Here is a 244,169-nt window from a genome sequence, read left to right as displayed (position 1 = left end):
AAACCATCCCCAGAGCTTCTGTCCTGGGTTTTATTTTTTTTTTACTATTATTATTATTATTATTATTAAATGATCCCATGTATCCAGCATTGGACTCCAGATTTGTCCCTTCAGAATGTGAAAAGTAGTTTCAGCAGTCACCTGTAGGTCAGACCAGGATGTTAACACGACAAAACAACGATCTGCTGAAGGTGAATTACAGTAGATTGTAGGTTGGAGGCCTGACATCATGCAGTTTTTTTTTGTTTTTGTTTTGTTTTCTCTGTGAGGCAATGCGTACCATCGTGGGCATAGTTTTCTCCAGATGTTAGTGAGATGTTGACATGGACCAGGCGCCCTCCATCCTCCACACGGAGAAGGCGTAGCTCAGCCTCTCGTGCGCCACATAGCTGCAGCTCGACATCTTGGAGTCCAGCTCGTCGCTCTGCAGCACCTGGCAGAGGAAGTCGATGTATCTGGCCGCGAGTTTCAGCGTCTGGATCTTGCTGAGCTTGTCCGAGGGCAGCGTGGGGATGATCTTGCGCAGGGAGGCGAACGCCTCGTTCAGCGACTGCGTCCTCTGGCGCTCGCGCACGTTGGCCATGACGCGCTGCGACTGGAGGTCCTCGAACGACTGCGGGCTGCTGCTGCTGGACTTCTTCCCTCTTTTCCCAGGGGTCGGGCTATCGGAGTCCTCCCCGCTCTTCCTGCTCGGTCTCCTCTTCCTCCCACATCTCTTGGGCTGCCGGTCCAGCTCCCCCTCGCTGTTGCTCAGGCTGTCCACAGGAGAGACGGGGGAGCTGCCCGACTCTTCCCCGCAAGTTTCCTCAGACATTCCCACCTGGAAGACAGCGGCGGCGGCGCGCGAGCTCCCGAAAAAGTTATCTCCCTGTCATGAAGTCAACGAGTTGGTCCACCTGTAGAGCTGTCTGGCTGTGAAGGCGCCAGAGAATCCATAGATAGGATCCTGGAAGGACAAGACTTTTGCGTTCCTGGAGAAACTTTGGCTCTTCTTATAGGCTGCATGGCGTAAACTTTTGGGAGAGGCTCCTGATTGGCCGACGCGGCGAATTGCGTAAATTAACGGGGCGGGGTCACGTGAGATGCTATCAGAAACTGTACAAAGTTTGAAACGCGCATCAGAGGGTCTTACTTGAGGATCTTCACTAGCTATTAAGAATGAAAGTTATGTATTTCTTAATAGTGTCAGCAATAGAAGGATCCAGTATTGTTGACATTACATGTGGAAATTTGATTTTGGCAAATTTTGTTAAAATAAATGAAAGAAATCCTTGCCTGATGGCAAACAAATAATTCATTTCAACACCATGAATTTTCCATTATCATCCAATTGCTGTATTTTATTAAAATTTTTTTGCCACATATCTGTATGACAACATTGCATCTTATATATCCCTTCATTCAATTAAATATTATTCATATGGCTCCAAATACAACTCGGTAATCTAGAGAAAATCCCAACTATTCTACATAAGCAAGCATAGGTGATGGTGGAAAGGAAACACTTTTAAAAAGGAAAGAAACTTACAAACCCAGACTCGGGTGGAGATTCTCTTGCTGTTCCAGAGACAGGAGAGAAAAAGATGGGACAGAGAGACAGATTGTCCCTGGTTTGTGTTGGGGGGTGGGGTGGGGGTGGGGGCAAAGTGACTCACCCCTTCATAACACTGCTATGTTTGCTCTAAACTCATTTCATAGTTGCAACAAAATGTGCTTGACAAACCTGAGGCCACATGCAGAGGTAGTGTTTAGCTCTTTTGCCTTGCAGCACCAAGGACGTGGCTTCAAATGTAGACTGAGCTTTTCTGTGCAGAGTTTGCACGTTCTCCCTGTGTAAAGGCTTTCTCTGCTTACCGCAGTCTGAAAATAAGCATTTAAGGTTTACTGATGACTGTAGATTTACCTGTAGGTGTGTGTAGTTGTCAAATGTTCCCTGTTCATCTGAAACCAAATCAGGCCAAAGGATTTCTCATATTGAAGCAACTTTGATCTCAAGCTTACTTTGTTGACATGAAGTCAGATTTGTGTTTTTTTTTTTTTTTAGAGGCCTGGTAACTGACTTAATCACACCGCCCCCCCACACAAGAGGGCATGTTTTATTCTATTGAATATACCACAAAATACTCTCAAAACTGAGGTAAAACAAAGTCTGGAACTGTTTGTTCTTCCATGAAACAATAAAGGAAGTGGAGAATGAGCAGAGGGCAGCTCTCTGTGTTTGGCCCTGTGGTATTTACTAGGTGGGTGATACAATATCCATCTTGTTTAGTGGAGGATTACTTTGTTTAGGTTGAGAAGACCGTGGTCCACAGGAGCCGCATCTGGTTCAGGAAACGGGGGCAGCCGGGGTCGGAGGTCACAGCACCCAACGAACATCCATTTACATCTTTATGGAGGAAAAAGACAGTGAAGTATTGTTCCAGGGGAAACGCAGGTTGTTATTTTTTCTAAATTTAAATTGGTCTTTTACTTCTTGAGTCAAACATTTATTGTTTTAGCCAAAGACGGTGTCACTTTCGTGAGGTTTTGTTTTCCCTAATGAATGAACATTCATGAAGGTTTGCACATAAAGAGAGGCGATGAACATGGTGAGTGAAAGCAGGTGAGCGTACCTGCCTGACGGCTCTGTCCAGGGTGCTGATCTGTGATCTGCTTTCTACCTGCTGCACCTTGTAGGTTCAAATCCGCTCGCCTCTTCTGAACGATTTTTGGCTTTATCCGTCCACAGATTTAAATATTTGTATACTTTTTTTGAGTATTAACATTCATAACTTGGCAATTTTTTTTTATTGAATTCAAGGCTGTTGTCACACGCACGTCAGAAACGAGTTTCCCCGACAATGAAATTCCAAGTCCAAGATAAGTTGAAAAATATGTACTTGTACGCAAGAAATATTTATATACAAATGGTAAAATGAGTAATAAGACGCAGGAATAGTGTGCAATCAGTTGTGTACCAATTGTGTTTATATTAGTGAGGTAGTGTGTATCTCCTGTCTGCTGGTCTGATGTTTCAACAGCAGCAGGATTCAGAAAGGATTTACCATGAGTCCTTCCTTTCTTTTTACCTTTCTCTATTCCTCCTTTACTTCCCCATCCTTCTTTACTTTTTTCAATCTGTCCTTCTTTCCTTCCATCCTTCCCTTTTTCCATCCTTCATTTCCCCTCATCCTTCTTCCCCTTTTCCATCCTTCATGGGAAACCATAATTCTTTCTTTCCTTCCTTTTTCCCTTCCATCCATAGGTTTTTCATCTTTCCTTCTTTCTTAACTTCCTTCCTCCCTTTTTTACTACCTTCCTTCATTTGTCCATTCTTCATTTCCCCTATCCTCACTTTCTTCTTCTTTCCTTTTTCCAATCCACCCATTCTTCTTTTTTCCATCTTTCCTTCTTTCTTTGCTTCATTCCTTTCTTCTTTTCTTCCTTCCTTTTTTCCATCTTTCCTTCTTTCTTTACTTCATTCCTTTCTTCTTTTCTTCCTTCCTTTTTTCCATCTTTCCATCTTTCTTTACTTCATTCCTTTATTTTCTTCCATCCTTCCTTTTTTCCATCTTTCCTTCTTTCTTTACTTCATTCCTTTCTTCTTTTCTTCATTCCTTTCTTCTTTTCTTCCTTCTTTCCATCTTTCCTTCTTTCTTTACTTCCTCCGCCCTTCCTCCATCCATTCCCTCTGCAGCCACACTTGTACCAGGGTTGTTGTGATTACTGTTGTGTTCAGCTCTGTTACACCCTCAGGTCAGCGGAGCACCATCCACCTTTCACTATAAAAGCCTATAATGCAGTAAAGTCGTGTGGACACCCACTCTACATTTACATTTCTTGGCAGGTTTCTCTGTGGAGTTCAGCTCTTTGCTGCTGAAGTAACTCTGAGAAAACACAGCTGCGTCTCAACAATATGATGTCATCAGAGGACGGCTCCTCCACTGTTGATCTTTAATAAAGAGAAAAACCTTCATCAGTCACTTACAGACTTTCAGTGTATGACACATGTGAAAGTGGGATCAACGGCGCAGAGTGTTTTCCAGGGTGATTCGACGCAGGTTCTTGTCACCCCTTAAGTGGTGGTGAATAATATAGGAGGAAAGTGTTTGTGCTTATCAATGAGCAGTGAGTGGGTGTTATGATAAAGTCCAATGTAGATTACTGATTCATGCAACTTGACACACCAGTCATGAGTGACCCCGGAGCGTCATTAACCAAACCCTCCCCGAGGTCACATCAAGGCAGACACAACTCAGGCTCTCACTCACTGAGCACTGACTCAGAGCCAGACCCTCGGAGACCTGTCTATTTTCTCTGCTCGGGCCGAGCAAGGCAGTGTTTCTCTATCGGCCCTCTCATATCTATTGAAATAACAAACCACAGTCCTGCACATGTACACTTCTCCCACAATTGACGGCGATATTCATGTTCACTCCATTAAAGTCGAACCGCAGTGAGTCCGGTGCCAGCCTGCCGAGATGGATCGACTGCAGGGGATGAGAAAAGACAGAGGTGCGTTCATCAAAGAGCAGCTCCAGATAGCCTCTAATCAAGCCTCGGCACTAACAAGGTCAAGCAGCAGGGTAGGATGACAGCATTTTCCCTCGGCAATAGTCTCAATGTGTCCCATTCTGCAGAGAAATCCAGACATTGTATCGGGGCTTTCGTCTGATAGCAGGGGTCCCTGTGGTGGTGGTGAGAGACGATTTAGGGTGTTGAATTGGGAGGTGATGATGAAAACAGCCCTTTATAAGCTGTCTGGACACATAGGAGCCAGGGCACCCAAAGTTAGCTGTAAAAGAGAGCCTTTGAAAGCCTCGCACTTTGAAGTTGCAGGTTCTAATCGTGGCTCAAGTTGGTATTTCTGCAGGAAAACCTTTACATTTATCTTTGTAAGAGAAGTTTCAGGTTTAATGCAGTTTTATCTAATGAAGCGGGATCCTAAAAAGGATGATTTGTTAAACAAAGAGGTGTTTTTGTGCATGCGTGTGACTGTAATGGATGTTCATGTGATCCTATTGACTCTGTGGGACATCAGGCTGCTGGACTGCACAATGACACCTTATTAGCCACTAAGAACCAACAAACGTTGAGTATGTTTTCACAGCTTGGAAGCTCAGGGTGATGTGGGGTCTGAGGGGAGAACTGGCATCCCAGCAGTATAATGTGTGCTTAAAACACACACACACACACACACACACACACACACACACACACACACACACACACACACACACACACACACACACACACACACACACACACACACACTTCTCCAAGAGTTTCCACTGGCCAAACTCCACACACAAAACAACAACTCAATATATCAACTCAAAGAAAATGAGAGTTTAGGATTTCAGTGATTCCTGATTTCAATCCATACACTTTTTTTTTTTTTTTTAAACCAGAAAGTGAAAATAATATATTTTTGTGCCCTTGCCACACCTCAAACTTGCACCTCGGTACCAGTGAGCCATGCCTCCTGCTGCCTGTAAAAGGATTTTGCCACCCGGTGGACCACACACAGCTCTTCTCCCGCTGCAGCAGCAGCAATGCACTGACCCATGCAATGAAAATATCTGTTCACACAGTTACAGTAGCTTTGCCATATTTCTCACTGGACAGTTGGAGGTCAACAGGTGCTGCCATGGCTTATAAAGTCTGAGTATATATTATGAATTTCTCACGGCCATCGAGATTAAACTGCTTGAATTCAATGATATCAGTGACAATCAGTAATTCAAAACTATGGCAACAATTTCTCCTATTAGGCTTGTATAATATTTAAATAGAAATGATTGTAAGGACTTTTTCATAGTTTTGTTGCTCCACATGGTGGAGACACTCGGAGTTAAAATCACTCCCTGTACAGACATGCATTCATTAAGAACTGTGAATTGTTCTCTTTAACAAGGAAAATGTCAAAATTGGGTGTTTGCCGTCCAAGAAACGTTCCATTTCCTAAATCATGGACCCGCATTCATTTATTGTACGTTTGTAGATTTGGCAGCATTTCACCTACAGTCAATAGGTCAGCATTTTATTGTAAGTAAGTGAGCCCATTACACTAATGGGAGTGTTGGAATATTTCAGAGCACAATGTAAACCTCAGCAAATTGAGCAACAATGACTGGAAATCAAGCTGAAGTCATACTTATGATTTTGTTGTTATGCTGGGACATTTACTTTCACTGTTTTTTTATTATTATTGGGTTTTTCTTTTATTGCAATTCAATTAACAGCAATCCCCAACAATATTTTACATTTTTCTTCCATCAGCAAGTTAATCGAGTTTATTGTAGCACCGTTCATCTATCAGGATTGAAAATAGTATTCCTATTATACTGACTAATGTTGCTTTCACGAGTTACATGGAGATGGGAAAATTCCCACTTTCTAATGGGAAAATACATGTTGGAATGCTTTCTTGAAGAAAACTAAGTATGGAGTTTCTTAAAGCTTCTTAAAGATGTTTCTTAAAAGATGTTTCATCTGCATTGCAAACATAATTTTCTAATGATACACTTTGTAGTAAATAAACTAAGGAAAAGTAGCCAAAGTACCTCTCTTTTTATCAAAATGGATAATCACATATAAGTGATGTTTGAACAGGCATTATGTCATCTGTGTGATATCAGTTATTTCTAATTTCTCTGCAGATTATAAATGGGACAACCTATTGCCAGTTTTTTTTGTCATGCGAAGGCTCCCTACTGGGAACTTTTCACATGTTTCCAACTCCATGAAGGCACCAAACTTTAGTGAATACCGTGAAAACTATTGGTGCAAATGATAAATATCACACCAGTGGGAGTACTGTTGGAATAAATATAAGCACAGCAGAGACCTGGTCTAAGATAATAACAGCCATGCTAATAATTACTGCACTGCCATGAGTGTGATACTGCTTTTTTACAACAATTACATTAACACATTTTAACAGTTGACGGCAAAGGATTAGCCTCAAAAGCATGTTTTGGACTGTCTAGAGAAAAACACATGCACAGGGAGTGCATGCAAATGGCTCTCTGAAACCTCCTTTTCCCAGTGGGAGCCTCCCAGAATGAGAACGTTCAGGTGGATTTGGGTTTAAAACCTTTTATTCCTGAACTAACCAATACTTTTCACCAGATTATTTTACACAAAATACATCGACATGGTGAATTATAGCCACCATGTAGATAGATGGTTTTGATGAGGTTTTATATTTTTTTTTGGGGGGGGGGGGTGAGTTACTGCTTGAAGTATTTGTTACTTATGTCACCACGTTGATACAATGGAATTCTGCCGGTGCGGTCATGACATTGAAAAACAACATGCATGAAACGTGACAGCAGCAAATCTTTCCAGAAACGATGGTCCAGTTACTCCTGATGATACACAGACCATGCTGTCGACAAGTTTTACTGGATGCAATTTATCGTGGCAAAGAGTCCCAAAGAAATGTGAAATTAGAAGAAAAAAAAAAAGTTTAAAAAAAACAGGCTCTTATGCAGTGCACCGGATGTTGATGTAAACAACAAAATATAAGTGCACCTTATGATGGTGTCGATGTTATAAAAGTAAAAAAAGTGGATGCTCATGAGCATATAAACATTCAAAAGTGCATTGAAAGGTGCGTGCTGTGTAACAACCAGGACGACAAGAAAAATAAATGAGCCTGAAATGTTGCTGTAATCTCCCCAGGAGCCAGTCCTTCTCTTATTGATATTAACCATGGCCGGCTTGGCAGAGACCTCCCCTGGCTGGAACGTCACCAGTCATGCTTTCAGTATGAAATAAAAACATTGGGGTTTTTTCTTTTTTTGGGGGGGGAAATGTCGTGGCAGCATCTTTGCTTCATCTGTGGCACGAGGTCAGGTGACAAAAAAAGCAACCTGGAAGAACAACGGGCTGGAAGGTGATGCGACACGTCATGTCACACGGACTTATGTAAGTGACGAGCATCGCGCCGGTCATCCGGTGAGGTTTTTCCTCGTTCAAACCACACGCGCTCTGACGACTCCCACCGTAACCCCTCTTCGATAAGGGCCCTGTGAGGAGAGAGAGAGAGAGAGAAAGAGAAAGAGAGAGAGGGGGTCAAACAGAGTGCTCCAGCTGCACAGGACGATGAATAGAGAACGGAGGGATGATGGGCAGAGGCGTGGGGGCGGGGTGGGGGCGGGGTGGGGTACCTGGGGGAGCGATCAGGACCGGGGAGACAGGAGGAGGGTCTTCCATCCACTGCCAAGAACAACAGAGGAGGAGTGTGAAGGATCATGCTGGCTCCTTGTAAAGATGATGGATAGATAAATAGATAGATAGATAGATAGATAGATAGACACATTCAAAGATTATCTGACAAACATTTCCATTTAGCAAACCTTAAATTATGTGAACTCATGTCGACAATTCTCTTCTGAACCACAGCTGTGCTCCCATCTCCCCCAGATCTCAACTCACCTCTGCACCTCCCAGTGTGTCAGTTAGAGGCGACCTCCTCCTCCTCCTCCTCCCTCCTCCACCTCCTCCAGTCAGACCAATCTGTCAGGACACAATAGGCTACCTCTCCCGCTCTGTTGTCTTTGGAACAAGAACCTCTTCGGCCCCGCTTGTTGTCTCCCCCCAGGTTGACCGAAATTAGCCAAGAAGACACTCTCCGGATTCATTGAGCCCTTCGTCATGACGACACGACTGTAGGTTCCGGTTATTTGTTTGTTTGTTTGTTTTTTTTGATCCAAGGATGCCGTTTGCTTTAGCTCACCAGTGTGGAAACTGTGTCGTCACAGGCCACCCAGCTCTTTTCAAGATGTGGAGCTATCAGCTGGAGTTCAAATATTTCCTCTTGGAAGAGAAGAAGTGAAAAAAATAGACATCAACAAAGGTGTCATTGCAGAGTGGAGGTGAAATGTCCAAGCTCCCATTCGGATATGGAGGGAGTCTGGCAAAGACATTACTTGTGATGTGTAGACACCTGCAGCTTATGGCCGTTCCCACCAGCTGCTGGAAATTCTGAAAGTAATAGCGGGTAAAAGGAATGTGTTTATAATGCAAGAGTGAGCAGCAGTTTTTATGGTGAGATGGAATTCGGTACAGGACAGTTTTGGAAGCGATTTCTTATAAGACAATGTTTAGGTGTGGGCTTGCTCCAAGTCCACCAAATGTCTTTCATACCAGCGACATCACAGTAAGTTGTCAGCGATCATATTCCAGAGTAGATTATCTTAAACCACGAAAACCTATAAATACAGAAGACTGAGAAGCCTCCACACATATATATGACCCGCTTCTGATAATCTCAAATGTAAATGTCAGAAAGAAGAGAGAGAGAGATTTAAGAATTTCTGTTTTTTTCCCGTCTTTCTTACACCATTAATTATCCAATGACTGCTGAGGTTTATGATCAGATTAGATTTACCTTCCAAGAGGCTCAACTCTCCCCATTGGTAACGACACCACTGAACTCCATTGGAAAACGTTTGAATCATACGAGATCTCCACCAGAGACTAAACTATAGACGGAAAGTAGAGACATTTTTGATAGATTCTTTGTTGTAATAATGCTTCCTGTCTTTGAATCTGATACCAGTCTGATGAAACTCCAGTATGAAAGAAAGCACTGATGTGATCCTGCTAAGATCAGCCGAACCTTATTTTACAAGCCAATCAGCTTTTCTCTACTGTTGAATCTCTTACCTCATTTTGTGCAGTTTGCTGCTGCAGTTTGTTGCTGTTCAATTCTTATTTATTGGTAAGTTTGACCACTTTGAGGTCCTGAATGTGAAGTAGAGCACTGCAAAACAAAATGTATCAGCGTTAGTATTAGTATCAACATCTGCTTTATAAGTCTGGAAGTAATCTGGATATTTACAAAATTATCCCGATGTTAAACTAAATTAGTTGCCAGCATTAGTTCGTCTGTCTGTCCGTCCCAGTGTGCGTTCAATATAACAACAAACAACAGCCCCCACGAGTGGACCAACATGGTAACTACATAATTTTCACGGATTCTGCTGTTGCTGTAAAAAAACAAAAAAAACAATCATCCATTGTTTTCAATATGTTGTTTGTATAAACGCAAAACATTTCTGAAATTAAAATGATGCATTGAAGTGTCTTGGGAAGGAGACACGACTTGACTAAAATATACTTCATACTTATTGATACTTGGCCCAGCTTGCATTGTTCCACTAAGGTTTAAGTATATATACATATATACATAGATAGATAGATAGATAGATAGATTTCATAATCTTGATAAAAACAGTTTTCAATTAAACATATTGTTTTAAGTCAAAGTATTTGAAATTGTTGCTACATAAACCAAAAAAACTATTATTGCTGCATTCATCCATCATTTAACCACTTCATCAGGCAGTACCTTACAATCTTTTTCTATTGCACTGCAAGCTGATGCATGTTTTGTTAATACGCACACACACACACGCACACACTCTTCCCACATAACTTTAAATGCATTATTCATTTACATTCAGATATTTTGAAATACAGAATTCTTTATTGCAAAGACCTAAAAACTAAAATAATATCTGCATTCTATTCTATTCTATTCTAACACTATGATGTAATATGTGTGGCTTTTTACTTTAGTATAGCAATTTTTCACATCACTGTAGTATTGTCTTGAAAGCGTGCCATGCTATTAGATAACTAGTGTAATACAAACATGGCAGGTAATTATAATATGAGTCAGATAAAAAGACATAAAAAAAAACCTCTTGAACTTTCAGTACTGAATGAAATCTTCTCAGAACATATTTAGAGAAGGGTGCCCAGTTAAAGAAAATGGGGGGAAAGAAAAGAGTGACATGCTCATTATCACAGCGTTGTGCTGAAATCCTACACATTCCCACGTCTCACTCCCAGCCGTCCTCCATCTGTTTTTTAGCTTATTGACGAGCCGGGAGTGTCACGGTTGGTACATCAGACCTGTCGGCAGACAGTCTTTGCACCTCCTCCACACCACCGAGGTACACCTGACAAAACTCCGTACCGCAAGATAGGATGTGATCACATCAACAAAAATAAACAGGCCTGCTCACAGCAGGGGGGGGGTAGCTGCAGAGACACTCTGCTGTCATTCCACTGAAGTGGAGGTAATCTCAGTGAAACAAGGCCTTTGTTGTGGTCCGAGATGCAGATGCGGATGTTTGGGGGGAAAAACAGGGCTTATTTGTGTCTTCTCATTTCCCCTTAATCTTTATCGCAATGTTCTGCCATGACGAGAGTCAAATTCTGTAAAGCTGCTTGATGGAAAAAGTGAGAGTGAGAGTAAAGTGAGGTGTCCAAGGCTGTGGATGGTGATTACTCACAAAGCTGCTCTGAGCTCTGCCAAACACTTCAGGTTGTTTTTTTTTTTTCTTCTTCTCTCTCTCTCTCTCTCTCTCTCGCTCTCCCTCTGAGTCATTTGGTAACGGAGCTTCCTCCTTCCCAACGGTGGTCATGGGAAGCGGCTCCAAGCAGGCGCTGTTAGTCAGAAGAAAGGCATTGATCTCGGGGCAAACAATCAACACCTTGTGACACACACACACACACACACACACACACACACACACACACACACACACACACACACACACACACACACACACACACACACACACACACACACACACACACACACACACACACACACACACACACACACACACACACACACTTTCCGCTCAAAGCTGGAAACTACAAACTATTTTGGCTTTTTATGAAACTGTGCTCTGTGCTCTTGTGATGGGTTTCGTTGACAAGATGACAAATAACCAGAGATCCAGACTTTACCGTCAGACGTGCAACACCCTCCTATTTCTTTTCTTTTTTCTTTTTTTTTTTACAGACTTTCCAGTTTATTATGCGTCGGTACGTGTCTCACTCGTGAAGTGATCCAAGACTTTTAAAGGAAGGGGAAATTAGTGTGTGTAACTAAATCAAGTGAATATAATTTAGTGTCAAGCCAGGGTTTTGTTATTAGTAGGCTGTTGTGGTAAGAGTTACTTTCCCCAGACTATGGAGTGTAAGTACGGTGCAGGTTGCTGCGGCCTCGGGATTTAATCCGTCTCTGAGTGGCTAAACCGCCGGTGATAGATGAAGTAGCAGCCAAAGAAACTGTAAACCCTATTTTTTCAGACCTTTTTTTTTTTCTAATTGCTGAACTTTCTCCTCTTTCACATCATCCATTACCAAGTTATTAAGAGTCCAACGCGAGTGGCCGAGGAGGTGGAGGCCTGCGAGGGGGAGGGCGAGGAGACACCACCACCGCTACCTCTGCAAAGCGTGCATAAATCAGCAGGCTAATAAATTGAAAGCTAAATGACTTCTTGCCCTCAACATACATCACGGAGGCAAACCAAATGAAGCCTTATATACCCTGGAGGACAGAGGAATGCTTCTGTTCATAACAGTGATTTGTGGACGGCTCTCTCAGCTGCTGGCTGCAGAAATCACAGACAAACTGTTTGGACTTGGAACACGCACACCCATAAAAGAGGGGTTACATAAATATGGACACGTATATCAAGGTGACGCAGTTTGTTTGGGGAATTTTTCAAGAAAGCTACAAATGTTCTTCAGTTCGCGCTGCTATGGCGCTGATATAGTTGTATGTCTTTCAAGGGCTTCTGATGGCAAGACAAGAAATCTTTGTCATTGAAATATAACGTGACCTTGTTCAAACCCGATTTGCTTGTTCATGACATTTTGATGTTTTTTGAAGTTTAAGAAAGTTTTAAGTTGTTGTAACATGATATGATTTAATCTATTTTAGGATTAGATTCTGTTTAATGTCAATTTTCAAAAAGTTGTGTTTTGCAAAATAAAAACACATTAGGGGAATGAAATAAAAACATAAGTCTGAGATTTACAACTATCCCAGTGCCAATGCAATGGCGCCACCCACTGGACTTACAGCGTCGATGGCTTCGCCAATTTTTTATTTTTTTTTGTCTTCCTGAAAGGCCACAGGAGATGATGACTTTCTCTTTTGATCCCCTCGAGACACGGACGATAATTCACTTAATTAAGATTTGCAAAGTAATTTAATAAGGACGTAAACGTCACACATAAAGGGAGGAAGCCATAGCACATAGAGGGAACATGCAAACTCCTGTGTTGTAAAGACTTCTTGTGTAGACGACAGGGTGAGACTCTTGCCTCACGGTGAAAATATCCCTCGTCCACTGTGGGCTCGGCGTCGCTGAAGTTTGGATCCGGTGATGGATCGTAGCCTGTCCATGCCGTTCCCTTCCTTTCACACACTGTCAGCTGAGGTCAGCTTCAGGCCCTCGTCAGCCTAAATTAGATGCAAAGTAAACAGGTTATTAAAAGCAAATCAATGTCATGGTAATAATTCCCAGCGTGTTGTTGCAACACTCTATACTATTAGCTGTACTAGTTATTTTTTTAATAATAGGGGGATCAAACTAAATTTAGTCCAAAGCCTGAATGCACAATTTTGAACAGACGTTAAATATCTTTTGACAAAACCTGAACAAGTTTAAATGTCTTTAAGAAAAATAAGTCCATCATTGCAAATTCACTGTTGCGGTGTGGCTTTGATGTTCAATTCAATTCAGCTTTATTTATATAGCACCACATACAACACAGTCATTTCTTGGTGCTTTTAGCACAGAGAATGTTGATGCCAATTCGTCAATAAGGTAGTTATAATTTTATTAATCATACATTGCGGTTGGACCGTCCAGTGGATCAGTTTGGTTCACAGGCTGCATGTTATTCATCCATGTTTTGGAGCGCTGTAGTTTTCACTGAAAATCCCATTTAAGTTGTGTCACGTTGACAAAAAGACCATAAACCATCACAGCGAGAAAAGAAAACACAGTGAGATATCACTCCGAGGTGTCAATCAACCACACAGACAGCATCATCTCAGTCACTTCATCTGTTTAATCAGAATAAAAGCAACAGGTTGAAGTTGTTCTTGGCATGCAGCTGGAACGAAATCAGCAAATTCAGCATCTTTTCCTCTTATAGAAATGATACGATGCCAACTTTTACCTAAACCCGCCCAGATCACCAGAGCAGCTTGAACAACTTTGTTTTGGGGTTTCACTTTGACTGTCATTCTGCTGAAAGTCTTTAGCAATGTACAGGAAGTATGCGTCATGATCTGATCCAACTTGAAGCGTCCCTGAAAGTCCAACAGCATTTGCATTCAAATGTGTTTGAACGATGTCGGTGTAACATTTTATTCTACAAAGAACAAAGTCACAGGGGCCTCTGCAATGATGACTATTTCTTGTATTTCTGCGTTTTATTCTCTTGAATTTTAGCGAAGCACCTGTACATTATTCTGGTAAATGATTTATTTAATTGTAATAATAATGTACACAACTCCCCTATTTGACCATTTTGCAGCCTGCTCTAAGTCCATGTGAGACGTGCTACGATTACGCCACAGTCCTGTAAAGACGGCATTCATTAACAACAACTGACAGTGAGATGCGCTCTCATGTGGCCACTTGCAAAAGAGTCCCCAAAACAAAAGCAGTCGGATTTCATTAGTCACACAAGGTGTATCGCCTCGTTACGTCTGAAAAGTGGGACTTTAAAAGGGCAGAGTCCTTCTTTTTTTTTTTTTTGTACTCCCCCAAACTATCCCAATATCCCAACTGAGATATTGTTTCATGCAACTTCAATAATATCAGATCTGTGTGCAAAAGCTAGAAACACACAGTTTCAGTACAATTTTCAACTCGTACTAAGAACTCATCACTCATTCACAAATATTGAGCCATTTACAGTCTTAATATTCTAAATATAAATAATATTTAAATCAACAACAAGATTCTAAAACATGCAGAACATCTATGTAACTGATGAGTGTCTGACTAACTAATCACAGAGATCATTTAGGAGGGGATCTTTTCCCCTTTGGCCACTCTCATCTAAACAAAGACCTTTTGTCCTGTTGTCCTAGTAAATATAGGACGATGTGAGCAGAGTGGAGCTCTCAGCGAGACTGCAAGACTCAGCGCTCTGTTTCTTTTTTTCTATCATGGCCAATAATACATTTGCAGGGCTGAGGTGTATTTCAGAGGTATGAATAGACATTTTATTGATTAAAATCAAATTTTCAGATTAACATTAAAAAACAGCTTGTCGAAGAAAGCTGTTGTCATTAATACTTTCTTTCACTTGTCTTCATATGTGATGCAAAATCAGTATTTTATACTTGCTTTATTATTGAATATTCACACTCATTCACACACAGAAACAGTTGTTCTTTAAAGTAATGCATAAATGCTTATCTCTATCTGTACTCATCTATCCACTACTCTATCTCTGAATCTTAATCAGACTTGACCACATATTAAAAAAAGTGACGGCACAAGTAAATCTGGTGCAATGAATTTCACTCTCAACCTGTTGATACTGTTTTCCATGTCGGGTACATTTTTTGTTTCAGCAAGCCAAACTAAAGTCCGTTTTGCAGCCTCTGATCTCAGTTTGATCGAGAAACGACACGAAATTCTCAGCAGAAACTGGCTTAAACAAACAGCGACGGACAAAACAAACAGTAGGAGAAATTAAAGGGAAACACTCACAGCCGCTTGCTCCTACAGTGTAATCTAACTTTACTGAATTGAAATAAAATGCTGAAACGGTGACATGCTTTGTGAAGTATTGACCAGACTTTGAATAATAAAATCAGTATCACTGAAGAGTTGCAGTTATTGCACTTTCCCTTCGCACTGCCATCTATGCTTGTTAAAAGATAAAACTGAACAATCAAATAAAGGCATAGTTTATATTTATTCATATTTCATGCAACACATTGACATTACAGTATCAAATCTAAAATGTCAGACACTGTTTATAACACCACTTAAAGCACTGAGGTCGTTTAATAATAATGATAAAAAAAAATAATTACAGTATATGATTAGTATGCTTGTTGTATTTTTATAAATCACAGTATTAAAACATTTAATAAACTGTTTATGACACTTGATTGTGGCTATTTTTTTTACTATATTTCCTGACATCAGGAAACTTTCACTTTGGTTCAACACATTCGTAACAACGACTGGACTGTCAGGACTGCGACTCTTGAATCTCTTAGCAGCATTGTTCACATTTTTCCCCCCCCCTATCCATTACAGTTATTATTAAAAAAAATCGGAAACAATCCCACTGATATAAAATTCACATATAAAGATGCATCTGATTCTTATTATAAAACAAACTGCAGTTTAGTAATATAAAAAAGGTGTGGAAACCACGTTGTGTTGAACCGCAAAAGCAGCACATGTACTGTGAATATAGTGAAGATAAAGAGATATCTCAATAGTTGTGCAATGTTAGCTTCATGCTAAATGGCAACACGAAAAAAAAAAAAAAAAAAAAAGGTTTTATATTAATTGATTAATTAAAACATCCATTGCTGGAGCAACATATGGTTAAAAACAATACAACACATGAATACAAACTGTTTCCTTTCAGGCTGCGACTTCTAAGTGCATTTAACTTCCAAAAAAATAAACACACAGTCAAAACTATGTAACATCATCATCATACCCTGATTACTGTCGACTAAATTCAGACTTGTTGGGTGGAGGACGGCCGTATTTTACCTGGCGGCTGCCAAAGGCTTATGATTTTGGGTAAGCGGAGGCTTGAAAGATGTTGAGACAGTTGACGGTGATGAGCGCGCCGGTCAGGTGCCTCCACTGCCTGGTGGTGGGGTTTTTCATTTTGTCCAGGATCAGGTGCAGATCCTGGATCATGTCCTTGTAGTTCGTGCCGTAGCGCAGACTCCAGGAGTAGAGAAAGTCGAAGGCAGGCTTCCACATCGCCTGAACCAAAAACGGCATTGGTTAGTTATAATAAACTCCACATTAACGCACAATACTTGTGTGTTACTGCTGCTAAACTGACCTGTGGGTTTATTTCTCCGTTCTTGGCTCGATGCGGGGCTTCGTATGCGGCTATCTGAGAACTGGAGAGTTTTCCCATCTTCTCGGCGAGCTCCCGCCACCGATTCCCCAGCTCCACCGCCGTGGACAGAATGACGGTGTTCTGAATGAGCTGAGCCACGAGACTCACAGAGTCCATCTTCAGCAGGCCCTTGACAACAACAACAACAACAATCACACACATCAGAGGGCGACTGGAATAAACAACATTTACAATGTCACGTCTATGTGAACGGACAGAAATCTAGATTGAAGCTTTGTATTTGCAAAATCTGTTTCAATTCCAACTTTATTCCAAGATCAGAATTTTTATATTAAAATAATAATACAACATATAAAATGTGATTGCAAACAAATATAAAGTAGAAACAAAACAAACAAAAAAAACCACAGCGAATTTTAGTGAAATAATATGCACATAATAGATGGGAAGAAACTGAGGTTAAACTGTGTTTCAGATCAGTGTGTTACTGAAGTGTATCCATACGTATACGTATTGTTTTTTTTTTACATTTGCGACTATTGTGGTCAAATCAGACAAATTTAAGAATTAATAATGAAAGTCAATGAAATAGGTTTCTTCCTGGATTATATGTAATGGGCTTTACATTTGACAGCTTGTCCACTCTTGAGGACTAGAAAACTACAATATGATGTGTTATTTGCAAAGAAAGTTCTCATATTTATGACAGATACACTGAGTATGTCTGAAATGGATCGTCTCTTGCACTAGTTTTATGTGTACAGCAGATATATACCTCTATCTGCACAATGTTTATTTTGAATGTTATGTTTACAGCCTGTCGAAAGACCCAACATTTATGTTATGATGACAAATGTGATTGTTCCAATTCGTCATTGTTGGTTTGGACCTTAAGTGAAGAAACGCCACCGTCGTCGCTTGCTTGATAAGAAGTTTACAATACACACTCTTCTTACCGCCATGAGTTCGTGTAGGAACTTCCTCTTGATCTTCTCGGTGTGGCAGTCCTCCTTCAGCTTCTCCAGGATACAAGCCACCTTATCGGCCTCCGTCTCGGCCTGCCGCCGCATGACTGTGTCCAGACACAGATTTCTGTAACCTAAAGCGTCTGCGAAGCGCCTCCAGCTGGCGATGTGCTCGGTGATCAGCGTTTGGATGGCGGAGTACATGTAGGTGAGCCTCTTGAAGGGCAGCGTCATGTTGTCCAGCAGGACCTCGGTGGTGACCTGGATACCGGTGAAGTCGATGACCTGATCCCTGCTGATGAGCTTGATGTTTTTGCAGTGGATCAACCCGGTCCTCCCTCGGAGGAATCCGATGTACCACTCCTTCACTTTGGAGTTGCCCACTGATCTCACGGTCTCTCGGGACAGGAGAGCCACCGTGTCGCCCTTGAAGTACTCCAGGAGGTACTCCACCCGCGGCTGACGGAGGACCGACTTCACGGCGACTCCGTACCACTGCAGGTTCACGGGTCTGTCTCTGAATTTGGGCAGATCTGAAACGCTCTCCTCGGGAATTGACACGGTTTTCACGAGTTCGGTCTTCTCCGTGTGCCTCGGTGCCCGCTTCTCTGATCTGATGGGCGCCGCGGGAGGCGAAGGCACCTGGAACTGCCTCACAGCGGAGGAGTTTGATTCCTTCACCTGTACATCCAAGCTGAAAGGAGTCATCTGCGCGCTGCCGGAGCAGGATAACGCAACTGGCAGGTGCAGAACCGTTCCGATTTTCAACTGACTCTGCCTCACCTCCTTCAGTTTGTCCTCGGGCTTGATTCTGAACACGGAGCCTGTGATGTCGACTGAAACCTGCAGGTCGCTGAGCTTGTCAGGCTTCAAACCGTGTTTCCCCCACAGCTGCAGCACAAGCGGAGGCAGGTGTTTGTTGCCCCTGCCGATATCTGAAAACGGAAGCTTGGTAGGAACGTCCTCGTGACAGCAAACGACGACTACAACCTTAAACGACGGGTGGATGTACCGGGGACCGTAAACGGCGACCGTGATCTGGCGGTTCAGGTAGTCCCACACGGATGTCGCCGGCGCCTCGAGCACGGACGCCTCTGCTACTGCGATCACAAAGAAATGTGTCTTCAGGTCCTGTAGCTTCATCTGCATCCTATTCCTGTTAATTTGACAGTCGTTGGTTTTGAGGTAAGGTCCCTCTCTCTTGTTGGACACCAGCCCGTACAGCGTGGTCATCACCTGACTGGAAGGCTCGTCCTTCACCTCCCCGGAGAGTTTGATTTGGAGAGACGGATGCTCCTTCGTCCTGATGTTGCTGAGAAGCACCTCGAGCAGCGGACTCATGGTCGTCACGTAGTTGTTGTTGAGTCCAGGAGGAGGATCCAGCATGGCTTTCAGGGTCACTTCCTGGACCTCTCCAGGCAGAACGTGTCCTTCCGGGATATGCATGCTGATCTCTGATCCTGGGATCTGCACCAGGCCTCCACCGCGGCCGATTCTGGAGACCACCTGAAAATTAGTGGCCTGCGTCTGAGCCCAACCGGGACTCTGGCTCATCAGGTTTAAGTCCAGACACGAGCGTGTCAGCTGTCTGTGGCTCAGCCAGGCCATCTTGTAGGCCTCTCTGTCGTTCTTCAGCCACTCGAAGTCTGGGTTCAACACTGGCTCGGGGGGTCTGAAGACGCTCTCTTGTTTCGGCTCCTTCCTCTCCAGGTCGTCCAGGATGTCGGAGGCGCTCCTCCATCTCCCCGACCGGTTGGTGATTCTGTTCTTGCTTTCCAGAAAGTCTCCCACATTGCCTTCGTCGGAAGACGAGCTCAGCTCCTCGTCATTTCTTGGTTCCGAGTCTTGTTTATTCCCTTGTTTTCCATCTATCGTGTCGGAGATTCGTTTGTCCTTGTCGCTGAGTACAATCTCGTCTAAGAAAGGGTTGGACGCAGAGAGTTTGTTCCAGAAGGGATTTCTAGTTGGAGGTAATTGCGAGGCTTCCGTCCGTGGATGCGGCCAGTTGGAGTTGTGTGTCGCTCTTTGCACGTATCCCCCTGTGAATAACAAAAGCTTTGGATCACCATCACGCTTTTCACACATGAAACCGGCTGCTTGGGCTTGAAATGGAGAATTTTACCATTCAGGTTGTTGAAGGTTGAGACGGTGTCACTAAGATCAATCAGTGTCCCCTCAGATTTACTCCGCATGAGGCTCCCAGCGCGGCGGAAGGACCTGGCTCGTTCAGCTGCCATGTTGTCATCTGCACATATAAATAATATATACTTACTTCACCTCTTACTACTCAGCCTAACCTGCGGTTTGAAGGTTGTCGGGATTAGATGTGCATGTGAAAACAAACGTAACAAAGAATCTTTTTAGAATTTGGTTGATGAGTAGATGAGAAATTGTGAATCAGATAGGACAGTTGGTTGTATATCTTTCCTCATTTTAGTTTTATTAAAAAAAAATTCTGCTCTGCATCATTCATCATTTACACATATGCATGATAACTTGCAGATCACAGTAGATCTATGAAGGCATGACACATTTCAAGAAATTATTTTACATTTACCAACTTTTCCACCTGAACTAAGTCGTCACTGTACGAAGTAAAGTAGAAGCTATTCCTCTGCTTTGCTCATGTATAAAATGTCTACATAAAACTTTCGGCACCAGCGTTCCTGCTGACTGATACTTTATTACACAACGTTCATTTTCACGGAAAGATAAACGTTTTCTTCATTTGCCACAGGGAACTCTTTAGGCGCAAACCTGTAGCAGCTATATTATTTCACAATTTCACAAATCACATAAAAAAATAAAGCCCAAACTGATTCAACAGGAATATGAAGATCAGTGATGACATCTTTGTGAAACCCGGTGACACCCAACACGCCTACACAATGAAAGTAAAGTCGTGGCTGCGCCACTAACATGTTTCTTCGAGCACAATGGATTTCCGCAGGTGACATGAAACTGTTCAAAGCTTTGGAATGAAGCCGGAAACTCTTCAGCCAGTCACTTTTGTTTGCGTAAAACGAGACTACCCATTCAGGACCTGTCACAGTGAGTCACTCATTAATAATGTGGACTTCTTACACCAGTGCACACAAACAGGTTGGTCTTGTCAAGCCTATGACACAGTAGCGTGGGGCTTCCAGGCTCTTTGCTGTGATTACAGAGAATCAGAGAAAGTTAAAAGGTTTAATTTGTGGTAATGCTTTATTTACTTTGTTTACACTTTTTTTTAATAGTTTTTTTTTTTTAGATGTAAGGCAAGCTATTAAAAAAATTCAAACTGAGAGACGATCAGCACAGATTGAAACATGCAGCTCAAACTTCACTACACAGTTATAACATTCTAAAAAAAAAAAAAAGTGTGCGTGAGCAGGTGTACACTGTGCTATGAGATATTACTGAAGAATCGCCCCAATGACAAAAGAAGCATTCTATTCTATTTTAAACCCTGCGTTATAAAATAAGAACTTAGAGGAGTGAGCCAGCAGATATAAAGGGAAGTTTGATCTCACCGTTGTTGGGAGATTTTCAGGAAAAAGAGTCCAGGGTTCTTTTAACAGGGCGTCGTCTGTGCTGGGCTCCCCTCTGTGCCCCTGTCCGTGGCTGCTCTCCGGCTCGGGGCACTTTGGGACTGGAAGTTTTAAAAACATGCAGCCACACCGGCGGAGGAGGGGCCTGTTCCCGGGAAGAGACGACAACTCCCAGCGTGCACCGCGGTGTTTACGCACGAAGCCTCTGACAACACCTGAAACTGCACCTGCGGTTTCGACAGGACGGTGGCGATAAGAGGGAAAGGTCTCGAAAACAAGCTGCTGCTCAGACTGGGGACGAGAAACAAAACAAAACAAATCCATACTGCTGACATTTAAAACAAAGAATGAGATAATGGCTTCATTATTTATTGATTTTTGACATATCCGTGCAGTGTTTGGTCACTGGCAACAAAGGCAGGTGCTCTTATTTAATTAGCAAGAAAGAAGAAACAGGGAGAGTTGTCACAGTTCTAAACAATCTTTCTTCTTCTTCTTCTTTTTTTAACATGTCAGACATTTTTAAAGATAGTTGGATTAGTTACACATACGTCTTGGCTACAACTGTTGCATTACATTCCATGAACTCTAAACTTGGTACAAAGCACTTTTCAAAAACTTCTGACAGCTATTAGTCACTTTTTTGTTTTTTTTTGTTTTTTTAACTTGTACAATAGGGTGCTATATAAATAACGTTTGATTTGATGTTAACTCCATTTAATATCATGGTCAGTGTTATTTGCTTCCCAAAAGAAATCCTGTTTTTGGCTAAAAAGTTACACATCAGGACTTTTGAATATTTCACGCTGTGTTAACCTGCAGCTTTAACTGTGGTGAACCAGTTTGCATGCATTTAGGTGTTGGTGAAATTACATACTTGGAACAAATACTCATTGAAGTAACAAAAACAGACTTGATTACAGTAATCTGAATATTTTTAAGTTGTTGTTCCCGCTCTTAATTTCTATTACATAATAAAAGTGACCAGAATGTGCTTGTGCTTCTTCAGCTACATGAATATAAACGTATATATTGTATTTGTCTCGTCCATTGGTTGACCTAGAGTTCGATAAATCGGTGTAGAGTATAGATGAACGTGTTACGCATGTCCCTCAGCACCAATGTACAAGTCAAAATATCTGAGAACACAAATCGACTTACTTAATAAATTAGTTTTTATTATGGTTATTATGGTTTTTATTGACTCTAGGGTCATTCTGCTGGGTGTTGAACCTCTGATCAGGGCAAAAGACAGCTAAAGGTTAACAAAACCTAATCTTTGGGACACAAGCCAGACTATCTCTCCGAACAAGCAACTTTAATGTTTCTAAATAGAAAATCAAGACTTTAAATATCTGTAACTCAACTCTGGACCACATCAACAGCTTTAAAAAGTGTCTACATATTAAAAAAAAAAAAAAAAAAAAGTTTATAAAGCTTTTTCTGTTTCTGTGTGTTCCAGCTGTTATCTCTGCTGATAAATATACTGAAACATGCTGAAGTTGAAATGTCCCTCCAGAGCTGAGGGTGTGTTGTCTGGCTGTAAGCTCTTTCACCCACAAGCTGTTCTAAAGGAATGCAACTAAGCACTCTTGAGTAGATTATGAATTTTTAAGCAAATTATGGTTGCTGGCTGCTGTAATTCAGTGTTACAAAGCATCTAATTATCTTTCCCTGCTGCAGCGGTGCAGGCATTTTGTCATTTTTGTCAATCTAATTGTAACTCCTTTTAGAATTTTTCAATTTATTCTTTAACTTTATCCTGCATGTGCTTCTATTTGCCTCTTACTAATCACACCAACATTTTCTAAATCTGTTTTGTAGCATTATATGGCAAACAGAGGATGAATCTGGAGTCCAGTTCTGCTCTCTTGGAGTTGTTTTGGTAATACTAATAGTCGGATAGGTACTCTCCTTTCTATATCATTAAGAAATCCCACAAAAAAAGCCAAAAACTGACAATTTTACATTTTACACAAAGTATTTTCTAAATGTTGCATTCAACAGCTCACCACTCCAACATACCCTCACATTTACAACAACAGTACCAATCAACCTGAGAAGAAGTAGAAAACGCCTACACAGGGAGAACAAGCCAACATCACACAAGAAGGACTCTGGATCGGCTTCAGGATTTCTTGCTGCGAAACAATAAATATCTGTATTTGTCATTATACGTGTCACAATGATATTACAGGTGCTGCTCTCTGGCACGGCAATAAAAGAAAAACTGCAAAATACACATCATATTGAAGTACTTGGAACTGGAAAATATAAACCACTTTATGATAGTGTGAGTCGTGTTTGGTTTGCTTTAAAACCAAAATTATTGATGCGAGAACGACTTGCATACTTGAAAAGTAGAAAAAGTAGAGCTGCACCACAGGTGTAAAGTCATTGTTTTCAACAGGACCTCAATGATGAAGATTTATTAATATCACAACTCTTGAATCGTTCTTAATTATGTTATAGACAGTATTAAACTGCACCATGAAGACCAAGAACAACGCCAGAAAGATGAAGTTCCAGAAATCTACCACTTGAGGGAGCCATTTCTCTATTATTCCTATAGCCAGTCATTTCACGGTCTCCTGTTTGTTCTACTGCAGGGTGTGTTGACATTAAATTGTAATTCTGGTAGATTTCTCTCGAACAAAGTGGTTTGTAACTAATTGTGTGCTGATCACAAAGAGAAATGTGTGATTTTTGGTGTAAAATGGGTATTTTACTTTCAAATATTCACGTTTCGTTTATTATATAAGTGTAAATTAATTTTCTATTCTTTTTTATGCATAATGTGATTAATATGCATTGAAAATCTTGAATATTGAGATTGCCATGAATGAACAAAAACAAGCTTCATGCTCAAATGATAAATATTCAATAATCTCAAGTTTTTAATAGATTTTAATTTCTTGCTGTACTGCTTGAAAGAAATCGCACAAAAAACGATTCTATTTTGAAAGTAATTAACTTTTTTTTTTTTTACATTCCCAGTCAGCCTCTGCCATCAACAGAGGGAAAGGCATATCTTTTGTAGGTGGGAAAGTGGTTCCACTCTGAGCTGACATTTATTTTCATTGTCTCACGCCGCGTTGTCATTAAACGGAAGGTTAAAAACGGTGAAATGCTGCCGAGCTCCTGGCGGCCAGGTTGAATGCGCGGATAATCCCTCCACTGATCAGACAGGTGAAACACCACCTGTGACATAAATGAATCTAAATTGCTGAAAGCATTGTATAAGAGCACCCCTGTCAGTGTTACAGCAATTACTGTTAATTATTTTGACTAACCTCTGAACCTCCTCAAATTGCCTTTTCCCAGGAGATTGGCTGGTTTGATGACAATTGCCGCGCGGTTAGTTTCTTTTAACCACGAAATTGGCCGCAGATGCGTCATCGGTGAAAGGTGTTGCAGCAACACTATGATTTGCTGCTAAAGCTGCATATTTATCTTCGAAGACATCATTTCGAAAGCTTTTGGCGTGCCCTCATATACTCGCCGCTTTCCATCCGGCCTGAAAGTTCATTAAGCAGAACACATCTTCACAATCACACACTCCATGCAATTTTTTTTTTTCCCCCCCTCCAGCTTGGCATAATATTATTTCTTTCTTGCTTTCCAGGCGACTGGATCAAAGCTGAATTTGGCTGCCAGCACGCTGTGTGCGCCGACCATAGAGGTTATTGTGGGTCTCCATCCACAGTTGGCAGACCGGCCTCCCCATCCTGGCACGGCTGCACTTCCTGAGGCCAGCTTCATTCAGGGGAGGCCAGCAGTGGGACATTCCTCCGAGGGCCCAGTGACGCTACGACAGTCTGCGGAGGTGCTAATAACATGACAACACTGCGCGCTGCGCTCCGAAAACGAGCGTCTTCATTGTTAAGCGAGCACATCTTTGAGGCGTGCTTTTCATATTGAAGCCATCTGCTACCGCGAGATAGACATATATCATCCGTCTGTTGTGATGAGGTCATAACTGGGAAAGTTCGTTCTTAAGATTCTTCACTGGATTATAGTGCAATAGTTCTATTCGGTTCTTGATCGACTCATTCATGTGATGAGCTAATCAAACATTTCGATAATTCCAAGTTATCTTAAAGTTTAATGTCAAAAAGGACGCTCACTTTCTCACTTGTTAAATATTCATGTTTCAACCTTCAATCTATTGACTTCACTGGAGCAGTGCTGCAACGAGAAAAATATTACATTTATTACATTGCGTAATAATGAAAAGTACAGAAGATGTAATAACAAACCACGTGGTTATTGAGCTCAATTTCTGAAATGTTTTGTGTGTTTGAGTGTAACTTTGCGGCGGGCTGAGAGATGAATCTCTACAATCACACCCGACAAGCCAAAACGCTTCAGAACTCAACAGAGGAAAAATATCTCTGCACATGAAATCGGTAGCAAACTTCTCCGCGCGCACTCTTTTGAAGGATTGATTCCTCATCTTTGTCTTTTTTGGTCCCTTCATATTTATGCTTCTTGTGTTGTTACACAATTTGTGAAGCACTTGGAACTTGATTGATTGTCGGATAGAACCACCGAAAACTTGATTCCTGAGTATGACGACGACGAGCAGAAGTCTAACAGAAGTAGAAGCTGAAGTGATTATAAGGCAGCAAAAGTTGAAACTGTTGTTTTGAGTCTTTTTTCCCCCAGCATGACATTTTGAGACTGTGTAGGTGGTGGATGCAGAGAAAAAAAAAATCCCGTCAATCTCAAGTCGTTCCATCCTCCAGACAGAAGCATCATTGGTTGATGGAATAAATGAATTAAAGTTTATTGAAACCGTGAATTTTAAGGCTCAAACTTACAGTTACAGTGGAATCATGCGGTTTTAATGAAGAAGTTGTCAGTAGGTTTCTTTCTGTTTCACTGTTTACCTGTTTTATTGATTATTTGAGTTTCAAGTACCTGTTTTATTATAGAGGTTTTGCTTCAGTGCTTTATAAAAAAAAAAGAAAAGGTTGAGTAAAGGTAAATAAGTGAAAGTAAATTGGTGACAACTTAATTTGCCTTATTCGTGAGTGGCTGGTAGATAACAGGAGACGATCATTTGGTGTCTCATAATCTGAGTTTTCGAGACATCATGAAGGTTTCCGAGTGTCGATTTCGTGTCGCGTGTCCTGAAATCAAAACTTTACATTGAAGCTCAAAACATACTGAATCACCTCTCCAATCTTGAATGCATGTCTTCCTGCACCACTGACAAAAACATCACTCAATTAATAACCCAGATTAAAATACTTTGTCCACAAGTAGTTCAGGATGACTTAAAGTTAAAATCTTCCATTCAGAAGCGCAAGGCGGCGCTATAAAGCTGGATATGGAAGGTCCGCTTAACAGAACTTTGACATATAGACGATTTGCCCCCCTACTCAGACGAGAACGAAAAGAAGATAAAAGGTGTTTTCAACACTCGGCCGTGTTTATGTTTCTACCGTGTGTGATTTTTCTGAAATGGTTTCAGTGCGGATGAGGAGAAGAGCTCATGCTGTCTTGTAAATTCAAACTTCGTGTGAATTTAACGTGCGATACAGGTAAAACTGAGCTTTTTAAATCCGAAACGGGATCATATGAGTCTATACTCTGTTATCAAAATTGAGGAAATTAAAAATAAATAATAATACTGACCTGTCTGCAATGTGAAGAAACAGGCGACGTGTATACCGAGTATTTCAACATAAACACGTTTAAAGAGGATAGAGGAAAATACATGGATAAAGCTTTCTTTTGTTGAATTGAGTTTGTGTAAAATTTATCACATGATCTTTAAGTAATCGACATTTACTAAGTTCAGTCTGAGGAAAACTCTATTGGCGTCTACATTTTCTTCAGTTCCTCCAATAATAGTTTCCTTAATTTCAGGACGAGTGAAAAAAACAACCCCTAAACATTTATTTGTAAACATACAATCTGCCTCGTATTTTATACAGAGTCAATTTATAATGTAACTCTATATATAATCAGAGTGTTTATGAACACATCGGCTGAGCGCAAGAAAGTTGTGATTGCAGTAAAAAAGGTCTTTTTTTTGGGGGGGGGGGGTAATTCCATTGGGAAAATATAGAAATAAAGTTAAATTTAAAGAGTTGGACCAAATAAATTACATTCACAAACAGGGATTTCTGTATAACCGTGTTGGAATATGGACACAAGAAAGAGATAAACCCATGAAATTAGAAGCTTGAAATTAGATGGCAGTTTTACGCAAATAGAGAGATTTTGAATATTGCTTTAAAAAAGTAAATCCGTCCATCCTTATATACCGCTTGAGCCTGTTTCCAGCTGAGGTTGAGGGCAGAAAACACACCGAACAAGTTTCCAGTCCACCACAGGACAAACACACACTCACATTAACACGTATGAACAATTGAGGATCACCAATTCACCTCACATGAAAAAAATAAGACATGGAAAATAAACTTTATCCTGAATGTATATGAAATGTTGATCATTATGGCTTTTTTTTTTTTTTAATCAAGTGTCGTTATTAATTTGTTGTTAAATCAGGATCTAAGTTGTGGGTGCAGGCCCCGCTGAGGCTCAGGCCTCGTGCGCTCTGAGCTGAAAACCATCAAAACCACCGATTGAATATCAAGAAACACCGTTTTTACCGCATTTATCAATAATATTATAAATTCATGAAATATATTTAGAAATTAAACTTTAGGCCACCTGTAGTAAAAAAAAAAAAAAAAAGGAATTGCATCGACTCAAAAAAATGAAGAAACTGAGTCGATCAGCTGCTTCTGAATTCATACTGACTTTATTGAGTGGCTTAAATAAAAAGCCAGTCTCGGAGAAGAGGAGAAAAAAAATATCATTGGAAAATTAAAATCACTTTACAACATGCTTACTTAAATTAAACGAGTGGGTAAAACAGTAAATGATTCCAAAAAAAACCAAACAAACAAACAAAAAAACCGTACAAATAAATTCAAAGTGCGCCTAATGATAGACCCCTAAATACAAGAAAACTCGTGGTTAAATATAACTCCCCACAATACATTTCATATCATGTCAAAGGAAAAAAAATCCAAGTACATATTCCGTATATTTCCAAATATTTACTAGAGTCCATATACAACTAGAAATACCTATACAAAAATCGTCTCCTGGACAAATACATTGCTCACCTTTACATTGGGCTGTAATTATTCTAACCTACATTTTTCTTATTATATACAACACATTTTGCAGCGAAGGCGAGAGTAAGTAACCTCGATTGGCCTTTTTTACTTACAAACTTGGCGCGCGTACTGTAGGCTGTGTGGCGTGAATATCAATATGCGATAATAATCTCCAACTTGCTCTCTCATCATCAGACGGATACAAAGAAAATGAAAAAAAAAAAAAAAACCACCACGTCCCTTATCTGGTCTCACTTAAACCGTCCAGGTATTTGTTCATATCATAGCAGTTCGTCCACACTCAGTGGCAGAACGAGAGAGAGAAAAACAAAACAAAACAAAACAAAACAATTCCTCCTGCTCGACAATAAAGTGCCAGTGTTTGGTTTTTTTTTTTTTTTTTTAATATAAAACAAAATGTACGATATGACAGGAGTTTGCACAACTTTAGCAGGCCCTCGTGTTTTCTTTTTGTAATTGGGAATAAAAGGTCAGGTGGGGGGGTGTGGGGGGTGGGTGTTCAGGATCGGGCTGTGGAAAACTTTCCCTTGTGCCCTGCTCCAGTGTGTCACACAAGAAATTGATTACACTTACACACCTCAGATGTATTAATGAGAAGTTCCAGATGATATAGCTATGAAATAATGCAATTAGTAGGTCTTAAACACTTAGAGGAGGGGGAAATAAAATGTCAAAGAAACGTTTAGGCCTATTTTCTCATTAGGTGACGACACTCAGTGCGAAGTTACATCGCGTAAACCAAAGTGTGTCCCACTGTCGTGTCCTCGCGGACGATTCCGTCATAACACTTTGCTGTTTAACAGTTTGAACTTCACTGAGGAGTTTTTTTTAGTTTTTTTTTTAGAGGCCGTTCATGCCTACTCCCTGGGCTGACTCGGGTGGGTGCAACAGGTCAGGGGAATGGCACGGAGGGCTCCCCGGCGCGCTGTGCTCGCTGTCGGTGTCACTCCCCCGTTTCCCCCCGCTGCCCCCGGAGCCAGAGCCGGCGGACCCCCCGGCGCTGTGAGTCTTTACGTGTTTGCTCAGGTGGTCACTGCGCATAAATCTCTTGTTGCACACCGGACACGCGAACCGTTTCTCCCCGGTGTGCGTGCGTAAATGTCGCTGCAGCTCGTCGGAGCGCGTGAATCTCTTGCCACAAAAGAGCCAGTTGCACACGAACGGCCTCTCGCCCGTGTGCCACCTCAAGTGCGCCTTTAGGTGCGACGTTTTCCCGTAAACCTTCCCACAGCCGGGGATGTGACAGCTGTGGAGACCCTTCCTCCGGAGGCTGGCGCCCGCCGGTCCCAGTCTCTCCGCCTCCTGGCAGTTCGGGCAGTCGCATGTGGCTCTGCCCGAGTACCGGCGGGCGGATGACCTCGGAGACCCCGCTAAAGAGGCAGGCGGACCCCCGGAGAGCATCGTGCCCCCCGCCCCTGCTAATGGAGAAGGGCTTGTGTCCGGATAGGAGGATAACACCGGCTTGAAACCGTCCATCAGGTGCTGGCCGCTCGTCAACAGGTGCGGAGAGGGACTTGTACTGAACGCAGAGTGACTTAAAGTCGAGTAATCAGAATTATATCCGCCCAGAGGAGAGTGCAAGGAGGTCTGGAGTCCACCGGAATGCAAGGATGTTTGTAGTGCTGCTCCATTAGAGTTCTGAACGTCTATCCATCCCGCTCCCACGTCCCACCACGCAGAGGCTCCCGTGGTACCGACGTCTCCCGTGGGGATGCCCGGGTGGGACGACTTGAACCAGGAGTCGTAGGGATGCGCCACGCTCATCCTGGGGTAGATGCCCTGCAGACTGTCCACGGAGGTGTGCACCTTGGAGATGAACACCGGCTGGTGGCTGGACTCCTGGGAGCTGCTCGAAACGGAGGCAGGGAAAACGGAATAATCGTTTCCAAAGTGGGAACTAGACGAGGTACCAGACGTGAGGGAAAAGGCGCTGGATCCGGGGGAGCTGTTGGTGCCGAAAGAGTCCGAGATGCCAGATCCGTTTCGCGACACCCCGAATCCGGACAGGCCAGATCCGAGGCTGCAGCTGCTGGCGGCGGCTCTCTTCCACGGGTGGAAACCTTTTCCAAACGATGAATTATCCGAAATTGTTGAGGGTGAAGGGCTCGGACTCCCTATTTTATTACATGTTGCAGCTAACATGGCTAAAGGAGTCGATCCTAACCTCGGCTCCTCCTGAAAGCACAAGAAAAACTGTAAGTCAACATTCAAGCCATTTTCATTTCACAGCGGAATAAAAAGAATTTTGAAAGATGCAACATTTATCTCAACTTTTGATATTTCCCAAGTTTTTCCCCCTCTTTCTCCCCCCAATCATCGCAATAGATCAGAATATCTTCCTACCTGGACGAACAGAAAAGCAGACACCTGAAATGCGACACACGGAGCTTTACAAATGCATGCCAAACAAGGAAAACATGCGTCTTTTGAGCACCACAACAAACTTCTGTCCCATCTACGGGGCTGCAACTTTTCTCACACCAACCGCTTCCTGTAAATATGCGCGAGGCACTGGCGCAGCGGAGACTCTGCGAGCGCCCTAAGTTTAATCCCCCTCCGCGGGACAATGACAAGAACTAATTAAACCCGTAAGAAAGTCCTTTCGACTCACCCCTAGAAGTGAAGTTGCCATCACACAAAAAAACACTGCCCTCCTCAGAGGATCTTTTTATATTTATGAATCAGAGCACTGTTTTTTTAGAGGTGTGCAATACAATGATGTGTTCCGCCCATTCTTCCACAATTGTAGGCTCCTCTCCGGCTTTGAAGTGCCGCTGTGACACGGGCGACCAATCAGGGGCCGCGTCCCGCCGCAGCGCCGCAAAGCACCGTGAGGTCATCCATAGCGCGCCTCAGACAGCCCCCCCCCTCTCTCACCCGACTCCCCCCACCTCGTCCCATCCCGTCCCACCGCCCCCTCCGTCATAAAAGACAGCGGAAGGAAGGTAAATGAGAGTGAATTAGGAAGGAGGAATTAGGAGGCTACTTATTGAAATTTTACAGAACATCACATTCCATAAATTTAAAGAAAGGCGAAGAGGAGACCTGGCGATGTGGTGATGTGGTAATATATAGATATTTATATATATCGGTAAATTATAGGCTTCACACCGCCACCACTATCAAAAAGCACGAGCTGCTGTGATACTGTAAATAAAACCTAGACTCATCTGAAAGCTCAATTTGTTGTTTTCTCTGATCTCAAAGTTTTTACGCACGGGTCTTTAAAGCAAAGTTTTGACGAGTTCACTTTGTTTGTGTTTCACTGCTAAGTCGTAAATATGTCCGCCTGTCCAAAACCTTCTCTCAGATTTATATTCTTTTCTTTGCATCTCCCTCATATCAGAAAATGAACAATCTACTCCGAGATCATTCTTCTTCTTCTTCTTCTTCTTCTTCTTCTTTTTTTTTTTTTTTACATGTTTTAACTTCTTAAGAGTTAATATACACAAACTATTACACAAGATATAAAGGCTGCTTTGTTCTGGCCGAGGACCTTCTATTACATCGTCTCAAACTTTCACATTACTGTAATTGTTTTCAATTATCTTGACAGTTTTGATTAAAACGGCTACATGCTGCATTCCGCGGGGAGATTAATCATTTTATTACAGGCTGTATCAGACTTAAACCAGCAGATGAAGATGATGAGGGGTCGATGTAGTTGACTTTAGAAAATTTACTGCCTCGAAATTACAAAATTCAAAAATGTAGATTTTTTTCTCCCCTCTCCAGGGGCGATTGCCAATTTATTTAATGTTGGAGCCGTATGTTAATTTGAATTATTTAACAAAGTGATTGATTGCTCTCAGGGTCTGAAAATAAAATGATAAGCTTGTTTTATTGAATTGGTTCATCACTTTGTCCTCTGACATTTAGTAAAATCCACAGTGAAAGAAGCTCTTGTTACATAATAAGAAGTTGTAGGCAAACCGCGTGTTGAACCCTGAAGACTCATGCTGGATCCATTAGCATGCAGTCTGCACTGGAAGCATAAATTTCATTTGAATTTCAAATTTAATAACGCAGGAGGTTTTTAATCATCCGCAGTTTTATTTGTTTGATATTAACATGCTTATTGACCGGGTCTGTTGACCAGCTTGGTCATTACAGGACAGGGAAAAGTTAATTAAAACGACCAGGGATTATTCATCACATCATCTGCCTAACCCATGTCGCTTCCTTTATTACACAGCGTGATAGATGGACTAACTGATTAATTCTTGTGTTTCTACGATTGGACAACAGCTTTTTGGATTTACGCCGCTTTACCTTCACATGTAAATAATGGAGTGTGGGGGGTGGGTGTAAAAAAAATAACAGAAATTATAACAGAATATCACAGCATGTTAAACACCGCAAAGGAGATGCAGCAACATTATCCTTTGCACTCCTGTGTTGCAGGTTAATCATAATTCCTACAGCGCATTGTATCGCGTCAAATTTGTACAAATAATTAGGAACAATTACAACAAATTTCTAACATTTACTACGCGTGTAATTAGTATTCTCTCATGCTTGAATTGTGTGTTAACGCTTGTTCTCAAACTTCAACTTTAATGCACCAGTTAAATGATTTCAGTGAAAAATAACGCGTCACCATAAATAGTCTTTAGAGTATTCATGCAAAATAACGGATTTAGGGGACAAATACAAACAATTGCATCCCCCCCGAGGTAAATCATCTCCGTCAATTTGCTGCAAAATAACCAATCACAGGAGCGTCACAAAGTCACGCCAAGCTACTAATATCGCTCGTATGAAGCGAATAAAATGTGACGAAGTGATAAAAACCTACCGTGCGTCTCAGCTGCGCGGTGCATTGATTGACCCTCGACGTTTGCTCTCAGCGGAGGAAAACACAGCATCTCCTGCTGCCGGTGAGACCAAGCAGGATAAATGTTACACTGGCAATTCAATTAGGAATAACTTAGGAAAAAGCCCAGTTTCCGCCTTGTGCACCCTCACCCCTCAACATATACTGGTGTGAACACCAGGATTGAACTCAATTTACCTTTATATTTTAGTACACGAACAGAATTAAACGTAGATATTGATATTGCTTTTCCCCTTGTTATCCTCTGAAAATGTTGCCATTCTGTCGTGCGCAACAGGGAATTTTACGCACATGGAGTGTGCGTGCTCGGGACACAGCTTCAGGGGACATGTTGGCCTCTGGTGACAAATTACCAAGTGATCATACCAGCAAAGACTGATGTCAGAGGTCAGTGTGATAACCCGCCGTCAGGAAACACCTTGTTCCTGAAGCAAAAGTGCCACAGGAGAGGTTTAATCACGTCTGAATTAATCGTCGAATTTATTATTGGCTCAGTATTTTTGAAAGAGAGAAAAAAAAAAGGAAAAGGGTCTTTTTTTTTTTGCCTGTTGCGTTCAGCAAGAGTTAAAGGTTCGGTAATGGTTCACATTGTGCGCACAGGTTGTCCCCATCGGCGCGGCTGTAACTGTAAGCCGCATTGAACAGATGTCCCCATTGAAGGCTTTCTTCTCCTGCGCACATGGGCTATATTACCATCATGAAATCAAACTCAAAACCTGTCCCTTTCGCCACCATAATGACCGAGTTATTCTGGGCCGCTGAGCACGAACAAAGTGTGTTCGATATTGCGTGCTTCAGAATCACTCTGCGTAGAGAACAGGGGAGAAAAGAGTCAGGCCAGAGATGTAGAAGTATATGCTCAGGTTTTATGAAGCACTTCAATAATCCGAAGACCTTCTAATCAAAGATTTCTTTTTACCCGCATGGAAAGAGACGGTAATCACTTGAAGCTCACCCAGTATTTCTATGGCTTACATCGCAGGGACATTTTACTACTTAACATTATTATGTTCTTCAATGTTTTAAAATGTGGTTTTAGGACACCACTTTTCTTTTATTAGGAACAATTTTCAAAATTAGTATTTTTTTTATTTTGAAGGATAGATGGATAGCACAGTGTAACAGCAGTGCACAATAAAGCACAAAGTATAGTGTAGGGGAGCAGGGTCTGTTGGTTGTTGTTTTCTCTATTCACCGGGAGGTTGGAAAGAGCAGATGTCTGTCTGCACTGTGGCTGCCAAGTGGGTCCGGAGGAGCAGGGCAGTCACAGACACAAGGGCCCAAATGGTGTGACAAAAGATGTGCAGGAAGCCCCTCTCCGCCTGGGTGAGCCACAGAGAGGGTCTCCCCTCTCTGCCAGCCTGCAGGGGCACTCGCAACACGAGCCAGAGGGGTGGCGGCAGAGCCATGTGTTGTCGGCTGCTTGTGCAGGCTACACTAACACTCACGTTCACGCAAACATAAATACAGATCGCAGGAATGCACACTTGTAGTCCAAGTACGGCCAGTATGCTGATAATACACTATCTTATCCATTTTACTTATGTTATTTAACTGACCTATATTATCTATCTATATGCATCTATCTCATGAGGTCATGGTGAATGGCCCAAGAGGCCCTGAAAGTGTTCCAAGCACAGGTGTGCAGCATGGCCCGTACTGAACGGGTGCGCTGAACCATAAACAATGATATAAATGTCTGGCAAATAAAATGGCTAGTTAACAATCTTTTGACTGCTCTAACCTCCGAGCCTTTGTCGGGTATCGATCAGCCAGCTGTTCCTGTCTTTGTCTGGCAGGACGGGAGCCTCTGGTTCCTCCGTTGGATGAATGGGCACGGCCAGAGGAGGAAAAAAAAAAAAAAAAAAGAACTTTTTTTCTCTCCCGTTCAAGTTCTGTGGGGCTGAAACCGAAATCAAAACAAAAAGCGGCCCGTCGCCCTCCTCGTGAGTCAAAATGTGTGCACTGACTACGGTCACACAGAAAATGAAACCATGAATTGGCCCCGTCTCCTCATTCAATTCAAACTGGTGTCTTATAGATGACAACTGCCGGCGGTGGCTCCTTTGTTCAGCACGTTGACGGTTTGCATGGAGACCATGCAAATGGTAACTTGGGTGGGCATAATTTGTCCCCCCACTCTATATTAAGATAATTGTATGTTAAATAACGAATATCCTCAGAATTACAATGGGTGTCATGTGATGGGTCTGTCATACAAATATGTCAGGAGCGGGTGCTAATGATCCGTCTCAGCACGTGTCAGTCAAAGCATGCCTGACAGCAGCAGCGGGGAATTTCTGTGGCCAGGACTTTATAGATCAGGTTATATAGTGGCTGTCAGTGCTGCCCTCCTTCTACTGTTAGCTCTCCGCCATCTATCTATACTCTTCGTGCTCTCTCCTCTCTCTAAAAGACTGCCTATCTATCAAAATGAACCGAGTCCAGCAATTTATTTGGGGATTTGTTGCATAGACTTATTGGACGCTATGATCTGTATGTCCCAGATCACTTGTTTTCTTGCCCCGGGGTGATAGATTACAGTGTTTCAAACAGCGGCTGTTTATGATAAACAGTGATAACAGTGTATTTTGCCACCATTTGGCTTGACTGCTACTTCTGTGGGCCATGAGGTCTTCTTATTGACTTTCACTGAGCCCAACATTGCACTTTGTCAGTGTGAGCGGCAGTCCAAGAGACAGGCGGGCGAGGCAGTCATACAAAGTGAAGTACTTAGGATTAGCCCTGGCTCTTCAAGTTTCAGTAATTATCCTCCTGGAGGCATTCTTGCTGTGTTGGATAATAATGGAAGTCCGGGTGTACGCCTGTCACCTCTCAAGTGTGGGTGGAGGAAGCCAACGAGAGGCACAGGACAGAGAAATGTTTGCTTTTCTGTTATGTCATCCGAGGAGCACAAGAGTAAGGCAAACTTGCATTGTTTGCCGAGTGCAGACGAAGCCGAATAACAATAGTGATTTTCTCCTGCGGCACATGAGGCACAAAACCCGGAGTCCCTTCAGTTCTGCATGTGATAATGAAACATGTTTTCCAAGGGTGCTAATGTGTCTTGAGATCAGGTGCAATTAGAAAGTGTCAGGTATTTGTTTTGATAATCAAATCTGTGAAAAACAGTTGCATTATTTGTTTAGAATATTTCCTGATTGGCACTGATTCCATTCGCAAGCAATACTAATAGAGATTTCTATTTCTTCCACCCCCCTTGTCAGGTATAACACAGGAAGAATAACTGTGCAAATTCTTAGTTGTTATTTTTTTTTGGGGGGGGGAATATAAATCCTGGCTTGTTGTCTCTGTTTACCCATCACTTTCTTCCTAAAGTTTTCCGATCAAGTGCATGTCAGTATAATAGAAAGGCTTTTCTGTCCAGCAGAGAAAACACAATGCTTTAATTAAGAGTCAGTCCGATTTCCCAGAGGGGAGATTGTCTTCTTCCATTAACTTAGTTTATCATATAATAAAGAGGTTGCCTTGTCCTTCCCTACCCAGACAATTGGTTTTAATCAGCCAGCAGGCCTTTCATGGCTGATAATTTATGCTAAATTGACAAGGGTGGAGGATATCACTGAAAATCATTATGACAGGGCTCAGGTCACAGCCTGTCACCATCTTGTTTTAGTCTGTCCACTGAGCTTGAGGATAACAAGAAAATTCAGAATTGGCAAAATTGGCATGACCACACACCTCACACATTGCAAAAAATAATCATTGCACATGTTTTACAGAACATTTACAAAAAAATTTCCCGGGGGGGGGGGGGGGGGGGGAGTTGCTGTAATATTTTGCAAATATTAGCTAGTTTTAAGCTAAATTAAATATTTATTTATGTAGTAAAAACGCAGCAGCTGGCTGTAAACCGTCTATCGAGTTCACACAATCTGCTGTTTCGATGTGGAGAACCACAACAATCAGTGTAACTGTGATTACAGTTTTGACTTTGAATTTGAAGAGCAGTCTACAAGTGTGAAAGTACAAATTGTGATTTGAAGTAAAGGGAGAGGGGGGAGGGGGTGGGGGTGGGGGGGTGGGGGTGGGGGGGTGAAGCGAGGGAGAAGCAGGATGAGCACGAGGAGGAAGCCGGGACACACTTCTCGCCTGGCAATTTAATCACTGTATACCCAGGGAAGTATTGACAGTTGTCCTGTGGAAGCTATTAAAGTTGCTGTCCAAGGTTAAATGAAATTGCAGTTTATCAAGGCAGCATTGAGAAAATAAGGGAATCTGTTCATGGCTGTTGATTAATGTGGAGCGTGATCAACACAAGGGGTTCATTAAGCCATACATCACCGGGGTAATTTAACATGTCATCGCGCCTGCTGTCGCTCTCCTTCACACGTTTGTGCATTGTGTATATTTGGTGTATGTATAAGTGTTTGTGTGTTGAAAGCTGAGCTGTGACCTCACATTTTTAGACGTGTTTGTGCTGGCATGCCTTTGTTTTTGTTTTTTGTTTTTTTTTGTTTGCTTGATTAAACTTCAAAATGAGACAAGTTATTACTCTAAAGTACACAGACTACAATCAAATGAGTCACTTATGTGTAAGTGCATGATGTACTGTATGAAACATGATGCATTTTAATTCATGTTCCAATATTGAATCAAACCGCAGCTTTGAAAAGGGATGATTTGTGGAAATCCATTTGCGAAATCATCATAAAACCATGTAAAAATGTGATGATTTAAACTCGTATTGGACCTCAACAAAGCCCAGTTTTTTTTTTCTCTCCCCCCTGATCAATCGGGTCTTCACATCATTTTTCACCTTGCTGTTCATCACATCACATCCCTGGTTTGATCACCTCTTGCTTCCTGCTGTAGCTGAGGAGCATACATAGAGGTATGCTAATCAGGCCTGGGACCTGGAGCTGTTCTCTTTTTCTTTTTTCTTTTTTTTTGCCTGGTGTTTTGTTTACTGGTGGATAATTGATGGTGCTTGAGGGACAGGCGCGAGTCGGACATGAATCACAGGCGACATGGCTTCTGATAAGGAGCTGAAAGTCGCCTGTAATTAAGCCGGGCACTAGAGACCAATTGTTTGTAGAATGATTTGGTCGGGGCTAATTGACACTAATTGTTTAATCAGATTTTCTTCCCCTTCCCAGTGCAAGCAAGTGTGTTCTACCACCACTTCAACCCACGAGGCAGTGAAGGGAGGCCACACACTTGACATGAGATTTCTGAGGGGTCCGGGAGGGCGGGAGAGCTCAAGGATGGCGAGAAATATCCTCTCACACATCGCAGAACTATTCACATTAGTCATGCACCCCCAGTGCTTAACGAAACCCACATGCATTTAATGCATTATTTGTTCCTTTAAAGAAGGTGTTCACCTTTTAAGACAAGGCGAGCGTCATCAGGTCATCACGTGATTGACAGGTCTGCAGCAGTGACATCACACTAAAAGTATTTTGGATGAGGACAAATTGATTTATCCTGCGTGCATACCTGGCAGGAAGTGTTCTGTAACTGCAGCAGTTCTGATGAGAACAGAAGAGATTTATGGCATTCAGGGGAAACTCATAAATTAGTGCAGTGATACCTGAGATCATCTTGTACCAACAACAGGCAGTGTTCCTGCTTGTGTGTGAAGTTTCACAATCAGATGCTAAAATAGGACACAAAACACCAAGATTATGTTTTGAATGAAGACACGAAGTCTTTCTTTCCTCCTAAATAATTTCACCAACACCAAGGTCTTCCATTTATTAACTAAAACTGTTTTGTGAAAAGTGAAACAAATGAGAGATTTAGTCCTCCCATCCCCTTAATATTGGATACACCCACAAGTTTTAGTTTTAAAATATGCACTTGAGTCGACAACAGGAAAAATGCTGATCTGTACTGACTAATTTTCAGATATGTCAAAAGTACTTGAATCCTTTATTTAAGTAGAACACTAATATCAAAATGTACTCTGATAAAAGTACATAAAGAAGTATTTGAGTCCATAGGCCATCTTGAACTTTGTTTCTAGTGTTAGTAATGTTATAGCTGTTATTGTCTCGTCCGTTTAGATATACCAGCTTCATCAACAACAACACGGATCACAATGTGTCATCATTTCATTCAGGGGTGTCAAAACTTATTTTAGTTCAGAGGCCACGAACAGTCCACCTTGAGTAGGCTTGACTGATAAAAATATGGCATAGAACAGAGATGTATGTATGTAAGAGGTCGTCAGAAAAACTGTCAAGTTAAAGCACAGATTCCTGAAAGTCTTCTAAGTCAATGAGTACAGATACTTTGTTACTTACAACCTCTACCGATTTACTTTGTAGTCTCTGTGCCACACAAGTGGTAGAGTTTTTTTTTTCTTGATGGCTTGATTAAACAAAGCACGCGGTTCCCTCTGTGTGCCGCCGTACATGCAAAGTGTTGCTCTCATAAGATTAAATGATGAAGCGGAGCAGATAATTGGAGACAAGTCTTCCTTCTCTATCTGATTAAAACCAACAAGTCTGAGTAACGAGCTGCTGATGGGTGGAGCCGAACACATGAACGTGAGATCTAACATCATTACATTTAACGGCAATTAAACCTGTAGCTTTTTTTTTTTAATTAACACAAACTATGATGGGAAATTAATGGATATTACTCTGAGGCCAGCAGAGGGGAACATTGGACGCCCTTAAAAGTAATGGAAACTACATTGATGACTGGAGGAAGCCTGCACTGTCCTCAGGCTTAGGAAGAAAAAAAAAAGAAGCTCTTCACAATGTCGATTCTTGATTACAACACTGATTAGAAGTGCGTTTGTAGTTTCGTGGGCTATATGGACATTCTATCATGATACTGATGATGGAAAATATCATATATTGTTTGCCACACACGACTTTATAGTTTATAACTTGTTTGTTTTCAGCTCTCTAAAATGAGACTTCTGCAATAGAAATGCATCGAATTTCAATTTAGTTCATTCGTCTATTTTCTCACATAAAAAAAACATAAAAGCACAATAAATAAAGGCATAATGTCATTATGATTGTCCTTTTTTTGACAGGATCACACTGGAAACAGCATCAACTGAAAGAATTTAATGGTCAGAAAGTTCATATGCAAACATCAGCAGAATTGTTTTATTTTTGCTGATTGTTTCCACTCTATTTGTGGACGATTGATGCAAAATGTATTTTCCTGACTTTCACTTTTCAATGCTGGTTGCACCACTGATGACAATCCGCTTCTTAGAAAATCTCAGTTATCGTTGATAATTTAGGGAGGGTATTTGTGCAAAGTAATTCTTCAATAAACCATTTGAAACATCCCTCACCAAGGTGTGATGCAATGAGTTATGGTCCGAAGTGGAAGATAACAAAGTGATTGTGTCAAATCTTTAGGTAAGAAACCCTTCATAGGAAATTATTTGAAAAATCATGATGATTTCAATTCTGTGGTTATGTTGAAAATGATTTAAGGCATCTTTTTTTTTAATATAGTGACACTTTTAAAAGTCCAAATAGTACATAAGCAACATTATATTTCATAACTATTGTGTTAAACAGACCGTTTCAGAAATGAACATAATGTGATCAACAGTTTGAAAGAAAGGTGAAGGATGAAGCAGCCAAATATGTTCACTTTCCCGATAAACAACTAAGAGTTCTGTTTTTTCCATGTGTTTACCTCTGGAGCAATGGAACTTCAGATATTTCTATATTTCATGTTACACTTTGTTACTTTGACAGCTGCTGTCAAGACTTACTTTTCAGATTAAGATTTTATATCAAGGGTCAAGAATTAATTTCTAATCCTATAGGCAAAGAAGTACATATAGTATTGCCAGAATAAATACAAAAAAACAAAAACAACACTCCTCTGTCATTACTTTTGAGAAACTACACTGTTTATGTGATTTCATCTTAATATGTTTTTAATCCACTGTTTGGTGCAAAATATTGCCCTCGTGCAGGCGATCAAATGATCATTTCAATCTAAAGAAATAAAACGCAACTCGGAAACATAGCTGGACATTTCAATAGCATTGTTTTAGTATTGCACATTAGTCACATTCCAATTAGCATTTATCTTGTCTGTGTCGCTTTTCAATAAAGTTTTCTGATTTATCGCGGAAGGCTGCCTTTACTTTGTGCTAATAATTGGATGCTATTGAAAGGATGGGTTTCATTGATTTTGTGGATGACTGGGAGCATTACTGGCTCAGACCATAGATTGTCAGCAAGGTCTGTGTTGAGCTGGGATCGATGCCGGTGAATCTTCCCCTCTGGTTTTTATTTACTTCTGTCTCCATTGATTGAAACATGCAATAGTTCAGGGGCTATTATCACACTGACGCTAAGTTTCTCTGTCTCCCCCGTTGAAATAGCTCCCTCTGTTCCTGGGCAATATCTCACTCCAGCAAGTGCTCCCATCTTTCCCTTTCTAACTAATGAGTTAAGAGTATTGCTATGACCTGTAAACATCAATCATGGAGAAAGAGGGAGACAGTGACTAACTGCACTGGCAAGAGGGGCTAAAATGAAATGAAAGTATATAATAAAAGAAACATCCATGTTGATACTTGCAGAGGAAACTAACTAAATAATACTTGGAAGGGATTTAGGCAATCACTAAATGATTGCTTCAGTGAAAATCAAAAAAAGTGATTTGTATGATCAGTTTAATGGGGATAGATGGTGATGCTCTCAGAGATTTGCTGTATCTAAACAGGTGACAAAGAAACTGAAACTTTTTTTGTTTTGTTCACCCATTGTGAATTCAGTGGTGTGCTCTTCAATCCAATTTAACTGCTCTCTGAGTCTGGGGGTGGACAAAAAAAAAGCCATGGATTTCTATTCAACTGTTAAAATTAAACTTCTTTTCAAACGGATAACTTGCACTATTTGCTTTGTAGTGGCTGCCGTGCCTGATTGTTTCCACCATACAACACAGACACGGTCCTGTGCAAGTGGCCCATCCTGCGTTTACATATCTTATTTCCTGACGAGACGGCAGAAAGGTCAGCGTCCTATCCAACTGGGACTCTCATGATTGAATGTAATCAGTATGTACTTGTTATTCTGAGTGCCGGGCCTTTCTTTTATTTGCTGGCCCAGAAGTTAATTTCCCTGGTGACCTTTGTGTAATAAAACAGTATTATCTGTTTCTGGAGCCACAACAAGGAAGCAAATTAGCTTCCTCAGCAGTGTTTTGTCACCGAGGAGATCAGTTATAAGTTTATTTACTTTAATTAGATTAAGGGTGCAGTAAAGGCATGTGTCTGTGTGGGCATCGTCCCTCGTCTCGTTGCATTATCTGATTGTCCCAGTCACTGAATTGGACAATGGTTACGCATTCTAATGATTGTTCGCTCCACACATCAATAGAAACACTTGCATATATTGGATGGAATGTTTTTGTTTTTTCTTCTCTTTTAGTAAAATAAATTCACAACAGCTCAACATAATGTTTTCAAGTTAGCCTTGTCAAAAGTACTCGGCTCCTTTGAACTATGCACAATCGTAAAAGAAAGTGATCGAGCTGTAGACTTCTCACACGTTTGCACGAACATTTGTCACCTGATACGGTGGAATTCTTCTAATCCTTGCCACTACTTTTTGTGGGAGTGACGCTGGATGTAGATCTTTTTTTTTTTTTTCCCTCTTAAGTGCACTCAAACACGCTCAGTTGAACACCTTGATTCTTTCCTCTTAAGTGTATTATGTTCAATCCACACCCGTGCATGTACGGAGGCTGTTAATTGGTTTAGAAATATCACAAAGTAACCTAATAAATCCACAAGTTGTGAAATTCTATTTATTTAAAAATCTGATAAAAAATAAGTGACTGCTCTAAACTTCTTTAATGCTGATGTTTTTTCCTTTTTTTCTTTTCTTTCTGAATTCGGTTTATTTGGAGACAATAAAACAAGTCCTGCACTTCACAGGTTTGTTTGCTATTTTCAATTTATCCAATAGCTGTTGCAGTTTTAGACTTAAGGTGAATGAGCGAGAAGAAACTGTGAGCTGTGGAGGCCAGAGTGAATGCAATGCTTTACTGACCCGAGGAATCTCTTTTATTACGGGCTCTTTGTGCCTCTCCCTCTGCTGCTCTGTCAGGCCATTCAGACCCAGTGGCAGCCACCTACATTATATCCTGGATAGGCAGGACATTCATGCCTTTTTAACCCATTGTCCTTCCCCCTGGGGTGAGGGCCCAGAGCGGGATGTGAGAACCCCAGGCTGGGTATTGTGTCCCTCTGCGCTCTTCACACACCCGGCGGGGGACTTCCTTTCTGGTGTCACCGAAACCTGTGTGGTGTAATCCGCAGCTCCCTGCTGAGCAGGATGGGAAGGTTATTAAAAGTGCCTCTAATGTCTCGTTAATAAATCGCTTCCATTTTCCGCTTCATTTCTAAGTAATCGTGTTGGGAGTGTGGAATAGGAAGGAATGTGTACTAGTTCCCGTGTTTTCAGTATCAAAGCAGCATAAAAAAAATTAGCATTTCTTTTTATTGTCAGCTACACATATCGGAGACACATGAGTACAGATCCATTAGAGATGTGACCTTCGCATTAAAGGTCCAGTATCTGCGCCGCCGTGTGACAAGGTCAACCTACAAGGTGTTGATGCTGCTGTGATTGCCGGAGGAGAGATTTTTAAACATATTGAGTCCAGTCTAAAGGTTTGGGGTTAATGGTGTCTTATACTGTGACCCGATGGATGCAGCATTTAGGTCTGTTCTCGGGGTAGCTCCATAAAGCAGCAGAGGTCACTTCAGTTAGAGTGCTGCTGTGTTAAAAGGTTAGAGAGCAGAGGTCCCCGCAGCGTGGCAACACAAGCACTCTCCATGATGCGTTAAGGATGCTGATGCCTCTGATTGCCACAGTGGGACCTGGAGGTGAGGTTAGGGATGGCTCAGGACTGCTGGGGTAATCCCATTAACTGTGACTCCTATAGCCCTCTCTCTTAGTCAGTGTGTGTGTGTGTGTGTGTGTGTGTGTGTGTGTGTGTGTGTGTGTGTGTGTGTGTGTGTGTGTGTGTGTGTGTGTGTGTGTGTGTGTGTGTGTGTGTTTCAGAGAGGATGAAGGAGAGCGTGTCTGTGTGTGCTCGGCCAGGGGGGGTGACCCAAAAGACATGAGCTTGCCCTGAAGGTCAAAGGACACACGAAATTAAAATACATGTGAATCATTCATCAAATATGAGCGTCTCTCCTGTTCTCAGAAATCGCTTAGCGTGAGTAATTGCCTGTCACAAGTTGCAAACCATCAAGCGCCAAGTTTGTTAGCGGTGACCATGTTCTCTCTACTTTTATCTTCTCGCTCACTTGTTCGTCTTACTTTTAATGTGTCTTTAATTATTATTTTTTTTTAACTTTGCAATCTTTCATACTTTACTTCATCGCAAACAAGAACTTAATTGTGCATATGAAAATGCCTCAAGTGTTTTGTATTGAACAGAATATTTAGCTGATGCTGGTATGTGACGTTTGACAGTTGGAAGTAGGAGTGACTCAGTCATTGTACGGGAGAAGTGGCAGACTCTTTGCACTGAACAGTGTTTGTCAGTTTCATGTGGTGGTACACATCTCAGTCATTAGTTGAGGCACAAATAATCACGAGAAATAAAAAGCAACGTGTTCAACATGCCTTGTGAGGACAATACTTGTCATTGGTTAATCAGTATCAATTATCACGTGGGTCTTGACAACAATTAGCTGAGGTTCCACTGAGGTTGACATGCACAAAATATATATTGACATTCTTGACAGCTGCTGAGATGTCACCATTGAGCTGATTTTAACAGCATGTTAAAAGCTAAAAGATCATGGCTATTATGGGCTACACACGCCACTGGGCCGTATACATAGCTTCCAGGCAGCCGGTCAATGCAGGGCTACCTCTGTGGAAGTATAAGTGGGGCAGTTATGGCAAACAAAAAGCTATCAGTGATTCTGAATAGAGCAAAAAAAAAATACGGAGGGGGTCAAACGTCAATGGCAGGGAGTAGGAGAGTGTTTGGTATTGTCAATAATGGATTCTCTGTTCCAGGGTGGGATATTCACAGTGAAAAGCTTTTGGTGGGCGGGATGTTGGTGGGCCAAAGTCATTCATGCAGGGACACTATATCATGTACATACTGATAAAGCAGTGCAAACACATGATTAAGATGAACTGTGGAGTATCTTCCTTCCTCCTCTAGGGAAAGATGAGACGCTCGAGAAATTTGAGCCCGGCTCAACAAAACCAACAGTTTCATTCTGGTGTCGAATATTTATCAGATAAACTAAAGAATCTAATTCGTCATCTCTAATAATGTTTTCACTTGTCCATGTGTCATGACACAATATATATAAAATGTATCTTCTTTTCAATGACATTGGCACATAGGATTGTCCATACCTGAACGGATACTTTTAATTATTTGCCTTTAACTAATGCAGCTAAGACAGATATTCCCAGTTATCGGTATTTGGAACAATATGGTGAATGTGTGTATTGATTAGAGCTGAATCTTGTCACGTCTGTCAATAACAGTAGATGAATCTAATTATGGTTCCTCTCTGTCTACTCTGTTAACTGTCAGCTTGGGAGCCCTTATGTCTGAGGCCTGTACACACACACACACACACACACACACACACACACACACACACACACACACACACACACACACACACACACACACACACACACACACACACACACACACACACACACACACACACACACACACACACACACACACACACACACACACACACACAGGGCTTAGAGTCCCACCTCTTTAACATCATGTCATAAAGCTTTAGATCAGGTGTAAAAGTGTGTAACAGTATGAGTGCTGTAATGTCTGCATGTGTAGTTGATTACAAGGCTTTATCTTGTTATTTTATTATTTTACATTTTGTCTTTTTCTTTGTCTATATTTTTTTTTTTTACTTTTTTGAAAAAATATTTTTTATAGTTCTTTTTTAATCGAACAATAGATTTCTGTCTCTTAAAAACTTTGCCTCTATTTATTCTTTAGACCTTGATCAAAACATGTGTGGTTTTGGTGCTCCCCCCCCCCCCCCCCTTTTTCTCCAACGTAGCAATACAATTACAGGGTGAGCTGCTTGTAACATCTAACATGCTATGTAAACATCAAGCGCCCCATCTTCACAGATTATTCACTTTCATGAGATTCAAACCTTCTCACATTAAAAAAAAAGGTCACACACACACACACACACACACACACACACACACACACACACACACACACACACACACACACACACACACACACACACACACACATACACACACACACACACACACACACAGAGCGGCCCGTGTCTTTGTTTGCTCAGTTTGTCACTTGGCTCGCCCGCGTGTGGCCGTCCAGGGACTCCCCCTATCTCCACAGGTTTTTGAGGGAAAGTCATTCGAGTTCGAAATCTTCTCTGGCAAGTGCAACACTTCATCAAGGGTGAAGACTCCCTGGCTATCAGAGATGTATCGGTTGGTCTGATAAAGTCCTTGCCCTGGTCCCCACACAGCAACATCCCATCATAAATAAAAGCAGAAGAAAAGAGGCCTTTGTCACTGTTTATCTGCACTGCTTTTCATCCTCGCCCTTGATTTCCTCTTCAGAAAATTGATGCACCCTTAAATTGAAGCAGAGGGCTTGACAGGTAATGGTTAGTGTGATAACTGCTCAGATTTCATCAGCTGGGGCCTTTTTTTTCCCCCCCTCCGTGTGCAATTGTTGGAACTTTCAGCTGGATTACTAGATTACCTGTCACCACAGTGCATCAGATAAAAATGCAGAGTTGAGGAGATGCGGACAACAGTGGAGCAGATAGGAAGAAAAAGATTTGGCTGGAGACTGTGAAACATGTGAAAGGAACAGTGAGGACATAAATTTACATTTATCTGATAGTGAGGCAAATAGAACATATTACCATCACAATCACAGGCGCTTTCCTCCTGGCAAAGAGATTTGTGATTTATATGATGTGATTTAAATGGTGAACATGTCACATATGCATATAATTATTACTTTTCAGGAACAAACACAATGGTGTCTTGCCTGAATTAGCCTGGAACTAAAGTATTAAACAATATACATACAATACATTTCAAAAACGTTTTGTTGTGTCTTGTATTTTAAAATGACATATGCGTGCACATCTAAAAATACTTAAAAAAGAAAAAAAAGCTTTAAAGCATATTATAAATGGAATCTTTTCTGACGAGTGACAGTTTATTGAGTATTTGTCAACGAATCTGAGAATGAAAAAAAAAAAAAAAAACCCTCTCAAATCTGCATTTGGTCTTTTGCACTATCGATGTTGTGGTAACCAGTAGAGCTGAAATCTTTGGCAGATGTGTGGCAGCAATTTTTCTCAGCTATTATAGCATTATAAACACTCGGTTAGAGTTACATAAAACATGCATATTTTTGACTGGGAAATTTTCAGACGAGAGAAACAGCTGTGCTGGCCTTACAATGCATTAAGTATTTCATCCCTTTTAGATGGTTAAATTGTGCATGAAATGTTGCTGGCGCAGGGTTCCTCCGAGCTGGACTGATTAGGCAACATCTGTTACATTGGGAGAAATCCGTGTCGTTTCTAATTAGCTGTCAGGCTGCGGATACGTTGTGCCTGATGGTGCCGAGGATCTGCCACAGGTTCCTCTCCTCGTCCTGTCACCTGCTCGTGTGCTACCCCCCCCACTCCCCCCGTTCTTCCTCTCCACCTCCCCCACTCCAGTTTCCCTTCCCCTCTTGCCCCCCTCCAACCCCACCCACCCACCCACCTCCCTCACTCTCGCTCACACACACACACACACACACACACACACACACACACACACACACACACACACACACACACACACACACACACACACACACACACACACACACACACACACACACACTCATCAGCTGTAATTAGAGAGCAGGGTCCATACAAAGGAGTGAGCTGGGAGCCAGGCTCCAGCCCATCTGTGCAGCCCCATCATCAGCAAGCCCACAAACTCCTCCAACGCTGGGGGCCGCTCCCGAGCCGGGCCCCTGCATGCTGATCGCCTCAAACTTTCCTCCTCCTCCTGCCTGCCTGCCTGCCTGTCTCTATCTTTCCTCTCCACTTCGCTCTCTTTCATTCTGTGCTGAAAGGAAATCTATCGGCGGTGAGCTAATTCATCTTGCTTTAATAAGGCTCAGATGCTGGCAAATATTAAATACACTACAGTGAGGAACAGACAACACTCCGACCAGCTATTGACAAAACACAGCATTAGAGGGATGGAAGGGGTAGAAATCCATATGGACAAATTAACAAACACAGGAAAGTGTCAAAGAGACGGCCACAACTGATGTTGTTTTCATTCACACATGTGCACAGTTGTTTTAACAACACATATTTCTAAAACATCACATTAACCATCTTTAAGCCTGTTGTTTGCGTTTGCTGAAAGAAGATAGAATTTAACTCCTCGACTATTTATATTATATTTTGTTCATTAGACCATACACACTGTATGCCATTGCTATAGGTCAACTCCAGCACCATGGAACACAATATCTGTCAGGCAATTTGTTTCAACAACTAATCAATAATTCTTGTTTATGTGTTCCCAAGAAGAAGAAGAAAATGTCTATGCCAGTACCTTTGTTATGTATAAAAGCTTTCCCTGATTTTTGAAGGTTCATGTTTATTTGTCCATGAAAATGTGTTCATGGACATTTTATGACTGATTTTGCCAAATTTAAAAAAATACATGAAAGCAAAACTTTTTTAACATGTATATTAAGAACCCAAGCATAGATAAAGATGACCTTTCTTTTACTTATTTTTAATCACAAATTCTTCTCAAACATTGAACAAAAAAACCAAAAGTTGGTAAAAGGTACCCCTCTGTCCCCGAGATTTCCAGGAAGACCGACGCCACACTGTGCAAAGCACCGATTTGCACCGACAAAAACAAACAAATTCACCAAGACTGATGTTTTTTTGTGCCTTTTAGAATAATGAAATCAACTGCACTTTATATTTTGGCTTGAGTTCGCTGTTTATCTCACATAAAGCTGCATATACAATTAGAGGACTCCTTGCCATTCATCCTGACACAGTATATAAAGCCTTTTTTATGAATCATTAAAGCACGCTCCTGCTTCCTTTTCCCCTTCTCGAACCTCGCCGTCTGCCTGTTGCTCAGTCATGATGGAGTCAGACAGCATACACATCTGTCCCCTTTGGCTGTTCCTGACAAGTTCAACAGGAGAGGCTGTGAGACGAGGGGAGGAGCTGCCGGGCAGAGCCAAAACTTCTGCTGGAGTTCTGCCTCCGGGCAGCAGACGAGACACAAAGGCGACGTGTAGCGGTTCTCGCCGGCCACAGCGGTTGTTCCTGACCGTGCCTCTTTGAAATCGGCAGGTTAAGTTGACAGTTGACGAGCAGGATTTGTCCAGAGCGACGGAGTGTTTAGTATCTGGAGTAACTTCCACGTGTCAGAAAGCTCAGATCTGCACTTTAAACAGACACTCAAGCACTCAGCCGCAGCTTCACTGATGAGACAGTTTGCTGATTGACTATATCCAATCATGTTTTCTTACATTATACGCTGAGTGAGTGTAAAACACGTCGTGGAGTTTTGATTGAGGTTTAGAATACTAGCACGTTTCACGTGTCATGTATTCAGGGGGAAGTTTGTAGTTCCTGGAATACAACAAAGACATTATTCAGGTGTCATATTCACTCCTCACCACGAGAAGGTCCCCGGGTTGAGTTCAGGATTAGGGGCCTATGTAAGTTGAGTTTGCATGTTCTTCCTGTGATGAATTAATATTGTCTTATGTTTCACTGCTAAAGATAGGAGGAACATTCATATTTTATGATTTTGTACTGCTTTCATACGACTTCATCAACAACTTCAGTGAAGCTTCCCGATGGTCCAGATTTCCTTTGATAATGATCACATATATTAAGGTTATACATGAAACATGTGATCTACGATTCATACTTTTTTTTTTTTTTAAAGCAGGTACATGTAACAGTGCTGAAGTCATAAAAAAAATGTTTTATCTTATCCAAACAAAACATCATACACTCGTCACAGTTTTGACCAAGTCTTGTCATCATTTTCTAATACAAATTTGTCAGCCATTGAAATGAAAAAAAAGAGAGAAAAGAAAGAAAAACAGCCCTACGCCCAGACTCTGAGATACGCAATAGTCACATCCAGAGTGGAGAATGATGATGAAGAAAAATTTAAAAGGAAAAAAAAAAAAAAAGACTTTGGAGGAGAACCAAAGCGGTCGCAATTCTGCTGCAAGCAAATCAAGACCGAGAGAGAGGAAAAAAAAAAAAAAACCAGTCTGTGACCGAGAATGACAGGCCTGAGAGAATGTCACAGCAATTGTGGGGCCATCACTGGCAAGAGATGATGGGTGATTGCTTCGCGTTCCACGGCAAGTCCATCCTGGAGGACATTGCGCACCCTTGCTCATCTGTGGCCCAACCTTTGGCGCTGACATTTAAAGTGTTGATTTTGGAGCACTTATGCTAATTGTTGTAATTTTCCTGATGAAGCGCCATTCTGATACCTTGATGTGGCCAAGATAGTTTTACATTTTCTATGTGGTCCTCTTTGCCATTTGCACCGTGTAGTGTCAGCGGAGAGTGCTACTGAAAGCAGACAAAATTGCAAGCAAATTGCATCAGATTGCCAACATTGTGAAAAGGTAAATTGCTTGCAAATCTATTTAAACCACTGGCCTATTTTCATCAGCTATGGTACTTGGTATTCATGATTGCTTAATTGGCGACCTTTTCTATTGTGTAGTGCTTTATGGTGCGATGGAAAACGATCTTTACCAAACCAATTACCCTTTTTTTTCCCCTCCGCACTACTACATTAGAGCTGTGATTGCTACAGCGAGTCCTTTGTAAATGAACTTTCTGGTTTCAGAGGAAAAAGTGTCATTTGTTTGATATGATGTTGTTGAGCGCGTCATTATTTATTTATTTATTTTGTTATTCTGTTTTTGTAGAAAGTGCTGCTAAAAGATAGTTACACCCTGTACACTTTTGACAGTAATAAGCCTATAATAACCTTGTCCATGTGAGAGATTTGTTAAATACAGAAATATTTTGTCATACCGTCAATCATAGGCATTTACCTCTCGCTTAGGCTTTTTGAAGCTTTGGATGACGCCGTTACAACAATTTTGTCAGCCAGACTTCTGTTTTCAGGAGCCTGCTGAGTTGTTAGAGAATTGAGATGAAATACATTTTTATTTCTTTTTTGCTATTATTTTAAAATCTTCTATCACTGAAGTATCTGCACTCTGATACTCACTGAAATTCACTGAAATCTTTCTTATGCTGTTAGTTAAAATCCAAAACTCAAAACTTTCAGTTTCATTCTTTTTACCCCCCCCAAAAAAGTCTCCTGAAATCACTTTTTCTGAGATGTTCCCTGGGCGGACTTAGTATTCCAGTATTGACTGTAGTGAAGTACGGTCAGTCTGCTCACTTCTCCTCTGCCAGACAGGCCAATAGAATTAACCCTGGATTAACCCACCCGGCCCGAGTGCAAGGTAATGGCCTTGGCTAATGGCTGCGGTCGTCCGGTGCCAGGTACCATTGACTCTCGCTGGCACACTTTGCACCATCTGAGGGGCAGTATGACAGCATGGCCATCTCAGTACAGCTGGCGTGCGCGGCCCCTGCCAGGCGGGTGTAATATTCGACCATGCGATTCAGCTGCGATCATAAGAAGCTGTGCTCTTTGGCCTCGTCGCCGTCTTGACAAGCATGGGAGAAGATCCTTTAGGAGAACATGAGTCTTTTTTTTTTCCCTGTTTGCATCTGTTCCAAGACACACAGTCTCACTCTTCAAAAGGTTATGTAGTGTAAACCCAAATACTCAGAGCCATTGATTTACCAGATTGATTCTCCACTCCAAGGATTTTGAGGTTTTATAGTCGTCTAAAACATAAACTGGACACTTTCGAGGTTTTATTTCTGTCCAGTCATATTCTGCTCTGGGGGCTTTGTGAGTGCAGTCACTCTTGTATATAAACAGCTCTCATCCTCAGTTCTTTTGTGCTCATGTCTTTGCCCGGGGCGAGGGAGTGTGATGTCGGCAGGGGGAATGAGAAAGAGGACTCAAATCAGTCTGAACAAGGAAGCAGTCTCGTCCTTTCCTGTAGATTAGCTTGTTTTAACTGCGGCCAGGCTTTAACACTGACACGGGATGGGTTTAATGTGTGTATATGTGGGTGTAGGTGAGAAGAAAGGGGGAGGGGGGGGTCATATAACCCCCTCCCCACCCACTGCCATTTCAACAGAGCCGAGCTCTGAAAGGGAACGGGGAGGTTGGGGAGGGGGCTGTAAATTTTCTCTGAGTCAGGGCAAAGCTGATTGATCTCTGAGTGTAAAATCGATAAGAAGACACTGTCATTTTTGTAAAGGATGAGTTGGAAACGGGAAATAAATTAAGACTCCCCAGATCGGACTGGATGTGCACACACTGACGCGCTGGCCTCATTAATTCAGTGCCGTCGGTATTTTGGTAATGCTGTGTCCATAGCTTCAATCTCACAGGTGCCTCGCCGTGGCAGGCTGTGCTGCCAGCAGCAGACCCTTTATTAAACTATGTATATTTCATTGCAGTCATGCAGGGAAATCAGACACTTGCCCTTGCACCCCCACCATGTCTTGATTCCTGATTAATCTGTGTTGTTATTTTCAGAAGTACATCATGCCAGGGGTTGATTAAATCAGGAATTGAAAGCCATTGTCTTTCTTGCATGTCCCTTATCAGAACTAATGTACCGGCGGTGGTCATTTGTCTTGAGTTGTTATAAGGAATAAAGACCGGTGCACTTTTCTCTTCCGCAAGATATTGCACGAAGATTAATTTACTACTTCTCATCTCTTTGCTCCTCAGTTTACTGTCTGCAGTGTCTCCCGTGATATTTTTCATGCTTAGATATGCTGTTTTCACTTATTCATTCCTGTTTCACCTTGATCTTCTCATCTATTATATTACACTTCTTCCCAGCACTGAGAGAATATAGTCCTTGTGCCTTATTGGATTGATGGCTACAGAAACCATTGCATAATATCAACTTTCAGTGGGCCATTTTTCACTATGTTCTCACCTATGTTTTATTTGATCAGCGTTCATGATTTGCTCTGTGCTCACATCCCCAGCAAGTGTCTTTGTTTATACCCTTGTGTTTTGTGTCATGTAGGACATCCGTGTGTGTGTGTGTGTGTGTGTGTGTGTGTGCACGCTCTCCCCAGTAGCTTTTTTTCAGTTGGTCTCTAGCGTGTCAGATGTTGCTGAGGAGCCACTCATCATGCTGCTGTCTCCACTGTTCAGTGGGACCATTAAGGACACATTGGGCTATTAGGAGGCAACTCTCAGGGTATGGCAAGCATAAAACACCCCTTTGGCCTTAGTCTGAATAATCTACAGGTCAGGAGGGTTGTGCATATAGCTGCAGGGATTTGAAACAAGCGCTTTGGGACAGAAAGCTGACAATTGGAGACTAAAACTGCTCCATGTCATTTGTCTGGATCGATTTTCCTATAGTTTGCCATTCTATCGGATTTTGTTGGGGGGGAAAAAAACAGATGACCTTGTCGACAGACACTGTACACACAGACAGTAGTGCTTTTTTCTTCTTCATATCTTCTTTGAAAAGACTCCAGAAAGCCGCGACTAACTAGGCCAGATTTATCTGGATGTTTAAAACAAAGCAGATCGGGGGAAAAAAACCAAGAGGTTGAGAGACACGTGTTTTGCAAACCAAAAGAGTAATTCTTTGAACCATGGTGGTGAAAGAAGATAATTTGTATGTGAAATACTCATTTAATTCACATTCACTAAGCAGGTTATCAAATTAAATCAGAGCTGTGTTAGGCCTGCCACTTCGGCTTTTGGGCTTGGCTTCATGTGTAAAATTGGCCAACAAGAGATTTGGGGGAGCGCTTTGCACACTCCTGTCACGTCATCTCTTGGCTCCCCTCAGGAGGCTGATCCCAGGGTCAGCGCTTGTGGAGAGATGCCTCTATGGACTGCCACAGGGCGACAGGGCCACAACACCATCTCCAGCTGGGCAACTTATTACAGCCCCGGTCTTTCTCAACCCCTCCTCACCTGCCCCAGCCATTCACAACATCATCAAGCCATCACATATTCATGAAGCTGGGGGCTGGTGGAGTGTGTGTGTGTGTGTGTGTGTGTGTGTGTGTGTGTGTGTGTGTGTGTTTGTGAGCAATGGTGGGGGTGTTGGGGGGTGGGGGGGTACCAGTGCGATGACACTGTGCAGTGGTTGTGGCAATGGTGCGGTGGTTGGGAGAGTGCAGTTGAAGCCAATAGGGGGGTGAATCTGCAGGTGGCTGTCACATCCGTAATTGCCTCATACTTCCCTCTGCAGCGTAAAATTGTTTTCATTATGTGTCATGCACACAGTGCCAGGCAAGGGCCCCTTGAGAGCATTCCCAAGAGCCAGAGGGAGGAGGCACTCCACTTAAACAGCCGCTTAGCTTCAAATAAGAAAGGAGAAAAGGAGCGGAGAGAGGAGGTGGAGGAGGAGGAGGACAGGAGAGAGGGAAGGGGTGTGGAAAAAACAGAGGAAGCTCATCATTAACTGTGTTCGAACAACAGCAGACAAGTGTGAGCTCATGCACAAAACCCAGGCAGAGCTTATCCTAAACATCTCAGTTACCAGGGGGGAGTTGTGTGGCTTCAACCATACTGTGAGCTCCTGGAGGGCTTCCGTGGTCGGAGGGGGGAGAAAAACAAGGAGCGGGAAAAGAAAAGGAGAAAAAGTTTCCACCTGACTGGAGTTCCCATGGTTTGCCATGCAGGAGGGTAAGCAGGTTTCAGCAATAAACTCAGGCATTGTCAGGCAATAATGCTCAGTCAGGTCCCTCCATTGGGATTCAAGGGTGTCTTTTTCTCTGCTCCCTGCGCTGCACTAATCACAGGCCTACTTTGTTTAATTGCAGCAAAAGGGAGAAAATGTGTTCAAGAAGTCATCCTAATCCCTCCCCTTTACCCCCTGCTCCCTCACAACAGCCCCTAGCCAAATTTGCCTCTCCATACTCTGCCCGTCTCTTTTGCTCCCCACCCCCTTTTTCCTGTTTTAATGAATTGTGGGACTTTAAAGAGACAACAAACAGCAGAACTGTGATAAATAAAGAATGGACCCAAGGGGCAGTGCGATAGGTAAAAGCCCGAGGTGTTGGCTGGTTATCTATGAAAAAAAAAAAAAAATCACTTCCGCTGGGTCTAAGTGCTTGCAACAAGTGCCATTACAGTAGTTTTTGGATGAGCCCGACGCACAGGAGGTGGCGGGGTAGAAGGATTCAGATGGAAAATAAATCCCGCATGCAGCTGGCTGCTGGTAGCCCAGTGGGCACGCAGACTCAGAATTGCTGTAAAAGCACGTCAATGCTCCCTCATTTGACACAAATTCGCTTTTTCTATTTTTCCATTGCAGATTTAGAAACTTAAGGTGCTGTGCATTGTATTTGATGACTCCGGGGTCACAGGCACCAGGGGGGCAAGGGAGGGGATTTATCAATCAGGACTCCTCGTCTTTCTAAAGCTGAATAAAAAGCGACTCATGAAGAGACAAACCAGTCCCCTTTTAACTAAAGGCTTTTCTTATTCATTAGATCCGGATTCTGGCTTCTCCCTTTACCTCCTTTTCTAGAAGCGGGGTATCTCATGCAAAGAAAACCACTCAATGGAAGGACACAAAATTATTCAAAAACATTTCTGATCTAAGGTTCAGGAAAACATCACGGACTGCCTATTGGTATGGCAAACTTTCATTCATTGATTTAAAATGTATTGAAAAACATGGTGCTTGATTTAAAATTCAGAAAATCGGAGAATATCCCAAAGGAAAAGAAATAGTGCCACCCTTCATAAGAAATAAGGACTTGATTACAAAGAAATTACCTCCATAAGCTAATCAGTGACTTTATTTTGTTATCTATTTTGTAAACAAAGACAAAAATCTAAATTTTTACCATTATCGCACCCAAATAACGATAAACCTCATTTGGCTAAAATGAAGCACACTTTTTATTTTAATCTGCTATAAAAAAGCTCAAGTAAAGTTAAATACTTTGTGATTATTCCATCATTCCCACACTCTTAGTTGCTCATAATTTAGGCAAATCATGTTGAAGTTTTCCCAAATTGCTGTAAATGAAAACAAAAAACAACTCCATAATTATACAAAAAAGCTTAAAATTTGATTTTAAAAAAAAGAAAGAAAAGAAAACGTGCTTCATTGATGTTCTTTTTAACTACCGGGAATATATACACTATAACATCACATGATAATTAGATCATGTTGTGTGAATTCAATGAAACTATGCAAAGAGAAACGTCGTAGAAAACCCTTCTCTTCTAAGTGGATGAGGGTTCAGATGAGAAAATCCACCCTAAGTAAACGACTTCCCATGTGACCCGGGGCAAGTCACTTAACCTCTGCCTTCATGCCCGCCGCCCAAGTTTAAACAAGAGGATTGCTCAGTTCCATCCCCATACACTCCTCGAGTCCCCTCCGACCGAATCATTTTGCTCAGGGTGAAAAGCCCTCAGCACACAGCTCACACAGCAAACACTTTTATGACAACACCCCCAAACATAAAGAAACCCTTTGGCATTGCTGGAGTTACTGATTCGTTTGTTTTTATTCCAGTTAAGGCAACTCTCAAATTACACTAATTCCAATCGCAAGCTGGGTAATGTGTTTCTACGGATGTCTTGTGATCAGTTTGTGAAAGTTTACTCTCATAATAAAAAGTGAGAATCTAATGCAGCTGTGATGATATTATTACTATTACTATTATTATTATTATTATTATTATTATTATTATTATTATTATTATTATGAGAACATCACATGATCATCTTATAATATTGACATTGTATTTTTTTATTTGTTCCTTGGTTTGTCCTATAAACTAAATCTACTAGAGACTGTTGCAAGCCAACCAGGGCCACTGCTGCCTGAATGTAGCACTATGGCCCAATCTCTTTCTCACTCCCTGAAAGACTGTTTAAATGGTTTGGTTTATTATTGCCCAAGGAAGGCTAAAGGCTTCTGTCAGCATTTGGGAGAGGGAATCACTGCCTCTTTACTGGACAGCTGTTCCGGCCTTACCCCACTTTTCATATGGATATGTATGTTAATGACAGGCAATGGACTGGAGATGAAGAGGCCTGAGCGCTAGGCCCTCTCTTCAGCGCACTTCTAAAGCCTCCACAAAAGGAGCAGTAAAAGAGGCTGCAATGGTGAAGCTCCCACTTTTGTGCCCTGAATTAGTTCTGCAAGCAATGAAAGTGATCTTTTCTGGACGACAGGGGAAGTCTGCCGATGGCTGGACCAACTCATTAGCACAAAAGTCTGTTGGGACGTATAATTGACTGACAGAGATCCCCCGCCTGTCACAACACGACACAGACTGTGGGACGGAGCACATGCAGAAAAATACCTATCCTCTTCAAAAACTCACCTCACAGTTTACATTAGAGCGGCCCTCCCCCGCCATTAGGTGCTGTTGTGTTTACTTCCTTCATGCAAATGTTGCGTCCTGTGGCCTGCCGACAGCTACGAAGCACAGCTTCCTGTTGCTGTCAACGGTGTTGATATCACAGCTTTCGACTTTACTCAATGGGATATCACAGTGTTTGGGTGTGGGTAGCGCTATATTTTTAAGCGTTATACTTTTATGAATCTGATGAGATTGGCTGCAAAATGTAGTTGTAAAATACGATCATTCGCTTCGACACAAATGATAATGAGTCACTGTTTAATTCATCTCATCAAACCCAGTTTCAGCAATAAATTGCTTGAAGTAAATTTTGTTACCATGTTATTTTTTTGGTTGGTTTTTTTTATTTTATTTCAATGTGCCTGTTAACTTTGCACCATTTAGAGTGAAATAAATAAACTAATATGTGCACTCACCGGAATATCCGAATAATTTTCAGGATACACAGCAGAAATCTTCCTTTTTCTTTTTCACGGACTGGAGTAACAAACATGTTCATTACAGCAGAAACCCCTAATGGCTGCATCATGGTTAAATTGACTGGAAAATGCTGTTTTAATTTCCATGTTAATTGAAATGGACTAATTGTTAATATATTCCGAGTGCAAAGTACCAAAATGGAATAATTTTCCCAAAATTTACTCCCTTTAGAAATGGCTTTGGAATTGATTGCCATTTTGGAGTGTTTGTCTGGCCACACATTAGGACTGATTTGCGAATAACTAAATCATTTGAGTCTACTCTGGAGTCATTTTAACTTTTTTGTGCTCCACACAAGAATATAGTTTTTTATTCAGTTTAGATTCAGAGACTTGGACAGTGCAAAAGAGTCCACTTGAAAACAATTGCCATTGTTTTTCCATTTTTAGGCAGGAGAATTTTGTCAAGCAGCTAAATAGGGTATTCTTCATGGTCTCCCTTCTTCACAGGCAACTATAGAAATTAGCCCTACGTTTCTCGGCTCTCACACATGGATACACACGCTTGCATGGACACAAGAAAAATTTCTTTTCTTCTGTCAGCATTCCTGGCCAACAATGGCTAGATTAGTGGACGTGAGGGCCCCCTCGGGGGCACGTATTGTGGCACAGAATACCCTCGGCAGGAACAGCTGGTAGGGGTTAATGGCTACTGAACCTCTCAGCCGGAGCCCTTTCTCTATTGTGTGTTCCGCTCATGGGAAGGAAGGAGGCCACTGACAGCTTCTGGGGTGTGAGGAACCCTCAGAACAGCACCCGGGTCACCCCAAATGGGGAGCAGGGCAGAGGGTGGGGGAAGGAGTAAGGGGGAGGAGGGGGAGGCGTTGATGCTGAAGGTTGGTCGCATGATGGCAAAAGGGGAGTCTCGGTGGGCCCGGGGCCAAAAGCTGCACATCCACACAGGAAAGCGCTGGAATTAGCATCAGTGTATATTCAGCAGAAGACAATCAGCGCTGGACAATGGGAGTGGCGAACTGTACGCCAGCGGGGAAGGGGGCTGAAGATGACGGGGGGGGGGGAGGAGCTCTGCGGGGTGACATCACTTCCTCGTGTGACCTAATGTTTACATTCAATAAAACAGTTTCATTAATATCAATTTAGCTCTGCAGTCACTCGGCTGGCGCTTCTCAAAGTTGAGGAAGCTCTAGACTAGAGCAAGTTGCCATACTGTGAATCTGTTCCCTCCAATCCCCGTGTGTGTGTGTGTGTGTGTGTGTGTGTGTGTGTGTGTGTGTGTGTGTGTGTGTGTGTGTGTGTGTGTGTGTGTGTGTGTGTGTGTGTGGCCTTCGCAGCCTGTGTCGCCTTGTCTTGTCAGCATCAGGCAGCTTTAGACTCACCACCCGGCGGAGCCCCTCTGTCAGGGCCGGAGGAGCCACATCGATTTAATCCCTCTCTGACTCACCCCCCGCTGGGCAGCGTGGAGAAGCCCTTCTCCCTGATCCATCCAAGCCTCTCACACCAGCGGCCACACTCATTAGACGGCTGATTATGATAGTGCGCCGGTGTAATGTTTAATCGAGTCTGACACCTGATTTGCCATGTTACAAATCCTGTCATGCAAATTGAGCCATTTGTGTTGTTTGATATGGAGAGATGGGCTATGAAATGAAAGATTAGCCCTGAAATGAGGCACAGGGGACATGTGCCCTCTGCTCCTGACGCTGTGATTACATAGATGAGAACAAGCATCTTTTTTTCCCCTCCTTTTTTTATACGTGTGTGTGCGCTCGTGTGTGTGTGTGCTGATGTATCACGCCGCACCAGGACGCATTAAATTAACATGGTGTTTTTCACCCTACAGGAATCAGTAAAGCAGCCTATCACTGAGAAAATGTCTCATCTCCCCTGGCAAACAAGGGTAGGATAATGGGCCTCTGGGAGCATGTTTTGAAATCACACCAGCCGATGACAACTGGTATAAATAATTCAAATGTCTCCAGCCTCTCAGGTTTGGAGTCTCTGCATAAGAGAAGCAACGTGGCGTCTCGTGTGGCTGCAGCTAAATCAGTATAGAGATGAAATCTTTCTATAGCAAAGCAAATGTAATTCCAGTCTTTTAGGTGGTGGGGAAAGAGTCATTGGCATGCTGTCAGGAAGTATTTCAATTTCACTGTAAAGACAAAACAAATTGCCAGTATGGGTGCAGCGCTGAACTGAAATTGTTGGGGGTTGGTTGTCATACAGACGGGGTAAATTAAATGGGGGAGCTCACAACTTGCCATTTTTCACTGCCCCCCTAATGACACCTGTTTTAAGAATGACCGCTCCCCATGTGTAGCAAAAAGTGACGGTCCAAACAAGTGCTCTCGGATGTCTTATGTGGCCTCACTTATCAGTCCCCTGACTGTAAACATTTCATTTCCTCGTCCTGTCAGAAACGTCTTTGTTGCCGGTCGTTGCTCGGGCTTTAATCTGAAAGACAAAGTCAGCCCGATGGCTCCCCCGCTTGCTATTTGTCTCTTGCTTCCTCCTCTCTCATCTCTTGTGACAACCTTGTCTTTAGAGGCCTTTAAGTTCATGTACCAGTATTCCTTGGCCTTTATTGCGAGTGCAAAGGTCCTTTAAAATATGCTCTTTTAAGTGCTTGACTGCTTGTCTCTCCGTCAGTCTGAGGTTAGAGCGCTGATGTTTATCTCCAGATCAACAACGGATGACATTACCACAAACACTGTTAGATGCTTTTAGCTGTACGGGGACTCCCCCCCCCTCTCATAAGCACTCCCATGAAGATATTTGTGCAAATTAAACACTGCTCTGATTTCACTGTCTCTGGGCAGACAGCCAGGGCTCGGTTGTGAGTTATTGCAGCAGCAGAGGCCTTTTATGTGAGTCAGCTCACGTCTCATTGGAAATCTACCTGTTTTTACAAGTCATCTCCTCTGAGAAACACCTGTACTGAGAAACAGACTCATTGTTTTGCTCTCTGCTACATCGTAAAAGATTGAAAGACCAGAGAGACAACACCAGGCAGGTTTGCTGAATCACTCATCCTTCCTGGCGCCACTCGGCTGACTGAAGAGTTCCTGTCAGAAACACTCCATCATGACTGATGCTGGATTACAGATCCTGTAACTTGTTACTGCCATTATATTGAACCGTCGTATTTCCTGTGGAACAGGCTCATTTTTTTTGGGAAACCGTAACAATATACAGATATTTGATTTATGGCTGTCTTTTCTTTATTACCTCATAATATCTTTGGCAAAATATACATGATTTATTGGTGTATTGAAAGCTTTAATAAATTGGATTTTAACAGATTGACACACCAATTTATTATAAACATAAACAAAAAAATACTAAATGTAAATTAGTCGATCAACTGCTTTGGACCGTGTTTGTTTTCTTTGAAGTCATTGTGGAGGACAACAATTTCTCTGCCAGTGCAAACACAGTCTGACTTATTGTTCAGCTCAAGTTACAGTCAAGCTCTTCTTATCCGTAGTTTGTTCAACATAAGAGAGTGACTTGCTCTTTTCCATTAAATATAAATGTTAGTGTTTTCCCAAACTGCCCAGAATATTGTAAAGTTATTGATTAGTTGTCATGTTTGGCGGCTCTTATTGATGGCACAAGAATGTGAAAGTAGCTAGCAACCTGGATGTAAAGATCAGGATTTATTGCCGAGAATCTCTTGAACAATTTTATCAAAAGCCCATTCCACTGTGACATTTTTTTTCTCCCATAAATCAGTGAGAGGAAATCTATCAGTGGACAGTAGTGAGAGATAGATGAGCGGAGGGATGAGAGGGTCAGCAGAGATTTTTCACTGGTCCTCCCCATCACAGACGCAGCTCCACTTTTTCACCTTTATGAATTGGTCTTTTACTGACTGGCTCGGCTTTTAATTTGTTCCACACACTTAAGGGAAGAAAAAAGGGAAATCTGAGCATTCGGACTTTGCACATAGGATAATGTATTGATTGTTAAAGCAGTGGTGCACTGGGTCCCTGTCTCGTATTTTAGATAGCACAAACTTTAGATAAATGGTTCTTGGATGATGGATCAACCCTGATATTAATAACATCCCAGCTACATTCAATTTTGGCGAGAAAGATATGAAGAATCAGGGTTCTTAATGCAATTAATTTGTGAAGTGGGCTTGGTCCACATTCAAAAAGGTTACAGAAAATAGCAGCAAATATTTTGTCTAAGAGTTGGCATTTTGCAGTAATCCCTAACCTGTAACCCATGGTATTGTTTGTGAGTAAACATTGCTGAGAGGTCATGATTCCGTTTTATTTTTGTCCATAAGAGACTATACAAAAACAGATTCTATGAATTAGATGAATACGAGGAAAGAAAAAGCATGCCACACGCCCACTTGTTTTATTAAAATAATATATTTTGTTGTTTATTTAGAAACGGTATTGATTCTTTTTTTTTTATTTGAAGGATTTATTCCTTCGTCATTACTCTCACAGCGTGAGAGAGTGTTGGTGCACCTACAGTCCATCCACCCAATCGGACTTGATTGAAGGCCTTCATTTGCTATGCGGTCATGTAAAGTAGAAGCCTTGAAATATCACACTGACCTTGGTGTTGCTTTCTGATTCATTTTTCCTTGACGTCTTCTCCTCGGATGTGATTCCTCAAGAGTTTGACACCCAGCTGATATACTTGCACTCTATTTCTTTAATTTTGTAATTCACTAATGAAATACAGCTAAAGTTGTTGTGCAGATTCACAGTCTAGTTTTGACCTTGACAGATGATGAATTCAGGATTTTGGATTTGCCAATTAGGTCTATGTGCAAATGTGCAACAACTATGCTGATAAATTCACCTTGATAGCAGAATTATAATAAACTTATATTTTCTCATATCTATTACAAATCCTTGACACTGGACAATTCTGACTTATTTCTTTCTGTTTGTTGTATCATATATTAGTCATCATGCATGATGTTTTGCAACTAGAAAGCCTCGAGACTTGATTGACGTTTGCAGACGTGCTTGTATACAGTATGATGGAAATATAAACTAAAGAGATGAATTAAAGTTGTAAAATGAGCTTGATTGAAAAAATGTAATATAAACACATTTATTTGTACTTTTTTCCACTTGATCCTTAATTGCTCTTAACAAGCTTTGATTTGTCTTCAAGCTTTTAATTTCTAACACTTGTCAACTTTATTTTTTATCATTTTTAATTTACACATATTTTTCTTCGACAATATATGAACTGTTTTCTTGTCCTCACCTATTTTCGCTTATCATCACCTTGTTGGAAATCTGTAAAGCTTTTTAAATTCCATAAGCCTGCATGAAACATGCTCCTGTATATAGATAGTTTGATGAATTCAAGCAAACCCACAAGTAATAGTTACGACTGTTCCTAACTATATAGTTTCAACTTTACAAACTAAAAGTGTCTAACTTAGCATGGGATATATTCTGCTCTCTATTGCCTATGAATCCCACTTTGAAAAGCTGCGATTTATCATAGAAACAGTAAAATATTGGTTGTGTCCACCTCCAATGTTGATAAATCAAATATATCTGATGTTAAACACTTTGTGATGCAAAACTTTTCCCACGTTGACGGCCCTCATCCTCAGCAGCCCTGTAAGATAGTTCTGCAGCAAAATGGCCCCATGATGTTGTCAGGTGACATTGTTGGCATACCAGCTTCCTGTGCCTCGGGGGTCCCGCGCGGCCAACGCTAGAGATTGGAGAGCCGCCTGGTGTCGTCTACCTGTCTGATTTACTGTCCCGCTGCGTTTGAAGTAGGACAGGCGGAATTCACTTCACTCAGCTTCTTTGTGATCAGTCGTCACAGATTACAGCCCAGGTGAGGCCCCTCGCCATCAACCACAGGATATAGGAAGTGCCTGTCTACCATAGCCCCTGGACATTGTCCCCGGACTAGCGTCCCGACAAAACACACTAAAACGCCAACGTTTAGCTACACCACACCTTCTACTAATAAACGATGACATGCAAATGATTTAACCGACTTTAAAAACAAGTATTACAAATCAATAACGTGGTTTGAATTTGCATGTAGCGTGAGAATAGCCTGGAGCTGGTGCGGACTCAGACGGCACAACATCAGCTTGGCGTCAACCATGTTCTTTTTTTTCTCCCCGTTTTTTGTTAGACCTGTTCAGCTTGTAGAAATACAAGCCAATACATGCGACGCGTTTGACTTCCCTGACAACACGTATCTCAACGACTACACACACACACACACACACACACACACACACACACACACACACACACACACACACACACACACACACACACACACACACACACACACACACACACACACACACACACACACACAAGGCGATGTGTTCAGCCTGCTGTTTACTGTAAAATGTTGACTGTTGGCAGCAGAATCTAAACCTCTAATGACCAATTCATCATTTTTAAACACTTTATCGACATTCACTCCCTATGGGCCGCCACACGTTACATGTATGTTTTTATAAAGCATCACGACGTGATAAATATTTATGTATTTTTCTGCTCTTCAGTCTTCCCACCTAATCAGTTGCTGGGGCATTCGGCTTTCAGGACGGAGCGATGCTGGCTTGGTGTGGCTGATTAGAGTCAATCAGAGTGGGGCGAAACCAACGTTTCTTTCAAAGGAACCACAGAGGCAGAGGTCTGGAATTTCTCCTCTCGGCACATCAGCTAATGGCGCGGCCAAATTTTCATAGACTAAATGACAGCTTGATTGTGGGCCGCCTGTTTTTGTGCTATTGGGACACTGATTTGGCGCTGTTAGAGGGGGTGCAGGGAGGCAAAACACAGAATATAATCAGCACCTCTAAAAGTTAAACGGACCACCGGTATCAAAGAACTTGATTGGGGAAGATGTTGTAAGGGAGCTGATCTTTCCCAGGAACAAAAGCTGCCTTGAGTCTGACATTTCAAAGTGCAGCAGGACAATCAAACTGTGGAATCAACAGCATCTTGCAACTGTCATTATAGAAATTTGAAGCATTGGCAAAAGTTGATATTCTGATTGGGTTGAACCAGGTGCAGGGGATTCAGTAACACTGCAAGCTTGGAAATCCAGGGAAAGTACTTGAGAAGTCAAGAGAGGGACTTCTTAAAAATCTTATTTATGTAGCTTTTTGTACATTTTAGTAAAGATAAAATTTGATTATATTTAAAATTAAACACTAAATAAGGAAGGATCTTAACTGATGTTAATATTTAAGCAGAGGTGGAAGAGTACTGAAAATGTGCCCTAAAGCACAACGCCTATAAATCAAATATTCCAAATGTATTGTTCTTGTACTTAAAGTCAAACTAATGTTGTTATAAAATTCTCTCATTTTTAGCCACATAAAATTGAGCTAAATATTGAGGATAAATGTTATAAACTCATTTCTCTGACTAAAATAAAGTATAGAAACTACTGCAGTTATTCTTTATAAATAAATGTAAATATAACACATTAATGTCCATAGTTACAGGATTAAAGGTTACTGGAGGGAAAAATGCTGATCAAAGCATTAAAAAAAATATTTTAATGTTGTGGGCGTGCTGAGGAGTGACTTAAAAGTAGTGAAGTTGATTACATGGTGTGCATGAGTGAAATTATAGACTAAATACCCCAAAGTGCACCAAACATTGCTTAATGACAGTAATGTGAGTACTTGTAATTCATAACTTTCACTCCAGCAGGTATTTTGGTGATAAACACACCAACACAGTAAGACACAATAACTTTTATGCACTGAAATTTTCCTTTGATATACTTTAAGACAGTAATTCCTCCTGGCAGTTAGCTAAACTGCAGTAATGAGCCATAACAGTTTTTGAATGGGATAATAAGCTCTTGTAAAATAAACTGTAACAAAAACATTTTCTCTTATTGGGAGCGATGAGGTCAAAGGTTAAAGTCACATTTGAAAACAATGCTTCAGAAGCTTAAAAACAAAGCAACAGCTTTTCATTTGACAGGCAAGTGGAGGACTGCTGTGAAATAAACATCATTACAGTGACTTGCATTAGCATGTGTCAGATAAGAGACTTTCAAGAGTCTTTAAAGAACTAAATAACAGCCACCGGTATCTTAGCACTTCAATGGCAACCTCCGCTCTCCAAGCTGTCATTGTTTTTATTTAAGGGTTTTGTGATGGTATCAGTTAAGTTTGTCATTGAAGAGGAAATGTGAAGAAACCAACATTTAAATGACTGATAAAAAGGCCTCTGTGCTTCAAGAGGCTGCCATTCTCTCCCGGTGTTGACAACAAAGTAGCAGTGGTTGCCTTCACACACTGCTGCCAATGAATATCATAACCTCACAATAAAAGACGAGACCATATGAGAAGATCTGCCTCTTGATGTTTTGATGGATTTCTTCTTCAAAAGACAAAAACATTTGCCCTGATAATCAGTTTAAACTGAGTTAAAATTAACTACTTAAATTGCACTTTACATTTCTCGAGATGTTCTTATTGTGTTCTATTTAAAATCAATTAGTTTCAGATCAACTATGAAAGGTGAAATGCTCAAGGTGAGTCATATTTTTTTTTACACTGAAAATTAAGAAAATATAACAAAAAAACACTCATATCTATGGTTAAAACAAATAAATACAGACGATTCTGTGCATGTTGAAACAGTCTGCGTCGTCGGTACCATCTGCCCTGATGTGCATGGGAACTTCCGGTGGCTTAACGGGTCTTCGTGTGGGGTTCTGGAGGCAGCGGTAGATCCCAAATTGAATTACATGCACATTTCTCAGCCACAAAGGGGAGCCATCACTAATTAAAACCATGTGATTGATGACACTGACGCTTGACGTCAAAGGCGGATAAATCACACTCACAGTCACTTTGCTGCATTGGCTTCTGCCTCCACACTGTAAGCTACTGTAAGTCCAACACTTCCTCAGCAGCGGGGGGAATAAACAACCCATCCAACACGGCTGTGTTTTTCCCTACTGTGATGTTTTGTTGAGCAATAAGCGTTTAATGCCGCAGCTTCTTTGCTACATATGTGAAATAATCTGAGGAAACAAAGTCACCTGTGAAGGCCAACATCCTCATTTGAATCCGTTTCTAATGTATATCCTTCTATGAGCATACAGTACATGCTCCTAATTATGTAAAGCCGAGTGCTGCTTTGACCCGACTAAAAGGGAAGCTGTCAACCTATCCATCCAGGGACAGCACTTTGTGAGTAATCATTGTCTAATGGGTTTTCACGTAGTCGGTGTAATACACACACATAAACCTATATGCTTCTTCTAATGCACACACACTTAAAAAGCATCTGCTTCTTTCTGCCTGTGGCTGGATTTTCACATCAGATCTTGCTTTTGCTCCCCCCCCCCCCCCCCCCAACACAAGTAACGCAATGCTACCCAACTCTAGTCAGCTATACACATTTAAACAAAATAAGTATTAAATGATTGTTTATTTGTTTTGAATAAAGGCCTAAAGGCAAGTGATGGATGCTTGTCAGAGATATTAAATGTGTTTCAAATATACAGTAGTTACATGCTGATTACATTTTTAATTGAATTCAGTCAAGTTGAAATGTTTCAATTCTTGGAAGTTCAACATCTATTTTCAAAAAAAGTCTCGGTACACAACTACAATATGGAACATGATGTCTATAGCAGCCTAAGATTTTTGACCTATATTTTCCCCGGCAGCTTCATCTGCCAACACTCATATTCTAGTTGTTTTCACATTCAGTAAAAATGTTCCTCCTCTTATAGACTTGAAAGATCTTCACTTTCACGCTGGTAATATGTTTGTAATCCTACAAGACAAAAGTAAAGCGCATTACATCGATCATATTTTCAAGCTGAGCAGAAAACTGAATTCGCTTCAAGCCGGCACATGTAATATTAACATCATTCTTCCTTGTTGTGTAATAAAAGAGTAAAAAAAAGAATTCCTGCTGAAACACCCCCTGAACATTGTCAGCAGCTTGTTCCTACTCTCTCTCTCTCTCTCTCTCTGTCTCTCTCGCTCTCTCTCTCTCTCTGTGTGTGTGTGTGGACTATTACAGTGGTTTAAAACGGCTGTCTTTGGCTTGGGAACAATTTTGCACTCTTAAGCTGCATACAAGTCAGATCCTGTCAGTGGGTTAGTTTTGTTCAAAGGACCAATTAGTGGGTCCTACCTTAGCCTGCAGCTAAAAGGCCTAATGGTGGGGGCATCCACCTGAGAGGTGCAGAGCTCTCCCCACTGGGCTTAAATTTGAGCGAGGGGTGGGTGGCAGCTTCTGAGGCTTTTACCATTACACAGGACTTCATTGTGGCTGCTGACCGTTTGATCTTAAAATAATTTACTTAATGATCTCACCACGGGAGCAATTGGTGCTGCTCGATTAGTCTGCAAGGTCTAATGGACATGGGAAAGAAAAAGGGGGAGGAAGAGGGATGCGGGAAAGGGAGAGGGAGAGGGAGAGGGAGAGGGAGGCACAATAAGAATTAAATGAATCTGCTGTGCAACCTTGGGGAGGTACATTTTTTAGCATAATTCCAGAGGTGAAATTCTTACAGTGTCGAAGGAATTATGGAATTGTAACAGTTTGCAAAAGTTTAACAAGCACCTGCTAATTGAGAAAGGTTGACAAAAGCTTCCACATTTATGAAATGATTTCTGTCCAAATTGTCATAATGTTAAGCAATTTATGTTTGTAATTTTGCTTCAATCTATACATTAAATAAAGTAACCAATTTAATATAATGTGGAGCTACTGTACATCCATATCAAAGTTCCATTGTTAAAATGTATGATGTTAACTTAAATCATAATTACTACATGAAATAAGTATTTCTTAGACTATGCGTTTCAGAAATGTCTCGTGAAGGCATCCATCATTCTGAAGAGACATTTTTCTTAAATGATTAACTGTTAGCTTTTAACTGTTTATTGAGGAAATTATTATTCAATATTTATAAATCCTTTCAAAACTAACAACTAGCTGCAATAAAACAATCATTTCATGTCCATCTTTAATATCAGCAATATGTTGAATGACACAATTCACAATAAAGACTCATGTGTCCGCGAAAAAACCAATTCACAACAGCTTCATGGATTCTCTGTAAAGAGTTGAAAAGGTCACTCCACCTCTAGCACACTCAGCCACATAACTGAAAGGCCTTTCTGACCTCTGCACTGAGATAACAAGTTAAAGTAAGAGGATGGGGGATGGTGATGGGGTCTAATGCAGCCATTAGAAGATAAGGCAGTTGCAGTCAGGTAAGTTGCTGCAGTTTGTGGCGGCAGTCCCTCTGGCGAAGTAAAGAAACCGGAAAAGGGAGGGTGGATTATTAACACAGATCACTATTATTAAATCATGCGGGAAGATTGTTAATGCACATGAAGTTGTCTGCGACTTGTCATGACAAAGTCTGGATCCCTGGCAGGAAGAACTCGAATAAATCTCTAAATGAAATTTCTTTCTGATGGGAAGACACAGCGTAATTAGTGTCATCACATTTAATGATGATCTACACTTGTTTCTCTTGTCAACGGCATAACCTTTATTCAGAGCGCTGCAAGATTCTAGCCATAGTCCATCGGTGGTTCCCTGAGGAGATTGGCATCAATACCACACGTTAAATCTCCCTAAGACCGATATAAAAGATATATAGCATAACTGGACTGACTGCAGCGCAAATTGTCACACAAGCGATCATTAGTTTGACAGCCCCACCAGTGGGGTGTAATCTACACCCCCCCTTATTTTCCTCTTTAGTCCCCAACCAATACCATTGTAACTTTAAAATAAACCTTTAATGCCAAAACACTCTGCATGACAAAAGGATGACCTCCCAAAACTTCAATTAAAATCAAATAAAATAGAATGATGTGATTGCCACAGAGACGACAAACACTTGAGCGTTCACTCAAGGCAATTCAGTTTTGCAGTCTTGATTTTATGCCGGGACTTTTACTGTGGCATGAGCAAAGGTCGACCTCTTCACTTTTAAAGTACACATTAACTACACAATGCAGTAATTAACAACCACTACAGCGAGTGCCAATTACTCATGTCGGAAGTTGTTTTTTTCTTTTGATTTAATCTTGAGCTTTTTTTTTTTCCTCTCTCAAAATTTTTGCCTAAACGAAAAACATTTAATCAAAAATGTGTTTTCTCAGTTTCAATCAATCCACTCTAAAATAAACCAGACTGATAATGATCTACTGTGATACTGTACCTCTGCTTGAAGAAAACTTACATGATGTTTGTATAATGGGCATCAGACTGTAAGGCCTCGGGTGAATTTTAAACATTTATTGACCCATCCCCCCCTCGCAGTAATCCCTGTGCGGGTCCCTGCCAGCGACCACGAGGTGTGCATATTAAAAGTTTTTACTGAGGCTCCACAACACCTGTGATCCTCTCACCATTGCGCCTTGCACCACCACCAACATAAATCACGGCCTGTGAGTGGAATATCTCATGGAGAGCCAGCTTTCCACAGCTCGTGCTGGGATTAGGAAATCAAAAGGGCACGCGCTCTGCAAATGCTCCACAAGGCCCCGAGGAAGCCGGAGTGTTGAGAAACAGCCAAGGAGGCTCACTCGGCTCTGTCATTTATAATGGTGCCGGGCTGACAGAAGCCCCTGGGACGTTACCGCGACAAACCCCAAACCACTGACTGTATGTGCCATCCAAACAAGTACAAATTATGGTCTAAACGAAGCAGAAGAGCTACTGCGAATTGCAGAAAGCATTCTCCTGCGTCTTCATTATCTTGATCTTTTTTTTTTTTCTTTTTTTTTTTTTTAGATGAATGTGTTTTCAACAGCATTGCATGGCTGGTGATCAGCACAACAAGTAGAAATCACTTTAACATGATATATGCAAAATAACCTTCGAGCGTATGAATGTTTGCTTGTCTTGTAGGAGAAGCTATCGTCTCACAACTGCAACAGGTGTATGTGTGATTGACGCTGCACAGAGGACTTCTGCTGTGATTTGCCCTTCTGGTAGTCCCATTATGCAGCCTCAAGGAAAGGGAAACTGTACAGCGAGAAATTCAAGTATTTGATATGCAAAAACTCTGTCTGTGTATCCTTGCCCTGTGTTAGTCAAAACATTGATGAGATTAATTTGCATTTATGGAGTGAATGATTACACAAGTACACTATATGAGGAATAAAAGGCCCAGCTCAGGTTAAGGCTGATTGACGGCGGCATTGTCTGGCGGGGCTTCACTTCATTTTGAGAAGCCCAGAGTGACCCCGTGCATTATGGCCATGGGGGCAGTGCCAGTCTCTCAGGATGCTGATTAAGTGGGATAAACCAGCCTCTCAGACACAAGTGGCCCGGCCATCCTCAGGGGAGCCCTACCCAACCGCCTGGACCCAGATTCACCCCGCTCTGCAGACATGCACAGATGCCACAGACATGAGCCGTGCATTAAAAATGTCCCTATTTGTATAACCTCTGCATAACAGTCTTTTATTTATTTAATTTTTGACCATTAGATCCACAGCTTGTAGGTGAGTTTCATCCATGCAGCCACTCAAAGCAGTAGGAAAGCCTAATACATGACATATGTTCTAATACCTATGTGTGTGAACTATCTGAACAATGGGAGATTGTACAACAATTGTAAGGTAATGGGGGCCCTTTAAGCTTTTGTTTCTCAGCCGGGGAACACTTAAAACAAGCCTTTCAAGATAAACGGCCGGCTGTCGTGCTGCGGCTTCCCTGGTCCCCCAGGACCACATATCCATCACCAGATACCCTCGGGTGTGGGCTAACAAATTTGTTCATTCCGGGGCTTACATAACACCCGAAGAGCTTTAAGTACTATATGGTCGGATTTGGAGAGATCTGCCAGCGGAGATCCAGTCAGTCAGTCAGGGCGAGAGGCGCGCAGCAGTCTCACTTTTTAACATTCATTACATGGGCGTTAATTCACTACGGGGCAAAAAAAACCAGAACACGTGTTGCAGGCTGTTATTTGCCACCGCACATCTCAACGAGAGTTGATCCTCCCGGAGGCAGGTGGAGAAATAACTTGCGACGGGATGATTGACAAGATATCATTATTTATTCAATGGGATCAATTATTATATGGACGGGAGATCAGCAAACAACAGACGCACGCTGCGCGCCCCCGTCCTGACACGTCTGTGTTTTTAAATATGGCTCGCAGATTAATTTCTGGACATTTCAAAACCTAAAACATGCCACTTTCAGCCAATTAATTCAAACAACTTCTATTTTTCCACTTTAAAATTGAGTGCATGAAATCTATCTATCTATCTATCTATCTATCTATCTATCTATCTATCTATCTATCTATCTATCTATCTATCTATCTATCTATCTATCTATCTATCTATCTAATAATTTAAATACATTTGTAAGCTGAGTAACATGTTAGAATATTCAGCTCTGTTGCTTCTGCATGAAGCTCAGTGAAAAGAGAAAAGCCAGTGCCCTCTACAGGATGTCATGGGGAGTGTCACAAAAAAAACCCCAACAACTTCTCAACCTTTGATAAGTATGACTTCTGGGTTTATTCTAAACCGCTAAAAAATAAACCAAAAAAACAACAACATTTATTTAGCAGTTGATTTCTTGTGTGTTCATTCAGCAGGAAATATAGTACACAACTTTTTTGTATCTTATTTGAAATCCAGGATGCAATCTATTAAATTATAGCATCAAACATTAATTAAACAATACATGGAGATGTTGAAACAGCCAGGTTGTCAAACGCTAGATTCCCACAGCAGGTATCTTTGATTCATATTAAACCTCCTTTGTCTGGAAGATTCAAGCACGTTCCTGTCTCCACTGAACGTACACTTGCAATGGCATTTACTGAAGACAAAATTTCTTTGAGAAGCTTCAAATTGCTGAAAAATATCCAGCAATTTGATAGAATGACTATATCCATCATTATATCACATGCAACATGTGTCTTATGAGAAAACCTGCAATTTAAAAACTTAAACATAACGTGTGTAATGATTCGTGTGTGATTAATTTAAAAACGACATTATATACCATGAGATGCCATGTATGCATGTATTTGCTTAAAAGGTGAAAAGACTGAACAGCTGAAGCAGACATCTGATTGCCCATTTTATTGATACCTTATTGTTGTCATACTGCACACTGCTCACTTCAGGGCCACCACAGTGGGTCACGTTATCCACATGTTAAATTTGGGGGCGGGGGGTTCACAGTGGGACTCAAGTCAGCAAACTTTCACTTTCAACCTCGCTTCTCTAACCAGTCACAATTAAATTTGTTAATTTCAGAAGTACTCACATCTTTGTAAGATACTATAGAGCATCTTACAGGTGTTAATTGTGAAGCTATTTAAGGCCCATAGTGTGATATGTCATACAAAAAGAGACCTCTATACAGATAAATATAAATATACAAAGTTATAAGTGTTAATAAAATGAGGTATTATTAACAGTTTATGCACAGGAGCAAAACACCAGTTTTGGAAGCAGGTCCAAGTGAATGATGACAGGACTGACAGCAAAGTTGCAGCACATACTTTGTGGTGGCAGACTGCACAACAAGCACTGGATAGAGATATTTGGGAGGCTAACTCAGCAGTGTAACAAGCCTTGGCAGGAAAATTGTTGAGGTGGCAGGTACAGTGCCAGGTCTGAACAGCTTTGTTTCCTAAGGAATCGTTTTTTGTTTGCTTGAGAGAATACAGTTGGCCCCAGTTTGTACTGCAGCTCAGGGATAAGAGGCATGTTTTCTCCATAGACGGTTAGGTTCTGCCACCACGAAGGAATGAGTAACTGCACATGGACTTGATTGCAACATGTTGACTGTTGCATTCCTCTCTTTTGGTGATAAAGGTATGATCACATCCTATTTGAGGCAATTTGTTTTTTGGTCTTTAGCAAAACTGAGTGACTCATTTCCCCAACCATGTTAACATCTGTGCTGATTTTCACAGTGAAATGCGTGTGTCGATTACATCAGAAGCCATCTCCGTCTTAACTGCTTGAATGCATTGCTCCCAACTTGTTATTAGCACCATGGCAACAGGCAGGCAATCTCGTTCCCGTAGGTGGTCTCATCATTGTTAGTGATGAGGTCCAAAACGGTAGAGCCACCTGCGAATCTGAAGAGTTTGTCTCACTTTGCTTTCCCTCAATCATCCGGAATAGGTCTGTTTGCAGGATCAGCATCAAGTGTTATCAATGCTGTTCTCAAGTTGTCCTTAATGTTTAATACACTTTAAAAATACTAAACTTTAACTATCCACTATTCAATCTAATTGAATCACCAAACTACCCCCAAAAGTGCAATTTGCTCTTTATTTAAAGCCATTTCACAACCACGGGACCCACAGGCTGCTCTGAAGTGGGGTGTTGTAAAATTCCTTGTAAATGGCAGTTGCTGGGTACAGTGCAGTGGTGCCAGGACAACACAGTCGCCACACACACATCTCACATATTTTACTACAGCCTTTACTCTAACACGCATTCCTGCTGTCCATTCCTGCCATAAAAGTGGGCCACAGAGTTTCACATATTTAAATCAAGAATTTTTGCAGTTGCCCAAGTGACTGTATTATCAACATGGAATATTTTCACTTCTTCGTTCACATACAAGCACCAAAACATAACATATCATTGGACCACTAAATAGAGACTGGCTGTAAGACCACCATACATAAGCAAGGGTCTCATGCTGATCTATGCTGTTTTTCTTCTTCCAGCAGTGCTGCACACTGTATTCATTGCAAGGGTATTGATAAGTCGCAAGTAATCACATTGGTGAATAATGAAAGGCATAATTTATACAATGTCCGGTGAACACAATCCAAACTCCACAAATCAATGTTTTCTTTGAAATCTGTGGTGTTCTACTGCATAGTATGATAACTTCTGTCTCATCTGAGTTGAGTAGCAGAAACCTACTGCTCATTTGGGTCAAAATGTCTTTAAGCCAGGGGTGTCAAACACATTTTAGTTCAGGGGCCACATATAGCACAATTTCACCTTGAGTGGGCCAGACTGGTAAAATAGTGCAATAATAATCTTTCAATTTAGACTTAAAATGTTTCGTTGTTCTGGCGAAAAGTATACATGGTAAAAATATCTACATTTCTGCATAACCGAACAATTAATACTGAAAATGATTACAGTCTCAACATGAATCCTATTTTATTGATACCTTCTGGTGCAAAATATAGTGAAATGCTCAATAAACATTTCCCATAGCTGTTTTTGCATTGAGCATTTTTTTATAAATTCACTGTGACAGCATGACTTTGAGGCTCCTGTGTTTTCAAGAAGCTTTCTTGTCAGCATCACTGATATCTCAGCTCTGGTCTCAGTTTTATATTGTGTCCACTGTAATCGGGAAATCTGTAAAGAAATACATTTTTAAAAAAAAGATTCAGCTGTGCAGTGTTCACTGCTCTTACCTCACAGTGAGAAGGTTCAGATACCACCCAGGGCCTTTCTGTGTGGAGTTTGCATGTTCTTCTCACATTTCCTCCCACAACATGCATGTGAAGTTAATTGATGACCCTAAAATTACATCTAATGGGAGGGCGAGTGTGTGTCGTTGTCTGTCTCTGTGTGTTTGTCCTGTGATAGACTGGTTGCCTGTCCAGGGTGTAACCTATCTTCACTTATAGTAAGCTCCAGCGCCCTGCAGCCCTGCACGCAGAATTAAGTGGTATAGAAGATGGATGGATGTTTTCTTTCAAATTCTAACAATTTCCCTTGGTGGTGAGGCGGGATGGAATGGAGCGTCTTGTGGGCCGGTTTTGTCCCATGAGCTTTATGTTTGTCAACCTTGCTTTCTTGTCTTCATTCTATTTGGATTACATACTGTACAAAAGCTTGGAGATAGAAAAAGTATAAACAATAAAATATATGACTCTCTTATGTGTTGAAAACAGAAATTCAACAGCCCCCCACCCCCCTTCAGCAGGGAACTTCACAAAACGGGACACTGCACGTGACGCAGTAACAAAACTACCATAAAGTCAATAATACTCGATAAATTCGCGAACCAAATAAATGCGTTGCAATAATAAAACTTCAAATACAAGGGATTCAGTGATATTTCGGTGTTTAAGGCCCACCCGGTAGTGATTGATTAGTCTGTCTGTTGCTTAGCAACACAACGCGGAAACGCCTCCGGGACCGAGCAGCTCCGGAAAATCTTTTACAAAAACCTTTCCAAACCCCCCCCCCCCCCCCCCAAAATACTGTATTAATCCACAGACAGATACCTGTCGCTGCGTGTTTCTTTTCTTTCCCAGAGTTTCCTCGGCGGCTGCGGGCTCGTCATGGTCGCAGCGCCGTCATGTCCGACGAAGAAGAAGAAGAGAGTGTTCCCTGCTTTCTGGACGACGTCCGAGTGAAGTTCGTGGAGGAGAAAGTTTGTGTGCTCCTGAGACTGCAGCGTCCGACGTGGGAGAAGAGTGCCGCCAGCGAACAGTTCCAAACAACTCTGAGGGACTTCTTGGAGAAAGGGGCAGTGGTGTTTTTCTGCACGTCTAAAAAAGAGAGTCTGCTGGTATCTACTGAGGTATGATTGATTCAGACACCCTATGTGCTGCTTTCAACACATACACTCTTGCAGTATGTTTAAATTGGTTGTTTTAACAAATCTCTAATAATAATAATAATAATAATAATAATAATAATAAAATCCTTTTATTTCACATGCAGGTGCAATCTGTGGCTTCACAAAAGCAAATTTATATCCTTAAGAAGAGGGTTGTTCCCATCAACCATGAAAACTACAGGGAGCTTCTCCTTTTTGGCCTGTTGTCTCCACCACCATTCCTGCAGCTGTCGTGCACGGTGGAGCAGGTGATGGGTGCATCCTCACTCAGACGCATACATCAGAAATATATGTGTTGTTTTACATGAACCTTGCAATTATGTGTTTTGAAGGTATGGGGTCCTCTGTTATCGAACTATCAGAACCACCAGATGTGGCCAAATCTGATGTCTGCAGACATCATCCGTCATGTTGAGAGCATGTGCAGCAAGATGTTGATGGTTCGAGGACAGGTTTTGGGGGAAACCGTCCTCCCCCTCCCAGCGACAACAGACTGGTTGGAAAAATCATACCATGCATTAGAAATGTGAGATAACCCACAATCTTCTCGTGCCTTTTGAAAACGGTGCTGTTTGTTGTAATGTCAGCTTGCTTATTTAGTTATTTGTTTGTTTGTTTGTTTATTCATTTCACCCACTTAGGTATGAAAACTACGACAGGACGTTGGCCCATACCATAGAAACCCAGGTCATCAACTGGACAAATCTCATCCAGAAAATCTTAAAGGAGGATCCATCAGATCTGCTTATGACAGGCAGTAATCCAGGCCCCGACGCAGAGCTCAAATTCTGGGCTTCCAGGAAGAGCAACATAGGGAGCATTTACCACCAGGTAGACCAATCCATCCCGTTTGCGATTTCTTTTATTTCTATTCGCTTTTGTTGTCATCTTTGTAAAGTGTCTGAACCTTTCATTTGTAGCTTCAGAGTCCTGCTGTTCAAATGATGGCAAAGATGTTGGAAGTAATGAATAGCAGCTATAGTCCAACGATCGGGACCCTCACTGAAAATGTGTTTAATGGTGAGTACGAGTGCTGTCTACTTTTAAAAAAGACTTTCTTTACTATGTATCTTACGTGATCTATATGCAAAGCATATTGACTTTGTTAAAACACCTCATCTTCATCGCCATTATATTTTCTGCACCATTCTGCAAAAACAAAAAGCACTTCAGGAAGCCCGGGATATTGACGTTCATCTGCAGCCTTTGCATGCACATCTGTCTCAGCTGGAGAAGCAAGGGTTTCCCTCAATGGAAACCAAAACACCTGCACTCTTCCATTTGCTTTTCCTCATCTGGACCAACTGCCAGGCTTATCAAAGGCCGGCACGCATCGTGGTGCTACTGCAGGAACTTGGCAACATGCTTATTGAACAGGTAATACACAATCATCACCTAAAACACTTAGAGATTGTTCAATATTGTTTTTTTGTATTAATTAGATTACATAAATATTTCAACACAGTGCACACTTGATGTTTGTCCCCAGCAAATGCTGATTTATGTTTTCGACTGTCTGCTCGAGCAAATTCAAAGATATAAAACTTTTCTACGCCGTAGGCCTCTGCATACCTGTCTGATGATCTGCTACTCCGAGACGATTCAAAGGAAAGTTTACAAATGGTGGAGAGGGCGATAAAAGTCTTCAGATGTTTTCAAGAGAGTTACCGGACCCAGAGGGAGAAGCTGGCAAACCAAGTGAAACACGCACCCTGGGATTTCCCTTCTGCCATGATCTTTTCACGTTTCAACCAATTCCTGAATCGTTTGCTGCAGCTGGAGGTCAGAACACTTTGTATTTCTTTTTTCACAAGCAGTTTCATCGTAATGTATTATATTTTATGTAGGTTTTTCTTTTTAAAACAGTGTTTACATTGCAGGACTTGTTTAAAACTGTGCTGTACTTTGAGCGCCTGGAAAAGCTTGAATTTGGTGGTATCAAAGGGAAACTCCACAGTGAGCAAGCTGCTCAGATGAACAAGGAGTTCAGTGACTGCTGCCAAGCACTGAAGCAAAGTAAACACAATGCACTTGACCTCAACTCTCAGGTGTGTCAGATTGTTTTGGCAGTCACATTGCTTCCCACTGAAAGTCCATCGGTGATATTAATGTTTCACTACTATGGCTTTTCATTAAATAATGTTTAACTGCTGTTTTTCTCGTCAGGGTTTTGAAAATGAGTTTCTGGATTTCCAGCAAAGGGTTGTGGACCTCGATTTCCGCCTCGCCAACCTTCTGTGCCTGGTTTTTAAGGATTGCTCAGGACTGGAATCAGCTTTGAAAGTAAGTTGGAGCATGTCCTAGTTTGGCATTTATTGCATTATTGATGAACTGAATCACGAGTGAGACGACAACTCGTTTCGGGTGGTGGGGTTTGTTTCAGATGCTTATTGTCTTTGGACCATTTCTGGAGAAGAGACAAGTGAGAGAGATATTCAGCCCCAACTTCGTTCTGCTTCAGCATCATTTCAAAGAAGAGTTGGAGCACTGCAAATCTCTGTATACATCCCAACTTGATCAGGTATCGGTATGACCAAATCTTAACATTAAATGAGCAAATATTTGTAAATGTTGTCACTGTAAATAATGTTTTTCCCCCTCGTTTAATCTACAGAGGGAAAGTGGTCTGATTAAGAATATGACACACACATCTGGAGCTTTGAAATGGGCAAAAATGCTTAGAGATCGCCTCCAGTCATCGTGGGAAAAGCTCAGATTGCTGCTTGACATGTCCGTAAAACTGTGGAATCAATGAAGAAGTACTTATTACAAAGACAAGATATTGATTCTCAAGAAATGTGTCCATTCTTTCCAGGCCTGCTGAAGGCGTTGAGATGGTGAATGAGAGCCAGGTGCACACAGAGATGTTACGTCTCCTGGACCAGTATGAGGAGGACATTTACTCTGATTGGTGTAATGGTTTGGAACAATGCTGTCTGATCAACCTGAACCAACCCCTGATCTCCAGAACTTCATCATCTGGACTGATCTCAGTCAACTTCAATCCAAAGGTAACTAATGCATTGCAACAGGATTGCAGGTTTTTACTGTGCAGGTATTTTTCAGATTCCACCGATTTTTGATTTCACTATTTACTAAACACCCCTATGCTGCCATTTACTCTCATAAAAAAAGGGGTGGAGGGGTGGGGGGTGTGGCAGTTATTTAACAAGTACATTAATTTAATACCTTATGCTAAAGCAACAGTTGCTGCTGCAATTACGGTTGTATTTTTCATTATTTCCTTCGATTGTTTTTGTCAGTACAAATTGTTTTCCCAGCACCTCAGTATAACCTTAAGGGTAAACCTCTTCCCTGCTCAGCTCACTGAGGTCTTGAAAGACGTCAAGTGTATTCAGATGCTCAGGCAGATTAACATCCCTGCGGCTGCTCTGACTGTTTTTGACCAGCGTGGCATGCTCACGAAGGTAAGAAACAAACATTTCATCATGCGAGACTCAAACCCACCAGTCAGAGTCAAACATGTCTTCTTCAGGGTTTTTTTTTTCTTCTCCACACTTGTGATTTCCAGTATGTGAGCAATTTGCAGATGGTGGTGGAATGGTACAACCAGCTCAAACAGAGAGTGTTAGAGGTCGAGCTTCCACTCATCCGAGCTGAGCTGGAGTCCGTTGACGTGCAGCTCACCAGAGCAGAGGCCGACCTCACGTGGCATCACCGGGACTGCTGGAGCTTCATCAGCACCGTCAAGCCGCTTGTCCAGGATCTTGCATGTCGAGTTAGTCGAGCCAAGGAAAACTGTGAGGCCATCCAGTCTGTGATAAAGCAGTGGAGCAAACAGGTGATGTTCTCCAGAAAGGAAAACAAGAAAGGCTCGCTCATCCACCTGGAGGAAAAGGAAGACTCTGTAAGCAGAAAGTACAGCTCCATGCAGAAAGATGGAGACTCGATAAACAAACTGGTTCAGGTGTGTATGGCTGTATTTATGATAATGGACGTTCTTATGATCATAGAGTTTCTTTTCTAATCCACTCTTTTGTTTTTGAACATCTATTCAGGACAATCTGGCATTTTTCCGTGCGGTTCCAGGTTCAGAAGAATGTCTGTCTTACCTCGAATACGTGGATGAGATGGTGGTGGAGGGGCTCTTCAGCTACATCAGCCACTCTCTTCAGTTCTTTGCAGACAACATGGAGTCACGGCCAAACCAGGCACCTCTGTTTGAGGCTCAGCTGATGCTGAATGGCTCGGAGTTAACCTTCTATCCTTCAATGGAGCGAGATGCAGTAGATGGCCTCTATGAGCTGGTGGAAGGACTGGTCGGAGATGTGTTCAAGACCTCGTTGAACGTCAGGAGAGTGGCGTCGCATCTTGGCTTTGAGAGCTATCAGGTACTATTCACTGCACATGTTTTTTTTAAACAAAGGTGAAGTATGTTGTTTACTCCTCTGACAAAAGTACTAACAAAGAGGTCTGTAAACTTTATGATTAGAAGAGCCATTTATGCGATTTTTCTCTAAATCAAATTTATCCAGAGCCGCAAAACACATTAAACCTTTAAAATGATGCTAAACCAGCTTCTAAAGTTTCATATATACTGTCGCTTTGATAAAAGTACAAAAACTGTATCTTATGTTGCATTTGAGACATTTCAATTGCAATTAGCATTGTGAACATTTCTATATATTTTCAGCAGTTTTTAACGTAATTTTAGCAGTTTCATCATTCTTTTTCAGCATTTTTCAGACAATTTTGACATTTTGAAATAGAATAGATTTTTTATAGCTGAAGGAATTTTCTTTGAAACATCGCTCCACACAGAATAAATATAAAGACACTTTAGTCCTAAATAAGACGGTATAAAAATGAAATATTAATATGCACAAGGATTAACAGTGACTAATATCAGCACAGAAAGGATAAAATTAACTAAAACACAGCAAACACTATTTAGTCAGTTCACCTCTTAGTTATAATTCCTGATGGTCTGTTTGTTTCATATAATAATTATTAGTGCATGATGTTATGAACAGAGACCATAGAATTGTCATTGCAAGAGGGATTCTCTATCGTCTCTGTCTTAAAGTGCCTAAGCGGATCCCCTGCATAGTCTTACAATGACCAGCCTGAGTTGAGGGTTTTTTAATTCACTGACTTCCTGGGCACTGCAAACGACAAGCCAGCATCATCTTTAATTAGTCATCACAGCACTTCTGGCCTTTGTTGGAGCTTTCAAGAAATAATCTTGGGGTTTAGATTATTTTATTTCTGTATTTGATCTGAAATAATCCCAAAAGAAGCGTTTGATTTTGACACCCCAACAATGAAAGCTTGTCCCCCACTTCACCAAACTTGGTCATTATTCTTCATTCTTCTGCAAACAGTAGTACACTCCTCATATTTATGTCATGTGATATAATATTACAGGATGTGATGGATGACATGGTGGATTTGTTGGACCTCAGACAAGAGATAATGGACCGAGTGGAGAATGTTCTGATGAAAGCAATAAATTACCAGAGGAAGTTTGACTGCTACACCCATCTTTGGCAAGATGACAGGGCCGAGTTTCTCAGCCAGTTTCTCCTGTATGGACGTAAACTCACAGAAGAGGAGATGGAGTCTTATAATACACTCCCCGAGAGCCCGCCCACAATCAATAACTTCAAAGAAAAGGTAAAGTTTTTTAAACTTGTGAATCATATTTTTCCAGTACATGGCTTTTTTTTTTTCTTTCTTCCAACTGTAATATCTACCGTTGTCTCACAGATTGATTGTTATGAAGATCTGTATGCTGAAATTTGTCAGCTTGAAGACTACAGAGTGTTTGATGGGTGGTTTCGGGTTGACATCAAGTTATACAAAGTGGGCCTTCTGAACACCATCAAAAAGTGGAGCTGGCTTTTCAAAGAGCACCTCTTGACTTATGTCACCAACAGGTACACTACGTTTCGTTTCTATGTTTTTCAATTTCAGCCCAAGTCGGAGCAACAATGTTCTGACTGTCACTTTTTTTACATTCAGCCTCGATGAACTTCAGAAGTTTATCCAAGCCACTGTTGAGGGGCTGAGTCACCGGGTGAATAAACTGGACCACCACCACTTTGTGGAAGTCATGAGTCATCTCTTGGCTGTTAAGGACAGACAAAAAGCCACTGACAAGATGTTTGAACCTCTTCGAGAAATAATAACACTCCTGGAACGATATGACGTGAACATACCAGACCAGTTCTACGCTCAAATGGAGGTAAAGAAGAGAACAAGAGAATGATTTTATATTTTGACAAATGCATTTCTCCACATTCAAGCTAAAAGTACTGAGTCGGTTATCTCTCCAGGAGCTTCCCGAGAAATGGAATGAGGCTAAAAAGTTGGCCTTGAAAGTAAGACATGAGGTGGCACCAATGCAGAGCGCGGAAGTCATGGTATTACGCAGGAAATGTGTTGAGTTTGAGGTGACTAATCACTTTTTCTGGTTTACTTGTGTTGTATTATATTCCCTAGATTGAAGAAGAATAAACAGATTTGTTTTTCAGGGAAAACAAACTGAATTCAGGGAGATGTTCCGATCAGTGGCACCTTTCAGTTACAATGCAGAGCATCCCTATGTTAGTTTGGAGAAAGTAAGATTTTAACTTTTTTTTGTATTTGTTTTTTTCCAAGTATTGTTGTGCTCTACTGTGGGGGAATAACTGTTGCCATGTCGTTTCCAGTCTGAAAAAGCAATCCAGGATATGGAGAAAGAAGTGGCAGAGCTGCAAGAATCCACAAACCTGTTTGATGTCATTATTCCTGAGTACAAAGACATCAAGCTGTGCAGACGGGAAATCACAGTTCTCAAAGAATTATGGGACATCGTGGTTTATGTGCAAGTAAGAAACTTAACATATTGTGCACTTAAATGTCATTCTTCAATAAAGTAGATGTACAGGTGAGGTATTGTCACACTCCCACAAAACTGCAATAGCTAAATGACTCGAGCCCCTTCAGGCTGCCGATGACTCTTTGAATGCCCCGTAGCCCTTAAATGCCCCCGTTAGACCCCTTCAGCCCATTGACCCCTCTGTATGTGTCTTTATCTATACAGAGCAGTGTGGAAAACTGGACAATGACCAAATGGAGGCAGATAAAGGTTGACCAGATGGATGCAGAATTGAGGAGGTTTGCCAAGGTGAGGTCACCAACAGTGCTACATCACACCAGCTCATCTCTCCTGCTGTCTTGCTCTCATGCACCATTGCTTTTTGTAACAGATGCCCCTAATAACTAATTATGTTTACCTACCTTCTGTTTGTGTAGGACATACAGAAGCTTGACAAAGAGGCTCGTGTGTGGGATGTGTATTCTGGATTAGACCTTTATGTAAAGAACTTGTTGACGTCACTGCGGGCTGTGAGTCAACTGCAGAACCTGGCAATAAGAGAGCGTCACTGGGTGCAGTTAATTAGGACAACGCAGGTGGATAACTCGACACAGCAGTGGTCTTTTTTTTTTTTTTTTTTGCTTGTATGATAGAAATCTAAGATTTTGTGTCCTAACTAGAGTTTTCTTTTAATAGATGAACTTCACGGTGACAGACAACACCACGATGGAAGACCTCTTGGCTTTGCAGCTCCATCTGTTTGAAGACGAAGTTTGCAACATCGTGGATAAGGCAGTCAAAGAAATGGCCATTGAGAAGGTTTTATTTTCAGTAGAAACACACCTACATTGTGAGCGTCTTTTTAAGCTCGAATTTCTTTATTAAACAGATAAAAAGGACCAATGCACACATTCAGTATAAACAGCAAAAATGCCAAAAGTATTTTTTTTCATAAAAAGAAAATGAACAAAAGTATTTGCAAAGTAAAAAATGCATCCTTTTAAAGATTACAAAAAAAGCTAATGTTTTTAAATGACAATGTAGTTCTTTCATAATTCCTCTAAAATGAAGAGGTTCTCTGCTTCTGTGGATCATTAAAGTATCATCAGAAATCTACAACCAGAGCCTGAAGGAGCTCCTTCAATCATAGAAGGTAGGATAACAAAAGTAGGATCATACCGCTCTGTAACTGCATCTATAAGCTAACTTGAACAAGGTTTAGTAGTAAATGTCTTTCTCTTCACATGCTATGCTGTTTATTTTGTCCAATCCCATTCATTAAGATATGCTGTTCTTTTTTTTTTCCATTTTAGGTTGTAACAGAGATAAATAAAACATGGGCATCAATGGAGCTTTCATATGAAGAACATTACCAGACATCGTTACCCCTGCTTAAATGCGACGAAGAACTTATTGAAACTCTTGAGGATCATCAGGTAGATAAATACTTTCCTGAACAAGATTTCATTGTAAATCGCATGAAACTCTTTACAAGCATTGTTGTCTGAAAGAGGCACCGCGAACGAGTTGGTGATAAAAATGGAGGAAGGCCTTCCCCTGTCTGGGTGTCTAACAGCACAGCTGAGACTGGAGAGGTTCCTATTGAGTCCTCAGATTTATAGCCGTCGGAGGGACATGGGGTATTGTCATGCCATGGCAGTCTAAACATTTACACCAGATGTATAGGGGGTGCAGCATTACAGCCAGCAATTAGAAGTCGTGCTACTTCTGGTGTCTATCCCCCACACTTTCATCACTTGGCATGCTGATTTGATGGAATATTTTTAAATATATCACAATGTCTGAACGTCAAACTGCAACAGTCTGGCGTCATGGATTTGGTGGTAATCTGCTTGCACCTGAACAAATTCTTCCAAAGGATTCTACTCATTTCTGTCCATCGTCTTCCTCAAGGTTCAGCTCCAGAGCGTCTTTCAGAGCAAGCATGTCGATCACTTCCTGTCGCAGGTAGTGGATCTACAGAAGCAGCTGATGGTAGCCGACTCTGTGCTAATCGTCTGGATCGAGGTCCAGAGGACATGGGCCTACCTTGAAAGCATTTTCAAAGGCTGTGATGACATTTGTCAACAGTTGCCCACAGACTCACTGAGATTCCAAGCTATAGATGGAGATTTTCAGGTCAGGATTCAAATGTATGTCATGGGTCTATTAATAATCCTTTGCTGCCATCACTTTGTCATATTTTGAGATTTTATTTTCAGGGGTTAATGCTGGAAAGTGCCAAAACTAAGAATGTGATCGAGGCCACCAACAAAGCAAATCTTTTTGAGACGTTAGAGGATCTGCAAACAAGGTTCATCGGTTTTTTTTTCTCTACTACCGGTAACTTTTGTTTGCTTTTATGTTTTAAGTTTCCTGCTCAACAATCCAATGTTTTATTCATTAGGTTGGCCTTATGTGAGAAAGCCCTTGCTGAGTATTTGGAGACGAAGAGACTTGCCTTTCCACGATTTTACTTTATCTCATCAGCAGATCTGTTGGATATCCTCTCGAAGGGGAATCGTCCCAGAGAGGTTCACAAGTTTTCTTCACTTTTGTTTTTTTTTTACCACATTTTGCTACACTTGGTATATTTTTCATGACAACAGGCTTCTTGTGTTTGGCAGGTGACTGTCCATCTGTCAAAACTTTTTGACAACATGTCTGATCTGGAGTTTGACAGAAAGGAGCAGTTGGACAATCCTAAACGTGCTGTCGGCATTTACAGCAGAGAGAGGGAATTTGTCCCCCTCCAAACAGAGTGTTGTTGTTCTGGCCCGGTAAGATCTTGTGCAAATGAATGCAACCAATATGCATAGTCAGAAATTTACAAACAACATTTACTTGACATCAGGTGGAGGTATGGCTTTCTTGTCTGGAGGAGACCATGAAGGAATGTATCAGAGGTCACCTGTTTGAATCTGTGAGTGTGTACGAGGACAGACCCAGAGAGCAGTGGATTCTTGAATTCCCTGCCCAGGTTGCACTCACAGGATCACAGATCTGGTGGGGAAATGATATGGAGCTTGTGTTTAAAAGACTGGAAGAAGGATTTGAGTCTGCACTTAAGGACTACAACAAGAAACAGGTACGTTTTTTTTATTGTTTACTTTTTAATGTTCCATGTTTATGTGGCTGTAGCTTCAAAGATGATTATTGTAATGATAGTTCACAAACTAAACTCTGAAAAAAATGTACAAGTAAATTGTTTATCTGCTTCATAGTAGGGAAAATCCATCTCACCATCCCATCACTCTTTTCACATTTCACATCTGGGCTGAGTGTCATTGTGTGATATACTCACAGTTATATTATTACTCTCGTCAGATTCATCAGCACTATTAAAGGTTAACATGTCCTTGGCTGCTGTTTGTATAATCTCTCTTTGCCTTCAACCAACTGCACTGATTGGATCTGCTGTCATACAGGATGAGGGACAAATGGCACTCGGTGACGTTTCAGTCAAAACAAGAACTCTGGACCCATTTTGATTGTCTTTAAAGCAGTTAAAGCTCATGTTCGCATTCTGCCTGTTTATGATGTTTGGCATGGATTAACTTTTCAATGACAGAAAAGTTGAATGTAGTCAGTTCGAAGTTTGATTTGACTTTTTTTGGGTGTATTTTCCACAGTAATGCATGCAATTTTGCATGTATTGTATGTATGTATTTTTGTTCCTGACAGATTTCTCAACTCAACCTGTTGATCGGGATGCTGCTGGGCGAGCTCAGCCCGGGCGACAGACAGAAGATCATGACTATATGCACCATTGACGTCCATGCAAGAGACATTGTTGCCAGCCTGATTGCTCAAAAGGTTGACACAATGAACATTTTTCTTGATTGATATTAAGTCTGATTTAGCTACACTTAGGAACAGTTTGTATAGTTTAATATCACTTTGAGACTTTTTAATGAAAATTTTGTTAGAAATGAAATTTCTTCTTCTTCTTCTTCTTCTTCTTCTTCTTCTTCTTCTTCTTCTTCTTCTTCTTCTTCTTCTTCTTCTTCTTCTTCTTCTTCTTCTTCTTCTTCTTCTTCTGAAAAATGCAACATAATATATTATCATTATCTGTCTACTTCTTGTAACATAGAATGTGTAGAATCTGGCCATATCGTCTTATGATCGCTGTTTGTGCACACAGGTTACAAACTCCCAGGCCTTTCAGTGGCTTTCTCAGCTTCGACATTGTTGGGATGAGCAGCTTCACCACTGCATGGTCAAGATCTGTGACGCTCACTTCCGTTACTCTTACGAGTATCTTGGAAACACTCCACGTCTGGTCATCACCCCACTGACTGACCGGTAAAGCAATGGCTCAACAGTTATCATTTGAGTGGAATAAGTTCATGTCACACAATATTGCTAAGAATAAATGTGTGTTATATTTGTGTTTTCACCAAGTACAGGTGCTACATCACCTTAACTCAATCACTCCACCTGATCATGGGCGGAGCCCCCGCAGGGCCTGCAGGAACGGGGAAGACGGAGACCACTAAGGACTTGGGCAAGGCCATGGGTGTCATGGTGTACATCTTCAACTGTTCTGAGCAGATGGACTACAAGGTGACCTTCAACAGATCAGAGTTGATCATTGCCTGACATCAATCAGTGCCCATGTTATAAATATGTGCTGTAATGCAAAATGATATATTTTTCCATTTACTTGAAGTCTATCGGAAACATCTATAAGGGGCTGGCTCAGACCGGAGCGTGGGGTTGCTTTGATGAATTCAACCGTATCCCTGTGGATGTTTTGTCAGTTGTCGCAGTGCAGGTCAAAACCATACAGGACGCCATTCGCTCTAAAAAGAAAAGGTGAGCAGCCATAAACTTTCACCGTTCATCGTATAACTGTGAAACCTCCAATAATAATTGCCGGGCACCCCGAAGGTTCTTTTTCCTCGATAAGGACATTATCTTAAAAGACTCGATGGGGATTTTCATCACCATGAACCCCGGCTACGCAGGAAGAACAGAACTGCCGGAGAACCTCAAGGCTCTTTTCAGGTTTGAATAACACAGTGCTCTTCTTCATAACATGTTATAGCATTTATTTACCACACACAGCATTTATTCACCACAGATATGTTTTCCTGTTGTCTTTGTCCTTCTGAAGACCCTGTGCCATGGTGGTGCCTGACACTGAGCTTATTTGTGAGATCATGTTGGTGGCGGAGGGCTTCAGGAGTGCCAAGCTTTTAGCCAGGAAGTTTATCACTCTATACACTCTCTGCAAAAAACTGCTCTCAAAGCAGGTAGGAGGAGCTTTGTTATTTCAGAACCAAGGGTACCAGTAATACATATTCTGAAAAATACCATGGCATGAAATTATCTAACAAGTCTCATTGCTTTGAGTCATCAATTTCAGGCTAAAAGCAAAATCAAGACTGTTAATCTTCATTGTCTTCTCTTGTTTTTCTGCAAGGACCACTACGATTGGGGTTTGCGTGCTGTCAAATCTGTTCTGGTTCTGGCAGGATCCCTGAGAAGAAGAGACAAGATGAGGCCGGAGGAGCAGGTGAGATCTGCATGTCATCTCACATGCAAAGAAGAGAGAATTTTCTTCTTAAAAAATGATTCCTAGGTGCTGATGCGTGCACTCCGAGACTTCAACTTGCCTAAGATTGTGACCGAGGATGTCGCCATCTTCTTGGGTCTGCTGGGAGACCTGCTACCTGGCCTTGAGGTGGACAGAGAGAGAGACTGCGAATTCGAAATGGCAATCCGGAATACAACGCTGGAGCTCCAACTGCAGCCTGAGGAGGCCTTTATCCTCAAGGTTTCAAATGAACCGGTGTAAATTGACCTGAGAAGACTGACGGGTTAATGAGAACATAAAACCACATCTTGTGATTCTGTTTACTTTCATCAGGTGGTTCAGCTGGAGGAGCTCATGGCGGTACGTCACTCTGTCTTTGTTGTTGGAAATGCAGGGACTGGGAAGAGTCAGGTGAGACAGTTCATGCCTCAAAAATGCAAAGATTCTTAATTTGTAATGTAAATGACAGACACATGACGAACTGGCCTGTTTCACAGATACTGAGAGTTCTCCATAAAACCTATGTGAACCTGAAGAGGAAGCCCGTTTGGAACGACCTCAATCCAAAAGCAATAGACAGAGATGAACTGTTTGGCTTCATTCATCCTGCAACTCGAGAGTGGAAAGATGGTAAACAGCTAAAATTAAACGAGAAACACTCAATTATTGCTGCCACTTCTATTTGTACTGTCTGACACCATGCTTAGCTAAAACTTACACCTTTTCTGTTTTTCCCCTTTCTTTCCTCAATCTCGCCGTGAGGTTTACTTTCATCACTGATGCGAGAGCAGGCAAACATCTCCCACCTTGGGCCTAAGTGGATTGTGTTGGATGGAGACATTGATCCGATGTGGATTGAATCACTCAACACAGTGATGGATGATAACAAGGTACCTCCCTCCGGTTCACCCATACACTATTGTACAACACATACCAACCAAGGTGGTATACACAGAAAAAGATGTTTACTTCTCCCTCCTTTAGCAATCACTTCCTCGAGTCTGAGCACTTGGCGGCCTTTTTCCCTGAGTGATGAAACATGTCACAGCGATCTTGTCCCCTTTGAAATATTCTAAAGTAAATATGTCAAACCCGATGAGATGTGGACAGAGTTTTCCTTATCGTTTGGGTAGAGTGTAGTCCGTCTTACTGACTCTACCGATGTCTTGATAGTTTGGAAACTTAATGCCTTATAATTTCAGGTTCTGACTCTTGCCAGTAATGAACGTGTGTCGCTTACTTCATCCATGAGGCTGGTGTTTGAAATCAGTCATCTGAGGATGGCAACTCCTGCCACTGTGTCCAGAGCAGGAATCCTTTATGTGAACCAGCAGGACCTGGGCTGGAACCCGTGAGTTTCACAGAGATCTACTTAATTGGACTTTACACTCCTGCTAAGTAAATAGAGAAGGGACTAAAGAAGGGAAATATCACCTGTTAAAGCTTTTTTAACTTAGGATAATTAAGAATTCATTTTAAAATCCTTCTATTTTTCTTTAAATTCATCAATGGATGAAAACCTTTATGTATTTCTGAATGCCTGATTAAAGTTTTGTTTCAAATATTGACTGGGTTTCTGTTTTTGTGCACTGGAGATTTTTCCTTATTTGCCAGTCAATATTCAGTATCTTTTAGTGATTTTAAAAAACATTTTGATTGTGGCCACTATTTTTTTTTTTGCTTATCTCCATTTTTAATTTTTCTGTTTTATTGTGTCATTTTGTTTTTGTGTTTATTTCAATTTCTTATACTTTGAATTGCATTTTATATTTAATCTGAATTGCTAGACAATGATATTGTAGTTAATATTAAAGATTATTATTAGTAGTAGTAACAGTAGGTGTGGGAGTAATTATACTAGTATGTATAAAAGGAGCTATTAAATGACATTATAATTATGTTATTATAGAAGTACCGACAGTAGGATTAGATGGTTCAGGTACTGGTAATTCATGTATTTAATACTTTTTGTTGCTTAGATTTGTTGCCAGCTGGATCGACCAACGACGGTGCCAGACAGAACGGGCCCACCTCACCATTCTGTTTGAGAAATATGTTCCACGTTGTCTGGAACGGATGAAGCACAACTTCAAGACCGTCACTCCCATCACAGAAAACTGCATGGTGCAGGTAGACAACACACACTCTTGAACGGTGTTTTTTCTCCATTTATATCATTTAACTCGAACATAATTGTGATCTAATAATACATCTTATCCTTTTTAGACACTCTGCACTTTTCTTGATTGCCTTCTGACGCCAGAAAATATTTCTTCTGATTCCCCTCGTGAGATCTACGAGACATATTTTGTCTTTGCCTGCATTTGGGCTTTTGGTGGGGCCTTGTCTCAAGACCAGGTAATTGTTTGGTTTGAGATTAATTGTATTTATTTTACAATTGTACATATTAGGGTAAGTATAGCTGATTTAAGTGCCTCTGGGTTTGATGTGATTATGGATCTATTGGTATGGTGGAATACTTTCAATCAAAAATACAATCAAAATTTTATGCATTTTCTTTTTTTTTTGTCATTATTGATGCAAGCATTTATTTAAAAAACTGGTTTGCTGTTGTGTTGAAATCATTATAGAAGTTCAAGCACAGAAAGACAGGAAAGACAGTCAAGTAAGTCTTATCAAGTAATAGATTATATGTGTTGCATGGAACTCGGGGCACTTTCCTATATAAAATTGGTATGCTGTAGGTGTGCTACAATTATCTTCTTTAAAAGTTCACTTATTATCTCTTAGTTCAATTTTACATTGTATTCTCCTGTTTTCAACAACAAAACAGGACAATGTAAGACATTGTTGAGTGAATCATGAAGAGTGACCTGGGACCAAGTAGAATATACGCTCAACCGTCTTTCGTTTGTGGTGATGGTGGGGTTGTCCATTTGAAATGATAGGAATTAATGCATATTATGTGTCTGATGATCCATCCAGCTCTATGATTATCGGGTGGAGTTCAGTCGGTGGTGGTCTAAGGAAATGAAGACAGTGAAGCTTCCGGCACAAGGGACGGTGTTCGACTACTACCTTGACCATCAGACACGACGATTCCTACCCTGGAGTGAAGCTGTGCCTCCATTGGAAATGGAACCTTATACACCATTACAGGTGAGGACTTATAAATGATTATGATATAAATGAATAGGACCAGTGAGGAAAAAAATAAAATAAATCCCCCACAAACTTTTCAAAGTGATTTTTGTAAATAATCACATTCACAAACACAACAATCTTTCTTCAGGAAAAATAACCAAAATGAACAATACAGTCATATTAAAAATATTTGCATGCTTCAGTGCACATAATAAGAGAGGGTAAAGTCACATCGTGAGGTTATGGCAGGAGTGCTAGAATGGATGATAGGCTTGCCACTGTGTCTGATTACCATCTACTACTCTGTATACCAGACTGTGTGGGGGTGAAGGCACGAGCAACAAGGCTTGAGCTATCACCCACGCTCTTTTGTCTTTCTTTATGCTCTTGCGTACAGCTGTGAATGCTCCAAAGGCTCTTGCTGAGCCATAATTAGTGGGGTTTTGTTCTCAGCAAATGATGCTATTATGACAGAATAGTTGTGGTGTTCTGGGGAAATACAAGAAATTATAAATCACATACAATTCACTGAGCACATGTCTGTCAATAAATCACCCTCAAAGAAAGCCATAATAACCATGTATGTTTCTGTTCTGTGTTGTCCTGCTGTTTTTATGATTGCAGGCTGTTCTGGTGCACACAGCAGAGACTGTGCGTCTTCGCTACTTCATGGACTTGTTGCTCAAGAGGAGACAGCCCGTGATGCTTGTGGGGAATGCAGGAGTGGGAAAGACTGCACTCGTCAGGGAGAAGTTAGACTGTCTGCCAGAGGGTTTTTCCACCGCAAAAGTACCCTTAAACTATTACACCACCTCTCTAATGCTGCAGGGTGAGAGCGCTCTTTGACTTGTACTGTGGTGGAGTGAAACACATCAAGTACACTGTAGCACCATCTACTGGCTGTGTTAAAAGTCAGAACAGGCGAAGAAGGTCCCCCCCCCCAAAAAAAAAAATCCCAAACTTGCTCTTCTTTATACATTTTGAATCGTTTTCTAGATATATTCCCAGTCTAAAGCAAATTTGACATTTCTATCATTATGTTTCCTTTATCAAAGTTAAATGTAGTTTGGTAACTTCTTTACCTTGCAATTTCTTGTAGTGAACCTTGAGCAGCCGTTAGAGAAGAGAGCTGGCAGGAGCTACTCCCCTGCTGGCAACAGACGGCTGGTCTACTTCATTGATGACATGAACATGCCAGCTGTCGACTGTTATGGAACATCGCAGCCCCACACACTCATACGACAACACCTGGATTATGGGCACTGGTGAGCAGATTTCACTTGTATCCAGACAATCTGAGCAAGTTAAATCTGCACAAGGAAGGCAGTAACTGTCATCATAACATTTCATGGTACAGCACATTTATTTAAACAGCTAGTTTTTTGTTTATTAATTAACATTTTATTCTTTACGCTGTCTGTAGGTATGACAGGCAGAAACTGACCCTAAAAGAAATTCACAATACGCAGTATGTTGCGTGTATGAATCCAACAGCTGGGAGCTTCATTATCAACCCTCGATTACAGGTATGGTACTGAAATCACTGAAAATAATAAAATTTTGATCTGTGTACTCATAGTCATGCCACGGACCAATCGCGAAATCATATTTCACATTTGAAGTTTTATGCTTAAAATACACTGTGATCATGTTACAATCACTGCTTTTACAAGTATGACTTCTGCCCAAAATAAGTCCGTGGGATGGAGTTATGAATCATTTTATGCCTGGTATTTCTGGATTTTAAATTTTTGGGAATCAAAAGAAAGTTTCTGGTAAGGTAACTGAAGGGGTGCTTTAACTTTTGTGATCTCTGATTGTGTCTTCACAGCGGCATTTCTCAGTGTTGGCGGTGAATTTCCCATCATTTGAGGCTCAGACATTTATCTTCGGTCAGATCATGTGTGGCCATTTCAGAGAGCAGCACTTCAGCCCAACAGTTCAGAGGAGCGCTGCGTCTGTGGTCCAAGCTGCCGTAACTCTTCATCACAAGATCCTTCACAACTTCCTTCCCACAGCCGTCAAGTTCCACTATACGTTTAACCTTCGAGATATAGCGAATGTCTTCCAGGTACTGCTCATGGTAATCAGATTTAATATAGGTTGATTTGGAATTTGCTAATTAATGTATTTATTTATTTTCTGTTCAGGGGATTCTCTTCTGTGGGCCTGAGAATGTAACAAACAGCACTGAACTGGCGCTGCTTTGGGCACATGAATCCTGCAGAGTTTATGCAGACAGACTGGTAGACGTCAGTGACCTGAAGCTTTTCCAGAAGATACAGATGGACACCGTGCATGAGTGTTTTGAGGTGAGAAGAAAGTGCTGATGAGCAGAATGAAATGTTCAGATAAACTGCAGTGACCAAGTGATTGTTGTGCTTGTCCTCTGTCAGGGAATAGAGAAGAAGCAGATACAAACGCTGCCTCTCTATTGTCACTTTTCCTCCATGGGTGAGGAACCTTCTTATGTGCCGGTCAGAGACTGGTCTGCACTCAGGACCATCCTCACAGACACACTGGAAAACTACAATGAGCTTCATCCAGCCATGAACCTAGTCCTGTTCGAAGATGCCATCCAACATGTGTGAGTGTAGCCATGTTTGGTTCAAAAGTCCACTTAATTAACTGGTAATAATAATTTTGTCAAAGTCAGTGATGATGCTTGATTGTCTTGTTATTAGCTGTCGTATCAGTCGTATCCTGGAAGCTCCAAGATGCCATGCTTTACTAGTCGGGGTCGGAGGCAGTGGGAAGCAGAGTCTGACTCGCCTGGCTGCCTACATATCCTCTGTGGAAGTCTTCCAGATTACTCTGAAGAAAGCTTACAGCATCCAAGACCTCAAGGTAAAGGTTGTGTTTTAAAAGAATAAACTATGACTTTCTGAAAATACACTATTTTATAATTATAATTGTTTTTTTTTTTTGTTGTGGGGGGGAGGGGGGGGGGGGGGTTTCTCATACAAAATGTGAATAAATTCCTAAGCGGGATCTTTGTGGAAAAATGGATCAGTCATTATTCTGTGTGCATGCAGATTATTTATGTAATTTAAATTTGGTCAGCTTCTCCAGTGATGCAGAGCACAATTGTCAGATACTATTAAAAAGCACTGGGAAATAATTCAATGTCCCATTGATTTGGCAAGTTTAGCAATTCAATCATTTAACCATGCCTCAAAAATGATGGGGATACCATTGGACTTTGGATTTCAATTGATTGTCACATTATTGCTGAGAGCACAACGGCATCTATTCACTACAGGAATCATTTTATTTTTGTTTGTTTGTTTATTTGTTTGTGTGTTATTTTTAGATGGATCTGGCCAGTTTGTTCATAAAAGCTGGAGTGAAGAACCAACGTGTGGCTTTACTGCTGACTGATGCACAGATTCCCGATGAGCGGTTCCTCGTCATTATCAATGACTTACTGGCATCAGGTCAGAAATGGTGGAGTGAGCAGGCAGGCTGTGTTGCACTTGTGTCTGTTCCTTATAAACATACATTATTATACAAAAGTCATCCTCATTTTCAGTCTTCACGTATCACCTGTTGAGATTTGCAGTGTTTCTCTCCAGGGGAAATTCCTGAGCTTTTCAGTGAAGAGGAGATTGAAGGCATTGTGTCTGGTGTGAGAGCTGAGGTCCGAGGCCTCGGACTTTTGGACAACAGAGAAAACTGCTGGAGATTCTTTACGGACCGGGTTCGACTACAGCTCACGGTGGAGTATTTTAAATTCTTCTATTAATGTTTTGTCCACCATTTCTTTTTTTTGTGCCTTAACAATGAACTTTCCTTTGTCACACTTGCCTTGTTGCACTTCAAATCAGTTATTGTATTCTCCAAACATATAATCTCAATGTTCTGAATTGGTTTCGCTAATTCAAGAGCAAAACAGAAAATTTGGAATGTCTTCTCAGCACTAAGTTACACACACACGAACAGTTTTCAGCAAACTTTTGAAGCGAAGCTACTCAGTAATAGTATAAATAAACATGTTGGATGAGCTGAACCAAAGCAGCCGGATGAACTCTGGGGTCATAAGGAAGGAAACTCTTCTCAGGACACATGTATCCCATCCAGCTCAGTCTCAGTCTTTGTGCCAGGGCCTCTGGTTGTGTCACCGTCTGCTCTAGCCAACTGGGAATGTAGCGGCTGTCCACATGCCAGGGTGATGAAAGCAGGGGAGCAGAAAGCTGGCAGTTGTGTGTTTTCTTTTGGAAAAACATCACTTTGGTGCCTGTGACCTGTGTCTATTTTTCCAACATGAATTCCACTTTGTATTGAGTGGAACATCATGCTAAAGTTAACTGTTTCACATGATTTTGTGTTTTGTAGGTAGTACTGTGTTTTTCTCCTGTGGGCAGCACCCTGCGTGTCCGAGCCCGTCAGTTCCCAGCCCTCGTCAACTGTACCACGATTGACTGGTTTCATCCGTGGACATTTGAAGCTCTGCAGTCAGTCAGCTACAGGTTCATCCAAGATATTGAAGGCATTCAGGTCAGCTCTTGGAAACTGCTCACCTTATTCCACCATAACTCACAATAACCAAGCTTTTCTCTGTCTCTGAAAATATTTAATATTACTGTAAATAACAGTGTGAGCTGTCGACAGTGTGTTTGAAGTCAGCAGTGTCTCGCAGAGGTTTGTCATAAACCCAAGTTTTCCAGATTGGGTTCGACTTTAATGAGTACCTTGTAATTATCGCAGTGCAGCTGGATTAACTTTTCCACAGATCCTTCATCATTAGTTCTCTGCTGAGGTTCTGACAAATTGCCGAACACATGCCTGGAGACTCACAGTGAGTGCAGGCATATCATTGTTTTCCATCATAGCAGTGGAATGATCACAACCCAGCATCATTTATGTTAATGAGAGAAGAGTGATTAAGGACATAACGACCCTCTAAGGTGGCACAGCTGTCACAACCAGGAAGTGTCACCACATATGTGAACATGAGCCAGCCTGTGCCTTTCTACTGTTAGTGTGTGTACATCTGTCCACGTTGATAATGTTCATGTGCAGTGCTCACAGTGTAAAAGCTTAGAGGTTGTGTTATGATATAGGGCAACTTTAACCTTTAACATGAGGTGCAAAATTCAGTGATGGTTACAGTTACAGTGATGGAGTATATTGAAAAGGAAAATATTATAACATAAAGAAGATAATAGAATATGGTGGGTGGGCAGGGCTTATCATGGATTATAAAAGATGATGTAAGACAATATCAGACATTACAAATAAATACGTTAATGATTGTTTATCTTTTTGTAGAGGCCGAAGTGCAAGAAGTGAAATGATCATTTATTTAAAGTTAACAAATCTGCTGATAGTTTCTGCACAAGGCCAATCAATGAGCTTCTTTCGCATTGCAACAGAACATGGCACGCTTTGTCAAAATACGTTATGTCAGGTCTTAATTAATAATGATTTTTTTTCTGCCCTACCAGCTCTATGATCATTAACAATGGCTTTTTGTGAGTTATGGTCAGGTTTGATCCTTACATTCTCTGCTCATTTGTTTTTGCTTTAATTGATCGCTAACTGTGTGATTAATCGTGGCAGCGAGTCATTGTATGCCACATGATGAATACCTAGTTTTAATGTAGTGTCACAGCAGCTGTAGACAGTGTTCAGAAAGTTGGAGGATGCCAGATGTAATGTAAAGAGTATGCATGTATTACACGCTTCACGTGAGTGGTGTAAATGCATTATTTTCGCAGAGGTTTCAAAGCATAATCATTTCTGCTTGCTGCACCTAAATTTCAGATTGAGTAAGTCAGGGCCAGCCAAGTAAGATGGCAAAACTTGTAGATGAATTCAAAATTTATGAAGATAATATTTCAGTTCCCATCAGGTTGGGGATGTTAAACTCCACTCAATCCAGCTCGCCCTGTTCTCCTCTCTCCCCCCCTTGTCTGCTTATTTTTACAGCCTGCCGTCCAGGAATCCATCAGTCTTTTCATGGCCTACGCTCACACCAGTGTCAACCAGGCAAGTGAAAAATACCAGCGCAATGAGAAGCGGTACAATTACACCACCCCCAAGAGCTTTCTCCAGCAAATCACCCTGTACAGAAACCTGCTGGAGAAGAGCCGTTCTCAGCTTCAGCACAAAATGAACCGGCTTGACAGCGGCCTTCAGAAGCTCCAAACCACTGCTGCTCAGGTGAAAAAAAAAGTATTTATTCTGTGTTGTTATGGCCTAATATACAGTAAAAACTGAAAGGAGACAATTAAAGGACAACAAATCAGTAACAGCTCGCCATGTTTATTTGGGGATATCAAGTCATTACAGATTACATTATTCCGTATTTAATTCTCCCTTTTTTCCCCCCATTTCAGGTTGAAGATCTTCAAGCTAAACTTGCATCCCAAGAAGCGGAGCTGACCTTTAAAAACAAGAACATTGAAGCTATCATTACCAAGATTGGACTGCAGACTGAGAGGGTTAGCAACAAGAAAGAGGCGGCAGATATCGAGGCACAAAAGGTGAACTCCCCCTCTATTTCAGATGTTTTTTTTTCTAGTGTTCTACACTGCATGTATTTAATGTGTTTCTCATTATGGATACTTTTGCACAGGTTGCTGTCATCCAGGCAGAAATTGCTGTCAAGCAGAAGGACTGTGAAAATGATCTCGCCAAGGCAGAGCCATCACTGGCAGCGGCCACAGCAGCTCTGGACACCCTTAACAAAGTGCCTCATTTCGTCAACCTAAACAAAATTCTGCCGAATCTCCTCTGTATAATTATGTAACACTATACAATTGTTTCTAGGTGAATCTCACTGAGCTGAAGGCCTTTCCGAACCCTCCGGCGGCGGTAATAAATGTAGCAGCAGCTGTGATGGTCCTCCTCGCGCCCCGGGGTCGAGTGCCTAAGGATCGGAGCTGGAAGGCGGCGCGGGCCTTCATGGGCAAGGTTAAGCTGTCATCGTGTCAATCACATCTGCCTGATTAATGTCAATCTAATTTGTGACTGGGCCTTGACCCTGGCCCTGCCCAACATCTCTCTGGTGCTCACATTACAGCTGGATGGCTCCATGAATATGCTTGCTCTGGAGAATTGAGCGTGTATCTCCCTCTTGCTGCGATCAGACCACAAATTACATTAAACCCATGAGACATGTTTGAAAGGGTGTCGAATTTGAATAGAGGCACGTTACATTTTTTTCAAACGTGAGAGAAAGTAGAATATAATATCGCACAACATTTCAAAAGCATGAATCCATAATTAAGAAGCCATTTGAGCCTAAGAGGTTCAACTTCCCAGATGTGTTCAGATGGGTAAATTGTAGTAAGAAGGAGAGAAAAGGACGGAAAATATCACTGATTTATTATATATACAGGTTACATTGTTGTTATTACATATTTTTAGCTATTTCTTTACGAGTGTTTTTATGTTTTTATGGAGAGCCTGTGAAGCTGTCCGGAATATAATTTAAATCAATCTGCTTTTCAATAAATGAAATAAAAGATCCTGCATAATTTTCTCAAGTTAATTGAGAACAAAAATATGTTTTGTGTTCTAAAATATTGCTTCTTTTTTTTCCAATGGAGTTGTGTCCAGTGGCTTTGATTCATAGTAAATTCAATATGTTCTTGTTTTCAGACTGTCCTGTGATGTACAATGATTTTAACTAACACCTCCTTTTCTTTCTTGTATATGTTTATGCCTCATCAGGTGGATGTTTTCCTGCAGGCCCTGGTGTCATATGACAAGGAGCACATCCCTGAGTCCTGCCTGGCTGTGGTGAAACAACAATATCTGAGAAACCCGGACTTCCACCCAGATCTAGTTTGGACCAAGTCTACAGCTGCAGCTGGACTTTGTGCCTGGATTATTAATATCGTCAGATACTATGAGGTTAGACTTAAGAAAAGTTAGAATTGTCATTCATGAGAAACTTTTTTTTTTTTTTTTTTTAACTGAAGTATACCCTTATTTTGGACAGATTTATTGTGAAATCATTCCAAAACGACATGCTTTGTCACAAGCTAATGCTGAACTAGAAACGGCAACAGTCAAACTCCAGGCAGTTCAGAAGAAACTGTTGGTGAGTGCAGTGTTTTCATTGTGCTTATTTAACTCACCTTATTTTTTTTTTAAAGGCTGTCTTATTTGCATAGCTTCCTTTGTTTTGTTTCACCAGGATCTGGATGCCAGTCTGCAGAGTCTAACAGCTCAGTTTGAGAAGGCTACAGTCGAGAAAATCAGCTGTCAAGAGGAGGTGGCACGCACCACCCAGACGATAGAGCTCGCCAACCGACTCGTCAAGGGCTTGATGGTAAACAAGGAGAAATAGAGGAGTTTGGTAGTGTCACTGAGGCTGGCCTGGATCAAAATCAACTGTCGGTGTGTTGGAGGCAGGCATGCTGGAGCGATGCTGGTAATCGAACTGCATGAGCAATCTGGACTAGAAGTTGTTATGTCTTGGCAGGACAGGCTGACAGTTGTATGAGCAGACCAAGCAAAGAGAGATTTTACAGCCTAGCCCAGCAGCATACCGGGGACTTGTGAGACAGGTAGAGAGGGCTGGACCACAGAAAACGCTTCGCTGAACTGGGCAACTGGCAACTGGCAACTGGCAACAGGCGTGGTGAACAGTTTCCAATATGACAAAAGGAAGAGGGATGGCAAGAAGGCGACAGTAACACTGGTCCTATTGCTCTGCTATAGAAAGGGCGTGGTTTTGTTTTTACTGTACGTTTGATAAAAGCATTAAGATACCAATGAGGAAGTTATGATGTAGAAACAAAAGATAGGTACATTTAATGCCAAGTGTTGCATGTATGCATTATAGATTACATTCGTTAGTTTGGTATTCTTACACATATTATTTTGTCTACAAACAATTCATATCTTTGTGGGCGCTAATAGATTATAAAAGATGATCATTTCAGTGGCCATTTTGCTCGTTCGACTTTCCGATTCCAGAAAATAAATGTGGTTTGCATGGAACAGCTTGGCTTTTAAGCATATCAAGATAAATGTTTTGTCTTTATGGCATTGACCTGGAAGCAATAGTGTACAGACTAATAAATCAGGCCGTCTATATTTAATCATTAACTTACCTCAAAGCCTCAACAGCTGTTGGAAATTAACAATGTCTCACCCCAGACTGAGTGATATTACAGGCAATCCATAATACATTAGAGTAAAATTATAGTGATTTTTAACTGTCTGAGAATTTATTATGTGACATATTCTAGATCCACAGCCCCTTGTAAGAAAATGCCGTGCATGATTTATTGTTGTGGGCTGTCACAGTCATAGTATTGAATGTTCAAATGAATGCTAAATTGATGCAGAGCAAACATACAGCCAAACTTCCAGAGCTATTAGAATGGAATTGTACTTGCATGCTTTACTGTTTACATATTCTTAGTTTTTGCTGAGATGGAGTAGGAAAGTTTCCAGGAGCACTAATTCCATCATTTCTGGTTTAACAGGTTGTTTACTTGTTTGTGGTTTGCTTAATGTTTTACAGTCAGAGAAAGATCGCTGGTCCCATGCGCTGGTTCAGTATGAGAAGCAACAGAACACCCTTTGCGGTGACATCCTCCTCACTTCAGCATTTGTCTCTTACATGGGTTACTTCACCAGCCAGTATCGTGTGGAGCTTTATACTAACACATGGATTCCCTTCCTACAGTCTCAGAAGGTGAGCTCAAACCTGCAGAACGAATTAGACTTTGGATATTTCTGTAAATAAATAAATAGAAACAGTAAACCGCGTGAAGAGGAGGGCTTTTACCGAAGCTTCAGCATGAATGACATCACTCTTCTGTTTTTCTTGCAGGTCTCTGTACCCCTGACAGACGGCCTGGATCCAATACTCATGCTTACAGATGATGCCACTGTGGCTGCCTGGCAAAACCAGGGCTTGCCAAATGATAGGATGTCTACTGAGAATGCTGCCATCCTGACCACCAGTGAGCGTTGGCCTCTCATCATCGACCCGCAACAGCAGGGTATCAAGTGGATGAGAAACCGACTGGGGTCAGAACTGAGGCTTGTTCGGCTGGAACAAAAAGGGTGAGCAGAGGCTGATTGTGCTCAGTTTCTAATATGTCATGAAGTGCTAACATACTTTAAAATGTGCAGAAACCAGTCTCAATTTTGTTTTTCTCCTGGTTTCTTTATTCTGATTTCTTGATTCTGATTTTTGTCCCAGGTATCTGGACGTGATTGAACAAGCTCTTGCATGCGGTGGAACAGTATTGATAGAGAATCTACCAGAGAGGGTAGACCCAGTCCTAGAGCCACTTCTAAGCAAAAAAACAATTAAGAGAGGAAGGTTAGTACAAAAACACCAAGGTATTTTCGCCTTTATGTCAATAAGCCAACATATCATTAAACATACCACCAGGAAACATTTTGTTGTATAGAAACTTATCAGCATGGAGTGTTTACCGAACAAAAACATTTGAAATCAATCAACGGTTTTATATCCTTCTTCATATTTCTGTCGATATGACCACAACCTGTGTCTGTGGTGTGAGACAAAGAGGACAGATTTGCCAGATGGCTGAATCTCACAGAGCACTGAAACACCAGTAAGACATGACTGAATGCATTGTTATTGCTCACTCTTTAGATTATAAATGTATTTGCAGGACGTGTTCTGAATCCCTGACGCCGCCATATTGATTGACCCCTCACAAAGGGTGATAGATGTATATTTGTGTGTTCATATTCTTTGGGTGTGATGAATATTGAACAGCTGAGCTTCCGTAGAAAAGCTGAATTGAGGATAGTCATGGTTATGTATAAGGACTCCTGTCTTCTGTAGAAAGCTGGCAAGAATTAAGTGGTCCTCCATCATTATCAATGACTCCATTTAGCTTGAATAATTTCATAACTGATAGGTGATTTTTTTTAAAAATTTTTTATGTGGTCCTGCATACCTTCAGCCTAACATCACCGAATCGAGTTGAGATGAAACAAAAATGGCTTTTTACATCCAGATCGTCTTAGGTGCCGTGTTATTATGTGCCGTTCACTGGAAGGTTTTACTTTACCATAATCTTTTTTATTTCAATATATACCAATAAGTCACATCTGCCTTCAAAAATGACATTTGTTCGACACAAACCCCACTGAATTTAAACACGTCTGCTTCACTCCACACATTGTAATCCACTTCACAAATATAACAGTACCACCAAAATATCCATTCTGTATAAACCACTTCCACTTATCCTCAAAAAGAAAGAAATCATGTAAATTTCATAAACTGCACAACTAATGGCGGAATAAACAGAAAATACCAGATATTGACATTCTGTTTGATTTCCCCCTCAAACATGTTTACATCTTCCTCGCTCTGATCCATGTATGACCATGAATATTGAGTGTCTTGTTGTATGTTCATTGAGCTTTTTTTGAAGTCCTGTCCGTCCAGACGTAACTATTTATCATACTAAATCTGATTATAAGTTTATCCTTTGTAGATGACCCACACACTTGTTTCTGTCGATGATTAATACAACCTGCTGGTGCAGCCTTGATGGATCTGGTAGGGCTCCTCAGCTGAAGTTCATTAATAATTGGAATGTTCTAGAGTGTGAAGTAATGAATACTAATTATTCCTTTCATGGCTGACGGAAGACTACAAGCCTATCCATCAGGAAGGACTTTAATTTGGTGGAGTAATGGTTCTATCAATAGTACATTAATTCTGGCTTGTGAAGATATAGAGTTGAACCAGACCCAGGCCACAAGGAACCTGTGCCATAAAAATTGGGGCCTTGCCTGACACCCAAGGGGTAATTAGAGATAAATGAAAAGCCACCAGGTTCGTCAAGCCACTGCTAATTTAATTGAAATGCAGGAAGAGATAAATATTGGCTGGTGTGGTGATAATCTTTCATATTCACTCAAGAATATTTGTCTACAGTACAAGTGGTATTTGGAGCCCGTCTGAAGTTGGCGTGCAGGAAAGGTGTGGTGTTGAGCTCAAATAGGATAGAGAAGTTTTTTGTTCAGGAACAAAATGTTTAGCAGCTCGAGGCGGCAGTTCAAGAACAAGATAAAGAATGAGTGTGTGGCGGTTTGTTTATGATGTGTGCTGCCATCCATTTAGAGATATTTGTAATCACATAATCATACATTTGCCACTTCCTCACCTTGTAACTTGACGTGATTACTTACAAAAGAGAAGACATCACCACCTCGGAAATATTTACTTTCTATTTTCTGTTGACATTGAGATGTTTTCTGTTCTCGTCAAGATGACAAAAAAATAATCATGTTTTCAACAAAGTGAGAGATTGCAAACAATCCCTCAAACCATTCAGTTTGAGTCCGGGTTGTCTCTCGAAGAGAAGTTATGGCTTTTCCACCTGAATTACTCTTCCAGTACTGTCAGGAGTCAAGTTGGACATTTTGTTGCTTGTCAAATACTTTATTTTATTAAATTAAAGTAGAATGACCCCCCCCCCCCCCCCCCCCCCCCTTTCCTTTTATCCAGGTACATTCTAATTGGGGGAAAGGAGTGTGAATACAACAGTAACTTTCAACTCATTCTCCACACCAAGCTGGCCAACCCACATTTCCCCCCTGAGCTCCAGGCCCAGACCACTCTTATTAACTTGACGGTGACTCCTGTGGGGCTGGAGGAGCAGCTGCTGGGACAGGTGGTGTCCCGAGAGAGGCCCGACCTGGAGGCCCTGAAGGTGATTCAAGCATATTATTGTTTAACTTATGTAGACTCTGCCAAGCATTGTCATGATATTGTATGTTTGTTTTATTTGTTTTATTTGTATTTTTTTTATACCAGATTTAAAAAAGAAATCTTAACTTTGATGTGTACTTTTTTGTTGAAAGATGCAATTAACCACCCAGCAGAACCACTTCAGAATTGAGCTCAAGAGGTTTGAAGACGACCTGCTGAGTCGGCTCTCTGCAGCCCATGGTAATTTTCTGGGTGATATTTCTCTGGTGGAGCAGCTTGAGAACACCAAAACTACAGCTGCTCACATCCAGCACAAGGTAAGGTTATTACACCAAAAGAGAGCTATGTTGTTACTTTTTTGTGTCTCAGGTGTTTTTTGGTGTTTTTTGTGACACAACAGTAAGTGCCTAATTTTATTGCATCTTGCTATAAATGGCATGCAGTTAGGGATATGTGTAATGAGAGGGTTTTGGAGCATGACTGAGAGCCTAATAGCTCATTTTGTGCAATTGGAACACACAGGTGGTGGAGGCCAGAGAGAACGAGACAAAGATCAACGAGGCTCGAGAACTATACCGCCCCGTAGCTGAGAGAGCGTCACTCCTCTTCTTCATCATCAATGACCTCAGCAAGATTAATCCCATGTACCAGTTTTCGCTCAAGGTGAAACCTTTAGCCCCAAGCGATACATGTTGTTTTGTGCTGCTTTCCACTATGTGATCAAATGTAATTTTTTTGGTGCTTTCTGCAAACTCTTGTCTATTAAAATAAAATAATAAAATAACCAACGTTGTTGCCTGTTTGTTCTGTATGTTTGCAGTCATTATCAATTTGTCCTCCTTTTATTTACTTTTCAGACCTTCAACTCGGTGTTCCACAAAGCAATGGAGCATGCAGAGTGGGACGAGGATGTGAAAACCCGAGTGCACACCCTCACCGAGGCCATCACCTATTCTGTATTCCTCTACGTGAGCCAGGGCTTGTTTGAGAGAGACAAGTTAACCTTCTTGTCACACACTGCCTTCCAGGTGAGGGACTCAGGACCGCCTCAGAGGTGGGGCCTGCTGTCATCCTCATCAATCAAACTACTTTTCTGCCCCCACATTAACTTCAATTAAAAGCAGTCAGCAATACCATACGCTGCTATTGATTACCTCTCACACCTTGCTTCATGGCTGCTGTTCACACAGTTGGTTCTGACAAGGGGGTTGGTTCTGATGGCATAATGCAATTATCTGTCATTGTGCCAACTGTTTTCATCTTAGAAATTGTGCCACTCTCAAGGCTGCCCTTCACGTGACTATTTTACACGCGGAGACACTTATTCAGCCCGTGCAAGTTCACCTGATTGTTTTGGCAGTTTTCTTGTACTTGTTTTGGAAGTGACTGAACAGAGATCGATACTTCATAGATCTCTACAAACTGCTTTTGATCCTTCGCCCTCAGATTCTGCTCAAACAAGGTTTGATTGATGTCCAGGAGTTTGGCTTCCTTCTGCAGTTCCCCGTGGAGGCCAACAAAGTTAGCCCAGTGTCCTTCCTCTCTCCACACGCCTGGGCGGCCATTAAGGTACCGTGTAGAGCATAAACTCAGCATGTAACAGGTGAAAGGGTAATGTGACGGATCAGTACTTGTTGTTTTGTGACAGATGATTTCCACCCTGGATGACTTCGGTGGACTTGATCGAGAGATCGAGAGCTCACCGAAGCGCTGGAAGAAGATCGTGGAGTCCAGTTGTCCCGAAAACGAAAGGCTTCCCCAGGACTGGAAAAACAAGAGTTCCCTCCAGAAGCTCATCATCCTGAGAGCTCTGCGTCCTGATCGAGTGACCTACACACTCCGGTCAGTGAGCGACTGAGTTGTATTGGTATGTCCACTTACGTTACGTCACTGAGCTTCTTCACAACATCTCCCTCCAGGAAATTTGTGGAGGAAAACATGGGAACCAAATATGTGGAAGCTGCACGATTAGAGTTTGAAAAGTTGTACGAGCACAGTGGCGCTTCTACTCCTGTGTTCTTCATCCTCTCTCCTGGAGTGGATCCACTCAGAGATGTAGAGAAAATTGGTACAACTCACACTGTTTCTTCATAATAAAGTCTTCATTATGTGGCTTTTGCTTAAATCTACTAACTACTGCTTCTGTGCAGGCCTGAAGCTGGGATTCTCTATTGAGCAGGGCACTTTACACAACGTGTCCCTGGGACAGGGGCAGGAGGAGGTCGCCGAACGGGTCCTCAGGACTGCATCTAAACAGGGACACTGGGTCATCTTGCAGGTAGACGATATTATCCACCAAGAAGGCAACTGTCCAGCTACATTTCCAGCCTTCCTGTAATGATATTATCTGACTTCCACGGCAGGGGAATAAACTCAATTTGGTTCAATAAAAGCTGTAATTGGCTACATTAGCTCCATAAATGGCTCCTTTATAGAGAAGTGTACAGCCAAGTGAATCTGGAAGGATTTTTTTTTGTCTCACTAATGCAGAACATAATTACTTCTTTTTTTTCCAAATGGAGGTTCCACATTTGAATACAAGCCTCGTAATAAACTACTATGATTAATATATTCTTGATCCTGTTTCAGAGTAAATTTTGTGCATGTCTCTTATTTCTTAGAATGTCCACCTGATGGCTCGCTGGCTGCCCTCTCTGGACGCCCTCCTGGAGACGACAGCCATCGACAGTCATGCCACCTTCAGGGTTTTCATGACGGGAGAGCCGGCGCCGAGCCCCGAGCAGCATGTAATCCCCAGAGGCATCCTGGAAAACTCCATCAAAATCACCAATGAGCCACCCACTGGCATGAATGCCAGTTTGCACTCAGCTCTTAATAACTTCAGTCAGGTTTGCATCTTTCTAAATGTTATGTGGAAATTAAAAAAAAAAAAAAAAAAAAAAAAATGCATTACATTTAACATTTGGCATGTTTTGTCTTGTGCTTTCACTGCAACCTCTGTTTCTTGTTTTGTCTCCTTGCAGGACACACTGGATATGTGCTCCAGAGAACAAGAGTTCAACTCCATGTTCTTCTCCCTTTGCTTCTTTCATGCTTGTGTTACCGAGCGCCGCAGATTTGGTCCTCAAGGGTGGAACCACAACTATCCCTTCAGCACCGGCGACCTCACCATCTCAGTCAATGTGTTGTACAACTACTTGGAGGCCAACACTAAAGTACAGCATTTCAAATGCAAAAATACATTTATTTCTTTTAATCTTCCTCTACTTTTTTCTATATAAATAGAGAATCAAACTTTTAATCTGTTTTCAGCACTTCCTTCTCAGTTGTGAATATTTATAATGATAATGGTATTCATAGTGGCATTATTGTCAGACAGGGATGTTGAATTACTATGCAGTGTTTCCAGTTACTTATTGAAATCTTTTGTTCCACTGTTATTTGTGAAAAATGTTCATTCCCTTCTTTTTTTTTTTTTACCACAATTCTTCTCTTGTAACTATGAACAAGCAACATATAATTTAGCTTTATTTCATGAAGACAAAAAATCCATTCTTGGATTTGCTGCACCCCTCTTAACTCCTAATGCTTTTCTCCTGGAACTCCTATTACTCTGGTCACAACCAATTATGTCTCCTAGGTATTCTGCCCTCCAAAAACGAATGTCCTTCATTATGTTAACCAAACAGTAACCTGTATGTGCGTATACAGAGAATTCATTAGGAGGGCAATGAAGCGTTATCCTAAATGTAATTACATGCAGCCAATGTGACAGTTCACAACGCTACATAAGTGATCACTGCAATTAGAGCTGATGAAGGAAGCAATTTGCAAAACAATACAGGTACAAATGATTGTGAACCTACAGCTTTTGTAATTTGTTATGAATCACAGGTTCTTTTCTTCCTCCCTCACCCTCACGGATCATAATCTCCTGCTGAGGGAAAAAAGGCTCTTCTGTCATACATGAGTTCAGTGTGTGTAAAGAAACATAATTCTGTTATATTTCCTTTCGTGTGTGATCATCAGAGGCGCTACAATGGAAAGTGATCCAAATGTTATTTCTTGAAGTTTGAAAGGAAGGAAAAATGTCATCAATTGCTTAAAATGTATGTGAGATGACTTGAAAAATTTTTTTTTTCTTTCTCTATGATTTGTCTAAACAAAGTGTCTCTCAGTCCATGCAGGTGCCTTGGGAGGACTTGTGCTATCTTTTTGGAGAGATCATGTATGGAGGACACATTACCGATACCTGGGATAGAAAACTATGTCAAACTTACCTGCAGGAGTTCATGGATTCAAAAATGGTAAGTCGGTTGCCATGTTAGAGGGATCTCTTCACTCAAGTATATTTTGTTTGGTTTCAACATAGCTTTTAATTTTTTTAGTTATAATTTGATATAGTTAAACAGTTTTAGTATTTAATAATTAAAAAGTTGCATATATATACATATATATTTTATTCAATTTTATGATCCCACAAAGTAAAAAAATAAATGTAGAGTTGCTCAGGTTCTTTGTATTGTTGTCAAGGTAAAGGGTGCCCTCTTGGGATAAAAACCTAAACTGCAATTTCACTGTTAAATAGAGACGACGTTATTGCCTGTTGTAATGCTACATATTTGACTGCTTGTTGCATCATGACACTCGACTGCATGAATAGTTTGGGAATTGTTTTTCATCCTGAGCGGGTGTTGAAATGGTTTATCTGTTTCACTGTCAGTAGAGATTGATAGGCCTTCTGCCACTTCCCCCACATTAGAGCAGATTGGATGATGAGATGGGAATCAATGTTTCACTGTCAGTGCAGCGCAAAGTATATGCATGAAGTGTTCTACTGAAATCATTTTGTTTTTTTTTAGTTTTCAGCAAAAGTCACATCAAAAGAGGCAAACAGTGACTACACTGTGATTCAGTGATGCGTGATGATAATAGAGAGGGGGAACAAAAACTGAACAGTGTATTTGCCAAATTTTATATTTCTGGTTATTGTCATGATATAAGAAGATATATTATTGGGAGAGGTATGCGACCCCATGTGGACTCTGCAGGAAGATAGATGGATGAATGGATGAAGATGAGTAAAAAGCTTACAGGGTTTTAAAAGATACCCGTTAGTCATTAATGAGTGTGAATAATAATGCAATAATTAAATAGCAAGCAGGAGCAATACAATGAATAGACCCAACAATTAAACAAGAAATTAGCATAAAGTGATCCGAGGAGCTGATGGGGGGGTCAAGGATCTTGCTCAGTGGTCACATGTCCACTGTGGGAATTGAACCTGTGTAGCTCCGATCCCACCACTGCCCAAATCTGTGCACCACCCGGGAATTGAACCCGGCTCACAAGGATGGAAGTCATGTGTGATTGCACTGATACAAAGTCTTGTTTTTCTTGCTCCCTTTCTTCCTTTCTTACTTTAATGTTGGTAATTGTCAATCGAATTCCAAAACTAACGGACTAAGTTCGCCTGCGTCTGATTTTCATCCACAGTTTGAATCGGAGCTCCTCCTGTGCCCGGGCTTTCTGGCTCCTCCGTTCTTGGACTACATCGGTTACCACAGTTACATAGACAGACATCTCCCACCTGAGAACCCAACTCTGTACGGACTGCATCCAAACGCCGAGCAGGAGTGCCTCACCGCCACCTCAGACAGCCTCTTGAAGACTCTGCTGGAGCTGCAGCCGCAGGACTCGTCCAGAGGAGAGGGGGCCGCCCAGACCACAGATGAAAAGGTAATGGAGGTGGGGACCGGCAGAGATTACCTCCACATTACTGCGACACGCCCCCAACATGCCTGTTGTGTTTGTCAGGTGACGTCTATAATTGAAGACATCCTTGACAGGCTTCCCGAGGAGTATAACATGATGGAGATGATGACAAAGACAGCAGAGCGAAGCCCCTACACCTTAGTGTGCTTTCAGGAGTGCGAACGCATGAATCTCCTGCTGGCAGAAATCAGGAGGTCGCTCACCGAGCTGGATCTGGGCCTGAAGGTAGTTTATTGTGGGCGTGTATCGTAAGTTCTCCTCTGTCCTGTGTTTTTTTTCTTTTCTTTTTTCCTGAAGCTTTGTCTGTTTACAGGGTGAACTCACCATCTCCTCCAGCATGGAAGCTCTTCAGTCTGCTCTTTTCAGGGATTTGGTTCCAGACTCCTGGGCCAGATTGGGTTATCCTTCAACTAAAACACTGGCACAATGGTAAATTCTATATTGGCCTTGTTTTAGTATTTAAATTCTGTTTTATGTTTTTTGTAAGACTTTCAAGTTGAAGGAATTTAAACAAATTTATAAATATCTTCAGTCATGATGGGTTTCTGCTAATAAAAAAAAAGAAAAATCTTTATTTTACAGGGTGAATGATCTAATGAGTGGCTGTCATGAGCTGGACAGCTGGACTCAAGATTTTGTTCTTCCAGCCGTTGTTTGGCTCTCGGGGCTTTTTAATCCTCAGACTTTCCTCACTGGTGAGCTTCAGGTTTGCTTTAAGTCTTTAAACTCAGACATTTCTACTTACTTACTCGCACACCTGCCTGTTTGCAGCCGTGCTGCAGAGCATCGCTCGTAAGAATCAGTGGGCCCTGGACAGGATGACTCTGACTGTGGATGTGACGAAGAAGATGAAGGACGATTTTGGACACCCCCCACGGGAGGGAGCCTACATCCATGGACTCTTTATGGAAGGTCAGAATTCACTCATCTATGTTTTCATTGTGACGCGTAGGTGAAATGATCACCTCTGTGAGCGTCACCAGTCAAGCCCGGGTTGCAACGTGTCCTTCATCCTCTCAGGGGCGCGCTGGGATACTCAGTCAGGGGTCATCACCGAGGCGGTTCTGAGAGATCTGACCCCCGCCATGCCGGTGCTGTACGTTCGAGCCGTGCCGGCGGAGGAGCAGGAGCTCAAGGGCACGTTCGAGTGTCCGGCGTACCGCACCAAACAGCGTGGGCCGACATACGTGTGGAGCCTCCACCTGCGCACCAAACAGCCCCCCGCCAAGTGGATGTTAGCAGGAGTGGCACTTCTACTGTCCGTGTAAGACGACGCGTCGCCAGTGGTTTAGAATGCCAGTATTATGTAATATCAGTATTGCAAACATTTTGTATTTAATCATAACACTAGTATGTTAGATGAGACACAGTAACAATGTTGTATTTCTATGATTGTTCTTGACTTGGGGGGTTTGTTCAGGAGCGTTCCATGGTGACCTATAGCGGTGGGTGACGCCGTTGTAGATCTGAAGTGGTGATACACGTTCAGCCGCTGTTGAACCTGTTGTGTCTGTGTCCGACACTGTTGAACCTCTCCCCCGAGTCTGGCCGTGATTTGTTGGGAGCTTATGTCTCCATTTTAGACCATGTAATTCTGGATAGGGAGCATATTTTATTGGAAGGTCAGGATTAAAAAAGCTCTCTGGCTGCCCTCTACTAACTGAATGATACACAATGCTGTCTGGAGGGTTCCCGGACAGAATTCCCAGGAGATGATGTGCATGGCCGCTATTGACTTTTAAATGAGGTGCATTTGACATTGACCTTTTTGTGCGGCAGAGGCAGAATACTAACAGACTAGTGTAATTCATTCAGCCGAGCCTGTTGGAAAAACCTATTCAAAGGCACTGATAGCTTTGTATGAGAAAGCAACACATTAGATTACCCATCCTTTATCTGTCTGCACTCTCTGTTAGCGTCTGATTAACTTAATACGAACCAAATAAAACCTATAACTTTGAATAAGTGAAAAAATGCTGATATCCTGCCAAAAGTGTTATCTTTCAGGGCAGACTTCATTGAGATTGATTGAAAACTGACCAGAGTTGTGAATATAATAGATTTGTCTTGAAGTCTTGTGCATTAAGAGGAGTTGCAATGTCAAGGTTAGGATTATGTAAATCACAGTATTACACTCAGTAAGATACATTTAAGCAGCTAAAAATGTTTAGAGAGGTTTTTTTGCAGATGTTGTACAGGAACCGTTTGAATCGAAATCAGTATACTCGCAGAAAAACAACACAGATGCCGTAAAATCTGCTAACTTAAACAAATGACATTATCATGTAGAAATTAGAGCCACGAAGTTGCATTTTTTTGTTTTTTTTTATTAGAGAGGAGTTTAAATCATCCCTCTTATCCGCTCAAATAAGATTTTCTCCAACGCTAATAACTGTTGTGTTGCTCTTAATTTCTCCCTGCAGACAGACAAATGGAGGATAGAGAATTGATTCGATGCATTGTGTCGCGCAGGGGAAATGAAGAAGCAGTCTTCCTGTACTTTCTCTTCATCTGCCTTCTCTTCCTCTCATTAGTGTGACACAGCAGCTAGCCAGTCATTTGGTGACAGGGAAATGATACAGTGCCGGCGAGCGTTTGGGAGGAAATTTCAGGGTACGGGGCCTGGCTCAGCGGGGGTCGTGACACAGATAGTCATGTGAAAAGGCCAAGCAGGACACCTGGTTAAAGTCAGAGAGGGCATCGGGGTCACACCTCCGCTACTTTCCACTGAGAGAGGACATCGTGTCTTTGCATAAAAAGCTCTGAAAACATGCACAGAGAAGTATAACCGAGGAAAAAGGGAGGAATATCATTTCTGCACAGTGTTATGTTCATATTCCAAAAAACAAAGAGCTTTGATTAAAGACAAACCCACCAGGGGGCGCCATTGTAGGCCGTAGTAGAGCAACCCTTCCATTTGACATTTATTTCGTGAAGTAAAGGCCATGTAAACAATATATGCTGAAAAATAATTCTGTACCGTGTTTAGTGTCATAGCATCACTCCAGCATTATAGTTGTAGTTTATATAATAAAGACTAAAATACTTTTTCCACAAAGCAATGTGTCATAACTGAATGTTTTTCAGAATGTTGTAAACGTCTCCCCAGCCAGTCCCAACAAGGAACAGGACATTGAGCTTCAAACGTGTTGCTTGTGTTTGACATAATATTCTATGAGTTTGTGGACAGTTCGCATCTCTTTTGGGTCATTTTCTTACACATTAAGCCCGGGGTGTCAAACATAAGGCCCGTGGGCCAAAACTTGCCTGCCAGAGACTTCAAACTGGCCAAACCACTAAATGGTAAACATTTCAAAGAAAGCTTTTTTTTTTTTTTGGTAGTAATTTTTAGCTTTTTGCAAAAATATAGACATTTTCATGCCGTAGCCTCAGTCCCACAACAAAGGAAAAACTTAACATTTCAAATATAAAGATTATTTTTACACTATTTTACCAGCGTGACCCCTTCAAGATGAAATTGCACCGTATGTGGCATCTGAACTAAGATGTGTTTGACACCCCTTTATTAAGTTTTCCATCTCTGCTCATTCAGGTCACATTTTGCTTTGAAGATTTATTTATCGTCTGCTTTGGGATTTTATTTTTTTTGTGTTGATTTTACCCAAAACTGCACATTTCATGAGAAACTTTGTGGCAAATTGTGACTGCAGTGACTGTAGCACATTGAAAACTTTTAAATATATTATGAAGAAAGGATGCATCTGTACATCTTTATCAACACACACACACACACACACACACACACACACACACACACACACACACACACACACACACACACACACACACACACACACACACACACACACAATAACATCAATGTGTCAGTAACTTGTGAACGCTGATGAAAAATATTTTTATTGCATGCACAGTTGACACTGTGGTCAGTCCATGGTTTAACACGTCATGCAGACCAGTGGTAACGGTGCGTACAAAAAAACATTCAACACAACTTTTGAGAGGGTGAAAGGCAAATAAATAATTCTAAAATAAATAAATATCCATTTCCAGAATCTCAACATATATACACAGTATAAATAGGAGCAACTCTACACAGTTGATGGAACGAGCCATTCGAAATAAGATACTGCATTTGTGGTGACTGTAAGCTCTAAAATCAGAACTATACACATGAAAAGTAAAGAAAATAATGTACATTTCCATTTACAAGACCTCGTGATGCCTTCTTCCTCTGTTGGCCTGATACACAGAGTGAGTTTTGACCTAAAGGAGAATAAATACTGCATCCTCTAAGACCACACACTACAAAACTGAACACAGCAGTGTAACTACTCACTGCACATGAGCAGATGGCTTTTATTCTTCTTCTCTCACTTTTTGTACGTCATCCAGAAGGTGCTGGAATATTGAAGTTATCTATTGCTCTAATTATAGGGAAAGTTGAAGCCAATACAGTATATTTATTATCACATTTCCTAGACTTGTGGCTCTCAATCTTTTTCTTTTGTTTGTTTTTTTCCAATGGAGCTTATACTGCCTCTGACAAAGGCAACCAATGTGTTATTTGAAATGTTAATGTCTGTTACTGTAACTCTTCATTCAACTGATTGTCCACTGCTTTCCTCCATGGAGACGCTTTAGCCTTGCTTCATAAAAAGATGAGCTGTTCACACTGTTTTCACGGTATTCAGCTCCAACATATGTATTTATATCTCACATGTCTGTAAACTACAGCACACCAGATGTTTTTTTCTCTAGCTCTGCACTAATACAACATGGAGTAAAGCATCATTTAGTACACTGCGATCAATGGGGAAAAGAACAAAAAGATGTACGATGTTTTTCTATCGTGGAAAAATAATTTATGGAAATATTCTACAATCACTTTGATGAATTATTTCACTTGGTAAGACATCGGTTTGTTGTGCATCGACTGGACCGATTCACTTGAGACACTTTTTCGGCAAAAGACAACAGTTTGGTGGTGTTGAGATATTCTTTGGTCAGATCTGATGACACAACCTCTGCAGATAGATATCTTAATATCTTAAGATAAAAAAGATAAATCAGACCTGGTGCATGGGCAGGTTTTGAGAAGGTTCACCACAACGCAAAAGCCATGACACAAAAACACAAGTATACCAAGGAATTTGTGTCGACATGGGGGTTATCACAAATATGTTGTTAAAGGTGCAGTTGACGCATTTTTTTTTTTTTAATTCAGCAGCAGAAACAATCCTTCTCCTCCCTGGTTTATTATCAAAACTGCCTTTCCCCCCCCTCCAGGTTCAGTTGTGGCTTTTATAGTTGCTTTGTCTGCTTTTAGCATTTGTGTTGCATTTTTATTGTGGCTTTTTAAATAGGTGACCCTCCTGTGCCACTGTAAAAACGATTATGACTGAGACGGATACGTTTGCTTCTCCTAAATGAAAGCACTCTTATCTGCTCACCATATTGTGGCCTGCTGGACTGACTGCAGGGTGTAGCTGCTGCCCTCAGATCAGTTCCTATACGTTCTAACTTCTACCATCTGCTGGACAGGAAAAGAACAACAACAGCAGATGGCAGAAGTTAGAACGTATAGCAGCACGTTTGGTTCTGCTTTCACTCACGCTGTTTTGGGCCTTTTCTAACATTCATGCATTCAAACCACAGAGGCGCCTCTTTTTGCTGCTTTTGTTGACAAGTCTCCTGATTAGATGGCTCCCCCTGGTGGTGGGACAGGGCCGTGCAGCTTTCCTGTGGGTCCTGAGAGATAGATGACACAGCAGCAGGGTGTTTTTTCCTTGGCGGTCCAACAGAGAGGGAAGAACAGGGCGAGCCGCTCTCTAAGCCCGAGGCTCCAGCCGGTGTGACAGGTCAAACCACGTCTGCTGATTGTCAATAATATGCAGATAGTCGATGTAGGCTCGCACTTCTGAGCTGCTCTTCTGGCTGATTGTGTTTCCTGGAAGAGAAAATCAATTTGATACTAAACTAGGACAAACGTGTCACAAAAACTTGTCTGTTTGATTAATGACGGGGTAAAGAATCATATTGAAAGCCCAATTAGGTAAATAATAAAGGGTGAATTGAAAACACTGAGTCAAATGCAAGTAATATTGTCGTTACTTATCTTGTTCATTTACCCACTGTGACATGTGGAAGTTCCCACAGGACATTTTTTAGCAACTAAGCAGTTATTACCTTGTTGAATTTCTCTTTGATTATTTCTGTGTTTATATATTATATAACAGTTAAATATTGATGTTAAAGGTAATCCACCATCAACAGCAGATATATTATTTTAACAATGGTTGACATCCACATCTGCCTGGATTAACTCGATATATGTATTGGTATGTGTGTTTGTGTATGTGTGATATAATGTGCTTTTTTCTTTTTTCTTTTACATAATTAGTTAATTTCAATATGGACAACACAAAGCTTCATCAGTTCCTAAAATACTTTTATACATCAGATTATGGCCAAATTATAAAAACCATTGGCTATCATGTGGTTTAAAAAGGGAAATCGGGGAAATAAACACTGACCCATGTAATCGTTCTGACACTGTCGGATGAGCCGAGCCATATCCGCTATCATGTGCTGGAGAAACAAGAATAACACAACATTTCAGTCAGCTCGCGCCTGTGCAGTAACATAGTTGTGCTGCAACAACACAAACTTACCAGCTTTTGAAAATTGACCAGGTTGTCGTGAAACGTCTTGTTCCCTTCATGGATGAATGTAATATCTAAAAGAGGACGACATGTTAGCCTTCATCGGCGGGTGCCAGAGGTAAAAGGTCGCGTCGTTTTCTGCGAGTGAAATCCACCCGATAGAGACATCTCGCAACAGTCTTCGCTCCGAGCTGTGCGGCCTACAAGTGACAGAATAATGAGCGCACCTTTCAGCAGCAGAGGAAGAAAGGGAATCTTTGGAGCCTTCATCTTCCTGAAGGAGTCCCTGTAGGCCTTGTGGTTCAGCGACGGATCCTGTGAAGACATTCTCAGAATGAATGAGTGTAATCCTCTTGGGGGTGAACGAGTGTGCCTGTGCATGCTTGCTTTGTTTGAGCTGAATTATGACACCATTAGAGAGTAATGATCGTCTCAAACCCCCAATGTGTTTTTGTTTCCCTGGTTTCCAGATGAATAACATCTATTTGGTTCAGCCATTCATGCCGTTGTTCATATTTCCTGTTATCTTTGTGGATTAATGTCAGTCTTTACTGTTTTTATTCTTACTTCGTGTGAACGGGTTACACAACGTTGTTTATTAAGTGCACTTACTGTTAGTGTCTCCAGCTCCGAAAACAGCTTTTTGAATTTCCCTGGAATTTTCTGCAGGGACAGTGAAAGGATTTTATTTTATATAATTTTTTCCCCCTGAAACTCTATAGAGATGTAAAAGTGGCACAGACGAAAAGCAATTTCTCTAAAATACAAACAAAGAAGAAAATCCTCCTACCTCCCACGTCTGGCTGAGGCGGCTCACAGCTGCAGTGTTCAGGCCCATTATTATTGCAAAGAAGCAGTTGAGGTTCCTCTGTGCTTTACAACTATAAAAGATCAATGGAGCGCACATTGCGGTTACTTGCACAGACGCAGCACTTCATTGATTTGCCACTGGAGGGGGCAGCCCTCCCATGCAAGCCTGGCCTGAGAGGTTGACCCGTCAGTGTGAGGAGTCAGAGTGTGCACGTGTGATGACAAACATCTGTTATGACTGTGGAGTGGGGGGGGGGGGGGGGGGGGGGGGGGGGGGGGGGTGAGTACTGACTGGGCTGCAATCTTGATGAACTTCTTGATGAGCTGGACTCGTTTGCAGAGCGTTGGGCAGAGCAGCACCTCGGTCGTCACCCAGAGCTGGACGTCATTGCAGCGCTGCAGCAGCATCTCCAGCGCCATGGTGTTGCTGCTGCTGCTGCTGCTGCTGCTGCTGCTGCTGCTGCTGTTGTGGCGGTTGAAGGTGAAGTAGACCAGCTCTTGCTGTCAAAGCACAACATGCGTGATTGAAATTGACCGATTCTCGCCGACACGCCGTCTTATGCATGAGCTTCCTCGGTGTGAGACGAACCTCGTGCATCGAGTCAAAAAGTGTCTGGTCAAAGTCGGTGAGAGCAACAGCCACGTCCCACGTGTTCAAGCTCAGCATGCGGACCGTTGTCTGTTGCAGCTCTGAGTTGTCAGTGAATGGATTCTGCAGAGGGAAAAATACACAAGCAAAAAAAAAAAAAAAGGATGGTTAAAGATTGACAATTCCTGTATTTAAAGGGCCTTATGTGAAATTGAGGGTCACGCCTTAGTTGTACATTGGGAGGCAGTGTTGAGACACTTCAGCACCAGTCTGTCCTTTGCATGGCTTATAGAGTTTTTGTTCTTTAGCTTTTCTTTTTGGTTGGTTGTTGCAGTCTATTACAGACTAAATAGGAAAGCACATCAGCCATTATTGTTAAAAAAAAAAAAAAAAAACTTTCTCCTGCTACTTCTTGGAGTGACTAAATACATGATCTTGTCGTGCAACTGTGAGATTCAACTGGTTGGCTAAGCTTGGAAAACCTGTTTTGAGATTATATTGTCACTGTTGCATTTTCTTATCCAGCTGATTATTTAATTTCCAATCCTGTAATATCACATCGTATCTCAGGATCTTGTGGTAAATAATTCTATCAATCCTCTTGCCTTCACACATGAAGCAGGAGATGATACTGCAGATGTTGAAGCAGAAAATAACAGTAAATTGCTAAAACACTGAAGAATATTGTCTCACTGCCGCCACCCAGTGTACAAGAATTGTATTACTTCGAAATATATTGTCTTTTTCTCCACAAGAGCAAACGTGTGTTTATGTCAAACAGCAAATTCCAATTATCTTCCCACCAGGACTTCTCCGAGGTCCTTCTTGCATACGTGCAGCCTCCCCACAGGCCGTAAAGAATTGGAGAAAACTCTGTCCTGAGGCTGCAGGAGGAGTCTACCTACAGAGATGAAAACATATCACAAAACAGCAGAATGCCATTAAAAACCTGTCGGGGCGGCGTGCGAGCAGCTATCAGTGGTCACAGATAAGAGCTCCACTCTGAGGGAGCCAGTCACTACAGACACTGATAACAGATACTGACTTCGTACACCACAGCCTTTGAACAGGGGAGACATTTCAACCCGTTATGTTGATTGTAATCTCATATCTTATTATCAATCCAAGCATCGGACTGGGACTGTCATTGTCACGGTTATACTGTATATACTGTGTTTCTCGGTGCACGCAGTGCCTCATTTATTGTTAAACGCCATCAGAAGACAAATAGCCTGTGTTAGTTGTGGTAGCAGAAACTGGACCACATCTGTTGTGTTTGCAGCTCGAGTTGGTTTGTGTGAAATGCTCCTTACCTCCAGGATAAGTGATGGCCACAAGTACCAGTTCCCCGTGGGGGACATCCATCCTCTCGGCTATCGCTTGCACCAGTTCCTGGGCCACGACCCCTGAATGGGCCCTCATACTCAGGTAGGAGTCCATGGTGATGTACACGTGACACAGCACTGGCAACGAGAAAAATGAATGTTCAGTAAAGGATGACTCAAAGCTGTAGCCTACTTCAGCATAAGTTGACCTACACAAGGGGCCTCTGCTGCTATTATTCTACAGATACACAGCGATTCAGGACTAAAACCCAGAACTTTTATTATTCACAAAACTCAGAAGTAAGCTCTAAAACCATGTATTCAGGAGAAAGGAAAACAACAGGGGAACTTGCAGTACTTCCAACGTGTATATTTCATGAAAGGGAGGAAATGTGACCAATATGTGGAAACATTTGCACACACAGGAGCGATAACTTTGAATGAATGTTGCGTTTTCGATCCGCTCCGGACTGAATATCACCCCGACAGCAGCCTAACGTTAGCAGGTTTCATTTCCAAATGAGAACCAGCAAGACAATTAATAAAGAACCGGCAGAATCGAAAATGGAATCAGAATCATACAAATCTTCCATGGCTGAAGGGTGAAGAGTTTATGCAGGTTTTATTCCACACACTCAATCTCTGACATTTTAAGTAATAATAACCTTTAGTATTTTAAAAGCGCCACCTGATTCATATGAGACAAATCAAACTCATGAGTCATCTGCCAGGAACATGCATTTCCACACATCCCCTGTCTTTCCCTGGAAAGATTCCCATTGTTCTCCAGTTCAGACCAAACGTCTCCTTTCGGTGACTTTAGAACACGACGTGTGATGAGCGGAATGTAATACAGCTCACCTTCCTTGGTCTCCCTCTGCGTGCCTCTGGACTGGAGCCCGCTCTCCTTCAAGCTCAATTGGTGGAAAAGTGCTTTGCTCTATGAGAAAAGGGGAAATTGCGTGGGTTTTTGACACGCATTTGTGCTGCCTGAGAACATCGGCCGTTTGGGTACGACTGAACAATGTCTGTCGGGAGGAAATGGGACGACAATAGACTGAATGCCTGACATGCTGCCGAGGAGAAGCTGCTATGTTTGGTATTAATAAGATATTTTGTTTACTGACCTTTCGCTGAGGGGAATATTCATCCACAGTACTGTGAAGAAAAAGAAGAATTAAACATTCAGTGATTATCATGTGCCTAAACTGGCATGAAGACTGTGTAAAATGTTCTGCATGCTGTGGTAAAACTATTTCCCGGCAGCCTCAAGTCTATAATCAAGGTAAAGTGACCGTTTTTTTATATATTCATCAGTTGTGCTGAGTCCATTATTTAGGCTCGGTGTCAAGGAGAGATTAGAGTGGCTGTAGATTTTAGACCTTCCAATGTGATCCCTTCATTTAATCACCCTTTTCTCATCGGTTAGTTCTGGCTAGCATGATGGATAGCCGCGTGTCCATTATCATCCCTCAGCTTTTACTGGGCTCTGCATCACAATAGGCATGTTGGCACAGAGCCTGTCCTGGGGGATCCCCCCCACTCTCAGTGGCCGCCAGCAATCCAGCACTAATGAAAAACCTGATTCCTGCTGTCATGTCAGAACAGAGCTTGTGATCTAAAGTCGCTCCTCTGTGCCTCGGAAGGCAGAATGAAGTCGGTGAGTTAAAATGCTGCACAAACGGAGCTGTGCGCTCAAGCTCCCGGGATCATACGGGTGGAGCTTCCTTTTCTGCATGAAGGCCAGATGGAAGTTGATGGGAGGCTTCTTTCCATAATAAAAAAAATTTAATAAATAAAAAAATGACACCTTTTCACTCTGCAGCAGATTGCTCCAAAGCAGTCAACCTTGTCCTCCCCTGGGGTGGGACTGATTGTGAAAAGCTCATAAATAGTGGAGCATGTCAGTCAGTAACACCCACTCCCAGGTCCACTCCTCGGAAGGAGTGGCTGTTTGTGAGTTTCCCTCCCCGAAAATAAACATGAATAAAGCAGAGTCAGATAATAGTGGCAGAGTTAGGTTGAATTATTTGCTCTCATTTCCACTGGTTGAAACATCCTCAGGGGGAAAGACTCTGATGGGAGGTTGGGGGTGGGGGGGGTGGGGGGGGGGGGGGGGGGGGGTGTGGCATTGTGTCTGGTGGCTCAGCACTGCTGAGGCTTTAACAACTAAAAGAAGAAATTCAGTTAAATCAACTGATGCCAGAAGATGACGGGATCATTTCCGGCTGGCTGGCTTGCTAAATAAATATATTATTTATAGATGTATTTTCATTTTAAACAGAGATATTGAATTAGATCAGATATGTACAAAAACAGATGAAAGTGTGAGTATATGAGTGTGAATAAGTGCATTGGCAGAGGATGCTGCAGCTTATGCTCAGAAGCTCAATAATTCTGATTTGATTTGAACAAAAAAAAAAATGTGTATATGCATTAGAGTCTTTTTAGTATTTTGAATCAAATACGTGCATGAAAAAAGACATGTGCAATTAAAATGAGTTTTGACTCAGATTCAAAAACTTATTTCCTATCATCATTTACATCACAAGACGTGTCCCAGAAATTTTATTTTATCGTTGAGTAACAGTCACTGACTGGATTACATACAAAAAGTATATTTTAATAGATTGTTGTAATAGTGCTGCTTTCATACAAGTTTATTTTTGAATTATGCAACGTTGGAAACAAACATGCATTTCAATGAGCAGCAGAGCTGTTTAAAGAGTGGAGTTCAAGGAAATGTGATCTCATGTGGAAGAACCATACACAGCTATGAAAAACTGGAATGACCTCCCAATGGTCATCTGCCTGCTCACACACTGCTGCCAAGTTAACCTACGTTGGTTGCGGAAAGTCTGCTGCTGATCAAAATACAACCGTAGTAAAGGGAAAAAGAACTTATTCTAAAGCATCGTAATCTACAAAACACACATTTCCTTACATATTGTGTTCAGTTGAAATAAAAATCAGTTTGATTGTTGACGTGTGTACCGTACATACACGAATATGTATTCTCTTTGTATTTCTACATTGTCTTTTATTATTTGCTTACAGGCGTGCAAAGCATGCGTGCAGCCGTCAGCACTGTATGTCCCCTGCGTGTCTTATCATGCAGAACTGGAGACACCAACACCATATTTTGTATTCACATTAGGAAGTGTGTTGCGTAATGACTTAACGATGCCTCGTCTGTGGCAATACTGATGTGTTTTATGTGTTTGGCACCTCTCATAGTCAGCTGGCCTGAAATAGAGTCTTGTAAACAAGTGGTGACGCAGCAAATGGCATGTGCTTGTTCTTGTTTAATATTTGAAATCCTGTGTTGACCACAGAGGGTCAACCACTTCTGACACTTGCCATTCGCTCTCCGAACCATTGTGTTTGCCCAGTTTGGGTGAATACAGATAAAGAGCTCAGTGAGCTTCATATTTTTGGGACGGAACTCTCCAGAACACTGCGATGTCCTTTAATTTTCTGAATGGTTTCATTGAGGGAGAGCTAAAGAAAGACAGCGAGCAGAGAAGAAGGTCTTCCTTTGTGTTCTGACACCATTCAGTAGAGCCTCTGCTTCCATTCGGACCTCCAGTCGTTCTCCCTGCTCAGATTTGAAGTACTCACTGTCTGCGATGCAGCTGGTACACCCTCTGCAGTTCCACCACGTCCTTCTCCAGGGCCGGGTGCTCGTAAACATCGTCCAACACGTAGCGGTACAGCGTCTGGAAGGAAATGTCAGTATTTCAAGCTCACCCTCACGCCCAGGTCCGCCACCCTTTTCCCGTGTGCGCCTCGTTTCCTACCTTCAGGAAGACTTTGACGTGCTCGTCTTCCCTCAGGAAGTCTCTGCACAGAGACATCCACTGCGACACCAGGTGCAGCAGCTTCTGCTTCCTCTCCACAGTCTCCTTCTGCTCCTCTTTCCCCCTCTGTCTCTTGGTGCAATAGGTGGGATTCAGTTAAGGCTTCAGCGCAGACCAGCATGTTTGCTGATATCAAATAAAGCTCACAATCCAACATGAGAACTGGGAAACAAAAAAAAAAAGGCTGCTGGAGGAGCACAGTAAAGTGGAGCCACACAGAGTGAAGATGTGTTTTCATATATAAGGCATCTATTTATATCAGTAGAATTATGAGCGAAAGGAAGGATATTGTCCCAGCAGAGCTTGACATAAATCACTGGTCGACATGAATACTGGGTAGGTGAGCAGAAAGTCATCCAGGAGTGTATCTGCAAAAGACAAAACAGTCAATTCTTCAAGTGATTTCACCACTATATCAAACTTGAGGAGAGAAATTAAGAAAGAAGCTGCACTTAGAGCACGCAGAACTCATTAGATCCATGCTGGAGGGCAGGTGGACGAGTGACCTTGACAAATGGTATGATGGATGTCTACTGAGCCCCACATATTGTATGGTGCTCCAGTTTTGTTTTTTTTCCCCCACTTTAATAATAGGAGCTAATTTGTTACTGTCAAAATGTCTGTTAACAAGCATTAAGCAGAGCCAAACACAACAGTAGGTAACGATTTGTGCTGGACAAAAACAAAAAGTGGAATTTTCACTTCCATTTTTTTTTCCCTTTCACCCAGTAGGTTGAGACGAGCCTTTGCTGGCATTATCTTCATACTCACACGTTGGCCAACGCGGGCTGTATCAGTGGAGATAAGCCAATAATGTTAATGTGTCAGTTGCTTCACGGTGACCTCTGATGAAGTCTGTGTTTTCATTGGTATTATCTCGCTCACACAAAAGCAATCTGATATTGCTTCGCCATCTTCCTAATGTGTTTACAGGCCCACACTTTTTCCTCTTCCAAGGTTACACACAGAAAAAAATTTTTTCTGTAAAATGGAGCTTAAAATCGAGTGCAAACATGGTCTATCATCACTTCATATTTGTTTTTGTACCTCATGGATTCTTAAAGAATGAGCTATAGGAATTAGCCCAACACATTTTCCTTTCTTCGTCCTTTCACAGAATATCATATTTAAAATAAAATTTCATACTGACATTTAAGGAATATTCAGAGAAGTCACCAACGGAAATCTTCGAATGGTGTAACGACACAAGGACGGACAGTGACTCTCAGACATAATGCCCAGACACAAGCGGAAAGCTTTATAAATCCTATTACGTCCAGCCTCCACTCAAGCCTTCTGTATGTGTGCTTCACACCCCGCAATTGTAAATTCTTCCTTTTTAATTTCACACTGGCTTCCCAAGGCCTTTGTGTGCGTTCTGGTCCACGGGACTCCCCGACATCATTATGTTAATCCCTGCACAGCAGCTGGGGATACATCACTCACTCCTTATGAGACGTCACACATTGTACAGTCGCGTCTCCGGTGCTGAATGAGTTTGACTTCCCCCAAACAAAAACACAACAGGAGAGGTCACGTCACACTGTATCTACCTGCACACTGCTCGCTCACAATGCTGTGTATCTGCAATCCTTTCTCTGAGCTATCGGAAGCATTTTCTCACAAGTAACAGCTTGCATACGGGCTCTACAGTTTTTTTGAAGTTGAAAAACAGAATAAATATTTAATTTTTAGGACCTAAAGTTTTTTTTACTTGCAAGGCAGCAAAAAAAAAGTTGTCCTGCAGGATAAAGAAGGAAAAAAAACTGGTTTCCTTCATAACCACACACACATTTGTGCACAGTGTCAAGAGATAAAAGAAAGATCAAACAGATTGAATCATTCTCACGTTTTAAATGGAAATATTTAATTGTTTTTTCTGCACTTTATGTTCATAAAATTATCAATATAATTGAGTTGTGAACTGCTTTGTTTGGACTAACAAAAATTATTTTAAGTAGCGGAATCACGATTCGAATGAGGCAAAAATGCAGAATACAGTTAAAAAAGCTTTCCTGTCAACATTTGTCAATAACATCATTTTAGCTATGGCGCCGACACAGCATCTCAGAAATGTATTGTTATAAAACGGAACATGTGACACACAATGTATCTAATATATCTGACGATTAACCCAAAAATGTCAAAGAAGCCTAAAAATTACAAAATAAAAGTGCTTTGTTTAAAGAGATAAAAGAAGTTACTGTCTATAAAAAAAATGAAGGACCTCACATTTAGAATCCCACTGCCTCAATAAGCGTCTATACATTGTGCAGCAAACTTTTACAAGTGACTTGGTGAGTCACGTTGTTTCCGTGCGTCATTCCCACAGCCTGATCATTTTCACTCTTTTATTTGTTGAGAATGTGGAGCTGTTTTAGATTTTGTCCAGATCTCAGGCTTGTCCTTCAGTGTTATTTTGGGCTGTTTGCTATTCGAGGTGCAAATGCCAGATGTTTATGTTGAGCTAGATGTGTGATAAGTCTGTGAAAGAGCCAGAGTGGTTTGGAAAGTCAGATTATTCAGAAGGCCTTGTTCATATTGAGTGTGTGTGTGTGTGTGTGTGTGTGTGTGTGTGTGTGTGTGTGTGTGTGTGTGTGTGTGTGTGTGTGTGTGTGTGTGTGTGAGTGTGTGAGTGTGTGTGTGTGTGTGTGTGTGTGTGTGTGTGTGTGTGTGTGTGTGTGTGTGTGTGTGTGTGTGTGTGTGTGTGTGTGTGTGTGTGTGTGTCAGCTGCAGGTGTGTAATGCACGTTGCCTGCTTCCTCAGTGAATTCAGCTACCAGCTGCGAATGATGTAAGGCAGTATCAAAGAAGTCTATGTCTTCTTTTTAATACTTAAAAACACGTAAGTCTCCTTCCAGGCATGGCGAGCGAAACAATATTTTCATTTAGAGAGGAATTATAGAATTTTTTCATCACTCCAACCTGCCAATCAAGCCGCCACCGAAGCAGCCTTTGAAACAGATGTGATAAAGTGTCTCTTACTTGCTCAATAACCACAAGAAGTCATCATCCTGGCTTCTCGAAGAGCTGGAATATGTTGATATTCACCACAAATGAGCATCAACATCCCTCCACATGGTGCAGCGCTAAAAGCGCTGGAAAATCCTCACATTAGGAACACAAATGTTCCATTACTTGTTTTTTTTTTGTTTTTTTCCCCAGTGCTGTCAGTGTGCACTGCGATCTGTGCAGAGCATGAATCAATAGCTTTAGTCAGAGACTGGGAACAGGAACGAGTTGCAATACTGAACACTTGTGAGCGCCACTGGCATGCCAGACATATACATACTCTGCACAGCCGACTGCAGTGGTTCATGATTGCTTTAAGTCAAACACGCCCGTGGTGTTTTCAGAAAAGTGCCATCTCTTGCAGAAAGACCGAAAGCCCCTCTGCATTCTTAATGTTGTATTCTGGCAAATATGGAAGTCAATGCAGCCTTAATGAGACAAATTTAGGTTTTTATGTTGCAGCATCTAAGTTGTTAATGCATTAAGGCATGCAAGAGGCATTCTTGAAATACAGACCAAACTTCCACTTCCTGGATTTTTGGACATTTTTTTGTATGAAATCGAGGATCATATAATATCATGCTTCTGCAGAACTGAACCTCCAAGGACGTGTTCGGTAGCAGAACCACAGTGTGCAGCTCTGCATTCACACAGGGACTCAAGGCCAACAGGAGTGAGACAATTAAACATCACTGAGTGCAGATCAATTGCTGCTCAGGACTCTCCCACTTCTGGTCTCCAACTCTTTGACCCTGGGATGTCGTTCAACATCATGCCCTGGTCGTCAGCCCCATATGAACAATCAACTGCAGTGCACTTATTGTAGAATGCAGTTACAACTAACTAAGAAAATTAGCTAACTGCTTTAATGTGAATGCAGGAATAATGCAATATTTAAACTGCCTTACCCAGTATTCGACTCCCCTTTACTAAAATATATGACTCAACATAAAATATAACATTCTTGTGTATGTTAATCCACCATCTCACAACCCTGAGAGGACTTTTAGATCATTCCATTGACTTCTTCCTCGTTATGAATAATCGTCTGCCTCCATTCTAATGAAAAATCGCCTGCATCCTCCTGCCATGAAAGATAATCTACATCTCCTTTCATTCTTCGCTTGTTTCCGCTTTCGTGCCTCCTTGTTTCTTGCATCATTCCCATCCTCGCCTGACTGTGCTGCTGCTCTAAATCATCAATTCTCATAGTGGAATCTTCCTTCGCAGCTTCAGCAACGGAGGGTCTCCTCTGCCTTGGCAACAGTGTCACATTATCATGTACCTGCTGGCAAGAGAGGAACTCTGTTGATTTGTTGTTGCTGTGCGGCTGGACTTGCATGTCACGCAGTCCTTCACAGCCTCATTTTAAATTATTCGAGTGGCTTGTTTGTCTGTCGGATTCGTTTAAATGAAGGAGGTCAAACTTAGAAGCACTGTTGCCATCAGAGCGCATGACTAGCAGTGTAATACTGCCCAGAGGGGGCTGCTGTCCCAGCTCATCTGGAGAAGCGAGAGCAATGGGGAGGGGATGAAGAGAAAAGGAAAGTGAAGGCAGTTCTTTCACTTTTTCTTCCTCTCTTCTAACACAGTAAGATGTGAGTGAACAAAGTTATGTAATGTCAAAAACCCCACAAACTTATTGATATGTTGACAAACAAGATGAGGACGGAAGGCTATTACAGTGAATGACTGACCTGAATCGTTGCCCCGCGTCGTCCCCTGATCGTCATCCAGAGTCAAGTCATTCAGCAAGTGTTCCAGGATCTTCTCTGGAGTCCCTGACACGACCACGTACCTGTCGGACATAACAGAGTCAGTGGACGAGTCCTCCTCGATAGAGGACAGGGAGCGACTGCTGCTCCATTCCTCCTCGCCCTCCGTCCCCTCGTCATCTATGTAGCGGAAGTAGGGGACGTCAAAGGTGGGCATGGTCACCGGCTCTGCCCGGCTGGTGCTGTCGCCGCAGCTCTCCTCAGAGCCCTCCTCGTCCTCCTCGTCCTCCTCCTGCTCCACCAAGGCGGCGTGCAGCAGCCTGCCCTCCTTCCGCCGCAGGTTCGGGGGCTGCGCCTGAGATCCCATCCTTGCAGAGTCCCCGAGCCCACCAGACCGGCGGCGTTGCTCCGGTTATTGCTGCATGACCCCCTTTACCCACGCACCCATCAATCCATCCATCCACCTGCAGCCACCAAAGCCGGTAGTCCGCCGGTGACTGTCCCTTGGGCAGGCTGAAGTATGTTCACCTCCTGAATGACTTGAATGGAAAGGCTGCTGGCAGAGCTTGGCTTCACAGTCCCATACTCCTCCACTTACTGTGTGTACTCAATGTAGTCATATATGTGTAGGGAGTTGTGATGCATGCATGCCCGAGCGAAAGAGTGTGTGATCCGCAGAGACAGAGAAGGAGAATGATGAGAGGGAGAGTGCTGAGGGAGAGAAACAGATAGTGTAGAGAGGGCGGCAGGGAGGGAAACAGTGAAGGGAGGGGGCGAGTGGAGAGGCTTACCTCCCGTCCCTCGCCTCCTCCCTCCCTCCTCCCCTCGCAGAGGCAGCGAGGACTGGCAGCTGTGACGACGCTCTCTGGAGAACCAGCACATCGCGGCCCCTCTCTCGCAGACACAAGCGGACTGCCTCGTCACTCTGGGGCTGGAGGGAGAAAAGTGGGAGGGAGAAAATGAGGGAGGGAGAGTGTTATCACCAAGGAGATTCCCCTGTATTTTCTCCTGCTCGCGCAAATCGCCACTGATTTACATCATAATACTCCGTCAAAGCCGGCACTGTAAATGAAAGAGAATTTCCATATATCATTATTCAGTCCTTATCTGCCCAAACCCATTCAGGGATTAACATAAAAAGTCTCACACGTTTTAATTACTGATTTATGTGTGGAGCCTATTAAATTATGGGTGGTGTCCAGAGGCGGTCTATTTTCAAGCTGTCAAATGCTTAAAACCTCAAACTTCAATTTACATGGGAAGACGCTGTCTCATACTACAATGAGAGAACAGTGAATAATGTGTCTACTAATATCTGTGTCACTTTATGTTTCTTTGTTACACAGTCATAACATCATCAAATCATTATGTTATGAACTAACACATTGTCTTCTAAATCCACATTAAAACAAAAGATTTAACATCACAGGACTGTTTTGCATACGAGAGTATGATGGATTCCTTTTGCATATGGTTGCTTAGTATCATCCATTTTTGTTTTAAGCACAAGCTGAATTTCTTCCCAAGTCTGCATTTAAACAAAGAGCGTTCTTGCATTATTTTCATAGCATGAAAGCAGCTGCTACTCTTTGACAGTGGAGGGTCTGGATCAGAGATATTGGTCTTAATGAGGAGTTGACTGTATCCTGCACGCTCATGCATCCTGCACCAGTTACCCCCCCGGTCACCCCTCCTCCTCTGCTCAGCCATCAGTCAATGCAACACAAGCCTCTGTTCATGCAATTAGCCGGACAGACAGGCTGGAAGTGGTTGCAGTTTGCCGCCCTAATTGCCTTTTGCAGGGAAGCATCCAGGACCCTTCAGTTCGGCATGACTTCCTGGCACATTAACAGTTAACAATGATCCGTTGGACACATGAAGATAAACAGACAAACTATGATGAATTTACACAGCATGCAAACACTCATGAACCGCTCCACTTTCGCATCAATAATCCGGCAGTGAAGCAGTTAATTTTACAAAGACAGCAGAGACATTTCCAACCTTTTAGAAAAGACAATCAGTGATAAAGTTTACTGGCAGTCCCTTCAGCGATGTGATTATTGGTCCATTAAAATCTGTGTCTCAATAACGAGCCAAACACATAAACAAATAACAAAGGTCTATAAGGAGTGTGTAACATCCTGTCGCCTGACGTGGAGCATCACGCTTTCGGGCATGACGAAAAGAAAAGAATAGGAAAATTCCCTCGAAGGGAAGGCTGCACTGATTAGGTTCCTGGTTTTTGAGAAAAAACAACAGAGGTCATTCTAGCTTTATCAACACATGACAGGCACTGTGTACTTCCAGCTTCTTCATAATCATAAAACACAGTTTGTTGTCCCAGAAAAGCAAGATGAACTCCTGCCTATAATTAAAACAACGTCTCAGTGTATCACTTGTGGGTCAAACAGCAAACAAACCTTTCTTCACAATGAATTATTGATCATGGCTCAGCTGCAATGGGCTGCTGCTCCATGTGCACTGGGCTTTGTGGTTACCAGTGTCCCGATTAAAAAAAAACCCAAAAAAACAATCAGGCCCCTGGAGTGAATGATTTTAATGAGATAGAGCTCTGGGCCATTTCCACTCTGTCCTGGAGGTGACCTCAGCTCACGGTTACTGAAGGTGGAGTAAACATGACTTATCGGACCTCTGCTCAAAGTCATGTCCCGCCACGAACGCCACCATCTCTTCCTGGGCTGCAGATACATTCCGTGCGACTGCAGCCGGTCTGGTACGCACGGTATGGCGCACTTAAAGAGACCTGGAAGTCTTCAAACCCGACAGGTTGCAGAATTGTCCTAATTTCTCTCCTGCAACAGTGTCGTTTTCACAGAATGAGGAGGCGAGGCAGAAGAAGCTCTCTTGCTTAACACGATTATGTAAAGTTACACAAGAGGTTTCCTTCTTTACCATAATATTTAATGGGATGTGTGATATGGGAGTTGTAGTTAGATACACGGTCTAAAAAAAACCATACTTATTCCATCCCGCCACTACATTATTATTGTGTGGGCCATTGCTTTGCTGCCTCACTGCCCTGAACTGTCAAAGCATGGACTCCCCGAGACCACGACCATGTCAGCCAATAACGGCTTTTCTTTTCCTTCCTTGGGAACACTTTTGACAGATACTGACAGCTGGCGAATGGGAAAACTCTGCAAGGGCTTTTGGAAATGCTCTCCCTCAGTCATTTAGTCATTTTGAATCCCTCCCAACAAACCCTACACATTTAATCCATCCCAAATATCCTGAACCAGGGTTTGAATCCCTCCCCACAATCTGTCTGATCCTTTTCTCTCCTTCTATCCCCAAAAAACCGCAACCGGAAAGCTGAGTCTATATCTGCAGATAAAGATCCACCTCTGAATCCGATTCCGCAGGTTTCTTCCTACTAAACTGGAGGTTTGCTTTTTCCTTTCTACCATAACTTATGCTTCCTCATGTGGAATTATTGGGTTTTCCTCCATAAAAAAATGTCTTGAATTTAATTGAATTACAGTTTGTCAAACTTGTTCAAAATATTTATGTGTTTCCTGCTTCTAATCAACTCTGAGGATATATCAAGCCCATTGAGAGGTGCCTTGATAAAGACATGATCGGTGTTATCTATGCTCATAATAATGTGGTTAATGTTGCTCACGATATGAGCAAACGTCTCTCAATATCTAATTCTTGTCTTAACTGCCCCGAATGACTGAAAATGGTTAAATAAAAGGACAAGATATGCAGCCAGCACCACATAAGTCTGTCATGAATAACCTTTTAAGTATCACACAATCTCCTTTTCAGATTAAAGGAGATTGTATAACGTTCATGATGATCTCCCAGCATCCGGACAGCTCACACACTTCTGCAGACATGCAGCCTTCTGTATATTAAGCACGCCTGTTTCCACCAGGGATTTAACTGATTTCTGAGCTCTTTGATGTCTCAGCTTAGATATGTGTATGAGTCACATGTACCGCTGTATGTGCGCTGTGGCATCATTGGATTATTTTAAAAACCATTCTAAATGGTAAAACACTACCACATAATCTCACATAATATGTCTACATAAAGTATTAAATACAGGCTCAGCATATCTGGTCGTTATCACTGTGATTTTAAGTGATGTATACATGTGACCCCCCCCCCCCTTTTTTTTTCTTTTTTTTTTAAAACATGACAAACTTGGCACTATTCATGAAGGCACATTTGAATCACGTTGCATTAATATTTTATCACATGCAGGTCGGGGACATTGTGCAGGTGACAGATTGATACTGAATACTGATGCAGATAAGGAGGCCCGGCCCTGCGATGGAGGAAAGGTCAGCAGCTTGACGTACGGGAATCCACCCTGAAACATCACAATGTCTTGGCATGGTGGTCCGCCAGCTTGCGTCAACTCTTCCTACAATTGTTCGACTGTTCAGATTACAGCTGGCAGGAAAGGGAAGGGCGGAGCTGAGCCCAACACAAGGCGAGCCAATCCAAAGGCTGATGTGCAGCTAAATTGCAGGTGAGGTCATTTTTTTTTTTTTTTTAGGGCAGACTGAAGTAAATGTACAGTATCACTGGTTTTAGTTTAATCCTTGCAGATGCTGGTGGCACCTAAACAAGAAGCTGCCATATTGGTAATCTGTCGTTAAATACTACAAGCGTGGTACTTTTTGTAACGATGCACAAAGATATTTCGGCTAATATAATATATTTTGCATAGTTACTGTCACATCTTCAGTATATTTCTCTGCTCGCGTGTCTTTTCAAAAAAGTTATAACTATTTGCAGGTGTGGAAGTAAAATATTACAAATATAATTGTAATTAAGTAGAATTTGGGGTGTTTTGAATATCTTTGCAGCATTTGAGTATTTATTCCTAGTATTAGCTACATGCATTGTGCTTCACTACTTCTAAAAACCCAAGTCGTGCCCAAGTAGACCCATTTAAAACTTTTATAGAACGCTAAAACCATTTTTTGTAGCCAATAGGTTTATTCCTTTTGTGCTATTTGTGACTTGTTTGTCTCAGGAATGTGCTCTAAGACTCAATATTTGTTGCAAGTAAATTAAAATGCAATACTGACAGTTATACTGTGTTGAAAAAGTACTTTCAGATTAATTTGCACTCCTATTAAGTACAAATTCCTATGTTTTGTCACATTCAATTAGGGCAACTTTTTTCTGTCTGCACAGAATATAAACAAGGTTACTGCTCTTTCGAGATAACAGCAACATTCAAGACCTTAATAAAAACAGACTAAGAATGAACACCACTTTGATTAATGGAGCACTGCAGGGAGTGCACACAATGATGTGGCACAATAATTAAATAACAAAAGCCACATTGACTACCTGAATATTTAAGAGGAGTGCATGCTAATTAAGTCAGGATTCGTAATTGAATTAATCTGACTATCTGATCAGCACCCTGCTAATATTTGCACTTGTGACTGTTCAGTGAGACGTGAAAGGAACTGTAATATTTCACACTGCATCACTACAACAGTATACAAGTGAAGGCTTCACAGTAAAAACAAACAAACAGCAGCATCTAAAATCATCAGTCAGCATGCATGTATCTCACCCCACTTGTCCTCTCCGGGCCCTTGCTGTGGTTCTGCAGGAAGCGGCAGCCGTCCTTGGCCAGCCTCTGGACCATCTCCAGCCTGGACAGGTCCTCCTTGTCATGCAGGATGCACTTGGTACCCGGCTGCAGCGCCGGAGGCACAGAGAACATGTACCTGAGGCCACAGTCCCACGACATTGCCAGATAACTAATTACTGCCTTCAAACCGAGAAAAAAAAATAAACGCAAAAGGCGAGCTCAGGCAACTCTTTCTGTTCAAAAATAAATGTGGGGACAATGTTGTGTTTTCTGTCCCTCCTGAGTAAAATCCCAGTGGTTGAATGTTCTGCAGCAAAGAGCCACACAGAGAATCAACTTTATCAGTTTGGACTTCAGTTATCTGTGTGTGACTGGCTCCAGTGAAAGCGAATGACAGAGTTTCTCTCTGCCCTGTCTTTCTTTCTGCCCTTCTTGTCCCTTATAGCACAGCGGAGGGGAGGAGTGGGTTAGTTGGAAACACGGTGGGTTCAGGAAACATCTGGAGATCCAGACAGCCCCAAAAAGGAAGTTTCAAAATCTCCCGAAAGCGGGAGAGAGTCAGGGCTGGGCAGGGAACTTCACACTAGAAGGTCAAGCACTTAACAAGGGTGGAGATATGTGCAGGTTCAAGGGGGAAACAATACTTTACTATTACGTCTTCAGTCTGAAAGGGCCAGCAGAGTAAATGAATATTGCATAAAAACAATAAAGCTTGATGTAATCATAGAAAGTGCACTACCGTACGTGTAATCATTATTGCCAGCAGAAGATGAAAACACTCTGGAAGAAGGACAATAACTACTAACAGCCTTATTTTGTGATAAATGGCAATGGAGAAAGTAGCAAATCTTAGTTTGACATGTGTTTAATACCATATATGAAGAAGCTTCTGAAATCAGATGATGCCCTATGAGATTTGTTTTTGTGAGAATTATTAATTTTTTTGAGTAAATAATTGTCAAAAATTAACTTGCTTGTAATTTTGTTCTAATTGATATTATATGATGTTAGTCTCCAGTAAATCTAATTAATAAATAATAAATGAAGGAGCTACTGATTTGAGCTGCGGGGTTCAGCCCATCTATTCTTCATGACTGTGTAAGTTGCAGTGAAGCCTACTTTAAAGTACCCTGTGGAGTAAATTGGCTCTGTGGAGCTCATCAGTTGCTTATGGAAAAAACAGCGTGATCCTCCATGTATTGATCAAGGTAAAAACAAGGACATTAATTCCTCATATGAGCACTATATCCGTCATTTTGCCCCCTGTCAGCACTGTCATGCCTCACTGGCTTCTTGCAAAGCCACTGAATTGTGCTGCAGCTCCAAACTGCTGATGAAGCAAACTGCAGAATGAGAAAGGGTCCCCCGTCTCTTGGTGCTGTTTCTCTTTCATATGAGGTTAAATCCCACTATTTTCCATTTCTTCCTTTGGTTGTTCCTGATTAGGAAAATTACATACACACAGGATTTAGAATATGCTGGACTAAGCATCCTTCTGAAACCTTCCGATTGGTTTTCCAAGGTGATAAAATTGGTTTTTACAAAACTGACTGTCATAAGTGAAATAGGGGGAACTTGTTATCTTTCCTCTTAACCAAACCCAACCAGAGCGTTTCACTGTTGTTAAGAATGTTTTTGGTTTTTTTAGATATACTGTATCTTTTCACAGAGGGAAGTAAAATTCCCACTCCTTGGTGAGACAAAGCCACAAGGACGGCTCGAGCTTTAACGTGCCACCACTGACCCAGTTTCTTGAGTAAACGAATTACAAAGTGAGAATGCCTAAAGCCAGACTTGTTAGCAAGTCTTTTTCTCACACTTGAACCGGGGATGCCATGACAACCACGGGGAGGTTTGCTGCTGTTCTGTAGAACTGCAGCACAGCAGAACAATAGCAAAAGTGATGAAACTGTTGAGTTTTTATTTTAAACGTTTTTTCTCCCATTTCCCAGTTACTCTTGAACGCAGAACAAGGTGCAGCTGTTATAGCACAGATTGCAGCACTGCTCTGAATTACTCTTCAAATGGGACTCAAACATTTGTAAAGGAAACCCCACATTGCAGGATTCATGCATGAGTGTTGCAAGCAATGGTAGGTCTGATAAGATTCACTTTGACTTCATTTAATTGCGTTTAGGTACATTAAGCATCAATATTAAAGGCAGGGGGCCAATGCACTGCTCTGTTTAACGTCCTATAGATTTATTGGTGTTCTTGAAGGAGGCACAGCAGAGGGCTTAGTTTTCCTGCAAAGACATGCAGAGTACATAAATGAAAGAACTGCTCAATTTGTGCTGACTGTTTCTGCAGCTCCGGTTTTTATCTGGTGTGCATGGATATTTACTGCTTCCAGTAAAACAGCCTCCCACTCTTGAGTCCAGCAGCTCCTCTTCCTGGCGACTTGCCTCCATCAGCTTATTCATAGTGTGTGTTTGCATTGCCAAGGAAGCTTACTACACACTACAACAGTGATTGTGTGTGGCTGCAACTTTAACCTTGGAGGTATATAGTGATGAAGCTCGTGGTCATTTTGCACCATTCCTGCGATGGAAATTTTGTATATCATAAAACTGATTGACTCCAAAAAGCCAAAACAGAATGGGCTCAGATGTACTGAAATTATATACTAATAATGAAAATATATTGTGCATGGAACTCTTTTCACTCGCATGCATGCAATTTCAGGAATATCAATTATGTCTCGGTGTTTTGTGCATATTTATGTGTTTTTCACATGGATACTTCCTCTGGTTATCCTTAGATGGTAGTCACATCATCAACAGCCAAAGCCAAATTTGAAGATTTAGATTATGCCTGAAGTTTGTGTGACTGCATCAAATTGGTGTCTTTTTTAAAAATTATTTTTGGGATACTTTGACATGTGTGTTTAATGTGATGTTGACCTCTTCTGGCCACACGAAGCCATTACATTTTCAAACGTCTGCCGTGTGCAATCTTGTTGTGAGGTGAGTCACTTAAAAGAGTGTTTAGTTTAAAAGTATTATAATACAATTAAACTAAACACAATGAAATAATCTGGAATTGACATCACATGACTTACTAAACTCCAACTTGTCTGGAAGCCTTTGGCTGTTCCACTGTTTATTCAGGAGTTATTGAAGGCATTTCTTGGCAATAAAATCCCTACAACATGAAATCATTATATATAAACGTGCGTCATATACACAGTAGCAGCCTCTTAAGGGTTACACAACAAATCGTGTGACTGCCTGATTTGTTGAAATGATTCCAGCACCAATTTGAGATATTTAAAGCTTGAAATTATGATTTTTTTTTAAATTTGTATTATCTAACCATAGCTGGATAAGCTTGAATTCATTTGAAATCTCATGAATTGCGCTCTGCAGTGTGTTTACAACATGTTTAATGTCTATTTATGCTACATATTTATGCAAGAGATGAAGCCAACGTCCCTCTTCAGTCACCTTTATTGTCATAAATATCAGTCTTAAAAATGAGGACAACACACAATACAGACATTTCACAGGAAAATAAACAAATATATTGAGATGTGATGGTGGTGGTATGACAAAAGTTTCAACTTTAATGGTATTTCCACTGCACATGAATGAGATATGAAAACATGCAATAGATGACAATAATCTCCAAGGTGTGTTCTTGTTTTAAACTGAGGTGAGGTAATGCTTGATTCATCAGAAGTACAAAAGAGCGAGGCAAAGTGTAGAACAGTACTTCAAATAATAATGATCAACAGTGGCTTCAAACATGTCACAAAATCAAGAGTGGTTGAAGAGTTTCTCTTTGATTTCTATAAAACTATTACTATCACTCTTTAAATGGGAAGGGACTTTTTTTTAAATGTCTTATTTTTGTAAATACACAAGCGATAAGAATAAAATAGGTTGTTTTTAGGTTTGACTCGAGTACAAGAAATAGTGATGATGGTTTTTGTGTCCATGAACCAGATTTACCTGCTGAGAAAAAAAAAGTATATACTGTATATAATGTTTGCTTGATTCATCCACAGAGAAACAAACCAGGGGAAGGAAATACTTTCACTTCTGTCCATCAAAAGGGTGACTGCCTCTCATGTTATGCATGTTAAACAATCTCACATCAACTTCCCTTTATTCTCCTTTTTGGACAGCCTGGAATATTTCCAAGTGGACGGATCAGTAACATCAATGCCACTTGTGAAAGTACTGGTTCGTGTCTGTATTTTCATGCATCACTGCACGGTTTTCTCTCACAACATCAGTTGTTTACTGAGAGAAGGTTAGAAAATCCCATCCATTCATCCGCCCTCCCATCCAAACAGCTATGCAAGCACGCAGACTTTTTTTGTGATTCTGCAGGGTTTACAGAGGCGTGCGCCTTAGCCATCGGTGTTGTGCTCTGTATTACATTAGAGAAGGACTTAACCTCCTCAGAAGCGTCGCTGCAACATTTATTGCAGTTGCCTTGATGAATACATGAATGCAGAGCTCGTCTCCCACTCTACTTCAGCTGAAGAGAGGGAGCGGAGGTGGCGCGGGCTCTTGCTGTGTGTGGTGCTGAAACGGATGGCTGAGTGAGGAGAAGAGTGTTGCACTACTATAGCTGAAGGAGCAGGAGGGAGACGATCATCTCACTGGAGCAGAGTGGACTCTGTGCCGTCAAGGCTCATCTCTGGTGCCGCGCGTCCTCCTTATGTGTTGAGGTGGCTTTTTCTCTTGGCTTTGTGTGCGTATATGAAGTACATAGTGTGCCCAGTGGTGATGAACAACACAGAGATGATGACTAGGATGCCAAAGTGGTGTGGCTGCGGCGCAGAGATCACCATGATGAAGTGAAGCAGGTCCATCAGGTAATTCATGGAGCTCTGCACCCCGTTCACCACTCCTCTCTCAGACTCACAGATGTTCTCCTGGAGAAGCTGAGTCACAGTCAAGTCGAAGGACCACAGACCTGAAACAGAGATACCATCACATAATTTATTACTTAAAGCAGCATGGTATTTCTCAGCATCGTTTACATAAAGCTAGAATTAATGGAAAAGGTTCAATGGATCCCGATTAGGTCTTTTGTTGAGGTCGTACAAAGAAATCAGAACATTGTATTTACAAAGCGGAACATCTCAGGGTGTTTAATGGTGCCCTGTGAAGAGTTATCATGTTTCTTTCATGCTTCACAGTGTCAACACGACTTTGTCGATGATAAATGGCAACATATTCATAATAACTTGTTGTTGGTATCAGCGTGTGCAGTCGAGCTCTGCAGCTCACGGTACGCTATGCATCATATGCCAACGTATGGATGATTGGTTTTGAGAGGCCACTGAACGCAGGCAGGCTTTGCATGCCCGTCTACTCACCGATGCGTGCCGTGATTACGCCCAAGAACAGCAGAATAATGGAGATGTAAGACTCTGGTGCTGAGCCAGACGGCACGTTGTCGAACAGTACAGTATTGTTGGTCCAGTGGATGGAGGAGCGGTCGGGGAGCAGCGGCTGATTGCTGCCACCCGTCAGAGGGAAAGTGTGTTTTTGCCTTTGGCTGGCCATAAACCCGAGCTCCACGGAGGAATTGGAGGTAATGTAGGGCATCAGCAAGCTGAGATCCATCGGGCTGCCTGGGGCAAACACGGAGCACACGCACAGCAGCAAGCAGCTCAGGTGGATGCAACTTGAGATGATGCCCGTGTTCACCAGGCCGTAGGTCTTCCTGAGTCGGGTGAACATGACGGTGCCCATCAGCCCCGTTATAGCCGACACTCCCATCAACAGGCTGAGGAGAGAGCCGCTGATACCCTGCGTGTAGGCGTAGCCGGTGGTGATGCAGTCGAATCCGAGGACCGTGGTGTACAGGAAGGCCAGTCCCATCCCTGCCAGGAAGACGGGCTGGCGGTAGTAGGCCCTCCAGCCGTCTTTACAGGTGCTGACCAGCCAACGGAACCTCCGGAAACACAGGGGCAGGTTGGTGATTTCTTTCAGGTGCACTCCGGAGGTGCAGTTTCCTTCTGTCAGAGTTTGAGGCCGTGCGATGCTCCTTTCTCCTAATGAGACAGAGAAATGTCATCCAGTACTTCTTCTTCATTAAATTTAAGGGTCGGTTACTCAGACAGTTGTATTGCTCCTGCTCTGCTCTCTGCCATGTTAGATTCTTCAATGTCTGTTACCATTGGTTCATCTACATTCACCTCCACGAGCTGAAAATCCGTTCTTAAACTTTTTACAAACTGAAGATTGTGTGTAAAAAAATTTTTTTAAATACCTCAGTTAAACCCTGGAGCTTTAGCATTTATTACAACTAATCAGCTTAAAGCACTCCTCCTTAAATCCAGTGTGAATCCGGCTTTAAACTGAATAAATATGGCATTGCCTTCAATTACCTCCATCTGTTGATGATACTAGGGTGTGCTGTTTTCATAATTTTCTATTTTTTTAAAGATCATTGCGACTGAATTTAATTAAATTTTTTTCTCTCATATGTTATCATTGAAAGCTTAGAAAATGATTTCAATATATTCAGTGAGTATTATAACGCTGATGGTATATCTGCATGATTACCTACTTCTAAATGTTACATATCATCTCCAGATTGCTTATATTAAACACTCAGTGAGGGACCATGTCCTACCTTGTGACCCTCTCCTTTCTATGCTCGGCAGGAACTCCTGATCCACCTCCGCCATCGGTGGCTTGACTGAAAGAGCGGGGACGATGCGGTACACCCGTGACAGGAAGAAGAACTCCACAATGAGAGACACAAGGTTCCAGCCCAGGATGAAGCCACAGCCCACCACGTTGGAGGCCAGGGTCATGACCTGTCCCACTGCTAGTGGGGCCAGGATGTTAGTCACCTGATCTATCCGCCTCATGGTCGCATTCATTCCTTTTGTCAGGATCAAACACACAAGAGTTTAATGTGCCATCCGTCTGAACTACTTGGAGCAATAGAGCGAGGTCAGTACGGTTTTAAATGTGCGCATTAAGAGAGAGAGCGACAGTTCTCACCAGCTAGATGCCCGCGGTTGTAGCCTGTGATAACCACTATCCAATCCCTCTGAATGGCAATGGTCAGCGCTGTGCTTGCGAGGTTTGCCACATCTGCCAGGATGATCACCACCGTATAACAAACCACCTTGTGTGAGTTTTGCGATGCAACATGTTACTATGACAGCACAGAGTGTAGCCACAAGCTCAGAAGCAGAGACAAACACGGGCACAGGACAGAGGGAATAACAGCGATAAACTCTTCTGAGCAAGAATCACAGTTGTCAATCTGCTACAAAGTGGGGACGTGTGAACATCGTCTTAGCAAAATTGCGTGACGCCATTTACTCACAGTGAGCCATCCATCCCAGATCTGTTCAATCTTTTGCTTATACGAGAAGACCAACATGAGCACGATGCTACACACTGTCACCGAGATGTTCTGAATGAAAAGAGACGCATGTGCAACTGAAACGGGGAGACAGAGAAGAGAAGTTTTTAGAGTTTCAGGCATACGTGGATATATGTTCTGCAATTGAATTGGAGCCTCGACGGATATGAGTCAGTGGCTGTGAACCTTGTGCCTTGAGTCCTGCTGGTTGAGTCTAGCTATCAAATCAGGGACTGATTTACCCTTGAGACACCGAGTAAAAGGAATTCGCCACCTAGTGGGATATAGGAAACCAGCAAATTTCTTGGCCCAAGATTGAAATCCACTGATCTCTATCACTGTTCTCTAACATATACTGCTTGTTGAAAGTATTTAAACGGCTGTGAAATTGTTGCACACGTACCTCTATTCCTGGGATTGCGATCAACCCAGTCTCCAATCAAAGCGCCGAGCAGGAGCACCGACCCGGCCACGACCAATCCAAACACGGCAGTCAACAGTAGGTTTCGGCCGTACAGCTCAATCAGGAACACAGAGATTGCAAAATGCCACATGCGGTCGCCCTGTTAAACAGAAAGTCGTCACTATGAGTCGTTTTGTGACTTCTGGCCAGTGCGCTCGTCAGCAATTCGACTATCTTAACTAGATATTGCTCGTCAGGTTTGATTCTTACCCACATTGACAGCGCTCCACTGACATAGATCAGAAACTTGGGACCCTTGAGGTAGAATAGAGCTGAACCTTGCAGGTGAGCACATGGGTTTGGTAAAAGCAACGTTAAATGGACTGAAAAGTCGTTGCACAGATTGTGGGGAGAGTTAATGTCAAGTTCACCTGGTATACTCATGGCTTTCCTAGCTCTGGCTTCCCTGACGTCATCCGACTCGAACTCGACCACGACTCCGCCACACTGGGAAGCATCTGCTCGCTGAGACATTGCCTGGAGAGGGATGGAAGGTTAAACACAAACAAATACAACTTTTACACTCGCCACATATTAAATTTGGTAAATTGCTTCTGATGCTTCAGAATATAATCAACTTTGTTGGAGTCAAGTAGTCCTTAATTTTATAGTGTTTTCTGGTGTTGATAAAGGACTTTTAAAAAGTTTCAATCTATTTTTCACACTGACCGACTGTTAATGAGCTGCACGCACCACTTCTACAATTAACGGTGACTGACTTATTGCAGTACTGGAAAGCAATTATAGGAAAGGAACAATCAGCGTGTGGCCATTTTAGAAGTAATTAAATACATAATTCTTTCTGTCATCCATCCAAAATGGTTCATCAGGAAAACAGAGACTGTTTGAAGCAAACAAACAAACGACGGAATCTCTTTCGAGCATATTTTTAGTGTGTCTCACCGAAACTCTCTGCCCACCTTCACACAATATAGAAAAGTAACTCACAATATTTAGCTTTATCATTGTGGTGAAGAAACTATACTTTGCTACGTCTTTACATTCGCCACTCGTGAAAATACAGTGATCGCTTTACCTTGCATGAATGCAGTCTTTAGTTGTCAGTAATGAATGTGCTCATGAGTCAAAGCAGGGTCAAATGTCACCTTTGTTCCAATGCTGCACTCGGTCCTTGCTGTTGTTCCTCGATGGTGTATCTTCTTGCCATGTATCCTACATCGGGATGCTAGTCTTTCCGGAGAGCTGGAATTCAAGCTGTAGTAGTTTTGAATGGCTTAATAACATCGCAGTGTTCAAGTGCGCCATTGTATGAAAGTGCCAGAAAAGCAGAACAGGCAGAGAGAGACAACAAAGGCAGCCAGCATATTCCACAGCACGTGACCCTTCAGGGACAATATCACCGTCCACCCACACCACAAAAAAGGGCCACCGCGTATGACTCAAAATACACACATGCACATGGTCAGCGAGCACAAGCATGCGCCGTTACTCTCGTACACCCACACGCACTCCTGATGTGCAAAAAAAAAAAAGGGTCCAGATGAAGACACACCATGCAACATTACATCAGTGTTCTCGGTTTGAACCGAAAGGAGAAACGGACAACAAGGAAAGATATTTACATCATTTCTAACATTAATAAAAATGTGTATGTTAATGAAACATATAAATTCAGCACTACTACAAAGATGAGCTCATATGGTTTTGCTTGTTTTTATAATTTTAGTACAAATATTTGTTTGTTCGGGGGTGGGAGAACTAATAATGTGCTTATCTCAAACCTTGCAGAGAAATCATCTCTCACACTCATCTTCTACTATTCAAATCATCAACACAGGAAATTAATTAAAAAAAAAAAATCACATCGCCAAAAATGTGATGTTCAATACCGGCCTTTTGTAATCTGTCTTGCATTAATTAGATCAGGCTATAAGTGTAGATGCACTTGTGTAAATTAATACACAATTGATGATTTAATTTAGAAAGAAAAGACAATAGGAAGGACAGGTGTGAGCACATGAACATAAAAGAAAAAAATCTCGCCAGTTTTTTGTACATCAGACCACATTTGCAGTTAATGTCTATGTCTATGTTGTCGCTTTGTGACAGATTTAATGAATTCTAAACAATAGTGTGAAATGTCTTATGTAACTTGGGTCTACATAAAAAAGTGCAGCTCAGGGAATTAAAACACCATGAAAAAAAACATGAAATATTTATGAGGCCAACTGACCATATTTGATATATTTTAAATGTGTTAATGTTTAAATTTTCCTTTCAAGCTAATAATTGTGACACCATCATCATAAAAGTCATGAGTATAACTAATATTGAGGCCTTTGCTTTGATTGAGCCTATTTTCTTTGACTTAAGTAACTTTTTGAAGTGACACAATAAGTAGGAGATAATGAAATGTGGAGAAATGTTTGTATTGTTGAGAATATTTAAGGTACATATACTTATTGTGGGTAAGTATAATCCTAATGATCCTTTAAAATATTTAAATCTCCTTCAATTGCAAGATTTCAATGAGTGTCCTATGAAAGGTTATTTCAAACTGTGAAAAATACATAATTTACATTTAGATCTACTTCAACAATTTGTTTTGGTTTATCTTTAGCTTTGTAAGTAATAGAAATTAATCATTTATATATCAAAATATAATTTTTTTTAAGTGTAAGTGATTAGAACAAGATGCCGTTTTTTGCCGACTTTGACATTTTTAAATTCACCTGTTTATTATACATGGGTTTGCATTATATATGAGTGGGTTTGGCAAAATAGCTTTTGCCAAATAATTTATTCATATAGAAAATGTATTAAAGTGAGAACACAATGATGTTTGGCTCAGTTTTATCTAATGGACAGTGGTTGTTGTACAAGCCAAATTGTTGTTAGAGATACACTTCTGGTATTTGGGAAGTTTGATCTCTTTATGAAAAGCCAGACTCATTGTACATGCATCAGTCAATCTGTCACCAATCAAAATATGTCACCAGTCTAAATCATATGGTACTAATGACTGAATATTTTCATTGAGGGAATTATTTAAAAAAAAAACACATTTTTTCTTATTCTAGTTTAAGAACAGCAAACATAAGCCAGTGCTTGTGTTGACATTGTATGAGTGCTGCAAAGCAAATCTTAACCATGGTGGACTGGTCACATGCTGCTTACCTTCATTTTTTAACTTAGTTTGAATCATTTTGAAGAAATCTTTCAGTTCAGAACTTTTAGTTTTTATGTCCGTAATTTGTTGACCTCTTGGGATTTTGGGACAAATCAGTGTGATTGTTTGTTTAACTTCTTCGTGTATTCAGTCTGAGTTATGAGGGAAACTTGATGTCCTGCTGCATGTTTGTATATCAGGAATAGAAGCAGCAATGTTTGATTTATCGGCTTCTTGTCGGCTCCTCTTGAAACTGTGTAAACTGTGCAGCTTGTTTATTGAGGAACTCATGTGAAAATAGGCTTAATGGGATGTTCAGTAAAAATCAGTTGAGGAGTTTCAGGAAATTCATGATCTAGAGGCAAATACAAACAGTTGAAACGCATCTGCTTTGCATTTAATACTTTTCCCACTCATATCCTAAAAGCATCAATCGATGCATCACAACAGTGACACCACCTGGACAAACAAGTCTACACATGACTGAGCAGCGCCTCCTCCCAGCCTCAGAGGGAATTTGTCAAACAAACCAAATGACACTCTGAAGGGTCAACCTGAGCCCTGAGATGAAAAACACAAAAAACAAAAAACCCAAAACCCTCGAGGATTCATGGTGACGCACTTGTCCATATCGCGCACTAGATGGTTACAAGCCTGTAGGACATGAAACGTTGGGCTTATTCTTGAGGTTATGCAATATTTTTGTTCCCATGAGTTTCCCAAGCATCAGCCAGCGAAGCGTAACCATAGTGAGAGAGCGGAAACATGTTTCAGAGAAAACAAATAATAGAATAAGTAAAAAATGGGATGGTGGTTTTCAGTTTATGTAATTTCAAATGAAGAACACATATTTACGATTGTGACATATCTAGAAACCTTTCAGATCATTGTCACGTCTACTGTATCAAGCATTAGTTTTCATGTCAAAGAAATTAGTTTAGTTTAAGGGTTAGTTTTCAATTATTATTTTTAATATTTTAGGAAATGTAAACACAAACATGAACACATACTCAGTCAAGAGTTCAAGGATACACTAAAACAAAACTCTGTGCTTCAAGAATAGTTCGCTTTAGATCATCTCAGTTCGATATTGTGCATTGTGATTGCTGTTATCCTACGAGCACAAGTTCCCACACGTCCCACATTATTATTATGAATACACCAACGTCATCACATAATAACGCTTATTAAAAATGTGAACGTGAACAAGGGCGTTTTTTCATATTTGATGGAATCAGTCAGAGAGGCGTCCACTTATTTATGCAGTTTGAGGTCGGATCGCTGGTAGTATTCCTCCATGGATATCTTTTTGTATTGAGTGCTAAAAGTGGAGGCCTGAAGAAAGCTGCATCACCGATTGACAGATAGGTTAAAGCTGGTAGATCATCTGCTGTGAGGGGACAGTTTCTGTCAGTTCACTATGTAACCGTTGTCTCGTGATTCATTGCTTTGCAGTCAGGCATGTCCTCACAAATACAAATGGGGGAAATGGGAGACTGAGATTTCAAAGTTCAAACTTGAGACTTAAGCATATTTAAACTTTCGTGGATACAAGCTGCAGTCAAGGGTAAAGATCAGTTATTTTTTCACAGTTTGGACACCTTTCCTCAATTATATACCTGCAGATCTGAGAAATCTGTTATTGAGTATTGAGGGACAGACAGTTTTCTGAATGGAGTAAAATCTCCCCCTGTAACTCTCATTATTATTATTATTATTATAATTATTATTATTATTATTATTAGTAGTAGTAGTAGTAGTAGTAGTAGTAGTAGTAGTAGTAGTAGTAGTAGTAGTAGTGTCTATTTTGTTATCATTACTATTCTGGTGAATTGGACTATATTTTGCATTTCTTCTTGTTTTAAATGGCTTTGTCTTTGTGTGTTGTATTTTCTGTGTCCATAAAAAAAATACAATGTGTTTTTGTGGACAAGTATCAAATACAAGTTCTACTAATTTGGGGATTTTGGGGTCACATTAACTGTTAGATCTTGCTGTGACATGGCAAAGTCATGTGATTTATCTCCCCTCTTCCTCTGTACACATTTCCAGACGGCAACAAGTGGCACTGCGACGGTCGGTACGCCAGCCAGTACAAAGATGACCACATTGACCCAAACTGGATACGGCTTTTTTTCAAGTGTCGGGAAGTTGTCCTGCGGATAAAGAAAGAGAACAAGGTAAAATTGCTGCAGTACAGTTTGTCATGATTGGTGTCCTTGTAAAGATCAATGTAGGGAGTTTTAAGTGTGTATTTACTGAGTTCGGGTCCCAGGCTTTGTAGAGGAGCTCTTTGGAAATTTCGTTGATGAAATAAAAAATCAAAATGAAAAGCATGATGAGGGGGCTGATCACTCTCCACGACGCTTGCCAGAAAAAGTTGGGTTTGTGTCCAATCATGAACTTTATGTCGTCATTGAATCTAGAAGGGCAGGAAACGCGCCATGTTGGCGTGAGATCAAAATGAATCATGACAACTTGTCTGTGTAGGAGCTGAGCACATGAGCATTTCTCTTTCTTCTGTCTTATCACCTGTCAATGCCATATATGTATACGACTGAGAACATCTCGCAGAATGCGATGACCAGCAGGGGGATGGAGCCGCCGTAGGTGTCAAACAGTGAAAGCCAGTAGTTTCCTGAACCCTGCAGAAATAGCAGACCCACCAGGCAGCAGACGAGGCATGTGACCGCTGAAGAAAAGCAAAGAATTTTGTTTGAAAATGCAAATTAAGACTGGACAATACAGCATATATATTTTCAAACCTGTAAAGGCGCAGCGGTGGATTTCAAGGAATTAAGCAGGTAACCAGAATATTGCCGGTGCTTATTACCTAGTAACTTTAACTGAAACTGGTTTAGTGTTTTGCTTTATCTCTGTGGCAATAAACTAGATCAAAGTGCTTTTTTGATTATTTAGAACAAGTTTAATAACGTCCCTATTTTCTAAAGCTTTGATCTGGTCGGTTCATGGATGTAATGCTCGTGTAAAGTTACCACTGGTCACTTCTTTTGGCCAATTCTTAGGAAAAACCTTGAGGTCTTGCAGGGGCACCAGGATTCCTTCGACGTTTCCAAACATGGACGACAGGCCGAGGCAGAAGAGCATGACAAAGAAAAGCACCGACCACAGTGGAGAGAGAGGCATCTTGGTGATGGCCTCAGTGAACACGATGAAGGCTAAACCAGTTCCCTCAACCCCCTAGAACCAAGCAGAGCGTTGGGATACTCACTGAAGCGGGACCATAGACATTTCACCGGTGTATTTTTTTACTGAACTCGTACCTCACTGAGGAACGTGTTCAAGTTGCAGGTTTTCAGATCCAGCCTTGGAATAACATCCGGGTACGTTTCGTTAAGCTGTCGAAGGACCTGCTCATAGTTGCTGTCGGTCACGTTGCCCTCAGGAAGTTCAAATGTATTCAGTAATGCCAGAATGTTCCTAAAAACCAGAAGTTAGTTATTGAAAAGAATGAGTTCCTGAAGTAGAACACCATGTGATGTAATGAATATAAAAAGATACCCAGAAACACAGTTGTCAAATCTCTGTGTTGCTCGGAAGCCAATGATGGTGTAAATGATTGTGGCGGCATACACGGATGTGACGCCATTGATGACAGAGATGATCACTGCATCCTGTTCACAGTTATTACTAAAGAAAAACAGGAGATGGATAGATGTCGTTTGTTGTTGGTTTTTCCAATTTTAAATAAATGTACAAGACCAAACTTACTGTACAGAGTTGTAGCTGGAGAAGGAAATGAGACCGCCAAACGCCAGAGAGAACGAATAGAAAACTTGTGCGCCAGCATCCAGCCATGTTTTTGGATTGGCCAGCTCTGCTACCTGGAAACAGAATGAGCAGATAGTGAAAACAAGATCTCGCTCTAAAAAAAAATCAACTATGCAGTTTTTCAGTTTACATATCAGAAATATGTTTGATTAACATGAGCACATTATGTTTCTTGTTGTTAAATGGTTCATTCTAATACATGCTGTTCAGATAATATGAATACATGGGATTCAATCTACTTGATTTGAATAGATGAAAATGTGTGAGAATTACATGAACTCAACCAAATACTTTTGTGTTTGTGGAAATGACTGAGAATTCTTTTTTTTTCAGTTGCAATGACTAAAACGACGGGATCGCACAGGTTTTTGGACCTTTTTAATTATGCTACCGGTGTTTTATTGTGTATTGTATTGGTTTTTCATGTTGAATTTTTAACATTTGTGAGGCGACCTTGAGTGTTTTGAATGCAAATAAAATGCATTATTATTATTATTATTATCATTATTATTATTATTATTATTATTATTATTATTATTATTATTATTATTATTATTATTATTTGTCAATCAACAGTGATCAATGAAAGTTTAAAAAAATTGCAATACAGCTTACGTTTGGTGTGAAGAGGAACTTTATCCCATCGATTGAGCCCTTCAGGGTCAATCCTCTGATCAGAAATATTGTGAGCACCACGTAGGGAAGGGTTGAAGTCACGTACACAGCCTTGGGGAAAGAAAATCAACTGTTTAAATGAACTGATTAATACACCTGGAACGGTGGTGAACGGTGCCGTACCTTCCCCGTGGTCTCAATCCCACGGATGATGCAGATATAGAGAACAGACCACGCACAGACATGACATAACAGCAGCCACCACTGCAGCCCGCCGTCCTCGTCGATCGTTGGAGTCGTGTTCAGGGTCTCGCGGTACCAGAAGTAATCCACGGGGGAGCTCCTCTCACACTCCGAGATAAATCCTGACAGAATTTATACAGTGTGACACTGAGTATGAGTTCCCCACATCACTTAACATCCTGCGGTGATATAACGCCGTCTCTACCTGATAAATTGGCATTCATGGGACATTTGCTCCAAGGCAGCGGCTCCTGGAAGGAGTTGAAGAAGTACCACATGATCCAGGCGATGATGGTGTTGTAATAGAGGCTGATCGTCAGCGAAACGCACATGGATGCAATACCTGCCATGACAGTTTTATAAATGGTAATTTTTTTTTCCTACAGGGCGAACTTTAGGTAACCTTAACTGCTTACCGATCCCAGCCAAACAGGGATTAATAGAAGACCACACGCCTAAGCTGCCTCTTCTTAAACGCTGACCAATGGCAAACTCCAGATAGAGAAGAGGGATTCCTTCAAGAACCAGCAGGATCAGAAATGGGATCATAAATGCACCTGATGGAAAAACAGAAACATTTATGATGCCACTGTGAGGATATTGTTGATCACTTTGGTTACACGTGAGGACAAGGAGAGATACAACAGACAAGAAATGAGGTTGATTATACAATGCAAGCCTCTGCACAAAGCATTTTACAAGAATTTCCACGTGTCTTTATCTTTACATGTCTCTTTACATGCCTCTGTAAGCCACGTTTTTGAAGCTAAAGTGTAATTTCACCTGCTTTTAATTATTACTGCTCAACCAGGACCTGAGGCAATATTTTGTTCTCCGTCTCTTTATGACTGCTTTTAGTGTTTTAGGGCATTTTTAATTTGGTATTCACCACAGATTACTCTTATTTCCATCTCATTTGCATTCTGTGGGTTCAATATGCGTTTCATCCATTGCATCATATGAGCTTCGTCACAACACATCTGCCTCTAAGGGGAAGATTGTGGAGTTTAAAGTGCAAATATGATAAAATTCTGTCATAATTGGTGCTTTTATCCTCGCATCTTCCTTTGTTGGATAAGCATCTTTTATTACCTCAAACTCAAAAACAGGCAGAGAAAAGTTATAACAGGAATAGATCTGTGACAGATGATAGATTAAAACATTTGTAATCTAAAATACGTTACTGAGCTAATTAAGTTTATTATGGATTTAAATCAGTGAAAAATGGCCAAGAAATACAATGTTTGCATATTATGATTAGCTACTTCACTCATTCAGTGAGTATGGCTTTAAGTAAGTATAGATTATAGGTGTAGATTATAAATGTAGATTGTAGGACCAACATATTGGAACGTTGCATTTCAGTAAAAAGAGTTTCAGTTATCGAACAATCAAAATAAAGACTCAAAAGATTCTTTAAAAAATTGATTAAAACAAGGTTATTAATGGAAATACAAAGAAATGACGCAGGAGAATCAAAGTTGTTGTTTTTTTTTTAAATATAACTCTGATATAGGTGAAACTTGGACTTTATAGTCATTTTATTAATTTGATATTTGCTGTTTGGCTTTAGTTTTCAATGGAAAATTGTTACACACCTCAGGAGTTGTGATTTGAATCTACTGGTTGTCTCCATAATTCAAATCACGACTCCTGAAGGCCTTGAAACTTTTTCCTTGGTCATTCATGACAAAATCTAACCAGCTGCCTAGAAATATTTTTTTTTGTTGTTGTTATTTTTAACTGTTTACTGAAAATCGGTCAACCACAAAAGAATCACTTGCCTCCTCCGTGACTCTGACACAGATAAGGGAAGCGCCAGACGTTTCCCAGTCCCACACAGAAGCCCACACAGGTCAGCATGTACTGGGCCTTGTTGTCCCACTTCGGTCTGTCTGCGGCCTCCTCCTCCTCCAGCTTGTCCAGCTGCTGATGGGACAATATCCTGTCCTCCAGGCCCGGGTTGGGGAACCGCAGCTTCATGATCCGTCAAACAGTGTGGGATTGTAGTGAAACAGTAGCGCACTGTACAGTCCGGGGAATGTCAGTTGTGGCTCCCACTGTGAGGTTTATGTACCGGGCGTCTGTAATAGATTGACTAGTCTGTGGTGTCACTGAGCTGGAGGTGTGCGGTCTCACCATGCCGAGGCCTGGCAAGAACAGTCGTGACGTTTAACTGGAGTCTTATCTGATGGAGAGGAGTCAATAAACAAAAGTCACAAGTTATATAGCTTTTATTGAATGTACATTGGTCCACCGTAAAGGTTTACGTCGAGCGTTGCCATGTGTAGTAAAGCCAGAGTATTAGACCTCTGGCTGCTCCATCAGTAAACGCAGCACATGTATATTTACTCTGAAGTGTTTATGATCATCTGTAATGACTTCTGTGTTAATCTCAGTAATCATAACTGGGTGTTTGAAGCGGCAATGAAAATCTCTGTATAAAGTCATAAAGAGGCAATGATGGATTAAAAGGTAGTAGAAATCCAGGCATTTTATGAAGTGTTTATTTTAGTCTGGTTTATGTTATCGAAGATAAACGTGATGCCGATGTGTGGAAACACTCATGAATTCTGTTCATCAGATGTTTTTACAAACTTGAAGTGTTAAATTTAATATTTGTCAGTGAAGAAGTTCACACAATTACTCAGCAGAGCTCCATCCATCCATCCATCCATCCATCCATCCATCCATCCATCCACTTTGCATACCTTTTATACTTTCTGTGGTGATTTTATTGGTAACTTTGCCTTTTTTTTCTCAGTTGTTTTATTTTCTCTTTTGGGTGACTTTATAGCTCCTCGGTGTCTTTTCAGGGCCACAACTGTGGTTTTGTGTTTCAGTTCATTTAGTCTTTTTTGTCTCTGTTTTTTTGTCCATTTCTCTCTCTCGCTGCGGTCATTTTACATCCTATTTTGGTTATGTTGCATGTCTGCATTGCATCGCTTTAATGATCATTTCATGTCTTATTTCAATGCTCTCACACTTCTTTGTCCTTTTTAAAGACTCTCTTGTGCCTCATTTCCTGTCTCTCTTTTTGGAATACGTGTATATGCACGTATATATATAGACATTTTTTGAGGGAATGGAGAATACCAGGGATCCCTAAACTCCAGAGGTGGCGATACTCAGGCCAGTTTTAGTACTTGACAGAATTTACATTGTACTGATGGTGGGCCTGGGTCAAAGCATGTTTCCTCACCTTATTTCTCAAGACTGACAGAAATGTTGTTCTACTTCTCTATCGAATGACCTGAACAGTTAAAATGGCTGCTTCCATAAATCAGTGTTTCTACTAATTGTCATTCCATAATTTCGTAAATGCAACATAAACTTCAGGGATGTATTATTGGTATCCATCCTGCCTCGCACTGAAAATCTTTGACTTCAGTCCGGAAGTTGCATGTAAGGATAAATTGAAGTCTCAAAATGTCTGTTTGTTTTTTGCCCTTTAATGGACACTCTGCCGTCGTCCATCGTCAGCTGATCAGATCTGTTCCGTTGTCCTGCAACAATAACTTATGGATGGATTAAGCACCTTTGCATGAAGTTCCTTCAACTTTTTATGCAAATGGTATAGGGTGTGATGGGGTTCCCTGGGTTTACGGCGGTAAAACTGGTTGGCAATCCCTGCTCTGGAAGATGGACGAGAGAATGAATGCCCACTGCGCCACTGTTTTGTTGGTGCTTCTCTTTTCCTCCACTGGAGATCGCTGTTGCGTCTATAATCTGAGCTTGTCGGACGGAGCAGGTCTGGCTGCGGTGTCCCCTGGCAGCGTTTGTGCATGAGGAGGGAGCCTCTTCATCTCTGCCTCAGACCAGGAGCCAAAAGTGGAGCAGTCCGGTGCGCAATGCCCTTGGATTCAGGCTCGTCTCCTGCGCGCTTCTGACTTCACCGCGTCTCTTTGCGCACGCGACCCGGATCCACACTTTTCAGGACTGCTGTGCGCACACTGTCCCGAACCCATCCGCGTCGCCGCCTGAGACAAATGGAAGAGGTCCAAGGATAACAGGCTGCAGGATTTGCGCTACTGCAGACCGGCTGCTGCCCGGGGGGCCTGCGCGACTGTCAGCGGCTCCACTGACGCATCCACGACTCTGATGGTCTGACAGTCGCTGTGCATGGATGCGCCATGGCCACGTTCATATGCAGGGTGCAGTTCTTAGATGACACCGATCCGTTCAACAGCACCAATTTCCCCGAGCCCACCAGACCACCTCTGTACACCTTCAGGGAGGATATTCCTCTGAACAATCAGATTGCTGGAGTCCACAGACTGCTGAAAGCCCCGCAGAAGGTATGCTGCGCACTCTTTATCATTGTTATGTTGTTGTTATTATTGTTTCTATGAGGTAAAAAAAAAAAAAAAAAAAAAGTTAACAGCCACACTTAAATTAATAATGCGTTGATTAGGTTACCACCAAACAAATCTAATGGACCAATGAGGTTTGGAGCAGTTCGCTGATGGGATGCTGGTGGAGCATGAACGTGTTGTTGCATGCTGCACTCAGTCTGCATGACTGGCCTAATAGCACTTTGTGTTGTCTTTAGGAGATACTGGAGTGATCACATTATTGGACTGAGGGGGGCAGTTAATGTTTACATGGATGACAACACCAAGCCACTCTCAGCTCTGCCCGATTTTCTAGGCAAATCATTACCCAGACTTAAGTGGATCCTTTCAAAGTGTTTTTGACTTTTAGTTCATGTGTGTCAACGAAATGAAAACAACTAATCATGTGCACTAACACTGTTTAGATCAAGAGGAAGCTGGAGAATATCCTTGCTGACATTAGGCTAATTCAGAATCCCGAAAGACATGTTTGTTTGATTTTACTTGATAATGCATCTTTCCATCTTCTATCCACCTGTTATACTGTTTTATTCACATTAGGATCACAGGGCACTGAAGCAGGCTACACCCAGGACAGGTTGCCAGTTCCCCAAAAGAAAAATAATGTGGATAAGATAGGACATATTGTTTGTTTTTGCAATGAATAAGAATGTTTTGAACTCTGTTTCTTCTCCAGTCTTTACAATCAGAGTATATGAGGTCAAATGCTCAGTTGGTCAGTTCTTCCAACCATCTGTTCTCAACACGTAATCCAAATTACACACATATGCCTCTTCGCTTGCATCTTATCACTTCTACTTGGGGAAAAACCATTACTATCCCGAGTCAAAAGCAGAATTCATTGTACAGAAAAATTGTTCCAAACAGTGTAACCTTGGTTCAGTTTCATTATGTCACTGTACATTAAGGTGAATGTTACGCTTTGGTTCTCAAAGTTGGACTTTCGAAGGTCCACAATCTCATGGCCTATGGGACAGCTTAAAGTAATTGACTGTTCCTCTATGGGCAAACAAACATAGCAATTACACCATAACAATGAAAGCCAGTGACAAATAATATAATATAAACACTGACACACTGCTCCATGTTTCTCTACTGGAAGCCACATCTCTTGAGCGACGGCCATTTTTCCTGTCAGATTTAACCACGTGCATCCAAACACATTATTACAAAGCTGCGTCTTCTGACCTTTAAATTTAAGGGAACGCACCGACGCCGTATCATCTGAGGTAAAGATTTTTTTTTTGTATGAAGCATTCATCTTCGTCTGCTCGGAAGTCATGTGAATAGAGTTAATTTGGGTCTTCCTTCATCCTGTCAGATCAGTGGCGCTCCAGCTTGTTCGAATTGGGCTTTGTAAGATAAGTCACGGGAGCCTCAGGATGCTGTGGGTCACCACAGGCCTGGCTCTCATTCTGCAGCCCACTCAGTCCGACCGGCAGGACGGGACAGGGATGTGCTTCACTGTTGGAGAGAGGCGGGCATAATGAAAAACACAAACAAAGTGCTGGTGCACTTTACACAGGCAACTGGTTTGGGTTTAACCGTTGGCGAGCTGGACCGCAAACTAGACAAAGAAGGAGTACCAGTAGTCGTCCCTGTGGTGCCTCGTTAGTGCCGTTTGGTGATTAGCGGCCAGCAGTGACTTCAGGTAAATCCTCCTCCGCTTCATACAAACAACTATGAACAGATGACGACACTGTGCCACCACCTTCAAGCGAAGGAGCGGCCCGACCCACGCCGACTTTAGGAGGTGACCCCCGACAATGCCTTCAACAACAAACCTGTTCTCTTTGAACCCAGTCTGTATCTTTGCTGCAGGACAAGCTGATATAAATAGCACACTGCTAACACTTGGTGTCGAGGGAGTCAAAACAGCAAGCATATGCTGTTCCTGGGCTGTTGCTGTCAGTTTCAGTCTGCAGTCTCAAGAGGGGAGACCTGCACGTGTGTGTGTGTGTGTGTGTGTGTGTGTGTGTGTGTGTGTGTGTGTGTGTGTGTGTGTGTGTGTGTGTGTGTGTGTGTGTGTGTGTGGGGTTTGCACATTTACTGTATGTGTCTGCATTTTCCTGGGGTGTGCATGTTGTCTTTGTTACTGTACCATCTGCAGGGCTCATATTCTTGGAGCAAAAAGCAATCACTACATAAATGATTGTTTTGTTGTTGTTGTTGTTGTTGTTGTTGTTTTGCAAACTCATATCCAACTCAATTTTCTGTCCCTTGGCCTTTTGGGAGAGGTCAGACCACCATGTAGCTTTAACATTGTGCTGCAGTGTTATAGCACCAGTTTTCATGATTCTGAAAGTCTTATCGTAAAATTGGACGTTTCTTTAGTGGACTTGATGTGGGGCTATAGCATCCTTTCTGGGAGGAAACCTCTCCATTGCGTCAGTAGAAGAAAAGTGTGACTCAGCTTTCTTTCGCAATGATAATGCTTTGTCATTGTCAGATGGTAAAGTGCACATGCTGTTCAAAATCAGCTGGATTTGTTCCAAAACTGAATTTTGTGAACACCAATCAATACCTTTGTCCTCTATATGGCTTCTTCTCTGTCAGTACTTTGCAGGCATTGCATCAGTTTGGTTATTCAAAAAATAAAAAAAAATAAAAAAAAATGAAAGGAGGCCTTAGAGACGAGACTCACTTTTCTTATTTCAATTTTTTGGGAAAGTTGTTTTTCCTTTTTTTTTCCGTCCCATAATGAGAAGTTATGTTAAATGCTGTAAAATACAGGTTCCTCCTTTATGCCTGTCAGAGCTCCTTTGAATTCTTTTACACATTGTCATGCAGGGTTGAGGTTTTGTCAGCCTCTGCATTTTGTTTCAGCACAAGGCTCCTTTCAGTATAAGCAGCGTGTGGACAAATACACCCTTTGTGGACTTGTCCATATTGTTGTTCCAGGTCATTCAAGCTTCAGATGTGAGGAGGCTACACATAACTGCAGTCATCAAGCATAGAAAGCTTTAGAAGTATACCTATGTACTTGTGCTTTGTTGAATTCTGTGCCACCTGCAGCCAGAAATGTGCGAGATGACAAAGATGTACAATATCAAAGACAATGTTGTTAAGCTTTGAACTTCAAATGTGCAAGTTTGGCTCAATCTCATATCTGGCTGTTCGATATCCAGACATTTGGAGTGAGATAGCAGTTTTGAATTGGAAATTGCATGGTGTTTATTTTTAGCCCTTTCTTGCCTTTACTGCCTCCCTGGTCAGTGGACCACAGTATGGTGGTTGAAGGGAGAGGCCAGACCTCAGTGTGTGAGCAGAGCGCTTGTGGTTTCGGCTCTGGACTCGGCCACCGCAGGGCCACTGTGGGTTCAGGTCCTGGGTAGGGGACAGTGAGAGAAGCCCCTGCCTCTGATAATCTGGTTCCACTGCTTCTGGATTAAAGGCCATCCAGGAATCTTGTCTTGTGCTGCAATAATCCACGTTGATCGTGTAATGAGCATGTGAATTGGAAGATGAACGTGTGGATGTATACGGTTGATGTACAGAAGTAGACAAAGGCAAACCTTCCTAATTCCCTTTGACGTTTATGCTTCTGTTGATTTTGGTCTTCAAGTTATTTCTTTTGCATATCTCAGTTCCCCAGTTAGACTAATTATTGGTTGCAGTTGCAAAACCAGCCCATAAGTTTGTCTGTTTTCTGTCTGATACACAGTGAAAACTTGAACCAGTCCAAAACTTTGTTTACCTTTCTTTCTATCCACAGATTTTATGAACTCAGGGTAAAACAATAATTGTAATAAAAATATCTTGAGATGTTTCATAGGTTATTGTTATATGTCAAAGTGTTCCAAGATTGTTAAATTAACAACCGTTTCCAGAAAGCGTGACCAGAAAAATGGAGGGTTCGTTGTAATTCAGAGGTTAGTCAGACTGTTTTTGGTGGGTATAAGTAAATAAAGAGTAAATAAACTTGAGTATTTTCTGCTATTATTCAGAAACTTACTGATTGTGTGGGATGCAACCAGAGATCAGTAAATCAGGTATGATTTACTGGAGTGATTTTCAAAGTGTGAGCTTGCAACCCAAATTTCAAGTCACACATGACTTTTAGTTATCATTTGATGTTGAATGCTGCTCTGGCTCATCTGAAGATATTGTTGGGATGTTTAGCAGGATTCTTATGCCATTTAGATGCTTCAAATGAATGAATGAAAACATTTTCTACTGAAGCTTCTTTCATTCATTTCATTTGTTACCATTATGGTTCAAACAAATTTAGTTCTTAAAATGTGTGCTGTATTAAAATGATCTATAGATTTCCCCCTCTCTCAAGCTCTCTGGCGCCCGCCAAGAAAAAAACCACTGACTTCTCCTCTATGGTACATTTTGTATCTCTGTTATGCCATTCCACAGGGCATCTCAGTCCATCAACGTAAAAATGCTGGGACAAACTCAGTCCTCTCTGCTGGGATTTCCTGCCAGTCCAGAATCTGTTTTGTAATCTGCTGATTCACTTTATTTCCTCCAGAGACGGCACGGTATAGATGTGTGTGATTTCCTTCTCCTCTTGTGACATGTTGCATTTTCCTTTTTCTTTTGCTGTCTGCATCACTATAAGAACAACAGCATCAGTTTAGTCTGTGTTGGAAACCAGAAATTTCCCGAGCTGTGTTCTGCGTTGGCCTTGAGCTATGCATCCAGTCTTCTCCTAAAAAAAGAAAAAGATAATTTTCAGCTTTATTATCTCTACAACTTTCACATTACCAATAATCTTCTGGTTTACCATGCTTGGAAAGCAAACAAGACTTCTCCGAGTCACAGAGTGAATTGAAGGGAGACCGAAAGTTTTCCCAACCGACCACATGTTTTGTTTCAGTTCTCAAATGTGACACAGTCCTTGAGTGCTGCAGTGCAGTAATACAAACAGAGTGGCTGTACAGATCAAAGCCGTAATGTCTTTCCCAGTGTTTTTCCTTCATGTTTAATTAAGTTACTGTCATATGTGGAAGGAAATTGAACTGTATCAGACTCGGCAATAACTGGTTTGATTCAGAAAGCACATGTTGGATATATGTTTACATGTGTTGCTCATTAAGAGTGCATTAAGTCTTGCAGGGCTCCTCTGTGGGATGTGCAAGTAACATTAGTGCCAGTGCATCACAGAGATACTGACTTCAATGTATTTACGAGCAGAACAGTGCAACTCCCTCCACTAAAGTCGTAAGTTGGCCCTCTCATGAAGGTATTTATTTTCCTGTCCTCGGCTTCACCGTCGGAGCCACTTTCCCGCAGAGCTGACAGACTCTCGGTAAAAATAGGTTAATATCTCCAATTTGGAGGTCAAGCAGACAAGCGAACAGACAGACCGGCATTCTTCACGCGCTTGAACGCAGCCGGGCGACGACAGCCATTCAAGACCAGACAAATCATGCCTCCTCTGCAAAACCATCATGTGCGGTGATAGTTTATCAGCGCAGCGACAAGAAGCCCCAGACAGCCGAACCTGCACGAGCTTCCTGCAGCCGTGCATGTGCACGAGCACGTTTGTCATTAGAGGGCACTGACAGGAGCTGATAAAAGGACTTTAGAAAGTTCACTGCAGATGATAAACCTAAGATGTGTGGCATATTCGACCGCTAAGTAATGAAAAGTAGAACGGGCACTCGGTAGAACACATACTTTCGCCAACGCCACCTTGCAATGTTAAAGGTTAAATGATGTTCTGTTGGTTCGCATTCGTTTGTGTTTCTTGAGCACGCCGTCAGAGTGAGTTGGCATGCGATTGGCTGACAGTGGAATAAGGGGGAGCGGGGAAGAGAGGTACATACATACATAAATACATCATCGATGCTAACTCGGTAGGTCAGGTACATCTCTGTGAAACAGGGAGCGTCTCGATTTCAACAGGCGCTGATCTCCATTGATCTCCTCCATGAGGTGCCTCTCTCGTTCGCTTTGTATGGGAAATTCTTTTGCATTTTGGGGGGATTTATTATAAGGCACTAAGACATTAACGCCCCAAAATATAATCAATTGGTCCTTGGATGATGACATACATACATACATACATACATACATACATACATACATACATACATACATACATGCATGCATACATGCATACATGCATGCATACATGCATACATACTGAACTTTTCTTAGCGTGGTAATAAAATTATATAATATGTGTTGGATGTTTTTCTTTTTTTAATAATAGAACTTTTAATCAAAGCCTTTGTCCCTCTTCGGTCTCACGCTCAGCCTCTCTAAATGTTTGTACCATTACAGCAGCAGACATGTGGCTCTCACTCTGATAAAAGCTGTAACCTTCAGTTGAATCGCACCTAAATGGCTTTCTCATGACATGCGACGATACATTTCTTTGTTTTAAAGTCTTTTGGATCTCTCTTCATCAATGCCCATGTGTTTTCTCCCCATTCAGCCCGATGACTGCGCCCTTCAGCTGTCCCATAATGGAAGCTACTTGGACCTGGAGTCGACCCTGGCAGAGCAGCGGGACGAGCTGGAAGGTTTTCAGGAGGACGGAGGGTAAGATAGCAATCACACGTCTCTATATTAGCCTTCCTCCTCCTCTATCTCTAAACTTCGCTACAGTTTGCGCGCATACCACACGTTGAAATGAAAAGAACATACAAAACCACACTGAACTTTAAAAAAAAAAAAACTGGAACAAACTTGGATGCTGCCATAAAAAAAGAAGTTGCTCATATATCCCTCACACTTCAAAAGGTGCTGCTGGGCCTAGTGCCAGTGCAGCCCGGGCTGAAAACACGAGAGGGGACTGGTACGGCGTTGGCAGGTGGACGCAGTAATGGGTGTTGCCTGCCAGGCTCTGATTGTCCACCAATGGCCCGCTCGTATCGGCTGTGGTCACGTTAGCCGTCGTCCAGCTGAAATAAAAAGTGAAAGATTTAAGAGTAAGTGATTTAAAAAAAGGTTTTGATTGCAACAATCTGGCTTTTAAAGACCGCAAATATTTCTCTGCTTTTAATAGGCGGACATAATCATTACAATATGATTACTATTTGTAGAGAGAGAGGGAGAGACATACATTTGAGCCTCGATAAGAGGGAACAGATAAATTATTTAAATCGTTTGCTGTGGGGATACATATTAATATCCAACATGCTGTAATCCTTTGCCTAATTTGATACTATTACAGAGATTCGAATCATAATGATCCCTATTGCGATCCAGGGTGATTTAGTTAAATAATCCCCTTTCCGGGCCTCAGCTGACGGAGCTCTATTGGGAAGAGAGCGTCGGATCTGGATCTGTTGAATGGACAGACATTACTCCACCTGAGGGGCTCTCGGTTTAAATAAAGTCTCTCAGCACTTTGAGAAAGTCCGTATGAATCAATATCAGTGCTATTATCATCATGGTCACACTCAAACAGAACATTTTATTATCTGTAGATGAGTTGTTTTTTATTTTTGGCTGGACCATCGACTGGATAATCATTTCTAATATTGGTATTACTGTATTACAGCACCGGTCAGCTAAATTCCCAGTGGTGTAACATGTTTCATATTGCAGGCTCTCATGTCAAATTCTTAAGTTGTAGCAAACATTGTTACTCCTGAAATATTTAAATTTATCATATCTAAAAAGCTATTGTCCAAACTTTTCTTTAATCAGGCTGAAGTGACCCCGTCTGGTCAAAGCCTCAAATACTGATTTTATTTAGTTGTATTCTCTCCAAAAATTATGTTATTGTTTATATTTTTTTCATTTTAGGTTTAAGTTAATCATTGTTTAAATCCTGATGTTTTATTAAAGATACATTTGGTAGATGTTGCAGGAATACATCTAATGTATATATAATGCATCCAAAATTAATAAAATGACATTTGAAATCAAATCTAAATCCCCTTTAACAAAACGAAAATGTATTTTCTTGCCATTTTATTATGTCGTAACACATAAAAGCTCGATAGTTGGAGTAAGATTTTCTTTAAGGTGCCTCCTACCTGAGTGCAGTTTTCTCTCCTATCACCTTTTTATGAGTCCAGAGCTTTTAGTTCATACTTCAAAGCCCTCTGGTTTCATACACAGTCCAGATATTTTCGCCGATTGGACCATATCTGGAGGTGTTTTATGTGTGGCGTGTAGACGTGGTGGTATAGCATGAAGTCAGAGCTTGAAAAAAGGCTTTAAATCATTTCAGTACATTAAGGCCTCCTGTGTAGCAATTTCCATGGCATTCATCCATCCATATTCCTGAAAAGACCTGGCCTCCCAGGTCAAGCTTAAGCCATGATATAATCTGAACCACTTGCGTTGTAGACGTGTCTCGTGAGTGATCACCCTCATCGTGGCCGAGTGTGCTGTTCTCATTAGAGCATTTAGAAAACTGCAGTTGTACAAGCTTTTGCCCTGGCAGTGTTGTTTCCCTGAAACATGTGGCTGTATGTGATACTTTGCCTTGACATAACTCCTGGACCCAGAAGAAGAAAGAAAAAGAAAGGCTTAAAATTGTGTTAGTTTAATTTCAGTTTCGTACACTTTCCCCTGGCCCTTTACTTTATTGACTCCATATGTTTTTTCACGCACTGCGGACTATGTTGATATATCATTCATGTACCGCCTGCTCGAGATGATCACAAACCAGAGGTTGGCATGAGAGTTCCTGGTCAGCTGGACCACAGACATGTATGGATTTATTTGTCTAACTTGGAATTCATAAGCTGCTCTCTGGCTCGGTGTTTCTATTGGACGGTGGGAGTGCTGTCCTTTCCCAGTTCCTGGTGAAATTGTTAGGAGCTTATGGGAGGCTATTGAGAGCTGTGAGGTTAAAGTGGTCCACTTCTTCTCTCGTCAAAGGCCGAGACTGCCAAGGCTCGTAACGTGCCAGCTGGCACAGGGTGGTATGGATGTGTGTCATTAAACCCTCGCAGTGTTGTCTGAGGAGGCTGGGGGTGAAGGTGGTTAGCCAATTATTCTGTAAAAATGGGGCAGTTCTGCTTGCTGGCTTTTTATGACGCTGATGTGCCCAGGATTACACCCCCCACAGCTCGGTGTTGTTGATTTGATGATTGTTAAGCTAATAAAATGTCAGATGGGGCATTTCACCTTTACTTGTTCCATTTTCTGTTGTTGTTATTCACTCTCCTTTTATGGCTTGAGGTCCGCGAGCGGCAGTCGAAACACAAGTTTCCAGTTTTTCTCTATGGAATACAACTCAAAGTATCCGTGCACTCTAATAACATTAATTACAAAGTAGAACAGAAATTAGTTTTTACTCAAACTAATCTACCTAACCACCTCACAAGTGGCGCAATATGTTCATATTCTGTTCCAGTTCCCAAACTCTCCCGATCATTGGCAATTGGATCCATCTGTAATTGATATTAATGACAGGTTACATTCCAGAGGCGCCTGTGTCATACCTTGTGTCTTTACAATCAGATTAAAGTATGATCCTCTGACAGAGGGCTGCAGAGCCTGAAGATATCCATGTCACGGGAGCTTAAGGGCCATAATCACTTCCACACTGTGTTATGAAGCTCGGCTATAGCAGATTGCGACTCGTAAATCCCCCGTCCCTTCACTGATACGGCCTGACTTCAGGTTATAAACTGAGCGCGGAGCCCAGACGTATCTGCACAGTTTTAGGTAGTCGATTTGTCGCTGAGGTTCCTAGCTGTGATTGATTGAATCACATACACACAATTTCCTGCATGTGTAGCCCCCCCCCCCCCTTCCCCTCCCGAGTAGAGCGTGGGTGACATTGTTAGGATCAGATGGCCTGACATGTGCTCATACACTTTTACAGCCCTCGGAATATTTTTGTGGATTACATAGCTTGAAGCGGCGGAGCGTGCCCTCCTGTTCTGGAAAGTTTTGTGTTGAGTGTGGCATTTACTTTTCTCTGATGTGTGACATTGATTGGCAGATTATAGGTGAAGTTATAACTCCTCGAGGATATGTGTTTCCTGGCTTTTCTTTAAAAGATAATGTAAAGTGCTGTTATTAGCCTTGTAAGTGATTCAGCATGCAAAGTGTTTGAACTGCCCTGTTGCATCTAATTTATACAAGAAAGCCAACTACTTTCAGCTGAAAATGCCCGTCTTTAGTTTTTATTGAGTGTTTTTGATGTGTCTGACAACCATTTAGAAGTCAAGCATATTAAAATTCAACTGTTCTCAGTCTGCGGGCCTCAGCTATTCAGAGTTTTCTCATCACATCCTTTCATCTCTCTGAGGACAGCTCCACTTTCATTATTTTCATTTTTTTCTGACCCACTTGGACATTGTTTCGTGGATGCTCACAGCACACGAGATTTTCATTTGAAGGGGAAAAAAAGTCCATTTGAAGAGAACCAGAGGAATTGTCAAAGGCGGTACAAGCCCCGCTGCAAGAGTGGAAATAAAAGTTGTTCCCACTGGTTTTTGCAGTCAAAGGGTATTACTAAAAGAACGGAGCGGTTTGGTGACTGGTTGGCGTTTATACACGCATCTGTGTGTGCATGTGTGGCTGCTTCACTTCTGTCCAGGTGTAATATAGATGAACCTTGTTGATTTATTGACCCCCACATGTTTTAATCTGAGGTTTGGAAGTCCCTTCTTTAGACTATCTTGACCCGGGGTGTCCACATAGTGCTGCATCAGCAGATGCGGGGGCCTTCTTGTCTGGCATTAATTGGTCTTTGAGGGGAAGTGCTGGCTTTACTGTATTCCAAGTATGTGTGTTCAGTTTTTGTGGGTACCCTTTTTTTTCATCTTGTTTTATAAACAAGGCCAGTAATGGTCCCCTAGATAAAGCCAGAGAGCAGTGGAGCTGGCGGACATCCACCAGTCCAGTTGCTGCTGCTGCTGTTTTCTGGATGAGGATGAGGACGCAGCTTTATGAGTCTGCTGTAGGACCAAGCAGCAACGGTAGAATAGAGACAAAGAAATACAAATAATGTGAAATGGCAACATATGCTTGATATTTTTATGTAATTTTCTGCTGTGTAACACATGAGGTGAAGATGATTATGGAATTTTACTGAGTCAAAAATAGCCATAAGTTGGATTATATCAAGAAAAGTGAATGTATCAGACATAATGTGACAGACCAAGTGATGAACAAAATATTCCGGAGGTATTATATGCCAGCATTTGATCAATGTGTAGTTTGTCTGACATTCTTTAAAGTCACGATTTTTTCACAGGTTTTGGCTCCAGCGGCTGATTTTCATGTTTAATTGGCGGGGGGAGGGTCTTAAAAACCTCCCTCATATTGCTTGCACTTTTGTTTAATTTGATAATGGGCATGTTGGCCTGGGTTGCCTCGGGTCGTAGTTAAGCACAGGGATCCCGTTGCAGCGAGGCGGAGAGAAAGCAGACATTCGTGACAAAATGGCTCTGGTTACCCATTTGCCTCAACGGCATCGCGGCGGATTAAATTCCGGCGTGCCGCCTCATCACACCAGTAAATATCCGTGCTGACAGGCGTTGCTCCTCTGTCGCCTCATCTTGTTGTTTGATATCATATTTGATAACCATTGAGCATGAACAGATTTCCCGCCGCCATCATTCTGCTCATATGCATATAACTCGGACTGGTCGCTATTACAAGGACGTTAACGTCTGCGTGCTGACGATGCACTTGTGCAGTATTGATGCTTCTGGCCGCACGCATTATTGTAGACGCAGAACTTCTCCTGCCTCGTGGCCACTAACAGCGACAGTCTGCTGCTGGTGCTGAACAGTCCCACAAACCTTTGTGCACGGCAGCATAAAAGCCCATTTGTCAGTGCCTGGGTTTACTAAGGAGCCTGGCTGGTGTTGTGCAACTCTACCTGCTGTGCTCTTGTCTACGTTTGTTTCTGCTGCCTTTGTTTGGAGGGTTCCATCGCTAGTCAGGAGGTCAAAGGCACAATCTGTGATCTAAAACAGAACCATGACCTGGAGGCCGACATGACTGGGATTCAGTTCAATTTCATTTGTTTGGCACCGATTGCAGCAAAGTCATCTCACAGATCTTTACATTAAAAATGGATGAGACAAATAGTGAAGCCACAGGGGCAATCGAGTGATGCATGCAAGGTGATGTCGGGATCACACTGACGGATCATCTGACACACTCCAAGTCTTCATAAATGGGAGCACGATAGTTATTGTGGTATGGAGCCGCTACAGACATTTTCAAAAAGGAAAACTATGCAATGTATGTACAGACTGTACACATTTAGTTCCATCTGCACGATAATGAAGATGGTAGTAATGGGGAAATGGATTCATATGTATTGATATCATATTATCTGTTCTATGTGTTTGTAATCATGAAAATGTTGACGTTTATTGTCGCACCGAAGTAAAATAAAGAGTACTGACATCCCATCCCAACAGCAAGTCTTAAATTTCCATATTGCTACTTTGGTCTTCATATGACAGAAGTAATACTACAAAAAAAGAGTTTTTTTTTTTTGTTTTTTTTTTTGCAATGTCTATGAAGAAGGACTTTCTAAGCAGGCAAAGCATCCTTTGTCAGCCTACGAGCTGCACTGCTCTCACACTCGCTTTCCCCACTGAATAGAATCCGGCTGCATTGTTGTCTCTTTGTTTTGGGTCGACATTCAGACATTGTGAACGGTTGACAGGGTCCTGGCATATCTCCATTAACGCAGAGAGCTCCGCTGACCTCCGAGTCACTCCCATCCTTCAATTTCACAGATGAAGATCTTTTCCTTGTTGTGTTCAAACTCCCAAACAATAAAGGTTTTGGATAAAGCCGGACTGTATAACACATTGGTCCTTTATTTATTTATTTATTTACATTTCGTGCATGATATATACACAAACATCATTATATTTCCAAAGTTGAGCAAAAACATACACATCCAAATAGAAATCGTGATTCTGATCCGCACTGCACATGACATATTGCTTTCTTTCTCTTTTCTCTTAACAGGAGAGGGAAGAAACACGGCATTATTCTTCGGACTCAGCTATCTGTCAGGGTTCATGCCTGCATCGGTGAGTAATGAAACTTTCTGTCACCTCTTACTTTATGATGATTAATCTGTCTTCCTCCATCTATATTACAATTGGAACAAGCGTTAATTAGCTCTGTCATCACTGGATTAATTATTATTAATTATTTCTGTGCTTGTCAAACTTAAACATTTGCAGCTGTGAAGAAAAGAAAAAAGAAAAAGAAAAGAGCCAAGAATCTTAATTTGAGTGACAGTCAACAACGTTTAAGCGGCTGGCTCAGAGCAGAGACAAAAAGCATTTGGTGTTTTTTAGAGTTACTGTGTTCTGTCACTTTGTTTAATTGGGCCTCCCAGTGTATAACTGGTACAAAGAGCCGAGTGAAAACATATGCAAACATACACGGCCGGTGTGCTGACACACACACACGCACGCACGCACGCACACACGCACACAGTGGTTGACTTTTGATTAGATTGAGGACGCCTGAATTTTCACCGACAGAAATGTACACAGTCTGACTTTGATTCAGGTGCTTAGTCTGAATTTTTTTTTTTTTTTCAAGGAATATTGCTGGATTCAATTACAAAGGCAAATATGCAGGTTAAACACATTCTAAATTGCTTATTTGTAAGAATTGCATAAACTGTTTTTGTTTGCTTCTACTTAGAACAACAAGAGACGGAATATCACTCAGTTTGGCTCTCGCAAATATTTAGTAATGTTCTTGAATATTTAAAAAAAAACACATCTGAAAACACCACAGAGGACATGACAAAAGGTTAGCCTAGAGAGACATGGGGCAGGTATTTTAACATTTAATCTGTTAACTGTCTTCATTACTTGTTTACTCACCTGATTGTGTATCTAGTATATAGTACGACCATCAGACTGTTACATATTACATTGGGCGGAAAAACATGAACTAATTGTTTGCAAAATTAAGTCACATTTTTTTGTGTGTTTTCTAATATATGTACTACTTCTGTATGAACTGTATGTGTGCTTGTTGAAATAATCCTTTTTTCAGTCATAAGTACTCTGTGTGCTTTGTATCTTCCTCCTCAGTGACAAAGTAATGGTATTCTTCATTTTAATATTATATTGGATATTCTTCTCCAATTATTTACTGTCGTCTCAGATTAAGGCATGTCGGTTTGAAAGCTCCAGCAGGTCTCTTGCAGTGTGACGACAGCTCTTTTAACAATTGATGAAACAAGGGTGAAAGGCAGGTTTTAACTGAACGTGATGAAGCAAGTTTGCACACGTTGGCCACAGTGAAGATTTTCCGTTTTTGATGTTAGTATTGTGAAACCGATACAGTAAACATATCACAGATCACGCATGGTAAAATAGAATCCCAGTATTCTCTCATTATGTAACAGTGGAAAGGACCATTTCATGTTGAGACAGTACTGGTGAATATTTTGTCTGAAGGCTACTGTGAACTGGCTTTACCCCGTTTGTTCCTCCTGCTGGCGCTCAGCTGAGCTTAGCGGAGCCTGGGGAGTGACAGACAGACTCGCCGCTCCTCTCTAAGTGGATGATGACCCTCCTCCCTAAGTTGACGGCCACCTGTTGCCCTTCTTCTTGTCTCTCTGGGCGACTGCCTGTGTGGCTCGCTGATTTATTTCCTCGGGCTGTGGTGGTCACCGTTACTGTAACTTGTCCAGACATTTGAGCCTAATTTTATCTGACGAGCGAGCTTACATCGCCGCCCCACGAGTGCAGAATTACCGGGCGATTTTCCGACTTGCGCATAGGAGGTAATTCGTTTGTCGTCCAGAGACAAACGGTTTGGTGTCCTTCAGGATTTGCGCTTGTTTTTCTAAAAGGGACTGAGCCTCGTCAATTCCAGTGAATTGGTTCCTCTTCTAGTCTGTAATGAGAGATGTCACATAAAGGAAAAGAAAAAAAAAAACAGAAAAAAACTCCACACTGTTTCAATAAATTGACTTTTGGAGAAGAGCCAGTACAAAATGAGCAGAGCCGTCATGGTGACTTATATGCTGCGAATTTGTAAAACTCTGGAAATCCTCTTATTTCACATGTATCCTCACTCAAGATTTTGTGCTAGATTAGCACACCATGTTGCTAAAACGGTTTGTTTATCCCAGACCCCTCCCCCCCCCAAACACCCTTCCACCATGAGAATGAGTGATGAGTTGGTCGCCGCTCTGAGTAACATAATGTGATTTTTGCACCATTTTTAAGGGAACATCAATACGTGCGGATGGAGTTTTAATTAAGACGTTCATCTAACTGTTTATGTCGTCTCCTACTTTGGTTTACACATCACAGCACCAGTTTTCTCTTTGTCTCACTGTGCATGTGTCCGTGCAACTGCATCCATGTAATCCAGGCCTCTAATCAGAGTAATTCGCACTCACGTACACACATATGTCTCTTAAGAGAAGGCAGAAATCTATGCAACGGAGACTATAGGAGACATGTTTCAGTTTCTGTACAATAGATTCCACAATGTTTGTATCTGGAAGATAAATCTCAAGAGCGCTTTCTTCTTTATAGTGAGTCTAATAAAAGTCCTGCTGCTCTCAGTTAGTCCAGCAGGTTGTCTTCTAATGTAAGTATTCAATTCCACATCTCAAGCATCTGTTGGCAAAACACTAAACCTTGAGTTTCTCTATAGAACAGTAGCATGGCAGATATGAAGGTATTAGTGGTGAAAATGTTTTCGAACACAAGCAACATTGGAAGTTATAGTTAGTGTACAACGATTCGTGTGTGTATTACTATGTTAGGCAGATGGGACGGTGTGTTGCAGGAGGTCGGTGAGGTAGGGAGGGGCAAGGATATGGAGGAACTTGTAGGTGAGGAGGAGGAGCTTGTACCCGATGCGATATTGTACAGGGAGCCAGTGGAGCTGTTTGAGGATGGGGGTGATGTGTTCTCTGGACCGGGTGTGAGTGAGGAGGTGGACAGCGGAGTTCTGGATGTATTGTAGTTTTTGTAAATGAGTGGTGGAGAGTCCAGAATGAAGGCTATTGCTGTAATTGAGTCTGGAGGTGATGAAGGTGTAGATAAGTATTTCAGCTGTGGTCTGGGAGAGGGAGGGACGGAGGCGGGTGATATTCCGGAGGTGGAAGAACGATGTGTTAAGTGATGGAATGATGAATTTTTAACACACACACGCTTTCCAACATTCAATGTTTTCCACGTCATAATATATTATTTTAGATCCATAGACAGCATAACTCTTCTTGTAGGGTCAGCGCAGCTACGACCCTTCTACTTTTGCACTAAAGCTTATTTCATTTTTCAATTTAGCTTCATTACACTTACAATAGATTTTATTTAAATGTTTGTTTTATTAGAATATTAAATAGTGGTACCATAGAGTGTGCCTGTTCCTCTGAAGGTCTCTGGTAGTTGCCGGTTTAAGGCCGGCGTTACACAACAAGCACTGAATCAGTAAATACACTGTAGTCAATATGCTGCACCGTGTCCGGGAAATCCAAAGCTGAGATTCACAGGATGCGTACAATGGTTCTTGAGTGAGAGCAAACAATTCACTTCTTAAATGAACATGTTTCTGTAAATAGATTTCTTGAAGTGATGATAGTTTTTTATTTTTATACATATTTGTATGACCAACATACCAGTTGGAGAACAAACTCTTCGTGCGTGTTAGCATTGGCCGCAGCCTGTTTAAATTGCCGGCTTCTTATTGTTGTCGGTGAACTAGATGTGGTATCGGGGGCCTGATTAAAGCACTTTTGTGCTTATTTTAGCGTTGTTTGAAAGTACTGTAGTTTTGTAAAGTTTTTTTTTGAAGCTTGAGACGGTATGAAGAAAGTACAGACAGACCAAAGGCCACGGACCATTGCAACCCGGACACGAACCCGAAAATGAACACAGGATACATGTGCTTTGTAATCATGAGCAACTCTTCCAAACGAGAGAATCGAACCACAAATTACTTTTAATTTAAGCTCATACTGTATATATGGGCAGTCTAGCTAAATTGACATGGAAGTGGCAAATCTTTCAACTACAAGTCAAGAAAATTCTCATTCATCCCTCAAAAATTCTATATTAGCAGTAACACTCCTTCACTAAATAATGAAACTGACACTCATTCTCGAAATTGACATTCCTGCATCTGAAGACTGAACTTTAATGGTCTTCTCCCTGTAAGAGCAGATTCATGTGTCGACACAGTGATCCCATCCGAGGAGTGACAGCTGTGATCAGAGGTGACACATTCTTAGTGGATTATCCGCCTTGTCTTTTACAACCTCCGATAATCCGGGCGCACGGCATGATTCATGGAGACCGCAGTTGACTTGTGTTTCTCTTTCATGCTATAATTTGACCAAATTGGTAGTTTTGATGTTCGGGTTGATGAGCAGAAAGTTTCTACACAACAAGCCGTACCAGGAAGATGAGTTGCTGGCAGCTGAAAGCAAAGCGCCGTGGTTCCCCGGTGTTTGTTTTTCTAATTAGTGTATTATCGCGTGTAGGTGTGTGTGGGATGTCAACACTTTGCCTTGAGATGATAAGATCACTTGCGGGTTATCGCGGACCTTCCAAACCACTGTGCCCTTAAGTCTTTTTCACGTTCTTTGCCAGATGTGCGAGATTTTTTTCACTCATAGGGAAAAAAAAAAAAAAAAATCCCACTAAAAAGCATGAAATCGCTACCACTCATAAGCCAAGTCATTTTAAATACACCTATTGTTGTGTTGTTTTTTTTGTGTGAGGCTGATCTTATCTCCGTTGTGGCTTGCACTTTTGGATGAATCCTCAAGAAGGTATGAAGATCCCCCAGAATAACATCTCACTCTGGACTCACAACAAAGCAGTGAAATCAAATATGCCAACCAGAAGGGGAATAATTAAAAACAGACATATCACGTGGCCCTCGGGGGGTGGGTGTGTGTGTGTGTGTGTGTGTGGGGGGGGGGGGGGGGGGGGGGGGGGGAACCCCAGAGGAAGATTAAATGTCCTGGACTCTCATCACTTTGACTTGATTAAAAGAGAACCCCAAGAATTGGATCATGGCGTTAGAGACATCCCCGGGAGTCCAACGTAAGCAACACTCCGCCAAGGCAGAGAAATCCGAGGCAGCAGAGAATGGAGTGAACTGGGCGTTTGTTTTAAAATTACAGCTGATAGTAAAACTAGATCCTTGGAAGGGTTGATGGTATCACTTGGCTCACACTTCGGCCTGCTCTGCTTATTTATACATCTTTTATTTATTTTTTATTTTAGCCCAACGGACACAGGTGAAAATCATTGGTGGGTGACATTGGTTATCTTGTTTATATAGCGATTTGCTGGTTTGTGTGCAGGTTTGCCTTACATACAAAGTCATCGCCGTAGTGCATTAATTCATATAAGCACACTTGTACACTCACACTCGTCCGAAGGCATGCGCATATTAAGAAGCCATCTGTTTCCAGTTGTATGGCCCCTCGGTGCTACTCCTCACCCATCCAGAAGAGAGGAGAGCTGTCTAACGTTTTCCTCCACGAGGGGAGTATTTTTTTTCTTTGCTGTGTTTACAGGACTGAGTCAGACAGACGAGCCTGCAGCTTGACCAGCAGAGAAAACTCACATGAAACGAGACGCCTCTCCATTGAGAACTATTGCAATCGATTATCTCCACTCTTTCATTCTCCTTTTCTTTACTTGTGAAATCCAGCCAAACCTTTGCCAGATCAGATACCATGTAGATGTCTCCATTTGCCTCCTTAATATAGTTACATAAAATAAGCACCGCTTGTCATGTGATTTGGATCGGATGCCGCGCGAGCCAGACCACTGAGCCTCGCCGCCGCTGTGGGAACCGCTGCAGGCCTGGGTGAAGTGGACAGGTGTGTGTAACCTCACGAACCACCAACTTTAAACAGCTGAGGGTTGTGAAGGAAAGACAGTTTTGGAAAGAATCTGAGCTTCGTGGGCCAACATTTGTTTGTTGTCTGCACAGAATTGTTTGTTTACATTGTACTTGGGTCTTGTGGCGCGTTCGAGCTGAGGTTTGAGGAGTCTCTGCCGGATGTGAGTTTTCTGTGCTCAGTGGAAGGACGTGGAGGAGGAAGAGCTGCGAACTGTCATCTGGCAATGATTCATCTATTGACCATTTACCATTTTCTATACAGCTTTGTCCAAAGCTGATCAGGAAACAGTTTGAGTACACAATCTATTGTCAGGCCATCAGAGGGCAACCTAAGAGAGACGCACAATTACACACACTCTCTATCACGCATACGGTCAATTTACAGATAACAACTCATTTACATTTCCTCCCACAGAATGAAAACGTGTAAGAAATCGTTTTTGTCTTTGGCTTCTTCTTTCCACAGCAAACGATCTGTCTCTATCTCACTGTATCCTCTGCCTCCTCCAGTGTCGTGCCATTTTTTTGTTTTCTATATCCATAACATATTTCTCTCAGGTCGAGCAGCTTCATCTCCAACATCTTTTCGTCCAATATGTACACCCCATTTCCTCTGCACATATCTCAGAATGACCCTTCAAGCTTTATGAGGCCCACAAAGCTTTTATCTTTGATAAGACGCCATACCACAAATAAAATTATGGCTATTAACTTTAACTATTGCATTTTTGTTTAGTTTAATACTCCAAAACACTTTGTTTATACAAACAAATGACTTAAAATGCGGTGCACATGACTTTCCCTTCCTGTTAACCCGTGAAAACAATATTATATTAATTCCTGTAAATTGGCTGATGGTCCATGGAGAATAGGTACCAGACCCACATTTCCCCATTTCTGCTCAAACCGACTATGATTCTTCTGCAAACATACTCTTCTCTGTTTTGCAGAGTGCTGCACTGTGTTGAATTGGTTTGTGCTCATACCGCATAACGTGTGGAGTTTGCATGTTATCATTCTCCCGGTGGATGCATCAGGTTTCTCTCATCACTCTGATTTCCTCCCAGTGTGAAAAAAAACATGCATCTGTGGCTATTTACAGTATTACCTCAAAATTTACCATAGACACCATTTGCAGTGTGTGAATGCCATGCGACTACGTGGCTACATGTGCAGAGTTTATTCTGCTTTTGGCTAAATTCGTCTGGGATCAACTCCAGAAACACTAATCAAAGATGGATGGATTAAATATTATTGCAAACATTATTGTTTATTTCTTGAATTCAGTTATTTAAGTAACTAATCGGTTACTTTTTGCTTCACATATGTGGCTTTGTTCTTCTAATCAAGCATTTTTTGTGCCTGTGTGAATACATTTTTTTGTTTTGTTTTGTTTTTGTCAGATTGGTATTAATTTATCATTCATGTTATATTGGAGATCTGAGTTTGGGATTACAGTTATACTATATGACCTGGAGGAATCTGAGTGCTAGTATTGACTGGGGGGGAAAAAAACAAAACAACCTCTGACCTTTAACTCAGCACCTCGTTGGCCTTCTGCCAAATCCCAGTGTGCCATGCAATACATCTCACATCCTCCCTCACATGTCATGCTGGCTCCTTTTCTTTCCCTCGGCTTTGATGTCAGTTCCTTTGTGAAGGAAACGTCTCTTTCACTCTCAGCATCTATCCGGAGAATATGAGAAATTCTTCGTCGAACCAAAACACTTCACGTTCTCTCTGTTCGTCGTTACAGTATCTGTCACTCAAAAGATGCTGGATGAAACAGGCCTGTTATTTCTTCTCTGCGCTCAGGATCAAGTGATGTTGCCACAGCTGGTCAGCTCCGAATCATTTACTATTGTGGTTTTTTACATTGAAGGAGGTTTTATTGGATTTCGGTCATATCTGTGTGCTGAGATTGATCTAGTCTTCAAACTGACAGAAGCAGGGAAATAAAGTTAGATGTCACTTGTGTAGTCCTGAGTTTAAACACAAGTGAGTGTTTTTAACCCCCTTTTCTCCTGTTCTGTTGCCTTTGACTGGATTTAACATACTTTTGTTCATCGCACCGAGACAGTTTATGATATCTAGAAAGTGAAAAGAGTGACTTGAGAAGTTTCACAATTCACAGTGCTTTACATGAAAATAAAGGAAATGCATTAAAACAAAGCCATTAAGACTTTTAATCTGAAGCAGATGAGATTAATAACCTGGTGCCATCAACACTCATATCAAATTTTAAGTTACTTTGTAAAATAGGGCTGAATTGTTCCCTTAAAACATTTTTTTTTTTAATTCTGCAGCCATAAAAGGTTGCATGCTGATTTTGAAATTTGACCAAGGACAATGTCAGAAATTTAACAAGTTTTTGCACAAAAGCAAGAACATTTTGCTACTTTGGAAGTAGTCCCTGTGTTTTTCTCTAAGATCTCTTTTTGTCCAGTTATATCCCATAAACAGTAGCTTTTTTTTTTTTTTCCTAACAGTGTGAAGCAGATTAAATCTCTACACGACTTTTCTCCGGGTCTGCACACACCTGCAGCTTCCAATGTTTCACCCAGCCTTGTGGTGACTGGCTCCGTGCCAACAGAAACTAAAGCCATATTCATTATGAGCTATTTGGCAAAGGCGGCGAGTATGTGGTGTTTTTTGGTGACTCGTTAATGATTTGAAAAGCTGTCCACTCTTGCCCAGGCTCACTTTAACCACCCGGAGTGGAGGCATGAAACCCAGCTGTGGAATTATTATGGATGGTGTCGACTATATTGTGATCCACCATAAATGTTCGCTGTCTTGTCAGGTATCTGTTTCTCTTTATCATCTCCCAGTGTGTTCGAGGCCAAGTTGTTATTTTTAGAGCTGATGTGAGTCCGGAGTGCCGGCCAGCCGAGGGATAAAGAATATTTACGCTGCAGAGCCTTTAATGAAACATAATATTCCTTTGCTGTGAACCCCACAACACGTCGATTTCTCTTGAGTTTGTCCCGAACACAGTGAGGGGAGGACTCGAGAACTGCCACAATATTCACAACATATTTTGATGGAAACAAACAAAGTAGAAGAGTTTTACAGACATGACATTTTTTAAATTTTTGCCAAATTCAAGAAGCTAAAATGGCAAAGGCCATTTCAGGAACTGAAAGACTCTTCTCACCTCCATTTCAGAAGTTGTTGGGTGATTGCAGAGCACGGTTGAAATAAAGAGCTCAAGCACCAGGAGAGCCTCCTCTTGAAGCCCACCCATGGTTTTCGAGGGGATCTACTCAACGTGGCCTTAACAGGAGAGGACTGGCCGAGCTTTGTTCCATTCTTCTAGGTAAAAGAAAAGAACCATAGATAGAGGGTAAAAAAAGAGAGAAAGGTACTGATGCCTTGTGTGAGTTTGAGCCAAAAGCCTGTTTAATCGGTTGGGGCATGTTGGGATGGCTCCATCTGAACTGCAGGTGACAAGAGAACCCAAAGTGTCTGAGGCGTGTGATATACGTTGAGGATTTAATCATTAAAAACAACACGACTGACAAAGCTCTGAAACTGCGTTCTGAATAAATTTCAAGAAATCTGTGCTAATTTCATTTGAGCAAACAAGCTGAGCCCATGTGCCTCTGTGGTGAGAGCAAAAAGAAACACTGCCTGCTTTTGCTTAGTCTGGGTCATAAAGAGGAGTGAAAATCCTGATTGGTGTAAACCATAAGTGATGTTTCCTGTAGCTGCGAGGAAAGCGAGCCATGTTTACATCATTGTTGTGGTTAACGCTGTGTAAAGCCGGGTCTCATCTTTCAGTGGATATGTCAGACTTTGTTGTGATCCATTCAGATCTATTCATACGTCCTGTATGGCGGTTTTCTCGGTGGTCACTTAAGGATCATTGAACACACAAAGCACTAAAATGTTTTGCTTAGACTTCTTGTTTAGAAGATAAAAGCCGGACTGTAAGCCTTTAATCTCTGTGTTTGGAAATGCGAAAAATGTCTCGAATCTCTCCCAGTGTCCCAACCTCAGAATTTAATGACATCAGTGGCTGTTCTTTCGACTTGTCCCATTTCGAGCGTCTTTTGTAGCGGCCTGGCTCAGCACAAAGCTACGACAGGCCGTGTCGAGTTTCAATCAGGATCGGCTGTCACCAGATACATGGCATTATTCCTCATCTGTCTTTCTAAGATAACTGAGTCTTGGTGAACACTGTGTGGAGTTTGCATGTTCTCCCTGAACCTTCATGGGCTTTCCTCAGGGTTCTAAAACGGTCCCATAGTGTGCGACTGTCTGCTTGTGATGGATCGATGATCTGTGCAAACTATGCCCAGCTGGGATTGGATATGAAACTGTTCAACCTTGAAAAGACCTCTGTCAATCACCGTGTAAACAGTGCAGATAATCTGTTTAGAAACAGAGCCGTTTGCGGTACACTGTTCAGAAATTGAAGCGGGGTGACGATGAGCAGCGTGTGATTTAGGTCAGTGCACAGAGTTATTGAAATTCAAACAAACGTCACAGCAGAGAGAAACTTCCAAGAAGCTGAATGGCTTTTCACCACTGTGTGAAAAAAGAACACGTATTGCATAAAGAGTTCCTGTTACAACGAATAACCATTTTATTGGATCGATGACACTTTGGGTCGACCTATGACATGATGATGTTTGTCCAAATATTTCACTAATCTTTTTCAATTAAAGCAGCCATACAAAGAAAAAAAAAATGGGAGTCCTGTTTATTTGACAGTGATTCTTGGAGCCACTGAAAACACAACGTTTTGACAATGACTCTCAAGGTGGAACAAAAGCGGTCTGATTCTGTCTCTGTGGAAATGGAAGAAAACACAAGTTTTCTGAAGCGCTGAAACAAAGTGAGTTCATTATAATATATGTACATACTACATACTGTATACAGGCTTTTTGTCTGAAGACCACTGGTGACCTACTGTGGCCAATATGACATGATTTCCCTCATGAAGGGTTTAACTTGAATACTATGCACTAAACATTTCATCATGAACCACACATTAACTCTCTCACAACTTTCCGCTCCTGCAGCTGAGAAAAAGTCGACAGCGGGAGACTCTGCTGGATTTGAGTCATGAAAGACTGTTTTCCACTCTCGAAGCAACTGATCTCCAGGTTGACTGAAAACTGTATGACAAATGGTTAAATTAGTTACAGTCTTTGAGGAACGCGTTGCGAGACGTTCACTTTTATTGCAACCAAACGAGCCAAGTTAATTTCTCTGACAATAACAACAAAATGCAGCTGCATCTAAAACGGTACCTCGGTTCCAGACAGAGAGGAACTTCAGCTTGGATGTTTATTCCAATTGTTTATTTATTCCTTGTGCGCACACGCACACACACACACACACACACACACACACACACACACACACACACACACACACACACACACACACACACACACACACGCGCGCACACACAAATATCTGTGCATGTGAAGTCATATTTCTGCGATCACATCATAAAGCAGTGGCTGTCCAACTGGCTGGGGTCTTGGCCTGCCTTGGGGCTGCGCTTTAAATGGACCAGCTCTGATGTTGTAAAAAAAAAAAAAAAAAAGATTTTTTTTGGGATATGTGAAGGTAAACCAGGAGTCAAATGCTTTCTAGAGTCTGAAACAGACATTTCCTGCTTTTGTAGAGTGATGGCTTTGCGCTTCTGCTCGTGTTTTTATTGAACATACACATACAGTTCACTGAGAACTGTATGCGTTCTGTCTAATGTTGAATTTAATCGCTCATATGAGGCTTTGTTGTACCTTTAGTTAAAATCCCACATGTGAAAATCTACAGTCAGACCTGCTCATATCATAATGATCAGACCACAAAGATCCCTGCAACATGATTTACTAATACAAGTGTCAAGGGGCTTTGCAGGTTTTCACTCCCAATATCATGTTCATCATCATTATCATTATTATTTATCATGTATCATGTTTTACATGTGATCAGATTTAAAAGTGCATTTTGAGACAAAGCATAAGCACAAACTGTTTCTTCATACATCTGCAACAATTCTGTGTTTTATTTACCAGCAAATTCCTCTATTGTTTAATCCATCTTTTAAGCAAAATATCAGAGGGATTTTGCTTATTCTCAGGCTTTGAATTGCCAATTGATGGAATTGGCTTTTCAAAATATATATTTATTGAAAGAAAATGTTTGCTTGGCCTTACAAAACAATAGTATCACAGTAGAATTTCATACATTAAATATACAATCCTTTTCTGTCATCCTTGCTTGAATCGATATATCCTGGGATTTTTTTCCTTTATTACAAGTGGGGATTTTTTTTTTAAGGATCACACCTGTCTTCACACCCCACCTGTAGGTCTGTACATAATTTTGCCTCCAGATTTTTCAGCTGTGCTCCTCTCAGCTGCTTTCTGCTGCGGGGCACAACGAGACGACCTAAAATGACACTGACGAAAACCCCCTTTTCCCCTTTCATGCCATATGTTGTTATCTGAGACCTTTGTGTCTCGGGATTCAGAAGAAGTGTTTAACCTTCACCTGCCAAGCCAGCCATGTGTTTCTGCTGAGGCTTGCCATGAGATATTGGAACAAATACAGCAGGTATCATCTTCAAACTTGGTAATAATTAGAACTAAACCAATGTAGGAGTTGGGGCTTGTGGACAAATTTCCATCCCGACATCAATAGACAGTTTATAGAAAGGGGTGTAACTTAGTTTGAGTTTAATAAATAAATGCAGATAAATTACTGCTCGACTGTCATTTGGTATAATAGAAAGAGGCTTCGTGACATTTCGTTGATGAAAGACTGAAATCGTTGCGGCTCTGCTCAGTTACATTTTTCAAAGGGCAGACATGCCACATTGTAGCGATTTCCTTGACAGGCTCGGCGTAGAGCACCGGGATCAACTGGGGTTAACTCTGGCTAACCCTCTGGGCCACCTGGAGACCCCCTCCATGATCCCGCAGCCCACCAGGATTATCCCACACCCTCCTACACATGAGCTGTGCACATATAAAGGGTCATGGAGGTCGTTTTTCCTCTTTCTCTTATACTTTTTTTTCTTTCTGTGTCCTTGCCTCTATCTTTGATGCCTGTGTTTCTGGACGCTGATGATGTAAATGCTCTGGGATGAAAGAGCCGGCGTGGCGCGGGCCCGGGTGACCTCTGTAGCTTCGGCTATGGGAGCTAGCAGTACTCCCTCTTGTTTGGGTTGACACTTGAGGGGAAGCCGTCGCCCCTGAGGTCAGTCGGCGGGGGTCGGCTGACTGACTGGAGGACCACCTCCTGTCACCAATAAGTGATTTATGGAGAAGAGACACAATCCCAGCTCCTGTAAGCTCCGGTTTGAATACTGGAGCCATAATATCAGCGCAATCCGACTTCTCAACGTCATGTTTCGTAGTTCATAGCCGGAAAGAAAATATTTTCAAAGAGGCTGTAGACATACTGTAGATACCTGCTGCTGAGATTCTGTTAGGTAACGGTAATGTTTGGCAATGATATAACCCTCAGCCTTTTACTTTTTTTTATTCACTGGCACACAGGAGAAAAGGGTTAAGTGGAATTCAGTCTCATGTATTTCTCTCTGTGGAAAGTTCCTGAATAGGAGAAAAGGATTTTTTTCACTCCCAGTCTGGGACATTTCACGTATGTCAGTTTTTTTTGTTGTTTTTTTTAACGGCTTAATTTTACATTAATCCGCTGCCCCATATTCTTGCTCTAAACCTCTTTCTGTGCACCCCCCCCCCCCCCCCCCCAGTTCTAAATTGAGAAAGATGGTTTTTAGAGGGAGAGGAAAAGACGGAGGAATGTTCCCTTACTAAGATGTCATGTGGTGTGTGACTGTGCACACTGCCAGGCCCGGGCTTTCCAGACCGTCTCTGAGGAACACGTCCCTTCTGGAAATCTCCATTTACCTTTGATTAATGAAAAAGGGACAATATATCACCTTGATGCACATATAGACAGACCAGGGAGTTCATGGAGAACAGGAGCTATTAGTGGAGAGTTATTGAACGATCAGGGAATGCACTTACAAATGTGCTTGATTTGTTTTCTTTTTTTATACCAGTCGACGTCCTGATTATTCTACCTTCAGTGTCACGTTATCAACCCAGCCGAGTTCTACGCCCGCCCCGCTCGCTTTTGTCAGTCCCTGTTTATCTCATCTGTTATGACTCTAAACTTTAAAGCCATATCATATACTGCGTCTGAAGGGATGTGCCGACTCTTTTTGGTTTGTTCCCCCATCAGGCATTTTGCCTCAGCAGGGCCTCAGCCTGCCCGTGAGTGGAAATCTTTGGCCCATGTTATCTTTGGAAAGTGTCGAGTCCACAGAAACCCAGGAGCTCGGAGTCCAGTGTCAGCGAGACGTCCCTGGCTCACGACTAGCGAGGAAAGATGAAGACATTGGGCTGCAATAGAAAGAGGATTTTCTCTTTTAATTTTCTTATTCGAGCTATTTTAATTTTAGCTAGTCCCATTGAGGTCAAGAGCTTCTATGAGCCATTACAAAGCTACGATCACAGACTAAAGAGGGATACATGTGTCTTAATCTATTGAAAAAAGAACCATATATACATCACAACAGCAGCATTTCTCCGGCAGCAGATTACTAATGATCCCCTCATGGTATTGATATCCGTTTGTAGCCTGAGAGCTTTTTTATTCTACAACCAGAGTGCAAATTTGGAAGTGGAAAGTGTCAAGCACGTTTTAGTTCAATGGCCACATAGAGTCCAATTTCATCTTTAGTGGGCTGGACCGGTAAAACAGTGCTGTGATAACCTTTAAATGTAAACTGTACTGTTTTTTCTTTGTTGTGAGTATGTGCAATGAAAATGTCAATATTGAAAAACCAAACAATGACACAGAAAAGTGACTACGATCTCTATATGAAGCCAATTGTAATGAAAACTTCTGCAGCAAAATAAAATGAAATGTCTAAAAAAAAAATTCCTATATTTGTATCGTTATGCATGTTTTTACAAACTTGTGGATTTGAAACGGATAAAAGCACCAAGATGTTCTCCTGGTCTCCTGGTAATCCAACGCTCGGTCATAAAGAGCACGACAATGTGTCAGACAGTTACAATAAAAGACACACAGCATTTTAAACCCAAAGAAGAGCTGGATGAGGCTACATGCCACCAGTTTTTCCCTGGCAGCAACAGTAAGAAAATATTTATTTATATAATAAAAGTGAATTTTCACTTTTTTCTCCTTAAATAAGTTTTCCACATGTCTGTGTGATGAGATCCTTTTGATGGGTTGAAGGCAGCCGTGTAATAAAGGACAGGCCTGTCTGTCCATTTGGAAATGTTCAGTCTCCTTATACCCGCAAGAACAACGGAGCATTGTTGTAGTTTAGCAATCCTTTTGAGACGAGGCGACACGACGGTCTCTCACTAATATCGGGAAGTCAGAATCTCTTAACGTTGGTCGTTTTGTTTTAGCTGACACAGCTTTGGGATTTTTTTTTTTTTTCTGTCATGAAAGAGCTGAGGGAATGTGGGACAAAGAAGTCCATATGTGTAGTAGACTGTAGTGTAATCCAAGTCCTGGAGTGAGCAGGGCCTCATCCACTTAATGCAGGAATCCATTGCATTCTGTCTGTCTGAATGATTTTTTTTTTCTTTTTTTTTCGATCTTCATAATGACCCCCAAGAGCCAGCAGGAGGTCGGATGGCCTTCTATACATTCGGGGTGTCGTGGCAGGGCATGACAAATTAGCACCCTGCTGAAATGCTGGATTTCTATAGATGTTTGTCTCATCATAACAGCATGGCCATTTCCTGACTTGGCAAACATGCAGTTCAGCTATAATGGGACATTCATGAGGCTTTCAGTTTGGGACAGCGTCACGTCAGATCAAATTATTATTTTTTTTTTTTTTTTTGAGTGAATGTCATTAGTATTGTAAAATTCTATGTCTTTTCTGTGTGGCTGCTGTTCCAATCAAATCAAAGTGTACAACATAATTAAGTTAAGCAGATAACACTGATTATAATCTAATGCACCAGTTTTTAGACTTGTAAAAACTTCTAATTCGTCATTATTTTTTAGTTTTACCTATAAAACTTGAAGAAGGTAATTTTGGTTTTTATTCTATTTGCACACATCATGTGAAGCCACATACTGTCCAGATCCAGAGGGTATTAGACTCAACTGAATTCTTCCATGATGTTATTCACTTAATTGCTTAATTACATAAATGGCCTGAGATTTGTTTGGAAGCACCGTCCTTAAGTACGGTAACATTTTCCGTATTTTCCCGGAGAAATTATTTGAAATGTTAGACTCGCTCGCAATTTATTGTGACTATTATTCTGATCATCAGCAGACCAAGACGTCCACGTCATTTGATCCGCCTGCGTGACTAAAATATCACATCAGCTGTGCTCATAAAGCAGTCGATATTCCGAGCGAGATAAAGAGCGGTACTGAAAGAGTGACCTGAATATTAACAGAGGGGCTTTGTCATCGTGCCTTATTTGCCTTTTAGGGGCGAGCCGAGTGATTGGGAGAAGAAATCGCTGTTTACAGACGTCGACACATGTGACGACCCGCACACGTCTGGCTTGTTTCTTCCGCTCAGCTTTACATGTGCTCCTGTTTATATTTAGCACAACAGCCGTCTGTTTAACCTCCAGTGACTCATTAAGAGTGTCTGCAATGGTGTTAATTTATTTTTTGATCTAACCCACATATATTTGAGGTGTAGACGGGTCTCACTTTCCCTTTGCATACATATGGCGTGCTCCAGCTGCATTGGCTCTCATGAGCTGATCAGATTAGCGCCATGCCCTATGTATAGTGAGTAATCTGAACACCAGTATGTCATAGTGCCAAGTATAGGTCAGTATTTTAAATTGTGTCATGTCAGCGTTGATTTCTTTTTTTACTGATTTCAGACTACATTTATTCATCAAGTTGAACCCGTTCACCCCGGACTCTAACAATGAAGCCAGGACATTAAATGATGATCAGTGAACTGACACAACATAATGTAGAATATTTATAGAGTTGTTGCTTTTTCTCCAGAGTTATCAGAAATTCAGCTTGTAAGCTGAAACCCATGTTCTTTTTTTTTTAAGCGGAAAAAAACCTTTAAATCGGATATTTCTGTTCATTCACCAAATGAAGAGTTTCATAAAATTACATCCACATTTTCATAAACATATATATTTAGCAAATTCCCCATTTGACGCATGCGTTTATCGCATCATTTTCGCACGACCCCCATTATGTAACATATAGCATCAGTCCTTCTAGTGTAGTAAAGCTGCTTACACTGCTGTTCACGCTGCGGTGGTGCAGCCTCCGCCGTGTGTGAATGTGCTCTGCTGCAGTATTCCGCCACCCATTAACTTGTGACATGAGGGGAAATCGGGTTGATGGTTTTACAGGATGTCTGAGGAATTTGTGTCATGCTCAGTAAAGCTCAGAAAAAGAGAGGTGCTGGAAAAAGTGGTGGAGACGCAAGTTCATTTTGGTGTGATGTCTCCATATGGTAGCCTAGTAATTCATATGGTGATGACTGCTAAACCTTTCCTGACTTTGTTTCAACATTTCATTTATGCCATTCAGGAGGCGTCTTGTCTATTTACTGGCAGCATTCATCAAAACTCAAAATATGTAAATATATCAACAGTTCATTACCAAAAGAGATTGTAATCAATTACTTAAGAGTAATTACTTTCAGTCTATCTGAGCACTGGGCTTTGTGTATGAGGACATTTCACTGTGAAGCTGCTGGAATTCACCCCCAGTGTTTGTGAAACTACACTTGAATGTGTTCCGCCCTGTGTTTTGGGGGCTTTTGCCATCTCTTAGCGCACTCGGGGAACAATGCATCAAACGCTGCACCTGGTCCTGTAAAAACGCTTCATATTTCTTGGCGGTCACACTGCTGTGCGGAGCTAACATTAGACCTAATGCCTGGCAGGAGAGGTCTACAGATCCACCATGTAGGGAAAGGGTGAAAACTTCTCACACTATATTACTTTTTCCAGCATTCTGGGGTGCCAGAATAGACGTCATTAGATGTTATCCTTGGACACGGGCCTAGAGTAAGTGATTTTCAAATGGCTCTACAGCTGTAAATATCATCTTTGTAAGGCTGATGACATTTTTTTTTTGTTTGGAAACTGCAGATTGTAGGCTACTGTGTATTTTTAAACAACCATCCCATTAAATGTGTCTGACTGTGGCACACAGTGTTTCTGCATATTTGACTCATGACGTCAGGGTCTTTATTTTTCATCTCCTCTCGCGAAATAACTTCTTTAAAGCTCAATTGCCTGTAAATTCACATATTAAAGAGTTGATCCTCCTGGTGCCACGGTTATTTGATACCTGCCTGTCTTTTGTACCAGCTTTCATTACTATAATTTAGGTACTTCAAAAGGTAACATCTTTTAATTTTAGGGGATTTGACTTTCGTGAACTCCATCATCAGGCGATCACCTTGACAACAATATAAACACGTGGCGAATGCGAACATGTCGTCACTTGGGAACAATGCACGCTCCTACTGCTGCAGCTGGTCCCAAATATTACTTTTTAAACCTCACTACACTTTCTTTTTTTTTTTAAACAAATGCAGCAATGAGGATTTGAGATGAACAGATGTGCGCGGAGAAACAGAAAGTAAGACCCCGCCTTGTATCCCGCTTTGGGGAATAAACAATGCAGCCGCACAGACAAATATGGGTCAGAAGAATCAGATGATTGCGTCTCATGGCTCTCAGAACTGTAAGAGACCTTTATCTTGCCTCAGTCCCATGAGCTGTTACAGCTGTTTGGAAACCTCGGTGATGTCCACAGGGGACACGGTGGTGATGCCACACCCTGCGTTTGCTACTTGCAGTCAAAGTTCAAGTAGTTCATTGCTTAAGCATTCAAGAAACTAAACTGTTTATGCTTTTTCAAAAGCTAAATGACGAGAGGTGTCAAGCACACATGCTCACGGCCTTGAACTGAATATCTCAGCATTAAAAATAAAATTAAAAAAACAGCTCACTTATCACATTTAGTAGATTAATGACGCTTCACTAGTCTTAAAATGTAGTGATTTCATCTGTCCTTTTTTAAAAATTCATATTGTTATTTGTTTGTCACATTATTGTGGTCACAAAATACTAGCTAGACATTTTCTGGTTATATTCTCATTCACTGCAGAGTACTGTTATTTTCTCTTGATCTCAGCTGGATATCCTTTTAAACAATATAATCTTGTCAGAGAAATACATGTCTCCTTAGTTTAATAACTACGTTCGGTGTTTCCCCTGTCATTTCTGGTTTTGCCACTCTACACAGGACAAACATAGGGACTCCTTGAACGAACTGTTATGTTCATTTTCAACGTTTCTGTTATAAATCGATTCTCCACGAGAGCAGCTTATAATGAAACACATTGAATTACTCCATGATATTTTAAATACGTCCACCCACCAGCGGGCGACCTTGGACAACGGCTCAAATTTGTGAGGGGGATTCACGCACATGATGCATGGATGGCTCCCTTTCACTCTACTTTTAAATGTTTTTAATGAAGATTCATCAAATTGGGCTCCCCTGTCTAAAAATGACCAATGTGTAAATCATCGGGGTAAACAAAGAGGCAGAAAATCATCCAGAGGTCACAGCGAGGCCATGTTCAAATTCACCAATCAATTCAATACAACACAGGAATTTCAGTCCGTTTTTACTGAGAAAAACCTAGAAATTGCACATGAGCAAGCTTTTAAAAGAGAGAGAGAGAGAGTGAGAGAGAGAGAGAGAGAGAGAGAGAGAGCACAAACTATATGAGAAAGACAAAATGTTAGTGAAAGGTAGTAGTGAAACAAATAGAGCGAGAAGGAAAAGAAGCTCAGTGTCGGTCCTCCAGCAATCTGAACTTATAGCGGCTTCACTAGAAATTGGTCCAGTAAAGGCCTGATCCTGCCCAAACTGTAAGCTTTATTAAATAGAATAGCTTATCCTAACCTTGAAAGTAGACACTATTATTCTCCGTAACTGAAACTGGGAGCAAACGATGCACCAAACATGTCTTTGAAATGTGGGCGGGATTCCTGATACCCAGAGAAAATCCTCTCTTACTATGAGGCGACAGTGTTGACTGCTGTCCCAATACCTGGTTAAGATTTGTCCATTCAGTTTGTGCTAATTCAGCGCAGGTTCCAGTTTATTCTGAGTGAAGGCATGGCAGACCTCGGGCCGGTCGCCAGTCCATTACAGGGGTCAAATATCTCTGTGATAATAATACAATTTGTCGGACATGTGTTTATGTTCGTATTTAAATCAGTCGTGTGTCCAATATAGCTTTCTGCGAAATGCAAAATTAACAGTGAACATAAGGAAGACCTTAAAAGCCCCCATGACTTGTTTGGTCATTTGACACACCGCAACTTCAGATAAGACGGGCGCGCTCAGAGACTTCTCCATGCTCAGAGAGTCTGTTGACTGTATGAAGGTTTATCAGTAAACATGAGAGGGAAGCAGGCGAGGGAACGGCTAAAGACATTCACCTGTGCCACCTCCGTGCTTGACAGTTTGGGTAAACAGTGGTGGGCTCGGGGCTGACCTCACTGTCAGACGAAGACTGATATGGATCACCTCGTACTGCAGAGAGCGCCTCCAGCCAGCGGCGTCTAAATTACTTACAACTGAGCGACGCGACGCAGTAACATCCACCGCTGCCAAACGTCTTAGTCTCTTTTTTTGTGAGCGGCTGCATGTTGGATAAATACATTCGCATTACTGAGGCGCAAACACAGACGAGTTGAAGGAGAAATTTCGCCCTGGATACGGTAATTACAGTTGAGGGTTTGTTGGCTGGTGTGACAGAGTGGGCCGCAGTGGCTCTTGTGAACCAGCGCTGCAGCTGTCACACACACATCACACACATGCGGGCTTCACTTTTCTCCTCTGTGTTCCCCACTGATGTGGCCCAGTCAGCCCAGAGACAAATGGGCCCAGACATGGAAGACATTAAGACCAGCTAAAAACAACATGTTAAGTACAGGCTCGCTCTCCCGCAATGCAAACACAAAGTGTTCACTCTGCTGCAGTGACATGGACGGTTCTTCTTTATATTTATGTCTGAGCTTCTTTTAGGGAAAGTCCAAGAGGGAGAGAAGTCAAGTCGCTGTAACAGGAGGATGCAAGTAGAAAAGACAAGATGACATGGAAGTCTATATAATGTATATAATTTGGAGCTCGTCCTATAAGGTTACAACCGTCTAAAGAAACATCCACAGTCCAGGAAACGCACCATGACTCTGCTCCAATTTCAGATCAGATTTAAGTCAGTGACCTTTGTAAATAGAGCTATTCTTAACACCTGAATTGTATCTGAATTAGAGAGAGAGGCGCTCCGCCGACATGCCGCTGCACTCAGGGAACTGCGAAACACATGGCGTAAGGAGCGGGTCTGATTATCTGGTCTTCATTGTGGGAGAAATGAAAAACGTGCACAGCGCTAATTCAGAAAGTGTGTTGATTTTACTTTTGAGATTTCCTCTGATGAAACACACTTGCAGTCTCTGTCAACACAATTTTTTATTCTGTATTCTCAGAGAATTCATGAACAATGTAAGTAGCAAAATCCATTTAAATCAAGCCATTTAAAGGGTCCCAGCTGATACTTAACAGGCTTGTATTATGGAGGAGCACAAGGATTTTATATGATTGAGAACAACTTTCGATACAGCCAAATCGGTTTCGATTGGGATTTTCCCCACGGATATCATAGTGTGTGTTGGCTTACAGGAGACAATTGATGAGGCAGCCTACAGCTCTGGGATTGTGGTCTTCAAAGTCAGCTCCTGCCAAAGGCTGCACCAGGGTGCTTCTGGGGTCAGAGGGACGCCTGTTCTATGTATTATTTTGTATTCAAACATTTTATCTATCACATGTGTAATAGAGAGAAACTAAAATCACAAATCCATAAGTATGAGAGTTTCAGCAGGTATCTCAGTTTATATGTGTCCAGAAATACAATCTATAATTTATTGTGAGAATGTGATGATGTAATCGGCATTCAACCAAAAGTTTTTACCTGCACTGAAGCAAAGCCTGCAACAGAGACAGCCAGTAAAACAGCGACCAATTCAGTGTAAGACATTCTCAATTGAAACTTTCTTTACATTTTGGGTGTCTGTTTAATAGGTACAATGTTGACCTCCAGAGTGTCATGACTCTCAGTCCATATTCTCCTGGGACTTGGTGATTTTACAGTTGACAGTCACCTGAAATAGTGTTTTTTTCTCCTATATATTTCATTTCATTACTAAATACTGCGAAAATATTTATAATGCATTATACAGTTCCTATTCATTTTTGTACTTACTCCAGACATTGTTATTCCCATGGTTCATGACTGATGATGAATTTGTACAAATTATGGTAGTTTACAAGGATTAAAAAACCAAAACTGTTACATACTGGAGTTTAACATCTGCTGTATAAATGAAAACAATGGAAGTTAATCACTTCTAATACTGTTGCAAACGTTAGCCTTTAATAAAGCCTTTAGCTCATATTTTAGATTTATTTATTTATTGTTTTTTGTTTTTTTTATAATATTCATGTGAGAACAATGTTGAACTACGAAATGATGACCATCTCTATTTCTCTAAATCTGTTTACGCCTGTCCTTTTGGTGTCTTTAATTCATCAACCTGTTTCAAGTTTTGACCCTTAAACTTTGGCATCATTCAGAAAACAACTTGTGTCGACTGGTGATTTATTTAGTTTGTTCTAATAGAGCTGTCAAATCGCGTGCAATCATGGAAAAATTAGAGCAGCAATAATAGAAACAAAGCTTAATCCTCCTCCCCTCGCCGTGATCAAACACATCAACAAGGGTCCGCTTGAAAGAGACCAAATGAAATGGTCCAGCCTCTGCCCTGACACTGTAAACAAACATCCTGTTTCTCCCTCTGGATGCCATTAGAACTGTTTCAATGTTTGCTTTAGTCATTGAGTAAAATGTGCCCTTTCTTCCTCTTCTTCTTCTTCCTCTTCTTCAATAGTATGCAAATTGCTGCACTCATTCACAAACTGCCATCATTCTGAATCCAAACACACTTTTTGTTTGTAACTGTGATTGTGTGGTATATCCTGCCCCATCGAGCCTCACCCCTCTTCAATCATGTAATATTTAGAATGCACGGCGGTGGTGTTGTCTGCTAGTTAAAATGCAGATGATTTTATACAGTGAACAGGATGTTTTTAGGCTTTTATGAAAACCAGCTTGCTCCAGTCACTATTTCCAAAGTTTTGCTGTTGTTTGGTCACTTTAACATTGGCAACAGCAGCTTTTGTAAAAAAAAAAAAAAAAAAAAAGAACATCTGGATCATGTACGCGTGTCTTTTTTTATTCCTTTATTCTTTTTGATCAAATTCCATCTTTATTTCTGAGATTTTCTTAACTCTTATCAGGCTGTTTTACCTTAATTAATATACAATTCACTATCCCAGTGACATTGTGATATAAAACTAGCTTCACAGGATCTGTCAATACAATGCTATTAGGTTCTGTTAACGCAAAGTTTTGAATTGAAAATGCGTTTTCAGTGTCCAATGTTTGCTTCCAGAGTATCATGACTCCCAGCTCATAGTCTCCGGGGACTTGGCAACTTTATAGTTGAGATTCTCCTGAAATGACAATCCAACTTGATTGTTTGTCCATATGAATGTCGGTGTACTCCCATTGGTAATGCTTATAGCCTACTGTTATTCATTTCAATTCAGATTTACTCATATAGCGCCACATACAAACAACACAGTCATTATCTGTGCCCGTGTGTATGGTTTCATTACAAACAAACAAACAAACTGCACCCACTACATGCTAACTACATTGTTTTCACCTTTTCTGCTGTCTCCGTAGAAACGGACATGGTTGTGAACATGTTGCCATGTAAACACGAAATCTTTCTGAAACGACAACACAAAAACAACGCGTGCCTTTCATTAATTTTTTTTTTATTTTTTTGGGGGGGGGTATTAACTTGTTACACTTTCATCTTCATCTCACACGCTGCATTGAACCATCTTGTTGCCACACCAGTGATCCCCAATACTTGTCCAATCACATGTCATCTTCAGTGCCATCATAAACTCACAGTAATGTAGAAGTTGAAACCATCTTGGAAAATATGGAAGAAAGAGTTACGAATTGCACTTTTTTTTTTGTTTTTGTTTAATTCTACAGCTCTAAAATCCAAATAAAACCCGGCCTGATCATATGATGTTTTTGAAAACGAAAGGTTATAAATCTCCTTGAAGATTTGTATTGCATGAAAAGTCACCGGACTATACAGTCAAGTACTGCACAAAAGAATCCTGTGTCAAGTGAGGGCACAAAGTTTAGATGTATTATTCAGAGTATCGTTTCTGTCAGCGTCTTCTGTTCCTCTGCAGCAGTAGTTGGGAGCTTTGTGCTGCGATTGAGCCTAACTACGAGCAGGTGTGCTTTAAAAGAAAAGTTTTGGTTTGAAACTGGCACAAGGTCAAGACGAGGTGGGTGTAAGGGGGGTGTGTGTGTGAGTTAGGGGGGTGGAGGGGGTGTAGAAGAATGGAGTTGCTTAATGTGAAAACATCAAACGACCTCAGTCTGGTACCAGAGTGTTAAGCTTAGGTGTCTGAACTCGTTATAGTGCAATCATGCAGGACTGTTGCCTACTGATTTCTCATCATATTCAGACCCCCCCCCCCCCCAAACCGCCACCACCTAAACTCTGCATTACTGCATATTTTCTTTGCCCTTTTTTAAGATGTGGGGGTTAGAACGAACAGGTCTGCGTATGTATGTGGGTCATATAACACCAGAAAATAGTATTTTCATGATTTGGCTTTATAGGTAAATCAGGTTGATCAAAACGAAAGACATATGAGGTGAGTTATGATATTTATGATGTGTCGTGGCTTTAACAGGCCTCCCAGAGCCGAAAATCAGACTGTACCCTGTGGTACACCCACAGCGTCGTATCTCATGTGTGGTCATGTAGTGCAAAAGAGTTCAGGTAAGTAATGGCTAAAAATCTATCTTGGGGGGAAAAAAAGAAGAAAAAAAAAAGTACATTTTGTGTCTGATAATAAGGATTGTAAAATAGGTTTATTAAACTATAATGGCTTTATGTGCAGTGCTACATGTTCTGTGGAAACTGTGGCAGACTATTAGTCGATAATTATTAACTTAAATTACTATAGGAGGAGGAAAGTTATAATACCTCAATGTCAACTCATTGACCTGAATTATGCAGGAGCTTTTCTCTGCATCGCCGTCTCCATGGACGTGATGCAGCCATGCATGATTTTCACCCCCCGCCGTGCAAAAAGCTCCACTGTTCTCTTTTCCTCCCCTCAGGCTTTAATAACGCCGGTCTTACATATTGTTGTGACCGTTAAACCTGTTAACTCTCTCTCTTTTATGCAAATGCGATAAAGCTAAAGAACAAACATGAACCAGTGACCTCGAGTTGATTAGGGGTTAAAACGCTCACCAAACAGCTGCAACAAATGTACAGATATGTTAAGGATGAGATATGAGTAATAAGTAATACCTAATTTTTCCACTGGGTGACAGTAGTGAGTTGTTTCCTCGCATCTTTCATAGTTTGCAATTAATTGTTGCTAAGTACTTCAACACTTGTTAAACTTTTCATTTCCTCTTGTGTAAAATGCTGATTGAGGGTATGACAAAAGGTGAAATGACTCACTGCCCCACCTGGTGGTGAAAAGTGGTGTTACGCAACCGATTGACAGGCTCGCTGGTTGGCTTCTTCAACGTTTTTCCATTCCTATGAAACATTCTGATGTTAATATTTCGGCTGTTTTTGATTATAAGTATTACAAACTGTGCCTTCAAAGTTAAAGTGGAATCAACTGCATTTATTATGTATTATCTTTGTTCCCTTTCATGTTTTTTGTTTTATGGTAAAATGTTTAGTTCCCAGCTCCACATGTCAACAATTTTCCTTTTAAAAACTGCCAGGAATCTCTTATCATTGTCATCCCAGGAAACTTGCAAATACCTATTCATCACATGGAAACACCCACACAAGTAAGGGCCCACTTTCACTGTGAGATAATATAGATCGGTACTATTGGAAAAAATACTGTACAGTAAGCAGATGATAGAGGTTTATCAGGGTGAAAGTCATTCTCTTTCTGTGAGCAGTCACGTTTTGTAGTCTTATTTATCATTAGCTGGAAAATGGACATCTCAGTGGATTTATAAGGTTTCCAGCAGATGAACTTAATCTGGCTTTAGTCTTTGAAAAACTCCCCATTTATTAGAACAACATGAGGTGTCGTCTCTCCACTGAATCCTCAGAGTTTAAAATAAATGTTACAGCAGAGTCTCTTATCCCCCTGGCATGTGGTTCCTCCCTAATGTTTGTGTGGGGCAGTGCTGACATCTTGTCATTCTCATACCACAGATACCTTTACGTTACCTCAAGGTATGCTTTGTTGACATTGTTTTTTATAGCTTTGGATCATAATCTTGGCTGCATTTCCCCCCCACCTCTTTTTTTTCTCCATCACACGCTCTGTTATTTGATGGCTGACTTTGGCTAAATAAGGCAAGAGAGCACTTCTGCATTCTTTCCTGCCAAAAGACGGCTGATCCTCTGTAGTGCTTCGAGCCAGAACGTCTTTTTTATTCTATCAGACTCTGAGGGTGCTTTTGGTGTGCCAACCAATCCCTCTGCACCTTGACAGTGCTGCAGAGACGCATGACTGGCTCCTAATGATGGTTTTACCATTTGAATCTATATTGCTGGGGCATGTTTGTTGAAAGTCTGGTATGTCGGTTTTCAGTGGGCAGCCGTTTTGGGTTAAAAAGAAAAAAAAAACTAAACAAAAATACACCTTCACCCATCTCGGTTTCACTGCAGTTGCTGATATTGTGATTTGCCTCAGTTATTAACTGTTTTATTTCAGTATTTCACTTTTACCTGTATAAACTTAAAAATTATATATTTTTTTAAGACATTTGTTCTCAGCAGCATCTCATCATTATTACTGCAACCTGAAGCCAGCAAAGCAGGCCGTGGTTCAATCCTGTCATTAGGGATTACGCATAGAAGAAACAGCAACTTTCCTTCCAATGAATTTAAAAGTGCACTTTTTGGAAAATGCAGCTGGTACCGTCTCCTGTGACAGAAGAATAATGAGAGAGAGGCCCAGCACATTAAGAAATAAGCTCAGGATCTCGGCGTTAGCATGGGATCACGCCGGGCACTGGTATTTATCAGTGGACTGTTTGGCTTTTTATCGCAGATTAGTGGATTTTGTCCATATCTCATTTCAGCATAATATGGATTAATGTCTCCTGGAGGTGTCAGATTGATGGATTTGTGCTACACTTATGGTACTGTTACTCTCTGAGACAATGTGATACTGTGATATATGTTGCTGCATGTCAGCCGAAGTGTAAAGGCCGGTGACATTGAAGAAAAATGGCAGTTGACCTTCCTCAACAGGGAAAACGTAATACATGATTCATCTGGGCTTTGCTCAATATTTTGTAGTGCTGCACAGGAAACAGAAACAGGAATTTGGTGCCTCTGATAGTGTTACAGCTTGGAAATGAAGAACTCAATAACTACATCAAAATGCATTTTTCATGCCAGTCAGACATGTTGAGAAAAGATGCAGGAGAGCCAGGAAAAATATTTTTAATCTCGACCCACGAGAAAAAAAATGAAACAAAACAAGAGAAAAAAAACATTTATTAGGCCAGTAAGAGGTCGTTGACCATACTCATTTGGCTTGCCAAGCAAATATTTAATCCTTATCTGCCAGTGCTAACATGAGTGAGAAATCGCTGATACGTTCCATGAGGAACAGAACAGCAAACACATCAGTCATTTGGCATTGTTAAGTTGGATTTTCAAAAGAAAGCAGTCAGTCATGTTGACTGTGAGTTTGTTCCAGTCGGGCAAACAGTTTGGCCCCAGAGGACAAAACAGGTCTTTGAATCCTTCGGCTCTCTGTTGCCAAGCCTGAATTAAGTTCATTTCAGTGACATCTTATTCATCAAAATAGCAAATTATCTATCCAAACAAAACACCTCCTTGACAACCGAGATAATTAACAGTTTAAGGATGAAACCGCCTCATCTGAGTTATACAGAGTGTTTTTGTGTCTTTCTGGTCGAGTGGATTTGACTGTAATTACATTGCGTTTTGTATTGAAAGTGTCAGAAACGTGAACACCTATTGAGTTTTTTTTCCCTCTGTGGGTGTTGATGATAGTGCTGACTTGACCCTTTCTCTTGAGCTCTACCACCTGTCAGCAGTCAGTTCACACTTCACGCCCACCGTTGGCAAAGAGGCAAAGTCGGCACAGGGTGCAACAGTCTGACATGACAGGGCGCTCATGCATAGTTCGCACAGACATGGCAACTATTTATGATCCCTGCAGAGGATCAATTGTGCCCCATTTTATGTCCACTGACATGCTGGAGAGTTTTTCTCATTAGGCTTTCATCCTTCATCGCACATCTTGTATAGATCCGTTCGACCTTTTCACAGCCGAGGACTTTCCAAAAGGATCAAAACCTTTCATGATGGCTGTGTAGGCGACACCCGTGCCTTTCAGATTGTGGACCCGGATCAAGGATAATGGCTTAAAATATCGCCACACAGCCCAAAACATGTGTGTTTGGAGGCTGCTGTTTGGTACTCGCAGGCTGTCAGGAGTGTTGATACTTGTTTAATCCTCCACTTCACTCGCGGCACAGCTTGGGCCATGCTGGTTACACTTTCTGTTTTATAATAATAGCTAATTCACAAAGCGTCTGTGTGATTGTGAAAACAGAAAATACCTTTGATCTGGAGACAAGCATTCACATTGCGTCAAACAGGTTTTTTGAACATATTTTCAAAAGGGTGAAAAAAATGTGTCAGTTTGCAAAAGCGCAGGCATAAATATTGAAAATAATCCTTTTCACTGTGAAATCTGTCTTGACTGGTTGAAGTAATTACGCAGCATCATTAAAAGCTGAGAAAACGGTGATGACATAGGCAGCACTTATTACACTGGATGTCAGGTTAACCCGATTGTGTCTTCGCGTAAGCTGCTGACAGATATGTGCCAAAGAGTCCTCAACTCTTTTTTTTCAGTGAGAGGAGAAGAGGAACCACGTTGCAACCTGCAGACTCAAATATCAGTCAGCTGAGCTGGAGGGAGACCCCAGTGGATTCAGAAACTCTCCTCCATTAAGTGCATTAACTGGCCCGTATGGAAATGAGGTGGTGTTCTGTGACACATGTGTTTGCCTCCACATTGCTCCGCTTCCTATTCCTAGAGCAGAGTCTGAAATAGATGTGGTCTCAGCACAACTGTGTTTATTGGAAGGAGTTTGCGCTGGTGTACTTCCCCACGTGTCAGGTTGTTAAGAATAGGAGGGAGAAAAGCCGGGGAGCCAAGAGCAGTGAGACGAGAGAAAATGAGGAGCGAAGCAGGTTGGGGAAGAGTCACCGAGGTCATTCTTGGAAATGATTTCCCACCCAACTTTAGAATTAAAAAAAATTATAATTCAGTCACAGTACATGGGACGAAACATTTTGATTTCAAGGATCATAAAGTCTAAATTGAAAAAAGCACTTGGGCTTTGTGAACCTGCCTTTTATGGATGAGGAGATAAAATACCTCAGATAAAAAAATACAATAAAATAAACTACAACATATGTGCACATATGTGATAGCAGTGAAATATATGGTATGATTTTAAATCTGGCCTTTTCAGCATCTGGTTTGGCATCTGCATGCTCATTTCACTGCAGTTACAAAACCTGTGGGCTGAAACAGCTGCCAACCTACACAAGGCAACGCGGCCTTGACCCAGACTGTATATTCAGCCATGATTACACACAGAAATAAAGCTAATGAACACCCCACCCCCCCATTTGGCAGCAGTTTGAATAGCTATATGGTAACTGATGTCAACCCCCCCCCCCCTCCCGCCTCAGCCTTCACTTGTCAATCCCCTTGTTTATATCTGTGTCAGTCTTTTGTCTGGATGGCTGAATGGGTGCATGCCTTCACTCTGCTCTCCGCTCCACCACGTATCTGTGTCAGCGGTGGGGAAACCCTGCTGAGGAGGTGAAAGGGTGGGCTACAAAAAAAAAAAAAGAAAGACAAAAAAGGTATTTTCTATGGGGGGAAGTGGGGCAGCATTGTGAGGGTCACTCCACCTGGTAGCTAAGGAATGAGTCATTAAATAGGCAGGCACTAATGAAAGATTTGTCTGTCCTCACATCGGCCTCACTGTCATGTCTCTCTCCTTGTCTTGGATTCTGCAGATTCCTCCCTCGCTTTCCTCTCCCGCTTCTCCCCGACAGCGTCAGATAGCATCTTGACGGCTACTTGGTATACAGTTTATTGACAATGCTTGCACTGAGTTTAATGGCCAGCACTGTCCTTCAACGTGCCCAGAACAACATATTTAACCTCTAAAGTTTAATGAAACCAAGGCCAAGCGGTAGGATTTGGCTCCAAGGTAAAAAACAAACTTTCACCAATACTCCCTTGACCAAAGATGGACAATGAATGCCGTTGAGCTCTGAAGACCTGGATTTGTGTTTATTGGAACTTGGTCCTGGTATGCCTTGGTGTCAGATGCCTCTGCTAGGATGTCACTGTCCTTAAACCTGATCCCCACCACCTCTCCCAGGAGGCTTTGGGTGCTCTGAACTCTGCCCTGCGTGTCAAGGGGAGTCCAGGTATGACGTTTGTGAGGGCAATCATATTAGAATAAATGATTCATGGTTTACTTGCATGCTTCTAACGGCTGTCACACGACTGCGACAATGACCTGTCTTGATATACTGTGTGATATAAGGCCATTGATTTTAAACTATGATGACATATAGCTCTCCTAATGTTTGCTTTAAGATGATTTTTATTGTTTCCTTCATTCCTCCATGACATTTTAATTTACTCATTTTGTTTTACAGTGATTTTATACGACATAACTTTCAATTTGGAACTTTTTACTTTTTAATTCAGATTGTTGGCCATACAAGCGGTTCATGGTAAATCTAATCTAACCTCAAGGGGGCTGCTGATTAATCCCATAGTTCTGTTAGCAGCTGTTTTGATTTGTTTGATATGTTTAAACTTATGGCTAATGTAAATTGTATCATAATACATTAAAAAAAGATCAAAATATGGTTTCAATCCATGGCCAAAACTCATAATCGAGTCATCAGATGTCTTTGAAAGAACATATACATATGAGAGTCTTAGAGGAATGTTGCTTAAAGCTTTTTGGTGTTTTCCGTGTTAATGACGGCAAACATTTGACTTGCAGATCGCACTGCACCGAGCTCTTTTTCTCATCAGTTAGATTAAGCCCATGCTATTTATTGGCCGCGCTGCTGATTTTGTTTTTGTTCCATGCCTTTCGCTGTCTGCCTGCTGAGAGACATTCGCGCCCCTTGGGTCCATACCGGCCTTCCTGTGAGGCTCCCTGCCAATGACACAGGCTTCTCCTGTCTGTGTGGCCCCGACTCGGTTTCCCCTAATCTAAACCATCATCTCCATATGTCTTCTATCAATGCTTCCAAAGCATTTGAATAAACTCCAGGCAACAGGAACAAATTAATTAATGTCGTTATTCCTCTGTGCACTTTGTAAACTGCCTGTGTGAGTGGATGCTTATCCCTTCATGTGTGTGGTATGTGCAGTGTGTGTTCATGCTGGTACCCCATCTCCACACATGGACACACACATACACACACACACACACACACACACAGAGGCATTTTCCATGTAGTCATCAGGAGCCACTGTTCAGTTGCTTCAGAATCCAAACATGTTGAACTTGAGCTCACTTTTACCTGCATTCCCGCTTAATGATTTCCACCCGAGTGCAATAATCTTCTTTTATTGACCCATCATTCACCTCATGTTTTCGTTCACAGAGGAGAGGATGAAAAAAGCAGAAGAAGCCCCGGCGCACAAGAGTAGCATGTCGCAATCCGCTGCCCGTGTTGGGAGGTCTTCCACGTTAATTACTTGCGTTTTCTCTTCATAAAATTTTGAACACACGGTTTGCCTTATAGACTGAGAGTGCAGAGGGAAAAAAAGAAACTGAAGCAGTGTTGATGTTGTTCTGTTGTGTTTTCGTGACTGCTGAGGGCCATTGTGCATACTGTAAACTCAAGGGTTTCTCATGAAGAAATACCACGGGATGAAAATGAGAGATGTCTCCGTTTAATCCATGGCAGGCAGTGATGTGGCGATTCTGGCACACACGCCGCCTTCCTCTCGCAGATGGTTACAGTTTGCCTGACCTCAGGCCTCACCTCTCGCAGAGTTTGTGGCCTTTGCTGACCAGGGAAGCAGGCTCCTGGCTCGCCGGGACACGGCTAAATCCAGACATAGGCAGGGCACTGGCATGTGACTGAAGGTCTGGCTCTGACCAGAACACTTCACTGCACAAAGCTTTTATACTTGCATGTCCTGCTATTGAATCAAAGCACAGGCAAATCACTGATGAAAGCAGCTTTATATGAAAACTAGTTCAGTCTGACAGCTTGAGTTGCATGACTACACGGACACATGTCAGATTCTGTTATTGTATTGCTATTCAATCTGTTGCTATTTGATTTGGCAATCTACCCATTCTTGTGCTGAGCCAGCCCAGAAACACTGCCGCTTCTGTCTCTCCTGGTGTAAAGCTCCAAATTCAAATCAGGGAGAAGTTTTCACAATGGAGGTAAATACTTCCCCATTCTACTTTGTGAAAAACACAATTATTAATGACGAAAGAGAAAAATCCAAGTATGTTGGTTGAATTATGGTGAACGAGATTCACCAACTTGTTTGCTCATGCTTTTGTACCACAGGCTTCTCAGCGTCATCAAAAACTTGAAAAGTTGCCATATTGTAAAAGTTGACTCATTTGATATTTTTTTGACACATCCACAACCATAAAACCCAAAATTGTCCAGTCAGTTGAGGGTTAACTTGAGTACTTATGAGGTTATGTGTTTGGATGTACTGCATTTTTGCATTATTTTCCTGTCTCAATAATAACATAAAACCATACAGACAGTGTTTAAAAGGGTGATGACTGTCTAATGACCTGAAAGGCCCATTCGTGAGAGAGGGATTGATTAAATTGAATATTTTTCTAAACCATTTATTGCTGTATCTACTCACGCCGATTTTACTAGTTTTTCCTTGCTTCAACACCTCAAAATCCCTCGTGAAAGCTGCTGATTTTATTGAGCATTGTGATCGAGTTTTATATGTGCATACCAGCACATCCTCATCAACTTCCAGCCTGACACACCCACTCCAGAAAGAAATAAAATGAAATAAAAAAAAAAGCACAGTATAATTTACACCAGTGTTTGCGGGGTTGTCCTGCCCAGTGGGGTCTTTGTGGGTTTCCTGGCTCTGCTTTGGATGTGGTTTATGTGCTCCGCCTGCTGCGTGATGCATGAGCAGCGGTAGTCATCTCTTTTTCATTTTTATTGCACTTTCTGGAAATTCGGGGATGTGAACAGATGCGTGCGAGCATGTTCAAGGTGTTTTGCCGTCGGAAAAAAAAGTTAAAAGCTGTACTGGTTGAGAATTAAAAAAAGAAAATCCTCCTATCTTGAATGGTGTAAGTGGTGGTGACTGGTCTTTGGTTGAGATTGACGTGTGAATATAAATAAAATGTGACCCGTGACTCATACAAAATTGGAATGTGGAACGGGAATGCGTTGGCACTGACCCAGGCCAGCCAGAAGGTGTTTGAAGCAGCAGAGGACAGATTTGCTTTTAATAGTTGCCTCCCTCACCAGCGGTGTGTGTACCCATGAAGTCCTGACCTGTCTGAATGCATCAGCCCATCAGAGCAATTTCTTTTCTCTTTCTTTTCATAACCCGCCTGCTGTGAGTGGTCGCGTACATTCCTGATGATTATGGAAGTTCCACTGTTACCTCTCTGATTATTATAATTACAAATCCATTACATTCCTGTAGGTGTTTGAGTTGAAAATACCTGACAGCGTATTGCATTTACGAAAAGTATAGATTTGCTCTCCACGGTAAATCGAAACAAAGAGGAATCCTCCCACTGAAGTGGATGCTAGGATCTATTTAAATAATGCTTGTCCTTAAATGCACTGGTACATTGTTTTTTTTTTTTTGAATTATTGCCTTACGTTGAGAAAAGGTGTGAAGACCAATATGAAAGGTGATCTGATGGCTCTGCGGCGCGAACAGCAGCTGACATTAAAGCGACGTATTGGATTATTCTTGAAATGAGGCTGAGGAGAATTCCTTGGCTGCTGCAGTTTGTTTGTGTTGTTATTGTAGCTGTAGCCGAAGTCCAAATTGAAAGGTGTATCTCATGTGCCCAGAATGTTTTATAGTACCCAAACTATGTGCTATCCATCATATATCCCTTTGTTCTCTCAGTACTCGGTTTACTTTGGCCCCAAAACAAATCCATGGCAAATGTAGTGAGCTATTGAGTTTGAAGTTTCAGGTGGTTTCAGGGTTTCATGTGAACATGATTTGGGTTTGGGCTCACAAACATTTCCTGTGAATAAATGAGGTCCCAGGTTTTTTTGGGATTGTTTTTTTTTTTTGGTAAATCGGGAAATGCAGAGGGTCCATACTTCTGGTTGCATATCTGTGCCAAACGGTATGGAACTAATCTCCACTGAGTTATTTCTCATTAGAGATGGGCCTCTGGGAGGTGCATCGGTGGATGGACTGCAGACAGGGACAGCCAGAGGAGCCGTGTGTCCCTGCAGATGGGCTTCATTTAGTGCTGGGCAGGAAAAACCTTCAGACAGTTTTATTACATGCCAAACTACAGGGCTAAGTAGAGGAGCATAAGTCTTTTGTGCAAACTGTGCATAGAGGCACTATAGCAATGCAGAGAGCATTGCTATAGTGGATCCTTCAGCACGCCCACACACACACAACATGTTGCATGAATTTATTTAAATTTAAGTGCTGAATGGCAAGACCCATCACTGTGAGGAGAGCAATTTATCTGTTGACTGATTAACACTCGGTGTCCGTGTGCATATGCACTTTAGTCATTCCAAACTCAATAAAGAGAAACACAAATCAAGCTGTCTTTGTGTGGCTAAGGTGTGATGAGTAACCCGGGGTCGCCTCCCACTGTCTGTCCACTCCACTGACCAGAGAGTCAACACAGAGAAACTCACTGGGAGAGTTACAATGCCTTTTATGTGAGGTGGAAACACTTACAAGCTAATGGAAGTGTTTTAGTTATCAGATACTGTTTTATAAGTTGCAAGAGGTCTTATCTCATCGCAGCATGAAAATAAATACGGAAACTAACATGACATTCAGCTTGAGAATGAAAAAAAAAAGTTGACTTGTCTTGCAGTGATTTGCTCAGGTTGTTCCACAACTGGGGGGCCCAATCCATAAAGACCAAGTCACACTTCCTTCCTGTTATTTATCAAGACATAAATTACCAGCATTACGCAGCCTCCCCTCTTTAATACCTCTGGACTTGTAGAGATTTATTCCTTGTGGATGTCCTTCCCAAGTGCAAAAGCAGCAGCCGTCTCTCCCGCCAGGCATCAGAGCCATGTACGGCCCGAAATGCACAAAACATTGGTTGGTAGGTGCTGCTCGACTTTGTACCAAATACCTTCAAAGTCACAAGTTACAAACAAAACATTCTCTAAAGATAAGACATTCAGCTGTAACTGGATTGGAAGGTGTGTGATATCAGTTTGCAACGTCCTCGAAGCCTTTTAACCACATATGGCCGAGACCCGGCTTGTCTGCGTTACAACTGCATCTCCAGTGTCTTGTCTGTCTGAAGCCCGCTGGATTACACCAATAGAATGTGTGTAGAGTTACTGTTGACAACCTTTTCCTGCAATGACACGTCCTGGAACCTGGCAGCAGCTTTTAAACCAGGAATACCACTTAGAGCAATTTTAAAACCAAACTAAACATTAGTCATGTAACATTTGACATATTATTTATGTCTATTTCCTTTATTTTATATTCAACATGTTGGTATGCTGTTGTTGTTGTTTTTTGTTTTTTGTTTTTATTTGATCTTTACCACCAAAGATGTCACATTTGTTGTCATGCGGGCCGCCATCTGGTGACTGTCACTGCGTGTGAAGTTTTGTGTGTTGGCGAAACGTTGTGTGTCACTGAAAAGCCACCGAAGACCACGAACGCTCACTCTTGTCTGCTCCAGTGCTGTGAAGTCGCCTGTGTTTGCAAACACACACACACACACACACACACACACACACACACACACACACACACACACACACACACACACACACACACACACACACACACACACACACACACACACACACACACACACACACACACACTGTCTTGATCTGCCTTTGTTTCGCTCTCTTTCCTTCTCACTTCATTAGCTGAAGGCTCACAACAAAAACCAATAGCAAGTAGAAGCCTGCTGCTCGGCTGCTTTGTAGCCCAATTGTTTAACCTCGGCGTGTTTCTGACGCAAGTAATTCAAATGTTTCAGGCGTGCATTGTCCTTGTGCCCTGGAGGGATTTAATCCTGATTGCACGGTGGACAGGAACCTATTTTCCGACAAATTAATCTATGAATTTCTAGTTTGAGACTCAGGCTATGGTTAAAGTTACAATAAGAGTTTGTAATTGCAGCTGACTTCAGAGTAAATCTGCAGGGAATTCATTCAATTAAACTTCTCTATATGTAATAGATAAATAACGCGTGTTGTGGATATGCTTTGATTGTTATTGTAGGGAGAGGAATCTGTCGACATACACCCCACAGTGAAAACCATCACAATTTTAGGTGGCGACATGTTTCGATGATAGACTGTGGTTTGGGTTAGCGTAAGGTTAGGGTGATGGTTAGGGTTAGGCAAGTAGTAGTTAAGGCTGAGGTTAGAGTTAGTCTGAAGGAAATGAATAGAAGTCGACGCAAATCCCCCCCCCCTCCATGTGCATCTATATATGTGTACGTTAGCGAGCAATATGTACATGTGTCGTGCTTTCATTGCTGGCCAGGTCTTTTTATGTGACGTGTGTGTGTGTGATAGTGAGAGAAACAGAGAAATGAGCTGCCTCATCAGTTGTGTTGCACGCACGCCAATCTGCTGTCACATCTTTTGCTGACTCAAACGTATAATCATGCCCTCAAGGAGGAAAGAAATCTGTGAAACACGGGCGAGAGTGCAATTACACGCCACATGGAAACAGCAAATGAAAAAGCAAATGCGGAGAGTGGATCCTTTACCGCACTGCACTAATCTGCATCGGGTCGAGCTGTACCGAATGCTCCTATATCTGCAGCAGCAGCAGAGAGTTTTGCTGAGTCAGAGAGAGTTCACACAGTGATGACCGAGCAGCTGGGTTTGTGCTCAACGTCGCCACTGCCTGGCCGTCTCTGCATGCTGCACACTTGGATAAGGGATTGTCAGACGAGTTGCAGGAAATGTACGCCCTCATCGCCGCGTATGTGTAATTTGTCACGTGTCTCTTTTACTGCACTTCACAGTTTCCATAGCTGATTAATGAGTGATTTGTTTCTTGGCGTCTATGGAGCCTCTTGGCCTGAGAATCTGCCACGACTTTGTGTTGTGGTGAAGTACAGATTAGGCTTTGTTAGCAGGAAACATCCTCCGTTCAAACTAACTGTCCACAGATGTTCTGTGATTTTTCTCCTACTGCTTTTTTTTTTTTGCTAGTTTTTATATTTGGCTACTTGTAATAATTGACAAAGACACAGTAATGCATGTGTGATACAAGTGAAAACCCATAGGCTGATGTTTTCTTACTGAAATCCTGTAACATCATAATACACCACATGTGTCGACTTTCAGCTGATTTTTCCACTCTTTGTTTTATTATTTTTTTCCTCCATACAGAAAAACTCTACAACTCGACAGGACGTGAGCTACGCAGAGCGCTCTTCTCCCTCAAGCAGATTTTTCAGGTAATCATTCATCATTTTGAGCTCCTTTTAGCAGCTCCTTTATTAAAACTGCAGCTCCTAAGATTCACACACTTTTGCGAGTGTTTTATGCCAAGGAAACATAATACAATCTGTCTCTGAGACTCTTTCCAATAATGCATTGCGGTTTTTATGAATGCTGGAATGCAAGACAGTGCGATGCACATATGCAACATGCACAGGTTCACCAGTGCACACGTGCACGCCGGTTCTTGGATGAAGCAGCGTTTGCCGGAGCCAGAACTTTGCAGCTGAGAGTCTGCTGCCTTCGTGGCAGCTGTGCAGCGTTCAGGTCTGGTCATACTTCATACGCTGGGCCGGGCTCGCGGGCAGCCGGCCGCTGAGGGGGAGGGTTCACTCACAGTCAAATGGAAAAGAGAGCTACAGACACTAATGCAGGCCCAAATGGATTAAAATACCTCGACATTTACAAGACGAGCGGCTCTGGGAGATGTGATTTTGTCAACATTCGTTGTTTTGCTATAACCCGGTCTGATACTAAAGTTGCTTCTCTGTGTCAGAGCTGTTGCTCGCCGTTTCTTGAGCAGACTCCTGTATATTTAGACTCTTGCCAAATGACTGGAGTATCCATCACAGATCTATGGTAAAGATGTTCTGGAAGCACTTAAACTTCCTCCTGGGAGAGAAGAAGCCCTGACCACCCCACAGTGTTTATTGCTGCCTTCCTCTCCTTCCCATCTCCACCGTACAGCGCATCAGAAAATGTTGAAACCTTCAGAAAGCCTCACGCCTCGGCCTTAAATTAAAGAGTCATCGACAGGTGTGAGGGGATGCAGGTGGTTTTGCCATTAAAGCCGCTGAGCGGGAGAAACAACGGCAATCTGTTCATCCCATAGATTACAATGTTTTCCAACTTTTATCCCACTTAAATGTCTTTGGGAAACCCACCAACAATGTCCTGAGTACTTCTTACCCTCATAGCTTGTTTTTAACCAGTTACACCAAGTCCTTACTTTAATCACGACCAGCAGTTTTACCCACTGTGAGCATTAAACACATAAACATCTTCTTTTACTACAATCCACATGAGTTCAATCACCTTTTCCTGACAGATGGAAATGATTGTTACAAAGATTACACAAGGATGTGTTCAGTGTAAATGAAAAGGATGCCTTTACAATTCCCACTGCACAGTAAAACAAGTATTTGGGCGTTTGAATTGGCTGCAATATATCGCAAACGGCTTTTTGACAGTTGCAACAGAGGGTTGAACAAATATTAGGATGAGCGTTGAATCCAGTTAAGTCGGCCAAATTGACTCATTTTAGAAAACCTTTATCTGTCTGATGAACAAATGTGAACCGATATGAAGAATTGAGTGTTTGTGCTTTCTTTAACGCCCACTATATTCAGAACGCCCACTATGTTCAGAAGGCAATGGATGAGTCTGGCAGCTGGATGGGACATAGATATAGTCAGGAAATAGCTCAATTTGCAAATTTCATCAATGTTTAACTGTCCAAAAATTGTCCAAAATGTTTTACATTTACTGCTTTTCAGTACATATCGACAAAAAATTATTTTAGGAGATGCTTTTTTTATGTTAAGATATCGCAATATCGGTAAATAACAATTATTGGTATCAGCCTCATTTTTCATATCAGTGCATCCCTGGTGTTTGAATTACATGTTGGAGAGGCACTGAAGACTGGCTAAAAGTTCCTCAGTCTTGGACACATTATATATCAGAAATCAGAAAATGGTTCATCAGTTTGAAAGACGATTAAATGTCGCAGATGATTCTCTGTGCGTCCGTCACAATATCGCAAACGTTTACCAACAGAAACATGTTACCGCCCATGAAATGTAAATTCCCAGAAAGATGATTTAGAACAATCGTCTCTCAAAAAGCTTGATACTTCCCAATAATTCATTGTTGCCACTGAATTGAACACCTGCTCGGTTGTGTATGTTCAGTTGTACAGAAAACACGGCTTGAAAATGTATTACTTGTCATATTCATGATCGATTCTGATTGTTTCTCTTTTCCCAGGATGACAAGGACCTGGTGCATGAATTTGTGGTGGCCGAAGGACTGACGTGTTTGATAAAAGTCGGAGCTGAAGCCGACCAGAACTACCAGAACTACATCCTCAGGGGTGAGAAATGCTGTACAACTGCGCGGCGCTGCTCCAGTAAATCAGCAGCATTCTTTCCTCATCCCTCAATTTACAGCACGGGGATGTTGTTAATCAATCCTGTAACACTTTCCTTTCCATACACTGCACCACAGCCACATGTGTTCATATAAACTATGGAAATTGATGATTCCGCTCGATGACCTGCTCACACTCGCACGCTTTAAAACACATAAACAAACTGAAATGTGTAGGTAATGTGAAAATTAGACCGAGTAGAGCAGCGGCTTAATTTATCTGTCCCATGTTGGTGAGGTGAAGGGTCGTATGTGTCGAGGTCGAGGAGGGGCAGGAACGGCGTGTTCGGGGACACGGCTCTCGCTATGAGGTCGCTTCTATTTAACCGTCTGCTGTGAGGAGGCAGGTCACACATGCTTAAGTGTCTCATAAAGAAACCTGACAGGATGTTACAGATCGTAAAATCAATTTCCCCGCACCTACTTTTTGACTCTACTTTTTGTTTTTCTTTCACTGTGTTACCTCACTTTTTCATTTGAATCTGTTGTACTTGCAGTTTATAAGTACTTATTAGGTCATTTTCAAGCTTGAGTCTGGATTTTTTGGTTGGAAAAAAAACAAACATTTAAAGGTGACCTAATATGCTTGTTTTAAGATGTATTTATTATTGCTGTGACTAAGATGTACTAGCCTTTGAAAGCCCCCTTACGTTTTTCAGCCCCATATTCACTTCCAGCTCTGAACCAACTTGTTTCAGCGTTCGCATCTTTAAGGTCTTGTTTATGAGATTGCCTTGTTGTCTGATTCTGATTGGTCATGTTTTGTGATATTAAGATTGCTAAATTGGAAAAAAAGAAAAAATAAGAAAGGGATGATGAAAAGATGAAAAAGATTGTTTAATTGGTCACATACATATTAGTACAGTGACGCAATTACATATTAGTACGTAAGATTCAAACCTAAAGCTTCCAGTGACAAACCACTCCCTCTGCCATCAGGCCACCAAAGTGTTTGTGATTTTACACCAGCCTCATAGACTTATACTCTGTTACTATGATTGGAATTATTAAGAAAAAGCCTTCATGAGCTTCCTTCTACGACTCAACCCTGCAGTTAAACTTGATGTTAATATGGATAACCTCCAACATAATACACCTGGAGGCATGCAAAAGTAAATATTCATCTGTAAAAGATCATTTTGTTGTATTTTTTTAATTAAGCTTTGGTGGCATGACATCACTTCTTTTGTCTTGTCACTTCCTCTCTGATTCCTCCTTGCTCATTGATGAGCTTCACTTCAAACCAAAGAGCAAAGGGCCCCCCCCCCAATGCCGGTTATAAACGTGAAGGTGACCCCTGGCTGGACTGCCTCTGCAGTCTGTGATCCTGAATGTCTGTTGCTTCGTCTCAGCGTGGCCCATTCTCTGACTCAGACGGGCAAATCAGAAGGGTTAAATGGTGAAAACATGACGGGGGGAAGATAACATCTGCCTTTTGGAAACTCCAGATTCGGCCACATGTAAGAGTTGTTAGTGTCACTGTACTGTAAATGATGGGACCACTCTTCATATCTGTTCACTCCCACGTATTGTGCCATCCCTTTTTTTCCCCCTTTACTTTCCAAAACTTTGCTAAACTTACATCTGTGTGCATTCCCGCAGCCAGGACTCTTTTCATTCCTTCATGTGCCAATTTATTGCTTCATCTCTGCAGACCACAGCCCCCCCCCCAAAAAAAAACCCTTGTGTATCTCTTCATCATCATGAGAAACTAAACCAAACTACAAGTCTCCCAGAAGCCCCTTTAACCTGTTTCAACTCCTGACCTAATTTTCTCCGGCCCGGCGGAGGAAATGTGCAGCGTAGTAGATCACCCTCCCCCGTGAGCCATGTGTTGGAGAACACAAGCCGAGCATGTGCTGGAGCCCAGATGCGCAGGTCACAAATGTATATAGATCTGGCTGCTTTACTGTTGATGACTTCCACGAGGAGCTATGTCACCAGAACTCCCTAGAGGGGAGTAAAGTAGTTCCCTGAAACTTTCACACGTGCACACAGAGAACGACGGAGAGAGCCAACCAACACCAGTAATTGTTTTTGTATTCAACTAATCACTTCTAATGTGGGCGATTTTTGTATTTATTTTTTGGTAACTCTAATGTCTTTCAAGTTTTGCTGAGTGAAAAAAGTACCATGAAGAATGTGGCTTTGAACCGTTCTATCTGGTGTTCATTAAAAATCTCCTGACGAAACAATCTTCCGTGAATAAAAATCAATCTTACGAGTCTTTTTGTAGTGGAAGAAGGTACGGTCACATGTGCAACCCAGTCCGCATGCCTTTGACATGTTTCCAGCCTTAATGTATTATCTTCGTTGTTCATGCAGCTTTTCTTGTTCTCCTACTTTTTTTTTTTCCCACTCGAAGCCCCGGAGGTGTCTGTGGCCAGTTAGTGATCCCTCAGTAATGTGGGTACTTTGTGGGTCTGGCTGTTTGGGGGCCAGGCCCCTTCATGGCCCCTCACACCTGGCTCAGTGGTCTTTCAGACTTCGCTCCTGAGAGAAGGGATCTTTTTTTTTTTCTTTTTTTTTGGCACAGGGGAAATCTTGTATGCCTTTATCACCCCGTCAGTATCAAGGGTGTGAGGTGATGCATTTAGAAGTGCCTGTGCCATCTGGCCCTCCTGTAAAATCTTATTTAGGAACTATGGTTGGATATGGTTAATTAGTCCCCATATAATACTATCTATCCCCCCTTCTTTTCCCTTATTCATCACTTTTTTTTTTTTAATAAAAAAAAAATCTCTTGAAGCCAAAAATCTGTGGTTGATGAAGTGAAAATCTGAGCAGCGTTTCATAATGTGTGTTTTTCTAGCTTTTCTCAAACTGCGACTGTCTCAGAGGCTTCTTAACTATCCCTTCTTTTTCAAATGCGTTGCCATTCATCTTCATATTTTCGACTATTTTCTAAAATGTTTGGCTCTGTGTCTCCATGTGGAAAATGGATGATGTCTTGTCTTTGACTCCAAATATTTAATGACAGATAAAGGAAATGCTTTCTTTTAACACAGAACAAAATTCAAAAGGAGTTACAATAAAAATGCAGTCAAGTCAATAAATCTGTTATAGACACTACATTCAGGACTTCAGACAGTCTGTTGCGCTATTTTTATGGACAAAAATGGAAAAAGAACAGAGCATATCTTTCTTTGTTCCACAGCCTGCCTCATAACATAATCAACAAGTAATACTTTAAACCTCGTGGGTTATAAATGACTAAGTGAAAAGGAAAGGTAAAGACAAAACAAATGAAAGTAAAACCGCATCCCAGCACCCTCACATTCTTGCTATTAGGTCTCATTACACGACAAGCTTCTAAAAAGGAACTTTATGGGCTTCCAGGGAGTGTAAAGATTTGTTTGGGGAGTGATGAGACGACACACAGCCAGGAGTCCCATGCTGATCCCGCTGGTTGTTTTCAATGTCCTATAAACTAACAGGATTCATGCTACCCTAGAAAGTACAATCTATTTAATGGTAAATTTTTTACGATCTTGAACACAAAATCACTTACTATTGAGTGACATGAGTTGTTTATTAGAGCTGATGAATATACAGTATGTGAGAGACTCACAGTGTTGTAGTGATTAGCACTCGCAATGACAATACCCCCAGTTAGTGTGTGTGTGTCGTAAATACTTCTTTAAAAGTAGTGGAGTTAGATAAGACACTAAATATGATAGTAGTTAGTGTGCTGGATCAGCGATGGAAGTCCTAGAGATCAGATGCCAGACAGACGCATTCCAATAGTGAGTATCTTGTTTTTAGGTTTTATGTAAAAACCGTCATATGACACATTTTACATTTAGGTGTGCAGATATGAGAAAAAAATAAAAGACATGCAGCACTTTCCCACTCCAAGCTTCTTTGTGTTGAATGACTGAAGAAAAACAGATTTATGAAGGAATGACGATAATAGAAAAGAAATCCCAGTAACAAATGTCCTTTTGTCTTTCACCCGCACAGAAAGAGAGGACAGATCTCTTGGTTAAGGGAAGCAGCGGTGAACTTTAAATATAGTTCAACATACCTTGAGATTGGATTAACACAGTAATTTATTACAAAAGACAGAAACACTGGCCATGTAGAGAATCGCCTTATACTTAGCCGTTAAAGCAGCTGAGGATAAACGCGCCTCAGGTCAGTCGAAGAGCAGAAGGAAGAAGAAAGATCCACACAGAGCTTCCGCCCGATCAAACACGCGCGCTGCTAAATCCCCTCTTCCCATTGGCCACCGCTGGAAGGAGGCGTAAGCAACGTGCTCTCCTATTGGCGGACCTTCACACAGACTGAACAAACTACGGTACCCATGATGCATTTCGGCATTTGTCCATCATCTACAGCTCAATAACAAAACAGTCCGCCGCCATTTTAACAGTTTGAATAAGTCCATGCAGGAAGCGTCACAGTTCGGAGGTCAAAGAAAACGTCATAACTCTAACACAAACAACTGTGATAAACGACAGACAACAACAGAGAGCTCATCAAAATATTTGTTCAAGGTTGAAAATGCATCATAGGTAATATGTTTGAAATGTGTTGCTGTTATGTTAGGGGTAATGATGAGGCATCACTTCAAATATGTGTTGATAGAAAATCTTCAGCTGAAAATAAATTCTGACACATCGAGCATGTGTGCAAAAAACAAAACAAAACAAAAAAATGTTTTGTCTATCAAGCACCAAATAAGAGTTTTGAGATTTATGTAGTTTGCATAAAAACAACAAGCGTAATGAGTAACGAGCTAATGGAAACTTGATGTAATCTACTTCTTACATATACTATCAGTTTTTGACGCCGTACCATGAATTGTGCACGTTACCTGCTTCCAAAGTGATAAAATAAAACCAGTTTGCATCAAGTTTTTTTTTTCAAACTGTGATTATGAAAAAGATCCCCAGGGAACCAACCAGGGAGATGAGCTGGAAGAAACAAATCACAAGATTTTTCCAGGATCTTTGATCTCTTTTCAGAATGTGTAATAAATACACTGACAAAACGTAACGGCCATGTTTAATTGGTTTACCGAGAAAAACGGGAGCGTCATGCAGAAAAGGGCAGATTATAGACGAACCAATTACAGTCGACTTGAAGCAATTATTCTCCGCTTTGAAATGTTCGCCGTTGACATTCCTGCTCGTATGCCATGTTTTCAGCTGCACTTTCTCTGTGTACACTTCTTCAGGGGGCGCACCGTCAATGTCTCCACACCGCTGTTGACAAAACACTCGCCGTCTCTAAGCCTCGGCAGAAACAAATTGGAAGTGAAGCTTTAGTTTTTAATCTATGGAATTCCTTAAGAAAGACCCTTGGAAACATCGCATGAGTTATATTCACAGTCAGAAGACTAACTGTTATGATACAGAGGATTTACATGCTTGTGCTACTTAGTATTGCAAATTTATAGCTTTCACAGATGAGGAGTTTTGTAGTGACGAGTCAAGAGGTATTACTGTATGAAATAAGTCGTGGCCATATTTCATCTGACGCTTTTATCTCGTCCTCTCTTCCCCTGGACGTCTTACCGTGCAGCTCTCTCCCCTGCTACCGTTTTATGCTCTCCTGTTTCTCATGACACGGCTGTTATATTGCCATCAGTCGAAGCGCCCTCGCTTCCTGCTTTCCGCGGGGTGGGGGGGGGGGGGGGGGGGGGGGGGGGGGGCAGGGGCAGATGTGCTCGAGTCAAGTGTTTCATTACCTCTTTAACTGTCTGAGGCTGGGGATGGTGCTGCGAGTACCGTCTCTCTCTCTCTCTCTCTCTCTCTCCCTCCAGGTCTGTCACACTGCAGTTTTAACAAAGTTCCCACTGCAGCGGAGACTCGTGACACTTTTTTTTTTGGCAGAAGTCATTTTTTTGTCCCTCCAGCAGCATTTCCCAGTGTATTGGCATCCGATTTCATATATGGCACCACAGTAATCCAGATCCATGGACACACATCTGTGCGATGGCTTTCCTAAGTGCCAAGACTGCGTGTGTGATCCAAAATGTACTTTAAAGAAAAGAACATTCGAGCCATCCGTCCATCACTCTTCTACGTCTCTTCAGGTTGGAGCCAATCCCGGCTGACTGTGTATAGGTGAAAGGTCACCGGTACAAGGGCGTTTTGGACTGTGTGAATAAATCGAAGTAAAGAAAAAAAAGAGAGACTCCAGTATTAAATGCGACACCATCTAGCAGTAAATTAAACCTCCAGACTTTATCTCCACTGCACTGTGTCGAATGGCGACAGGTGGCTGCACCCACTAAATCACATTTCTCTGATGACTTTTCTTTAGATTCAGGATATATGATCAGTTGTCACACATACTGACATGTTTAAAAAAAAAAATATATATATATATATATATGTTCCATTACACCAGCGTTTCAGTTCTCCTAATGTGGGATCTGGATCTGTGTTTTGACTGTTGTGCGAGGCTTTGAGTGAAAAGCCAGGCACGGCCCGGTTAACAGCAGCGTTGGAAGCTCTTCTTGGAAACAGTGTGTATTGTGTTGTCTGGCTGTGTTATGGGCCGTCTGTCCTGCAGCGGAGACCTTTACGATGGCCCATCGTCTGGGTAAACATTTCCATTCTGTCTGAGCTCTGAGCCGTGTGGCTTTGTGTAAATGTGCCGCTGTAACGGCTGCTTATTATAGGTGCAATCACGTCCTCGCTTCTTTTCTTTTTTGTGTGTGTGTGTGATTGTGAAGGAATGACGCTTGGGAGGAGATAAGGTAGTGCTCCATTAATTCCTCTCGGATGAAGGAAATTTGAGAGGGAAGTGCAGGAACTGCTGACACACACATATGCGGACGGGTTTTGGAGTGAGAAGGAGAGCTCCAGGAATGCCCTTGTCGTACCAACAGAAACCTGAACTCCTGGGGTGTAATGAGATCTCATGGGAACACGTGCGTGTTTTCCTGTGCAACCTCAAACATTTTTTCCTGAGACGCTGCTACTGTTTCCACTTTTCAGTCTGAGGAACAGAAAATGATGCATCCAGCCATTATCTACAGGTTCTAATCTCAAGGTCTTTGGTTTCTTCATTTTTTGAAGGTGTTTTAACCCTCATATGCATATATGAACCCACGCATTCACTCTTTGCACATTTTGCACAACTTCAGCCTTCATCAAAAACAATTCCTGCCAATAAGAGGTTTAAACCAAAACACCAACACCAGAAAAAAACCTTTAGTCCATTGTGTGGAAGGCTTTGCTCTTTAGAGAGTGCCTATGCTATTTTTATTCATGATATTATGTCTTTTTCCTTTTTTTGGGATAGCAGAAATAACTTTGTTTGGTCAGAGGAAATTTAGGAAATGAGTGTTACGCATGGTTTCAGTCCACAACCTCTCATCTCTCTCTGCCCCACTGGCAACTTTTTGTTTTTACTTCCCATCTTGGCCTCTTTTTTTGTAAATCAAATCACAAGCTTTTACGGCGACTCACACGCTCAGTGCTGCACTTAAACATATACACGTCATGTACTCTATAGCTTTTTGAGACTGCCTGTGTCTCATATCAACTTACACAAACAGAAGCCGTTCTCAGGTTTTTTTTTGGTTAAACTTTTCGACTTGTTTCTTCCGGAGAGGCCCCACTACATCCTCCCTCAGTGTCTGACCCTCCTGGTCCTCTCATGAACTCAATTCAGCCCCACCTGCCTGACCTATATTCTGCCTCCCTTTATACATTTCCAACATCTGCCGCGGTTTTCAGCCTAAGCAAACCTGCTGGCACTGACATTACAATCCCCTCCCAGAGAATGTTTTACTCGAACAAAATTGACTAGAAAAGCCCATTATATTTTAGAGATGTTTGATCCTGTTTGTTTATCTTGCTCGTATTTTCCCATGTCTGACTTTGCAGCACGTAAACTTGTCATTTGCATGAAAAATAAATCAAACGGGTGCCGTAATGTGGGCAAGGTAGCCTTGAACTCCTGAACATTTATGTGGATTTTACAACAGATTTTCGTTAACTGGCGGCTTTTTTGGGGGGATTGAATTTAACGCAGAGCAAATCACACCGCTATTCTCTTCAGCGTTTACCACAGCTCATCTTTCAGTTCAGGTTAAAAGTGGGAGGAAGTCATGGAGTGGCTTTATGCCAAAGTCTTGTCCACTCAGAGAATGGGTAAAGTCATACATTGTCTTAAAATAATATTCCTAGAGTCAACTTTTTTAACGGCAACTAATACATATTGGAAATTCTAAATATTTTTGTCTTTTCATTCTCCTTGTATTGTTATAACCTACTCAACACTGCAGAAGTTCATGAGTTTGCAAGTTGTAGCAGCTTGCTCAGCCAAATCACCAAGAGACTCCGACCTTACTTCATACTGCCGTTCCATTAGGTGTGTTTGTTTGTCTTTTGGGGATTTGAATGGGCTCGGGCCACACAGTTAACTGTGTCAAATCCTGGCAGATGTATAGTTGGGTCTCGAAAATGGAAGCATTCCCCTGTTGTTTTACTGTATGGAGTGCAACGTAAGTCTGGCAGTCGTCTCAGTGACTGAAATTGGCCTGGCAGAGCCAGTTTGTCTGGATCTAATGGTCTGGGTGATTAGCTGACTAACAAATGCAAGGTAACCCACAAACATGTCTTAATTCACTGCATACAGTGCGAAAGCTGAGTAATAAAGGCATATTTGTACGGTAGACAGACTAAAGCCGAGCTGGAAGCAGAGACAAATCAACAGAGTCACCAAATACATTTGATTATAATTCTAATTTCATATCATTAAAAATTGACACCATACTGTGCAGCATTCTACGTGTTTTTTGAGAAATTGCAAGACATTGCACAAATAGTACATCAGGGGGGAAAAAGTGAGTTGTTTTTTTTTAAACTACTGCCTCTTAAAACGACTCATCTAATTACTCGTCATAATCTAAAACAGGTAATTGTTTAACGTAATCGCAGTTGTTATTCGTGGGAGAGCAGGATATTACTCTATTCTGAGAAAGTGGGGCGGAGAATGTGATGATGGTGAATATGTGACAATATGTGATGCATCAAAACAGCAATCAACATGGAAAAATACAGAAAAACATTGGAAAAATGCACATATTGCAATATGTGGTCTTATTTTAATGAGAAGTTTGTGGCTTTCTCTTTTCAGATGTCTTTCTTTTATAGGACAAAACCAGTGTTGTATTGTGGGATGTCGTTTTTTGCGAGAAAGAACCAATAGAAACAAAAACAATGTTAAACTGTACAACGTACCACGAAACTTTGACTACAGATAACTTGTTCCACTAAAAAGTCATTGTGTGATCCTCTGCTATTCCCAAAAGAAAATCTGTGATTAAAGCTTCTTTAATTATTCACTCGCTTCCGTGGGTAAGATCCATCCATCCTCCATTCAGCTCAGGGTCACAGGGAGCTGGAGTTGATCCCAACTGACTGAATGGGCGAAGGCGAATACGCCCTGGACGTGTCATCAGTCCATCACAGGTCAAAATTCAGAGAGACAAATAAATCCACACATACTCATATTCATTCCTGTGGGCAATCCAGAGACACCAGTTAACCTCAAGTGCATGTTTACTGTAGGAGGAAACACACACGCACGCACACATGCACGCACGCGCGCGCACACACGCACACACACACGCACACGCACACGCACACACACTTTTTATGAGAGCAATGGAGAAAGCAGTTGGTCCTAATCAGCAAAAGGCTACCATATGAAATATAACCCAGTCAGTATCTGTGAATTCCAAAATCTAGTCTTTAAATCTAGGTAATTTACAGTAAATGTCTATTATGTATCTCTTTATTAAAAGTCTTTGCCAGATCCTTCCAGAGAGGTTTAACCTGCGTGCATGACTACATGGAGTCACACTTCAAGGCTGTGAGTGCAGCTTCTGGCTAATGCATAGCATAATAAGATAAGATTGTCTGCGTTGCACTGTACGGGATGGAGATCTGGCCCCTCTCCCAAAGTCCTGGTAAAATAAATGTTGCACGCTGACAGACAGTTTGGCTGACCCAGTTTAGATCAATTCCAAAATGTAAATGAAACCAAAGAGGACAGAGAGTGGTGAGTGGGAGAGGGGCACACAGGTTTTTAGACGGAAAGCTCTCTAAGTAGAGTTTTCTTGCAACGCTTTAGATAAGCTGGTCTCTCTCTTTTTTTTCTTTTTCTTTTTTTTTTTACATCATGTATGTGTGAGTCAGCTGGCTTGTCTCAGTGCGGCCTCGCAGACCTCAGAGTGCTTCTCACCTCAGCAGTGGTCATAGTGCAGCCCTTCCTGCACATTCCTGGGTCTGTGGAAGATAATTGCTGTGGTTTATGAGAGGGAGAGGCCCTAAAGAAACACTTCCACCAGACCTGAGTTGTTTAAGTTTTTACTTCGGAGACGGAGTCCGACCTCTCCGGTCCGAAGGTCTGCCGGTCCCCTCTGGAGCTTGACATCCAACAACTGTTGTATTTACTCCTGTGATAAATTGAAAGAGTGTGAGAGTGTTGTGCAGATTCCAAGCTGCTCATTGAACACTTCCAAGTTTCCTTTATACTAAACCTTTCTTTCTTTGTTGTCCCTTCACCCCAGAATGGATAACATCTAAATTCTAATCACTGCACTTTGAAAGCGGCTCATTGTCTGCCAGCAACTTATTACGTGATATACATGCAAAGGGACCTAGCAATGTTATTGTTGTACTTTGTGTGAGACATTGTAAAGCTGCGCATGATTATTTGAATGGGGGCCCACATTTCTGGCCCCAGATCAGTGCTTAAAGTGGGGAAGGGGGAGGTTGGGGGGAGGTCCTATACAGACTCTTCTCATGCTCCTCTTATTAACCCTCCTTTAAAGTTATTGATGTCTGACTGTTGCACAGATTAAAAAAAAACAAAGCCCACAATCTAGAACCACTGTATAGGAGATCAACAAAGGTGCAACACTGGGAAGGTCTGCCAGGAATAAAAGACCAGGACACAGACAATCCTTATTTAGAAAAAGGTTCACCACAAAAAACAGAAGCGAGCCTTGACCTCACCTAAACAGAGAGTTTGATAAAGACAAGGGACCAAATGACAAATGACACACACACACAAGGAGTACGAATTAACAGGACCCAGCCGGAAACAATCAGGTCGGCATACAAGACAATAGAGACAAAAGTAGAGAAATCACAGACTCAAAACATGAAACTGGGCATGAACTTGAACATAGATATCAACCACAACATGAACTGAACAGATGAGTGCAAGTTTATGAGTTAAATCAACAGAAAGAATCACAATGAGTCATGGGGGGGAAGATTAAGCAGAATAGAAGCAGATTGGAAAGGTTCACCGATGGAGATATAAAACAGGACAATTTACAAAATCAAATACCAGGTTTTAATGTTTTAATATCACATGTCATCAAATGTTCAGTTGATGAAGAAACAGACACGGTTAAGGTAAATGTTGCATTTAGTGAATACATGATACGCTGCATTGATTCACCCAACTTTTTATAAAAAGGATCTATAAACATTGAAACACCAAAAGATCATTTTCAAGCTGCAGCCTGCTCTTAGAGCACCTCACCAACCAGACATGAGACATGATCAGCACATCATCCAGCAGGGAGGTTGTGACTGACAGAATAGCACCGTCCTCTACATTCCTTTAGTGAGAATGAAACAATAGGAAAAAAAAAACTCTTAAGCACATTTTGGGGTTTGTCTACTTTAGGCTTCTGTACAAACATCTCTCACTTCATCTTTCCTATCATTTCCTGTTCACGTGGCAAAGTGCATTACATGGCAGCGACTGCTATTGGATGGGATAATACAGTATTTATTTTCTATTCTATTCTATTCTAGTCTATTCTATTCTATTCTATTCTATTCTATGTGCCTCCACTTTAACCACTACAATCCATCCAAACTGAATGCGGAACCTTTTTTGCTGTGGGTAAAGCAAAGTTAAAGTTTAAGGAAAGTTAAACCTTGATGAAGACAACAGGATTTTAAAAAAAGTACTTATGAATTTACAAAACAGATTTTAAATTTTTCTTATAAATGTACTCCTACAAACTGCAACATTTAAAATATATCTATGATTAGAGTTGTTGTTATTTTCTAATAACCACAAAAAATAACATTGTGAAGCTCAAGCCTGCAGATAAATCTCTTCCAGTGTATAATGTGTGACCTTGAGTGTGTAAATCACACTTTCAGAGATGATCTGTAACACAAATTATCTGAAGTGCGTGTAAATCAGTTCACAGGCACGATTGTTGGAAGAGTAATTCAAAGTTTACCTCAAACTGCCTTTGACCAAACCCGAAGGGTCACTGTTTCGAATAATGAAAGGTAATTTTAGTTCTTTTGGGGTTTTTTTTCTAAACAGTTACAGTATCATTTTACCTAACTGCTCACAGAATAAATGTAGTCCGTGTGGTTTCTGGTCCTTTTCAGTTTTACATAAGTGGCCACTGGCAGTGAATTATTTCATGAAGCAGCAGTTTTAATGAATGTGAGAAAGAAAGTAATGACTGTGTGGTTTCTGGCCTGGTTTGTAACTGGTTGAATATCACATGATTTCTCTGTCTTGACTGTACAGTCGCTTAAATTCACATGCGATTCTGATTTGGCTACAAAGAGCCACTGATTTCCCCGTTGGTAACATTTTTGAAAGACGTCTTATCACAACATGTCAGAGTGATCCAAAAGTCATTTCATTTTCCGGCTGACAGATAACGTCCCATCTGTCGTCAGCTTAACATTCATGTTGTGTAATGACACTCTTAAAAGCTTCATTAAGTCCTTTTTTTTCTCACCCCTGTTTTCAGTGGACATTCCTTGAAAGAGCGTTGCACTGAGGCAGATACTGTACACAGGTGCATGTAAGAGATAACTAGAAAAAATCAGTGCAGTGATGATATTGCAGGTTAGCTATGCATCTTTTCATCCATCAGAAGTTTTAGCTCTTTGCATGAATGTGAAGAAATACAATAAATGGTTGTTTTTGCTGCTTTTTCCAGTTCTTCTGCACTTCTTCTTTTTTTTGCATCTAGTTCTTATTATTGCTTTGCATCATTACTACTGTCAGTCATCTTTTCACATTTGTGCCACACAACATTTTGTGACATAGAGACCGGTGTGTTCACGGTTTGATGCAGTGTGTCATCCAGACCGCTGACTGCTGTGACGTGTCTCATTCGGGCTGCAGCAGCGAAGGACTGTCAGGAATGCATTGGCCTGACATGTTGCATGTAATTAACCCGCATTGATGAACAAAGATGAACTGTTGCTGCTGGTTTCTGCTGCAGCAGTGGGCTGTTGTCATGCACACACACACACACACACACACACACACACACACACTCTCATGTGTCCACCCACACGGTCTCACGCATGGTGTACCCACAGCAGCTGCACCTGGGAATTTTGGCTTATCTACAGCATATTCACAATTTTCATGCCTCTTTAAGGATGGAGAGGGGGAAAATATGACAGGAATTGTAGGCTCCGGTCATCAAGTGTCAAAATAAAGTGTTAGAAATGCTGCAAAAGGGAGACGAGAAGATCAGCTTTCATTAAACCTGTCAATGGAGCGATAGATGATGAACACGGTAACTAATATACTGATTAATTTGGGGGAGAAATTGAGAAAAATTTTGACTTATTCAGCAAAACAGTCAAACAGGACGTCCACGTCACTTGTAGTATGTTGACCCGGACTCCTTTTTATTCTTCTTCTCAGTTGCTGCATCATTTGAAGTTGATGCTTATGAAGTTGCCGTCCTCTTCATGAGTGTACCGGCTGGTCGGCCACTGAGAGGCTTATAATTTTATGGTTTTGTTTTTCGGTGGGGGGGGGTCCTCCTCTCCAGTGTGCTTATTGGCCTCCTCCTCTTCCCATCTTCCTCCTTCATAGAAGCTCTACACGTTTACCAGCCCCTCCCACTGAGATCACTTGGCTCTTATTGTGTCCCTGTGTTTGTATCCTGTTACAGTTAGAAGTCATGTCAGCATCTGCTCAAATACATGTTTCCAAGATCGCTTTCCAAGAGACATGGCTGGGTGTTTTTTCTTTGTTGAATGGCAATGATTTTGAAGGTTTTATTCCCAGTTTCTGTGTGTAATGTCTGGTTTAATAACTGTGTGTCAAGGAATGTCACTGTCCTCTTTTAGTAACTCTATATTGAGACGTGTGAGAAATTATGTGTGACTTCTGTGAGAAGTAGCTTTTCTATTGTTTGCCTCATCCACAATCATATGAGTGTGGGCGTTTTATGAAGCAGTAAAAGTAGATATTTCAGGCGAAACTGGAAGTTTTGTTATGGGTACACAAAGCTTTGCCTTAAAGTAGCAGTTCCCAACATTTTAAAAATATTTTATTGGAGCTTCACCAGAAGGGCTGCGGACCTCTCTCCAATCTCTGATTTGCCAAAACAATGCAGTGAAGCCAAACACCTCACCAACACACAACAGTTGGGGACTCAAAGTAAATGAAAGGGGCAGTTTTCATCAAGGCCTGCAGAGCCGGATAATGAGCCATTCATTTGAATCTGGTGTGTTGGAGCCAGGAGACGTCGAAAACATGCACGAGTTTTGAAACAACAAATCACCCGAAATCACAAGCAAAGATCCTTTAATCTACCGAATGGAGTGAAGTAACTAAGTGAGGCACTTGATAATCCCTCCATAGATTCAACAAAACTCTCCTTTGTCTCTCTCTTTGTGCAGCACTTGGTCAGATAATGCTGTACGTGGATGGGATGAACGGCCTTATATCTCACAGTGAAACGGTCCAGTGGCTCTACACCCTGGTCGGATCCAAGGTAAAGATTGAGCACATTAACCTTTATGGGATTGTCATGTTGTAGATGTACCGTACAAATCTGCTGGGCTGTCGCATATGGGCTCTGACAAAGCAAATAAAGTGATGCACTGCTTAATCAACACTGAGGAGATCCTCTTGCCGCCATGGACACCTCGGCCCTCTAGTGGCCACATTGTATCACTTCAGCTGATGATTGAAGTCTCTTCTCTCTTTTCCCACTGCTCTTATAAAAGTCTTTTCTGTCTTTCTATGTAAATACTTCTGTAATATTAGGCATGTGCCTTCATTTATTAATACACTGCCATATATATTTGTACCCATTTGTACAGTTTATAGCAAGTTTAATATTTGCTTATCCTGTCATGGAGCAAATAATGAATTAACTTTAATTATAATATTTTTTAAAAAAAATTGGTGTCCATGGCTGAGAATAGGCCAGTCTTAGTTGGTGTTTTCGCTCTCTGTATTATGTAGTTTATTTATGCATATTGGTTTGTTTGTCGGTTGTCAGATTATGTACAGTTTGTTCCAGGGAGCCGTCACTCAATTCTTCTTATCAAAGCTTGTAGACCGGAAAAAGCGTTCACACAATAATCTCAAAGCTGAGAATCCTCTAGTGGCAGTAATAGTCAAAGAAAAGACATTAACCGAACAGTTAAATGATGTGTTTCATCCCCAGGACCCAGTGATGTTTCTGTTCTAACAGTTTCATTTTCCTCTCTGCGCAGTTTCGTCTGGTGGTGAAAACATCCCTGAAGCTGCTGCTGGTGTTTGTCGAGTACACCGAATGTAACGCCGCCCTCCTCATAAAGGCTGTGAATGCTGTGGATACCAAAATAGGTAATAAAAGAAGAGGATTTGTGGCCTTTGGGACACTTTATTCAACTGTCACAAATTGAATTTTTATATATAAATGGACAAAACTTTTAGACAATATTTCATTCCTTCTTGTTTGTTTTTGCATACCTGCATCTCATACCAGCTACAGTTTTCTCCTCCCCAGTAAAAGAGCTAAGCAGTAAAATTTAAGAGAGAAGCTGCTCAGTTGTCCATTTCATACCTCTGCATGACACTGGCTTTGCAAGTCCTGCTTGCTGCCGGGTTCAGTTTCCTGCATTTTCTACAAGCTCCACATTGTACCGTGGCTTACAGCAGGGCGCTGGTCACTCCTGTGGAGGGGTCAGGTATCCGTCTTTCTCAGCTCCGTCTCTCCCCATCACTTCTGCTGTTGCGTAACGAGACTAAACATGATCTCCAGCCTCTGGTAAGAAGGAGATGATGCTGACCTCATGGCTGCAGCACAGAGGTGCTCCTTTCTTATTGGAGATTAAATCACTCCTGTCCGGATTTTCCACAGCCTCTCGCCTGAAGGCAGACGACTGTCTAGAAATGACCAGAGCTACAATATGACACAGCAGTTTTTGTTTTTTTTAATACTTCTTTCTCCTGCAGTGCGGTGGAGCTGAGCCAGTGCTTTTGCTGTGTGACTAGCAGCTGGAATAGATTGGATGTGTTTTGTTTTGTTTGAAAAAAAAAAAAAAAAAAACTTGAAAGATGGGGACTTTTTGCTATTGCTTTGTTTGGACTGTTTCACACAATGTCTCGCATGCCTTCCGGTGACACAGGTACAAAGCTGTGGTCAAACGTCATGGAGATCCTGGATGAGAAAGATGGAGTGGACACAGAGCTGCTGGTGTTTGCAATGACGCTCATCAACAAGGTGCGTGAGAAACGCTGTGTTGTTTGTTGTTGTATAGCATTTGCTTCTGCTGCATTACTGCTGCACGTTTGTTTGTTTTGATCATTCAGACTTTCATCAGCTTCTGGAAAAAACGTCAATGCAAAAGCATGTTTGACAGTACGTTAAGTGGCTAAAATAAAAATTTTACCTAAAGATTGTCTTGCATCTAATTATGATCTTTCCATTCTATGATTTTTTTTTGTTGTTGTTGAGGAGAATCATCATTATGATTGACATGCTATTGATTATTCATTTTTTGTACGTCAGACTACCAATCACACTATACATGTATGAAATAAAGATAACAATCTGACATTAGTTTTCTTTCTGTCAGACAAAATGTAAAAAAAGTGAAGAAAGACAAACCACTGAAAACCTTTAATCGTGTTTTCTTGTTTTTGTGTGTCAGACTCTCGCCGGCCTCCCTGATCAGGACTCCTACTACGACATGGTGGACTGTCTGGAGGAGCAGGGCATTGAAGCCACGGCTCAGAGACACCTGAGTAGGAAAGGAACCGACCTTGACCTTGTCGAACAGTTCAACATCTACGAGGTCAGTAAACCTGCACGATACCCCCGGGTTCTCAACCTCGTTTTATTTCAGGGGCCACATACAGCCCTTGTCAGTAAAACAATAGCATGTTTTCCTATGAATAACTCAAAGTCTTTCTTATTGTTGCCGTGCTAAGAAAAGGAGCACATTCCCATACATGAAACATGAAACGCTCTCTACTGCAGCTATTCTGAATTGTCTGCAAAAAGGAAGTTAGCGTTCACTGCAGCATCTCACTATAATGTTCAGTTCAGCTCTGGGTTGGAGAGGCGCATTCCTCCTTCTCAAGTTCTTTATACAACTCGGGGCTGCTGGAGCCGAACGCAGCTGGACACCCAGTACACCTTGGTCAGGTTACCAGTCTGTCACGGGAGAAACACACACTCACATTCACACCGAGGGCCAATTCACGGTCCACAATGAGCAGTGGGGAAAACCTACAGGTGGACCATGAAAACTGCACAGGGAATATGAAGCCCAAGCTGAACGTTTGCAGTGCGTCTGAAAGCTTCTGCATTGCTTCATTCCCTTTTCTCTGCCTCTGTGACGCAGGTGACCCTTCGGCACGAGGACGGCGACGATGAGACCCAGTTGCCCCAAAGTGGCCGAAAGGACCGCCGGCGAGCCAGCGTGGGCGGCTCCCACGAGAGGCGAGGCCTGGAGAGGAGGCGCAGCCGGAGACATTCGCTTCAGAACAGCAGAAGCCACACCTCCGCGCCCACGTCTCCCATCAGCCCCCACCCCCACGCAGGTGGCCTGCTGCCGTTTGGCGGCCAGCGGGTGGAGGACATCAGTGAAAGGTGAGTAACATAACCCAACGAAGCGAACCTGTGCATCCATTTCAGCCTGGTGTTTTTAAAAGCATGAATTTTATATGCAAGTAAAATGGTAAAACTTGTTTCTTGGCATCACTTCGTTTCACAGGAATCAGCCAAACTGGTAAAAGTCGGACTCCTGCCGCCAAGTAGTGACGTTTAAATACATTTTCCCACTCTGGAAGAAGTTCCCCTGTTTCTGATGGGAATAGGAAGCTTCTGTGAGCACGTGATATGAGCTATCGTCTCTCTATCCTCAATCAGACTTCCTGAGAGTGACGGCGCATTAAACTCTCACTGTAACATGTTGAACATACAAAAAAAAAAAAAATCCTTGTGATACACAAACTTCAGGAAACAACTGCCGGTAATTCTCACTGCAGACAAATTGCAAGCATGCATATTCAGTAAAACTCTAGTAAGTCAATAGTTCTCTTGGTTTTGTGTCATTCCTGAAGTCACTTTAATTGAGGACAGCTCTAAAAAGAACAAAAGTAGGGCTTTATTTAGTACAGTGAACCTTGTTATTGGTGTTTTTCGAAGTCGCTGCTGATCACTGTGCAACACAACCCAATCCGCCATCATCAATAACAAACCCCTTTAGTAGCATACCTACTGATATTCCCGGTAGCACTCAGATTCTTCAGGTTTACTTAAATTCAATCCAGCGGGCCATTCGATACCAGACGAGCTTCTCTCAGTCCACCAGAGGAAATTCGAGCCGCCTTTGAAGATCACAAACTTTCCATATCGTTAATGAAATCCAGACAAGCGAGCGTCATCCAAAAGACAAACCGGCCTCAGACTTTTGTGTGACGATGCCAGACTATCAGCTCAACCGCACACGATGTCTCCTGCAGGCCTCACGCGGGCGACTCGGTGAAATCTTGGTGAAATGTTTCGTGGTGCATTTATTTCAATGCTACAATCGAACCTGAACATAGTTGTCGCTGTCGCATGAACATATTTCATCTGAAATGTTTCGAGACAACCTCACACAACTAACATCTCATGCATGCTTGTGTCTCTGCTCTGCGGTAATAAGTCTAACACTTTATTTACCAATCATGTCTGTAACGTCTCTGCTTGTGTGTCCTGTCTCTTCATCTTCTGCTGTGTGGTTTCATGTTGTCTGTCCAATTTCTCTCTCTCCTCGCCTGCCCACATCTTCCCTTTCCTCCCTTCAACCCTCAACCCCTCCTCTCGCCACAGAGAAGAGGAAGAAGAAGAGGAGGAGGAGGAGGAAGGGGAAGAGGAGGAGGAGGAGGAGGATGATGATGAGGAGGAGGAAGAGGCAGAGGATGAAAGTCATCCAGTTACTGAGTCCTCTAGACAGGGTGCTCGCAGGTATTTTAGGAAAACTAGTCTCAACGATATGGTTTTTCCCTATTTTGCTCCACACAGTTTCTCCCACGTTTCTCTTCCTGTTAAAGGTTTAATTCTCTTTGGGCTCCTGCTCTTTTGTATTTTGTCGTCCTAGTGTGGCTCCAGCTGTATCAGGCTCTCCTAACATGTGTTTGAACTTAAAGTGTATGGCCAACATCCTCCCTAAACCCCGTGAGCCTGAAGGGCAGAGAGAATACCGCGGCGTCAAGGCCAGGGCGTCGTCTCCTGTGTCCGTCGCACCTCAAAAGAGGACCTTTAGTCCTTGGTGTGTTCCTCTCAGCCCACCTGACCTCATGTTCTCTGCACCCCCTCAGTGTCAGTCAGTCCCCCCTCCCCCCCATCCACCTCCCCACACACACTGTTTTCCCTCCCTTGGAATCAGAGCCAGGTGTGTTTTGGTGCTGCGGACGCCGCACAGGTAGAGGTCAGGAGCCTCGAGCTGCACCTCATCCATTTCTGTTCCGTCCAGCTCACGATGCATCTCAGTGTACAAACAACGACATCCTCTCCTCCACTGCTGCTTGTGATTCACTGTAGATCACCGTGACCCCGCCAAGCATTTCAAAAGCACAAACACACTTAGTAGATTTAGTCAAATGTGTTTTTGTTCCGGGGGGCTTTTGATGTTAGACATAACTTGGAGTTAATTCCTCTCTGACTTGTTCATCTTTTAAATGTTAGTGTGGGGTTTTTTTTGTGTTTGTTTGTTGTTTTCTACTAACCAGCAATTAGTTTATTTTCCATTTGGCAAAACATTGAGGTTTTTTTGAGGAAATATAAAATGTAGGTTGAGTTCATGGGACATTATTGTTATTGTGTCGACAAACAAAATGTCCTACACACATACGAATTAAGGGCAATAATTGGACGAGTTTACTTTATTCTGTTATAGTTCATTCATTGACAGAAGAAAAAAATAAAATAATGATTCAACACAATACAAAACAAAACAAAGAATTCCAAAGTTATGAATGAAAGGGAGCAGAAGGAAGTACGAACTGATAGAATTAAACAACTGTGTGTCAAAAGTTGTGTTTTAATTTACATGGAGAGAAAAAAAAGAAATTATAAGATAACCCACAAAGCCACACGATGTTGTATTGATAATGAATTATGGATAGGAATTCATAACATTAATAAGCTATACTTCTTGTAATCAACTCAATGAATGTGTTAATCTGGTGTTTTCCACCTTAAAAAGCATGCTATATATATATTACTTTTCCTCCTTGGTCCAGCATGTGTTTTTGATTCATCCAGAATGATTAACTGATTTAGGCTGGACAAGAAATATAACCTAGTAAAGCTTTTATATGCTTTTCTTTTCTTCTTTTCTTCTTTTAACAATTGCACTCAACAAGTAAGATAGCCAGAGATCTCGTCTTGTCCCCGTCTGCTCTCTTGTGTTGTGGTCTTGCAGCCCTCTCACCTAATAACTAACTAATTGTTTTCATCTTCTGAGTGGATGACCTGACCTTGTTTCTCACTTTCATCTTCAGTCTGACAGATTCTACATCTCCTCCTTCTCACACTGCTAGAAAGCCCTGCTGGGCAGAAAGGTAAGACTGAGGAGTTAGAACGTCAGGTGTAATGAGATAAGTGATGTTTCAGATAAGGGCTGAAGACATATCTCAGTCTGAGCGTCACGCCACACATTCTGAGCTGATGTGGATCTATCTGGCTGTCTTTGACCTTTTATGGGCTTCTGTCAAGAGAGAGAAAAAACACTTTTCTTTCTTTTCTTTTTTTTCCTTTGCCAGAATCAGTACCAGTGGCACTCCATATCCCGGTAAACAGCAGACTCCAACATCACCGACCCATCGCTTGACGAGCTCTTCAGCTGCCACACCAGAATCCAACAGGTTTCCAACATATGATCTGCTTATATTTTCACAAATGTGCAAAGACTCTGACATTTCTTCGTCCTGCAGACCTGCTCTAGGAGGCTTGCTGACGTCGTCGTACCGACAGCATCAGGAGTCTTTGGCTGCAGAAAGAGAAAAGAGACGCCTGGAGAGGGAAGAGCGGCTCCAGAGAATCGAACGAGAAGAGAGGAACCGCTTCAAGTTAGTCTCTCCATAGCGCTCAGACAAAACACAGCATGACTTCACATCATCGAGGATGTACTGCATGATGTCTTTACTCTCAACCACATGCAGCTGTACAGCGAATGAAGACATGACGGTTAATCACAGGTGGTTCCTGGCACGATTCAGTCCAAATGTCCACAAATCTGCCATGAGTCTGAGATCAGCCAGGCCGTCTTTTATGAGCTTCATTATGCAGCAAATACCGAGTTATGTCAAGAAGCAGATGGTCTGCTTTTCTGTCATGTTCAAGCTCTGCAGTTTTTTTTTTTTTTTTTTCTGCTGTCTATTATGGTTGCATGGATAGAAATGTCATGTTTTAATACAATGAAATCATTTAATCTCCTCTGTCTTTGTCCCCCTCTGCCTCAGTCGAGATTATGCAGACAAACGGGAAGAAGCACGACAGGCCAGAGAAGAAAGGTGAGAGACCGACACGGGGGTGGCAGTAACCACTGCAGCTATGAGGATGCTTTGTGATCCTTCACTGAAATTAACAGCAGATGTAAAGAGAGCTGCACGTGGCCTCAGGGTGAATTATAGGTGTCGGGGCCCCTTTGGGCCTGCTTGCCATTAAGACATCCCGAAGATAACAGGACAAGTGTGTAATTGTGTTTTCGCATGCATGTGGTTCAGACTGTATCTGCGTTCGAGTGACATAATTTATATTCATTTTATGCCCTCGCCCATTTCTCCCCTGTGAACCCGACCATGAACTTCTTTTACAATATGAGCTGAGTCCAGAATGTTCTTCAACAAGATTGTCTTGTTATTGAAGCTGATTTTTCATCATAATACTACTTTGGTAACGTGTGTGTGTGTGTGTGTGTGTGTGTGTGTGTGTGTGTGTGTGTGTGTGTGTGTGTGTGTGTGTGTGTGTGTGTGTGTGTGTGTGTGTGTGTGTGTGTGTGTGTATAAAGACGTATAGATTATTGTCAAACCATTAAAGTTTGTAATAGAATGCAATTAAGTCTCACACATACATTTCCATGTGTATTTACAGTTCTATGATCAGATTCTTCCGTCTCTTCCTTTTCTTGCTCTCACAGATACAAGGCGGTGGAGCGGCTCGCTGCGGAGGAGTTTGAGCGAGAGCGTCCCAGAGCGCCCCCGCGAGGACGCACGGAAATCACTCTGTGTTTGAGTCCTAACCCAGCCAGCCGCTCGGCATCACGCTGCACCACACCGTCATCCGTAACATCTCACGAAGACACGGCCGCCACTGCACAGCAGGCAATGGGTGAGAGGAGCATTCATGCACACAGTCACTGCTGTGCAGTCGCACGCTGGACGCTGGGAGTCCGTTAGCGGAAATAGTCTGCTGAAATAAGCCTTGTTTGCAGGAAGGACTCACAAACACTCAGTAGTGTTTTGTGGGTTAACCTGAGGAGTTTAACCATATTATTCACACTATATACTCACAAAACTAATCTCTCTTAAAATCGCAGGTTGCCACAGACCATTTGATCTGCATTTGACATGCGTTTTTAGTAGAGGACATTCCTGCTTTCTCTACATTTATTAAAAAAAGGAATTGCCATTGTTACATTTGTTTGCCTACAATAGATATTTAGATATCGTATATCTTATGACGATAAATCGAATGCCTTTTAATTACATCTAACTACCGTACTAGTTTTTGAGCGTATGTGGTACTGGATCTCTTTTGGTTTTTTAAACAAAATAACTCAATTTACAATCTAACAGTAGTTTGTAATTGAGCACATATTATCAGAACTCTTTACTCTTTTGAATTTTTTTTTAAATGTACAAGAAAAAAGTATATTTTCAATGTTATTGATTGTGTGTGTTTGTTTAGAGAAGGGGAGACGGAGGGGAAGGTATTTATGCAAAAATATCTAACGGTTGTACTTTGAAAATGGTCTAATGAGGTTCAGGTTAAACAGCCTCAAAGATTTAAAGATAAATTGTTGTTGCTGCAATCACTGAAAATAAGATATTTTGTAGTTTATCGTTTAAGAATATATTTCTTTGGTGAGTTGATTTTGATTATTCCTCCGAGCCATTATGGATTTGCTTGGAAGTTGTTTCAATTCTAAACAAAGATTATTTCCTAAAGACTATGTAATGATATGAGTCAAATTTAACTTAATTATTTGCAGTAACATTTTTGTTTCTCCACATTGTTTGGATTTCTCTTCCAGGAACAGAACAAGTTTCGGAGCCAAAAGCCGACACGCCGACCAGAAGTGAAAATCCGGCAGCAGACTTATCCCAACCTCCCCCCGCACCCCTCGCTGACCCGGACAAATGGCGAACGGCCACAAAGTCCGAGACGGAGGATCTCACCGAGGCTCGGTGTCAAGAGGAAGTAGCGGCAGAGCCGGCGTTAAGTGAACAGAGGGAGAAAGAGGAGGTGCAAGAGAGGCTGGAGCATCAGGAACAGTGTAGGGATGAGGCAGCGGCGAAACAGACTGAAGTAACTGATGAAGCAGAGGTGGAAGCGGAGGAGGAGTCAGAGAAGGAGCAGCCGACGGAAAGGGACGTGGAAGATAGCGTACTGTTAAGTGAGAAGGAGAGACAGAACGAGGAGGTGAACGAGAAGGACAATTGCTCTGCGTCCAGCATCTCGTCTACGAGCAGCACTCTGGAGAGGGAGGAGCGGGAGGAGAAGCTCACCAGCGACACTGAAACAGGTACGCGTTCACTCAGTCAGCTCGTTCATCTCATCTCTTCAACCGGTTGGCGTGTTTCATCTTCGAAAAATTGTTCCAACAGGCCAGTGGACTCCGTGCATCAAAGAGGAAGATGTGAACAACCAGTGCAACAAAATTCTCAACAGCAAGCGCTTCATGTTGGACATGCTCTACGGCCAGAAGGCGGCCGCGGAGGACGATGAGAATGTGGAGGAATCGGAGAAGGACAGGTGCAAGTGTGAGAAGGAGACGGATGTCGGTGACTCTGTGGCCAGCCTGGCCATCAGGATATCCACACTGGAAGCTCACAGGCAGGCCAGAGAGGAAAATGTGAAAAAGATGGAGGTGGGGCATCTGGACAATCAGGGCAGCGTCCGAGCAGTGGCCGAGAAGTTTGGAGATCTGGTCAAAGGCCTCGCGTCCCCCCCTGAGCTGGAGACGTCAAAAGATCAGCAGCAGACGGACAGATTATCGCCGGCCGCTTCGCCGGCCGGACCCCCAAAGACAGAGTCGGACCACATCTGGGACCAGCTGCTGGCGACACCCAGAGAGCTGCGGATCAAAGAAATGGACTTCACCGACCTGCGGGAGGACGACGACATGGACATTTTAGATATGGACACTGTGACAGGGTCACATGACCTGACGCCACCCGTCCCCCCTCCGGCATTCAGCGCCACCCTGCCCCCGCCGCCACCTTTATTCGGGTGCCCGCCGCCTCCGCCCATCCTTGGCAAAATGATGCCGCCGCCTCCACCGTTCATGGCCCCGATGCCGCCCTCGCCACAGCTGAGTCGGGGGGAGGCGCCCCTCTTTCAGAAGAAGAAGAAGACCATCCGTCTCTTCTGGAACGAGGTGCGTCCGGTGGACTGGCAGTGCAAGAGCCACAAATTCTGCAGGGAGTCTCTGTGGTCCAAACTGGAGCCTGTCAAAGTGGACACGTCCAAGCTGGAGCAGCTGTTCGAGTCCAAATCCAAAGAGCTGCCTGTGACGAAGGTAACGGGATGTTGCATTGCTGCACTCAGCGATATTATAAAGTCCTGCACCAGGTTCAACAATCGCACTTGTTTCAATTTTCCTCTTGTAACTTTCCTCAGGACCTTTGGTTTTGTGGCAAAAATCGTCAGGAATCCAGTGACCTAACTGACGCATTTTTGTGATTTTACTGGGGGCAGAAGGAAGCACATGAGATAATGAACCTTAATTGAACTAAATATTTGCCACATTTCAAATAAAATATTATAAAACAGGATGTTTATATAGTCCAGGTTTTCTCAAGTTAGGTTACCAGAGGAAGCACAATTTGCAAACAACATGATTAAATACATGAATATAAATGTAATTGGGACGTTTGATAGATGACAAATTAAAACATGTATGTATTTACTCAATCATTTATTTATTTAGTCCTTTCGTATGCTGATTCAGATACTGACCGATTCAACAACTTACTGTATAACTTATATAGTGACTTAGTTACTTACTGACTTACTTTGCTTACAGTCATTATTAACTTACTAATTTACGTAGTTACCTGTAATTATGAGGAAATGCTTCAGCACCTAAATAATCTGATCGTATCCTACAGAAAGCAGCTGTTGACGGCAAACGACAGGAAATCATAGTTCTGGATTCAAAGCGCAGCAACGCCATAAACATCGGCCTGACCGTCTTACCTCCTCCGCGCACAATCAAGACGGCTATTCTCAACTTCGACGAGTATGCACTAAACAAGGAAGGCATTGAGGTGAGTCGTCTCAGGACTCCGTCTCCATGATTGCATATATCTGAATCTGTCCTGTCTGTGTTGGAGGTGCTATCAACTTCTAAGCCTTCGAATCCATTTTTCTGGCCATTTGGGTCCAAAATAAACAGGGTTTTCTGGGGTGATATATACATAACACACCAAAATACACAAGTGGATTTCCTCATACCAGAAAGATATGTCTGAGGTTGCCCGTCATGTTGACATATCGCCTGTTTTTTCTGGCTGGACGGCGAGCTGTCGGGATGTTTTCATGTGATTAATCACAAGTGATGATTACAGGTTATTTTCAGCTTATTTTGAAAAACCGCGTGATTTGAAGGACTTCACATGAGCAGATAATGTTTAGTGTTGCATTCCTGTGGCGTTATACAATCTATAGTTTTCGGAGCTTCTCCTTGAGGTTGTCCTCAGCATGGAGGAGTGTTCCTCCCCACCTTTGAGGTATTTTTTTTCTGCCAGACAATGAAAGTGAGGTTGAAAGTTCAGATGTCACAAAGATTTTTACAAGAAAACTGGAAACAACTTAGGGCTCGGAATGTCTGCATCAATTCTCTTGATGCGTGATTTACTCATTCACGTTTGATGTAAAAAAATTTTCCCTGGTTGGGAGAAAAGATTTGATATGTTTGATGAATAATCCTCTAAGCCTGTTTCGCTCTCGCTCTCTCTGTCGCTCTCTCTCTCTCTCTCTCGCTCTCTCTCTCTTCCCTGACGTAGAAAATCCTCACCATGATCCCGACTGAGGAGGAGAAGCAGAGGATCCAGGAGGCTCAGCTGGTGAACCCCGACATTCCCCTGGGCAGCGCCGAGCAGTTCCTGCTCACCCTCTCCTCCATCACAGAGCTGTCGGCCCGCCTGCAGCTGTGGGCGTTCAAGATGGACTACGAGCTTATTGAGAAGGTCAGACGCATTCCTGTTCCCATCTAATGGCAGGTTACATAAGCACAGTGTTTACATCACAGTGCATCAACATTCCACTAAAGTGGAGAAGCAGGTAAATATGATCACCGAGTTTCTCCATGATGTTAAACGGCACAATAAAACATCGGACCATACTTGTGAATTTAATCATAGGTAGGACATTTTACAGTATTTATCACTGAATACGCAATACACTAATGACGTTCATGGTTTTTTTTTTTTTCCAAGAAGAAATGGAAATCTACAAAATGTTTTTTTTATTGACATAAGGCCGGCCTTCAAAACCGTCCTGCAAGAGGCTCCAGTCCGACCAAACCACCAAGCAAATTGGAAACATTTCATAGGAAACACTGATTTATTAACCAATTCATATGAGTCGTGAACACTCGAGCTGAGATTAATGATGCTGCCATGAAAGATAACAAACTGAGCATCAACCTCAAAGCCATGCTGTCAGGGTGAGTTTGTTAAAACATGCAAAATGTAATTGGGGGGCATTTCAAAGTATTTTGCACAAGAAGTTTTCACTAAAATGGCCTTATGTTGAGATTGTAGTCATATTTGGGAGTAATTATCTGGTTTTATTCAGTGTCACAACAAAGACAAACTTTAAAGTTTAAATGTAAAGGTTATTAGGACAATATTTTACCATTCTGGCCCAGTCAAAAGGAATTTGCTCTGTATGTGGCCCCTGAACTAAAATGTGTTTGATACCCCTGGATTACAGGAAGAAATAGCGTTCACATGTAAAATGCATTTCTCACTCAACGTTTGTCTTTGTACTGATTATTAGCATTACTGTGACATTGCTCCTAATAAAGCTCACTAAAGATTACAAATGAATGCGGAAGCTGAAGGCAAAGCAGCTTGTTTGTAGTATTAATATTTGCTGTTTTATGAAGGTCTGTATCCTTCCCTACCTCACTTTTTTTTTCCTTTTTGTTTCCAACCCAACATAAAGAACAGTTCGGCTTGAAACCTTGTTTACAAATGTTTACAGATGCTATCATTGGTTCACATCGGATGGATTGCTTTGGGATTTTGAAGAAGCACTTATACATTTGATTTCCTCAGAGTTAACGCAAAAGTAAATGTGTTTATGATAATAAATCTATCCATTTTTAATAATGCAAAATCCTGTTCAGGGTGACTATGGGAAGAAGCAGATACACTGGACAGATCGCCAGTCCATCACAGGACAAACACAGAGACAGACAAACCAAACACACTATAACATTCACACCAAGGGGCAATTTGGGGTGAATTTACCTTATATACATGTTTCTAGACTGTGGAAGGAGTACCTGGGAAACACAAAATCCTCCAATCTTCAAATAAATCTAATGCAAAATGTAATAAACTCCCAACATATGAGAAGCAATACAGATGATGTTCAGATGAGAATTCATCAACTTCACTAATAAACACATAACAAAAAGGACATATAGCGACAATCGAACCGTATAATGAGTCTGTGGTCTGCGCAGGCAATGATATCTCCTGTATCTGTGTCAGTTGGTCGAGGAGAACCCGTTCTCAACAACATTGCTTCGGTCTTTCAGGAAGTAGCAGAGCCTCTGCAGGACCTGAAGGAAGGAATGGACCAGTTAGAGAAAAACAAGACGCTCAGATACATCTTGACCACATTGTTGGCCATCGGCAACTTCCTCAACGGCTCCAACGTGAGTAACATTCAAGTCTTTTTCAATTCTTTTTTTTTTTCCCTCCCTCCTTCTGTCTTTTACTCACCTACTGCATTCCCTCCAGGGCTTCTTTTTACCCAAGTCCCCTGACAACATATTAATTTGGCAACGATAACAGTGGCCTCTGTGTGTTAAAGAATGTGCTGCCTTCCTGCGGCCGACGCTGTCCTACAGTAAAGTTCAACCTGGCCAAGAGGAAAACGGGGAGGGAGGTTTTGTGATTTAGGAACGATTGTGTTCGTTTGGCTGCCTTTGAGTGAACTTACATCTGGGCCTTTTTTTGGGGGGGGGGGGGGGGGGGTTTGTCGTGCTATTCGTGGGTGCTTTTCCGTGTTTCTGTGGCCCACCGATGGCCTCTGTGTGTGCGCATCTGTGCGCGAGCGTACATCTGGGTGAACCTCTGGGATAAACATGCAAAAAGGAAGCATAAGTCATCAACATCAAAACAAGTTGTTCCCGTAAATAATGGCAGCATTTATATTTTGCAGTAAGCCATTTAAAAACTGGCAAAAGAACAAGGGAGATCCTGTTAGGATTATGTCTTTCATGGTGCGTTGGGGCATTTCTTAAGTTTGCTGCGGCGAGCCTAATAATCGGCCAGTCCTGGAGGAGATTGAGGTTTCTGATAATCGCAGTCTAATGAATGTAAATATCTCACTTCATCGAGCCTCTTTTTTTCCTGACTTTGCCAAAAAGGAAATTCAGAGCGATTTTTTTCCTCTCTCCTTGTGTGATTTCGGATGCTTGTTTCCGCTCCAGCTTCTCACTGTGTTCCTGTGTCTGTAGGCCAAAGGCTTCGAGCTGAGCTATTTGGAAAAAGTCCCGGAGGTGAAGGACACGGTTCACAAGCAGTCTCTGCTGCACCACGCCTGCTCCGTCGTGGTGGAGAAGTTCCCGGACAGCACTGACCTCTACTCGGAGATCGGCGCCATCACCCGCCTCACCAAGGTCCGTCCACTCAAAACTCATCCGGCGTCATCGGGTTTGTCCCGTCCTGTTGAGCCGGTGCTGAGCTCGCGCTGTTGATCTTGTCCTGCAGGTGGACTTCGACCAGCTGCAGGATAATCTGGCCCAGATGGAGCGGCGGTGCAAAGCATCATGGGATCACCTGAAAGTCATAGCGAAGCACGAGATGAAACCGGCCTTGAAACAGAAAATGTCCGACTTCCTTAAAGACTGTGCGGAGAGAATTATCATTCTTAAGATTGTACATCGAAGAATCATCAACAGGTACGTTCACTGAGAGAGAGAACAAAGTACACAAAGTTTATTTCACTAACAATGAATTCTTGACCTTTACTTATTTATTGATATCTTAAGTTCGTACATGAAATTTAAAAAGGAATAATTTCCGAGATCCTTGTGACACTAAAAGCTTTTTTTTTTCTTTCTTACTGCATCTCTTCACTGGCCTCTGGAGGGCTCCCATCCTACACCTTCAATACTACCGCAGTAGATTGAACCACTCATGTTACACACATTCACAACAGTAAAAGTAAAAGTACAGAGTTGTTTACTCAGGAAAAAAAACAAACAAAAATGAATAAAGTACAAATTCTGACTGAAAATATAATAATAAAACCTACTTAAGTACATATCTTGTGCCAAAATATCGGTTGAAATATCTTCCTTTTGATTCCAGTCGACTGGTTTTAGGTTTGGAAACAAATATTCAACATTAACATGAATACATTTTGAGAATTCGACCTTTTGCCGCCCGCTCTACTGTCTTACAAAGACTTACGAAGGTTAGACGAAGAGCCACCTCATGTCCGGGTGTGGCGTAACAAGGTCACGTCAGTAAAGCCTTGAGAAAAGCTGTCCTACGTCCTTAAACGGTCTTTAAATTCTTAAAATAAACTTTAAAGAGGAAGGGAAAAAATACTCACCACAAGTGTCAATGCAAACGTTTGAGAGTTGTGGGTTGATATTTTGTTGTATTGTTATTCTTATTGATTTATTTTTCTTTTTTGTCTTTGTTTTACATTGTTGTTTTGTTTTGTTTTGGTGATGTTTTATTATGAAATAATACAAAATTATTTTTAAAAAGTATGTATGTATATAGGTATGTATATTGTGCCACCAAATCTGTTGAAAACTGAAGTTTTACATCAAGGTAGGCATGTGATTGACATGGCATAAAACATTTACTACTTATCCAATATACATGAAGTTCAATGATGTCTTGATGTCAGGAAGGCATGCAATGAGAAATATGTTTCAATCCTAAGTAAATACAAGATTAAATAATGAAAAAAAAACTAAACATGTGAATGGGAAAAGACTAAAATATGTCCGAAACTAAATCACGTCTGAAAACAAAGTGTTTGTACCTCTTTAGTTCCCACCTCAGACACACACTCACTAATTAAATTAGAATGAATTAGAACCCGTCCAGTGGATTTCACCACTTTTTCCAAAGAGTGTCTGTGCATTAATGTGGTATTTGCGTGTGCCTCCGCAGGTTCCACGCCTTCCTGTTGTTCCTGGGCCATCCCATCTACGCCGTGCGTGAGGTCAGCATACATCGCTTCAGCAAGATCCTGAGTGAATTCGCCCTGGAGTACCGCACAACGCGAGAGCGCGTGCTGCAGCAGAAACAGAAGAGGGCCAACCACCGGGAGAGGAACAAGACCAGGGGAAAAATGATAACAGATGTGAGAAGCCTTCAGATATGCGCGCTTCATCTCTCAATCCTTTTGTCTCCGTTTGTAGAACATTATACGAGTGATCTAAATCCTCAGTGTGCCTAAAACAGCCTGTTCAGACGGACACAGCTTGCGTTTGCAATGACATCAGCACAGCTCCTCGGTATTCAACATGTGTGGGTTACTGTAACAACAATCAGTGGACTGCTTTTAGTGTGGGACCATCCTGCAGCTCCAGCAGGCTAAAAAAGACCAGAGCAAACACTTCGCTGCGTGATTAAAATCCCCTGGACCCCGGAGGATCCCCCCCCCCCCCCCCCAGGCTCCCTCAAACGCACCCTAATTCAATCACTGTGTGAAAATTCAAACCTCTGGACGTCCCTGAAGGAGAAATAACAAGAGCCACGCCTGAGCAGCACTTCTGCAGAGACGTCCAGTCACGTCCACCTTTTCTCCTCCGCAGCGTCTCCTTCATGTTGCAGGGCGCTGAAAAGCTTTTTAAGAATGATGCATGACCAAGCAGAGAGTTTTTTACGCTGGTCAATGAATAATTTCCATCAGCTTTATCTCACTCCAAGTAACATATTTGGATTAAATGTCACATTTCTTGATGTTTTCATAAGATACGGTATGATAGTTGATAGTTGTTTGGATCCATAGGTAATTAAAAGCACAACTTACTAATTACCTTCTCATTGCACTTAGAATACAATTAGGTGAAGATACAATGAAATTAAAACGTGAATAAATTCCAGCTCTGAAGGGTATAAAAGTAGAACTGAATTAATAACTGACTGTTTTTATTGAAAGATTTACCTTCTACTCCGTTGTTCATTTCTCCTCAGAAATTGAAAGGAATATGCAAAATAAGTAAATTTTTTCCCTCTAAAAGTGCTATATCTTTCCTGTTGAGGTTTATTTACAGTATTCACATCAAAGCTGAACTTTGCTCCTCTTCATTGCGTTTTCCTAGAGCGAGGATGACGATGATGGCGAGGTAACTTCAAAGCAGTGCACGTTTTGTGCCGTGACTAACACATGACCTTTTTTCTTAACAAACACCTGCTGTGTTTCCACCGACCGGTGAATGACGAGGCATTAGTGAGACTGACAGTGTGTTTGTGTGCGACTCCTCGTGAATGAGGAAGCCGAGCGGCGATGACAAGCGGAGGCTCAGCGGCTCAACCTCACTTTGAGATGTTTCCTGATACAAAACAATGAAGGTCAAAAGTCTCAAAGCGGGCATGTCTTCATTGTTGCAAGTAACCGTCACAGGAGGAAAAGGATTTTGTTTTGTTTTTGTTTGCGGCTTTTCAGATTGAACTAACAGTCTTCGCCAGAAAGTGCTGTATCACGAGTGATAATTAACCAGTATGATACAGACAAGTTATATAATAGGTCACGCATGGAGTTGAGTTTCTTCATGTTCGTCTGATCAAATCTTCCAAACTGTAATCGCCTTATTGTGAACTCCCTCTCCGCAGAGTGGTAAGTTCGGCGGCGCCCCATCAGATGCAGCAGAGAGCCCGCCTCAGGGGATCCAGTACGCTGAAGACGCCGTGGAACATGAGAACATGAAGGCCGTTCTCAAAAGCAGCCTGCAGAGCGGAGAGGGCGGGATGTCGGCCGTGCCGGGCCTCCGAACACGAACCAGAGCCGGAAGCACCAGAGGTCAGTGTCACAGCCGAGTTCGACTGAGCCAACTCCCTGTGTGGCTTCTCATTTTATGATCATGATCTGTTCCAGATCACTCAAAGAGATTTATATCTGTGCATGGCCACAGAGTCTGTACTTTATGCACTAAAATGTCACTGGTACTTTTATGTTCTCTATCTACAGAGAATGAAATATAGTGACTGGAGTGATCATGGTAATGCAAGCAACCTTGTCAAAACCTTTATTTTATTTTATTTATTTATTTTTTATTTTATTTTTACGTCATATTTTCAGGAAATTAGGTGTTTGGTGATCACTTTGGTAGCTTTTTATAATGCAAAAGTGTTCATTAGTAAGGAAGGAAGCATGAAGGAGAGAATTTAAAGGGGGATACATCATAACACTACAACATCATGAATAAAGGCTTGCAGGCAGACACCGAGAGGCATGAGAGAGACAGGACACTCAGACCAACATTAAATATTTATCTTTTGACGCAATTCCTTTAAACACGTACCACCAAACACAACTGAAAAGCAGTCTTTACTTTGCTCCCAGATGAGCTCTCATGTAATTTAATACAACAATTAACTGATAAATCAGCTCACAGTCGAGGAAGGAAGGAAGGAAGCCCATGCATGTTATTGGCCTGAAATTTTCTATTAAACTTGAGTGGAAAAATGAATTTATCATGCAGTCCCAGTGTGATCAGTCACGTTGACCCTTTCGTTCACACACACGACAGTAACGACTGCCACTCAAAGTGCTCATGCTCTGCTGGAAGCAACTTGCTGTTCGAGTGTCTCGCCCAACCACACACTTCACCACAGGTCCACAACGAAAACGTGTTTTCTCGCCGTTGCGCCAGAAGAGTTCCCGTCCTTTATGACTTACGTAAGCGAGTCCTCAGCCGGTGAACCAACTTCTGCAATAATCCCACCCGGCACTGAGCCCAGAACACAACATAATCCTGGAAGTTCTGAGCTTTTATTACATAATTCCAGATATTAAAGCTCCTGATAATCCCTTGTGTTTACATGTTTTGGTTCATCTGTGGAAACAGAAAAGAAATGTGAGCAAACTGAGAGAGCTGCACAGCATAAGTGACCCCCCCCCCCCTCCCCTGAATGTCACGTTACCCCATCATCGGTTTCCTCTCCTCTGATAACGACTCTGTCTGGGATCATTAGCATGAACTCGCAGCTGTAAAACTGCATTTACTCAAACCGGTCCGGCGCCGACGTTTTGTTTCAGGGCGCGTGGCCCCGTGGTGCCCCGCCAGCGACGACCCGGTGAACGGCACGGACGACACGGCGGATGAGATCATGGAGAGGATCGTGAGGTCAGCCACCCAGGGGCCCGGCCAGCGGACGCAGCCGCGGGAGAGGAGGCGGTCGAGAGCCAACCGAAAATCACGTGAGTGTGGCGAGCGGGTTGCGTTTGTCACACACGACCCCCGAGTGCCTGCTTTGTTTGATTTTTCCAGGCCTTCGTGTTTCTTTAGACACAGATATCAGCGACTCTTTACCCATTTTTTTGTTTTTAATCTCTGGTCATAAAGTGAGAAGATCCAGTGCATTCATTTTTATTGGCTATTAAAAGAAAAGAAAAAAATCATTGCTCAAAAAACTTTCATGCAGTTTGGTATGCATGTGTGAAAACAGAAGAATGGGATAAAGTGTACTGATAAATTATCATTTATATTGGAATTACTTCATTCTTACATTCTTTCTCTATCCCTCTCAAAGACTATTGAATATTTTCATCTAAAACTCACAAACAAACAAAAATTGCACAACTTATTTTAATATATTAGTATGTATGGCCACATGTGTCGGACACAAAAGCACCTGGATCCTAACTACATGACTCTTGTCAGCCACGAACTAAACTACGTAAAAACTTAATTGTAAATTCTGACTATTTTAATTGTGCGATTAAGTGAATGCGCTGGAGCAGAAGCAGACCGTCAGTCCGTCACTGAGCGCAGGCGCCAACCTATCCTCTGTGCAAACTTAAGAAGTTGATGGTCTGTACGTGAGTAAAGAGTGTGTTTTCTCCCTGATGCCACAGTGAGGAGGACACTGAAGAGCGGCTTGACGACAGAGGAGGCGAACGCTCTCGGCTTGTCCAGCGGCTCAGAGATGCAGGTGTGAGCCGGATCCTGCTGGACATCTGGAAGCCCTTTCACTGCCCCAGCATCCAACCTGGCAACCCGCTCCACCCCGGATTGGCACTAATAACCCCCCCCCCAACCCCCTCCCAGGCTTTGATGAGTTGATCTCATCTTTATGTGTTTGGTTTACAAGTGTTAGTAGAAGACAGTGGAAGAAATGCTGCACAGGATTAGTTGGGTTTTTTGTTGTTGTTGTTTTTTTTCCCTCCTCTCCATGAAGTGACGGGCAGAGAGAGCACAAACAGATTGCTGCATTTAAACCACTAAAGCTTCGCTTTTGCAGGGTACGCGTCAACAATCTGCACTCATTAAGGCTTAATCACAATCACCCTGGGAGCGTGACGCCGCATACAAACGGTGTGTTCTGTAGAGGCGGAGGGCGTCCCGGCTGCTGCTTGCTTCAATCTCAGTGGCTGAATCCCGAGGGCTCCATTGTCCGATACACCCAACTCCTGGAGCCACCACGTAGCTTTTCACTCACAAACTGAACTCTCGATGTGAAAGAAGGAGGGAGTCCTGTTAAATACTACTGTGGTAGTTTTTTTGTTGCTGTTTTTTGTTTGGGGGGGTGGGGGGTCTTTTTTGCTCGACGAGGTGCTCAAAACAAGGAACATTTGCACTGGATGTAAACGTTGGGTTTTTTGGGGGGGAATGTGAGATCCTTGACACTGATGAAACCACTCGACGTCCGAATCCGAGAACTCACGCTCGACGGTTAACCAGCAGTAGCACAGTTTCTAACGTCCGGCCGCAGTCTCGACAGATTCAAGCAGATGTGCGGTCAGTTCACCAGAACGGGACGATTCAGTGAAAGGTGGGCGGTACGACTAGTTTCAGGCCAGACGACGAGCTTTCCCTCCGTTTAGTAGCCGCACATTTCAGAGTGCCTTTCAGAGACAGTTATTTATTAAGACAATTTCAGGGACATATATTCAAGATAATTACTACAGGCGCGAGACACGAGATAACTGCAAGTGGAGATCATTCATGAGCTGTGACATATTTTTAACCAGTGTTTTTAAGGCAAGTTTTTTTTTTTTTTTGTCCTGTTTCGGATGAAATAGTTTATGAAGATAGCTTTAAGGTATTTATGACAGTTTAGGGACTGGGTACGCACATTAGCTAGATCCTGTTGCCTTACTGTATAACACGGGCATGCATTACTCCACTCCGGTTGTGATGTAGGTGAAAATTAAATTAAATTAAGACAACCAAATGTTTTGTAGTTCAGCCGGCTTCTGGTTTCTATACCAAGAACATTTGGGGATGACATTACTAATATGCCTATATTCCATAACTCGCTCATTTAAAACAGATCTGGATGGTAGTGAATCTTTTTTTTTTTCCCTATAGGTCCATTTTTAAACTGTTATGGAGCTCATTGTGCTATTATTCAACATGGAATGGCCTTGACTTACTTTGTAACGCACGAATGTCTGGTTTGGCTCGCAAACTTTCACTGTGATGGAAAAAGAAGCCATTGATAGTGAGAAGAAAACAGCATAACGCGGCGTCGCTGCATGAACAATAGAAGGGAGCATTTTGCATTCACACAACAAAATGTGTAGATGCATTTTTAATTTCTGAATTATCGACATGTATTTCAGGATCTGATGACTCTTTAACTAAACCGACACTAATGTGTTGGATATTGTGTAACATGTTGCATTCGACCTATTTATGTGGCGTCGCAAGGGCAAATCGTCAATTAAAATCACAATTCATGTCGTTAATTGAGAAACAAAAGATGTTTTTGTGTGGATGCTTCCGCTAAAAACCCCACCAGCACTACGTTTTGTTTTTCTTTAGAAATGACTGGAAACTATTCAGCACCTTAGACTCATGTGTAGCATGCCACTCTACAGGAGGAGCTCGTTGTGTTAACAAAAGATTGTACAAAACAAACAAAAAATAAGCAATATGGAGGGGGGGGGTGGGGGGGGTTGCTGTAAAACGATGTACATGTTTTATGTTTGTTTTTGGTCAATGTGTTGCATTGTGTAATATAGACTAAAATCAGTGTTATTCTAATTCTAATTTAATAAAACCAAGCCATGC

General features: G+C 41.8%; 8 protein-coding genes across 10 annotated transcripts in view; 2 read left to right on the top strand and 6 right to left on the bottom strand.

Moving 5' to 3' along the window:
- Nucleotides 1-944, bottom strand: part of twist1b (twist family bHLH transcription factor 1b) — a 1,464-nt gene extending 520 nt beyond the window's left edge. Inside the window, exons 1-2 of the mRNA XM_080500232.1 lie at nucleotides 281-944; nucleotides 1-141 (exon numbers count right to left, since the gene is read on the bottom strand). The exon at nucleotides 1-141 is cut by the window's left edge and continues 520 nt beyond it. Of these exons, the coding sequence (XP_080356358.1) occupies nucleotides 308-814 (507 nt within the window). The 5' untranslated portion in view covers nucleotides 815-944 and the 3' untranslated portion in view covers nucleotides 1-141; nucleotides 281-307. The remainder of the gene's footprint in view (nucleotides 142-280) is intronic.
- Nucleotides 945-16,300: 15,356 nt separating this feature from the next.
- macc1 (MET transcriptional regulator MACC1) lies at nucleotides 16,301-21,486 on the bottom strand. The gene is made up of 5 exons (XM_080501095.1): nucleotides 21,374-21,486; nucleotides 19,981-20,103; nucleotides 17,850-19,897; nucleotides 16,873-17,061; nucleotides 16,301-16,790 (listed from the first exon to the last, which is right to left on the bottom strand). Exons 2-5 carry the CDS (start codon nucleotides 20,093-20,095, stop codon nucleotides 16,587-16,589), a joined length of 2,556 nt encoding a protein of 851 aa, XP_080357221.1. The 5' UTR covers nucleotides 20,096-20,103; nucleotides 21,374-21,486; the 3' UTR covers nucleotides 16,301-16,586.
- Nucleotides 21,487-29,394: 7,908 nt separating this feature from the next.
- Nucleotides 29,395-31,186, bottom strand: sp8b (sp8 transcription factor b; the record flags this gene model as incomplete). Its single annotated transcript, XM_080500313.1, has 2 exons — nucleotides 29,395-30,729; nucleotides 31,166-31,186. 2 exons carry the CDS (start codon nucleotides 31,184-31,186, stop codon nucleotides 29,395-29,397), a joined length of 1,356 nt encoding a protein of 451 aa, XP_080356439.1.
- A 45,491-nt stretch (nucleotides 31,187-76,677) lies between these two features.
- Nucleotides 76,678-112,091, top strand: LOC308133805 (dynein axonemal heavy chain 11; the record flags this gene model as incomplete). The annotated part of the gene is made up of 82 exons (XM_080501317.1): nucleotides 76,678-76,902; nucleotides 77,046-77,189; nucleotides 77,274-77,467; nucleotides 77,583-77,772; nucleotides 77,862-77,961; nucleotides 78,107-78,318; nucleotides 78,502-78,723; nucleotides 78,822-78,989; nucleotides 79,108-79,224; nucleotides 79,325-79,462; nucleotides 79,556-79,671; nucleotides 79,757-79,952; nucleotides 80,265-80,369; nucleotides 80,474-80,869; nucleotides 80,961-81,293; nucleotides 82,330-82,578; nucleotides 82,672-82,841; nucleotides 82,927-83,149; nucleotides 83,241-83,357; nucleotides 83,439-83,525; nucleotides 83,616-83,774; nucleotides 83,990-84,073; nucleotides 84,202-84,360; nucleotides 84,461-84,583; nucleotides 85,078-85,200; nucleotides 85,679-85,903; nucleotides 85,987-86,078; nucleotides 86,172-86,298; nucleotides 86,392-86,544; nucleotides 86,619-86,852; nucleotides 87,449-87,580; nucleotides 87,909-88,069; nucleotides 88,174-88,330; nucleotides 88,437-88,582; nucleotides 88,658-88,774; nucleotides 88,884-89,022; nucleotides 89,193-89,285; nucleotides 89,352-89,546; nucleotides 89,640-89,717; nucleotides 89,804-89,936; nucleotides 90,069-90,196; nucleotides 90,509-90,657; nucleotides 91,286-91,436; nucleotides 91,533-91,664; nucleotides 92,253-92,426; nucleotides 93,036-93,240; nucleotides 93,511-93,676; nucleotides 93,835-93,937; nucleotides 94,243-94,482; nucleotides 94,562-94,723; nucleotides 94,808-94,998; nucleotides 95,096-95,258; nucleotides 95,725-95,848; nucleotides 95,987-96,129; nucleotides 96,747-96,908; nucleotides 98,343-98,576; nucleotides 98,753-98,899; nucleotides 98,992-99,105; nucleotides 99,186-99,329; nucleotides 100,092-100,274; nucleotides 100,363-100,464; nucleotides 100,561-100,695; nucleotides 101,899-102,072; nucleotides 102,211-102,446; nucleotides 102,586-102,708; nucleotides 104,884-105,088; nucleotides 105,240-105,404; nucleotides 105,610-105,750; nucleotides 105,945-106,115; nucleotides 106,534-106,656; nucleotides 106,736-106,929; nucleotides 107,007-107,155; nucleotides 107,238-107,365; nucleotides 107,709-107,936; nucleotides 108,072-108,263; nucleotides 109,227-109,355; nucleotides 110,545-110,787; nucleotides 110,866-111,048; nucleotides 111,137-111,252; nucleotides 111,406-111,518; nucleotides 111,595-111,735; nucleotides 111,844-112,091. 82 exons carry the CDS (start codon nucleotides 76,678-76,680, stop codon nucleotides 112,089-112,091), a joined length of 13,386 nt encoding a protein of 4,461 aa, XP_080357443.1.
- A 2,593-nt stretch (nucleotides 112,092-114,684) lies between these two features.
- Nucleotides 114,685-134,705, bottom strand: rapgef5b (Rap guanine nucleotide exchange factor (GEF) 5b). Its single transcript, XM_080500915.1, has 18 exons — nucleotides 134,350-134,705; nucleotides 129,569-129,708; nucleotides 128,760-128,860; nucleotides 124,341-124,419; nucleotides 123,992-124,136; nucleotides 123,813-123,910; nucleotides 121,319-121,349; nucleotides 121,053-121,131; nucleotides 120,180-120,329; nucleotides 119,670-119,767; nucleotides 118,867-118,989; nucleotides 118,570-118,778; nucleotides 118,258-118,348; nucleotides 118,080-118,130; nucleotides 117,695-117,782; nucleotides 117,477-117,541; nucleotides 117,339-117,393; nucleotides 114,685-116,752 (listed from the first exon to the last, which is right to left on the bottom strand). Exons 1-18 carry the CDS (start codon nucleotides 134,527-134,529, stop codon nucleotides 116,634-116,636), a joined length of 1,902 nt encoding a protein of 633 aa, XP_080357041.1. The 5' UTR covers nucleotides 134,530-134,705; the 3' UTR covers nucleotides 114,685-116,633.
- Nucleotides 134,706-139,039: 4,334 nt separating this feature from the next.
- LOC308133804 (ferroportin) lies at nucleotides 139,040-142,654 on the bottom strand (the record flags this gene model as incomplete). Its single annotated transcript, XM_080501316.1, has 7 exons — nucleotides 139,040-139,299; nucleotides 139,706-140,386; nucleotides 140,971-141,225; nucleotides 141,348-141,474; nucleotides 141,679-141,794; nucleotides 142,121-142,280; nucleotides 142,391-142,654. 7 exons carry the CDS (start codon nucleotides 142,652-142,654, stop codon nucleotides 139,040-139,042), a joined length of 1,863 nt encoding a protein of 620 aa, XP_080357442.1.
- A 4,608-nt stretch (nucleotides 142,655-147,262) lies between these two features.
- slc6a19b (solute carrier family 6 member 19b) lies at nucleotides 147,263-151,943 on the bottom strand (the record flags this gene model as incomplete). The annotated part of the gene is made up of 12 exons (XM_080501315.1): nucleotides 147,263-147,466; nucleotides 147,570-147,732; nucleotides 147,843-148,002; nucleotides 148,307-148,511; nucleotides 148,595-148,751; nucleotides 148,833-148,961; nucleotides 149,043-149,155; nucleotides 149,718-149,828; nucleotides 149,901-150,082; nucleotides 150,166-150,303; nucleotides 150,377-150,517; nucleotides 151,745-151,943. 12 exons carry the CDS (start codon nucleotides 151,941-151,943, stop codon nucleotides 147,263-147,265), a joined length of 1,902 nt encoding a protein of 633 aa, XP_080357441.1.
- A 1,899-nt stretch (nucleotides 151,944-153,842) lies between these two features.
- On the top strand, nucleotides 153,843-242,613 carry fhod3b (formin homology 2 domain containing 3b). 3 transcript variants are annotated; one of them, XM_080501627.1, is made up of 27 exons: nucleotides 153,843-154,258; nucleotides 160,710-160,816; nucleotides 167,189-167,253; nucleotides 204,967-205,034; nucleotides 207,067-207,172; nucleotides 221,904-221,998; nucleotides 222,729-222,840; nucleotides 223,626-223,720; nucleotides 224,151-224,294; nucleotides 224,847-225,094; nucleotides 227,995-228,054; nucleotides 228,256-228,357; nucleotides 228,427-228,561; nucleotides 228,955-229,005; nucleotides 229,632-229,822; nucleotides 230,748-231,239; nucleotides 231,322-232,235; nucleotides 232,828-232,986; nucleotides 233,725-233,907; nucleotides 235,491-235,610; nucleotides 236,418-236,579; nucleotides 236,671-236,861; nucleotides 238,096-238,288; nucleotides 239,253-239,276; nucleotides 239,764-239,950; nucleotides 241,190-241,351; nucleotides 242,009-242,613. In XM_080501627.1, the coding sequence occupies exons 1-27, from the start codon at nucleotides 154,094-154,096 to the stop codon at nucleotides 242,089-242,091; spliced, it is 4,614 nt and encodes a 1,537-aa protein (XP_080357753.1). In that variant the 5' UTR covers nucleotides 153,843-154,093; the 3' UTR covers nucleotides 242,092-242,613. The 3 variants fall into 3 exon arrangements, with proteins under 3 accessions (XP_080357753.1, XP_080357754.1, XP_080357755.1); XM_080501628.1 differs by lacking the exon at nucleotides 239,253-239,276; XM_080501629.1 differs by lacking the exons at nucleotides 153,843-154,258; nucleotides 160,710-160,816; nucleotides 167,189-167,253 and adding an exon at nucleotides 187,842-187,869.
- Nucleotides 242,614-244,169: the final 1,556 nt, after the last annotated feature.

This window comes from Blennius ocellaris, assembly GCF_963422515.1.
Source record: "Blennius ocellaris genome assembly, chromosome: 8".
Classification (NCBI taxonomy): domain Eukaryota; kingdom Metazoa; phylum Chordata; class Actinopteri; order Blenniiformes; family Blenniidae; genus Blennius; species Blennius ocellaris.
The sequence above is the reverse complement of the archived record's forward strand: the minus strand, read 5'-3'. Positions and strand labels throughout refer to the sequence as shown.

What these genes read in the sequence shown, in the direction of transcription:
- fhod3b (XM_080501627.1), top strand. Translation starts at nt 154,094, where the DNA reads ATGGCCACGTTCATATGCAGGGTGCAGTTCTTAGATGACACCGATCCG. An exon ending in TGCTGAAAGCCCCGCAGAAG is followed by an intron (nt 154,259 to 160,709) that starts GTATGCTGCGCA and finishes CTCCCCATTCAG; the next exon opens with CCCGATGACTGCGCCCTTCA. An exon ending in GTGGAGGACATCAGTGAAAG is followed by an intron (nt 225,095 to 227,994) that starts GTGAGTAACATA and finishes TTTCATCTTCAG; the next exon opens with TCTGACAGATTCTACATCTC.
- rapgef5b (XM_080500915.1), bottom strand. Translation starts at nt 134,529, where the DNA reads ATGTCGTGGGACTGTGGCCTCAGGTACATGTTCTCTGTGCCTCCGGCG. An exon ending in ACGTCAAAGTCTTCCTGAAG is followed by an intron (nt 123,911 to 123,991) that starts GTAGGAAACGAG and finishes ATTTCCTTCCAG; the next exon opens with ACGCTGTACCGCTACGTGTT. An exon ending in TTCATCAAGATTGCAGCCCA is followed by an intron (nt 118,349 to 118,569) that starts GTCAGTACTCAC and finishes GATCTTTTATAG; the next exon opens with TTGTAAAGCACAGAGGAACC.
- macc1 (XM_080501095.1), bottom strand. Translation starts at nt 20,095, where the DNA reads ATGGCAGCTGAACGAGCCAGGTCCTTCCGCCGCGCTGGGAGCCTCATG. An exon ending in AACCTTCAACAACCTGAATG is followed by an intron (nt 19,898 to 19,980) that starts GTAAAATTCTCC and finishes TGTTATTCACAG; the next exon opens with GGGGATACGTGCAAAGAGCG. An exon ending in TCCTACACGAACTCATGGCG is followed by an intron (nt 17,062 to 17,849) that starts GTAAGAAGAGTG and finishes GTTGTTGTCAAG; the next exon opens with GGCCTGCTGAAGATGGACTC.